General features: G+C 42.0%; 2 protein-coding genes across 5 annotated transcripts; one reads left to right on the forward strand and one right to left on the reverse strand.

Annotated features, from left to right (window-relative positions):
* Window positions 1–7,468: 7,468 nt before the first annotated feature.
* CDC40 (cell division cycle 40) lies at window positions 7,469–56,777 on the reverse strand. Of its 3 annotated transcripts, none has more exons than XM_058659173.1 (16): window positions 56,603–56,777; window positions 56,336–56,385; window positions 45,733–45,819; window positions 35,541–35,670; window positions 29,505–29,588; window positions 27,593–27,732; window positions 26,004–26,100; window positions 24,002–24,141; window positions 23,137–23,211; window positions 21,180–21,225; window positions 19,121–19,222; window positions 16,896–17,011; window positions 16,527–16,660; window positions 10,500–10,576; window positions 8,915–9,059; window positions 7,469–7,663 (listed from the first exon to the last, which is right to left on the reverse strand). In XM_058659173.1, exons 3-16 carry the CDS (start codon window positions 45,745–45,747, stop codon window positions 7,486–7,488), a joined length of 1,479 nt encoding a protein of 492 aa, XP_058515156.1. In that variant the 5' UTR covers window positions 45,748–45,819; window positions 56,336–56,385; window positions 56,603–56,777; the 3' UTR covers window positions 7,469–7,485. The 3 variants fall into 3 exon arrangements, with proteins under 3 accessions (XP_058515156.1, XP_058515086.1, XP_058515120.1); XM_058659103.1 differs by adding an exon at window positions 55,872–56,121 and having other exon boundaries at window positions 56,336–56,685; XM_058659137.1 differs by lacking the exon at window positions 56,603–56,777 and having other exon boundaries at window positions 56,336–56,485.
* A 202-nt stretch (window positions 56,778–56,979) lies between these two features.
* On the forward strand, window positions 56,980–150,351 carry WASF1 (WASP family member 1). 2 transcript variants are annotated; one of them, XM_058659243.1, is made up of 9 exons: window positions 56,980–57,109; window positions 135,114–135,274; window positions 139,710–139,844; window positions 141,323–141,476; window positions 142,684–142,801; window positions 144,372–144,544; window positions 145,961–146,140; window positions 147,884–148,512; window positions 149,490–150,351. In XM_058659243.1, exons 2-9 carry the CDS (start codon window positions 135,142–135,144, stop codon window positions 149,645–149,647), a joined length of 1,680 nt encoding a protein of 559 aa, XP_058515226.1. In that variant the 5' UTR covers window positions 56,980–57,109; window positions 135,114–135,141; the 3' UTR covers window positions 149,648–150,351. The 2 variants fall into 2 exon arrangements, with proteins under 2 accessions (XP_058515226.1, XP_058515240.1); XM_058659257.1 differs by having other exon boundaries at window positions 144,375–144,544.
* The last annotated feature ends 112,200 nt before the right edge of the window (window positions 150,352–262,551 follow it).

Raw genomic sequence — 262,551 nt, forward strand, 5'->3', positions numbered from 1 at the left:
CTTGGGACCCTGCACAAGTGTGGGAGACCTGGAAGAAGCTCCTGGCTTCAGATAGATTCAACTCTGGCTATTGCACCCATTTAGGGAGTGAATCAGCAGTGAAAGGAAGAGTTTTGTCTCTCCTCCTTACTATAAATCTAACGTGCCTTTCCAATAAAAATAAATAAAAAATTTTAAAAAGTGACAGGATCCTGACTACAATAAAAAGGTTTCTGAGAATGTCTTCAGGTTCAGGTTGTTTCACTAAAGGTTGAAACCCACACTGTCTGCCTGAGTCAGACAGCAGGCTGAAAGGCACGGAGATGACACAAATCAGATTTCATGATATGCAATGAAATGGCGTTATTAGAGGAGAGCACCAAAGGATAAAAGGAATAAGGACATCACCATCCTCCTGCTCAACAGCTGTGTTGCACACACCAAGCATCCCCTTTCTCAGCCTGTTTTGGGTTAAGGGATTATTTAATTCCTAAAATGTCTCTTTCCTTGAAAAAATCTCACCATTTTGCTTTTTGTGATTAGGCAAAGGCAGTAATAGGAGAAGTTCTTGGTTTGAGTGCTGCCATGGTCTGAAGTTTCCCATGCAAAGCCAGGAAGGCAAAGCCCTCAGGAACAGTAGGAAAGTGCTTATGAAAGGAGGTGAGGCCCAGCGTCTTGTCCTCAAACCCTGTGAGGACAAAGCAAGGTGTCACCTCTGATGCCGAAGGCGGACTCTCACCAAAAACTCCATCTGCCCGTGCCGCTAGCTTGGACTCCCGGGCCTCCAGAGTTTATAAATGACCCAGTCTAGGGGGTTTTGCTCAGTAGACCAAAGGGCAGAAAAGAGGTCTCAGGATAAATTCACAAGCTAAATGACAGACTTAAGCAGAAGAAAAAGCCCCCTACTAGGTGAATCCATTATGCTGCTTCTGCTCATGAGCGAGGTACCTTAGGATTAAGTACCTTTTGTGACCACCCTCGTACTCACATGGTTCTAATCTCACAAAGCAGCTTTCACAGATTGTATCAGTTTATACTCTCACATTTCTAGGCTATCTTAACAGCATGGCAATGCACTAGATATAATTCTCTTTAAAGAAACCCTTCCACATGTTTGTGTGTGTGTGTGTAGGTGTGGCTGAAATGCTCAAAAAATTTTTTTTCAGTCTCAGAAAGCCCAGGGGGAGCCTAGAGTTAGAGGTAGAGTAGAACCCAGACTGCAATAGCCCACATGTAGTACACATGCATTCCCTGCTTGCTGTATCTCAGGTTCTTGAGTCTGTGTGATACCAATTCAAAGCAGAGATAGACACTCAGAGCAAGAAAGGGTCTGTCTAAAGAAACTACATGTTCAGACGCGAATGCAGGCAGCTGCAGGAACAAGGCGTGTGCCATGAGGAGATTGTGCCTGCTAGGGGAAACAGAGCATGACAGGGAGCACCCCCGGTCAGTGATCACCTTTAGTGAGTGGGGGTGACACTTTGATTGAATATACTAGTGGAGTCTGGGCAACATTCAGTGTGTGTGATATCTTTTGGGAGTTTCATGGAGTCCTACATGACGCTACTGCATATATATGCTGATCCCTGCATCATCTTCAGCGCTGTGGAGGTGGCTCAGGTGCATCATGGGAAGCGGGTGTGCTCACTGGCATGCATGGGGGCTGGAGATAGAAACCGGGGATAACTTCCCAGTTGTCCTCTGACTTTTGCGGGTAACCTCTTAGCTTGTTCTCTTTCTGGTTGTCCCAGTTCACTAGGATTTCCTGTCATGATGACAAGAGGAGAAAGGATAGGTTCTTAATGGGCAGGTGGAGGGGTAAAAGGGGTCCCAGGAATAACTGAGTGACTGGAATCACTGGCTGAGGCGACACCAGCCATGGGCCCCATCCACCATGGACCTTGGTGAGTACTCTATCAACTTCGTTATGCAAAATGAATCCCTCCAGCTTTGACCTGAGTGGCAACATACTATGCAGTAAAAGGGCTCCCCGAGTTGCTAATGGGGTTATGCCTTATTAACATATATAGGAAGAGGGAAAGCTCACTACTTAAAGACATACAAAAACCCCTACACACCACCTCTTCTTTGGCCTTCCTTTCTGGGGACCCCTCCTGGCACTGCTGAGAGCTCTTTTGCTTAATAAACTTTTCCCACACTTCCTTCTCCATATGTCTAAATCCTTGTGGATGCAAGACGAAGAACCTGGCACACAGAAATTTGTAGCATTTCTGAGAATTTGACAGAAAGGAAAATCTACAATGGTTAGAGGCTTAGAGCCCCACAGATAGGGCCTGGTGTTGGGGCAGAAGGACTGAGGTCGAAACAACTCCAGCAAAGTGCGACTAGCAATTCCCCAACCACCAGTACGTAGAAATGGCTCTGTCACAGCTGACTGTAAATTCATTTCTCGAGAAATTAAAACGCTATGCCTGTTGAAGGAGTTGAATTTATTCCAATCACATGGTGAGCAACGCTGAATGGTAGAGAAACAAATCATTTATTCTGTTCTTGTACCACAATTAACGCAGGCCTCCATGACCTTGAAAGGTGTAGGGACTCCCACTGCCAGCAGCAAGCCTTGTTGCAGCTGATGCTGGTTGTGTTGTGGGCTAGGTTGGGGCTAATCGTTCCTTTTTAGGCTCTTGCCTCTTAAGAAGCATTTTAAGTATAGGCACAATTACAACTTACTAAGTGATCCACTTTATTAAGAAGGTGAGGAAATCACATACACCCGAGTCGTGTTCAGGAACATGGTGGGCCAGGAGGGGAAGGGATAGCAGAGGGTTTTTTTTTCTACCTGCCTTGTCTTAAGTCCCTGGAAAGAGAGCAGCCCTCATTAGTATGGGCTTCTGTGGTGTCCAAGGAGGAGTGGCAACAGGACTGAGCCCACCTCATGTCCCAGTTAAAAGGATCCACTTGACAGGTGAGTGGATAGGATTCCACAGGGCAGCGCAAGTGTGACCACCAACTCTAGGTTGGCTGCCCACCTATCCCTTACTAGTTGCTCTTTCTCTACCACAGTTCAGTTCTGACATTACATAAAGGAGACAGCCTTGGGCTTGCAGGTTCAACCCACACTCCAGTCCCCTCCCTCACCCCACTTCAGGTGCAAGTTACAAGCTCCAGGTCTTTATGTGTATCTCTGTCCCACCAGCTATACACTGGTTTCCATGACCCTCTCCCTGAATTGGATTCATTTGCTTAAGCAGCACGTTGAACTCAGAAAAATGTGTTTATTGATTTATGTCAAAGAAGGGCTACAGAGGCAGGCGTGCCAAGCTTTCATGCCATTTTGCATACACCACCCTCTGGACTTGCACCTGTTCAGCTGTCCTAGGCTACCTACGTCTCTGAACCTTGCCTGTCCCTTTTGGACTTCAGAGCAACACAGGCATGACAATGGTGACCATCTTAACCTCAGCCTTTCTCCTCTCTCAGCAAGTTGCAGAGTGAGACTGAAAACTGCAACCTTTAATTCTGCCCTCTAATCCTGCCACGGCAGCCACCAGTCATTTCCTTAGTATAGAAGATACATCCTTTAGAAAACTCAAGGATTTCAGGAGTTACATACCAGGAAATGGGGAGGAAGAGTAAGTATTTATTACTCATAAAAATACAAACCGAGAAATTAAGATTAAAAAAAATTAAGCTCATAAAAATTACGAGGAAGGATATGGTCTGTTCTGGGGGTAAAGTTAATATACATGGAGATTTTCAGCCCCAAGAATTTGAGGTTAACAGAAAAACAAACTTAAAGTATACTACACATTGCTTAAAACAATTAAAGGTATGATACTACAATAAAAACCATAAGAAAATGACACTAAGAGAGATAGAAAAAGTATAAATACATCTTGTAGCAAGAGTAATAACCAGAATAAGTTTAATGGATTAAACAAATGAATAGATTTAAAATTAGACATAAATGAAAATACTTAAGTGAAATGGAAAACAGGAATGAAAAAATTACCCAAAATAGAATATAGGAAAAAAGAATATTCAGTTGTTGGAGAACTAAGAATATTTGGAATGATTTAGGCATCTAAATCTACCATGCATGAGATCATATATTTTGATGAAAATTTAAGTGACTTACTTGAGACAGGTTGCAAGTTACCTGCCAGATTTCAAAGATTTAGAATGAAAACATAAAATATTAGATTTTAAGGTAATTGAATGCACAGTGAAATAAATTCTGGATATTATAGTCAATAAAAATATATTATTAAAACCAATTCCCTTTTTGTGCTTGGTGTTTGCAATTTAAAATAACATAAATGACACATATTGGATAGCAATGTCTTAGAACATAGATGTCAGAGATCTAGGCTTGCTAGAAGCTAGAGAATAGGGAGCGAAAACATGCATCTGAAGACAGCTTTGCAGCTACAGCAGACTGTGAAACCAAAGGTGGTGTCTCTTCCACTTACTGTCACTCAAAGGAAGCCACTCTAAGGGTCTTGGCTGCATGTCTTGCTGCTTCATTATTAAATTGTAAGTAAAATTGCCATGTTTAGGTTTGAAAAATTTCCTAAAGCTAATAAGTAACTACGAATATGGAATCCACAACATAAGTTAACAAGCCGTGCACACACATATGTACTTTTCACTAGCTAAATTTTTCTTTGACCTTATGTATTCCCAAGTCTAGAGCATTGCCAAATGCCCACACTAACTCTGGAAGCCTACCTCACTTGTTCTCATATAATGCAACTTTGCTGAAAGTGATGACGGTGATTTGGGAGGTCTGAGCTGGGATCAAGACTTTTGCATCTCTAAAACTTTTGTGATTTGTTGCTTTGAGTTTATTCAGTTTATTTATTCACTTGCCAAATAAGTGTCTTCATAACACGACTTCTCAGGTAGCTGCTGCGATACAGATTTCTCCTGCTGGCTGTTCTTTCTCATTGTCTATAATGCAGTTCATCAATTACTTTATGCCCCATCAAGAATGAATGAACGCTTCTCATTAAACTGTGAGACACTGATTTTATCCACTGCTCTTCTGAGAAACGTCATGAAAAATACGCATCTTTGATAAAACGTGGAGTCAATATTCTCAGGTCTCACGCTGAGATACACATTTAATACTGCTGATGGTTATTGTGACCCGCATGCCACTTCATACTGCCCTCCTCAACTAACCACCATCTTCTCCTAGTTCTGCCTCTTAGGATGACAGGTGGATGGCTGTCAGGCTATTTCACTGTCAGGGTTTCCTTCCAGGTTATCTGTAAACATGTTAAGGGTACCAGCCTGCACCACAAAAGATCTTCAAGGACGACTCAATTATGCTTTTTATTTAGAAATGCCATTCCTTTTTTCATTTTTAAAATTGGCTCCTCACTCAGAGCAAAATATCCACTTGATTCAATCTTTCACCAAAACAGTACCTTTTATTCTAACTCTTGGAAGCAAGTCTGTCCTGGGTTTGGCAAACAGAAAAGTGAGGACAATGAGCCAGATGCAAGTCCAGAAATAATATCCTCTAGAAATGTATTCTTTCTAGAAAAATACTCCCTTTAAGCACTCTAAAGTGGGGTAGAATCATGAGTAAATATGAAAAAGATGAAATTTAATTTGCATGCTCTCAGGATACTGGTCTGTAATATTTAACTGTAAGAAACCCAACAGTATACAACAGTACGCCATACACACTTCTAAGACATCATTTATCTTCACGATCCATTTAAATCTGCAAATGTTGGAATGTATTGCAACAGACCCGAGACTAAAAGAGACTGCAAGGTGAACATTTGGAAAAACTTTCTACAAAATGGCTTTATTTTAAAAAATATGATCTTTTCAAAAAAACAGGCTTTTATATTTATATACAGTTATTTAGTTTAGAAAGTCAAAAATACAATAACTTCAGATTAAGAAATTAAGGTTTGTAACATACAATACTGATGGCAAACAAGACAGTTTAAATAATTTTTTCTGTCCCATCGTGTTTCAATAATTCACATTTATTAGGCCAGTGGTTGTGGGACTAAAGGAAAGGTCTTGTCTGGCTCCTTCCCACTGGAGAACCTGGTCACTTTCCTAGTAGTGGGTGGGTAATGTGTTTGTGATTCTTTGAGTGTCTCTGTGTCAAAAACGCACTCCTCCACATTTATTTCTTCTTTCTCCTCCCTTGCAGCTTATTGATATGTAATTACAGGTACTGTTCACATACACCAGGCCTTTTCAAACTTTGATTTTTAAAATTGGAAGTATTTTTAAGGCAAGGAACATGCATGCTAGGACAGCACAGGAACATGCATGCTAGGACAGACCTTATTTCTCTCTTTAACAACACTCAACATGATTTTGATGTCCTAGCCAGCAGTCTGAACAGCTTCCAAACAATCTTACCATGGTAACATGGCACGGAAATATTTCAAAACACATTCAAACACCCAACGTAAATTTGCAATGAAACAGGAGAAAGGGCTTGTCCAAACTAAAGTGCTATTAGCTATTCTATTCATGAAGCTATTTTGATTCTTCATAATCTCAAATTCTTAAACTTTTTTTTTTTTTTTTTGCCATGGTCACTTGCTTTTCAAACTGGAGCCTTAGCATCTTGCTAGAGTTCTAACTCTGCCATATGTACTTAACAAGTAAAGTCAGAATGGTTTTAAAGATAAAACATGACTCCAAAGAAATCACAAGCTGATGTTTTGGACGTTGCCCGTAGACCCTATTCTCCCATGGGGAAGATTTCAGTAGTAATGTCGGGGAAGCAATGACACAGGATCCAATTCTGAAAGCTCCTACTGCTAGTGAATATAAATAAAATTCAAAGTCTTGGCTCCTTTGCTCCAGTTCCATCTTCTGAAATAATATAAGTGTCTGATTATATATTTATAGAACTATATCTACACTGATCAGGAAGGAACTCAAGAAAGAACTTTGTACTTTTTAATTTTACAGTTTAATAACTGGAAGAATGCTGCAGAGAAATATTAGCGATTTACAATGAAAAATATATAACATATGTCATCAAAAATAGGTGAACTCAAGCCAAATGACTTGACCCACTGAGCAATGGCAGGTGGTTCAATTCTTGTGCCTCATTTCTATTAAATTCCATTATCCTTGTTTGCTACTGCCCTTTTAGTATACAGTACCTTTCTGAGTCATTAACTATACTGTCTCCTCTATACTGTCAAATCCACTAGGAATTCTTTCTTGAGCTCACAGGGATCCCTTTAGTATATTATGAGAATAACCTTTAAACTGACCGATAATAACAACTATCCGTCAAATACAAATGGTCATTTTCTGTATAAAAAAAACCCTGCAAAACAAAACAAAGCTGTTAATGAATTTTAAGAGGCAAATTTACAGTTTCTTTTCCTTTTTTTTTTTTTTTTTGCAAGTAATGGGTCAATTCCATAAGGCATGTAAAATATTATTTGTAAATCAGGTTGTCATCCAACATATGTAATAATATGAACAGATTTAAATATGACATTGGATCAAAAATGATCCTAGATAATTGAAGGGCTGATTTTCTTAATCCCACAACTTTATCAAACCATCCCATCCGCACGTTATGACCTTAGATGTTTCATGAGGATGCCACACCGCACCTATACACACTTTATCATGAGCTTTAAACCGACTATAGAGCTTTGTGGTCTTCCAATCCCAAATGTTTAATTTTCCATTTCCATCTCCTGAAATCACATAGCTGCAATTGAAAGAAAAACACATTTCAAATCATTCACATACCAACTGGGTGAAGAACAAAATAATTTTATCTTTCACCTTAACATAAAATATTACCAATATGAACGCATAATACTCTGAGGATCACAGTAGAGAATGAAACAAGGAGCCTGACAGCTGAACTCCTATTACAACAAATCTCACCAATGAACTTCTGACCTAACTATAGAGAAAACTTTCAATTAGGAAGATTGCAAGTCTCAGGGTCCACAAGGAATGGGTTATCACATTTACTCTCCAAACAGTCAGAAATAGAATAGAGGAATCAATTTCATATATCTGGTGAATACGTTAGACCCACTCTGCCCCTGCAGAGTCTACTATATTCATAAATGTTCTGCTTTCCTGATCTTCTGAATACATCTAGAACTGAATCAGAGGTAGGAAATTAAGGGCCAATTACTGGCCTAAACAGACAAAAATACACAGATAATGGCATCACTTTAGCTTACAACTTAACTAAGCCTGGGAGAGTAAAAGTAGCGTTTTATTCTTGGCAAGACTGCAGCTAAACAGGTCCCAGCCTAGTACTCTAGTGACTAATGTCCTCGCCTGGCATGTGTCAGGATCTCACATGGGTACTGGTTGCTGTCCCGGTAGCCCCTCTTCCCATCCAACTCCCTGCTTGTGGCCTGGGAAAGCTGTCGAGGACAGCCCAAAAGCTTTGGGACCCTGTACCCACATGGGAGACCTGGAAGAGGCTCCTGGCTTCAGGTCACTCAGTTCCGGCCGTTGCAGCCACTTGGGAGTGAATCAACGGATAGGAGATCTTCCTCTCTGTATATATGACTTTCCAAAAAAAAAAAAAAAAAAAAAGACTGCAGCTATACAAGCCCAATGTGACAGGGAACTAACTATTCACAAGCTGGTTTTAAGGTCTCAGCACTGACAGGCTGCAGTCAAGTTTACTTTCACATTGTAGAGCTGATGCTTGTGGCATTCAATCACACCAACATAGTGATTACAGTACAGCTAACCTTGTTTAGAAAAACAGAGAAGAAAATAAGGCACTGGGGACAGGGACAAGGATTTATTAAGTGGTTAAAGGGCACAAACCCATAGATATACTGAAGTAAGAACTTGAAATCAAAATGTAATTTTATAAATTGTTCTTACCTTTACACCTGACATTTTGACAAATTATATAGTTCTCACATGTGGAAGTGATTTGTGAAGTACTACTTTTACAACAATTGTTTATAACCCGACTTACCTCATATCTGGAGAAAAGTCCACCTGACAAGCATAGCCTGCTACCATGTGGCCCTTAAAAATTTTTTTCTTATTTAATCTAAATCTGTTCTGTGCTCCAAAAATTAAGATTTGGTTGTCCATTGATTGGCACGCTAGCCATTTCCCTGTAATTCAGTAAAAGAGAGATTTTAGAGAAAAGATCGAAAAATTTAAAAACAAATTTTTATTGGAAACAAATTCATTGTTTGCTTGGAACTACTCTATAAAACTAGAAAGTATACTTAACACATTGCCTGTAAAATACTAAGAAATACTGTCCCGTTAAAGAGGCATTCAACCTCTGAAGTATCAGATTGACTCACATGAACCTATATCACCAAACACATTCCATACAAAAGCTTTTTAATGAAATAAGAAAATACAGCAATTCCAAGCTTGGTGTTCATAAAAATGAAACAGAAATTTACAAAATGAAACCAACTTCTAATAGTGTTAACAACAGGACTATCAGGAGAATGAGACCTCTCTGTGGCAATTATGAAATAAGGGAAGGTTAATACAGGTGAGAAAAACTAGGATTATTAAATTATTAAAACTATAAAAAGGGATGAGATTAAAAAGGGTACAGTAGCTGTGTTTTCAAGGTCACCCTACTTTTTCTCTCCCCAGGACTCAGGGAAGCCCAGAGCCTAATGCCCTATCTACTTGCATCCTACAGCCTGGCACACATCCCCTAAGGATACAACCCTCCAAAGCCCCAGAGGGCCACCAGTGGCCTTGCTGAACATGGACACAGCATTTGTAACAGATAGACACACAGTTATAAAGTTTATAATACAAAGTGATCCTAAAGTAGGATACAGTTAGGTTGCTATTCTCATACAAATCATAGGGCAGTTGACACCTATCACCAATCTGCCTGCAGAAAAAGGCCCAGAAGGACCAGCTAATTCCTGTTTCCTTTTCCTTGCAACACACTGGTGTGCAGAGTGAACTGTGGCTTCAGTGATGCTTTCTAAATATCAGATCCTCTGCTTTAACACTCCCATGAGCACCTATGATTTCTTGTCAGTACAATGTCAGTTTCTCTGTAGCACAAATTATCTCATACTTAAAAGGCAATGATTACTGTGCAGGAGACAGTATTAAAGAGATTGATCTTGTTCATTTTATTTCTGCATAGCAAAATCTTTTTTATAGTAAATTGTTAAGGTATTCTTATTATGGAGAATCAGATGAAAATTTCCTACCCTTTGAAAGGGAAGAGCTCATAATAAATAATGATATATTGAACCTAATTGTGTTGGAAGGGAAATCATAAAAAGAAAAACCTGACTTTCAGAGAGAAATCTTTAGATGCTTATTCAATGTTGGCTATAAATCATTGTTTCTTTTATTTTTATTTCAAACAAATAAACAGAGTAGGTAAGGTGACTCACAGATGAAAGCCAGCAAGTATTTCTAATACATAAAAGGTTTCCTTGTTACAAGCGTGGCACTGTGAAAATCTTTCTCTACAAGGGAATGGCCAAATTTCTCATGAATAAAGAAAAGCATCGTGTTTCAGAGGCTCAGTTAAGAACATTTTGTATGCACTAACTCACCGTTTGGAGACAAAGTCACTGCAGGCATTGAATGCATACTGGGTTCTGCTATATACTTGAAATCCACAGGGATGTCCCTAAAAAATTGAAATAGCCCTATCAGAACAAGTCATTTAAAACAGCAACATTAGAAGAACAATCTCTGAAACAGAGATAATATTCAAATGAGAGTAAATGACTAAAATCACATATTTCATAAACCTTTCAAGAAAATTCCTGGGAGAGGGTAAAAAAAAATCACAAAATCACTGCATATTGCTTATTATAAGCCTATTTCACAAACGAATTCCCGTCATACTTTTAGCAGTGTCAGTGAGTTTTGCTCTCTAATTCTATCGATTCAAACTTTGGTCTTTATGGTAAAACATATACATACACATATATATCTGATACTAAAAGTTCTTTCATAATGAACTCATCTAATAATGTACCACGGTAGGCAGACACAAGATGTCTGAGGCAAGCCCATAGGGAAGTGTCATTTGCCTGTCAGTCACTCAAGTCACTTCTCACTACTCCGCAGGCAGGTTACAGAGCGAACAAGCCTTTGGCAATGCATGTGGATGGCAGGCCTGGCTGGAGGGACCTGGGAGCTGTTCTAGCTCACCCAGACATAGTGACTCAGGCCAGGGAGATCAAGTACTTGGGACCTGGACTATTTTGTGGTTGACACGTGTAAAGCATTTCAAGTATTCTCAGTTACAGCAGACAGTACTCAAAACACCCAACCCAAAAAACAAAAAACAGAAATGTAAAATCAGTCACCCAAATAGTGAATGACTAACACTTCCAAGTACTTTTTCATTTTCAATATTCTCTGTGGCAAAAATTCTTTAGTCATTATGAAAGGATTTTTAGTCTTCATACTTCTCAGGAGACCAGGAAGGTTTTTACAGAGTAATGTGTGGAAAATGCAATTTGATGGGTAAATCAGAATATGAAGCAGCAATTCCAATTTCAAACTCTGGTTCAAGATCCAGGATCCTGGTTAACTGCACAAGAATAATACCTTTCTAGGCTCGGTGTGATGACTCAATGGCTAAGCCCTCACCTTCTAAGTGCTGGGATCCGGTATGGGTGCTGGTTCATTTCCCAACTGCTCTGCTTCTCATCCAGCTCCCTGCTTATGAGCTGGAAAAGCAATGGAGGATGGCTCAAGGCCGTGGGTCCCAGCACCCACATGGGAGACCCAGAAGAAGCTCCTGGCTCCTGGCTTTTGATCAGCTCAGTTCTGACCATTGCAGCTACTTGGGGAATGAACCAGCAGATGGAAGATCTTTCTCTGTCTCTCCTCTCTGTAAATCTTATCTGTCTTTATTAAAACAACAACAACAACAACAAACCTAACTAAACTAAAACTTTTCCTTTATGTGAAGATTTTCTCTATCCACTTATCAGTCCAATCAGAAGGATCAAATGATTGGAAAGCACTTTTCTCAGACTCTTGTGTAGGAGGAATTGTCAGATGTCTGCTTAAATAAATAAGCCACAAAGAACTGACGTTCAAAAATATCCTAATGTATTGAAAAAGTATCCCATTCTAAAAGAGATTCATGTCTCCTCCCTCCTCCTATTTACTCTTAGTGGCTAATAATCTCACATTTTAAAATAGAAGAGAATTTTCTAAATCAAATTGACCATAGTCAAAATTCATGTTAATTAAGGCTTTTCTAAAATAAAAGAAAAAAATACAAATGGTTCCCTTATTTCAAGCAATCCTGGAGCTGTACAAGAAATGAATCTGAATTACCTGCTGACTTCATTATTTCTAGTAAAAAAAAGTCTGCCTAGCTTAGTTACAGTTAATGAATTGAACACTGTATTTGAATTAGATACTACAGTTTAGTGTAAGCAGCTCATATCTGGCAAGCAAGTTTCAATTTGCAAGTAATTTCATCAAAAATCCTGAATAACTAAAGTCTAAAATTTTAACTAATTAATTTTACATGAAAGGAAAAGAGAGAAAGAGACAGATATTAATTTTGCATTCACTGCTTCAGTCCCGACAGGCAGGCTAGGCCAAGCAAAGGCCAGGAGTCCAAAACTTAATCTACGTCTTTCATGTGGGTAGCAAGGAGTCAAGTGCTTGAACCATCACCTACAAGGTGTATATTAAGAGCTGAAATCAAAGTATAGGTGGGACTCAAACGCAGGCATTCTGTTGTAGAATACAGGTGTCCCAAGTAGCACTTTGACTTGTGTTAGCCACCCCAAATAAGAAATTCTAAACAGTAGTATTAACCTCTGTAACAGCCTCTTAAAAATATTTCACCAAAATAAATGCCTTGAGGAAAAAATGTTTGTAATGTCTTATGCATTGAACCAATGAAAATGCCCAGAGGCTGATTTGCTTTCTTTGATTTTCCTTTAGAAAGCCACAGTAGTCTTTGATTGTACAGCATTGTTCAATAAAGCCAAGTTTCCTATGGGTTGTTGTTTTCTATCATGGTTAGTAGGGTGACTACCCTATGCCTACAAGCACCCAGGCTGAAGCTCTTGCGCCAGCTGGGGTCAGCCCTCAGGGAGGAGGTCACGCTCTGCCGTCCTCTCCCCATCAGCTCCAGTACCACTAATGCTTGCCTGCAGGGATGGCTGTATGCAATGAAGCACATTTCTGTGGCTCCTAACTTGTCTTGGTAGCAGCAGTCATTCTCATTTTTATTGCTTTCTCACTGATCAAGCCAAAAGTCATCTCCTCTCCCCACCGAGTCCCTTCATTCTCTAACTACCCACCCATTTGACTCAAAAATAGAAGTCTTGTAATCAAGTCTTGATTCCTCATTTGGTTTTTTAATTTAGGTCTTATTTAACCTTAGGTGAACTACTTAACCTTAGCTTCCCTACATTAAAAAATGAAAATAGGGCCTGGCGTGGTGGCCTAGCGGCTAAAGTCCTCGCCTTGAACGCCCCGGGATCCCATATGGGTGCTGGTTCTAATCCTGGCAGCCCCGCTTTCAATCCAGCTGTCTGCTTCTGGCCTGCGAAAGTAGTCGAGGACAGCCCAAAGCCTTGGGATCCTGAACCTGTGTGGGAGACCCAGAACAGCTCCTGACTCCTGGCTTTGGATTGGCACAGCGCCGGCCATTGTGGTCACTTGGGGAGTGAATCATTGGACGGAAGATATTTCTCTCTGTCTCCTCCACTCCATATATATCTGACTTTTCAATAAAAATAAATAAATCTTTAAAAAAATAAATGCAAATATCTCTTAATATTGCTTGGTACAGTGAATCAAAGAGTTGATACGGAATGCTTGCCACAGATTGGCATACTGAAATTATTCCATAAATGTGACATTCTGATCATTGCAACAACGATGACTTCTTTAGATACGCAATGCATGTGCCACGTTCACAAACTGTGGTGTTGACTGACAATGTTCTTCTGGACTAAGAACTTCTTAAAGAAAGGAACAAGCAAGCACTCCAAATTTGGAACAAGCTGTGGGAAAACAGAGGACAGTGATACGTGACAGACAAGAAGGCCCCAATCTCATGTGAGGATTGTTCAAAAAGGCTCTGATGGTGTATGCTAAAATGAAACTTAAAAAGTTATTAGCATTTGTATCAAAACAGGATCGTGACTTTCTGAAAGCATTTAAGGTCTGAAAGGGGCAAAACAGCAGCAAGATTTTTTAAAATACCTTGGACTAAATTTAACCAAGAATGTGGGGGATCTCTGCTGAAAATCACAAAACATTAAAGAAATAGAAGATACCAAAAACTGGAAAAATTTTTCATACTTGTGGATTGGTAGAATTAATGTTATCAAAAAGTCCACACTACTGAAAGTAGTTTACAAATTCAAAGTGATTCTCTTCAGAAATAAAAAAAATGAAGCTAAAAATTCATATGGGAACACAAGAGACCCCTAAATAGGTAAAGCAGTCTTACACAATAAAAGAAAGCTGGAGGCATCAAATACCAGATTTCAAGATGTGCTACAGGTAAGTTGTAATCAAAACAGCCTGGTAATGAAGATCAAATGAATAGAATAGAAATCCCAGAAATGAAGCCATACATATACAGCCAACTAATTTCTACCAAGCAAACCAAAGACAATCCCAGGAGAATTATCTCTTCAACAAATGCTGCTGGCAAAGTTACATCTATGTGTGCGGCAAGGTGGGGAAGCAAGGACATGAGGGAAGTGTGGCTGTCTTCCTGGAGCAGTACCTATGGAATGCATGGAATCTGTTCTCATTATATTAACAAAAATATAAACCTTGTGAGACAGCGATTATGGCTCAAGTTCAGAACTTTCTAGACACCCATGTGAGAGACCTGAGAACACCTATGCGTGTTCCCAGCTCCTGGGTTTTGGTGTAGCCTAGTCTGGGCCTGTGTAAGCATTTAGAGAGTGAATCAGAAATGGGTGCTCTCTTCATGTCTCTTTAAATTTAAAAAAAATAAATAAATAAAATGAGAATTTAAGCTTAAAAAGCATCATTTTGTTAAAATAAACAAAACATGTCTATGTATATTTATTTTCAGAATATTATGTAAATGGTCTAATTTGGCACATAAACACCTTGGTTCACTATTAGATTCTCTTCAAGAAACATCATTTCCGAAGTATGAGAGATCATTGTTATAGTGCAAAATCAAGCCTTGGACCTTCAAGTTGATACTCTATTATTAAGACAATATTTAAAGTATAGTTAACTTTCCATTAATTGAGGTTATCTGACAGTGATGGTGAGTGGGGAAGAAACTACATCTAAATTACATTAAATGTTTAATTACCTAAATTGTCCTAGGGAATCAGTTTAGAGGAAACCACTGGTCCTGGTTCAAGGTTTCACATTTCCTTTTTTTCTCTTTTCTTTTTAAAATATTTACTTCGCCTTCTGAAAGGCAGAGTTACATAGAAGCAAGGAAGGAGAGGGACAGAGACAGATCTTTAGTTTGCTAGTTCACTCCAAAAGACTGCAATAACTAGGGTTATGCAAGGCTGAAGTCTCAGGAGCCTGGAACTCTATCTGGGTCTCCCACAAGGACAGCAGGGACCTAAATGCTTTGGCCATCCTCTGTTCTTTCCCAGGCACATCAGCAAGGAGCTGGATCAGAACCAGAGCAGCCAGACTCAAACCTGTGTCCATATGGGAAGCCAGTGCTGAAGGCAGTCACTTAAAGCCCCTTCCCTTTTCTTCTTAAAACAGAACATCTTCTGGGAGTGGGAAGATGAACACTCCAGCCTTTGAATGGCTATAACTGTGCTTGAGCTGCGTTTCACAACTGATTATAAAAATAAGCAGGGTTTCCCCCAAACATTGTTTAACAAACATTACTATGCATTTCATTGTAACTAAATTGCACATGATTTATGATATTTAATAAAACTAGCTCTAATACTTCCTATTGAAAAAGGTTTTTTGTTTTCCTCTATAAAAGCAAAATTAACGAATTTATTCTCATTCTATTTTACAAGGAAACCATTTGTATAAGGATGATAATATTGAACAAATTTTAGTACTGAATAATCACAAAGCAGACATTTTAAGAGACACCTCAGTGGTTTCTTTGTATTGGTTCTGAGGCAAAATATTAGGCTTTATCTCTACCATAACCAACAACACCTATACATCATGGTTTGTATCTTCACTTTGCAAAGATGGGTAAAACAATGAATGGAACAAAGCATAAGGCAAGTCAAAACACATATCCTTTGGGAAGATTATTCAGACTATGAAGACTATCGAAATACTAAGAGTTTATTTCTGTATGTAGTTAAACTGCTTGTTAAAAAAGATTCATTTATTTGAGAGTCCAAGTTAGAGAGAGAGAGGAAGAGAAGCCAGGAAACAAACTGGCACCCATGTGGGATGCCTATGTTGCAAGATTAGGCTTTTACAGTCTATGTCACAATGCTAGCCCCTACTTTAATTGTTAAAACTGACTGAGTGGATTACAGTTGCAAAAATATTCAAGAGTTTAATTTGAATACTGATGACCAGTTTTGCCTTAGCTACAAACATTTAAACCACTTGTTTTATAAAAGTCAGTTTTTCTTCTGATGGAAACTCACCATTCCCAAACTCGGAGGCTCTTATCATCAGAGGTACTAACAAATCTCCTATTTTCATCAACGAAAACAATGGTGTTGACAGCTCCCAAATGCCGATCATACTCCTGCACAATTTCTCCACTTCGGATGTCCCACTGTAAATCAGACAAGCACAAAGGTAAAGGCAGCTATTAAGCAGTTCCACACATTCTGGGACAAGGAAAGCGAGAAGGTCCCATCATCATGTTTTTATGGATGCCAAGGCTTTTTACCACATACAGCACCAGCAGTCCCCCGAAGCTTCAATCATTAATGAATTAATGTTCTTTATTACATCCCCTGACACAGTGAAGTCCTGGAATTATAGTAAAACACAGTGAAGACACTTACTTGCACAATCTTTTTATCAGACATCCCAGCCACAAAGAGATTCTGCTTATCCTCATCAGGATTGAATTTGACACAATAGGGTACTTTTCGGTTTGTAAATCTTGATATACACTGTCCTAAAACCAAAGGTTCAAATTAAATAGATAAAAATAAACTTGACCATTTAACAAAGACTGTGGGATTAAGATCTAGAGGTCATTTGCTTAACTGATTTGGAGGAAGGTCAGTTTCCTCCAATAATGATTGCCTTTTCATTATTATAAACTACACTGCTTTTTTTTTTCAAATTTTTAATAATTAAAAATAATTATTCCAACTGTGGAATAGATCAGTCACATTTCCACTTACATAATGAAATACTGCAAGCAATAAAACACAAACTACTGATCTAAGTCACTTGGGTGAAAGTGAAAGACAATGCCAACAGGAGAGATTATAAGGGTGATTCCATTTACAGGAAGTTTAGGAACAGGCAAAATGAATTCATGATGACTTCATCATGACAGATGTGGTTCTGGTTACCAGGAGTGGTTACGGACAGGAAAAGCATCTAAGAAACTCCTATGAGGTACTGGAAATATTCTATATATTGGCCTTGGTGGGAAACAGTTGCATACAAATGATTACTATATATAACTTTGACTGAGTATTTATGAACTTCATATATTTTATAGTTGAGTTTGGCTACAAGATAAGCAAAATGAACCAAAGTATTTAATCATGCTATCAGGGAAATTTCTGTGCAAGGGTGAAGATACAGCACAACTTTCAGTATTAAGAAGCAGAATTTTAAGTCATATCTACATTTCGTGGGGTAATTCTAAGACCAGGTCTTAGGTTCAGTTTCTAGCATCAACAATGTAGTAAATAGTGAATGCAAGCATATACTATATATATATGTATATATACACATACACACATAAACACATGTGTATATATATACACACATATATACATTATCTATAATGTATATAGATAATGATTTCTCAAAGACCCCACAGAGTGGTGCTTTCCTCCCATTGGAAGCACAGTAGAATAATTATTGAGTGCAGGGCCTGGACCAGAGCTCTGAAGATGGGACCCAGGCAGTAGAAAGTTCAAAGCTCCTGAGATGATGATGGTATACAACCAGAGCTGAGTGCAACGGTGCAAGAGCAGAAGCACATGCGATTCGGTGGTACAGAAAACTTGGTTTGATACCAATTCTGTCACTTACTACGTGACTCTAGAAAAGTTACTTATTTACTCATAGTGCTTTCAGTGAAGTATATTAGAATTGAAGGGCACGTGCCTGGCCTTGTGGCTTACACTCTCACATTGCATTGTTGGAAGATCTGGGTTCGATATCCAGCTCCTTCTCCTAACTCCAACTTCCTACTGATGCGGTTTTGGTAGCCTCAGTGAGAGATCTAGGCAACTGGCTTTGTCCCCAGCTAGGGGCTGTTGTGGACATTTGGGAAGGAAACAAGTAATACAGGTGAATCTTCTCTCTGAACACACAACTGAATGAAACATTACATATTAACACTTAGCATCATGCAACATAAGCACTAAGTATTAATAAATGTTAGCTATTATCACTACACTTAAAAGACAGCTTTATAATTATATAGAATTTTAAAAGCCACAACATATGGTTGCAATTAATATGGATGCAAATACATAAACCAACGGGCCCAAAGGAATTTACATTGACATTTTAATCTATTTGAGCAATTAAATTTAATTTTGTTCTTGTGACATTCATTGTGTTTCTATAAATGTAACACACTGTGCTAGGTAATGTAGGGGAAAAAAAGATAAATTAGATGACTAGAGAAGATTTAAAAAAAAATTTGCATTATGAATGGTATGTGGCCAAAACAAAGCATAATTGAGTTTCTTAACATAGCCGAGTGTTACTGCTACCACTACATTTTTTTTTTTTTAAGATTTATTCCATTTTTATTACAAAGTCAGATACACTGAGAGGAGGAGAGACAGAGAGAGGAAGTGGAGCTGCCAAGATCAGAACCAGCGGCCACATGGGATCAAGGCGAGGACCTTAGCCACTAGGCCACGTTGCCAAGCCCGCTACCACTACATTTTGTGATAGGAACTGACAGCCAACGGTGGAAGCATCTGCAACTGTAGGAGATCTCGCCTTGCAGCCCACCCCATGACTTCAGGTATGGATGCCACTTTAAGATAAGCAGGCATTAGTGCTGTGTAAGAGGGGCTCTTACCAGTCTCCGTGTCCCAGAGCTTCAGATACCTGTCATAGGCTGCGCTGAGGAACTGTGTCCCTGCAGTATTGAAGCAGATGTCCCTCACAGCCTTACTGTGCCCTGCGGGGAGAGCCAACAGGAAGGGCGGTGAGTGAGGCTTTCACCTCTTCTTAGAACACAAACACCACACAGAGCAACAGCGTTCAAGAGTGGCTGCTAAATCAACTGTGAATCATGAGCAGTGGAGGCCCAGAGCCTGCGCTACTGACTTCAAACTCAGTGTGTGTGGGCCTTGGAATGTGTTTTTCCCCTTTCAGGAAGCTCCTCTGGTGATTGGGATGCATAATGCTTTAGTAAGAACCAAGACAAAAGGTCTAATTATTATTATTATTTTTTAGTTTGCCATGGCAAACTCTTAAAATGTAGCACATAACTGATGACTAACCAGCCAGGAATGTATGGGAACATAACAGACCAATTACTAATGAAAGAAATGACTACTAGAATTCTAGAGGTTCACTCTGAGACCACTCACCAGGTTGGAAGTGAAAAACAAAGTGACTTAACCTCAGGCTTTGGAAATTGTAGCTCATGTACAATAATTATATACTTCTGTGGCCACAAACCACATTCCCTAGAAACTGATTCAGAATCTTGGAAACAAAGTGTTTCTGGAAAGTGTATCAGCATCTATTTTGTTTGATAATAAATTAATTCAAAGGAAGTGATTATATTTTACTTGAAAGTCTGTCATGTAGATTTATACAAACAAAACATGGCTAAACAACAGAGGAAATTTTCCCATTTTTTAAAATCATTCCCATGATATTCACGATATGTACAGTTCTGTGAAATGTGTACTGCATAACTTCTGGAGTGACCATCACCGCCGCCATGACCACCACCACAGATGAACTCAAGTTAAGGGATATGTGCTTTGGCAATCAGGCATTCTTTTCTACTGCACGAGTCCTAATTAGCGCTTTTCTCATTTTCCTGTTTTACTGAAAAATTTCTATTACATGGCAACAGAAGAGCACCAAATCCACCGCAGCTGCTAGAAGCTTCTGCCAAACTTCCCTAGGCTGCTGTGGCACCTTGGGCAGGTTTTGTTTTATGCATTGCAGCCCCGTAATCATAACACAGCACTCAGAAAAATCTCCTACACTAATCTAAAAACACTGAAACCCACGCAGTATCTGAATGTGGTACAGCTGAAGCTTGCAGTGTGTAAGGAGCCTTCACATGGAATTGGACAGACGGCATATTTCTCACAAAGGCTACATGTGGCAAAGCAGCCCTCCCCTTGGCCACCACCTCTCTTCCAGGTGTTCTCTTAGACTTACGCTTCTTGACTTCCGCTGCCAGTAATCAGCCTCTCTTTGAGGACCAACATCTGCCTATCTAACTGCTTACTGGACATTCTCACCTGCGTATTCCAAAGGCAATTCCAATTCCTGTAACGAAAGAGCAGGTTCCCTTTCGGTGGATTGTGTCATTGTACAGCTAGTCACCTGGGTGTCACCCTAGATTTCTACCACACTCCTCTCACTCACAGTCCCTATTTATTCATCCCATTGACTTTAACCCTTAGTAGTTGCTTTCTTCTCTATCCCTGCTGTTATGGCCACTGGAATATTGGGGCTGCTTAATGAATTCATTTTCCTTCCTACAGGCTTGCCCTACCAGAGAGCCTCCCTACTACCATGTGATCTTTGCAAACACCAAGTCAAGTCAGTTTCCTGTAGGGGGGATGTTGAATGGCTTGTCAGTGCTTCTAGGATCGAGCCTCAACTCCTGATTACTGTTAGACAAGCAAGGCCCTTCATATTCTGGTCTCCACAACGGCTTTTTCCATTTTTGCCTCTGCCCATCCTAAAGCCACCCGACAGGCTTCTGCTTTTTACTTCCCACTTCTCTTTGTCTATGTGGGGAAGCTTAGTTCTCCTTTCAGACTCAACTACAATCCGTGAGGACTTTCCTTTACATGAGTGTAGCCAATTACTGACAATGGTGTTATTATACTTCTAACAAGCTTTCCCCCAAAGATTTATACGTGGAGAGAGAAAAATATTACCAATAAATGTTCGCAGACAGCGGCGGTCTCCATAAACCTCCCACAGCTGGGGAAGAAAAGAAACAAAACACACACATACACAAGGAAATGTTAAATTTAGTACAGGTTTTTCAGTCAGTAGCAACAGTCAAACACTGGCTATGTGTGTGCATCAGTCTGTGTGAGCACAGGGATTTAATCATTAAATACTACGTGGCACTATCAGTTTGTACTGTACTGTTTGGAACACACATACACACACACAGCTCGCTCTAAACTGAAAGAATTTAAAAGAGCTTCATTTCCAAATGATGCAAAGATATTCATATCCATGTATCAAAAGGACTTAACCATGAATGGAGCGAATTCAGGTGATTTTCATACTCTTATTATTTTCTATGTATATGTTTGCATGATGTAAAGTTACTGCAACACATTACATTTTGATACTGAAAGTCTGACTTTTTCTGAAGGAACACATAAAAGTTGCATTAAAATAATGATCTAGATGGAAATAAGAGGTTTGCAATTCTCATTGTACCTACAGTGAATGAACACAATAGCTTCAAAACTAGCACAATTTTTTTTTTTTTTTTTTTTTTTGGTAAATTGTCGGGAGTGGGATATCAGCACAATTCTTGCCAGCCTCCAATCCAGTCCTTAATAACAATAAAAATTTTGCTCTCTAAAAATAGAAAGCATTTCCTGGGCACTCAGCATCAACAAGATCATCTCCATTCCAGTAACAAGCTGGGCAAGGACCTCTGAGATCCGGTCCCGTCTGGGGACTGTAGTAATCATTTTCTGCCTGATTTTACACTCCAACACCCACGTAAGTGTTAGTTTCCAGCATACGTTGTGCTGATTCATTCCATTCCCTTACTTCAAATACACTTCATTTATGTCCCTTTTACTTCATTAAGGCTCCCACTGAGGTATATTCCTTCTTTGAAATCAGAATAACATCCATCTGCCCTTATAATGACCATAAACATCATAATGAACCCTAAGAGCAGGGGCAGTGCCTTAATAATATTTTTATTCTCAGCTCATATATAATGTGTATTTAATAAATCTTTACAGAAATGAACTAAACTTGAATTTGATGTGTTTTTAGCTAGTCAAAGAGAAGACCATATTTCAACAGTATAAAGTAAAAGGAAATAACTTTTTACTTCAAATTCTGATTTAAAGGATTAGAGACAGTTGCCTAAATGGTCGTGTTCAACAAAAGCTGTTTTTATATATTGTTAATATATATCAATTATTTATAAAAGATAAAACTTTAATGATTCAACTTCTCAAGCCCCAAGAGCACCACAGTATTGGTATTTACTGAACTATCATAATGATCTAGACTTAGATAGCACAAAACAGGTAAGAATCAGTCTTAGCAATTCCAGATGCTCCTCACAGCTTTTGTCATACCCAAGCTGACAGCCACTGGCCACCGACTGTGCCTACTACACACTCTGCAGCTGACCAGGACCCGAGTCAGGGGCTTCCCAGGACCAAACAAAACAGGAGAAGGTCCTGGGGCATTTCTGCTACTCGATGTCTATTGGCAAGCAGAAGAAAAAAAATGAACTACATTGCATATTCTTTAAAAATGGGCTTTCTATCACATGGCCTCGCTACCTCAGAAGGTTCTGAGGGACAAATAAACTGTTACAAATCCCAAACCTCTATTAAAAATGCAATATCAGGGATTAAATATTCATATGCCTAACCCCAAAGGGTCTGGGTTACCACCTAATCAGTAGTCTTAGCTTTAGAATGGAAAGAGCCAATTGGACCACATAGCCATATTTGAATGTATGTGTTTGGAATCCATTCATAAATTGCAATATTCATTAGGCCTACAAGAAAATAATTAGTCTCTAATTGCCTAACAAACCCAAATTTATTTCTAATTAAGCAAACAGATCTTAACCAATCTGCTAGATTTATGGCACTCTTATTGCTACAGAAAGCTCACCTTAATTTTACAGTCCATGGAGCAAGACAACAACAAATGGCCGGAGAGAGGAAACAATCTGACTGCACTGACGCCCTATTAAAAAGGTGTTACAGTTATCAGAAACATTCTAAACATCAGCGAAAATGAAACAAACAAGACAGTACAGATGAAACACTGTAAGTTGCTATTCAAAAACCATGCACGCCCCAGAATAGCACTCATTAGTATTCCCACAGTAGGCCTTCTTGACACTAAGCTTCACAAGATTTTCTTTTTTCAACCTTTCACATTGGCTTCCTTACCCAATGGAATTCTGAGTCAAACAAACTGTTAATCCCCTCTCCCCTACTTTGCCTTTGTTTGCTTAGTCCCTTTGTTCTTTGCAAAGAACTGGAAATGGTCAGTTTTGATAGTGCAGATGCAGAATATCAACATGCAAAGTTTTCCTGTATGCTGTCTCTTGCACACACCATAGTTTACACACTGGGGAGAACATCTGTGGAATGTGACTACTCCAAGAGTTAATGCAAACTGAATGAAGCTAAGTAGCAGACTTGGTGCTAGTATCGGTGCATTACCCACTGACTTGCTGCCCAACAGACAGTAGAGTAAGTAATAGTGCAGAAAGGACTGGGCTAATGTAAATTGGGCAGGAAATCACATCACGAATGCTTCCATCATGGCCAAGACAGATGGCCCTGAAGAACAGTTAGTTCCTTGTGACTATGATGCGTGCGTACTCCCACAGCTTAATGCAGATTGATTTCTCCACTCTGTCTTAACTTGCCTGCATTTTCACCAGAATTTTCCATACCAATAGCTGAAATTTAACATAAATGTCACTCTGGTGATATGACAGCAACCAAGTAACCAACCCGCCTACCTTTGTGTGTCCAGACCATACATGAATCTGCTTCTTTGGAAGATAACACTTCTCAGGTGGCACACTCGACCGCAGATTTACACCAACATCCTGAGGTATGTGAAGATAGGACCTGCCTTGATAGTCGTACATTTCCTTAACTAAAACCAGAGGGCAAAGGATAACGTGTGAACAAAGACAAGCCAGAGCCTTGATACCGAAACTCTCAAAATGGTAACAGATATTGAATGCACAGCGGTACTGTGCATATTGGGATTTAGGTAATATTACTCTGGTGATGTTAACATCAAGAGATAGCCAATCCTTCGACCTGAAACCACTACTACCATTACAAGGATGGGTAGCATTTTTGAATTCCTAAGTACCCAGCAAGTATCAGACCTTTAGATCTGAGCTATACTACTTCTACTCAGTTACACATTTTAATGATTAAAAAATTCAAAAACTTCACTGTAGTATAATTATACCATAAGAAGAAAAGATAAAGAATCAGAAGCCAAACAGGGTAAGAAGGGAGTTAAAACAAAAACAACAGCAATCGTTCTCCCTTCTTTCTCCCTCTTTCTTATTCTGGTTCCTTTTATTCCTCTTCCTATTTTCACCACAAGGTTTACAATAGTCATTTGTAGGAACTCAATGGCAGTATAGTTAAGCACTTAGCAGCATGCATGGCAGAGTAAATACTCAATAAAGGTTGGCTGTTCCTGTTGTGGTTATAAACACCACAGCACTGGAAATTCCTCAGAATAAAACTAGAGCTTGCAAAACCAAATTTAGCCTCATCAATCGTAAATATTTGACACTGTATAATATCTTAATAATCAACATTATCAGTGCTACACTAGTCTTTACAGTTTCAGATAACTACATAATTTCCAAAACATAACCAGTCATTAACAAACAAGAACAGTCTAGAATATTTAGAACTTATTTTGGTTAATATGCATTTCCTTCCACAACCCAAAATAAGCATAAATGCACTAACTGCTAATCTGTTTGCATGAAAAACCACCTTTAAAAATTTTTAATTTTATTATTATTATACTGGGAAGATGTAAAATACACTCCCTCCCCACCCCCGAACTGCTGCTTCACTTCTCCAAATGGCCACAACAGCTGGAACAGGCTAGGTGAAAACCAGGAGCCCGGAACTCTTTCTGGGTCTCCCACGCAGGTGGCAGGGACTGAATCACTGAGCCATCACCTGCTGCCTTCCAGGGTATATGTTACTAAGAAGCTGCAATCAGGCGCAAAGCCAGGATTTAATCCCAGGCATTCTGATCTGGCTTTTGGCTGTACTGAGCAGCACCTTTTTTAAAAATAAGATTTATTTTACTTTCAGCTGGGCCAGGCTAAAGCCAGGAGGAGCTTCTTCTGGGTGTCCTACATGGGTGTAAAGACTCAAGCACTCTCATCATTTTCCGCTGCTTTCCTAGGTACATTAGCAGGGAGCTGGATCAGAAGTAGAGCAGTCACGTCTCCAACTGGCTCCCCCTGTGGGATCCTGGCACTGCAGGTGGGAGCTTAACTTGTCATGCCAAAGTGCTGGCCTACCAAGCATTGTTAACCACTGTGCCAAATCCAGCTCCTAAATCTATTCTTATACTTTAGTAACAGCTAAGAACTAAGAAGACACTTGAATATTTGGCTTGTGTTAAAAACAACTTCTATGATTGGGTCACTGTTAATACACCAAAAAGAGACAATTTTATCTTAGGAAGGAGCAGACTGCATATTATTCAAATTCTTCTTTATCAACCATTTTTTAGAATACATTAATAGCTCCCACAATTATCTTTGGCTATCACTACTCAGGACATTTTCTCTCCTTTTGTATACACGGTAGACTGCTCTAATATCTATGGGATGTAAACTGTCTGACACAATTATTGTTAGTCTAATGATGTTACAGCAGCTGACAGCAAGGGCAGCTGATACATGAACAGAGAACAGGATAAACATGAAAACCTCAATGAAAACGGAGAAAGGGGAAACACATTACCGTGCAAGATTGTCTTCTCCTCCCCGGGTTTCTCATCTTCCTGCTTGCCTTTCTTCTGCCTCTTTGCTGTGATTTCATCCAACTCCTTCTGCTCTTCCTAAGGTAATTAAGGAGTGAACTGTAACATGATTGTCTGAGAACTCTATCATGCCTGAAGTTGGTTATAAATTCTTAATAATGAGTTCCACAGTTGGGTGAAGTAATACCGCAAGTGTATCTCCCGGGGCAACAAGCTCAAGCGTTCTACAAGCAGATGTTGCTGGCCTCTGCTACCATTTACAAGTGGAGTTAAACATGCAGAAAAGGATACCAGAACCTTCTGGAAATAAACAATACATTATGCTAATGATCCAAATGGAAGAACCAGGCAAGTAAAAAATCTAGTACCAGAAAGGAAACTGAATTTTAGCACTCAGTGCTGTTCTTTTCAGTAAGTGGCTTTTCCATAGCCAGTCTGAAAGTTTGTGACAGAACTAATTTTTTTTTTTTGAGAAAATGCAAACATGGGTATTATGTATTAAATCTATATAATATGTCAAACAATGACTTATAAAGCATATAAAGCATATAAAGCAGCACAGGCATATCAAGGCATACAGCTGTAAGTCACAGCTAGACTGCTAGCCTCAAGAGACTAGAATTCTCTTCCTCTCGTCCAGGCTGCATTCCTGGGACACAGAAGGAAGGACAGCTTGCTCAGAGTGTGTTGATTACATAGGTGGGAAAGGAAGGGGGAACCTCTGTAATTTGATTTTATAAACTAGGAAGTATTATTTTTCTTTTCTGTAAAGATTTACTATTTTTATTTGAAAAGCAGAGTTGGTAAACAGAAGAGATAGATAGAGAGAGAGATTTTCCATCCATTGTTAATTCTCCACATGCTCACAATGGCCAGAGCAGAGCTGGGGACATAGGGACCTATGCTGTGGTGCAGTAAATAAGGCTCTCCCTGCAATGCCAGCATTCCAAATGGCTACTAGATTGTGTCCCGGATGTTTCACTTCCACTCCAGCTTCCTGCTCAAGCACTGGGAAAGCAGTAGAGGTTGGCTCAAGTGCTTGGGCTCCTGCATCCACATGGGAGACCTGGAAGAACCTTTTGGGCTCCTGGCTGCAGACAGGTGCAGATTCTGGTCATTGTGGCCATTTGGGGAGTGAACCAATGGATGGAAAATCTCTTTTTCTCTGTAACTCTGCCTTTCAAATAAAAAATTTAAAAATATATATATGTATAGTTACAACTTGCCAAAAATTTAATTAGCAAATAAACTCACTGTCAATTTCAGTCTAAGAGAAAGACTGTTTCTTCTGTTACTACCTGAATGTCTGGAAGCTAAAGAGCATTACCAAGGTATTATATTCTATTTTAATGTTCTATAGTCCCAAAGAAAATAAATCAGAGAAGGTAAATAAGATCCCAAAGGAAAATGAAGAATGTTGCTGTGTTTTCTCAGCCTATCATATCAGGGTAGAAATTCTGATGAGTCATTTGGTTCTCCACAGAAATATCAAGTTTATTAATGTAGATAGATACCCTTCAAAGGGACACAGCATAGAGCTTATTTGACAAAGAAACATATAAAAGCTTACCTCTGAGGGTTTGGCAACATCTTTTTCATCCACATATTTCGCCCATGGTCCCAGGAAACCATCAATATTAGATGCATCGTTTTCTTTGAACTTTTTCCTTTTTTCTGTTTTCTTCTGACCAGTTTCAAATACAGTTAAACCTACATTGACAACAAAACAGCACAAGTGGGTATATTTCTAGAAAAACATCAGCATATATATTTTATATGGTTAAAAAATAAAAGTGGTCTTCAAGTGACCAAAGATTTACTTAAAACATAAAAACAAACAAAATCTACCCAATTCGGCCACAAAGTCCAGCTCAGGCTACAAAGAAAAAAAAAAAAGAAAGAAAAAAAAAGAGACTCCCCTTCTGAGAAGACAAGCTTTCCATCACTGCACAAGTCCTAATAAACTTAATGAAAAGATATGTTATTCTATAATGGTACACATACATTTTAATGAATCCAAAAACTGTATCAGTGGATTTTTGCCACTTTTTGAAAGAAATCCAGAAACTCAACATTGCTAAGCAGTGATAAAGCTACCTTTGAAAGCAAGAATAAACTGTAATTTATCATTTAAAAACTAAATTATACCTCACTAGGAAAGGAACAACATAAATTTAAAAAGCTTTCATAGGAATCTGGTATTTGTTCCAACTGATTTTAATTTAAACTTGACCTCTAACATCATCAATTGTAATAGTTAAATAGAAACCAGCAAGGTGGATGTTTCTGGCTGAGATTATGATGTGGTTAGTAGGAGAAGGTATGCTGTGAGTCATTAAAATAGGTAAAAACAAAGGTTTCTAAGAGGCACAGTTAAAAATTAACTAAAAATCAGCTACATATGAACATGATTTCCAGTGGCTTAGCTTAAAAAAAAGTATAACTATATAATTGAAATCAGTCTCCTTTAGGCTACGTGTTGTAACAAAAGCTTGTTTAAATCCTGTTCTAACAATAATCTAGATCAGACCCAGAAGGTAGGTTGAGGATGCCAGGGTCTACTAGCATGAAGTTGTAAGGGTTCTGTGATATTGCTGCATTTTTCTAAGATAGCATTTTATGGATTTTACGTGACAAGTTAGCATTTACACCATAGTGCTTTATCTTGTTATAGTAGGCCAAAATGACTAAAAACATAAGCTTCTTTTTACATCTCATATTTAAACGCAGTTTTCAAAGCAGTTCTTCAAAGAGAATCTTCAAGGAGAAGCACAATGACAATTTTCAATTAGGTTAAGATGTAGCTTGACAATGGTGTTGAGAAGTCAGCTGTGAAATTTTACCATACATTAACTATGATTATTGGATGACTTCTAAAGGGCTGGCACAATGGTGAGCACACAAAACAGTCAAAAAAGATACATATCACTATTTTCTTACTTTTTTGTGTGTTATGCGTGTTTCTTTTTAAATTCATTACTGCTATTATTATTTTCCTTGATACACTTTTGTAGGTAACACCAACATTTTCATTATTAGGTTGCATAGGTATTAAGTGTCAAAAGTAAGCTTTAGACTATGTACAAACTACATTGTTCTAAACTCTATTGTCTCAACTAAAAAAGAACAACAATAACAAGATGTGGGCATTTAGTCTACTAGTTAAGATGCTGGTTAGGATCCCTGCATTCCACACTGGAATACTTGGTTCAACACTCAGCTCTGGCGCCTGACTCAAGCCTCCTCTTAACACAGGCCCTGGGAGGTAATGCTGACGGCTGTCTGTGCTAGCCATGCGGACCACGGCTTGCCCATGTCCTGCATGGTGGGCATTTGGGGAGTGAACCTCAGCAGGGGATCATGTTCTCTCTCTCCGGCCTCTGTCAAATAATTCAAGCGCTAACTAGGTTTTCCTATTATTGCTATGAAATACTACTTACAGGATTGTAAGTGTTTCATATTAAATATTTCAAATGAGTTACCTTGATTTTTTTCAGCTTCTTCTACAGAACCGATATACTTGGCAGACACTTGATGGTTATCTAATGAAGGGTCCAATGCATAACCTGATAGGAAAAGTGTGCAAATTATGAAATTCACTTTGCCATTTACGACTCATTTTAAGAACACTCATTTCACATTTTCCTTCCCAGATGGAATTTTTAACTTGGACTAATCCTTCTTTTCTGGACTCTGTTTCTATGTAAGACAAAGAATCCAAATCTTAGGCTGGACTATGAATGACTCAGCAGAACAAGAAGTTACCTTATAGGATGAAGCTGCCATTTTGACATTACACTACCAAGAATCTATCTGACCAAGACAACAAATAAGTCATCTGAGAGCCTTAGAACACCTTACACGTTTTGAAACTATTTCCTTTTTATTTTGGGCAATGGATATTTGAGGGTTAACTTGATCAGATTATGTATGTAAACTAAATAAATAAGGTTAAAAGAATTACAAAATGCCATTCTCAGCCCAACGTGATAGCCTGGTAGCTAAATCCTTGCCTTACACACACTGGGATAACACATGTGTGGCCAGTTTGTGTCCTGGGTGCTCCATTTCCCTCCCAGCTCCTTGCTTGTGGTCTGGGAAAGCGGTGAAGAATAGCCCAAAGCCTTGGGACCCTGCAACCGTGTGGGAGACGCAGAAGAAGCTCCTGGCTTCGGATCAGCTCAGCTCTGGTCACTGTGGCCACTTGGGGAATGAACCAGTGAATGGAAGATCTTTAATGATCTCTCCTCCTCTCTGTTAGTTTGCCTTTCCAAGAAAAATAAATTAAAAAGAAAAAAAAAGAAAAAAGAAAATGCCATTCTCAACATGGAGTTTTCCTTCTCAATCTTAAATAATGTACTTCATAAGTCTATTTGTTTGTAAATGAGGTACGTAAGGCTATTTGACAGCACCTGAACTCAATCTTACAACCAGCTGCACAGTATGTAGCTCCACAGAAATAAAGTCCTTAGTGCTGCTAGTTTTGTTATTTGCTCTGATGTCCCCCAAAGACTGATGGGTTCAAGGTGTGGCCCCCATGGTGAGAGTGGAGCCACATAAAGATCTCAGGAGAAGGGTTTGGCAGGAGGTCATTGGGGCTGTGTTCCCAGAAGGTCACTGTTCCAAGCGTTGGTGTAAAGCCAGGGTTGGTCCAGCTGCATTTGGCTTTCTGTCTCACAATGCTATCCTACCTTTTGCTTGCTCCACCAATCATCTTAGATGTCAGACAGGGAGCTGCCCTACATCCAGCTGTGAACCTACACAACCATGAGCTTAGCTTAAATAAACCTCTTTTCATAGATAGCTTTTCTCAGGTACTCATTACAGTGATAAAATGCTGACTACCTCAAATGGTCTGTAGGAACTTAAAGTCAACCTCAATTAACTCAAAGCAGTTTCTCTTTAAGTGAGCATGCTAGTATAATAAATGTCTGGTATAATCAGTTTTAATATTCATGAAAGCTCCAACACTAATCAGTTTGTGGCCCACAGCTCATATGAACAATTAACTAAATAATAAAAAGTACCAGCCTATATTTTTAAAGGGTACATCCCAGTGGATGTATTCGGCCTTTTTATTTTTCAGCCAAAGATTAAAGATTCTTCCCCTGTGGATCAAAAAATGATTTGTCATGAAACATACTTTTCAAACAAGCTGAAGATATAAGTGCTCAACTCACCCCTGAGACGTACTAAACTAACCACCTATGAGCTATTAGCTCATTTGCATATCTTTTTCCCCCATAATTAAAATCTGTTCTTAGAGGCGATGGCTTGGTGACAGAAAAGCAGTTTTGAGACAGAATCTGAAATCATAGGTACAAATCTCATGAGTTTTTATCTTTCACTTCTTTGACTACAGAACAGTGTTCTGCACATGAACTTTTTGGTTGAGATTTTTAATAAAGTTCTTATAAATTCAGACCAACAAACCCTAAATTAAAAATTCCTACTTCAGGGCCTGGCATGTTGGCTCAATTATCTAACCCTCCATTTGCAACTGCTGGCATCATACATGGGCACTGGTTTATGTCCTGGCAGCTCCACTTCCCATCCAGCTCCCTGCTTGTGGCCTGGGAAAGCAGTCGAGGATGGTGTAAAGCCTTGGGACCCTGTGCATGCGTGGGAGACCTGGTAGCCTAGTGGCTAAAGCTTTGTACATGCCAGGATCCCATTCAGGCGCCAGTTTGTATCCTGGCGGCCCCTCTCCACAACAAGCTCCCTGCCTGTGGAGTGGGAAAAGCAGTCGAGGATGGCCCAAAGCCCTGGGATCCTGCACCTGCGTGAGAGACCCTGAAGAGGCTCCTGGCTCCTCCTGAAGGGAAATGATGTGTATACACAGGACCAGGTTTGACACGCACAAGAGATGGCGAAGGAGGCAGAGGAAGGGATATTCCCTGGTCCTTTCTGCCTCTGGGCTAGCATGTGGCCCAGACTCATCTGACTGCTGTCTGGTTTCTCCTTTCCTTATAGGGAAAAGTCTTGCTGCCACTAACCCACTGCTACCTTCCACCCCTAGTGACTATTTTCTTTATACAAATAACAGAAGTTAAATATTTAGCCATGAACCTTACTACACATCAGCCAAGGATGAAACCAGGCCCAACTCAAGCACTAGAGAATTTCAGCCTAATTAGTTTTTTATTATCCTATATTTCAAGTAAATTAATGTGCTTTTCAGTTCTTAAATATTTTTTACCTACATTTCCAAAGCGTATTTTTTCATTTTTATCTTTTTGATGGTGTAATGCCTGTTTTTTCCCTTTATGGTACTTTCACTTGAAATGATTGTGATAACAATTTAATTATTAAAACCTTAAGATTGCTAATTCTAATATTCCAAGAAGCAAAAGAAAGGAGACTATAAATGATCTGCAAAGTAATGCTCTCAACTATATGGACTTTCAAACTTTCCAGTAGTCAAAAAAACCATGATTGAAATAGAGCTCACTGTTTCAGAATCAATAAAAGGAAAAACAATCATAATCATCTTGAATAAAAATAAAGAGAACTTTTATACATGATGGTGGCAAAAGAAGCCAGGGAAAAATTTTAGAAAGCAATTTGGTAATATATAATAAAAATTTTAGGATACATTCTTTGACCTATTTTTGGAGATTAATTTTTAGAAAATATCTTAAAGACCTTGAAATGTTATATAGAAAAATATTTACTACGATATTTTGAAAGGTATGACAGAGAGGTCCGCAGACACACCAGGAATGAAAGCCAAGCACAACACTGCAGGATAAGTGAATGAGATGACATGGTAGGTAAGACTATCTCAACTTCTTATCTACAGGTAGACTCTATGATAAGCTAAAGGTTTTATACCATATGAATTTTCCAGAAGTAATCTGCTGAGATTATAACAATACTACATTTTAAAATGGGAAGAAAAAAAGATCAGTTTGTTCCACAACCACAAAGTTATATCTCAGAGTGATGAACTGACTTCATATGCCATGTCATTTATTTCTCACAGCTAACACTAGCACAAAAGGCTTGCTCCCTGGTACTTTGCCAATGAGAAAACATTTTCTATATGAAACAAAAAACGAGACAAGTAGACAGCAAGTTGGCATGGAAATCACAATCTGAAATGAGGTAGGAACTTTCTATGAGAAAAATATAATACTCAAAAATACAGAAGGTAGGGTCGGTGTGACGGCTCAACTAGCTAATCTTCCACCGTCAACCACCAGTATCCCATATGGCCACCAGTAGTGCCCAGGCCACTCCACCTCTGATCCAGCTCCCTGTTTGTGGCTTGGGAAAAGCAGTCCAGGTCCTTGGGCTGCTGAACTCACATGGATAACCCAGAAGAAGCTCCTGGCTTCAGATTGGCTTGGTTCTAGCTGCTACATCCATTTGGGGAGTGAATAAATAGATGGAAGATCTTTGTCTCTCCTTCTCTCAGTAAATATGATCTGCCTTTCCGATAAAAATAAATAAATTTAACAAAATAAAATAAAAAAGTTATACTTGCTAAACACTTGGTGATTGAGAAAAAGGAATGTTAAAGCTGAGGTTAATTCACTTATTTAAACAAACTGCTTTCAGTTTTTTGTTTATTTATTTATTTATTTATTTTTGGGCAAAGTCAGCTATACAGAGAGGAGGAGAGACAGACAGGAAGACCTTCTGTCCACTGATTCACTCCCCAAGTGACCGAGCCAGGAAGTTCTTCCAAGTTTCCCACATCAATGCAGGGTCCCAAGGCTTTGGGCTTTCCTCTATTGCTTTCCAAGGCCACAAGCAAGGAGCTGGATGGGATGTGGAGCAGCTGGGACCCATATGGGATACAGTGCTTGAAAGTAGAGGATCAGCCTGCTAAGCCTCTAAACCAAGCCTGAAACAACTGGATAGTTTCAGATGCGTGTCCTTGCTAAAAGGTAGTCTAAGACAAAAAAAAGTAATTATCAGTAAAAACTGTTGGGGCTTTGTTTTAAAGAAGATGTAAAACTTCATGTTGTTGCTTAAGGCCCTTATAAAGCTTTGAAGAAAGCAAGCAAAGTCTTTAAAGATCTATTTTACCAAAGGTTAGAATACAATAAATTCATGATGTTCTAGGGTTCAACAGTTCAGATTTTTGTGGGATCTCTTATATAAGCAATGGGTACAATGCATTTGTAACTATTTTATTTGACTAGAATTATTACTTAACTTCTTTCTTCTTTTTTGTTTTATTTTATTTTTATTGAAAAGTCAGATATACTGAGACGAGACACAGAGAAGTTCTTCTGTCTGCTGATTCACTCTCCAAGTAGCTGCGATGTCAGAAGCTGAGCCAATCCTAAGCCAGGAGTCCAAATCCTTGTCCGGGTTTCCCAAACAGGTGCAGAGTCTCAAGGCTTTGGGCCATCCTCCACTGCTTTCCCAGGCCACAGCAGGGAGCTGCATGGGAACCAGGGTCACCAGGATGAGAACCAGTGCCCATGTTAAATCTTGGTGCATGCAAGGTGAGGACTTTGGCTTTTTTGCAACTACGCTGGGCCCTGAACTTCTTTCTTTAAAGATTTACTTATTTTAAATGAAAGGCAGAGTTTTAGAGAGAGGGAGAAACAGAAGGAGAAAGGGAGGGAGTCAAGAGGAGAGAGAAAGACAAAAGATAGACAGATACAAGAGACAGATCTTCCATCTGCTGGTGCACATCCCAGTTGGCAGCAACGGCCTGGTCCAAGCCTAAGCCAGGAGCTAAGAGCTTCATTCAGGTCTTCCATTAAGTTAAAGAGGCTCAAGTACTTTAGGCACCTCCTGTTACTTTTTTTCTAGGGGCATAGCAGGCATCTGAATAGGAAGTGGAGCAGCCATAATGCTAACCTGCTCCCATATGAAATGGTGGCATTATATTCAGTGGCTTAACCAGCTAGGTCATTGAATTCTTTTGAGTGGTATAGAGTCTAAGCTAAGACTTGGCACACTGCAAGTCTACTATAAGCTTGCTATGGTAAAATATAAGATTAATTAAAGAGGTTATAAAAATAGAAATTTAAAGGTAATTTTACTTTGGTGCAAAAATTTTTACAACCAGTTTCTATACTCTTTAAACAATCTCACCATTCATAGAATATAAGGCTTTCACAATGAATTTGTGCTTATTCTATTTCCCGATACCACTTAGTGATGAACAGAGACTGGATCTGAGAAACAGAGCAACATTAACTAGCATACAGTAAGATTTAAAAACAAATGTAATCTCTTAACACTATTCTTTCCTTTACCAACTTTAGTAGTATATAATGGATACTTGATAGCAAGTGATCATTACGAATCACAATAACAAAGGACATTTTGTGTTTAAGATTACAGTCTTTTCAATACTCAGAAATCAGTGAATTTAAGATGACAGCTAACAATACTCATTCATCTTCTCAGTTGTGTAACTATTCCTACATGTATTCAAACTTCCTGAAGGCATCTAAATTAATAATTTCTAAAAGTTACAAGACACACACACACACACACACAATTCTTCTAGTAAGGCTAAAGTAGTTGAAACTGTTTAAATCTCTTACCATATGTGGCAAAAGTTCTTCTCTGCTGTTCAAACATAAAGTCATTGATATGAGCTGGTTCAGCATATCCAGAAAGCATGTTTCTAGGGGCAGCCATTTGCTGTGTTCTAAAGGGATTTTCTGGTCCAAACTATAAGGTTATAGGGAAAAGAAGAAAAAGTAGTTTTGAATATGTGAAAGTCAGAATTACTGAAATCATGCTCCAATATAGTTTCAACTCAAACTCACCAGGACCTGATCAATCTATGTGAAAACATGTTGATGTATGGGGTCCAGTGTGGATGGTCAATGGCTGACTGGCACTGTCTATCAGCCTCTGGGACAGAAGGCGAGGGGCCCAGACGACCCAAGTCTTTACATGGTCTTGATTTCAAGAACTCAGCAAGCTGTGGGATGTCAACACCTTAACCACTGCACCAAATACCTGCCCTACTAATTCTATTGCTTAAAGAAAAATTCTCTCAGGGTTAAAGAATCATAACTTCTATACAAACACAGATCCTATATTAAAGTTAAGTCTATTTTATACATGGTGCTACTCCCAAAACAATCTTAAAATGGAAATGTTCTATGTCTTATGAATATTTAAGCTGAGAAGCAAAATCTCTCAGTGCCATGAGAGACTGGACAGAGGAGGGTCCATCTTCTTTAGGCTTGTCTTTACTGCCTGGCTACTGGCTGCTACTGGAGCTGATCAAAGACATTAAATGTCAACAGAGGAAACCAGAGAATGTTATTCAGCAGGACTCAGATATTCCCAATTATTCAAAATATATTTCTTAGATGTTTCTGGTCCCTGTGAATACAGTTTTCAATTTTGGAATACCAAAAAGCAAAACAAAACATAACAATATACAAAACTGATTTTTAAACAATACTTTTGAAATCTTGGTAGTCAATTAAATCTGAGAGTAAATTTGCATGCAAGTAATTTTAAAAATTTGATTATATGTAAGTAAATGTATAAATATATAACATTCACATACATATAAGTGAACGTATAATATATTCAAGTTAATTACTTATGAATATTTAACAGTTTTAGTCAAAACAATATTAGAACACCATAGTTAATTACAACCATAATCTCCCCATAGAAAACACATATTTGAGAGGAAATGTTTGTAAATCACATATCTGATTATATATAATTATAACATTTATATCCGAAGTATGTAAAGAACTCAAACAACTCAACTCCGAGAAAAGACTACATAAAATGGGCCAAGGACCTGAACAGATACTTCAAAAAAGGCATACAAACAGATAATAGATATTTTTTTAAAAACTGTTCAAGCTTCAGTAATCATCCAAAAAATTAAAATTAAAACCACAGTGAGGCATCATTTTATGTCTCTTAGAATGGCTATTATCAAAAAGAGGAAAGCTAAGTTTCAGCAAGGCTTTGAAGGGAATCCTTGCATACTGTTAATGGGAATGCAAATTAGTACAGTTACTATGGAAAACGATATGAAGTTCCCAGTAAATTGAAAACAGAACCACTGTAGGATCCCACAATCCCACTATTGAGTATATATTCATAGGAAATGAAATTAGTATGCAAAACAGCTAACTGTACTATCATATTCATTGTAGTATTATTCACAAGAGTCAAGCTATGGAATCAAACTGAAGTGTCTTCAACTGGTGAATGGATAAAGAAAACGTGTGTGTGTTTGTGTGTATACATAGATATGCATAAAGTACAGTGAGTACCATTCAGTTTTAAAGCAAATCTTGTCATTTGTGACAAGGGCAAACCTACATCTGGAAGATATTATAAGTGAAGTAAGCCAGGTACAGAAAGATAAATAATGCATGACTTCCACGACATATGCAATCTAAAAACGATGAAACTGAAGCAGGGAATAGAACGGTGATTACCAGCAGCTAGGGAGTGGAGGTGATGCTGGTCAAAGGAAATGAAATTACAATTGGAAAGGAGAACCACATTCCAGATAATGCACAAAACACAGGCTACAATTAACCAAAATGTCTAGCACTGTATTCTTAAAAAAGAAAATAGGAAAAATAATTTGAAAGGCAGAGCAGAGAGCTAGACAAAGATAGAAAGATAAGCGCTGTCTAACCCACAAAGGCCCACCCTGGGCCTAGACTGAAGTCAGGAACTCAATCCAGATCTCCCATGTCGCAGAAGGAACCCCATTACTTGAGTTGTCACCGAGGCCTCCCTGGGTCTACACTGATGGGAAGTTGGCATTGGGGCACAGCCAGGAGTTGAACCCTGGTACTCTGGTAGGAGCCAGGGGCATCTTAATCTCTAGGCCAAATGACTGCTCCCAAGTACTATATTTTTCAAAATCACTGAAAGATTATAAATATTCTCTTCAAAAACTAGTGTATGATAAGACATGTTAATTAGCTCAACCATTCCAAATGTATACATCCTTCAAAATAACATGCTGTATGTGATGAACATTTACAATTTTTGTCAATTTAAGAATGTAACTTTTATTTCAGATCACAAAACTCAAAGAATATATGATGTTCCAGAGGGAAGGAGGTTAAGTATCCTCATGGCTTTCAACTGAGCGAAGCAGGGATTTAATTACAGAGCTGGGATAAAAGCATCTTTAAAAAAGAGATTTATTTTATTTTTATTTGAAAGGCAGATTTAGATACAGGAGAGAGATCCTCCATCCACTGGCTCACTCCCCAGATGGCTACAATGCCCTGGGGCAGAGCACAGCTGAGCTGATCCAGAGCCAGAAGCCTCTCTTGGTCTCCCACAAGGGCACATGGGATGCCGGCAGTGCAGGCAGAGGTTTAGCTTACAATGCCACAGCACCAGCCCCGATAAAAGCATTTTTTTTTTATTTATGAAGATGTTGCCTGGTAACGCTGAGAAACACACTTGATATTTTAAGGTAGTGGTTTTCAGGGGTATTCAGAATAGAATATGTGAAAGTCAATATCTTTTTTTTTTTTTAAAGATTTATTTTTTTTTATTTTTATTACAAAGTCAGATATACTGAGAGGAGGAGAGATAGAGAGGAAGTGGAACTGCCGGGATTAGAACCAGCAGCCATATGGGATCAAGGCGAGGACCTTAGCCACTAGGCCATGCTGTCGAGCCCCGAAAGTCAATATCTTAACAATGTATTATAACATCACAGGAATTAAGAAAATTTATAATAGAAAAAATGCATTATGTCAAATGCTAACCATAATTGTACATACGTAGAAACAATCCAAATGCTGAAGTAACAACACTGTTGGACTGCTGATTACCATTTCAGTCATCAGTGTAGAATTCAAAGATTGTTTTTCCTTTGGAGATTGATGCTATTTTATTTTAAGGTAAGAAAAATCTATTTAATTTTTTTCTACAAATTAGGAAACGATCACTAGCATTTGGTTTTTTTGACAGAATAGTCTCAAAGGACAGCACAATTTAAGCATCATGATTATAAGAAAATGCTGGTGGTGGTCCTTGGACTTTGGGTCTTGTTTCCTCATCTATAAACTAAAGGATTTGAGTGATATGATTGCCAAAGTTCATTCTAGCATTAATACTTATAGCAGTCTTTATAGCCAGATTTCACACTAACTGGTAGTTTTTGAAAACTTTTTATTTATTAAGGAGTCTTTATGCACCAAGCGTAGTGATACAGAGTCTACTAAAAATGGCAAATCACAAGTCCATATGGAAATCCAGTCAATCATAACAAATGTTCATTACTCTGAAGTTCATCTGTTAAGCTGAAGACCTATGTCCCAGCTTCCCCAGCAATGTAAGTTATCCTAAGAGACATGCAACAGATAACCTGGGCACACTTACAAAGTTGCAGATATTCACCTTTCTCTGCCTTTCTGTCCACATTCCACTACTGTTAGGCCTCACCTCTCCTGGTACTCCCGAGAGGAGAAATACAAAGCATCTTAGCAATGTTATCTTCACTATCCTGCCTAAGCACTGAACAGACAGTGAGGAATAGACACACAGGAGCCATGCTCAGGGGATACCTGTCCTCATTCTGTCCTTGGGAAGCCTAAGACAGCAAGCAAGCACTGGGAAGGTCAAGAGTCAAGACTGCAGAGTGAAGGAGGTACATGACCAAGAGAGCGAGCCCCTCCCTATCAAGAGCCTTTATAGGAGTGGTTAACAACAGTGCAATACCACCCCCTCTCAGGTTCCAGGTGATGACAGGTGAGAATCACAGGGGGGCAGGAGGGAACACCAAGGTGGTTGTGGGGAGTGGCTTCCAAGCTCCTGATCCTGAACTAGCAGCCTACCTCACTCCAAGAAGTTGTTTCTTCGAAAACACTGATAAGATTGATCAGGAATAAAGAAAGACAATAACTGTTAGGTGGGCAGAGCAGGGTGCTGGCATGAAGCAGAGTGAGAGTGAGTGCTGGAGAGATCCACTCTTTATCTTGGGAATGTCTGGAATGCCATGTAGGAACTGGACAAGGTCAGCCTAGCACGGGTGAGTAGAGGAGTAATGTGCACTACACATCACTTGCTCCAGGGCCCATACATGTGCAAACTGAGGAGCTACCACTTTCTTCCATCCCTCTGCATCTAAAGTCTGTAACTCCAGTATCACATACACCGGGCAGCCATTTGGTGTCCACATGGAAGTGGGTCCCAGGCTGTCTTCCAGGAGGAAACAGTCCATCAAACTCTCTCTCCTAATAAATTCCTTTGCCTGAACTAAAAGTCTCTCTCAGTGTCAGTCACCTCTGAAGCTAATAACTGTAGTTCCTATGAAAGAGCGGTAAAGAAAGATGACACATGCCTGGGTTGCCTGGGTCCTCTGGGTCCTCCTGCTAACGTCACAGAGTTCCCTGGCCTGGGAAACAGCCTGGCTGTAGAGACTTTGGAAAGAAAGGTCTTGGGAAATGCATCATGCAGCTGGGATAGAGCAGGGTGATCCGAGTGGGGCTATCAGTAACCTTGACTGTGTGTATGTAATTTTTCTCCCCCATTATCTGTTCAGACTTAGAGTTGCCAGAGAGAAATACTCTAGCCTCCCTTCTGAAGGCTACACACCTGACTGATGGCATTCTGGGAATAAAACGGGACAGCTGGTCTTCTAGCTTTCTCCTTTTGTCGTGCTTCAGTTTGTTGAGTGAGCCACACTGTCCTCCTTTGTCGAGCACCGCCAAAAACCACCATAAATTCAAACACCCGTGGACACAGGCTTCTTTTTCTGAACTCCATCGCATTCCATTGGTTTTCATAAACTTTTCTTTTAAAAGATGCATTTATTTATTTGAAAAGCAAATGTGATACAGAGAGAGGGAGAGGGAGACAAAGAAAAAAAGATCTTCCATCTGCTGGTTCACTCTCGAAGCAGCTGCAAGATTCAGCACAGGCTAAAGCCAGGAGCCTGGAATTCCATCTGGATATCCTATGAGTGACAGAGGCCCAAGCGCTTGGACAGTCATCTTTTGCTGCTTTCCCAGGCCACTGGCAGGGAGCTGGATTAGAAGTGGAGCGGCTGAGACTATGAGGGGTGACCGGAACATTGACCCTAAAGGCCTGCACCATTTTGGACTCCTAGTAACCGGTAGTCCTTGATTGAGTCTGTCTATCTCTCTCTCTCTTCTTCAACTTAAAAGTGCCATTACTTCAAGGTCTCTGGAATTCTTACCAAAATTTTTATGGATTTTAGGTGAGGCTAAAGAACCTAACAACTACATGTATTTCTTAGCAAATTCAATCGAGTGAAATCATGATCATTAGATTAAAACAGTATCTTCAACTTTGTTTTCTAGTTCTATCCACAATGTAAGAAAACTTAAGAAACAACTAAATAGATTACTTAGAAAAAGCCTGGTTGGAGATAGAAATGGTATTTTATAAAATAAAGTAAGAAATTTAATTTTCAGAACCAGCAAGGTCAAAGACATAAGACTATATCCTGCAAATTCTACCATGGCCTTTAGACTGGTCCTCCAGCTACAGGCAGCTGGTCCAGGGTGATCTGATCTGGGGCTGCTGTGGTGGTACAGAGACTCTAAAGTCAATGCTTGAGATGATGGCAGCCCACATCAGAGTGCCAATTCCAGCTGCCATCTGCTGTGCCCTCAACCTAGCTCCCTACCAATATGCCTGGCAGAGTAGAGCATGATGGTTCGGCTTCTGCCACCTATGGGCAACGGGGATGGCTGGGGCCTGGTCCAGCCTGGTAGATGTGGTCTTTTGGCAAGTGAACAAGCAGATTAAGATATCTGTCACTCTGCCTTTGAAATAATCAGTAAACACAAATCTGAAAAATAAAGTGAATTTGGACTGCTATCTCCAACTACATCACTTTTGGAATATGATCTGACTAGGCTGCCTCACTATAAAGTACAGGGTTAGAGTACTCACTTCACAGGCTGTAGTGAAAGCTAAAGGAGAGAGGGCATTCAAATGCCTTAGCATGTACCCGACCCACAGTAGGAAATGTTAGCTTTATTTCTTTAGTCGCTATCTCTATGTATTTCCATTACATGAATGCTTACCATCTTAATAAACCTTCCTAAAACTTCAGCTTTGGTTATGCTGTTCTTGCATTAAAGAACCTTAGAAGTCTACTGATCTATTAAAGTAAGACCTCTAACGTCACACACAACATCACATACAGCAGAGGTACTAGCCTCACCTCGGTGTTCTCTACTGAAGACGGCCAAGGTACTCCTTTTCTTTAGCTCTTTCCTGATTAGGTTCCAACTCTTCACTTTTGCTTGAAATCTTTCCTCATAAAAGCCCACTTAGCCACTTTAATGCCAAAGACATTAATGCAAATAGCAATAAGGACTACCATTGTTAAATGCCATGTTAAATGCCAACTCTGTGACAGCTGTAATCATATATCACCTCACTTATCCTTGTAACTCAATAAAATTACCTTTCATCTTACCTATGAGAAAACAAAGACCATCCAAAATCATACAAGTGCTAACTAGTTTGTCTATTTAATGCCATAATTCTTATTCGGAACCTGATTATAGCATCTACTTCTTTTTCTTAAAAAAAATTATTTTTATTGGAAAGGCAGATTTGTGGAAACAAAGAGACAGAAAGATTTTCCATCTGCTGGTTCATTCCCCAAATGGCTGCAACGGCTGAAAGAGCTGATTCAAAGCCAGGAGCCTCTTCCTGGTCTCCCACATGGGTGCATAGTCCCAAGGACTTGGGCCATCTTCCACTGCTTTCCAAGGCCACAGCAGGTAGCTGGATGGGAAGTAGAGCAGCTGGGACATGAATAGGTGCCTATACAGGATCCCAGCGCTTGAAGGTGTAAGATTAGCCAATTGAACCACAGCACCAGGCCCAGTATCATCTGTTTCAAAGAACACTTCTTTCATGGAACTAACTTCCCTCCTCCCTCCCTTCCTTTCTTCCTTTTTTTCAGATCTTTACAAGCAGATGTAACCACTCCATAAACTGGCCAATATTTCAGGGATTTTTTTCAGGAAGCAGTCTTGTCACTGTCTTCACTTAACAAACTCCTATCCCTGGTCTCTGTCTTTATTTGTAAGACAGATACACACACACACACACACACACACACACACACACACACACACACACACACAGTGTGCGTGTGAGAGAGAAAGCTACTATCTGCTGGTCCATTCCATGAAGGGCTGAAATGGCTGGGGCAGGGCCAGGCTGAGGCCAACAGGGACCTGATCACTTGGATCATCATCCATTGCCTGGGCCCAGCATGTTAGCAGAAAGGTGGATTGGAACCAGCACAGCTACGACTAGAGCTTACACCCTGATAGGCTGGTATCACAAGGTGTGGTTTAACCTGGTGTACCAAAATGCTGGCCACCTTTTTTTCTTTTTTTTAAACAGGAAGATCTTAAATCTGTTGCTTCATCCTCAAAGCAATCACAATGGCTGGAGCTGCGCTGATCTGAAGTCAGGAGCTTTGAGATGATTAACAAACACAGAGGGCCCAAAGCAGGAGCCTGATGGCTAAACTGCTTGCCTTGCACACACCAGGATTACCATATAGGTGCCAGTTCTAATCCCAGCGGACCCTGCTTCCCATCCAATTCCCTGCTTGTGGCCTGAGAAAGCAGAAAAGGACAGCCCAAAGCCTTGGGACCCTGAACCCATGAGGGAGACCTGGAAGAAGCTTCTGGCTGTGGATCGGCACAGCTCTGGCAACTGCAGCCACTAGGGGAGTGAATTAGTACACAGAAGATCTTCCTCTCTGTCTCTCCTCCTCTCTGTATATCTGACTTTCCAATAAAAATAAAACAAATCTTAAAAAAAAAAAAGCCATCTGTTTTTTCAAAACACACAGCACATCCTTTTTGGTGAACATCAGCTCGAGGTAGACCAATTCTATCTATATTTGGAAAATGTAGGAACCTGAATCTAACCTTACAAAGTTCCTTAAGCTACCCTTTTACACTCTGCAAAGTGATAGATCTCTTTGTCATAAAACATCAAGCCCATCATCCATAATGCCACATACACGGCACATGGTAATCAGGAGGAAGTAAGATTCTGCTTCCCTGGTAAGTCATTCTTGCTTGAATCGTTAATGAGAAGTCTGGTTCCTAACATCAACTAATTTACGTATTCAAAGTGAGGCTCTCTAATATAGGAAAAGAACAGAACATTGAAAGACTGAAAACCTCATAAAGAGAAAGATAGGTCCATTGCCTTATTAACAGAATAAAAACTAAACCGATCTTTTAAATGTTCCTGGAAAGTTTCCAAAACTGAAATTATACATCAATGAATGAGTTATGTGCAGAATTCAAACATGTCAGAAAAGCAGACTTTGCAGAAAAGAAGCTGGCATCAGAATATCATAGACCACACTACCTCCACATTTCTCATTTTCTGAATTCAATGACTCTATTTTCCTGAAATACATTTCATTTAAAAAGTCATAAGGCATATATATATGTAATATATAACTTGTCTTCAATGGGCTGGCTAACCCAGTGCCAAGGGATATGAAAGAGCCCACAGTTGGACAAGCTGGAAGGACTTAAGATATAACAGAATAAAATTCAAACTGGGCTGAGTCTCAGCGCATCAGCCAAGAGCTCTCTGCTCACCACACCCGGAGCAGTGGGCGCAGTTTGGGAAGGTGAGCTCTGCACCCTGGGCACGCACCCACTTCAGCAGTCATAGGTTCTGAGTGACATGGGAACCCAGGCAGGCCACATGGGAGCGCGCGAGGACCAGGATGCAGCACAAAAAGGGCAATGACTGCTGGCAAATGACAGAAAAGAAGCATTTTCCACCAAGACACAGAAGAAAACACTCTTCACTCCACTCCACTCCTTAAAGATTCTGCTACAGAAGCATTATGTGCTCTACAAATAATTGCATTCTGCACTTCTGTTTTCATCAAACATTCTTTTCCACCCTACAAAGGAAACTATCTAGAAATGTGCTGTTTTCCAAATGGACAATATCTACCATTTCTAAATAATCTGTTCCATCTTCATTTTTAAAGACTCCTGCATCACCATGTATCTTCAGGAGAAAACCCAACACTTTGTTTTACTTCACATGGGCATCAAACACAGTGCCTACTTTGTAGCAGTGTTCCTGTTCCATTTCAGAAGCAGTGACGTCAATAATACACTAATGGCAATAAAACAAACTTTTTCCCTTTATGGCTACTCAGTAACATTGTGTCAATGCTGAGAGGAAGATGTCAGCTAAGTCCACCTCCAACAGCCAGGTGTCTTCATCTTTCCTTCTCCAAAATGTTAACAGATCACTTGTATGTTGACAGGCAGCTAGTGTATTTTTTTTAAAATCAAGATTATTCTCACAAAGTATTATTCAAACTTTTATAGGATAAATGGATATATTGTCTAAAAGGAATTTGTTTGAGAGAAAACATTTAAGACATTCACCAGCTATTCACTTACCAATGTATGTAATTTGAATCAACAGGGAAACTTTTTTTTTATTAAATTTATTCATTAACTACATTGTGTTATAATTTCATAGGAACTTGGATTCTCCCCACACTTCCCCACACCCTCCCCCCATGGTGGGTTCCTCCACCTTGTTGCGTAACCATAGTTCAAGTTCAGTTGAGATTCCCTCTTAGCAAGCATATGCCAAGCATAGAGTCCAACATCTTATAGTCCAGTCAAGTCCAACTACTTATTAGGGAGACCCTCTCTGGTCTGAGGGCAGAGCCAGCAGAGTATCATCAACAGGGAAACTTTTAAACCTGCTTACCTCAGGAGCAAACATGGTCTCATACGTGGGGTTATACTGGACTTCTTTCACAGCAGGGTCAAGGTGAACTCCAGTCTCCAAATCTTCCTAAAAGGAAACCAAATGATATTAAGGATCTGCTGTGGATTATTTTATTTACAATGTCAAAGTAAAGCATCACAAGCCATTTTAACCTTGTTTGTGATTATTATATTAATATGTGATTACTAATTCCCACAATGATTAAGCTATATAAATCTAGTGTACACCTTGTTTTTCTTTCCAAAATGCTATCAATTTTTTTTATAATACTGGCTCAACTAATTAAAAATTACTATATATAATGTGAGGATTCCTAGCATGAGAAAAAATAGAACATTAAAAGACAAAGAGGGCTGGGGCGCAGTAGTATAGCAGCTAAAATCCTTGCCTTGCACGTGCCGGTATCCCATATGGGTGCTGGTTCATGTCCTGGCAGGCCCCGCTTCCCATCCAGTTTCCTGTTTGTGACCTGGGAAAGCAGTGGAGGATGGCCGAAATCCTTGAGACCCTGCACCTGTGTGGGAGACCTAGAGGAGGTTCCTGGCTCCTGGTTTTGGATCGGTTCAGTTCCGACCGTTGTGGTCAGTTGGGGAATGAATCAGCAGAGGGAAGATCCTCTTTGTCTCTCCTCCTCTGTACATCTGACTTTCCAATAAAAATTAATAAATCTTCTAAAAAAAAAGAGACAGAGATTCCAACTCTTCTCGCCTCAAAAAATTTTTTTGAAAAATATGTATTTGAGAGGCAGAGAGAAAGACAGAGCTCTCATCCATTCCCTAAACACCCTCCCACCCCCTAAAAATCAGGACTGGACCATGTCAAAGTCAAGAACTCACTCCGGGTCTACCACATGGTGGCAAGACTCCTTCCACCTGGTGCCTCTGTGATCTGTTAGTGGCAAGCTGGCATGAGGAGCTGGAGCTCAGACTGGGAGCCAAGTACTCAGATATGGGACACCTGGAGTTGTCCTTGCTGGCCTAACGTCTGCCACCAAACCTTCTAACTTTTTTTGATTAACTCAAAAGACCTGATACCCCAATTCTAAATTCAGAAGAGGTGTCCCTTTTTATTCAGCAAATCTTACTAGATACGTAAACAGAAGATCTTCAGTTGGGTACTGCAGAGACAGGAAGAAGTGGCAGGGTCTGAGTCTTCCGAATAAGAAGTTTTATATTATCTATCAACCTTCTGCAATTCATTCCCTAGTTTGACCAGCAGAAAAATTTCATCTCCATATAAAATCACTGGCTGTCTATCCAACCATTTACAAATAAGACAATTTTCAAACTGGCCTATCTTGCCTGGGCTTTCCCTGAGCCAAGAAAACGAACAGCAGGCAGAGTTTTTACTGCAAGCAACAGAAATTCTCAAGGCCTGGTCAAACACTATTGGATCCTCCAGAGTTGGTCTTAGGATTGTCAATCAGCTTTGAGAAGCAGGCAGGAAACAAAGGTGAGTGTACAGATGAATCCCCTTGTCAAGATCAATCATAACCCAGAAGCAGTTCAGGGAGGACAACCGTTTACTGATCACCACCACTAAAATGCCACAGCTACCAACGGGCACTACTGGTCAAACTCGCAGCCTGACAAACTTGACAATGCTGCTGAAAAATCCTCTTTCCTTGCTCCTTTGTGGATTAGCTCCAGATAGCAAGGCTCAGTGGGTGCGTGTGACCCCAAAGGATAATTGCAACCTCTGCTAAAAGAGCTGGGAGGAGAATCTGATGTTCAGGCCTCTGACGGTAGGTGGAGAGCAGGGATGTTCTTTACAAAGATTCTTCAAAGAAGACAGTTCTAACTCTGGGCCACCTAATAGATGATAAATATGCCTCACTGTAAAAGGTGCAAAAGAATCTTCACTGAGGTTGCATCTTGCTTAGGACTCAAAAGCAAACCCTGGACCATGAAGTTGAAAGACTACATAATATTCAAATGCTAATGCCAGAATATGCTTCAAAACAGCCACAGACTTAGTCACATTAACACTTTCCCAATGGATTTCCTACAGTACTGTTGTCAGAATCATTTTACAAAATGAGTTATCAGGTCTTTCAAATTAAGGGTATTTAAAATTTTCTAAATTTGAATCATTTTGAACAAAATATAATGCCTCATCAACTTGTAAACATAAAGTATAACTTAAAAAATTACCACTGATATCAGCAATAATGATGACTAATAAATACTACAAATAAGTTCCAGTTTCTAGTTCTTACTAAAATTGCAGAACCAACTGAATAACCCTCAAGAACATGAAGGGTTGCTAATTTTACATCTAATTAGGAAAACTTGGACAAATCCACAACCTTGCTTTAACATGGACATAGAAAGGAGTTCAGTATCAATCAAGCATGTCAGGCTTAACAAGGATTTTTATACAATTATTTTCAAAAATTAAAGTGCAGTAAGTGGCATCCTAGGGGGTCAAGGAAGTGTGCATAGTTTATATTTTCGAAATAGTTTGAGAACAAAACCAAATACTATTTACTTGTCCGGTCCCTTTAACTTTTCTTTCTGTGTACAAATTAGAAAACTGTAACACAGATTACAAATATTAATCATTATTATGTGGAAATGTTAATCAATTTATGCCTTGTTTCTTTTTCTATTTCCAGAAAGTAGAGCGGACTACCAACATTTCTAAAATCAGGGTTCAAGTGGGACAGGGTAGACATTAATTCAGACATAGTAGAGAAAAGTAACCCATCTGAGCTCACAAATAGAGGAAACTAAAAACTATGTACCAAAATTAAAGCAGAATTTTCATTTTATCAAATTGGTTATGCTAAAGCAGAGAATGCAGTGGAAAGTGCAACAATCATTAGCCTAAATGAGAAAGTTCATGTTTCCTTTTAAATTTAATGTCACTTAATCAGCAACTCTTGAAACCCAACAGTTTATCAAGTGATTTGTAAAATGTAAACTCCAAAAATGTTATATTAAAATACATTTTAACAAAAAAAATCATATAACACACTGGAGAATACAAATATATTTAATTGGAGGTCTGGAACAAGAGAAGAGAAAATGGAATTAAAATGCTATTTGAAGAGATAATAAAAACTTTCCTAAAATAATGAGATACATGCCAAAAACCAATCAATGCACAATAAAGCCCTGAAGGTCCTGTGCAGAAAACACTACAAAGAAATCCGGGGTTATTGCTTTGCATGGCAGTTAAGTGACGGCTTGGGACAACTGCACCTCACACTGAAGTGCCTGGGTAGAGCACCAGGTACTCCACTTCTGATCCAGCTTCCTGCCAACATGCCACTAGGGTGTACAGGAGGATGTCTCAAGTACTTGGGTCTCTGGCACTCATGTGTGAGATTAAGTTCCCAGCTCTTGGCTTCAGCTTGGTCCAGCCCTGGTAGTTGTGGGCATTTGGGATATGAACCAGAAAATGGAAGGTTTCTTGTCTCCCTGCCTTTCAAATGAAAAAAGGTAAAAAACAGAGATTCACATGTGCACATGCCATAAAAAAACTAAAGAATGGAACTACACCACTAACAAGAGGAAGGAGGTACATGTTAAAAGCATAAAGCTCTCTCTCTCTCTCTATTTTAAAGATTTATTTATTTATTTATTGGAAGGGCAGTTTTCCAGAGAGATGACGACACAGAGAATCTTCCATCTGCTGGTTCACTCCCCAAATGGTGGCAACAGACAGCCAGAGCTGAACTGATGAGAAACCAGGAGCCAGGAGCTCCCTTAGGGTCTCCTATGTAGGTGCAGGGTCCCAAGGGTTTGGGCATCCTCTGCTTCTTTCCCAGGTCACAAGCAGGGAGCTGGACTAGAAGGAGCAGCAGGTATATGAACTGGCATCTACATGGGATGACCCTAGGCGGAGAAATAGCCTGTTGAACCACTGTGCCAGGCCCCAAATAGTCATTTTCAAAGTAAAAACAGCTACACTGACAGCTGATTTGTTATCGGTAACACTGAACATTTCAAGATAGTAGAATATTTGAAACATGCTGAGACAAAATTATTAGCTAAACAAATTATGTCCTGTGAAAACGGCCTTCAAAAAAGTAGGCTGGAAAAAAAATTTTTTAAAACAAACTAAAACTAAAATCATTTGTCATCAATCATCACTACAGGACAGCCTTCAGGATGTCCTATGAGTGGAAAGTGATCTCTTGCTCCTGAGATGCAACAACCACCATCTCAATGACCATCACCTTGCAGAGGGAGGGTGTGTGTGTGTGTGTGTGTGTGCAGGTGAGCCCCTGCGTGCATATGTATGTACAGCAGACATCCGTAGCTGAAGTACAGGTAAGAGAAACAGGAATAGATTAGAGGTACTAAGATTCTTAACTGTTCAGCAGCAGGTAATGCAGTAATTCAAGCAGGCTGTAACTTCTAAGGGTAACTGTCTGAAGAACAGAAACTGTAATTTACAAATGAGTGCTGGGAAAGAATGGAATAAATGTATACTGCCCTCCTTCTTTTCTGTTATTGTATGTAAGACTATACTGTAAAAGGATTTATTGCTCTGGCTGCATCTCACATATTCTAATGTATATTATTGCTCATTTCAAAATATTTTATGTTAAACTTCTATTTTATGGCCATGGGTTACTTAGAAGTGCAATTTCGGGGCCAGTGCTCTGGCATAAAGTGTAAGGTTGCTGCTGCGGTGCTAGCATCCCTCCTGGGTTCTGGTTCAAGTCCTGGCTGCACCACTTCCCACCCAGTTCTCTGCTATTGTGCCTAAGAAAGCAGTGGCAGATGGCTCAAGTGCTGGGACCCCTGTACCCAGCGTGAGACCTGGAAGAAGCTCCTGGCTTCAGATGGGTTCAGCCAGGATCACTGAGACCATTTGGAGAGTGAACTAACAGATGGAAGATCTCTCTCTCTCTGTCTCTTTCCAGCTCTACCTTTAAAAAAACTGCAATTTCACAATTTTCAAATAGGGGAATTTTTTAGTTAAATTCTTCTGGCTGGTTTCTAGCTTAGATATGTTTTGGTAAAAGTCACAATACAATTTAAAAATTGTTGAGCCTTAGTTTATGGCCAAGTACAGAGGTTGGTAAACTATAGTCTCTACAATTTCTCTCTCTCTCTCTTTTTTCTTTTTGGTGTGTGCGTGTTTTGTACCACCAAGCTAAGAATGGTATTTACACTGTAAGAGAGCTGTTCCAAGAGTCAGAGAAAGAGAGAAAAAGACGGGAGGAAGAGAAAAGAAAGAAGTGACAAACATCATTTGAGTATGATCAGGTTAGCATAGTGTCATTACAGTTTGCCATCCCTGGTAAAGCATGCGGTCAGCAAACTCAATATTGCCAAGCACTGTATTGTATATTACTTGCAGACTTAGTTTCCGAACTTTGTTGTTCAAAGTTTCTGTGTCATTGATACTTTGTGTTTGTTCCATCAGTTACCGAGAAGTGCACTAACTTCCCAACAGGGCTACATTTGTCAATGTATCCTATAATTCCTACAAATTTTGTTAGGACATTTTGAACATACACTGTCTGTCACACACCACTGCAAATAATGAAATTTATTAAGTTGTAAAGTTGCTCCTTTTTGTTTCTAGTAATGCTTTCTGCTCTAGGATTATTTTAATATCTTACTACAATCAGAACCAGCTTTCTTTTGGTTAAAATTTGCCTAAGAAATCCTTTTCCCATTTTTCTGGAGAAAGTAAAAAATGAAACAAAGATTCAAACACAAACGTAAACCAGTCATTGTTTTTTTTTAAAGATTTATTTATTTTTATTGGAAAGTCAAATTTACAGAGAGGAGAGACAGAAAGATTTTCTGTCCGCTGTTTTCAATCCCTAAATGGCCGCAATGGCTGGAGCTGAGCCTATCCAAAGCCAACAACCAGGTTCTTCTGGGTCTCCCATACCAGTTCAGGGTCCCAAGGCATTCAGCCATCCTCTACTGCTTTCCCACGCCACAAGCAGAAAGCTGGAAGGGAAGTGGAACATTTGGGATACAAACCGGGGCCCCTATAAGATCCTGGTGCACACAAGGCAGAGATTTTAGCCACTAGGCTGTCACACCAGGCCGCAAAATAAACTTTTGAAGAAATCAGAAACCTAAACACTACACAATACCTAAAACAATGAATAGTGACAGGCCTTGAGGCGTAGTGGCTTGAGCCACTGCCTGCAGCACCAGTATCCAATGAGTGGGTTCACATCCCTGATACTCCACTTCAGATCCAGCTCCCTGCTAAAGCACCCTGAGAAAAGCAACACAGGATGGCCCAAATGCACGGGCCTTCCCCACCAATGTGGAAGATCTGGAGGAAGCGCTTGACTTCAGTCTGGCACAGCTCTGTTAGGACATTTTGGGGAATGAACCAGCAGATGGAATATTTCTCTCTCTGCCTCTCCATCTCTGTAACTCTGCCTTTCAAATAACAACAACAACAACAAAATGATGAATAGATATTACCCTGTTTCCATACTAACCTCTAACCCAATACAACATTCCACCTGGGTATTAGAGGTTAATCACAACTTAATTCTAAACTGTATATACAAGGCCAAGCACAGCTACTGCATTCTTGAACAATATAGAGAAGGGAGGATTTACTGCACTACCAAACATCAAGCCAAACCCTTAGCAATGATCATTCCATGACAAAAATTTGTTTCTTGTGGATTAATGATCCAGTGTATGAAAGAAAGATATAATGCTTTCAAAATACAGGGAGAATGTTGTCATGATTTTGGGTTAAGAATTTCTCAAAGAAGAATCACAATCTAAAAAGGAGTAATTTTTAAAAACTAGCCCAAATCAACAACTGCTTATAAAAGTGTCTTGAAAAGAGGACAAGTGACTATAAACTGAAAGACTTTCACAACACACATTAACAAAGGGATAGGATGTAGAATATGTATAAGATCTCCTACAAATCAAAAAGAAAAATACAAGCAAGCAGCCACCCTGAAAAAATCACCAACAATATATACAAAGAGGATACTCAATCTACATCAGTGCTTAGTGACAAATGGCTTAAAAACTTGCTATTAGTCATAATACAAATAGTCAACACGTGTAATATTTGCATAAACTCATTTGCATGCTTCACATCTCCTCATTTGATCATTTCTCAATTTTCCAGTTAATTGCAACAATTATGCTTACCATGTGTAGGCATTTTTTCTTCTTCATTAGAAGCAAAAGTTGGTTTACAAACCAGCAATAAGCAATGGCTTTTATTTTACCACAGATCCCAGAATGTTGGGAGGGCCAGCCCCAGCTCTGCTGCTAGTGCAGCGCGCACTCCAAACCCTTCCTCTGGGCTTCCTTACTTGGCTGTCACTGAAAGGAGACAGCGACAGGGGTCCCCATTCCCCCCGAAAACTCACTCTCCGTGTGTACTTTCACAAGTCTTTCCTTTTCACTCACTCTTGCATTCTATTTTCTTACCAGGTAGTCCCCAAGTTTGTGCCCAAGGCGTTGGAGACATTAACAAGTAGACATAAAAATCTCTGGGTGGCAGGGTCTCTCCATCCAGGAGAAAGCAAAAATTTAACAGGTCACAGCAATAATATGGCCACACTGCAGGTGAGCCATGAAATGGGGGCTAGGAGAGGCAGGGAAGCAAACATGTGCACCTAGACCAGGAGGGACGGGAGGCAGGGAAGGCAAGGGATTTCCAAGTAGAGAGACTGCAGTGGACAAAACTGTGCGGCCAAGACAGGGTGCTCTGTGAAGAGCTCAGCCTGGGAGGATGGCAGACTTTACATGGATGAAACCGGAATACAGGTGCACTGCGGAGGGAAGATTGGGGTATGGAACAGGGCGACAGGACCGAGGGAGGAGAGCCAGCAGCTAGACGGCTGTATCCACCTTGAGAAACGATGGGCATCTGAACTGCAGAGTAGCAAAGCGGGAAAGCTGCTGGAGTTGCAAAATACAAGGACCCAGTAAACTCAAGCAGAGGCAAACAGGAAAAGAACAGAACAATTCCTTGGAGAAATAAGGAAAATATGAAGGATAAAGCGAGTGAAAATGAGACTGGCAAGACAGAGAAAGGAACTGACTTGAGAGAAACTCAGACAGAAGCAACATCAGGTGCAGCTGCATGACTAGCTTGCTGCAGGGGCTGACGGGGAGAGAAAAGGATGACCTGCTGACTGGGACTAACGGGTGGCTGCAGAGAGAGACGGAATTTTTCAGCACAACAAAATCGGTGTCTGAGAGGCAAATGGGAAAAGCTGGCTTTTTGTTTGCTTTCAAAAACTGATTTATTTGCTTGAAAGGCAGAGTTACAGAGAAGAGTGGGAGGGATGGAGATCTTTCATTTGCTGCTTCACTACCCAAGCGGCCACAACAGAGCCAGGAGCTTCTTCTGGGTCTCCCATGTGGGTGTAGCATTTGGGCAGTGCAGCTACATACCCAGATGCGATTTGCAGAGAGCTGGACTGGAAGTAGAACAGCTGGGACTGAACTGCTTACCCTGATGGGTTGCCAAAACTACAGGCGATGGCTTCACCCACAAAGCTGTAACTAGCCCCCCACACACACACTCCCAAGGGGAGCAATTGGTTACACCCTTAAACTAGCCATGAGTTTAGACAGCTAACATTTAGTGTTTGGTGTGTGCCTGACACTGCATAAAGCTCTCTATGTGCTTTATGATAAGCCTCAGAACTGTGAGATGGGTACTAGTGTCCTTCACCAACACAGGAGCAGCACACAGCACTTGCGGAACTTCTCCACGACCACCATGGGCCTATGTGCTGGAGGCAGGATGGGCTCCCAGGAGCCTTCCCTCTTGTGCAGCTTAAACACAGACAGAGGCCAAAGATAGGAGAGGATTTAGGGCAGAGTTCTGGGGACCCCAATACTGAGAAGGCTGAGGATGGGGGTCAGCGGAAAAGAAACTTCAGTATCATCTGAGGCATCCAAGGCCCGGCGCATCACTCAGTAGGGGTGATGGTTTGACTGTGCTGGGTTGAGCAGAAAGGTGGAAGAACAGCTCCCAAAGGCTGAGCTGTGACAGGAATAAACATCAGGGAGGTCATGAACAGGCTTGAGGTGTAAAGAGTGTGCCAGAAAAGATGGGAGGATTCTAAGCCATCATTCACGGCAGACGTCAATGAACAGAAAATAAAATGTATGAAATGGGCTCCTAAAAACCTGCAAAAGACTCTCTGAACACTCGACTGAGACATCTTAGAAAGGCAACTTTACCCACTGCCCTCCTTGCCCTCTCTACAGCCAAAGGTTCCAGTGGCCCACACCTGCTGGACGCTGCCTCATCGGCTTTGCCAGCAGCGCTCAGCTGTCATGGCACCTGGCCTCCTGCTCTGCCAAGGGTTCTCCTTGACAACCGCGGGAATCACACACCTTCCTCATTCTGTCACCCAACTCCATTTTCCTCCTTTGCAGGGCTTACTCCACTCTGAGCCCACTCCATCCCTTATGCTTCACTGACAAGCTATGCGGTGCCTGCAGCCCTCTTCTGCACAATTCCTGGAAAATAACATTTCCTCCACACATACTGGGCCAAGCAACTCTAAAACCCCATGACTGCCTTTCCCACATTCCTCCCAGGGTATCATACTTGCTCTTCCTGACATCCAAGGCCGTTTTCCCATCTAACACATCATCAATAGCTAACACTGACTGAACTACAGCATAGACTACTTAACTACTGTATAAACCAAGCTGTACTTTTACTCCAGCTTCACAATAATTCTCTTAAAGAGACTGGCGCTTTGAAAACCATCTCCTGGGGGCACCCAGAGGAGGCTGGCCAACTTGCCCAGGTTCATCCAAGTGCAGGCACAGGGATTAGAACCTGGTTCTTACATCAGAACAAAGCCGGGTCACTGCGCACTCGTTACTCTGAAGTTGTTCAACTCCTGCCATAGTTTACTCCTGTCCTGAGAATACACCTGCTGCAGCCCGGCCTCGTCCCGACCCACCGCTCTGCCCACCTCCCTTCTGGTGGTAGGAGAGCAGGAGACCGTGGGGGGCGGAGTGGGGGACCCCAGCACCTCTCGGCTCCTCCGAGGAAAGGCGCACGCGGACGGAGAAGCGGCCTAAACGTCAGCACCTTCTCTCTGGGGACTGAGCAAGAGGCCCAAACGCGACCGAACTATTTCCGCACCGCATCAGTAAAGTGGCCAAAGCGCATACCTTCACTGCCACCTCCGGAGCCGAGTCCACCGCCACGGCCAGAGACGGCTTGGCCGACGGCGATTTGGTCAAATGCATGAGAGAGTCGGCGGCTGGCAGCGGACATCGACCGCCTTCACTGTCCGAGTCGGATTCGGACCCCGAACCCGAACCGTAGGAAGCGGCCAGAGCCGCAATTGCAGCCGACATGACGGCAAGTCAGCCTCTGCCGACACCAGGCCGGGGCGGAAAGGGAAGCGGCGCCCAAGTCCTGGCAGAGCGCCACAAAAACGCATTCTTTACCTTCTTAGCACAGTAATCCGTCGGCACATTTTGAAACAATAATATAATTATGACTATCAGGATGGTGTATATCGAACTGAGAATCTGGAAACATCTAGTTATGGAAACAAAGAATTTTTAACCGCTACTCACTTCCAGGACCTGCCTGGAGCTCAATGGAAAAACTATCAGTGCTGAAATACCTGGAGGCCTTGCGGCCACACGCTCCCGGCGAGCAGCGCGGCGGGAAGGGCTAGAAGGCACTATGGGAAATGTAGTTTAGGGCTAGGGGGCGGGGCTGGACCGGCGGGCCTCTCCGGGGCCCCGCCCCTGGATGGATGGTTCATTCAATTGGCTATCATCTTCCCTCATTCCCTGGCCAAGCTGGGTTCTCTCCGTCCCCCTCCCCCAAACTGAGGATCGGGTAATACCACAGAGCCTCGGGAAAAGGGGGGAAGCGCGATCTTCACCCCCACGGATGGGCGTGTGGGCGGAGGCTTGGTTTCCCACCGCCGCGACACCTGGACGCTGGGCGCCCCAGAGGAGAGGGAGACGCTCAAGTTTGAGGACCTGTCCCTGAGCAGGGATAGGTGCTGGACGGAAGGACCGGCCAGCGGGCGCCCAGGGTCCCGCGCTCACCACCCCCCTGCTCCTGGCGCCGATCCCCGCGCCCGGTTGTGGAGCGTCGCGCGCGGGGAGGGGGCGGCCGAGGCAGCGGCGGCTCGCGCGGTGTTGTTCGCTCGCGCGTCGAGCACAGCGCGGGTCCGGCGAGCGGCGGGCGCCCCGGGCGGCGTTTCTCAGCGGCCCGCCGCCTCAGCCGCTGCCCTCCCGGGCGGCTTCCACCTCGGGGACCTGCCTGCCGTTCGTGGGGCGGGTCGTGGGGCGGGGGTCCCGGTGGAGTCCCGGGAAGCTGAGTGCGACCGGCGGCCGCCGAAGCATGAAGAAGGGGTAAAGGCACGAGCCGCCACGATTTCACGGTGAGCGCGAGTTTCTCAAGGATGGTTTCCTCGCGCGCGTGTGTGTGTGTGGCCGGCGGCCGGAGCCGAGAGGCGGCGTCGTGTGTGGCTCTCGGCGGGGATGGGTGGGCGCGCCGCCCCCGCCCCCGCCCCCACGCGCGGCTCTGCCCGAGCCAGCCTGCGGCCCGGGGCTTGTGCCCAGGGGTCTGGGTGGTCGGAGGGGCCGGGGACGCTGCGGGGCTCCCCCGAGCCGCCCCTCGCTCGGGGCTCCCCGGCCCCGCCGGGCGGAGCCGTACCGCCCGCCCCTGCTGCAGCCTCGGGCGGCCGAGAAGCCCCGGGCCCGCGGTGCGTGCCGCCGGCTGGTGAGTTTGCGTGTTTGCGCCGCACGTCCGTGTCTGGAGATAGATGGGTAAAGCGGCTGCGGGTGCCCGGGTTTTCCTTGGAGGTTGAGCAGGCGAAACGATGCCCTGTGGTTCTTGCTGCCTACTGTCATGGGGCGGGGGGCTGGGGGTGCCCCGGGCGAGAGTTGGGGAGTCGCTGACTCTGCTGTGATGTCGGCAGACTCGCCCATTGTGCCACCCAGATAATTATTCAACTATGCAGCATCCATTGCACCTTTCGCGTTTTTCTTCTCCCCTGGCTACAGCGTGCCCCCTAGCTTCCGTACTCTGCCACCTTCTCTTGCCATCAGGATGACAGCACGGGCCACCCGTTCTAATCATTCATGAAGCCCCCAGCTTAGCGTCCCCACTTCAGCACGGCTCAGTCCGGTTGCTTCTCTGTGCAGGATGTACCTTGCTTTCTCTTCTGTTTTATTTTCGGTGTCAGCTAAATTGTACTGTCACTGATGTAATGGGTGTATTGCTTATTCAACTCATGTTCTGTCGCGTGTGTATCATAGGTAACTTTGATTTCTCTAGTTGAAATAGTGCTGTATCTCCACAGGCAATCTTCAGTTTAAATTCTTGAGGAACAATTTTTTTTATTCTTAAGTTTCTATTGAGAAAATATTTTATTTGGATATTTGAATAATGTACCTGACATTTCAAGTTTTGAAAAAGAAAAGTTTCGTATTTAGTCTTCAGCAGTGGAATATATGATTGCTAATCATAGCTTTAGTTGAGTGAAAAGTGTTAATAATTAAGGTGGGATTTTTACCTACTATATCGATCATACCCTAATTGAACTGAATTTTATTTTTTTATTCAGTTGTTTTCTTTATAATATTGTATATTTAATTAGAGAAATTTTGGGTTTCTAACTTCTTTCAACAAGGATAGTTAAGTTGCGGTTTTACATGATCTGCTCGAGGGATGCAGTATTTTTTTTTTCCAATTGTAAGAAGCAAATGTTGGCTACTTGATGCTTCTGTTAGAAACCACTTACATTTCATCATTTAAAAATAAATAATTCACTACCCCCAATGAAGTGTTTTTTTTTTTTTTAAAGGTTATAGCCCTCCCTCCCCGTTTCCCCTTGTTTAAGTTTCTCCTATTAACTGATTGCACAGACGCATGCATTGCCGGGGGCAGCCCGCAAAGTACCTGCAAGTGGCACACATATGTTCGTGATGTGCAGTCAGTTGCTTCCTTGAGAAATGACCTTGCACTTTACAAAATGGATACCTGTGTGTCTTGGTTTGCTATATGTACGTGCAGCTAGAGCACACTGACTCCACTAGGCTGTATGCAGAGCGTCAGCAAAGAGATTTTTACAAGTGCTTTTAAAGGAAAATTTAAGTAGCTGATAAATGATGACACTTTTTCAGTGAATTAGCTGATAAATGATGAAACTTTTGCAGTGAGAAAATGCAGTGGAAAATGTGTTATGGGTCTTCCTTGGCATGTTAGAATGGCTGATTTACGTTTATTTTGTTTCATAGAGAACTAAAGAGAGTCTTCTAAATTGAAGAATTGAATGCTTCTCATTTATCAAAATGTTTTTTGTAATAATTGCAGACATACTAGGTATTATAGTATATAGTATTACAAATGGTAGCTACATGTAATTAATACTGATGGAGAAATTATATGACTTGTTAATGAACAAGTAGAATATTGAATTTAATTTGAAAAATAAAGTGTCTAGAAAATATTAAGGTCTTTTTTCATTTAAAAAAATGTGTGGATGACACAATCCAAAATCTATAGTTGTGTTTGTGTGTAAAGTATGAGCTGGAATTACTTTGTTTATTTTTTGATATTGCAAACATTGGTATCTATATCCAGAGATAACTTATTAATGCATAAGACTGTGTTTAATTTTGTATTTTGCTGTAATTTAGAAATAATTTATCTTTTCCATGTGCTCGCTTTTTGCTATACTGCATCATATCTTCTTTCTTATGTAGCATTAATAACTCAGTTTTTTTTCCCAGCAAAAACTACTATTTAAAAGATTGCATTATTGTACTTTTTACCAAAACAGTACTTTCACAGTTGTTTTGTGGGAAAGCTTCAAGTGGATGGTAGAACTACTAAAGTGCCTTTAAAGTTACCATTTTACAGTTTATTTTTGTGGGGAATTTGATGCCATTTGTGTTGATTTCTTACATGATAGATAAAGCTCGGCTGTCCCTGTCGTGTGGACAGATGTGGTCACTGAGAAGTCTTGGAAGCTCTGAGGACAGGGACTGACCTGTTGCTTAGCACACTGTTCAGCAATAGTAGGAGCTTGGCTTCCTTTGTTAAATCAAATGAATGAAGAATTTCCTTTGAATTAAGCTAGATGGACATTTTGGGAAAAGTGCGTGTGTCAAACCTCATAAGTGATGAATCAGAAAGCTGCTACTCAGTTGAAATAAGAAAAGCATATTTGGAGGGTTTTTAGACTCCATTTTAGCTGTTCGGATATAATTCTTTTTACCCACATTTTAGAAGTAGCATTGTATACTGAATCCTGTGTATTTTGTCAGTCTTTCAGTTATGAAATGATAGTAACAATTTTCTCATCTCAAAAACAATGTTCTTGTCACTTATTTCATGAAAATGTGCATTAATTTATTTTTCCTAAACTAGATGCATAGAAAAATACGTTTAATCATTTTTGACGTAAGTTTTCCAGGGAAGTAGTAGTTTAAAAGTATGTCTATTGGGCCTGGCGGCGTGGCCTAGCGGCTAAAGTCCTCGCCTTGAACGCCCCAGGATCCCATATGGGCACTGGTTCTAATCCCGGCAGCTCCACTTCCCATCCAGCTCCCTGCTTGTGGCCTGGGAAAGCAGTTGAGGACGGCCCACAGCATTGGGACCCTGCACCCGTGTGGGAGACCCGGAAGAGGTTCCTGGTTCCCGGCTTCGGATCGGTGCACCGGCCGTTGCGGCTCGCTTGGGTAGTGAGTCATCGGACGGAAAACCTTTCTCTCTGTCTCTCCTCCTCACTGTATATCTGACTTTGTAATGAAATAAATAAATCTTTTTAAAAAAAAGTATGTCTATTAAATTCTTTGCTGAATGTCTGAGTACCTAATTATTTTTTAGAAATAAATGACCCTTAAGGGGACACTTTTTATAAAATTAAGAACTTTGTTTTCTTTTTTAATTTTATCATATTCAGCTCTATAGTGTTGAGTCTTTGTGAATTGATAGCCCTCACTTAGAATGACATTGATTATGTCCAGTGGTTAGATTCAGACATCCCACTAAAGCCTGTTTAACCCATAATATGCCTGAATTATACAATTAATGCTAGGGAATTACAGATTACAGGAATACTTAGTACAAATACAATTTAGATTTCTGTAACAATCTGTACAACAGTCTTTCATGAGAATCAGTTTTGAACCGTTTAAAATGAGGTGTTGCTCTTGCATGACAACATTGTTCCCGTTCACCAACTAGACATGAAAGGCTGGATGGTCCTTAGTTCCAAGAAGCTACAGCCTGAGAGGCCACAGTGGTGGCATTACAGGCGAATCCTCCTTTTGTCCTTTTGAGTCTGGGCTGCTCCACTTCTGATCCAGCTTTCGCCTGTGGCCTGGTAGAGCAGTGCATGGCTCAGGTCATTGGCCCTGCCCCTGCGTGGGAGACCCAGGGAAAACTCCTGGCTTCGTATCAGCTCAGCTCTGGCCATTGCAGACACTTGGGGAGTGAACCAGCAGATGGAAAATCTTTACCTCTGTCTCTCCTCTCTGCCTTTCCAATAAAAACAACCATCTTTTTATAAAAGGACATGAGAAAAGTTGGAACTGCCTTTTGGTTTTATTTTAAATTTTTTGTTTGCTTTTTTTTTTTCAAATAGACTCTCAGCAGCTACAAAACACAGAATTAAGATGATTTCCTTTGTTTCCTTATTTGGCATTTTCTTACCAACCAGCCCTTGGTTAAGTGAAGGTAGATTTTATTCATGCTTTGGAGAAATATTACACGTAAGGGATTGCTAAAGAAAGGTTTTTAAGGAACAATACTGTGCTTCAGGCTGTAGAGCGGGGTTGGAAGCATTGGAAAGTGCTTATAGATTTGTTGACGAGGACAGTTGTTTTGCTGCTTGGTTGTCATTTTGTTTTACCTGGCTTTGTTTTTGTGTTCCCAGTGTCTGGTTTTTAGTTATTTGGATTTTTGGGTGTGCAATTACCACAAGGAAGCAGGTAAGTCATGCTGTTAGAGTGCAGAGATCAAGGTGCTGTGAGAAAAGGGGTCAGGATATACAACTGTGTCTGTCATAGACCTTGGGGCGTCTTGTAGGTTTTTAATTGGTGTTATTTGAAGATTAATCATATGCAAGAATAATGCCTGACCATGGTCTCCTAAGAGGAGAGGAAGTAGTATTCCTTGTTTGCTCTATGTAAAAGTCTCTGCATAGATACTGTTACATTTATTATCCTGTTTAACTGATATATCATAGCTCTATTGGGATTTTATGGAAAGAGAAGATTAACTGAATTGAGTGAGTTATTTACTCTGCTTAGCAAAAACCTACGTCTTTCATTCCCCCTTTCCAAATAAATTAATGTTGGGACAGTCATTTTAATAACTTGATAATGCTATTGTGCCTTCTTGCTACTCTAGCCACATTTGCAGCTGGTATAGTAGTGACGACTACATGTTCTGTGCTAAACCAGCTATTGATTTCAGCATGTAATGATTGAGAGCCTACTAGTGCTAAAAGGTAGGTCTCTATCTTGGAGTTAAAGATGTAGCAAAGGAAAGATATTGAACAAAAACACTTATTTATAATTAGAAATTGTGATGAGGGAGGGGGAACCTAACTTACACTAGATGTCGGAGGGATGTTCTTGAAGGCAAAATGAGTGGCAGTTACCTAGCTGGAAAAAAGTACAGCAAACATGGGTTTAAAAAACAAACAAACAAACAAACAAAAAACCAAGAAACCAAGGGTGGAGGGAATGTGTCTTAGTGTGTGTGAGGTTGCAGGGCACACATGGAAGGCTTGGCCTGACAAGGGTTATGGATTTTATTTTTTTTATTTTTTTTTTAAAGATTTATTTTATTTTTATTACAAAGTCAGATATACAGAGGAGAAGAGATAGAGAGGAAGATCTTCCATTCGATGATACACTACCCAGGTGAGCACAACAGCCGGTGCTGTGCCGATCCGGAGCCAGGAGCCAGGAACTTCCTCCAGGTCTTCCACACGGGTGCAGGGTCCCAAAGCATTGGGCCTTCCTAGACTGCTTTCCCAGGCCACTAGCAGGGAGCTGGATGGGAAGTGGAGCAGCCGGGATTAGAACCGGCGCCCATATGGGATCCCGGTGCTTTCAAGGCGAGGACTTTAGCCGCTAGGCCACGCCGCCGGGTCCGGGTTATGGATTTTATTTTAAGTTCCTTGGGGAAGCCTATGAGAGTTTTAAATCATGTTAATGACTGGATTAAGTCAGTCTTTTACAGTGATCAGTCTAGCTTCCAGGGGGCCAGGGGACCAATCACAACTTTCTGTGGTTGCCCAGTTCTAGATTCCTCCACTAAGTCTGGCCACTGAGAACTCTTCCTAATTTGCTTTCTCTCCAGTTGCTGAATTCTGTGACAAAACCTGGAATTGTTATATAGCCTTGTTTCTTGCCATGTGAACTAGATCATCTGGAAGGAGTACAGAAAAATAGTTCCTAGGCCTGACTGAAGTCTAGTGCCTTTGTCCATGGTCCTGAGATTGCATTCCTGGAGACACCCTGATTAGTTTTACACTAAGTCTTGCTTTTTGCATAAGCCAGCTGCAGTTGTATTCCCAGTATGTGTCAACTAAATCCTCTCAGATGTGTACAAGGTCCCATGCATGGCTAATAATAGGATTTGAATATAGACCTGTTATTTCAAAGTCCCATTTTTCCCCCCTGCTACTGTATGCTGCAAAGGTGCCATAGATAAAGTTACGGCCCTAAAAGAATTCCAAGGATTTTGATTTTGGGTGTGGTGATAGCTATTACGTGATGATGATGGCAGAACTTTTTCCAGTGTATTTGGCAGTAGTCCATCTTCTTGCTTTTCTTTTATCTCAAGTAACGGTTACTCAGATCTACTTCAGGAAGTTAGTGTTTCTACACATACAGTAACTACTCATTTGAAAAGAAGAAAAACTGTGTAAGAGCAAAAGTTATTTTCTTCTACTAGAATGTGTAAGTTTTTATGTTTTTATAATAAGCTACAAAAGATAGCTTTTTGTTTTCCACTTTAAAAATGAGGATATTTGTTGTCTTACGTGTTTTGCTGGTAAATTTCTACAACATGTGAGAGTTCCTGAAAAAGTTCATGGAAAAGTGTGTTATGAAAAAAAAATCTGCATAGATTTCAAATTTTGGCACCAAAATAAATACTACGTTTGAAAAATGTGGGGGTCGAGTAGGGTGTGTGTGTGTGTGTGTGTGCCTTTATCTCTGGAACTCTTGCCATTTGGGTGACAAGAACCGCATGCCTTGAGCCATCAGTGCTGCTTCCCAGGATCTGCATGACCTGAAACCATGAGTCAGAGCAGGAACAGCAGCAAGTGTTTTAATGTGGAAATGGACATCCTAACCAGCATCTTAACTGCTAACCTAAATGTCTGTCCCAAACTTACTTCTTAATTCCTGTTGCTTTGTAGTACATGCAAACTCATGTGCGTGCCCAGAGCTTACACCCAAGGACTGTGGAAAGGGAGAGCCAAGTGGAGGTGGGGGGGAGTAGGTAAAATTATTTTCTGTTTTAGTGATGAGTGAAGACTTGCACTCTTGTTTTGAAAAACTGAAATAGAAGCATCTGATACAAGCAGAAATTTTATCAATGATGTTGATATTTGGTCTCATTGATTTTCTCTGTTTATTCTCTATTTTCAGCTTCATAATCTGTGCATAAGCTTAATATGTTTTCTTCTGGTTTTTTAGGCTTATTGGTCTTCCTTTTCTGATTTCCAAGGATAGAAGTTCAACTTACTCATTTCTGATCATTATTTTCTAGTATATGCATTCTATGGTATAAATTTTCCTACACTCACTGCTTTAGATTCATCTCAAATTTTGATAAATTTTTTTTTCTGTTTGGTTCATAATAATTAAAAATTTCTCGAGACTTTGAACCATGTGCTATTTAGAAGTGTGGTATGTCAAATCTCCAGAGCTGTGGGGGCTTTCCATTTATCTTCTGCTGTTATTTTCTAGTTTCGTTATTTTGTTGTCTGAGGCTATGCATTCTGTGAGTTATAGTTAAACATTTTCATGTATGTTTTATGACCTAGAATGTGATTGATTTCGGTGAATGTTCTGTGTGAGCTTGAGAAGATTTTTCTGTTGTTAGGTGACATAAAATTGACAGTTACAGCCAATTGATGAATGGTGTTATGTTAGTTGGTTCAGGTAACTCCCTACTGGTTTTCTGCCTCATATTGGGAGAAGGATATTGAAGTCTCCAACTGTGATAGTGAATTAATTTATTTCTTCTTGTAGTTCCATTAGTTTTTGCCTTGCATATTGATATTCCAGTTTTAAAAGCATACACACTAAGGATTGTTATGTCTTCTTGGAGAATTTATTCCTTTATCATAATGTAATACCCTTTTTTGCTGATAGTTTCCCCTCTTCACAAGTTGGCTTTGTCTGACTGCTTTAAATTGAAAGACACCGTTTTGTGAAGTTTTTTAGTCTAAAATGTATTGAAATCTGTAGTTTTACATAATGTTTGTCATGACCTTTTTAAGTATCCTCATATAGCTACTTTAGCTATCTTTTTAAAAGATGTTTAATTGTTTTGATTTTTTAAAGATAAGGGGATGGGGAGAGAAAATTCCCTTTCCTGATTCTCTCCCCAAATGCCAACAAAAGCCTGGTCTGGACATGCCAAAGCCAAGAACTTCATCCTGACCTCCCCCATGGGTGGCAGAGACTCAGGAAGTACCTACGTTACCCTCTGCTGCTTCCCAGACGTGTTGGCGGAGACTTTTCCAGAAGGTCAGTTGTAGAATGTTGGCATCCCCAGTGATGTCCTCACCAACTGCACCACACAGTCCAGCTGTCTTCGCCCCTTTGCTTTCATCTGTCTCTTTGTAAAGTGTACTTCTTATAGAATCCCCATTGATGGATCTTGATTTTTTTATCCATTCTAAGGTTTCACTTTTAATTGGTGTATTTGAGTAATTCACATGAAAGGAGTTTACTGATACATTTAGAGTATATCCTATCATATTTATAACTTTATTTATTGCACTTGTAATTTTCTTTTGAAGAAATCTTCCTGTCTTTAATTGAGCAATATATCATTTAAATTTTTTTTTAACTCATTCAATGGTGGACAGCTAGATTGATTGCTTATTTTCACTGTTGTTAATTGGGCTGCAAAAAAAAAAAAACAGAATACAGGCTTGATTTTCATATGCTGACTTCATTTCTATTGGCGATAATTTCAGAAATGGGGTGGCTGGGTTGTATGGTAGATTTATTTTTGATTTTCTGAGCTAACTGATATCTCATGTGATGTTTGTATTTCCTTAATGGTTTATGTTACCAAGCATTTTTTAATGTGTTTGCTAATTCTTTTTCTCCTCTTGAAAAGTCTGTGATTCGTATCCTTTGGCCATGCCTTAATTGAACTGTTGAATTTCCTGAGATTCTTACATATTCTGGGTATTAATCCTTTATCAGCTGCATAGCTGGTGAATATTTCATATTGGCTGTTTCTTTACTCTTTGTTTCCTTTGCTTTACAAAACTTTTTAGTTTGATATAATCCCATTTATTTTTGCTTTTTCTATTCATACTTTGGAAGGCTTATCCAAAATATTTCTGCCTATACCAGCTGCCTGTGTCTTGGAGTTTTTCACCTGTTTTCCTGTGGTAGTTTTAGGTCTTAGATCTTTGATCCATTTTGAGTTGACTTGTGTATAGGGTGTGAGGCAGGGGTTTTGCATTCCCAACACCACTTATTGATGAAACTGTCTTTTCTCTGGGGAATTTTTTGCACTTAGTTGTAGTTGCTTGGATTTATTTGGGGGCTTCTTTTCTACTCCTTTGATCTGTGTGACCAGGTTTTCTGCCAGCACCACACTGTTTCAGTTACAGTAGCCTGTGGTATGTTTTGAAATTTGATACTGTGATACCTTTGGCTTTGTTTTTATTATTCAAGATAGCTTTGGCTCTTTGAGAGGGTCTTTTATATTTCCATATTAATTTTAATTTTTTTCTTCTAGAGTTAAGAGTATCATTGGTATTTTAATTACAATTGCATTAAATTTGTAGATTGCTTTATAGCTTTGTTCCTGTTATTCGTGCTGTAAATTTTTTGAGCACCTATATGTGCTAGATATTCTGTTAGGCATGTTATATGTATGATGTAATCTTCATAATAATTCTTTGAGTAGGTATAATTCTTTCTGAAGTGAGATCTAAGTGATACACATCACCATCACAGACTTCTGTTTTACAACAGTAGATGCAGTGTAATTGCTTCCTGCTTACTCCTGACTAAAATATTTCTCTACCTAAAGCAAAAATAAATACTGTTATTTTGATTACTTGTTAGATAGCAGTATTGAAGGTGGATGTTGGTTATGTTACTGGTCTTAAAGTATGTGTAGTGTACTATACTACACTTGGTGCACCTTAAGAGGAATTACATGGTAATTACTAAATTGAATCTTTCTGATCAGAATGCAACTTTTAAAAGAGCAACTGACACACGATCAAAAGTTAACACAACTGATTGAGAATCCAGTACTGAAGTTGATCTCAAATCCTAAGTGATTTTCGGTGTTTCTAGAAATAGCTAAGTCCGAAAAGGAGTCATGGGTGATGCATTTGATATTGAGTATGTTGAATTTGGGTTGATGAGCTATCCTTGTGAAGCCATCTGGCAGAGTGATAGCACAGGACCAAATATTGACCAAGTTTGGGTTGTTTATATAAATTTCTCTAAGTAACTGGTTTGAGATCTGAGACTAGATTGATGGATAAGCAAGCATTCAGAAAGGATCCTTTGGACCCTACACCTATTTAGAAAGTGGGAAGAAAAAGTAGAATCAAAAGAGGATATAGAAAGTGTGATCACAGAGGATGCAATTTGTCTCATTCTTTTTTTAAAAATCTCATTTTATTTGAGAGGGGTGAGGAGAGAGAGAAGAAAGGGTTTTTTTCTGTATTTTTTTTTCTTTTGTTGATAATGTTTACATAGTTGAGTAGGGTGCAAAGGGTCAAGGGCTAGAGGAAAGTGGGTGAGACCATTGTTACCATGTTCCTTCTTTTTCCTTCTTGTATCTGGGGGAAGAGAAGACAGAAGGGAAAAGGCCATATTCAGCGACCCAACCATCCCAGGGTCCCCGATGTAGGACCTGCTCCGAGGACTCTGCTCAAGTGGCTTATAGCTAACAATTCTGAATTGCTGCCAGTCTTACCACTCCAGGCACGATGAAATCTCTGCAGAATCTGCTGGCTGACATAGTCCACTTTAGAGTCTCCATTTGCCCAGATTTTCACTGCTAACCCTTGCTGGGGTAGTTGATCAATATGTTCTATCCTATGTCCTCTGCAGGTTCTAATGTACCAAGATATCCTCATGTGAGCCTGGTTATGCTGTTCACTGTTTCATTTAAGTCAATGAGGAGGCCCAGCTCTGACAAACATTTGATGGTCAGACCATGGACCCTGCAATTTTCTCCATGGTTGAAGTTCTGAGTCTACTGGTTCAGTTGGGAGATCCCCAAAGAAGCCTCATCTGAGGCAATCCTAGACTTGATTCTTCTGTGTGCTTGCCAGTACAGGGACCGGCACAGTTTGTCACCCCAGTTGGCTTACATGCACACTGGTAATTGTGGTTGCTGAGTCAGTCTGTCTCTAACCCTGTCCTCTATGCAAACTATTGGGTGTTACAGCCCAGCCCTACCCATCAGAAAGGTTTTAATTCTCTCTCGCCATCACTCCCTAAATGCTTCTAACAGCTGCGGCTGGGCCAGGCCAAAGCCAGGACTCAAATTCAATGCAAGTTCCTCATGTAGGTGGCAGGGACTCAGCTACTAAAGCCAGGACCAGCTTGCCTCCCAGCATGTTCATTAGTGGAAGCTGGAATCCAGAGTGACTTTAGGACTCAAACCCAGGTCCTCTGATACAGGGTATTGACATCCCAAGCAGCATTGTACCACTAAGCCAAGCATGCACCCCAGTCTTCTACATTTTGGTAAGACTGTTTTCTAGAAACCAAGTGAAAAGGCCTTTTGTTCTGAGTAGATTTTATCTGGAATCTGAAATAGCAGTGAATAGGAAAGGGAACAAAGCCAGAGCAATGGTGTTGGTTTTGAAAACAGAATGAAAGTGTTGCAGGAACTTGGTAAGAAAAGTTGTATATAACTTGGCTTTTTAAGAAAGTTATATAATAATAGATATTCAGTACAATGCAATACTGTACATTCTTGAAGTGGAACAGTGTAAGAGTCTGCCAGAGACATTCCAAGGGGCTTAGGGCATGGCAGGGAGCGTGTCCTGTCCACACTGGTACTGCAGGTTAAGATGCCACCCGTGACACCAGATCCCATATGGGTCCCAGTTCAAGTCCAGGCTGCTCCATTTCCTGTCCAGCTCCCTGCTAATGTTCCTGGGAAAGAAGTGGAAGATAACCCAAGTACTTGGGCTCCTGCACCCATGTGGGAGACCCAAATGAACCTCCTGGCTCCTGTCCTCAGGCTGGCCCAACAGTGGCAATTTTGGCCATTTAGGTAATGAATCAGCAGATGGAAGCTTCTCTCTGCCTCTGGTTCTGCTTCCTTTCTCTGTAACTTGGATTTTCAAATAAATACATCCTTAAAAAAAAAAAAGATGAGAGAAGTGCTTCCCCCCCCCTTAATCCTTAGGAGGAAATACTGTCAGTGAATACTGTCTTCCTTTATGGAGATGGGATATGTACTTTTACAAGTCTTGCTTTAGTTTCTTCTACTTTTTTTGCCCTGGTTTCAGTATATAGTATAAGTCGCATCTTTTGGAGTGAGCATCTTGGAAGGATGAAAGAGGTCATGTATTATTAAATAAATTGCTCTGTCAAAAAGGTATTCTTTCTTGAAAAAAGTATGTTTTTCATTGTGATAGACACAGTCAACAACTTTGTGCCTAGTATATAGTAGATCAGTGTTAGTATCGTAAGATGGTCATTTTCATTGTCACGGAATTATACATAAGGAGCTTGGTTTCGTTCATTAGCATCAAAGGCAAGCATAAATCTTTGTAGTGGCATACTAAATACCTAAAGGACCTGTTGTTGGTTAAAAATTAATTTTAATGTATATTAATTTTATTACAGATGTATTTATAGTTTCCCAAATAATTTTAAATTTATTGAATGTCTAACTGTTGTGTGAGAAGTGATATTGGCATCAGAAATTGTTGACAAAAATAGGTTGCCTTATGAAATCTTTGGCATAAAAGGTAAAACTTATGAAAGGACTTTTTTATTTTCCTTCTGTTTTATTTTTAATTTTATGATTCAATTCCATAGGCTCTGGGATTTCCCTTACCCCCTAACTGGTTTCTCCCATATTATTACGATAGTATAGTCCTTCTTAAGGACTTTGACCAGGTCTACATTAACGTAAAGTGCCATTGTTCTATGTTAAGCTCATGGAATGAGGATCATAGTCAAGGCTATGATTAACAGGTTTTTAAAAAAGATTTCTTTATTCAAAAAGGAGAGTTAGAGGGATAGACAGAAAGAAGAGTCCTCCATCTGCTGGTTCACCCTTCAAGTGACCAATTCCCTGCTACTCTGCTTCCCAACCAGTTAGTGCCCTGCTAATGGGCCTGGAAAGCAGCAGAAAATGGCTCAAGTCCTTGGGCCTCTGCTGTCTGCAGGAGTTCAGATTCCTGACTGCAGCCTTGCCCATCCCCAGATGTTGTAGACATTTTTGTAATAAACCAGTAGATGGAAAGTTTCTCTCTTCTTTCTCTGTCTCTCTCTACTCTGCCTTCCAAATTAATAATAAAATCTTTAAAAAAAAACCTTATTTTTAATTTTTGAATTTCGATTTGTTTTTCACTTTCAGTCACTTTGCCAAATGGTAATAGAATTGTCAGTGATTGACTATCTGAGTTTGACAATGAAGCATTTAAGTTCCTTAAGTTAAATATGGGTATTATCTTACCTTAAGAAATCTTAATATTGGATAACTTATGGAGTGAGTATAGACAAAAATGAGAGAAAACGCGCAACATTTGAGCCCTGGAGTACTAAAAGATTTATAAGTACAGATGCTAAAGAGAGGAACCAGAAAGGAGAGGAGGCAGGGGGAGTGCACAGAAGATGAAATTTCCTGCAAGCCAATTTCAGAAAGTATTTCAAGCAGTAAATAATTGCTTCTTGTTACAGGCTGGGTGAATGAGGCCTGAGAATTAACGGTTGGCTCTAGTAGACAACTGATGATGACATAATGATGGTACAGTGTTGGGAATAAAAGCCTGAGTAGGACAGACTTAGAGGAGAATTATGGGAGAGAATCAGTTGAGTGAATTTAGCCATGTGGTAAGACAGAAAGGAGGTTAGGAGGTGAGTGGTAAAAGTGAGACAAGAGAGTGTATCTCTGCTGACGGCAACAATCCAATAGAAGGGAAAATGATGATGCAGAAGAAAGATGATAACTAATGTCTACTGCTTAAAAAGGATTTCGGAGCTGCTCTGGAACTTTGCCACTGTCTGAAGTTGTTTCCGTGGAGAAATTGTTGACTTTGACATACACAAAAAACAAATGCCTAATAACCCAAATCATCTATTTTGTAGTTGTAGCTTGTCTTCATTGATGATGTGGTTGTTAAAGGCACAGCCTTAGCAATTTTCTATTATGGTGATTTGTCCCGACCTGCAGGACACGAAGCTCAAACCCTGAGGGTGGACTGGGAATGCCGGGCTGCTGGCCCAAGAAACACACGGACACACGTACTTGGTGGAAAAGAGTGCCCAATGCTCTTTATTTTACTCCTCATATATATACCTTCTCTAGGGGAGGAGGGGAAGAGGAGGGATTTCCTGGAAGTAATTATCTTCATTGAAGCAGGGAAGGAACTAATCATCTGTATTGAAACAGAAGAGGAACTAATCATCTGAACAGGAACAAGGGTAGAGGTTCTATTCCACTTGCTTTACACAGGATGTTTACATCCTGCTTGCTGTGGCCCTGCTTGCCCAAGGCAGGCTGTGCAATGCAACAGGTCGTCAGGTATGCCAAGTCTAAGGCCCATAAGTCTGTGGCTCCTAACAGTGATTGTATCTCCCCCCACCCCGTTTTTTGTTTGCTTTGTTTAGCTTTTTAATTTTTATTTATTTTTATTTGTGAGGCAGAGACAGCCAGATAGAGTATTTTTTCATTCTCTCAAGTGCCTGCAATGGCCAGGGCGGGGCCAAGCTGAAGCGGGAAGCCAGGAACTCAATGCAGGGCTCTCATGTGTGCTGACTTGGCATAAGCTGAAAGCTGGAGCTGGAAGTGGAGCCAGGCCTGGAACCCAGGCATGTTGATATGGGATTAGGCATCCCAGGTGTTCACTTGTGTATTTATTTTTAAATTAGTAATCGGATCATGATGTTTTAACTAGGTAACAAAACTTGTTTTACCTGCACTTCTGTATTTGCCTCAGTCCATTAGGGTCTAAGATGTTTTCTGTTTTCCAAGAAAGATTTTTTAGCAGTTGCCATACCCTCTGAGGCATTTTAAAGTTTATGCTTAATATTACTAAGTTAAAAGCATTTGTTTTAATAGTTTGCAGAATATAGGCATTTTATAGCATGAGTATTATCTGTAATTGGAATAAATAATGCCATTTTAGTGAATGTTTGACAACTTTTATTGAAATGTGTTTGGCGTACGATAATCTGTACAACTGAATGAATCTTCGTCTATAGATGTACTTCGAGGACCGTTATGACCATCAAGATAATGGACCCCCACAATCTTCCTTCTTTCCCTGTGTAAGCCCTGTGCCTTTTTGCTCCCTACTGCTTCCACCAATTCCAGCCTTTTTGCCTAAACAACACCTAATCAGGTTTCTGTCTCTGAATTAGTTTGCATTTCCTAAGACTTCATATGAGTGGAACATAAAACATGTATTATTCTTACTTGGTTCCTGTTAGCATAATTTTATGGTTCAGCCATATTGTTACTTTATCATTAGTTCATCCTGTTGCTGAACACTGTAGCGTTGTACAGTACTATCCCCATGCGTAACAACTTGTTACTCGTTGGCTGATGAATATTTGGATAGAGCTGCTGTTTGAGTTCATGTGCAGCTCACTTCTGGGGCATGTGCTTTCATGAATGCTGAGTGGACACCTGCAAGTGGGATGAGTCACGTGCTCGAGATACGTGCTTGACATCTGCAGAAACTGCCACAGTGTTTTTTCAAAGTAGTCATATTATTCTCCATTTACATTTACAAAGCAAAGTATGAGCTCTCTTGCTCTGTAACTTCACTATTCTAACTTTACCCATTTCATGAATGATATCCCAAAATGACCTTTCATTTACATTTCCCCAGTGGCTGATGATTTTTGACCTTCTGTTCATATGTTATCCAAATATTTTCTTTGTTGAAACATTTGTTCAAACCATTTGTGCATTTATCTGGCTTTTCAGATTGTAGATTTTCTATTTTGTTACATGTGCTTTATCCAGACGGTGGTTTGCAAGCATTTTCTGTCAACCTCTGGCTTTTCATTCCCTTTACCTTGTACTTCAGGAGACAGAAGACTTTAATTTTAATGAAGTCCCATATTATTTTTTCTTAAATTGGTTGTAGTTTTGGTCTTGTATCTAAGAAATCTTTGCTAGACTCAGTCACACTAATTTTTTACTTTTAGTTATATTCTCTTACAGTTTATATTTAGTTTTGGAATCTATTTAAATGTTTGTATATAATCTGAGGTAAGGCTCAACACCCTGTTTTTCATATATAGCTAGCTAACTATAGCACCATTTGAAAAGATTTTACTTTCTCCGCTGAATTTCCTTGGCACCTATTTCAGAAATCAACTCTGTGTGTATGTGTATATATGTTGATTTTTGGAGTTTTTCTCCTGTTGGACATTGCCTTAATTAAGGTAGCTTTATAATAACTATTCAAACAGTCTAAGTTCTTCAACTTTTTTAAAGTGTGATACAGATTATTTCTTAAGTGTGCTTTGTTAATTCATCTTATTTATTTATTTATCTATTTATTTATTGGATATACAGAGAGGAAGAGAGACAGAGAGGAATATCTTCCTTCTGATGATTTACTCCCCAAGTGTCCACATAGCAGGAGCTGGACCAATCCAAAGCCAGGAGTTCTTCCGGATCTCCCATGCAGGTGCAGGGTTCCCAAGGCTTTGGGCCGTCCTCAACTGCTTTCCCAGGCCACAAGCAGGGAGCTGGATGGGAAGCAGAGCTGCCAGGGTCAGAACTGTCGCTCATATGGGATCCTGGCACATGCAAGGAGAGGACTTTTAGTGCTAGGCTACCACGCCAGGCTCGTAATTCATCTTTTTAAAGGAATTTATTTCTCTAAAAATGTCAAATATATGGTCAAAAAAGTTGCTCCTATCATTCTTTCAATGAAGTTTTTTTTTTATCTGCAGATCAGCAGTGAAATCACTTCTCATTTTGAATATTGGCAAGATTTTTTTTTTTTTGCTGTTGTTTGTTTTCCTGATCAGCAAGACCACTGGTTTAGCAGTTTCATTGATGTTCTCAAAGAGCTACCTCTATATTTGATCAATTTGTTTTTCCCCATTATTTTTCAGTTTTCTGTTTCATAGACTTAAGCTCTCATCTTTCTTCCCCTTTGTTTACTTTGTTAATTAACTCCACTTTTTCTGGCTTCTTAATGTGAAAATAAAGCTATTTATTTGAGGTTTTCTTTCTTACTACATTTTAGTGCTTTGGATTTTCCAGTATGTATATATGACTGTAGCTGCTTCTCTCAAATTTTCTTTTTAAAAGCTCACTCAGTGCAGTTATTTCCTTTTTTTTCCTTTTCATCTTTACCTGAAAAGTTATTTTAAAATACTAAATATTTGTGTATTCTTCAGGTCTCTGGGTTTTTTAATTGATTTACTTGTGGTGAGAAAACACTTTGAAGCCTTTAAACACTTTTTTAAAAAGATTTATCTATTTGTATTAGAAAGGCAGATTTACAGAGAGAAGTAGAGACAAAGAAAAGATCTTTCATGCTTTGGTTTGCTTTCCCAAATGGCCACAAGGGCCAGAGCTGAGCTGATTGGAAGCCAGGAGCCAGGAGCCTCTTCTGGATTTCCAATGTGGGTGGAGGGTCAGGGACTTGGGTGATCCTCTTACTGCCTTCCCAGGCCACAGGCAGGGAGCTGAATGAGACGTGGAGCAGCTGGACTAACCGGTGCTTACAGGTAGAGGCTTATTGAGCCATGACATCACTTCCTAAACTTATTTTGGCTTACAGCATAAAATACGGTATCTCTTGTTTGAAAAACTGTGTCCTCCTGTTTGGGGGTAGAATGTTGCATAAAATTCGAGGATAGGTTGATTGATCTGTTCCTCAAGACCACAGTGTGTTTGTTACTCTGTGTGTTCTATAATCATTAAAAGAGAGTTATTCAAATTTCAGACTAGATTTCTCTGATTTTTTTTATTTCAATTATTAGTTTTACTTTATTTTGAAACTGTTTAAGATGTGTCAATACTTTAGAGTGTTACGTTTCCATAATGAAGTAACCCCCTTTATTTTTATGAGCAGCATTCTATAACTGGTAATTCCTATAAAATGTGCTTTGGGGGTCTAGCACAATAGCGTAGCAGTTACAGTCCTCGCCTTGAATGTGCAGGGATCCCACATGGGGAGTGGTTCTAATCCTGGCAGCCCCGCTTCCCAGCCAGCTCCCTGCTTGTGGCCTTGGCCTCTTCGTCTCTGCCTTTCCAATAAAATAAGTAAATCTTTTAAAAAATGTGCTTTGATATTAATATAGTGAAAATGCCATTTTTCCTTACCATTAGTGTGATATACCTTTTTCTGTCCTGTTTTGTTTTAGCTTTATAGCTTTGCATGTTTAAAACATTTCATGTAGGCAGTATGTAGGTGGATCCTGCTTTTTAAAAAATTGTATCCTACCATTTCTGCCATTTAATTGCCAGGTTCCACTTATGATTAATGTGGATATTGACCTGGTTTTATTTTGCTGTTTGGTTTCATTTTTTTTTTTTTAAGATTTATTTATTTTTATTGGAAAGGCAGACAAACAGAGAAGAGACAGAAAGGAAGATCTTCCGTCCTATGCTTTACTCTCCAAGCAGCCGCAACGGCTGGAACTGAGCCAGTCCAAAGCCAGGAACCTCTTCTGGGTCTCCCGCACAGGTGCAGGGTCCCAAAGCTTTGGGCCGTCCTCAACTGCTTTCCCAGGCCACAAGCAGGGAGTTGGATGGGAAGTGGAGCCGTCAGGATTAGAACTGGCATCCACATGGGATTCTGGCACATTTAAGGCGGGATTTTTAACCTCTACGCTATCGCGCCAGGCCTTGTTTGGTTTCTTTTTCGCTTATCTATTTCTGGATGCCTCTTTCCTCTTTTTCTGTCTCCAATTAAATGGCTTTTTTATAATCGTAATTTGTTCCTTGGCTTAACAGATGTAGTTCTTTGTTAATTTATTGTTTGCTTTAGAGTTTACAGTATATATGTTTAACTTAACCAAGTTTACTTTTGAACAAAATGATGAATTCACAAATTATTTAGTTTTTTAAATTACGAACTTAATGTTATATCACTTTGAGCTCATTAATTTAGACGTTGAGTTGGTAGAGCAGGGGACTATAGTGGTGAGATATTGGATATCCTTAGGTCTCTGGTTCGAATTTAGACATTGGAGTTAAATTCTCTTGTCTTCAAATCTGTTTCATTACTCCTCGGATGCTTAAACTTTGTTTGCCCTAACTTCCTCATCCATAAAATTAGAGGTTTTTGGCCCATTGTGATGACTCAATGGCTAAATCCTCACCTTGCAAGTGCCAGGATCTCATATGGGTGCTGGTTCATGTCCCGGCTGCTCCACTTCCCATCCAGCTCCCTGCTTGTGGTCTGGGACGGCAGTAGACGATGACCCAATACCTTGGGACCCTGCACCCACGAGGGAAACAGAAGAAACTCCTGGTTCCTGGCTTTGGTTTGGCTCAGCTCGAACAATGGGACCCTGCACCCACGAGGGAAACCAGAAGAAACTCCTGGCTCCTGGCTTTGAATTGGCTCAGCTCGAACAATGGGGAGTGAGTCAGTGGATGAAAAATCTTCCTCTCTGTCTCTCCTTCTCCCTGTAAATCTGACCTGCCTTTCTAACAATCAATCAATCAATAAATGTTTCAAAGACAGTTAATCTCTAGGTCCTGATACACACTGCACTGCTAACAGCTCCTCAAACTCCTCCCCCCACTGCTGTTTCTTCAGGTGTTCTTTTCAAACAATTAAGTTAAATTTCGTAAAAACTTTTTGTTATTCTTTTAATATTGGTTTATTTATCTGAAAGGCAGAGTTAGAGAGAGAGAGACAGAGCAGAATCTTCCATCCCCTAGATGACTGCAATGGCTGGAGCTGGATTTGTCCAAAGCTAGGAGCCAGGACTACTGGATCTACCACTGATACAGAGATCCAAGTCCTTGAGTCATCTGCTGCTGCTTTCCTAGGCATGTTACCAAGGAGCTGGATCAGAAGTGGAACAGCCAGGGCTTGAACCAGTGCCCACGTGGGATGCTGGCACCACAGGCAGCAACTTTACATGCTGTAGCATAGTGCTGGCCCTGGTAGCTTCTCTTATTAAAATCATGATGAAAGTGTTCTGTGGATTCTAATTATCTTGGCATTCTGTTGTTCCTCTCATTGTTATTACTAGTCTGTTCTCTTCTGTCTTTCCCCTTTCCCCCATTCTCTTGCCAGGTTGATCTTTTCTCTTGTAGAATACCCATTTATCATGTCTTTTGTCCATCCAGAAGTGTTCCCATTTCACTGTTCCCTTTCTGCAGAAGGGGTAAGTTCATTATCTTGACAAAGCAGCATTGCTCATTTTATCTCTTCTCAACTGATCTTCTCATTCTTTTCTTTCATTACTCTTCTGGTTTTTCTGTGTGATTTGTACTATATTTCTCTTCACTAAATATGTACCATGATTTTTTGCTTTCTGATTTTGTTGTTGCTGTTTTGTCTGAAAAATTTTAAGAGCATGTATATCCGGAAATTACCTGTTCTAATAGTGTTCACCGGTCACATTGATATTCTTTGTTTTTTTCTTTCTTTCTTTCTTTTTTAAGATTTACTTATTCGGAAAGGCAGATTGACAGAGAGGAGACACAGAAAGATCTTCCTTCCACTGGTTCACTCCCTAAGTGGCCTCAGCGGCCAGAGCTGAGCTGATCCAAAGCCAGGAGCCAGGAGCTTCTTCTGGATTTTCCATGCAGATGTGGAGTCCCAAGGTTTTGGGCTGTCCTCCACTGCTTTCCCAGACCACAAGCAGGGAATGGGATGGGAAGTGGAGCAGCTAGGACACAAGCCGGCACCTATACAAGATTCTAGCACATATAGGGGAGGATTTAGCCATTGTGCTGGGCCCTACTTTTCTTTTTTAATCTAAGAAAAAAAAAAAAGACTTCTTTAGATATAAGCTGTTGGGGCCCGACATGGTGGCCTAGTGGCTAAAGTCCTCACCTTGAATACACTGGGATGCTATATGAGCCCCGGATTGTGGCATGGGAAAGCAGTCGAGGATGGCCCAAAGCCTTGGGACCCTGTACCCATGTGGGAGACCTAGAAAAAGTTCCTGGCTCCTGGCTTCAAATCGGCACAGCTCTGGCTGTTGCAATCACTTGGGGAGTGAAGCATAGGATGGAAGATCTTTCTCTCTGTCTCTCCTCCTGTCTTTATATCTGACTTTGCAATAAAAATAAAATAAATCTTTAAAAAGAGAAGAACTGACCTGTTGGATTCAATTTAAATTATCTTCGGGTTGTGGAGTTTTTTGGTTTGTTTTTGGAGACATCCAAAGCATCGTAATAAATGCCAGTGAAGCAGACACCTTCTCTCTGTCCTGGCTGATCAGGCTATTGACCTTGAGCACCGCCTGCTTGATCTGGGGCTTGTTGGCCTTGATGCCCACAATGGGGACAAATTGTCTTCATATTCGGCTTATTGGTCAGGGATCTGGATAAAGGCATAGTGGTCAAGATCGTTTCTTCTGGGGTACTCTTCTGACAGTATCTGTGCTGCTGCCTGGGGATGTAGGTGTCTTGCTGGAACATGGATGACATGCAGGTTTTTTTTTTTCTCTTTTTGTGACTGGAGACCTTTCAGCACTGCCTCCCTAACCTCTAAGGGCTTGGATTTGGCTTTGGCTTTTGGAGAGGCAGCAGGCTTTGGTTTATACACTCATTTGAAAGGCTGGGGCCCGGCGGCGTGGCCTAGCGGCTAAAGTCCTCACCTTGAACGCCCCGGGATCCCATATGGGCGCTGGTTCTAATCCCGGCAGCTCCACTTCCCAGCCAGCTCCCTGCTTGTGGCCTGGGAAAGCAGTTGAGGACGGCCCAACGCGTTGGGACCCTGCACCTGCGTGGGAGACCCAGAAGAGGTTCCTGGTCCCGGCATCGGATCGGCGCCTACCGGCCCGTTGCGGCTCACTTAGGGAGTGAAACATCGGGTGGAAGATCTTCCTGTCTGTCTCTCCTCCTCTCTGTATATCCGGCTTTCCAATAATAATAAAATCTTAAAAAAAAAAAAAAAAAAAAAGGCTGTTGGGAGCAGAAAAGTAATCCTCCAAAGATGTCCTTATCCTGATTCTTGGACTCCTGTAAGTATGTTAGCTTATATGGCAAAAAAAAAAAAAAAAAGGACTTGGTGTGTGATTAAATTAAAGATTTTGAGTTTGGCAGCTAGCCTTTGCTATGCAGGTGGGCTCTGTGTAATTGCCAGAATGATATAGAAGACACAGACAGGAGACTCGGAGGAGCAGTGAGTCCAGAAGCAGAGGTTACAGTGCTGTAGTTGCTGGCACTGAGGACGAAAGTCCCGAGCCAGGCTGCAGCAAGCTATCAGAAGATGGCAAAGTTGTTGCCTAGGCTGCCAAAGGGGACCTGGATTGGAGGACACCCTAGGTGTCAGGCTTCTCTCTTCTAAAACTGTAAGGTAATAAATTTGTGTTGTGTAACTACCAATAGGAAACTAATATAGTGAATAAAAAAAACCTGACCTGAAGCCACTTTGTGGTTTACATAAGTGCTCCTGCATTTCACTGTAAAAACAATACTGTTTGAACACAAGGTGCTGCCTTATGCCTACTTGAGTGGTTACTTAATATACAATTAATAAACTAATTTGTTTTGCTATACCTGAAAAATTCTGAATTCTGAAAGACAATCATTCCCAAGAGTTTTGAAAAAAGGGACTTGTTGACCTAATGTCACTTACATTGTTGTAAGCCACTAAGTTGAAACTTACTGTTTATCTTTCAGCATCATCACCAGGTAATAAATGTGCAAAATGTTATTGAGTTGACTTTGTTTCTGTGTATACTGTGTAGAGAATAAAGTTGTGGGAGACCTGGTAACTGCTGACTCATCTCAGTTCCTGGTGGCTCCTGGTGAGGCATTGTAATGGAAGTCACATTTTAGCTGTACCAGTGACCACCATTTGTAAAATATTTAATGTACTGAACTCTTAATGTGTTTTACTAAGTTCCTGCAGAATTGTTACAGTGAAACAGATACTCAAGAGTTGTTAAATTGTCCTCCATCCTGAAAGTGGATCGTTTGAGGTTGTGTTCATCAATACAAGTATGGATTTAAATAGCAGGCACAGAATATGACCAGACAGTTTGAATTCTTTAAGAGTGTATCTGTATAATGCAATTGATCTAAAATGTAGTTATATATTGAATAATGATAAACTGTTAGCCTGGTTGCTGGGTGTCCTGTCCAGCAGGACAGTCAACGGGGTCGCAGCCACCTAGGAGAGAATGAAGGGACAAGAGACACAAAGAATGGACAGCAAGACAGTAGGTCTGATCAAGCTGTCCATTTATTGATTTCAACTGAGGGTTTTTATATTCTTCAGTAACTAAGGCTCAGGGAAAGAGAAGCTGGGATGCAAGCCATGGTCTCAAGACCGATTGTTCTTGAGCAGCCACCATATCAACAATAGTAACCAACATATCGACAATAGCGTAGGTAATCAGTAACAAGATGTCGGTAAGTACAGCATCAATCACATTCTGAAACAGTTGCTAGGAACAATTGAAGCTAAGCGTGTGATTAGTTTCATAACTTCTTTCCCAAGCATCTAGCCAACTGGGGGTTTCCACTGTCCCATAGGTCTATATTCAAAATGGCTTCAGTGTGGCTATAGTGCACGGCTCCTGACAGCTGGGAATTGGAATGATATTTAATTTTAAATATGTGAATGTATGCTTCCCAGCTTTTCTTCAGATAGCCTATTGGTTCCATAAACAGCAGCCATAAATGCTATTGCATAAAATTGTTTCTAAGTGTAGTTAGAAAAACACCTCACTGGATACTTACTATTTTATTTTTTTTAGTTATTAAACTACCTAAATTCATTTTAATGTGCCGTATCATTATTCACTATAATAATTAACCTTAGAAATTATCTTTTCATTACCTGGAAACAATCATTATTAAGAATCCTGTTTCAACATAGTTACTGCTTTTATGCCAAAATAGAGTATAATTCTGGTTTTGGAACTACACTGTACTGTGTTTAGAAAATAATGTATGAATTCCATTTTGATGCATTTCAACCTGAAACTTAACCTGCGAAATTCTCAGAGGTGAGAAAAAGATATTGTGAAAAGTCAGCCTACCAGAAATATGATTATCCCCACATTGCCAAATAGTGAACTGTTGCTCCTAAATACTCCAGATGTACATAAATTGGGTTTTAGTTGTTGGACAGTTGATTGTCTGAAGCCATGGTAGCAGCTCCTTATTTTTAAGTAATAAATTTGGTTTTTATAGTTAGGTATAGACTGTGGGTATCTTCTGATTCCCTGTTGTGAACTTAGTTTTATGTTCTTTCACTATCCGCTATTAGAGAATAAAAAAATAACAATAATAATGCCGCTCAAAAAGTGACCATTTTTTTCTTTTTGACCATTATTTTTAAAATAGATTTGTTTATTTGTTTGTTTGTTTGAAAGGCAGAGTTACAGAGAGGAAAAGACAGAAAGAGGTCTTCTATATACTGTTTCGCTGCCCAAATGAACTCAGAGCCTAGAGCTGGTCCAGACCAAAGCCGGAGCTCCATCTGGACTTCCCCTGTTGGTGCAGAGGCCTAAGCACTTGGGCGACCCTCAGCTGCTTTCCAGGGCACTTTTGCTGGGAATTGGATCAGAAGTGGAGCAGCCAGTGCCCAGCTGGGATGCTGGTTTGTGAATGCCTGTGCATGAATACACAGTAGCGATTCAGCTGGTTGAAATAGGTATATTCTTACTCACTTTCACAGATTTTGTGAATGCCTTTCCATTTACATAATAGCTGTCAGAAAGTTGTTTAATTTATTAGAGGAGCAAAGGGAACTAGACCCACAACATAGAAAGTTTTTATTTGCCTGGAAATGGCCCAGATGCCTGCAATGGCCAGGACTGGGCTCAGCCAAGCCTCAGAAGCTGGAACCTCAGTCTCTGTCTCCCATGTTGGTTTCAGGAACCCGACTAAGTGAGGTATCATTGCTACCCCCCAAAGGCTAGAATCAGGAGTCCAAGTTGAGGATCAAATCCAGGTCAGTCCAGTGTGGGTGCAACATAGACGTCCTAACTGCTTTATCACCAGCCTGAAGGAGAACATCTTCATGTGTGAAAAGCTTTTTTGTGGGAACGTACTCTCTTGTTATACCTTCAGCTTTTAGCACAATTGCTGATATAATAGACAGTAGAGATTTGAATGAATTCTATTCTTTGAAAGAAGCGCAGGGTTCCATTGGGTGCTGGGTTCCCCTGGTGGTGGGGAGGGTCCAGCAGGGCCCAGGTCACCTGGCCTGGCTCCTTGGGCCCACCTGCAAGAACTCGTCCTCCTCGGTGGAAAAGATGGAGCAGTAGATGGCAAGCCCTGAGGCACACGGAGGATATGGCAGCCTATCGGAGCCTGCAGAGAACATCTGGTACCATAGCAGAGGAAGGAGAACAGAGCAAATTGTACAACTACCCAAATCAAGCATTGACAGCAAATGTCTGGGCAAATGGCAGCTCTTTAAGATTGACAATGTCAGCCAGTGGACATTGAAAGGGTTTCCTCATCGTTCAGTCAGCAAGGTAGCATTGGAGCTTGGAAGGGTTTCCCTTGTTGTTTGATCAGCAAGATTGACAGCATTCCTAAATTATTGAAACCACTTGGGCAGAACCCTCAGAGCAAACGCCACATGAGGATCCTGGATTGGTATCGTGTGGCTGTTCTCCATCCCCAGGTACTTGGGGCGGTTGGGAAGCTAGGTGTGGCTTTTCCCCTTGTCTGCTCTCTTTCCCCCAGATACAGGAAAAAGAAAAGGACAATTTGGAATCAGTGGCCTCAGCCACTTACCTTCAATCTTTCCCAACCTGATCGACTGTGTAAACATCATCAAAAATAAAAATAAATTTTAAAAAGAATCACAATTCTCAAAATTAGAATAAAGTAAGCATGTAAGCAGCTAATGCCAATAAGCAGCTGATTCTTTAAGTTAATGACAGGTGATTTGGTAGACTGGTAACCAAGACACATTTAAATTTACATGCCAGAGCCCTACGCACTGGCCTAGCGGCTAGGGTCTTCACCTTGCACGTGCTGGGATTCCATATGGACACCAGTTCTAATCCCAGCAGCCCTGCTTCTCATCCAGCTCCCTGCTTGTGGCATGGGAAAGTAATTGAGGATGGCCCAAAGTCTTGGAATCCTGCACCCGCGTGGGAGACCCAGAAGATTCTCCTGGCTCCTGGCTTTGGATTGGCGCAGTTCCAGCTGTTATGGCTACTTGGAGAGTAAATCAACAGATGGAAGATCTTCCTCTCTGTCTCTCCTCTTCTCTCTATATCTGACTTTCCAATGAAACAAATAAATGAATCTTTTAAAAAAAAGAAACTTTGAAAAAAGTAAATTTACATACCAAATTATAAATAAAATGCTTTACAGTGTGGTATTATTTGAGAGCCTACTTTGTGGAGGCACTAAACTTTTTTGGTAAAGTTATATCACCACCAGGGTCTAAAAAAATAAATTTTTAGAGTATATGCTGATGTAGTACAAGTAACATTGAGTTAAGACCTAGAAAATCTGATTTCCACTTTTGATGCAGTCATATGTAAGTGATGGTATATGGAGACTAATTACTAGGTTTTGCAACATGTAATCTCCTGAGGATTTTTTGTAATGATTAAATGTAATGTAATGATTAAACACATCAAGCATATATATCTACATGTAGAAAATGCTTAACATGCCCTACATCCGGGACCTGGGGTGGGTGGGAAACTGGGAGGGGCTTCTCCCTCAATATCCCCCTTTACCTCAGATACATGAAGGAAACAATATGGAAATAATAATCTTACCCACTTTCCTATAGCCCTTGAATCTTTTTACCCTAATTAACTATGTAAAGATTGTCAAAAATATAATTTAAAAAGATGGGAAAAAAAAGAAGAAAATGCTTAACAGTGTGCCTAGGATATAGTACGAGGGTTTCCCTCACTAAAAAAAAAAAAAGATTTTACCTCATTCTCCAGAATATAGGTGTGTGGAATATTATGAAAATAACCCTCAATAAGTAGCCCATTGTTATTGCTTGGCTTTCCTTATTGACCCAGCCAACAAACTTAGTGGAAATGGTGTTTTGGCATTCTGAGCCTGAACCTTCAGAAGCCTAGCATGTTTCCATGCATGTCTAAGCCATGACTGGCTAATGAGATGGTATGAAAGCATGTAGAATACATGAGGCATCCAAATCAAGCCATCTTTGACCAGCTGGCCACAAGGACATGTAATAAGCCCAGTCATAAGTAACAGAATGCTCAGCTAAACCAGTCTACATTGCTGACCCATAAAATCAGTTGTTACATCAACAAACTTTGGAGAGTTTGTTGCATAACAAAAACTAATTTGTAAAGTCAGTGTCCTTAATTAATGTCATTAAATAATAGAATTGGATTTTTTTGGAATGCTTTAGTTTGTCGGATTTTTTTTTTTTAATGTATTTATGGGGACAGCATTGTGGTACAAGCCAATCCTCAGCCCTGTGGCAGCAGCATCACACGTAGGCACTGGTTTGTATCCCAGCTGCTCCACTTCCTACCCAACTAGGAAAGCAGTGGGTGATGGTCCAAGACCCTTCAGATACCCAGAGGACAGAGAGGAAGCTCCTGTCTCCTAGCTTTGGATCAGCTCAGTTCCAGCTATTGCAACCATTTGGCCAGTAGATGGATGATCTTTGTCTCTTCTCTTTGTAAATTTGATCTGCCTTTCCAATAAAAAAAAATCTTAAGGAAAAAAACTTAATAGGGAAAAGGCAGACTTGTGTCTGTTGTAAACCACCTCAAACCACCACAGCAAGTTAAATCATCCATTTTGTTGTAGGTAGGCAGTTTGGGCTGCACAGCTCATCTGAACTCATCAAGCTGACTCACTGGACTGCAGTTGTTTGGAGTTTTACTTGAGGCTGGGTTATTCACAAGGACTTCTTGTGTTTGGGCTACTAGCTGGGCCATGTATCTCCAAGGAATAGAGTGTATTTGTGGAAGAGTTCCAAGAGTACAGTTGTAGGAACTTCCAGATTGTTTTAGGCCTAAGCTTTGGAGCTTAAAGTGTTACTTCCACCACATGATACAGCAAAAAAGAAGCCACAAGATCAACCCATGTTCAAATGATTGGGAAATAATATATGAATTGCAAAGACTTTGTGGTTGATTTACCATTGGTCCTAAAGCACTTAAGGGTTTAGAAACTGGGCAGTTTCCATGCACACATTAATACTACCACATAAATTGCTTGGGTTACTTGATAAAAGAAATAAAATGATAGACATGGGAGAATATGGGCAGTGATAAAAGCATTAACACTGAAGCATTCACTTTCCTTAAATGATGAAGAATAACCCAGAGAAATGTTATTTTCAAGGAATGAATTCTCAGATAAGAATGATTCTTCAGTTTTATCGTTTCTGGTGACAGATTGAATCCAAGTGGGCTTTCAGATTTCTGAGAACTACATCTCTTTGTATACTTTGGGGGTTTGTTTGTTTGTTGTGGAAGATCTATTTATTTATTTATTTATTAAAGATTTTATTTTTTTTATTACAAAGTCAGATATACAGAGGGGAGGAGAGACAGAGAGGAAGATCTTCTGTCCGATGATTCACTCCCCAAGTGAGCCGCAACGGGCCGGTGCGCGCCGATCCAAATGCCAGGAACCAGGAACCTCTTCCAGGTCTCCCACGTGGGTGCAGTGTCCCAATGCATTGGGCCGTCCTCGACTGCTTTCCCAGGCCACAAGCAGGGAGCTGGATGGGAAGTGGAGCTGCTGGGATTAGAACCGGCGCCCATATGGGATCCCTGGGCGTTCAAGGCGAGGACTTTAGCCGCTAGGCCACGCCGCTGGGCCCCAGATTTATTTATTTTTGTTGGAAAGGTAAGTTTACAGAGAGAAGGAGAGAGAGAGAATTCCATGCACTGGTTTATTCCCTAAGTGGCTGCAACAGCCGGAGCTGAGCTGATCACAAAGCCAGGAGGCAAGAGCCTCTTCCAGGTCTCCACATTGGGTGCAGGGTCCCAGGGTCTTGGCCTATCCTTGATTGCTTTCTCAGACCACAACTAGGGAGCTGGATGGGAATTGGAGCAGCCGGGACATGAGCTGGTTGGTGCCCGTATGGGATCACAGTGTGTGCAAGGATTTAGTCATTGAGCCCTTGCACTGGGCCCTCTTTTCTATTCTTTGATAATAAAAGAGGGAAAAGAACTAACACTGTTCTGACTCTGCAGGCTCTAAGACAATTTAATTAAATGTACTTTTCAATGTTAGGAATACAGGTAGAAGGATAAATGACCAAGATACGTCTGTGTTTTAATTGCTTCTATTCTGCTGAGTCTTAAAAACTGAAATTCAAATTTGACTATTGATTATGTTAAATATCTCAGCAAAGCATTTTTCTACAAGCAGATACATAATGGATTCTTTGGTCATGCTACCTAATAGTTCATAAAAGGAAAGGTGGCATAAATCCCAGCCTTCGGTTAAGATATTATCCTTTAAAATGGGAAAAAAAAAAAGTCATCCCTAGTAAAAGGTGATAGGAAAACCATTTATCCTTAGAAGATTCTGCTTTAAGAAATACTTTTGGGGCCAGTGCCATGACAGTAGTGTGGTGCCAACATCACATATGGGTATAAATTTGAATCCTGGCTTATCCATTTCTGATCTAGCTCTCTGCTTATGGCTGAGAAAACAGGAGGCGATGGCCCAAGTCCTTGGGCCCTGGCACTCATGTAGGAGAACCCAGAGAAGCTCCTGTCTTCAGCCAGCCCAGCTCTGGTCTTTGAAGCCATTCGGGGATGCAAGATCTTGATCTCGCATTCCCCTTCTTTATAACTCTGCCTTTCAACTGCAAATAACAATCTTTAAAAATATATAAAAAAGAAATACTTTCTCAAAAATGCATAAATTCTTACATGTCGTGTCAGCTTTATACTAATCTTATTTAATTCTTATAAATGATCAGGTGAAGCAGGTAGGATTAGCTAAGTTTGTAAATGGTGAGAGTAGGATTCAGGCCCATCCCATCTGTGGTTAGAGCCTGTACTCCATACAGATTGAGCACAACTAGTGGTTAGTTTTTTTTTCTTCAGAAGAAAGTAAATAAAAATTCCTCATCCTTTACTAGAGTTCAAAATGCCAGTATTATCTTTTTGAAGATTTATTTTTATTTGAAAGCAGATTTCATCGTGAGAGAGTCTTCTATCATCTGCTTCACTCCACAATAGCCGCAGCAGCCAAAGCTGAGCTGCTCTGTTTTTCCCAGGGCTTCCATGTGGGTGCAGGTTCCTAAGGACTTGGGCCAGCCTCTGCTGCCTTCTCAAGGTATAAGCAGAGATCCAGCTTGGACGTGGAACACTCAGGGCATGGACCAGCACCCATATGGGATGCTGATGCCATGAGGCAGAGGATCAGCTGTGCTGGCCCCACTTATACCTACTATTTTAATACTGCATGTGACAGTAAAACTGAGGAGGTTTCTTTTTCTCAGCTTTCTAGCATTTCTGGTCTTTTATTCATTTGTTTTATTTTGTCTTGTTTTGAGAGACAGAGGCTGACAGAGAACTTTTGTCCATTAGTAGGTCCTTCTGCAAATGCCTGCAGCAGCCAGTACTGGGCAGACTGTAGCTACTCAGGTTCCCTACGTAGGTGACAGGGACCCAACTACTTGAACCGTCACCTGCTGGCGCTCAGAGTACACATCAGCAGGAAGCTGAAATCGAAAGTAGGGCCCATGCTTGAACCCAGCTACTCTGGTATGGGGTGTGGGCATCTCAAGCAGGGTCAAATACCCCAGTGTACGAAATACCTAACCCCTCTGCCATTTTTTGAGCATTGTTTTTCTTCAAATGAGGATGCTAACTGTTCTCACTATTATCCAGATAATGTCTATACTTTGGTGAATAGATGTGATTTGGGAATACCATTGATACTTTTAAACTATTTGGTCTTAAAATTTGTTCAAGGCAAGCCTTGACCAAATTGTTGTTTTTAATTCTGAAACAATTTGGTCAAAATGAGGACTCAGATTTGGGAAATTCTTATAGAAGGTATTTTTCAACCCTTTCTGTAAACCTTTTTGCTAATCTTATCTTCTTAGACTCCTAATTCATCAAACTTTCTTTTTCATAAACACTGATGTGCTTTCTCATTTACTTGATTTTCTATCTAATAAAGACTAAATTATGTGCTCCCTTAGACTTAACATGTCACCGATTCCAGTGATTGTTTTGACAGCCTTTTAATTTTAATTGTGCACTATTGTAGATGTGTTCCTTTTCCTTTTATAAAAAGATATCCTGGGCCCGGTGGCGTGGTCTAGCGACTAAAGTCCTCGCCTTGAACGCCTTGGGATCCCATATGGGCGCCGGTTCTAATCCCGGCAGCTCCACTTCCCATCCAGCTCCCTGCTTGTGGCCTGGGAAAGCAGTCGAGGACAGCCCAAAGCTTTGGGACACTGCACCCGCATGGGAGACCCGGAAGAGGTTCCTGGTTCCTGGCATCAGATCGGCGCGCATCGGCCCGATGCGGCTCACTTGGGGAGTGAATCATCGGATGGAAGATCTTCCTCTCTGTCTCTCCTCCTCTCTCTATATCCGGCTTTCCAATAAAAATGAATAAATCTTTAAAAAAAAAAAAAAAGATATCCCAGGCTCTATCTGCATCTGAATTACATTGGTGATCTTGTAGGCAGATTCTGATTCAGAAGTTCAGAGCTAAGACCAAAATTCTGTAGTTCATACAGATCTGTTGCTGGTGTTAATTTAAAGTATGCATTTTGAATTATCACTGCCAGATCTCAGTCAGAAGGAAGTAGGTAGGAAACATTACTTTAAAGGAGATTCATTCTTCTGTATCATGTTAATATGAGAGAGTTGAATTCAAAGAAGTACCAGGACAGGACAGGAGACAGATGCCTGAATATAAAGCTTCTTAGCTCTTAATGCTACAACTCTTTTATGATTTTGTACAAATTTTGTATAAACTTTATAATTGTGATGGTTTTCTTTCTTTAAAAGGTTTATTTATTTGAAGAGTTACAAAGAGAGAGGGAGAGAGATATAAAAGTCTTCCATCCTCCTGTTCACCCCCCAGCTGGTCACAGTGGCCAAGGCTGGGCCATGCTGCATTCCAGGATCCAGGAGCTTCAAACAGGTCTCCCATGTGGGTGGCAGGGACCTAACCACTTGAGCCATTTTCCACTGGCTTCCCAGGTACATCACCAGGAAGCTGGCTGAGAAATGCAGCAGCCAGCCTTGAACTGGCACTCATATGGAATGTTGATGTTGCAGACAGCACTTTGAGTTGCTATGCCACAACACTGGCCCCTAAATATAACTTTCAATTCCATTTTTCAGCTGAACTAGCCACAATACTCATGCTCAATGGGTTTTGAAAAATACATGATGATGTATGCTGTTGTTGTTGTCACAGAATATTCTCATTATCGTAGAAGTCACCTGTGTTCCTCTCTCTCTGACCATGGAAAGGCACGAATCTTCACATTGTCTCATGGTTTTGCTTCTCTAGCATGTCATGTAGCGTATGTAGTATTTGTAAGTTGATGTCTTTCACTTAGTTACATGCAGTTAAGTTTCCCTCGTGTCTTTTTTTATGCAAGACAGCTCACTTTTTAGCACTGAATAATACAGTTATTCCTTTGTCTGGATGCTTATCCATTCAAGAACATCTTGGATGCTTCCAAGTTTTGACAGTAATAAATAAAGCTGCTAATGTATACATGTGCAAGTTTTTGTGTGGACGTATGCTTTCAGTTCATTTGATAAACACAGAAGAACAAGACTGCTGGATCATGATAAGAGTTTGTGTTTAGTTTTGTTAAAAAGAAAACTGCCAAACTGTCCTACAGTTACGCATTCCTATCTTCTGTTGCTCAACATTCTTTCCAGTGTTTGAGATTGTTAGTGTTTTACATTTTTACCAGCTTAACAGGTATCTCATTGTTTTAATTTACATTTCCCTACTGGCATATGCTGTTTGTTGAGCATCTTTTTACAGTTTTATTTTACATCTCAGTATCTTTTGTGGATGTGATGCCCATTGAGATCTTTTTCATAATTTTTAAACAAGTTGTCCACTTAATTATTGAATTTCAATATTTTTGTGTATTTTAAAGCATAGATTTTATTGGATAGTCTTTTACAATTCAGTTTTTCTGTTCTGTGGCTTGTTTTCTCATTCTTTGAACGGTATTTAGTGGAAACTTTGAGCTTCTATCAAACCTTTTTTTTTTTTTTTCATGAATTATATGGTTAGTTCTGTATCTAAAAAGGAATTGCTGGGCCCGGTGTGATAGTGTAGTGGTCAGAGTCCTTGCCTTGCACGCGCTGGGATCCCATATGGACACCGGTTCTAATCCCAGCAGCTCCACTTCCCATCCAGCTCCCTGCCTGTGGCCTGGGAAAGCAGTCGAGGACGACCCGGGGTTTAGAACCCTGCACCCACGCATGGGAGACCCAGAGGAGCTCCTGGCTCCTGGCTTCGGATTGGCTCAGCTCCGGCCATTGCGGCTGCTTGGGGAGAGAACTATCGGATGGAAGATCTTCCTCTCTCTCTCCTCTTCTCTGTATATCTGCCTTTCCAATAAAAATAAATAAATCTTTAAAAAAAGGCATTGCTGATCCCAAGTTCTTCTTGCTTTTCATATGTTTTGTATGAATTTTAGTTTTACATTTGTATCTAATAAATTTTGAGTCAGTTTTTTAAAGATTTCATTTATTTTTTATTGGAAAAGCAGATATACGGAGAAAACAGAAAAGTCTTCTGTCAGCTGGTTCACTTCCCAGGTGGCAGCAAAGGTCAGAGCTCAGCTGATCCGAAGCCAGGAGCTACAAGCTTCCTCCAGGTCTCCCATGCAGGTGCAGGGTCCCAAGACTTTGGGCCATCCTCTGCTGATTTTCCGAGCTACAAATAGGGAGCTGGATGAGAAGTGGAGCAATTAGGACATGAACCGGCACCTATATAGGATTCCAGTGGATGCTAGGTGAGGATTTAGCCACTAGGCTATTGTGCCGGACTCTTGAGTTAATTTTTGTAAAGGTTGTAAGATCTGTGTCTAGAGCAGATTTTTTCCATGTGGATGTTATTCTAGCACCATTTGTTGAAAAATCTCTTTTCTCTATGTATTGTTTTCCTCCTTTGTCAAGGATTAGTTCACTATATTTGCATGAGTCTTTTTCTAGGCTCTGTTCTGTTGCATTGATCAGCTTTTCTTTCTCTAACAGAATCAGCTTCATGAATCACACTGTCTTCGTGTCTTTTTATAAATTGCTAAAATTAATTACTAATATTTTATGGAGAATTTTTACATCTATGATGGATGAGAGAAATTGACCTTTAGTTTTCTGATTGTGGCTCTATCTGATTTTGATATCACAGTCATGTTACCTTATAAAAAGTTAGGATATATTTTATTTGTCTTTTGTTTTATAACATTTTTAAAAAGATTTATTTATTTTTATTGGAAAGGCAGATTTGCAGAGAGGAAAGACAGAGAAAGATCTTCTATCCAATGATTCACTCCCCAAGTGGCCGTAGCAGCTGAGCTGTGTCTCCCTCATGGGTGTATCCTCTGCTTTCCCAGGCTACAAGCAGGGAGTGGAATGGGAAGTAGAGCAGCTGAACACAAACCAGTACCCATGTGGGATGCTGACACTTGCAGGTGGAGGATTAGCCAACCTCCCAGGCCCCATTTTAGAGCATTTGAAGCAAGAAATACACTGCATCACATGATAGTTTGTATCTTATCTGTTTTGGATACAGAACAATGAAATTAATTGTGGTTATTTCAAACTGGACTGCCACAGAAGAATCTACCAAGAGGGAGAGGAAAAATCAGAATTTGGCTCTGTATATTCTATTACCTACTCCACAAACACGTTTTAAAAATAATAATAGATATTATTTAAAATACTTTTATTATTTTGTTTTGATATTTTTACATAGATGATTAGGGTGATAAGGGTCAAGGGCTATTGGAAGCTGGGTGAGATCACCATTTCCACATTCTCTGTTTTTTTTTCCTTCCTGTATCTGGGGGAAGGAGGGAGACAAGGAGAGAAGACACGCCCAAACTCCCAAATGCCTCTGTACCCTGGAATGGAGGACAACCACCCAACACCACCCCAGGGGACAGATGTGGGGCATACTCTGGGAGTCCTGTACATGAAGTTTCGCTAGTTCAGCAGTTCTTAATTACTACTGATTTCACCACTCCAAGCAAGATGAAATCACTCCAGAATCCACTGGTTGACGTAGTCCACCTTAGAGTTTCTGTTTGCCCAGATATTCTCTGCCAGCACTTGACTGGAGCAGTTGATCAATTTGTTCTGTCCTCTGTCCTCTGTTCTGGTAGCAGGTGTCCTCTGCAGACTCCAGCGTACTGCCCTATCCTCCATGTGCACCTGGTTATGCTTGTAATACTTTTTAAAACACTTTAAATGTTTTCTTAAAAGTATTCATTGGAGTTTACAGTAAATTTCATTTATGACTGTGAGACTGAAAGGATTTTAAATGTCTGGACAAATCAAGCCTGAGTTACTAAGCTGAGCTGCCATTAACTGAAGAATGCACCTCTGCTTGTCTCAGAGGACTTGGAAGCATGATGAATATATTCAGGGGCGAACACAAGGAAGGGCAGAGAGTCTAGTTCATCCATCAGTTGGCGGCCTCGCCGAAATGTTGTTTCTTTTTAATGAGATGGTTATAATAAATAAAATAAAGCTAGTTGGTGGAAAATACAACTCTTTATGTTGTTATATTAACTAATGTTTCATGACTGGCGTTGTGGCACAAGGGAGCACTGATTTGAATCTTGGATGATGGCGATTCTCGTCCAGCTTCCTGCTTTGTCCCTGGGAAGTACAGAAGGTAGGCTCTTCACCCACCTGGATACCTGGACGGAGTTCTGGTGCATCATGGTGTCTGTGAGCTGAGCTGTTGCAGCAAATTTGGGGAACAAACCAGCCAATGGAAGGTCTTTTTTTCTCTGTCTCTCACTCATTCTTTGTCACTCTGTAGATAAATCTTTTTAAAAAGGAATTTAAGTATTTATTGAATGAATGGATTTAGAATACTGTCATTTTTCTCAATATAGAAATGGAAAGACTGAAAGATTTGTTTCTTGAGCCTTGTTTTTGAAAGCAACAGTTTTTCAGTAATTCCTTAGTAATAACAGCTAAACTCTTTTCAAAGAAAAAATACTTCAAATGCTTAGTTAAGAAACAATTTCATTTGTTTTCTGTGGACCATTTCAAGTTGTAATTCATAGGATGTGGTTTGCAAGGATTTAACTATATTGACTAGTTCTCTATAAAAAGTAGTTGAATAAGCTTAACACCTGAGGCTTTCTATTTTGTTCTAATTAGTCAAAGAGAAAAAGGTACCTTTGAGTTATGAGTAAAGAGGAATAATAAATGTTGGTTAATGCTTTTGTTTTCATTTGTAGTCAATACTAGAAAAATCATTACATCTATCAGTGAGAGCTGGTGAAAAGTTACAGTAAAAGCTATGACTGATATATCTTTCATATGAAATTAAATATAATTATCTTAGTAATACCTCCTGACAGACTGCAATTTAAAACTACTTTTAGTTTATTTCAGAAGTTAACTAATAATAAAAATGGAATTACTCTTGAAAAATGTCTTATTTTTAGAGTTATATTTGTGAGAGCAATATTACAAAGTTTTAGTTGTTTTTATAATAGGTTTGAAAAAACAAAAATAAAATAACAATAATATAATAGGTTTGAAACCAACTTCTCAGTTTTTGATGTCTTTGTAGATAGCATTTGTCTGTTAGGCTCAAAACATCTTTTAATGTATTTGTAATGATTTTTCTTCTCTCAAACTGATAGCAAGCCAATACATATCCTCGCTATTTCATGGGTGGTAAAATATAGTTGTCCTTGAAAGGGTTCAGTATCCAGTTTTTCCACTAGTTTATTTTGAAATTCACATATTTCTCTTTCTGGATTAATACTTTTCATTAAACACATTTGAAATAAACTATTCTTGTTATACTGCTGTTGTATGAATATTGTCATGTAACAAATATAACATTTAATTTTTAATGTAATGCTCTTGGGTATTGGTGAAATCATATATTAGGGTTTTTTTAAGATTTATTTATTTTTATTTCAAAGTCAGTTATACAAAGAGGAAGAGAGAGAGAAAGGAAGATCTTCCGTACACTGGGTCACTCCCCAAGTAGACGCAACATCTGGAGCTGAGCCAATCTGAAGCCAGGAGCATCTTCCAGGTCTCCCACGTGGGGGCAGGGTCCCAAGGCTTTGGGCTGTCTTGGACTGCTTTCGCAGGCCACAAGCAGGGAGCTGGATGGAAAGCATGGCAGCCAGGATTAGAACTGGCACATATCGGGTGAGCCCTTTAGCCACTAAGCTGCGGCGCCAAGCCCATATTGTTTTAAAGTTAGACATTTACTATCTGATGGCATTGTTAAATTAAAAAGGTTACCATTTTAATACTAAAAAGGAATTAGGTTCAGAGCCAGGTTAAAGAAATCTTACCAAGGTAACTATGGTCTTATGAGTAATACTACTTACTGAGATTGCTGGTCATGGCCTAGCATCAGACACTAACAAGTACCATCTAGTGTCAGTTGTAGTTGTTAACCCCTAACAGGTACCAAAGTGGAGAGAATCATGTCGTGTCTATCTCAGTGATACCATTCATTTTCTTGTAATCTGAAAGCATCCAGTGGTCATCTCGTTTCTTGGTGGTCCTTAATCATTAGCCTGTAGCTTGGCCTGCAACCCAGCTCTCTTCAACTCAACAGACCTGTTTTTGTTGTTTGACCCTTCTTATTAACCTGTCCATTATTTTTACTTCATATATATGTATGTACGTGTCTGTCTGTGAATATATAAATATACATGCTTTAATATTGCTTTCTACTTCCAACTATGCCTTTTCCAACTTTTGAAGTATTTTATAATTTCCTGTTCTTAAATCAGCCAGTTCTGAATTGTCAAAATGCAAAATCCTGTTTCTTGCCATAGTACAAACAAATAAATACATGGTCAGTTCAGAATAGATAACGAGGCAGTAACTAGCTGTTTGGTTAGCAATAACAACAATGGCTTAGAAAGTGGAATTATGGATTCAGAGGAAGGAATAACTTCTGATGTGAGTTTATTAGAGAGGTTTTCATGGTTCAGGACATTTGAAGAATGAAGATGGATGGAAATTAGACATCCTTTCTAAACAGAATGCTGATTCATCTGATTTTTGCCATTATCTCCAATATGAATTATATGAATTATATTCCATTCCAGCTCCTTGCTAACGTGCCTGGGAAAGCCTGGGAAGAGGGACCAAATGCTTAGGCCATTGCACCTGTGTGGGAGACTCAGGAGAAGCTCCTGGCTTCTGACTGGCCCATCAGCCATTGTAGGCATTTGGGAAAGTAAATCAGTGGGTGGAAGTACTCCATCTCTTGGTTCACTCTGGTTTCAAATAAATAATAAATAAATCTTTTTTAAAAAGATAAAATTTAGTCTGACTTTTCATTTAGTTGAAGTGTCACTTGTAGCAATAACTTCCTTATTGGACATGCCTTACTTAGACTGATTTAATCAGTAACAACCTTAAAGGAAAGCTAAAGGTTAAAGCAATATATGGACAAAATCAGCAATTACACAGATGGGAAATCTGCAGTCTGATTGACTAGGTTGTAAGAACACCAGGTTCGTATAGTTTTTGGGTGCCGTATCAAAGTCATCACTTTGAAGGTGTTTCTTTTAGAAGTGTTTATTACATCAGCACTAGCTATCTCATTTGTAACTTCAGCATTTTATGTACCTCATCTTTTCTTTTTCATTTTTTTAATTATTTATTATTTAACTTCAGTAATTACATTGTATTATGTGACACAGTTACATAGATACTTGGGTTCTCCCCACCCCTCCCCAAACCCTCCCACCATGGTGGATTCCTCCACCTTGTTGCATAACCACAGCTCAAGTTCAGTTGAGATTTCCCCATTGCAAGCGTATACCAAACATAGAGTCCAGCATCTTATTGTCCCGTCAAGTTCAACGGCTTCTTAGGTATACCCTCTCTGGACTGATGACAGAGCCAGCAGAGTATCATCCCAGTCAATTGAAAGCTCCAACATACCATCAGCAAAAATTTACATCATTATGGAATTAATTGACATAGTAATGAGTAACCAATATGTTAAAAGTAAATGCGGGTTCCCAGCCACCTTCTGTGACCACCTCACCTATACTTCAATTTTAGTTTATACACAACATATAACATTCAAAACATAACATGTTATACATAACATCATATCATCTTAAATTAAGGCAAACATGTGGTATTTAACCTTTTGGGACTGGCTCATTTCCCTTAGCATTATGGTTTCCAGTTTGGCCCATTTGGCCACAAAGAACTGCATTTTGTTTTTTTTAATAGCTGAGTAGTATTCCATGGAGTAGATGAACCATAGCTTTCTTATCCAATCCTCTGTTGATGGGCATTTTGGTTGTTTCCATGTTTTTGCAATTACTGATTGTGCTGCTATGAACATAGGAGTGCATGTTGGTTTCTCATAAAACAAGTGTTCTGGATATATTCCTAGGAGTGCTATTGCTGGATCATACGGTATGTTGAATTTGAGTTGTTTGAATATTCTCCATACTGATTTCCATAGAGGCTGTACCAGCCTGCAGCCCCACCAGCAGTGGAGTAGGGTTCCCTTTTCCCCGCAACCTCGCCAACAAGTGTCGTTGGTGCTTTTATTCATGTGGGCCAGTCTTACTGGCGTTAGGTGGTACCTCATTGATGTTTTACTTTGGATTTCCCTTATTGCCAGGGAACTTGAGCATTTTTTCATATGTTTATTTGCCATTTGGGTTTGTTCCTTTGTGAAGTGTTTGCCCATTTCCCGTGCCCATTTCTTGAGTGGGTTGCTTGTTTTGACATTTTGGTTGTTTTGTAGCTCTTTGTATATTCTGGATATTAGCCCTCTATCACCTATGGCAGGGCAAAATCACAACCTCTCAATTTTAACTCTCAACACAAATGGCCTGAACTCACCAGTCAAAAGGCATAGATTAACAGAATGGATTATCAAACAGCACCCAACTATCTGTTGCCTACAAGAGACACATCTAACCAGAAGAGATTCGAAGAAGCTGAAAGTGAAAGGTTGGAAACAGATATTTCATGCCAATGGACGAGAAAAAAAGGCTGGGGTAGCTGTCTTAATTTCAGATGATGTGGACTTCAATCTGACACACATCAAAAAGGACAGGGAAGGACATTATATATTGGTGAAGGGACTGATCCATCAGGAAGTAATTACCATTGTGAACATATATGCACCAAATTCAAACGCACCTAGCTACGTGAAGCAATTACTCACGGACTTAAGGGGAGACATAGATATGCACACAATAATAGTGGGTGATCTTAACACCCCACTAACAACTATAGACAGATCAACAAAACAAAAACTCAACAAAGAAACAACAGAGCTCATACAAACAATAGAACAACTGGACTTGGTTGACATTTATAGAATTTTTTACCCTAAGGCCACAGATTATACATTTTTTTCAGCAGTGCATGGCACCTTCTCCAGGATCGACCACATGATAGGACACAAAGCAAGCCTAAATAACTTCAAAAAGATAGGAATCATACCATGTACCCTCTCAGACCACCATGGAATGAAGCTGGAAATCAGCAATTCAAAATGCCCCAGGAAATACAGAAACTCTTGGAGGCTGAACAATATGCTACTAAACGAACAATGGATCAGAGAAGAAATTAAAGATGAGATCAAAAAATTTATGGAAACCAATGAAAACTCTGACACAACATTCCAAAATTTGTGGGACACTGCCAAAGCAGTGCTACGGGGTAAACTCATCGCAATTGGAGCTCATGTCAAGGCCCAAGAGAGGCGCCAAATACAGGAACTAAACACACACCTCCAGGAATTGGAAAAACAACAGCAGAAGTGCCCCACACACAATAGGAAACAAGAAATCATCAAAACAAGGGAGGAAATCAACCAGATATAAATAAAAAAAACCATACACAAAATCAATGAATCAAAAAGCTGGTTTTTTGAGAAGATAAACAAGATAGACACCCCACTGGCCCGACTGACAAAGAAAAAACAAGAGAAGGCAAGAATTAACAGCATCAAAGATGAAAAAGGCAACATAACAACAGACACCGCATCCATTAAGGCCATAATTAGAAATTACTACAAAGCACTGTACTCCAACAAATCAGAAGATCACCAAGAAATGGAAAAGTTCTTAGACTTCTACCACTTGCCAAAACTTAGCCCAGAGGCAACAAACGACCTGAACAAACCCATAACTGAAGTAGAGATTGAATCAGTGATTAAAGACCTCCCAACAAGGAAAAGCCCAGGCCCAGACGGCTTCACTCCAGAATTCTACAAAACATTCCAAACAGAGCTGACCCCAATCCTCTACAAACTCTTCAAAACAATAGAAAAAGAGGCAACCCTTCCAAACTCATTCTATGAAGCCAACATTACCTTAATCCCAAAACCGGGCAGAGATCCTACAGAGAAGGAAAACTACAGACCTATCTCTTTGATGAACATTGATGCTAAGATTCTCAACAAAATCCTAGCCAACAGAATTCAAAAACACATCAGACAGATCATTCATCCAGATCAAGTAGGATTCATCCCTGGAATGCAGGGATGGTTCAACATTCGAAAATCTATGAATGTGATACACCACATCCAAAAACTGAAAAAGAAGAATCACATGATAGTATCAATAGATGCAGAAAAAGCTTTTTCATTTTTAACAGAATGTTGTGTGTATGCCTTTTACCAATGATGAAATTTTTATATTTGCGGTTTGAATTCCTTTAGTTTTGTATTTTATTTCTTACTCAGATTTTTTCTATATTTGCTTTAGTAATGCCCATTAAAATTGCTTTAAGAGCGATTCCTATATAAGAATTCCAAGTTGTTCTTCAATGAATACAAATGTTTAAATTTTATATTATTAAAATTTTTGGTTAATCTATTTCTATTTCTGTGCTCCTTTCAAGCAATTTTCCTTTTTTCTTTTCTTAAGATTTATTTCATTTGAAAGGCAAAGTTAGAGAGATGGGGAAAGAGAGATCTTCCATCTGCTGGCTCCCTCCTCAAATGGCCACAGTAGCATGGGCTGGGCCAAGCCAAAGCCAGGAGCTAAGAGTTTCATCTGGGGGCCCGGCAGCGTGGCCTAGCGGCTAAAGTCCTCGCCTTGAACGCACCAGGATTCCATATGGGCGCCGGTTCTAATCCCGGCAGCTCCACTTCCCATCCAGCTCCCTGCTGTGGCCTGGGAAAAGCAGTTGAGGATGGCTCAAGGATTTGGGACCCTGCACCCATGTGGGAGACCCGGAAGAGGTTCCTGGTTCCCGGCTTCGGATCGGCACAGCACCGGCCCGTTGCGGCTCACTTGGGGAGTGAATCATCGGATGGAAGATCTTCCTGTCTGTCTCTCCTCTACTCTGTATATCCGGCTTTCCAATAATAATAAATTAAAAAAAAAAAAAAAAAGATTTTCATCTGGGTGTCCCACATGGGTTCTGGGACCCAAGGGCTTGAGCCATCTTCCACTGCTTTTCCAGGTACATTAGCAGGGAGTGGGATCAGAAAAGTGGCAGCTAAGACATGAAGCAGTGCCAAATGGAATACCCACTTCAGGCCTGGACTTAACCTTCTGTGTCACAATGCTGCCCCCTTCTTTCCATTTTTACCCTTGATTTAAAATATCCTATTTTGGGCCCAGCGCGATAGTGTGATGGTTAAGGTCCTCGCCTTGCACGTGCCCAGATCCCATATTGGTGCTGGTTCTAATCCCAGCTGCTCCACTTCCCATCCAGCTCCCTGCTTGTGGCCTGGGAAAGCAGTCGAGCATGGCCGAGAGCAATCGGACCCTGCATCCGTGTGTGAGACCTGGAAAGAAGTTCCTGACTCCTGGTTCCTGGCTCTGGATCAGTGTAGCACCAGCCATCGTGGCCACTTGGAGGGTGAATCATCCATCAGACAAGATCTTCCTCTCTTTCTCTCCTTTTTTCTGTATGTCTGTCTTTTCAATAAAAATAAACCAAATCTGTAAAAAATATATATATAATTTTCCTCCCCACCTTTATAAATATTAAAGATTTATTTATTTTTATTGCAAAGTCAGATATACAGAGAGGAGGAGAAAGAGAGGGAGATCTTGCTTCCATTGATTCACTCCCCAAGCAGCCACAACAACTGTAGCTGAGCCAGTCCGAAGCCAGGAGCCAGGAGCCAGGAGCCTCTTCCTCTGGGTCTCCCAAACGGCTGCAGGGTCCCAAGGCCTTGGGCCATCCTCAACTGCTTTCCCATGCCACAAGCAGGGAGCTGGATGGGAAGCAGGGCCACTGGAATTAGACTTTAGACTTAGCTGCTATTTTCCTTCCCTTTAAGCATCATGAGCATCAGTGCTGTCCAATAGAATTTTTTTGCAATGATAGTAGTGTTTGTAACTGTCTTGTCCAATATGGCATCCACAAGCCATTTAAAACTACTGAAGCTTTAAAGTGGCTAGTACTTCTGAGGAATTTATTTTTTAATTTTTTAATTTTAGCTGAATATAGCTGACAGTTAATGTATTGGATAACATGGGTCTGTGTCAATATTGTATATTTTTTAGCTTTCATTAAACATTTCACTAAATATAGCTATTATACCTATAATTTATTTTATCCCACTTAATACTTTAGCCATATGTTAACATTTATTGTTTTTAAAATTTGGGGTATATATGTCTATTTCCATGTCATTTTTTAAGCTGCTGGGTGATAAAGCTATTTTACTTCTATTATAGTCCTTCACCATATTTTAATGTAATTATGTATTGAAAGAGATAAATATCTCAGAATAGGAGAACATTATTTGGAGCCTTAAAATACCATTGATAATCTGTTAGGTTATTGCAAAATTTGGAGTCTGATTTGCCAGGAATACAATGTTGATTTCAAAACTGTAACAGTTAAACAAAAGAACCAACAGTCTATATGAAATCTGGAAGTCTAAAAAAGTTTGTGAACAGAAAGATTATTTTGTGGGTTTTTCTTTTTTTTTTTTTTTTTTTTAGCGTTTTTAGATAAGTCCATCATCTACCAAAAATGAGAAATGAATAAGTTGATTTCAGTGTTCCTTCCAGGTTGGGTTTTTCTGAGTTGAAAGAGTTAACAGAATTATTGTTGGCATTGCTTTTATTTTTTTAAATGTCCAGGAAGAAAAAGAACGTGTTAAAAATGCCCAGATTTGAAATGACAAAACACTCCTCTGTGTAGTGAAATGTCAAGATGACGAATTATGTGAAGATCACTTAAGACTATGAGTAGGCAGGAAAATGGCAAATGAGCTTCTTTGTAGCAATCAATGAATACAACGAAATGGATAATAAAACCATTTTAAAATAATTATGTATTCGAAGTAATCACTTAGCAAATCCAGGAATAAGATTTAGGAAAAAGTGTGAACATGTTACAGTGAAAGAAACACTGAACTGAAAGCCAGAACTGAGGTTATTGTCCTTAAAATGCCAATAATTAGCTGTATGGTTCATGTAGAGCAAAATTTCAAGGAGTAGTTGTTACTGCCTGCCATGCCATGTACCTTCAGAGCATAACATAAACTCGAGAGACCTGGAATAATTTCATTATGCCTCAGCACTGTTTAGGTGGCCAGCTGACAAAAGGACAAGGCCTCTTTGCTTTGTATCTCCTAAACAAATTCACATTGCTTCAAGCAGCTCCTTGTTTGACCCATTTTCAAACCCTCTCCAATCCACCATTCCAGTGAGCTGCTGCCTCTGTCATGCAAATTTCCCTACATAAAATTATTTTCAACCACTTTCCAAACTTAAGCCTCTCCTATTGTCTTAACTAAGAAGCTTTCCTAAAATTTGTTTCACCTGTGCCTCCTTATGTGGGTCCTCTCTGTATCTGTACATCTCTTCCCATGTTTATGAAGGTTCGAAAAGGTCTTTGTTTCCTAATGCTGTTTCAAAATATTGTTTCCACTTTAAAATGCATCAGAGTATTACCAGTTCTTTCACAAAACACTAAATGTTCGTGGCAAGTTTTGACAGTAGTACTAGTTGTTGTGCACTAATATGCTAGGGACTTTTCAGAAAGCTCTACCTATATTAGCCGTTTTCCTTTTACGTCCAGCTCTTAAGTCGATATTTTATTCTTATTTGAAAGATGAGGAAATTAAGGCACAGAGAAGTCAACTTGTTTAGGGGCTCATAGACATATAGAGCTGCAAAAGTAGAATAACCTGTGAGTGATGGGACTGATATAATGTAAAACCTTACAGAAATAAATATTTCAAAATTCTTATTTTCTTCTTGTCCTGGAAGATAACCAGAAACTTGGATAAAAATTTATGTAATGACTTTATTCCACTGCTGTTTATTATGGTAACAATTTAGAAGTTATCAAGGTATCTAGCAATAGGTAAATGTTAAATTGTGATGTATCTTATAGACTGTAACAAGGCGTTTAAAAGGCGTTTTCCTTGTTTGTCAGGATATGGAAACAAGCTTTTGGAAAATGTCTGGAAGGTCATTTGCCAGTACTTGATGCTTAAATATCACCAGATCTTCTGCTAGAGTTGATCTAATGAATGTTTAAGTAAAGATTTGCTATGCTGAGACTATATGGAGTCAGAGGATCCCATTATTTCTATCATAGCTACTGTTTCATAGAGCTGTTAACATAAGAGATAAAGAGGCAAGTTTTTGCTGGGGGAAAATAGGACTTTTGGTGTTGATGAATTAGGGGTTTATTCATTGAGAACTTAAAACAGAAATAGCCAATATTGGGAATTATACACAGAAAGATAAAGTGGAGGCCTGGCCTAGAGAGAATCAAAAGGCTAGGGAAGATGGAAATTTCCCTATCTTGGCATACATCATGTGCAGGAGTCTGTGGGAGGCTTGTTCTCATCTTTGAAGCATATGTGTTTCTCTGTTTTGGTGGATGAAAAGAATTTCTCTACAATAAATTTCTTGCTTAATCCCTGAATAACCAGTTGCTGAAATGTTTTTGCATATAAATGAGAGCTTTGAATAAAAGACAACCAAAAATGGAAAAATCTTCCTTCCATGTTTGAGTTCTGAAATATTATCAAAATGTCCATACTACCCAAAACAGTTTATACATCCAATACAATCACAATCAAAATGCCAAAGATATTCTTCTCAAATCCAGAAAAAAAAATCCTAAAACTCATATGAAAACACAAGAGACCATGAATACATAAAACAGTCATTGAAAAAGAGGCATCACAATACCAGAATTCAAGGTGTAACAGGACACTTGTAATCAAAACAGCCTGGCAGTGACATACAGACAGACATACAGACCAGTGGAACATCGAAATCCTGGAAATTAATCCTTGCATCTACAATGAGCTAATCTTTAACAAGCTGGAATTACTCCCTGGAGAAAGGACTATCTATTTGAAAAATAGTGTTGGGAAAAATAGTGTTGGGAAAATTGGATCTCTGCGTGGAGAACATGAAACAAGACCCCATACCTTACACCTCATTCAAAAATCAACTCACAACTTAAGAAGGATCTGAATCTTATGACTTTATACCATCCAATTATTAGAGGAAAATATTCAGGAAATTCTGCAAAACACTAGCATAAGCAAAGATTTTATGGATAAGAGCCTAAAAGCACAGCCTGTAAAGGCAAAACTGGATGATGGGATTATATCAAGCTAACAAGCTTCTGCAAAGCAAAGGACACACTCAACAAAGTGAACAGGCAACCAACAGAATGGGAGAAAATATTTGCAAACCATGCAACTGATAAAGGGTTAGTATCCCGAATATTTAAGTCACTTAGAAAATTCAGCAGTAACAAATAATCAGCTAAGAAATCAATGAATGTGAATAGGCATTTTTTCAGTAGATAAAATACAAATGGCCAACATACACACGAAAAAATTCTCAGGATCACTAATCATCAGGGAAATACAAAATCCACAGTGAGGTTTATTTGTATAATGAGTATCATTCAAAAATCAAAAAATAAATGCTGGGGCAGATTTGGAAAAAGGTACCCTTCTGTTGGTGGGAATGTACACTAGTGTAACCATTTTGATAGTATGGCTATTCCTCAGAATTCTGAATAGATCTAGCACTTGACCCAGACATCCCACTCCTGGAAATTTACCCAAAGAATGACTTTGACACTTCAGATACAGCCACTCCTGAAGTACTGGTATCCCAGTGGGCACCTGTTGAAGTCCCAGCTGCTCCTCTTCTGATCCAGCTCTCTGTTGATGCACTTTGGAAAGCATCAGAAGATGGCCAGAGTCCTTGGATCCCTGCACTCACCTTGGTCTGTATCCCTGGCCACTGTGGCCATTTGGGTAATGAACCAGCAGATGAAAGATCTCTCCCTCTCCCGCCCCTCTCTAATCCTGACTCAAAAAGTGACATGACATCTTATACCCACACACCCCCCACAAAAAAGAAACTTAACTGTGAAATACATGAAATCTTGTAATAAAAATTCAAAAGTTTTTTGTAAAGTTCATATATTGAATAAATTCAGCTTATTATGAAAGAAAGTGATGAAAAAAAAAAACCTTCTGTTGTTGCTAGTGCTAGTGCTGCCTCATGAACAACTCATCCCACTTCTTTGAATCATGTTTATACCTTGACCTGGAGCATTTCTCAGCTGAGTAATGTGGTTTTTTAAATTCTAATTTTTGGTTTTTATTTTATAAGGAATACATATATTTGAAAGGCAGAGTTAGGGAGATAGTTCTTGGGCCATTGTCAGCTTCTTTCCCAGATACATAGACAGTAATCTAGGTCAAGAATGGAGCAGCCAGGAATCAAACCACAGTTCATTTGGGATACCAGAGTTGCATTTGGTGGTTTAACCTGCTGTACCACAGTACCAGCTCACTGTAAGAGAATTTAAATGAAAACATTCTGAATCTTTTAGAAGTTTTTCATGTAATTTTAGTGACATGCTTATGTTTATTTACCTTTATGATTATATTTAGTATAGTTTAGTGCCAAACAGTACATTTTGGATTGTTTCAGTGCAGTACAGACACAAATTTGCTATATAAGGTTTATAGTTGGTAAAGCCGAAGTGGCATTAACTGGATCATGTATGAATAAAATTTCACCAAAGGTCAAATAGAAAGACTGTTATTACACATAACAGGGGAGGTATGAACAATGAAAAACAGTTTTGGAGCAGTTAGTTGAAAATTCATACAGCAGGCAATGATTGAGTTAAAGCTAAGAATTTATGTGTTACTTTAATGATTTTTTAATTTTTTTTATTGTTGACAATCTTTATATAGTTAATTATGGTAAAAAGGTTCAAGGGCTATAGGGGACTGGGTAAGACTATTATGTCCGTATTGTTTCCTTCTTGTATCTGAGGTAAAGGGGGATATTGAGGGAAAAGCCCCACCCAGTTTCCCACCCACCCCAAGTCCCGGATGTAGGGCATGCTCCGAAGTTCTTGCTCAAGTGGTTTTTATAGTTCACCAGTTATGAATCGCTGCCAGTTTTGCCACTCCCAGCTCCATGAGGTCGTTGAAGAAACCAGTGATTGACATAGTCCATCATAGAGTCTTCATTTGCCAGTATTCCGCTGCCAACATATAGCTGAGGTGGTTGACTGATTTGCTCTTACTTCTGTCTTTTTTTGGCTAAGGTTCTGAGTCCAGCAGTTCAATTGGGGAGATCCCCAAAGAAACTTTGAGGATCAGACCAGATTCTTGTATGTTCTAGCAAGTACAGGGTCCACCACGGTCCATTGCCCCATCAGCTGGTGGTTGCAATTGCTGGGTTGTTTCTGTTTTCAGTCCCGACTTCCACTGGAACCAATGGGTGTTGCAGTCCAGCCCAATCCTGCCCATTACATACTCGGTCCTCACATCAACCAGTGGGAGCTGCAGCCTAGTTGGAGCGACCCACAATAACCCCCACCAGGCCCGCCCCCTACCCTGGTTTGTCAGTATGTATAGCAGACTAGTCCAGTCTATCCCCCATCCCATTTGGCTCTCGTACATGTTGATGGGTATTAATGCTTAGTTCCATCTAACCACCTCAACTATCCAGCCCTCACGGATGTTGTTGAGTGCCTTTCTGTCTACCCACCCCAGCCCCTGTCCTAGTTTTCATGCCCTCCCGTGGCAGTGGTAACCCAAGAGGGAGGAACCCACTATTTCTCTCCTGGGTTTCTCTCAATCCCACTCTTCGGGTGGTTCTGTGATTTGACTTGACAGAATTAGCCCCCAGTGCCAGCTTCTTCCAGCTGATGCTGTGGCTAAGACCAAACAACCCTCACCCACTCTAATTTATGCTTGCACCAGTAGGAATAATCCACCCAGCCTGGCTTTTCCCTGATCTAGTCCACATGTGGTGCACAGGTGTTGTTGCCCTGCTTAGTCTGGTCTGTCCCCATCCCAGCCCATGCTCTCCAGTGGGAGGAGCTGTCCGGTGAGGAGACCACCCCCTTAATCCCCCTGCCGGCTCTGTCCCCTCCCTTCCTGGTTCTCACGCATGCTGGTTGGGTGCTGTGGTCACATGTGGCACAAGCAACCTCATCTTGGCATTCCATATTGTGCCCTGGTTTTTGGCGCGACCCAATCTGGCCCGACCCACACTCTGTTCTGGTGCTTGGATTTACTAGTGGATGATGAGAACTGATTCACCCTGGTCTGGTCCTGACCCATGCCAAATGTATGCCACTGGGAAACTTTCCATGGCCTATTCTGGGCTGTTTCCTATCATGTTTCTTGTGCTTACCTGCAGGGACTGTGTCCTGCCAGAGGAGTTGCCCAGGCTCCTCCATCAGAACCCCTCCCAGTGCCAGGTTTCATGCATACCAGTGGGTCCATGAGCCAGCCCTACTCAGTTCATCTCCTGTCCTAGCAGGAATAGTGACTTCTTGGCTGGCCTTCAACCCAAATTGGTTCTTGCTGTTGGATGTTTCAGCCCGGCCATGGCTCGTCCATACCCACATACAGTTCACACATGGCTCAGTAAGGGGTTGAGACCTAGCCTAGTCCGTCCCACATCTACCCTGGTTCTCCAGGACACCAGAAGGTGTTGGGGTCTGGCCTAGCCTGGTACATCCAATCCCAGTCCACACTTGTACCAAGGGAGACTATAACCGTTTCCTGATCAGAACGCAGACCCCATTCCAGGCCACGCGCCCCTTGGTGGGAACCTCCACCCAGCTAGGGTTGTCCCCTTAGCTCCCCAGCTGGCCGTAGATCACAAGCATGCCAGTGGTTGCTCTGATTCAGCTTGGCTCGGTCTCTCACTTGTCCCGACCTCTGCCTTAGACACCGTGGCTTAGCGTCCTTGACTCACGTAGACCAGTAGGTGCAAGAGCCTAGTTCCGCATGACCTGTGCTCCATCCTGGTTTCTACTTTTGCTTGTAGGCTAAGGTTTGCTCAGTCCTGCCCAGTACATCCCGTTCCATTACCAATTTACACATTAGCCAACTGTTGGAGCTACTTTGCCCAGCTTGTCCGACCCCCAGGTCTGGACCACATGTTCACCAGCAGGAGCTATGACTCACCAGGGGAGTTTCCCAAGTTCCTCCACTTGATCCACTCCCAGACCCAGTTCTCATACATGCCATTGGGTTTTAGGCCAGATTTTGGCAAAGTCTGGCCTTCCATTTGGCTTTGTATGAGCTGGTGAATGTTGCAGCCCACCCCACACCCCACACCCTATTCAGGATGCACATTCGGGTGCTGCTGCCTTGACAAGTCCAGATTGTTGCGGGTTCCTTTACCTGTGATTGATGGCAGGCTGTTTGGTCACACCTAGCTTAGTCCATTACCACCCAAACTCTTGGGCTTACCAGTGGAGCTAGAATTTCCACAGGGTGTTGCCCATACATCCCGCACAGAACCTACCCCCAGATATGGTTCTCGAGTGCTAGTTAATGTAATGACCCTGCCTAATGTAACCCAATCTCCTGATCTGTCATCATGTCAGGTAAAAGGATCTTCTGCTGGACAAGCCCCAAGCCTTAGCTTTTGCATGTACTGGTGTTCACTGCTCAGCATTAAGTGATTACAAGTTCTTCAAAGGAAGAGTTACTGCCATTGGGAATCCTTAGGATTGACTCAGATGCCAGAAGCACAGTGGGATCAACCTGGAACTACCTAGGCAGCGATTCCGACAACCAAAACCCCAGAGCTCCTGACTGGGCGGCCAGCAGGCAGAGCCTGGTGCCATATGGCGCACTGGCCTCCCGGGGACAGCTCACCACGTGCACATGGTGGCTGGAGTTGGGATCTGAGCAGGATGCCCCATCCAGGAGCCCACCAGCAGCCTCCTGGCTGCTAGAAGTTTAAATCCCCAGGCCCAAGGTCGTGCCTCTCCCCAATCCCATTCACCACCAATGAGGGCTGTGGGTGGGCCCCAGGCCTACCCAGTCAAGGAGACATCCCCCCTCGGTGTACTCACGCCGAAAGAAACAGCCCCCAAACCCAGGCAGACCCGGGGACAGCTCACCATGTGCACATGGTGGCTGGAGTTGGGATCCGAGCAGGACACCCCATCCTGGAGCCCCATGATTTTTTTTTAATATTTATTTATTTTATCGGAAAGGCAGATGTATAGAGAGGAGGAGAGACAGAGAGGAAGATCTTCCATCAATTGATTCACTCCCCAAGTGGCTGCAATGGCTGGTGCTATGCCGATCCAGAGCCAGGAGCCAGGAATTTCTTCTAGGTCTCCCACATGGGTGCAAGGTCCCAATACTCTGGGCCATCCTCTACTGCTTTCCCAGGCCACAAGCAGGGAGCTGGATGGGAAGTGGAGCAGCCAGGATTAGAACCGGTGCCCATATGGGATCTGGGTGCATGCAAGGCGAGGACCTTAACCATCACACTATCACACTGGGCCCCTGCTTTAATGATTCTTTTGGTTTTGTAGTTTAGTACTTAATTTTAAATGTGTTTAGCTTTATGGTTGAATAAAAGATTTTTATATCTGAGTTTATATTTGTGTACTTTTTTATTTTTGTAATCTACATAGTTGATTAGGGCATAAAGGGTCAAAGACTACAGGAAAGTGGTTAAGACCATTGTTTCCACATTAATTTTTTTTTTTCTGTATCTGGGGTAAGGGAAGATATAAAGGGAGAAGCTCCACCCAGCCTCCCACCCATCCCAGGTCCCCGACTTGGGGCATGCTCCGAGGGTCCTGGTCATGCAGTTTTGATAGATCAACAGTTCTGAATTGCTGCCAGTCTTACCAGTCCAAGAACAATGAAATCTATTCAGAATCCACTGGTTGACAGTCTCTTCATGATTAGGGTTCTGAGATCAGCAATTCAGTTGGAGGGATCCCCAGAGAAATTTGAGGTGATCCCAGACCTGATTCTTGTGTGTGCTTGCCAATACAGGGTCCGGCACAGTCTCTTGCCCCAAGCAGCTTATGCGTATGCTGCTGGTTGCAATTGCTGGATCAGTTCTGTTTCCAGCCCTGTCTTCCACGCGAACCAATGGGTGTTGCAGTCCAGCCCAATCCTTCCCACTTCATACTCGGCCCTCACGCAAACCAGTGGGAGCTGCAGCCTAGTTGGGGCAACTCCCCATAATGTCCCCACGAGGCCTGCCCATTGCCGTGATTTCCTTGCTTGCCACTATGTACCGCAGACTTGTTCAGTTTGTCCCACATCCCATTTAGCTCTCATACATGTAATGGGCATTGAAGGCTAGTGCAACCCAACCTGCCCTATTATCCAGCCCTCACACATACTGGCGGGTGCCTTTCTGTCTAGCCACCCCTGCCCCAATCCTGGTTTTCATGCTCTCCAGTGGGAGTGGTAACCCAAGAGGGAGGTGCCCACTATTTCCCTCCTAGGCCACTCCCATTCCCGGATTATGCACTCTCCAGGTGGTTCTGCAGTTTCACTTGACAGATTTTGCCCCCCAATGGTAGTATCTGTTAGCTGATGCTGCGTCAAAGCCCAACCAACCCTCACGTACTCTAATTTTATGTTTGCACCAGTCGGAACAATCAGCCCAACCTGGCTTTTCCCTGATCTATCTCACATGAGGCCCACAGGTGTTGTAGCCCTGGCTGGTCTGGTCTGTCACCATTCCAGCTCACGCTGTCCAATGGAAGTGGCTGTCCAGCAGGGGATCCCTCCACGTTCCCCCTGCCAGCTTTGCCCCCTCCCTCCACAGTTCTAACGTGCCGGTTGAGCGTTGCCGCCCAGTCTGGCATGGCCCACGTCACCTTGGCATTTGCCAGTGGGTGTTGCCCGGTCCAGCCCACCCCCAATTCCAGCTGATGCTGGTGAGGGTTATAGTTTGGCCCAGCCCACCAAGCATCCAATCCCAGCTGTAATGTGCATTGGTATGTGTTGCAACCGTACCTAGCCAGACCCACACTGTTCTGGTGCTCAGATTCGCCAGCAGGTGATTTGAACTGGCTCAGCCTGGTCTGCCCCCAATCTGTGCCAAATGTATGCCAGTAAGTACCTTTCCCTGGTCTGGTCTGGGCTGCTCCCTATTCTTACACTCACCTGCAGGGTCTGTGTCCTGCCAAAGGAGTTGCCCAGGCTCCTCCATCAGAACCTCTCCCATTGCCAGATCTCGCACATACTGGTGGTTCAATGAGCCAGCCCTACTTGGTCTCCCTCCTGTCCTGGCAGGAAGAGCGGCCTTTCCTGACTGACCTTCCGCCCATTCCAGTTCTTACTGTTGGATGTTGCAGCCCAGCCAAGGCTTTTCCGTACCCAGACACAGCTCACACATGGCTCAGTAGGGGCAGAGATCTAACCTAGTCCATCCTACATCTACCCTGGTCCTTCAGAGCACCAGATGGTGCTGGAGTCTAGCCTGGCCTGGCGTGTCCATTCCCAGTCCACACTTGTGCCAATGGAGACTGCAGCCATGTCCAGACCAGAATGCAGTCCCCACTCCAGCCCCTGCACTTACCAGTGGGAACCCCAACCCAGTTAGGGTGTCGTCTTAACTCTCCCATTGGGCCTATTCCCAGCCTTAGATTATGCACATGCCAGTGGTTGCTCTGACCCAGCTTGGCGTAGCCCCTCACCTGTCTTGGCCTTTACCTTCGTTGCTGTGGCCTAGCGTCCCTGGCTCATGCAGACCAGTCAATGTAAGAGCCTAGTTCAGCTGACCTGTGCTCCATCCTGATTTCTGTTCTTCCTTGTGAGTTAAGTTTTGCTCACCCCTGCCTGGTCCACCCCCTTCCAGTTGCAGCTTGGCCCACCCCATATCCTGTTTTAGGATGCACATTCGGGTGCTGCTGCCTTGACCTGCCCAGACTGTTGTTGGTTCCTTTACCTGTAAGTGATGGCAGGTTCCATGGTCACACCTAGCTCAACCCGTTACCACCCCAACTCATGAGCTAACCAGCGGGACTTGTATTTCACAGGGTTGGGCCCATACTTCTCTCAGAGAATCTACCCCTGGATCTAGATCTCACATGTTGGTTAGTGTCCTGACCCTGCCAAGTGTGACCCATCCCCTGTTCCACCACTCGGTCAGGTACTGGTACATAGCCCTGCCAGACAGGCCCCCAACCCTAACTTTTATGTGGACTGATGTGTGGCAGTCAGTGATGCTCTGCGCCAACATCCCATCTCAGGATTCCCATGTGGGTTGGTGAATCAATCTGGCCCAAATAGAACTTATGGAATCTCCCCTCCAAACCCTCAGATCTCAGTCCCCAGGCTTGCAACCAAGTTCCATGACCCCATCACTAGGAATCACACCGAATTCATCCCTCACCTACACTCACACTAGCCTTATCCCTAGATGTTCCTAGGTAGCAATTACATACCCGAAAGACCCTAGAGCTCGCCTCCAGGTGGCCAGCAGGCAGAGCCTGATGCCCAAAGCCTAGGACTTGGTCACCGTGTGGCAATGGTGCCTATGGGTTGAATCCCCAGCATTGGATCCGAATTGGCTTGGGTACTTGGCAATTGGATTGCCCCCGCTGTGGAGCGCTGCTGTCCCCCGAGCTGCCAAGGTTGAACTCCCACACTCTGGTTTCCTGATACCACAGGGTGGTGATTGCAGGATGGGGCTAGAGGCCTTAATCCTGTCCCAGGATTTCCTCATGGAGTACTCACCATGGGGGTAGAAATCTCTCTCTGGCCTCCCAGCAGCCAGGACTTGGTCACCATGTGGTGAAGGTGCCTATGGGTCAAGTCCTGGACATTGGTTCTGACCTGGCTTGGGTACTCTCCACAAGCAGGTCACCACCACTCGGAGGGCTGCTGTCCCCCAAGCCGCCATGGTCAAACTGTATTTGTGTACTTGTAATACTTCAATTAAAAATGCATAAACATTAATACTGTTAAAAATAGTATAAATATTAAGATTTTCCTTGTAGTGTGTGTCACTACACTCAGTGTTATTCAGGGAAGCCCTTTAAACTCTTTAGCTTGAATAGTAAATTTCAACAAAAGAAAAAGCTAGGAAATTTGTTCACCATGGACATTTACTGTTTTGCAACAGTATGGCTGCTGCCTTTGTCATAGTCATAGTCATTGTCCATTCTGTTTCCTTGTACATGTGAAGAAAAGTTACAGTTAAACATTGAGGATATTACTGAACTGTTAGTAATATAGATATTCACTTTCTACCATAATATCTCCTACAGAAAGACAGTGATTGGATAGTTCACTTGTGTGTTCAGGTGGCCCTGGAAAGTGATGTGCTGGGGGCAGTGTGTTCATTATAATACTTCCCTGGCTAGCCAGAAATCCAAAAGGACTCGGGTTACAAAGTACAGAAAATAGGAATTATGTACAGAGATAAAGCAAATATGTGAATCTCTAAGAATTCCCCTTTGCAGGCCCGGGTTGTGGTGTGGCAAGTAAAGCTGCTAACTTCAACAGTGGCATCCCACATGAGTACGTTTGTGTCGCATCTGCTCCACTTCCAATCCTGCTACCTGCTAATAACCTGAAAAGCAGTGAAAAAGGGTCCACTGTCTGGCCCCTACCCCTCACAAGGGAGCATGACATAAAGCTCCTGGCTGCTGGCCTCAGCCTGGCCGAGCCCTAGGGCTGAGACTGTCTGGGCAGTAAACCAGCAGATGGAAGATCTCTCTCTGTGTGTGTGTTTCTGACTCTGACTCTGCAACACTGGGCTCTCAAATAAGTTTTTAATATATAAGATTTATTTTATTTTTACTTGAAAGAGAAAGTTACAGAGAGATGGAGATAGAGCTCTTCCATCCACTGGTTCACTTCCCAGATGGCCACAAGGGCTGTTGCTTGGCCGATCTGAAGCCAGGAGCTTCTTCTGGGTCTCCCACTCTCCTTCCCAACTGAGATAAGGAAAGTGAATGTATAACAAAAATTAAAGGCTAAAAAAAGATAATATCTAAAATAAAGGCTGTAAAGCTACCACATTTATTGATTTTGACTATATAATTTATCATTCTTCCACTATCCCACACCCAGAGTATCATTAAACCACCACCTCCATGACTCCAGTTATTTGTTTATAAATATTACTGCACTGCACACATGCTGGTCTGGCTTTCCTATCTATTGGTACCTTAAACTTTTCTAAGTAGAAATACATATACTCCCTCAAACCCTTCTAAGTAAAAACACACTCTTTTAGCCACTCTTCAACTGTCCCAAACTAGCCAGCCAACTCCTGATGATCCTTTTGCTTCTGTTTACATGTTATTTCCTTAAGGACATGGGTGTTTCTTAACATGTCCAGTGCTTTTACTCTATCACACTTGGAATGTTTGTTTTCGCCCCTTTTCCTTCAGCTGTCAGCACAGTAAGCACTGGTGTTCAGTCAGTGGATGCTAAGATGCATAGATGGATAACTGTATGCAGTGACAATTTTCATATAAAGCACAGCATTCTCTGGTTCACTCCCCAGAGACTCACAGCTGCAGGCACTGGGCCAGACTGCAGGGCATAAGCCCAGAACTTCATAGCAGTCTTCTGCATTGGGGACAGGGATCCAGGGATCTGGGCCAACTGAGGTACAGTAGCAGAAGGCTGGATCACAGAGTAGCCAGCCAGGACTTCAATTCACAATCACAAATGGGATGTGGCTTTCCAAATGGAGGCCTGACCTGCACCATATGCCTTCCCTGCTTCTGCATTTAAAATCTGTATCAGAATTTATTTTATGTTAATTAAAAAGACTTTTGAGATGTTAGCTAAGTTAACCTTTCCTTAAAAATTATTTAAAACTAAATCTTTAGGGGTGGTATGCTCTACATATTCTCTAACAATCTTGATCTTTAATAGTTGATAGATTACTTACTATGAACACAGGAAAATATTTATTTATTTATATCACTGGCAAACTCAGTTAACTTTTAGAACCACATGGGTCATACAGTAATTTGAAATTTTTGCTTGCTAATGGTGGTATCTTTAATTGTGACCTAAGGGAACAAATTAGCATTTCAAAAATTAGCTGTTTTAGCACAATATGATTTAGCTGTTTTATTAGAAGAATTTGCCCTCTGTAAGCATGTTAAGTGTGGCAGATGGCAAGATGTTAATTATATGATTTTGGTTCATTCTGTACCATTTTTAATTGTTCTGAAATAGAAAATGTAATTTATAATATTCAAAATACTGAAGAGTAGATTGATTTTAAACTTATTTGCAATTAAGTTACGTCTTTTACTTTTTATTTTATTTTGTTTTATTTATTTATTTACTTTTTCTCTTTCCTAATCTGGCAAAAGGATAGTAGGTGGGAGATGGTGTTGGAATCTGTTTAAAACAGGAACCAATTATCTCAGTACTGAGGAGAGAAGTTGTTGAGATTTTGTATTTCTTTTTGCCAGTAAGATTTTGATAGTTGAGTGAGATAAATGGTCAATAAAATTGCTTGTCATAAAAAATCTAACTGTGAAATAAATGATTATGCGTTTGTAACAATTTAAGGATAAATAAGAGAAGGATTCAGGGAGGAAGAGGAAGAATCCCTTTTCTTTTAAGAGTGAGCTAATGCTTTGAAACTGGTTGGTATGCTATATAACACATTTGGGGTTTGAATCTGTGTGATTGTTACACTTTCAGTTTTGAGATAAACCCTAAACATGTAAAAATGAAGACAGTAGGGCCCAGCGGCGTGGCCTAGCGGCTAAAGTCCTCGCCTTAAAAGCCTGGGATCCCATATGGGCACCGGTTCTAATCCCGGCAGCTCCACTTCCCATCCAGCTTTCTGCTTGTGGCCTGGGAAAGCAGTTGAGGACGGCCCAAAGCCTTGGGACCCTGCACCCGCGTGGGAGACCCGGAAGAGGTTCCAGGTTCCTGGCATCGGATCGGCGCTGACCGGCCCGTTGTGGCTCACTTGGGGAGTGAATCATCAGACGGAAGATCTTCCTCTCTGTCTCTCCTCCTCTCTGTATATCTGGCTGTAATAAAATGAATAAATCTTAAAAAAAAAAAAAATGAAGACGGTATGGGCCATGCTTTTCCTTGGAATAATCAAGCAAATTTGCGATTCTACCATATGTCTATAAGATACTAGTTGTCTCAAGTACATCTCTTCTCTATGTACATTTTAAAAGGTACAATTCTTAGAATCACAAATAGATGCTTATGAAAATGGATGTCTTATGTCTGTCCCCATACATAGTAACCTAAAGTATGTTTTTTTAATGTTTTGCCTCAGTTTTGTTTTTTTCACGTTTGTGCATTGATTATCCATTAGACATCTCCTTTTTTCTGAATCTTGGAAATAGGAACTGGATAAGGCAAGATTTTTACCTCTAGTTGCCCTCATCCAAGCATGGATGTGAAGACAAATTAAGTACTGTTCAGTAGAATTTGATTGGTAGTATGGGAAATGTGGTTGTGATTCAAATTGAGAACACCAAATGAATAAATGGTTGTCTACCTGGGGGATTCTGTTGGACTTCAGAAAAAGGGTGATACCTTGTCCTGACCAACTCAGCATTTTCTATGAAAGAATACGAAAAGCAGTTGAGGTAAACAGCAGATTGAGAAGCGGCAGAATTATGAAACAGTAAAATGTATTTGGAGTGTTTAGATTGTAAGGAATGCAGTGGTTAATTGAGGCTGTGAGAAGTAGGAAAGAGGCAGCTAAATCCTCAAGAGCCTATATATCATTTTCTGAGTGTATCCTAACAAGAAACCATAAAGGGATCTATTTTTATAGAGGTACATTACTAGCTTCAAAACTTGGCAATATTTCTAAAACTGTGATGAGGGACAGATTGGTAGGAATGGTAATACAGATGGAATACAAATAAGAAACTCTTAAGACGGGCGGCAAAATGTCTAGGTTAACCAGGGCGAGAGATGACATGGGTTTGAATTAAAGCAATAATATGTAGAATAGCAAGAGATCAGAATGTGAGATATGTTAAGGAAATGGACTTAGTAAGACTTGATTTCCTCTCAGATATGTATAGGGACTGTGGTGCTATGCAAAAAATAGAAAGTGATGCCTTTTGTTGAAGAAAATACAGTGAATTTAGTTTTTGATATATTGGATTTGAGATAGGTAATGAAACTTCCAACTGTGGATGTCCAAAAGACAGTTTCATTTGCACATCTGCAGCTTGGGGGAGAGCTTTGGAGTAAAGAATTTTTGACTCACATTCCTTATTTGTCAAGTATGTTTGAAGTACCAGAGATGCTCAGTGAAGTGTAAGAAACAAAATCTGATGAAATGTGCTTCATGACTACTAAGAGAGACAGAAGTCAATCGATATATAAAATACAAACTAAGACACGTGTGATAAGGAAAAAGTATAAGATTGCCATAGAGAATTTTTACAGAAAAAACAGATTTAGTGAGGGCCTAGTATTTAATGCTCTCATTTGAGCTTCATTTTGAAGAACAAATAGGAGTCAGGAATTAAGGGAATGTGGAAAAGGAGTTCTATATAGAAGGAACATTAGCATTGAGCCAGCAGAGCATTTGAAGGTTATTAAACTGGAATAAGGAAAAACAAGTGAAAAAGAAACACCTGTCCCAGAGGAGACACTTGTAAACTATAAGACTGATACAGAGATGGAAAGAAAAGGGGAAAAAAAATTGCAATGCAAGTATAAACCGAAGGAAAGCTGGTGTAACTGTATTACCATGAAACAAAATTAGCAGAAAAAGTTGCATTATTAGAGATAACAAATCAGAATAACAAATCATGTAGAAAATTTAACAAATCTGCAATCATAGTGAGAAACTTAACGCCTCTCTGATAGAACCAGCAATCAGTAAGGCTAAAGACACATTAGCAAATCTAGTGGATATATACAGAACACCTAGGTTGCTTGGAGAATTTGACTCCATGTTGGTGATAAACTGTAAATTTATTTTTTTATTATTATTATTTTTTATTTTTTTTGTTATTTAACTTCACTAATTACATTGTATTATGTGACACAGTTACATAGATACTTGGGTTCTCCCACCCCTCCCCAAACCCTCCCACCATGGTGGATTCCTCCACCTTGTTGCATAACCACAGCTCAAGTTCAGTTGAGATTCCCCCATTGCAAGCATATACCAAACATAGAGTCCAGCATCTTATTGTCCAGTCAAGTTCAACGGCTTCTTAGGTATACCCTCTCTGGTCTGAAGACAGAGCCAGCAGAGTATTATCCCAGTCAATTGAAAGCTCCAACATACCATCAGAAAAATTTACATCATTATGGAATTAATTGACATAGTAATGAGTGACCAATATGGTAAAAGTAAATGCGAGTTCCCAGCCACCTTCTGTGACCACCTCACCTATACTTCAATTTAGTTTATACACAACATATAACATTCAAAACATAACATGTTATACATAACATCATATCATCTTAAATTAAGGCAAACATGTGGTATTTAACCTTTTGGGATTGGCTCATTTCCCTTAGCATTATGGTTTCCAGTTTGGCCCATTTGGCCACAAAGAACTGCATTTTGTTTTTTTTAATAGCTGAGTAGTATTCCATGGAGTAGATGAACCATAGCTTTCTTATCCAATCCTCTGTTGATGGGCATTTTGGTTGCTTCCATGTTTTTGCAATTACTGATTGTGCTGCTATGAGCATAGGAGTGCATGTTGGTTTCTCATAAAACAAGTGTTCTGGATATATTCCTAGGAGTGCTATTGCTGGATCATACGGTATGTTGAATTTGAGTTGTTTGAATATTCTCCATACTGATTTCCATAGAGGCTGTACCAGCCTGCAGCCCCACCAGCAGTGGAGTAGGGATCCCTTTTCCCCGCAACCTCGCCAACAAGTGTTGTTGGTGCTTTTATTCATGTGGGCCAGTCTTACTGGCGTTAGGTGGTACCTCATTGATGTTTTACTTTGGATTTCCCTTATTGCCAGGGAACTTGAGCATTTTTTCATATGTTTTATTTGCCATTTGGGTTTGTTCCTTTGTGAAGTGTTTGCCCATTTCCCGTGCCCATTTCTTGAGTGCCTTGTTTGTTTTGACATTTTGGTTGTTTTGTAGCTCTTTGTATATTCTGGAGATCAGCCCTCTATCACCTATGTCGTGTGCGAAGATCTTCTCCCATTCTGTGGGTTGCCTTTTTACTTTGTTGATTGTTTCTCTAGCTGTACAGAAGCTTCTTAGTTTGATGAGGTCCCAATTGTTTATTTTGGTCTCGATTTCTACTGCATTTAGAGTCTTTTTTAGGAAGTGAGGGCCTACCCCTAAGTGTTCCAGTGTGTTTCCAACATTTTCTTCCAAAAGTTTGAAGGTTTCTGAATGTAGGTTTAGATCTGTTATCCATTTAGATCTGATCTTAGTGTATGGTGAGAGATGTGGATCTATTTTTTTGTTTCTGCAGGCTATTAACCAGTTGTCCCAACAGCATTTATTGAACAGACCTTCCCATTTGCCTGGATTGTCGTTTGTCTTTTTGTCAAAGATTATTTGGCTGTATCTGTGTGGGTTTCCTTCTGGTGTTTCTATTCTGCTCCATTGATCTTCCTCTCTATCTTTGTGCCAGTACCATGCTGTTTTGATAACCACTGCCCTATAGTATGTCCAGAGGTCCGGAACTGTGATTCCCCCTGCTAACTTCCTGTTCTTCAGGATGGTTCTAGCTATCCGTGGTTTTTTGTGCTTCCAGATGAACCTTTGGATCATTGTTTCCAGTTCCATGAAGAATGTTTTGGGCAATTTGATTGGGATTGCGTTGAATGTATATATTGCTTTTGGCAGTATAGACATTTTAATGATATTGATTTTACCTATCCAGGAGCATGGGATGTTACTCCATCTTTTGAGGTCTTGTTCAATTTCTTTTTTAAGTAGTTTGTAGTTTTCTTCAAATAAGTCTCCTACATTTTTGGTTAGATTTATTCCCAGATATTTCATACTTTTCTCTGTTATTTTGAATGGTATCTTGCTGGTTAAGTCTTTTTCCATCTTGGGGCTGTTCGCATACACTATGGCTGTTGATTTTTTGTTCATTAATTTTGTACCCTGCCACTCTACCAAACTCTCGTACAAGTTCTAGCAGTCTCTGTATTGAGTCTCTTGGCTCTTCTACATAAAGAATCATATCATCTGCATATAGTGAGAGTTTGACTTCTTCGTTTCCCATTTGGATTCCTCTGATTTCTTTTTCTTGTCTTATGGCCTCAGCGAGTACCTCTAGGACTATGTTGAATAGTAGTGGAGAAAGTGGACATCCCTGTTTTGTTCCAGATCTCAGTGGGAAGGGTTCCAGCTTTTCTCCATTCAGTATGATGCTGGCGTTGGGTTTTTCATATATGGCTTTAATTATGTTGTGGATTTTTCCATCTATGCCTACCTTGGTTAGGGTTTTTAGTAGGAAGTGGTGTTGGATTTTGTCGAAAGCTTTTTCTGCATCTATTGATACTATCATGTGATTCTTGTTTTTCAGTTTTTGGATGTAGTGTATCACATTTATGGATTTGCGAATGTTGAACCATCCCTGCATTCCAGGGATGAATCCTACTTGATCTGGATGAATGATCTGTCTGATGTGTTTTTGAATTCTGTTGGCTAGGATTTTGTTGAGAATCTTAGCATCAATGTTCATCAAAGAGATAGGTCTGTAGTTTTCCTTCTCTGTTAGTTCTCTGTCTGGTTTTGGGATTAAGGTAATGTTGGCTTCATAGAATGAGTTTGGAAGGGTTGCCTCTTTTTCTATTGTTTTGAAGAGTTTGTAGAGGATTGGGGTCAGTTCTGTTCGAAATGTTTTGTAGAATTCTGTAGTGAAGCCGTCTGGGCCTGGGCTTTTCTTTGTTGGGAGGTCTTTAATCACTGATTCAATCTCTACTTCAGTTATGGGTTTGTTCAGGTCGTTTGTTGCCTCTGGGCTAAGTTTTGGCAGGTGGTAGAAGTCTAAGAACTTTTCCATTTCTTGGTGATCTTCTGATTTGTTGGAGTACAGTGCTTTGTAGTAATTTCTAATTATGTCCTTAATGGATGCAGTGTCTGTTGTTATGTTGCCTTTTTCATCTTTGATGCTGTTAATTCTTGCCTTCTCTTGTTTTTTCTTTGTCAGTCGGGCCAGTGGGGTGTCTATCTTGCTTATCTTCTCAAAAAACCAGCTTTTTGATTCATTGATTTTGTGTATGGTTTTTTTTATTTATATCTGGTTGATTTCCTCCCTTGTTTTGATGATTTCTTGTTTCCTATTGTGTGTGGGGCACTTCTGCTGTTGTTTTTCCAATTCCTGGAGGTGTGTGTTTAGTTCTTGTATTTGGCGCCTCTCTTGGGCCTTGACATGAGCTCCAATTGCGATGAGTTTACCCCGTAGCACTGCTTTGGCAGTGTCCCACAAATTTTGGAATGTTGTGTCAGAGTTTTCATTGGTTTCCATAAATTTTTTGATCTCATCTTTAATTTCTTCTCTGATCCATTGTTCATTTAATAGCATATTGTTCAGCCTCCAAGAGTTTCTGTATTTCCTGGGGCATTTTGAATTGCTGATTTCCAGCTTCATTCCATGGTGGTCTGAGAGGGTACATGGTATGATTCCTATCTTTTTGAAGTTATTTAGGTTTGCTTTGTGTCCTATCATGTGGTCGATCCTGGAGAAGGTGCCATGCACTGCTGAAAAAAATGTATAATCTGTGGCCTTAGGGTAAAAAATTCTATAAATGTTAACCAAGTCCAGTTGTTCTATTGTTTGTATGAGCTCTGTTGTTTCTTTGTTGAGTTTTTGTTTTGTTGATCTGTCTATAGTTGTTAGTGGGGTGTTAAGATCACCCACTATTATTGTGTGCATATCTATGTCTCCCCTTAAGTCCGTGAGTAATTGCTTTACGTAGCTAGGTGCGTTTGAATTTGGTGCATATATGTTCACAATGGTAATTCCTGATGGATCAGTCCCTTCACCAATATATAATGTCCTTCCCTGTCCTTTTTGATGTGTGTCAGATTGAAGTCCACATCATCTGAAATTAAGACAGCTACCCCGGCCTTTTTTTCTCGTCCATTGGCATGAAATATCTGTTTCCAACCTTTCACTTTCAGCTTCTTCGAATCTCTTCTGGTTAGATGTGTCTCTTGTAGGCAACAGATAGTTGGGTGCTGTTTGATAATCCATTCTGTTAATCTATGTCTTTTGATTGGTGAGTTCAGGCCATTTGTGTTAAGAGTTAAAATTGAGAGGTTGTGATTTTGCCCTGCCATACTTGTTTTTGTGGGTGTTGATATCTGTGTAATTGCCCTTCCTTGTGTGGACTTTAGTGGGGAGATCTTCCTGTTTGCCATCTTTGCTTATGATTCACCTCCTTTTTTTCTGGATTTAGTGCATTTCTAAGGAGATTTTGTAGAGCTGGTTTTGTGCTGGCATATTCTTCTAATTTCTCTTTGCTGTGGAAGTATTTGATTTCGTTCTCAAATACGAATGAGATCTTTGCTGGGTACAATATTCTTGGTTGACAGTTGTTCTGGTTCAGGATTTGGAAGATCTTTGTCCATTCTCTTCTTGCTTGTAAAGTCTCTTCAGAGAAGTCAGCAGTGATCCTGATTGGTTTTCCCCGGTATGTGATCTTTTCTCTGCTTCGTACTTGTCTCAGGGTTCTTTCTTTGTCTTCATTGGAGTGGAACTTGAGCCCTATAGTCCCGTGCTCCGAGCCTTGTGATCCTGCGCACAGGGGGCACACACAGAGAGTGCCTTCACTCCCCCACGCCCTGTGGTAGCATACCTGTAGGGGACGAGCTGAGAGTGCGCTTTGAATCCGCTGGGCCCTGGAAGTGGCACCCTGAGGTCCAGTGTTCTGGAGACGCACCAAAAGTGCCTTGAAAATTCCCACACCCTGCTACTCCACGCCTGCAGACTCCGATCTCTACAGGATAGTGCTTGGAGACCTCTCAGCACACTGGTGCCTAGGTCTCTCAAAAGAGAAACACTAACACAATGGGAAGAAATACCAGAAAAGGTAATGATCCAGATGAGAGTGCCAACACCCTACCAATAAAGAATCAAAAGCCAATGTCTATTTCGGAGATGTGAGATGAAGACATAGAAGATCTACCAGACAAGGAATTCAAAAAAATAATGTTAAAATATGTCAGAGACAATGAGAAGAACTGGGAGGACTTCAAGGAATTCAAGAACCACATAACCTCAGAAATACAACAAATGAAAAGTAAAATCCTTGACTTAGAGCACAAAATTGAGAGCCTAACCAACAGAACAAATACAGCAGAAGAGAGGATCTCTGAAACGGAAGACACACAAAACGAACATACCCAGTTCATTAAACAGCTGGAGACAAGTCTGAACAAAGCCAATAAGACCATACAAGAAATGAAAGACAACCTCAGAAAATCGAATATTAGGATTATTGGCCTTCCTGAAGGAGCGGAAAAAGAGTCAGGAATGCAAATGGTGCTCGACGAAATTATACAGGAAAACTTCCAAAACACTTGGAACATGAACCCAGCCCAAATCCAGGATGGTCAGAGGACTCCCAGCAGATATGACCCAAAGCGATCTTCACCCAGACATATGGTGCTCAAGTTCCACTCCAATGTAAATTTATTTTTAAGAGTTACATTATTTAACTACAGTGTCATTAAATTAGAAGCTATTAACAAAATAATTAGAAAGTCTCCATATATTTGTAAATCAAAATAAAAAAAATTTAAATAACATGAAGCAAAATCACAATGCAAAATAGAAAATATTTTGCATTGCACAATAGTAAAATTCTTACCTATAGAACTTTGAGGAGCAGACATTTGGTGTTGTGGTTAGGATACCTTTAGGGATGCCCACTTTCAGTATCAGCGAACCTAGGTTCGAGTTCTGCCTCTGCTCCCTTTTCCCATGGAAAGTACTAATGTGCATTTTGGGAGGCAGCAGATAATGGCTTAAGGCAGTGGGTCCTGGTCTGCCACCCCATGTGGTAGACTTCTTGTTGAGTTCCTGCTCTTGACTTTGGCCTGGCCTGGCGTTAGCCTTTGCCATTTGCAGTATGAACCAATGAATGTGAGTTCTTCTCGCTCCCGCCTCCCCTTCCTTCTGCCAGCTTCCTTCCCCTTTTCTGTCTCTCTTGCTGTTTTTAAACTAATTTTTAATAGATTTTTTTGGAGAAAATATGTGATAAGAGGAACATTTTTATAGGCTTAAAATCACTTCTTTGAAATGAAGCTGAATATCCATGAGCTAAGTATCTGTATCAAGGGGCTGAGGCCAATTCAAGTGTCAGCTGTTCTGTTTCCTTCCAGTTCCCCGTTTGTACCCTTGGAAGGCAATAGAGAATGGCCCAAAGCCTTGGGACCCTGTACCTGTGTTATAGACCCGGAGGAGACTCCTGGCTCCTGGCTTTGGATAAGCTCAGCTATGGCCATTGTGGCCACCAAGAGAGTGAACCAACGGATGGAAGATCTTTCCCTCTGCAAACCTGCCTTTCCAATAAAAATAAATATTTAAAAACAATCTATGTCTAGGAATTTTAAGGTATTCAAGATATGCTGACACAAAATAAAAGAAGAGAGATCATCAATAATGAAAAAATAGGCAAATATAGTGAAATTCATCAATGGCAAAAACTTATTTTTAAAACGACTAGTAAAGTTAATAAACTCCTCAGTGATAAAGAAAAATAGGGGATGCAGAATTAATTAACCACTATAATAAATGAAAAAGAACATTACTTATGATCTTGAAGTCACAGGAAAAATCTAAAAACCTGAATACCAATAAATTTGAAAATTTAGATGAAGTAAATACGTTTCTAGAAATACAATTTCCCCAGATTGGCAGATGATAATATAGAGAATCTTAAAGATTGTATGACAATTACAAAAAGAGAATCAATCATTTTAAACTTCTCCACAAAGAAAATTTTCATAGGTATGTTGTACCAAACATTTAAAGGAGAAAGTGCATGTCATACAAATTCTGTCAAATAGTAAAAAGAGAATGCGTACCCCATTCATGTTACTTTAAAATGTCCATATGACTTCAGCTTTAAAAAACAAACTTTACATTTTACAAAAAAACAGGTAAAGAACTATGTCCATTATTTTATATATGGATATAAATATAAAAATACTAAGCATAGTTATGAACCATAACCTGATCTAACAATATGTTTTTTGAGGTGTTTTGTTTTTAAGAATTGTTTTTATTGGAAAGGCAGATATACAGAGAAGGAAAGACAGAGAGGAAGATTTTCTGTCCACCGATTCACTCCCCAAGCGGCCGCAATGGCCAGAGCTAAGCCGATCCAAAGCCAGGATTCAGGAACTTCCTCTGGGTTTCCCCACGCAGACACAGGACCCCACAGCTTTGGGCCGTCCTCGACTGCTGTCGCAGGCCACAAGCAGGGAACTGGAAGGGAAGCAGAGCAGCCAGGACATGAACCAGCACTCATAAGGGATCCCGGTAGTCGCAAGGCAGGACTTTACCCACTAGACTATCATGCCAGATCCTAACATTATCTTTTAAGAGATACCCCCATTTTCTGTTTAACTGCATAGCAGTTTTTAACTCCACCAACTACCCTAAGTTTTCATTGTAAATATAATGAAACATATGAACTCTAAGTTATAGGATATGGGTAACTTTTAGAGGAGGCAATGGAGTAGAGCAAGGCCTAGGTTATTCTATTCACTACATACTTAATTTTTTAAGATTTATTTTTATTGCAAAGGCAGATATACAGAGAGAAGGCGATAGCAGAGAGGAAGATCTTCCATCCATTGGTTCATTCCCCAAAAGGCCACAATGCTGGAGCTGAGCTGATCAGAAGCCAGGAGCTTCCTCTGAGTCTCCCACATGCGTGCAGAGTCCTAAGGCTTTTGGCCGTCCTCGACTGCTTTCCCAGGCTACAAGCAGGGAGCTGGATGGGAAGTGGAGCGGCTGGGATTAGAACCAGCACCCATATGGGATCCTGGCGTATTCAAGGCGAAGATTTTAGCCACTAGGCCACCACTCCAGACTCTTACTACATACTTCTAAAGCAAACTGGGTATGTTCAAAGGATACGAAGTTATTTACTAACAACAAAGAAGTCATCAATAAGGTTCTGTAGATTGGCAGAATTAGTTATATAAGTCATAATATATATATTAGAAAAACATTTGATAAAATAGTATCTTGGGTTTTAAAACTCATGAACTAGAAAGGTACTTTAATATCCTAAATATATGTCTAGAAAACGGCAATAGTAATAAAAACCTCCAGTTTGTAAAATGTTAAAATTTGTCTCTTGCAGTTCAGAAAAACGACAGTATGCTCGCTAGCATCACCTCCATTTCACATTATATTAAATGAAATAAAAATGTAAAATAGGAATAAACAGTGACTATTCACAAATGATTATGTATACTTGCAAAAATCTAAGATAATTATGAATAGATTAGTAGAGATTAGGAAGGTCTGTGAATAAAGGACCAATATTTTAGAAAATATTTTCTGGGGACCAGGATGGTAGCTCAACAGGTTAATTCTCCACCTGCAAACACCAGCATCCCATATGGGACCAGTTCATGTCCCGACTGCTCTGCTTTCATCCAGCTCCCTGCTTGTGGCCTAGAAAGGCAGTGGAAGACAGCCCAAAGTCTAAGGACCCTGCACCCATGTGGGAAAACTAGAGGAAGGGGAAGTTCCTGGCTCCTGGTTTCAGATTGGCTCAACTCCAGCCCTGCAGCCATTTGAGGAGTGAGCCAATGGATGCAAGATCTTTCTCTCTTCTGTGTAAATCTGCCTTTCCAATAAAAATGAGCAAATATCTAAAAAGAAAATTTCTCTGCATGTAAAATAAAACAATAAGAATAGAAATATGCTATTTCCCATGTTAGCAAAAATCACACATATATAAATCTTAAGGCTGTACATGGTACTTGGAACTTAAAGATAAAATTATAACTTTTGTTTCTCAACTCATGGTCCTTCAAGAGCTTGAGGGTCCTGGCAATTGAAGCCAGTAAGGCATTCTTTTTACATTTTAAATGAAGAAAACCGAGGGTCTCTAAAGAATTTTTTAAGATAGGAGCTGCAGTAATGTCAGGGTAGCCTGATCACAACTGCAAAGCACATGCTTCATGAGTTCCCAAGGAACTCTTGCTCATCAGCAGTCTGCTTCTGCTTTGAGTGGACCACTTCCACCTCCTGGTAGCCTTGACCTTGATTGTTCTTTGTCTTCAGGATCATACTGTTGAAGCTGTGCTGTATTTCTTGGGAGAAGTGCTTCAAGGATCTTGATCCCACTTGTGTGAAATTTGCATTGAAAGCACTGTTCTTGTCCGTAACTGTGGCAGTTTGGGCACCAGGAAGCAGGAAGTTTGTTTTTACTTTCTTCAATTAGAATTTTCCTAACTGGAAAGATTTTTCAGTTAGAATTGTGTAATCTGAGCAAATTGAGATGCATATGGTGTTGGCTGTTATTTCTACTATCAATCAGCAGTCCTTTTCAATTACAACATGATCAAAATTAATTTTTTCCTTGCAGATTGATGTCGATGGTCTCCCACTGCAGGCTGCATCTTTGTGCCTCAGACTAGATCCTCTTCAGAAATGTCACAAACAGTTAACATACAGATTTTTTTTTGTGCAAATAATTTTTAATCCATTTTTCAGAATACATTTTTTCCATGAGTTTCTAGGGGATCCTTCATATAACACATCTTACTCAGAAAATTATGCAACATTGTTCAGAAACATTTTAAAATCCTGAAATAGTTGGAAGGATGTTATATTCATGAGTATAAAGAAACATCTAAATATTAAGTATTTGAAGATTATGTATAATCCCAGTATGGCTTACTCATATTCCCAATATAGTGTGTGTATATGTGTGTGAAATAAAAAGAGAGACTGACTTGATAATTAGGTTATAAATTTATAGGGAAAAATAAGGGGTTGAGAATAAACAAAGCCTCTTTGAAGAACACTTAAGAGAGTTTGCCGTTTTGGAACTACTTATTGTAAAGCCCCACTAATTAAGGTAGAATATTATTAGTTCTGAATTAGAAAAATGAAATAATATAAAGCCCCAACTTGTATTTTAGAATATAGAGAGGGTCCTACATTGTGGTGTCGTGTGGTGCACAGCTGACTGTGATCCTGGCATCCCATGTGGGCACTGGTTGAGTCTGGCTGTTGTACTTCTGACCCAGTGCCACACTAACGCACCTGGGAAAAGGATACAATGTGGCCCAAGTACTTGGTCCCTGCACATATGTGGGAGACTCAGGTAAAGCCTTTAGCTCCCGACTTCTGTCTGGCTTAGCTCTGGTCTTTGTAGTCCCTTGGGGAGATTTCTTTCTCTCCCAAATTCTGCCTTTCAAATAAGTAAACTTCATATATATATATACATATATATATATGGAAATTTGAATTATGACAAATAGAATATCCTCTCAGTAAATTATGCGTCAGTATAAAAGAAACTTGACTGCCATGCCACATCATTCACAAACATTAATTCCATATCAAGTATGCCATAAAATATCAGATAAAAAGCTAAGAAATGATAGGTCGTATTTGCCATCTTGGTATAGGATGTCAAATCTGCTTTTACGTTAAATCTAAAAGGAAAATACTGATAAATTGTACCATACTGAGTGTAGGAACTCCATTCGTTTGAAAACATCATGAAGAGAATGGACTGGAGAAGGTATTTGCATTGTGTATAATCTTCAAATGCCTGAACTGCGCTGTTCCTGCAGTTTGATCATACCGCAACAAGCAGCATTTGGGAAAATAGGCAAGAGCATTGAAGCAGCACATCTCAAGAGGAAAGTATAAGAGATCAAGAAACATAAAGAAAGACACTTTAACTTACTAATAATTGAAGAAACACAAAACTACAGCCAGTTTCTACCACATATCTTTAAGAGCTAGAATTTAACAGCTGACAGTTGTGATGAGTGTGGAAGATTTGGCACCATGTCCTCAAGCTGTGCGTGTCCTTACCCTGACTGCTGTACAGTGTACTCACAGCCGGAATGTGTGCAGTAAGACACATTTGCATGAATGTTCCTTATAGTGTTATTCAGATAGCCTCACAGTGAAAACAACACATAGCAGCATTAGAATGGGTAAATGGATTTTAATATAATCGTAAGTGGACTATTTTTTTATGCAGCACATAACCAGAATCTTACACACAATGCAGTATGGTGGGACACTAGAAACTATTGAATGAAAAGCGCAAAGCACAAATAATACATGTTATGTTATTCTACTTAAATAAATTGCAAAAAGCAATCAAAATAAAATTGTAGCATTTAGTTGCCTGCCCAAATGGTGACCATATTAGAGGGAAAAAAATGCTTACTATCAAATTGAGAAGTAAGCAGTTAGCCCAGAGATTAGTAACACCAATTCAAACATCAACATCCCACATCAGAGTTGGTGGATCTGAGTTCCAGCTCCTCTCTCTGAGTCCAGTTTCCTGCTTACATGTGCCCTGGGAGGCACATGTTTGAAGTAGCTGCGTCCCTGCCACCCATGGAAACCTTGTTTGAGTTCCTAGCTCCTGGCTTCAGACTAGCCCCTTGAAGGCTGTTGCCGGCATTTGAGTGAGCCAGCAGATGGTATCTCCGCCCAGCTCCTGTGCTGGAATGTGGGTTCGCAGGAACTGTGCCACTGCGCCGCCTCACACAGACTTCGCAGCCGCCAGCCGAGTATATAACGATGTTTGGATTTGAACTGTACATTGAAGTCTATCGGCACTTGAAATATCAGCGGTTGGAGGGCCTGTTGGTTACACTGCCAGATGGAGGCTGGGGGTGAGTCGTGGTAGTTGGAGCTTTCATTTCCATAGGCTTCTCTTACGCATTTGCCAAATATATTACTGTCTTCTTCAAAGAGATCGAAGGGATATTCTATGCCAGCGCCAGTGAAGTGTCTTGGATATTTTCCATCATGGTGGCGGTCATGTATGGGGGTGGTCCTATCAGCAACATCCTAGCGAATAAATACCGCAGCCTCCCCGTCATGATCCTTGGTGGTTGCCTCTTGGCACTGGCTTGATCACAGCCTCCTTTTGCAACACGGTCCAGCAACTTTACTTCTGTATTGGTGTCGTTGGAGGACTAGGGCTTGCCTTCAACCTGAATCCTGCATTGACCATGATCTGCAAGTATTTCTGCAAAAGGCGACCGTTGGCCAATGGACTGGCCATGGCAGGCAGTCCTGTGTTTCCCTCTACCCTGGCCCCCCTCAATCAGGCTTTCTTTGATATCTTTGGCTGGAGAGGAAGCTTGCTCATTCTAGGGGGCTGCTTCCTAAACTGCTGTGTAGCTGAATCCCTGATGCGACCCATAGGCCCAAGCCAACCAAGCCTGGGAAAGTGAAGTCGAAAGATTCCCCGGCCTGTGGGGTCTTCAACAGAGACCTGGGGAGAGAACCGACAGTTGAGAGGGGACAGGAGACACGAAGAATGGGAGCAAGACAGGAGGTCTGATCAATCTCTGAAAACTTTATTTTCTCAGGCAGTACTTAAGCAGCAGGTAAGAGTGGGGGGTTTCTACAGCAGGATGTGGGCCAGGCAGGGGGGATATATCACCGTGACAACCTTATCTTGACAACTTTGTTCTGAGATTCTAGGTGAAAGGTTACCAGGAATCTAGGTGAAGGATAACTGGATCTTGCATTCCAAGGCCATTACAAAATGAGGAAATAACAAAATGGAGTCACTCGTGTTGTTCGGCAGTTCTCTGGTCCCCGGCAGAAAGACTGTATTGGCCGGCAGTCTCCAGTGGTGTTCAGAGCAGATGGTGGGCTTTGGTGTGGAAATTATGCCAAGTGTTTGATGGGATTCTTGTTCTCGCTCCTTACCACTAGCCCGAGTGGAAAATTGTCATATACTTTGGGAGGGAGTAGTGGACAAAGGATGAGGGAAGGAAATAGGTTTTGTTTTGTGTTAATCTTACTTTGCTTTCAACATTCTCATGAAGATTATGATTTGTGCCTTAAATTTTAGTCTTTAAAACTCTTTAGAAAGCCCTAATTTTTTAACTTTCTAAATTCATCTACTTTATGTGTCACATGGACAGGAAAAAGAGCAACTGCCTTGTCTGAGACCAATCTAGAATTGGAAATTGATCTTGCTTCACACTTGTTTGTAACGTATCCTCAGACAATGGCATGGGTATGGGAACACAGGAAAATACTAACTCAGAGTCGGAAATTTTATATAAAATGCTGACTTAAATATTTTTCTAGCATCAGTAGCTGCCTGGCACATGTGCCTGCTAGCTGCCTTTAGGAAACTCTGAGTAGATCCTTGTCTAGGCCTCCTGGGTGCTGTTCTCAGGGTGCATGTTAGAAGCTGCAGTACTGAGCATTGATGTCACTAAATCCCCATGCCTCTTGCTCCCTGTTCAGAGACACATTTTTAGTGGTTTTTGATCCTTGCCCCTTCTGAAATCACTTGATATCATTTTTGTAATCCCTGTAAAAGTGTTAAATGTACAAAACTCTATAAGTTGTGCCTCCATAGTAAATATAACATACTTAATTCAACGTAGGCAGGTATCTCCAACATACGCTGAATTTATTTTTTGTTTTTCCAAACCCTCAGTTAATCTGTGAGACTATTAGCATTTTTCCTTTTTCCTGAAATATTTCATTTATGCCTGCTTCTAGTATAGAGAGCTGTGTGTCTGGTGGGTTTTGGGATTCCCCCTGGCCCCCACCCCTGCCCTAATTGAAGAGGGCCTGGAAAAATCTTCCCCAGGCTAGCTAGTAACAGTAAGATCGGGAGGGCAGTTGCTGACAGTGCTTTAGTTTAGAGCAGCAGTTCCTTTTCTTTTTATCTGAGAAGGCCTTATAGAAAATTATGTTACTTAGAATTATTGAACATATTTGTATTCTCCACTCAAATCACCCTTTTCACAAAACTGAGTACAGACTTGGGTTCAGTATGAGGATAGCAGGGAGGGTAGGCCAGTATCTTTTAAGTTGAGACAGAAAGATATATTCAATACATTATATTCAGTGCATTAAAAATACCACTGTAATTTGGAATGAAAGTCTATACAGAACCTTGTGTAAGAGGCTGACTTTTCCAAATAAACTTTTTTTTTTTTTAGAAAATATTTCTTCCTTCAAATGTATTGTTTCTTGTTTTGAGTGTCAAGTTTCAGTTTGGCCCTTGCTCATCTTAAATCCTCCACTTTATGTGCCTTAAGGTTTGTGTATATTTGGCTTCTTTTGTTTTGATTTCCACCTCTCCTGAAGGAGAAACCTCAAGCAGTCAGGGACACAATGAAAACTCCCCTTTGGGTGGCTGAGTGTAGGGGAGAGCCAGCTAAAAAGAATTACCAGCAAAGTACCTGCTTTGCCTTTTAAATAATGGGATTTTCTATTGATGAGGGAGTTGAAGGAAAAGTTTAAAAAATATATTTAAAGGATTAAATTGTTAAATTTTTTTACATATAGAAGACCCTTTGATCTGTATTCAGCAATAGGTCCTTGGGGCCTCTGTTGTAATACAGTAGGTTAGCTGTCACGTGGAACATCCATATTCTGTATCAGGGAGCCTGCTTGGAGTCTCAGCGGCTCCTCTTTGATCCAGCCTCTGCTAATGCACATCCAGGGAAGCAGCAGGGGATGGCTCAAGGGCTCAGGTCCTGTTCGCCTCCTGGGAGACCTGAGTGAAATTCATAACTCCTGGTTTGGCCTACTGTTGTCCTGGCTATTGTGGGTATTTGGGGAATGAGCCAACAAATGGGGGATCTGTGTGTGGGTATGGGTGTGTATTTTCAAATAAAGAAATTCTTTCATTAAAAAAAAGAAGAAAACTGAAGATTACCTTTAAGAAGTAAAAAAGCATGGATATTGGGAAAGGGACTGAAGTAATGTAGTTTGGGAGTCCAGAGAGTGTTTAATTTCTTTCTGAGTGTTTTGTATGCTTTTTGGATGTTTCATGTTGTACAACTTTTAAAGGATTAAAAACGTAGACAATGCTGAGGAAATGTGTTAGAGGAAAAATTCCATAGCACTTTTGTCAAAAATGTGTTAAGTAACACTTTCGTTATATTTACTTCAAAGTCCTTATTTGGTAGTCACTCAAGCTCAGCAAATTGTGAATTATTTCCTCAGGTAACCGTTGTTTATCAGGAGGTAAGTGAACATTTAGCCCTCTCTTTGCACTGTACTGCAGGTTTGTAAAAATGGTCAAGCAAATTGAAACAATACAAAGCAATCTTCATAGGAAAATCACAGTTGTCAAATGCTTCGAAAAGTTGTTTTTGTTTTCCAAACAAAGCAGGGTTAAGACGCTGCTTGGGATGCCCCATAGGAATGCTTAGGTTTGAGTAATGCTTCCATTCTCAGCTTTCTGCTGATGTGTACCTTGTGAAGCAGCGAATGCTAGCTCAAGGTGTTGGGTCCCCCTCACCCACAAGAGACCATAGATGGAGCTTAATGCTCCTTTTTTTTACCTGTACTGCAGGGATTTGGGGAGAGAACTAATGGATGGGAGATATCTTTCTGTCTCCCTGCCTTTCAAATTGATAAATACATGATTTTAAAATGGGGATATGTTTAAAAATTTTTGTCATTACATTTAAAACTCCTGATTTTGGTTAAAATTAACAGAGGAAATTTTTAAAATGGTGTCTCAAGGGTGGGTGTTGTGGTGTGCTGACATTACCTGCGTCTTAGAGCATGGCTCCTGGGATTGAAGCCTGCCTTTGCGGGTGTTGTGGTATGCTGACATTACCTGCGTCTTAGAGCGTGGCTCCTGGGATTGAAGCCTGCCTTTGCTTCCGATCCAGTTTACTGCTAAAGTTTACTACTTTACCAGTTTACTACTGCTTGCTACTGTTTACTACTTTACCAGTTTACTACTGCATGGGAGACAGCAGATGATGGCTCCCAGTACCTGGGCCCCTGAAACCCTTGTGGGAGACCTGGAGACAAGTCCTGATTCCCCGCTGTGACCTGGCCCAGCCTGGCTGTTGTGAGCATTAGAGGAGCAAAGCAGTGGATGGAAGACCGATCAAGCTCTGTTTCTCTCTCACACTCTCTCTCTGTTGCTCTGCCTTGCCAATGAATAAAATTGTAAAAATAAACTCTAAAACATTTATTTAGTAGAATAGTTAGGATCTTTCAAACAGTGACAGTGACAGCATTTTCATTTTCACTGTTAATTCTGTTATTCCACTTAATGTTGATTTTTTTTAAAAGATTTATTTCTTATTGTTATAAAGATAGAAAAAAAAAGATCTCCAATCCACTGTCTCACTTCCCAAATGGCTACGATGGCCAGAGCTGAGCTAATCCAAAGCCAGGAGCCTTTGCTAAGTCTCCTAAATGGATGCATGGTCCTAAGGATTTAGACTACCCTCTGCTGCTTTCCTTGGCCGGACAAGGAGCTGGACTGGAAGTTTGGCAGCCAGGACATGAAACAGCACCCATTTCGGATGTCGATGCTTGGAGATAGAGGATTAGCTTGCTGAGCCACTCAGCGCTAGCCTCTGGATTTTTTTTTTTTCAATGTTTATTTCATTTTTATCTGAAAGACAATCACATAGAGAGAAGGAGAGACAGAGGGAGATCTTCCATCCACTGGTTCACTTCCCAAATGGCTGTAGCTGAGCTGGTCCAAAGCCACGAGCCAGGAACTTCCTCCAGCTCTCCCATGTGGATGCAGGGGTCCAAGGACTCGAAGCATCCTCTGCTGCTTTCCAAGGCACATTAGCGGGGAGCTAGATGGGAAGTGGAGCAGCTGGGACATGAACTGACTGCAACCTACTTGCTCCCTAATGTTGGGTTTTAATTTTATTTCCGGTTAGCATTTTTGATTCTTTGTTACACATTTCTTTTTCTTTGTTAATTACCTCTTTAAACTACCCATTTTATAAGTTCATATGAGTCAGGCACTAGGAGGCAGGACGACAGCACTCCTATACCAGTTATAATTAATAAACTGTGGTTAAGTGGAATTTGAGCCATGTTACTGAAGAATTAATGTTATTTAATTAAATTCTGAAAGCTAAAATCTGTGTGTATCAGAACATTCAAATGAGGACAGTCTAATTTATAAAAGGTTGAACATTTTGATCAGTTAAAGATTTATTGGGTTTTTGGAGAGATTTTAGATTCAGGGCTATGTAGAATATTTAACCTCTGACCTATAGACGTTTAAGAATATTTTATGTGGAAATGCAAATATGATATACACCCAACAGCTTCTGTAAGCTCCATAGTGGCTTCCATAGGACCACTGAAACCCTCTATAGTACAGCCCACTCTAAAACAATGCTTTGGGAATAATAAAGGTGGTAATTGTAAATTCACCACATAGCGACTGACTTCAAAGGTAGGTTTGTATACATGTTGGTTGAAAATGAACAATATTAATGTATCTTTTATTTCCTATAGGTAAACTAATACAGAGGCTGATCTCAAGATGCCACTGGTGAAAAGAAACATTGATCCTAGGCACTTGTGCCACACAGCACTGCCTAGAGGCATTAAGAATGAACTGGAATGTGTAACCAATATTTCCTTGGCAAATATAATTAGACAACTAAGTAGTTTAAGTAAGTATTTTTATAAAATTAAAATTTGTTTTGCAAATCCAGAGTGCTGTGCTTTCATGTGTTTAAGAAGATGCACTTTTGGAGTGGTATTTGGTGAGGTGAATCAAGATTATTCCTAAACTTACAGCCATTTTAATTAAAATTAATGCATTTTAAAAGAATTTCTACAGATTCCTTCTAGGTAGGGGAAAAAAGGACAGAATTCTAAAAAACAGAGTCATATGATAGATGAGAATTAATGAGATTATTCTGACAATCTTGGAAAGGTTGTACCAGACTTGTTGAAAATTTATGAAAGGTTTTGTTAGAGAGTCATTCTTTTGGTTGTTATTTCCATTCACTGTTGCTAGAGGCCTCAGCTACTTGTGTTTGTGGACATTGGCTTATTAGCTTAGGGAAATAATGTTACAGTATCAAAAAATCTAAAGTGAAAAGTGTGGGTTCATCATAGTTAAAGGATCAGGCTGTTGAGATGAGCTGCCTGAGGGATGTTAGGGTGTGAATTGGCATCTGATTGACAATATGATTGGAAAATAACTGAACTTGATCTCTGTCAAAATGCAAACAAAGAATAAAGGCAAATGGAAAGGGCAAGTAGCATGTTCCCATTATGAAATTAGAGAACAGAACTGCTTGGTAAAGGAATCAAACTATTTTGATTCCTACTATTGTTCTAAATCAGTTAACTAGGAATTTTTTAAAAAATTCAGACATATCTCTTGAATTGAAGGAATAGCTTTCTAATAAGACAGCTCAGTTTCATTTTAACTATAAACCAAGGTGTTCTTGGCCTAGCTATAATTCTCTACCTGATCTTTATCTGTACAGCATACCGCCAACACACACACACACATACACACATGGGTTCTCCTGATAGGAAAGCTTGCCTCTTTTATTTTCTTTTTACTTTTTCCCTTTTTTTTTTTTAAATTGGAAAGCCATATTTACGGAGAGAAGGAGAGACAGAGAGAACAGATCTGTTCACTGATTCACTTCCCAAGTGTCCACAATGGCTGGAGCTGAGCTGATCCAAAACCAGAAGCCAGGAGTGCAGGGTCCTAAGGGCCGTCTTCAACTACTTTCCCAGGCCACAAGCAGGGAGCTGGATGGGAAGTAGAGCAGCCAAAATATGAACCAACGTCCATGTAGGATTGCTGCGCATGCAAGGTGAGGACTTTAGCCACTAGGTTACTGTGCCGGGCCCCCTGAAATTCTCTCTTGGCAGCTTTTGCACTTGATACAGCTGAGAACCTTGAATGAAATTTAGAATATCTGTAGGTTGACAGAATAAATAAAGCCATGTGTTAAAGAGTATGCCCCCCCCCAAAATCCAATTGTTTCTTTTTTCAGAGCCTGTTTACTTTTACCATAATATTTCAAACAGATTTGATGGTAAGGTTCCCAAACATCATACCTGAGAGCATTAGAAGAGGAGCTATAGAGAAGCATCACTAAAGCCAATTAAAAGGAGTAGTTTAAAGCAGAGTCAAGGAGAAGAAAAACCTGGAAGGATGGGACCAGCAGGTAAAGCTGCTTCCTTGTGATGCCAGCATTCTGGATGGGTGCTGGGTAGAGTGTCTGGCTGCTCCACTTCTGATCCAGCTCCCTGCTAATGTGCCTGGGAAGAGCAGCAAAAGATGGCCCAAGTGCTTAGGCCTGTGGACAACCCAGAAGAAGCTCTTCTGACTCCTGGCTTTGGACCAGCCAAGTTATTGCTATTTGGGCAGTGAACCAGCACATGAAAGATACCCCTTTCTCTTTGTCTTTGCATCTGTGTCTTTCAAACGAATGAATAAATCTTCACATCTAAAAAAAAAAAAATTAAGAAACTGGAAAGGAGCCATTTAATGTAAAAAGCAAATAATCATACATGTTCAGTGCTATTATCTGGTCCAGGATAATAATTGATCTTAATCTGTTCCTGTGAGGTTGAACTGTTTAATTTTGTATTCCATTTTTAGATAAAATGGGAGGAGAAAGGGTGTATATTTAGTCTAGGGCTTAAGATGCCTAGTGTTGTGGTCTAGCAGGTAAAACTACTGCTTGACACGCCAGCATCCCATATGGACTCTGGTTCAAGTCGCAGCTGTACCACTTTCAGTCAGCTTCTTGGTAATGGCCTGGGAAAGCAGCCACCCAAATGGAGATGTAAATCAAGCTCCTGGCTTTGGCTTGACCCAGCCTTGCCTCTTGCAGCCATCTGGGAAATGAACCAGTGGATGGAAGATACCTTTCTCTTTCTCTCGTGTCTTTTCCTCTCCAGCTCTGATGTCCATATCCTCTAGTGGAGTGATGCCCATATCCTCCACCAGAGTGCCCGGTTGCATACCCTGCTCCAGCTCCCAGCACCAGCTTTCTCTAACACAGATCCTGGGAGGCAGCAGCAATGACTCAAGTGATTAGATTCCTGCCACCTACATGGAAGACCTGGCTCAAGAACATAGCAGTGAAAATAAACTGCAGAACCCTATATAGCTTAGGGTTGGACATCCCCCGCCTCTCCCTCACAAAAAATGTGCATTTTAGTTTATGAAAGTTTACTAGTAGAACATAATTCTGTCATAATAGATAATTACTGTGCATCTAGAATTCACGTTATCCGGATTTCTCCTTTCTGATTTTTATTGTCCAAACAGCATTGGTTCTCTGATTGCCCCTGGAGTTCCATCTTACAGGGCTTTTCTATTGTTAAATATGGGCAGTTTGTGCTGCCAAGATGAGCTAACGTCACCTTCTTGTATTCAGATAGGAGGGAGGGAGGGAAGAGTAGACTGGATTAGTAATACAAGTTTGACAATACATAGATAACATTGAATACTTTCGTTATGTGATAAAGCCACATGGTTTTTGTCTCAAAAGAGACTGTGCTTTTCAAATTCATTAATAAGATAATGGGTTCTAAATTTCATGAACAGATAAATATAAATCATAAGGTGAAATCACCAAAGGAGACCTACTGAATGAAATGTGAGTTGAGTTAGGCCTTAAAGGAACAGAAGAATTTGAAAAGATGCAGAAGAAGGAAGGCATTTCTTACTTATTTGAAAATAGAGAGAAAAATTTTCCCATCCACTGGTTCATTCCCCAAGTGTCTGCAGTGGACCAGGGCTGAGCCAGGTTGAAGCCAGGAGCTTTATTCATGTCTCTCACATAGGTGCAGGGGCCCGAGGACTTGGACCCTTCTCCAATGCTTTCCCTGGCAACTCCAGCAGGCACATATATATTATGATAATGTTGCAGGCAGTGGCTGAACTTTTTATGCAATCCCCAGGAAGGCATTTAAACATGCATAAAAATCTAGGTAGATGACTAGAAGCAAAAAATAAATATTTATATGCAAGGATGATTAAAGGGACATGATATTGGACAAATGTGGAAATAGTGTAAATGGACATGTAATGTCAAGCGGTGTACAGGCTGAGTTAAGGTTCCCTGTATTAAACTAAGCTCTTTTAGAGGTGAAATTGTTTCTTCCCTCTCTGATTGTCTGACTCCTGTATCCCTAGTATAGACTGAGTAAATGAAAACTAATGTACTTGGCTATTCCTGCCAGAGCAATACTCTGGTGTCTTCAGCATCATCTCAGACTCCAGCCATGCTCCCTTCTCTGTCTGGGTCCAGCCACCTGTTGAGCATCTGCTACTTTATCTCCAACCGACACCATCAGGCCTAGGCTCACTTGATTTCCTTTGCTTTTATCTTTTTGAGAGAGTTCTCTTCCAATTTTTGAGATGAGGAAATTGATAACAAGGCCTCAACATGAATGGAGCAAAGATTTGTATTTATTAAATTGCTTATCATACTTGTTTAAATGTCAGTTTTTCCTTTTGTTCAGAATTTATCAGTGACAAAGAACAGGCTTGCTGTTTCTTTGAATGCTCTTTTCCGTAAGAGGAATTAACATTACTAGAGAAATACAGTGGTTTTAGATTTATTGTAATGTTTTAGAAATTGTAGCAAAGGAATGTAAATGTCTCATGAATTTTCTGAATGTGTATCTTGGACATGTCTGGGACAGGTCATTTGCTAGCTCTATGAACAGTCTTGATTTTACCTTGTGTTCTAAAGTATACTTCTAGTATAAAGTCCATATAGAAACGATTTTACGTTTAAAAACGTATTATTTGTATGTGCTTTTCTTTACATTGTACTGTTCGCTGACTGATCAGGATGCATATGGATAAATCAAAGTAGTTCCATGTTAAACACAGTCATCAAGCAGGAAGTGGCAGCAACACTTACAGCCTGGTCCATGGGATTTGTGTGTGTTTTCCTCCATCTGTTATGGCTGGGTGACTTTGAGCTAAGGTTTAAAGATTAGAGTAGTTGCTAACAATGCCAAATTCAACAGAACGGCACTTTTAAATATTGTTCAGTATTTGTCTCTGACCGTGATCACATTAAACTTAATGGTGTATGTTGTATTTTTGCTTAGGTAAGTATGCTGAAGATATATTTGGAGAACTGTTCAATGAAGCACATAGTTTTTCCTTCAGAGTTAACTCATTGCAAGAACGTGTGGACCGTTTATCTGTTAGTGTTACACAGCTTGATCCTAAAGAAGAAGAATGTAAGTTCATTATTTTCTTCCAATAAATTTAAGAACAGTATTACACATTAATTTGTTACAAATCTTCTTGCTCATTACTTTAGGCGTTTTTGTTGTAAAAAATCAGTTATCTGTAAATGCCATCAGCGTGATAAGCTGGCCTTTCATTTCTACCTCTTGTCTCCCATTTCATCTGCTAAATAGCTCTTAAACCTTTGACATAAAGAAGGCATTTTAATCATGGTTTTTTCTAGAGTCTCTTTTCTCTCCCATAATTTGTTTGCTTGCTTTTGTCTCAGAAATCAAATATGTTTGAGCACCATCTAAAAATCTTAGGTTTAATTCTGTAAGAATATAACTCTTCTTAACCTTGGCTTTATTATATTTTAAAAATGTAACAGTAATTCTGTATCACTGAATTACAAAGATTAAATACAATGAAAATGAGAGCACCTAGCACACGACTACGAATTGATCTGTTGAAATGCAGCAGTGAAATCGCTAGAAATGTATATACGCTGGTTCTACTGCAGAGCATGTCTTATTTTCCACATGTGTTAGATATCAGCCATTCGTGGATAGTGAATTTTATTTTGAGCATGATAGGAATGCTGTTTTATGCAGAAGAATAAGAGTTGTTAATAATTGTTCAGTACTAACCTTGCTGCAATGTAAAGCATTTCAGGCCACATTAAATAGTCATGAAATAACGTACTTTTTGATATCAGGAAATCATCTTCAAGATTTAAGAATGCAGCATTTTGATACATACCTTGCATTAACATACTGTACATTGCAAAAGTAAATAAAGTTATTTTTAATTCATCATGTGCATGCTGGGGCTGTGCTAGTTACTGGAGGGGCAAATGTGCACGAGTCAGCCTTTATGAGCTTGGAGTTAGGTAGAAACTCTTACAGTATGGATATAAGGTAAAAGAAAGGCAAAAATAAGTATCAGCTAGTACTTCAAAAGGTTCTTAGAGTTTATTTTACCTTTATATATATATATATATATATAGAGAGAGAGAGAGAGAGAGAGAGAGAGAGAGAGAAAACAAATATATGCACAGAGAATTCAACAGTGTGTTTTCACCCAAAATGCCACTAATAACCAGCCATTTCTTCAGTTATTGCTGCAAGCTCACAAGAAGGAATCAAGGCAAGATGGGGAAACAAGTTATAAAGGAAAAGAATAGAGGGTGAGTTGGGGCTGAGGATGGCAGGTAGAGAAAAAAGATACACTCGGGAAGTGTGATATGATTCAGGTAAGGCCTTCTGAGCCTTAGAAATCAAAGATTGCATTTAAACCCATGTAATCGTGAAGATCAGACTCAGAATAATGAAGGTAAATGTCAAAACAGAGCATTGAAAATACAGCTTCTGACTTGTCAACTACTAAGGTCACACACAACCTTTTTGTGCTGACTTCTAAGCAAATACAGGAAATGAACTTGTCCTTCTATTAAGTAAATAAAATGGATTTTCTGTTTCTGTTTTAGTGTCTTTACAAGATATAACAATGAGAAAAGCTTTCCGAAGTTCTACAATTCAAGACCAACAGCTCTTCGACCGGAAAACCCTGCCTATTCCATTACAGGAGACATATGATGTTTGTGAACAGCCTCCACCTCTCAATATTCTCACTCCTTATAGGTCAGTAGTTTAATAAATACCAACATTTTTTTTTTGTCTCAGACTTCAGATTTAAATGCTAAACTGCCAAATATTGTTTATTTCACTGAGTCTCTGGCCACCACAGAGTTCTCCCTCCCACTAACTTAGAAAACCTCTTTACTCACTAGATAGGCTCTAAGGTTCTAGTGTATTAAATCAAGACCTATTCAGGTGACTTCTTTTGCCAATTATTGTTAGGAAAAGCCACTAACAAACTTCTTAATATAAAGGGACAAAGATTTGGGTTTTTTTTTTAATTTATAATCAAAGGGAAATTGAGTTTAAAATCTCACCTTTTTACTCTGTCTGCCTTTGATTTATTTGCATTAATCTTTTTTTTAAACATTTACTTATTTCTTTTTTTTATGTTTTTTAGATTTATTTTATTTTTAATGCAAAGTCAGATATACAGAGAGGAGGAGAGACAGAGAGGAAGTGGAGCTGCCGGGATTAGAACCGGCGACCATATGGGATCCTGGCACATTCAAGGCGAGGACCTTAGCCACTAGGCCACGCCGCCAGGCCCTATTTGCATTAATCTTTTACATAATAAATACAAAGCTTATGTTTTAAAATACCATATAAACTAAAATTGAATTATTCAGCCTTTCTTTGGAATCCTTTCAAATGGTTTGTTAATTCTATCATTTTAGATGTATAACATGTTGTGGATAAAATGATTTTCAAATAGCTATTTAAACTGCAGATCAGCATGCAGGTCACTGACTATAAATGTTACTATAAGAATGACTATTCAATGCTATTATTTGGCTTTAGAAAACTAAGAAATTAATGAAAGTGTTGGTAAAATAGTAATATTTCAGTTTTATAAGTGATGTTACCATCTTTTCAGATTCTTATCTTTGGCAAAGCTATTTATAATTATTGAAATTTCCCAAAGGAGTTCTAGAAAATTCAATATTCAGTAGGAGTCAAAGGTGAAATTTTCCCAGTTGTATTTGAAATTATTAGTACTAACTCTGAAAAGTATCTGGTTTTCCATTTTCAGTCATTTTCTTTCAATTTCTGAGAAGTTTTCTAGTCATGCAGTAGTCTAATTTATTTTGACAGTATTTTAGTATGTTCTAAATTTTATTAATGGGAGAGGAAAAATATTTTAGTGAAATTGTTTCTATTCCAGTTGTTTCTGTATGTCTTGCATATTTTAATTGACACTCTGTTTCAGAGATGATGGTAAAGAAGGCTTGAAGTTTTATACCAATCCTTCATATTTCTTTGATTTATGGAAAGAAAAAATGCTGCAAGATACAGAGGATAAGCGAAAGGAAAAGAGAAAGCAGAAGGTATTACAAGAGATTAAAAAAATTGAATCATTTTGGTATACTTGTGTTTTGTTACATGTATGGACCTTTGTTAGTCATGCACTTTTTAACAATTTTGTTTTATTGGATCCACATAATGAAAAATTTTTTGTAAGATTGTAGTCTAATGGGGGAGCAAATGAGCACTTTGGATAAATATCATCACAGATACGCATGGAGAACGTGGACAGCACCAAATAGCGTCTGCTTCAGCTGGCAGGTGGTGTTGGTAAGCACTTCCAACAGAACTTACAGTGAATCTTGAATAAGCAGGACCAGGGAACCATAGGGTATGTGGTAAGAAGAAACGAAGGAATATTGTGCAAATACTGGTAGGGCATATTAAGCTGAAATTTTCTTGCCACAGAGCCTATTGGAAATGTTTCCTAGATATTTTGGAGAAATTGTTAATATTCTTATTGAATTGTTGCTGTTGGTCTGCTCTGTTGTCATTTTCTGCTTTGCAGTAGAAGTTGGAGCTGTTTTATTTCAATTTAAAGGTAACTAAAAATACAGAAGACGAGAGCATAGTCAGATTTAGGCAGAATTATGAAGAAGGTGGAGTCACTCTTAGTCCTGTTTCTCCCAGAATTCTGTCTGCTCTCCCTAGTTTCTTAATACCTTGCTTTTACCTTTTGTGCTGGGTGGTATCCCCAGGTGCAGCCAGCACTTGCAGGCCAGTGACTGACATGCCAAATGCGCTTCCAGGCAGTGTTTTGTTTGACAAACACAGAGGTTTTAGAATTGTTCGACTAGAATGCATTTGATAGACATGTCTAGTTCACTGCCTGCTCCATCTTATAGCTGACTGGCTTCATTCATACATGCTCTCTGCTTAGCCCTTAGAGGTATTTGAATTTGTTATTTCTTCTCTAGATATTTCTGCTTTCTACTCCAACTGGAATCATTTTTTGTTCTGGTGTTTAAGGACTCTTTTCTGCTGACTGATTCCATTATTACGGATTTACTAGATAATTGGACTTTTTTTTCTTTCCTAATGTGTTAGCTACCTAATTGATCACTTCCAAGAAAATTGTAGCCTTAGATGATTTGACTAATCCTGTTGTAACTATGGAGATGGTTTCAAAGCCCTATCAGTTGTGAGTCTACTGAAATATGATCTTGGGTCAGTCTTTTTCATATCTAGACCGTAGTTTTGTAGGAAGAGTTTGTTGAAGTTGATGCTCTTCAGGGATTGATACAAATAGTGCCACTTGTGGTCAAAATTTCGAAGGAATAGATGTGGGAACAAGGACTGATAAATTCGTTTTCATCTCAAGGCATTTTTTTACCTCAAATCTCACTACTTAGGCATATTATTTTGTATCTGTTGCATCTGTTTGAATTAGGGACTAAAAAACTATGAGAAACTGGTATTTCAGCAAACTACCTATTACTTACTTGAATATACAAATCAACTGTTACTATTACTCTATTGTGATAACATTGTCTTTTTCAGTATTGCTGTTAGAATTATATGTTGATTGTTGTAACTGCTGTTTTAAAAATTAGCACTTCAGCATTTGGCTTTGTTTCAATACATCTGTTATAGCAGAAAAATCTAGATCGTCCTCATGAACCAGAAAAAGTGCCAAGAGCACCTCATGACAGGCGGAGAGAATGGCAGAAGCTGGCCCAGGGTCCAGAGCTGGCTGAAGATGATGCTAATCTCTTACATAAGCATATTGAAGTTGCTAATGGCCCAGCCTCTCATTTTGAAACAAGGTTCCTTTTCTTTTGTTTGTTTTTTACCAATCAATGATGAAACGTTGGCTTTGTTTGTAGTATCTGTACTTGTAAATGTTGGGTCCTCTATAGAGATGATTTTAAAACCCCAACCACTGTGACCCTTTTAAATCTGACTTTGGGCGGGTCATTTTTATTTGTGGACCTTAGTTTTTTCAGTTGTAGGAAGAAGTGGTTGGAGAAGATGATTTTCAAGGTTTAGCTTTCATGTGAAATCTCAGCTCTTCAATATTTCAGGCAGAGTAGCATAAAATTTAATAATAAAGGAATGAGGCATAGAAATTTATTTTTATATGGAATAGGAGTTAGTTGAGAAGTTATTCTATTTTGTCCTTTTTTCTGTCCCCTAACTTCCTTTCTGTGCCACATCCTTTACTTCAGATATATCAGCTTTTAAACACGATTACTCATCATTCTTTGCAAAAGTACAGTAGGTCCTTTTTCTTGCTCAGTGACCAGGGACCGATCTCAGTAATATATTACCATAAGCAGATACATTATACTGATATCTGGCTGCAAAGAAATTTATTTATGTATTATCATAGTGATTTTTTAACGGAAAAGGATTCAGATTTGGTTTTGAATAATACATGTAAAATATCTTGGTTTATTTTAGGAGAAATATACATCTGAGAGATAATAAAGAATTTGTATTTTAAAAATGTGACTGTGGACAAATATTTCTGCTATAGTTAATTAAGATATTTAATTGACACAGTGGTATGAATGCTTCAATTTCTGACTTGCTCTATGCACATTTGCTAAATCAACTATCCCCAGAATGAATATGTATTAGCCTTCATATGCTCCAAGTATTTGAAGTTTCCCTAAATCTGGTTTGTTAATCTTTTTCTATAATTCGGCTCTTTTCTAAGTAACCTGGCACCTGTGAAAACACTAGAAAGACAAAACCAATGTAGCTGGGCGTCTCTGGGGAGGCCTTTCTGGTGCAAGAGTTATAGAAGTCATTTAGGTTTAAAAGAACAACAAGATGTCCAAAGAAGCCACTGTTTTCATATTTACCTTGGTAAGGCATCCTCCTAAGAGAAAAATGAGATAGAGACAAACAGCTTGGCCATGATTTCCTGGATGCCTCTCTGCTTTATGATCATGTGTGTTAATGCTTTGTCTTCCTTATGCGTTTAGTGTGCTGTTATAAAATAACAAAATAACTGATAGCCATCAGAATAAACCTAAGTTAGGAGGTAGATACTGTTATGCTGTTTTATGAGCAACAGTCTTTATTTTAAAGCTGGATTAATGTAATAAAAAGAAATTTCTTTAAAATAGTTAAAATACTCGTATTCAAAGCTTAAAATTTAATTATCTTATGTAAAAAACTTTGCCCAGTGATTCAAGAAGTGTACACTGAAATTTATTGTATATTTCTTTTAGACCTCAAACATATGTGGATCATATGGATGGATCTTACTCGCTTTCTGCCTTGCCATTTAGTCAGATGAGTGAGCTTCTGACTAGAGCTGAAGAAAGGGTCTTAGTCAGACCACACGAACCACCTCCCCCTCCACCAATGCATGGAGCAGGAGATACAAAACCCATACCCACCTGTATCAGGTATGTGGCTACCAGTACAGGACGATTTATCTCAGGACTTGTTTACCTTTTCCTTTATAGTACAAGATAAAAAATATTTTAGGCTTTCTTGGCATATATTTTCCATCACAAATGCTGAAGTCTGATAGTGCAAGCAGCCATAGTTTATATATAAACAATTCAGTGTGCCTGTTTCGGTAAAGGTTTCTTTACAAAAACAGGGAACAGGTCAAATCTAAACTATTGGGAATAATTTGCCATCCTGTGATTAGAACCAAGACATTTATCTTAGAAAATTTAGCTCATAAACATTTAAAGTGTCTTTCATTTTTATTGTACTTTTGTTATTAAGTATAGCATTTGTAGTATATTAAAAATTTTTTTAAAAGATTTATTTATTTTTATTGGAAAATCAGATATAGAGAGGAGGAGAGACAGTGAGAAAGATCTTCCATCCAATGATTCACTCCCCAAGTGAGCCGCAACGGCCGGTGCTGTGCCGATCCAAAGCCAGGAGCCAGGAACTTCTTCCAGCTCTCCCACATGGGTGCAGGGTCCCAAGGCTTTGGGCTGTCCTCGACTGCCTTCCCAGGCCACAAGCAGGGAGCTGGATGGGAAGTGGAGCTGCCGGGATTAGAACCGGCGTCCATATGGGATCCCGGTGCATTCAAGGCGAGGACTTTAGTCGCTAGGCCACACCGCCAGGCCTTTAAAAATTTTTTAATTCAGTATTGTTTGGAATATTGTGTCTAAGAAATGGAAACCAGAGATGTGGTTATGAATGTTACGGAAAAGATTTTAAGAACTTAAGGGAGAATAGGCAGCTCCCCCAAGTAATCTTTCAGAAAAGCTGTTTTGAGGTTTAATCTGATCAGTTACCCAAATAAAAAGAGTATAAGTGAGGAATAGAGATTAGCTTTAAAATTTGCAGTTACAGAACCAAACTGTGTTGCTGACTTCTGTAATGTTTTATGCTCAGGAAGAAAACGAGCTATCATTAGCTATCATTGATTTAGTTGTAATGGCATACAATGGGTGTTAGTAGCTTCATTATAAGTATGTATTGTCCACAAGTGCTGCTGTGAACATTACAGAATGATAAATGTTGAGTCTTGTCAGAAACTCATGTCAGAATGTAAGATTGAGCACTTTATTTACCAAAGAAGACATAAAATTCTTGTGTGGATGTGAAAGTTGACTGAGAGGATGCGCTAATTTAGAGTATTACAAACCAAAGATCCACCCATTACTTTTCCAGTTGATGCACCGCATTTATTTGTTTATTTTTTTTTTAAATAAAATTTTTATTGAAAATCTGATATACTGAGAGAAGGAGAGACAGAGAAGAAGGTCTCCCTCCAATGCTTCCTCTCTCCAAGCAGCCACAGCGGCTGGAGCTGAGCCAATCCAAAGCCAGGAGCCTCTTTCGGGACTCCAACAGGAGTGCAGGGTCCCAATGCTTTGGGCCATCCTTGACTGCTTTCCCAGGTCACAGGCAGGGAGCTGGATGGGAAGTGGAGCTGCCAGGATTAGAACTGGCACCCGAATGGGATCGCAGCACGATCAAGGCGAGGACTTTAATCGCTATGCTATCATGCAGGGCCCCACCGCATTTATTTTAAAATATTGCTGAAGAAAAATTTCTATAGAAACATGCTAGTGTATCTATTTCAGCGTACTTTTGGTACATGTGTTTGGTGTGATTAGGTTTTCTCTTTATCCCTTGTGTTTGAATAGCTTGCTAAGATCTCATTATCATTTCAGTTCTGCTACAGGTTTGATAGAAAATCGTCCTCAGTCGCCAGCAACAGGCAGAACACCTGTGTTCGTGAGCCCCACCCCCCCACCTCCTCCACCTCCTCTTCCCTCAGCCTTATCAACTTCTTCATTGAGAGCATCAATGACTTCGACTCCTCCCCCTCCAGTCCCTCCCCCTCCCCCACCTCCAACCACTGCTTTGCAAGCTCCAGCAGTGCCACCACCTCCAGCTCCTCTCCAGATTGCCCCTGGAGTTCTTCACCCGGCTCCTCCTCCAATTGCACCTCCTCTAGTACAGCCCTCTCCTCCAGTAGCTAGAGCTGCCCCAGTGTGTGAGACTGTACCAGTTCATCCACTCCCACAAGGTGAAGTCCAGGGGCTGCCTCCACCCCCACCCCCACCTCCTCTGCCTCCACCTGGCATTCGACCATCATCACCTGTCACAGTTGCAGCTCTGGCTCATCCTCCCTCTGGGCTACATCCAACTCCATCTGCTGCCCCAGGTCCCCATGCTCCATTAATGCCTCCATCTCCTCCATCACAAGTTGTTCCTGCTTCTGAGCCAAAGCGTCATCCATCAAGCCTGCCTGTAATCAGTGATGCCAGGAGTGTGCTACTGGAAGCAATACGGAAAGGTAATTGTCTCGGGACCACGAAAAGCATCACTGTGGGAGCACTATAAGGCAGTCAGGGTGCCTCCTGTGGACACTTTTAGGTGATACATTTTTGTGCTTTTAGAAACCTGAGCTGCGTATAACTTTTTAAAAACTTGAGCTTTGTTTTAAACCATTTTAAAGAAAAATCACAGTAAATCATTTTTGTACTTGCTGGGAATTTTTTTCAATTGCTCAGTGAGAAAGAAACACACTATCAAAACTTAAATATCAAAAAATATAAAACCCTGTATGTTGTTTAATCTGTGTATTAACTCCTTTAGAACAGTAATTTCCTCAATCTGATAGCTGTTCACGTGGGATATTAATGATACTTATTCTACCAGAAAGCTTTAAAGGATTAAAATAGTAATATTCTTCCCTGAGTTACAAATGAAAGTCTTCTCATGTTCACTCATTCAGTCAACATTGCCTAAGCAACTACTATATGCCTGGTACTGATAACATACAATATGAATAGCAGTGCCTTCTCTTTAAGTACCAGGGATAATAAAGACATAAAATGGGAGGGGTCTTCAGAAAGCTTATACAGAAATATACATTAAGAAAAAATTATGCATAGATACCAAAAGTTTTTACTCCAACAAAGGTATTGAAATACCCTCAGTTTCAATAATGTTCATTTTACAATAGAAGTGATAGTAGAGCTGTATCACCTGATTAACATTTTGGGGAATGAAGAGCAGAGATACAGAGTTGACAATGATAAATAAACAAACAGTAGATATGTTATGTTGCACCAACCAAAACCACAGATAAGTAACTCAGTGAAAGCTTTAATGTTTCTTTCAATGCAATTCCTTCAGATTCTGTATTAATCTGGGCATTTTATTTCCCTGTATTTCTTACGTGTAGTTTATTTCACTTTGGAAAGATAAGTAATATCTAATATTTAGTATTGTGACTTACAGTGACTGATGTGCATTTATTGTATTCAGGTATTCAGCTGCGCAAAGTAGAAGAACAGCGTGAGCAGGAAGCTAAGCATGAACGCATTGAGAATGACGTTGCCACCATCCTCTCCCGCCGTATCGCTGTGGAATACAGTGATTCAGAGGATGACTCAGAATTTGATGAAGTAGATTGGTTGGAGTAAGAAAAATATATTGATAAATATACAAAACCGAATGCAGATGTCCTTTGTGGTGCTTGTTCTTTGAAAATGTTTGGTCATTCTAGTGTTTTGCTTTCTTTTCCTTATAATAAATAATGCTTTTCCCCCGTTATTTTTTATTTTTAAGAAAAATATTAGCATACATTTCTAACTAAATGTTTTACAGTGGCTTATTTTATTTTTGTTTTCCTGAGAAAACATAATTTGGTCAAATAAACCACTAAGTATTAAGCATGTACAGCTGTTGTTAGAGTAGCAGATTCAGTTTTTTGATATATCTTAATTGTGCACTTTGTGAATTTTAATTTAAAGAAAGCAATTGAGATTGGAACCTTGAGGGCAGCTGTGTCTATAAATGAGCCTTACTCCATTGCCTGATGTTTTAGAAGAAGAAACACTTCCTTGGTTATAGGGATATACTCAGAAAGTACGTTTAGCTTGTAGTGTTGAATTCTTAAAGGAATGCTTGAATTGTTTTTAATTATCGTTTCTTTGTTTTTAAATACTTGCCTTATTTGAATGTTTAGCAGTACCCTTTCCCACTTACATATGCTGTGGTATGATTTTGCTTGCATATAGGAGTTAAATTTTTTTTTCATGTGAAATACTATGACTTAAACATGTGTAACTTACATAACTGTTAAGAATAACAGACTGATTTAATAAATGGTTCATTTTAAAGGTTCTCGGGTGTTGCTTTTTTTGTATTTTTGTTTTGGGTTTTGTTGTTATTTGGGGGAGAGGTGTTGCTCTTTGAATAAGATTTTTTTCTTGTAGTTTATCAATCATAAAAAACAGATTCTAAATACACGACCAGAAAATAAAAGTTTATACAGCATCTTCAGTCAGATAATTTTCTTGTATTTACACTGACTTATATTGACCAGTATGTAAAATAGCTCTTGTGTAATTTTTTTTTCTAGGTCACAAAATCTTGTGTTTACGAACTCCTTGTGATCTTACAAATTAAGATGTCAGTTTGCAAATCTAATTTTAGCACACCTTGACTTGAGTTTAACAACATGCTTGAAGTTATGTTTTTTAATAGTAAAAGTTGTTCTTCATGTTTACACTGTCCAGATTCAAGGATGGAGGGGGTCAACTGTAGTATCAGAGGCTTAAAGGGCTAAGTAAGTTGACTTTGACAGTGACTGCAGCCTTCAACCTTGATATATCTACCCCTTATGTAGTGCAGCTTCTAGTTCTTCTCATCAAGAGGTAGACTTTTTCTCAGCCGCTTGAATATGAGTATCCTTGAAACCGGCTTTGGCCAGTAACCTGTGGCCATAGGGACATCATGCCAGCTCTTAGGCTAAGTCTCGAGAAGCCTTCAAGCTTCAACTCTTGCTCTATCAGAATCCTGCCTCTGCCATGGAAATCAGACAGACTAGCCTGCTGACTATCCTAGCCGAGTCCATCCTAGACCAGTTAAGCCCATTCTTACTTGGTGGCTGATTATAGACAGATGAACAACCTGGCATTGATTAACAACATAGCTCAGCCCACTGACGTGTAAACTCATGTGCAAAGATAAGTGCTTATTGTTTCGCACCCGTTTTAGGGTGAGTTATTTCTCACAGTACTTTTCATATGAAGAGAACAGATTTTATGCATTCCATAAATAAATTCCAAGACAACTACTCTTCCCTTGCACCTCTGCTGCCCCGCTTCCCACTCTTCAGCATTTTTTGCAGACATAATTTTAATCTATATCCTCAAGTTTAATTTCCCTCTAACTGTAACATTCAACAAGTAAGGAGAACACAAGACGGCATTTCCTCTGGAGTATAAACGTGGGCTGGATGAAGCTGTCATTCTCAGAGTGAGCATTTCATCCCTGCACTTTTATGTATACCCTGTATTAACTTTAGGCCATATTATTATGATAATCCATAGTTGATTCATGAGCTCACATGATTATTTCATAGTTGGGCCACTTATTAGGCACATAATTAGTGGTCTGTAATTTTTTTTAAAGATTTGTTTTTATTTTTATTGCAAAGTTAGCTATACAAAGAGGAGCAGAGACAAAGAGAAAGATCTTCCATCCATTGAGTCACTCCCCAAGCAGCTGGAGCTGAGCCAATCCAAAGCCAGGAGTCTGGAGCCTCTTCCAGGTCTCCCACATGGGTGCAGGGTCCCAAGGCTTTGGGCCGTCCTCGACTGCTTTCCCAGGCCACAAGCAAGGAGCTGGATGGGAAGTAGAGTCACCAGGATTAGAACCTGCACTCATATGGGATCTGGGCGCGTTCAAGGCGAGGACTTTAGCCGTTAGGCCACTGCGCCAGGCCCAGAAAGGAATCTTAAATTGCTATCTAATAACAATCCTTTGTTGGAAGCTAAGCTACCAAAAAGATTAATTTTTTTTGTTAATTAAAGCCAATAGCAATTTTTTTAATGTCCAAAGTGAATTGCTACAATTGAACTTGGTTAATTATTCCCAGCTGCTAAAAATTATAGACCATGTGACCAGTGCGGTAGCCTAGTAGTTAAAGTCCTCGCCTTGCATGCACTGAGATCCCATATGAGTGCAGGTTCTAAACCTGGCTGCCCCGCTTCCCATCCAGCTCCCTGTTTGTGGCCTGGGAAAGCAGTCGAGGACAGCCCAAAGCCTTGGGACCCTGCACCCATGTGGGAGAGCTGGAAGAAGTTCCTGGCTCCTGGCTTTGGATCGGCACAGCACCGGCCGTTGCGGCTCACTTGGGGAGTGAATCATTGGATGGAAGATCTTCCTGTTTGTCTCTCCTCCTCTGTGTGCATCTGACTTTGCAATAAAAATAAATCTTAAAAAACAATTCCTTTCTAACCTTCAAAAACGAGTAGTTAACTTAAGAAAATATGGCATGATTTTGTCTGTTTTCCTGAGGCTGTTAATGGTGAAAAGGCCGCAAATGGGCATTTTAAGAGCCCAACCAGAGAGCCTAATACATAATGGTACCAGAGATGGAGTATTTAATCAGGATACAAGAAGAAATTGGTTAAAAACAAATTGTCAGCATTAGAAGCAGATATGTTAATCAGCAAACCCAGGAATGTCTGTCCTAAATAGTCTGTAGTAGATGTTTTATGTTCGTTTTCTAGAACAATCCTAGAAGGAAGTGCCTACATCCCAAAGAGGCCAGATAAGTGGAGTTCATTTTAAAATCAAATATCTCTGTAGTCTCAGTACTCAGCTTGAGTTTGAGAGAGATTTAAAATCAATCAGTGGTCAATTTTAATACCCTAGGAAGAATGAAACTTACTGGGTAATGCATGTCTTTGTCTTATTTCACTGTTTTACTATTCAATAATATAATCAGGAAAAAAAAATGAATCCTATACCATGGGGAAATAATTGGCTTCACTTATTTTGGTTGAGATCACCCATTTACCTACATTTTACCAACAACAGTGGATGCTGTTTAGCTCTTCATTTGTTATCCCCTGGAAGGTTTTAATCCCTTTGGCCTGTGGGACACTTTTCCTGTTTTTCTACCTGTAAGGTAAGGCACTAGAATGTGAGGGAAATATCCAACAGCATTATCTTTGTGGTGAAAAACAGTCATTATAGAGGGAAGAGGAGTTTGTTTTTTTAAGTAAGGGGTATTTGTAAGGTTAAGAGATTTTAAGCTGTCACCAATGCTTCTTGTAACTTGAAATCAGTTTGGCAGATGAGATGACTTCCAAAACATTTTCATGTTGCAATAAGAATATTCATTTGGGTTATCTTGTATAACTTAGGCAATGTTTCCTTCTGCTTCTGCTTTTTTCTACCCTTTCTTTATTAAGCATTCCACCTCGCCATTTTCATGAAGTTTCTGGTCAGCACAACTAATGTTTGAATTCCTTTTTAATTTCTCCTAACTCCTCAAAGATAAGGTTGCCTCAGATGGTACAATGTTACATCACAGTTATTATCTGTTTGAGTTTCCCAGGTTGATTACTCACAAAACAGCAAAGTGGTTGTCTTAATCAGACAACTCAACATTTTTTTATAAATAGGTTCTACTAGGGATTTTAAATTTATTTCTTCCTTCGCACTGCTCCATTTTAAAGTATCTGATTTCATTAATCTCAATAACACAGTTGATGTACACCTAGTTCTTACTTTGTCAAAACTGCATATGTGCAGTTTTTAATAAGTGAAAAGTATGAATGTAGGAATAATTGTTCTGGCCAAAAGACAAGCATTATTAATACTTCTGAAGTCATTTTTCATTGCAGATAGAAAAAAATTGTTCAAGTGTTTAATTTCATGTGAATTTTTATAAATTGCTTTAAGAAGGCTGGTTTAACTTTGCCCTCAGTAAATACATCAGTGCTGTTCAATTTTTCATTTTTATTCTACTAGATTTATCTTGACCTTGACTTTGTAAAACTACCTTCCTGATCTGAAGAAGGTGTAAAATGAATTATTTCAAGTTCCTAACTAGCTCAAGAAATTCCTTTTAAAATTTCTTTTAGAAACTATCTCTATAATATCCACTTAATGGAAGACAAATGCAGATAAGCTAATCTAAGACATTAGTCACCTAATATGAGGATTTAAGGATGGCTTCACCATGTTGAATTAATGAAGCAGAATATCAAATGCAGATATTTCTGAGTTGAGACATATACTTGTAATTCATCCTGCTGACATTAGTGGAATCAAAAAAGTAGACTACAAAGATCCTTGTGTTACAAAGAGTATGTTCACACCTCCCCCCTTTATTCATTGCTGTTCTAAGAGCAAATTGTGTGTTCTTCATGGCTTGGCTTAAGAACACATCAGTAGTTTGTTGCCTTTCAGGCCAAACAGCCAGGCTTAGAACAGAGAATGAGTACCAGCCTCGAGGGCACATTTCACTCTAAATCCTGGTTATGAGTACTTTGTTCACATTATTGTAAGGCCAACTGCCCTAAGCTGAGAGCATGTTTTAAAAATCATTTTGGCAGAATATTTGTAGTGTCTTTTCTGTATATTTAATGGTTTTTAATATTATATCTATAAATTTGTGTTACATCCAAGCTTTTTGATAAATTTCTTACATATCCACCTTGCCTTTAGGCTACCTTTTTTAGTACTATTCTTTTGTTATAGGGCATGGATTCCAGTAGTAATGATTCCCTGTTTGCCATCTGACCTGAAAACTATAAAAAACACCAAAACCATAAAATCACAGTATGTCTTCCCTTGTAATACTGTCCAGTATGATGTAAAGTGTCTGTTTCATTCTTACCTGTAAAAGCCATGAGATGTTACACTTGTAACTTTAATGCAAAATCTGTAAGTGACTGTTTATGTTGAGCATTGACAATTGCTGGTTTGTTTGTATTATTTCTTTTCATTTGGTGAACAACAGTTTTTTCATGCCTGCGGAGTTTTGAGACTGTGGATATTGAGGCCACAACAGTGACTAGACAGCCCTACTTTGTGAATGAACAGATGAATTGAAGAACAATAGATTCTTATTAGCAAAGCTTACAGCACAGAGAGCAAACCTATTCTAGGAAGTCAGGAAAAGTGGAACCAAAGAGACATATGTTGAAGTCAAGTAGTTTCCTGGGTAATGGGACACATGTGTGAATGTCTGAAATGCTTACTACAAAAGCCTGCATGGAATACAATGTTTAGAAATTAATTCCAATTGTCAGGAGCAAATCATAAGAAGGCTGTGGACCCTATTCAGAAGTTTGCATTGTATTTCCTGGGCTGGAAGACTGGGTAAATGATATTTACAACAGCATTTTGGAACCTGTGGAAAGATAAATGATAACAGAAGTCAGAGCCAGTGTTGTAATGTAGCAAATTAAGCAGCCACCCATGAAACCAGCATCCCGTTTCGGTGTCGGTTCTCTGTCCCCGCATCTCCAGCTCCTGTCCAGCTCCCTGCTGAAGTTCCTGCGGAGGCACCTGAAGGTGGTCCAAGTGCTTGGAACCCTGCACCCACTTGGGAGACTCATGAAAAACTCCTGGCTCCTAGCTTCAGTGTGGCCTTAGCCCTAGCCATTGTGGCATTTGAGGAATAAGCCAATAGATAAAGATTTTCTCCCTCCCTCTTTGTAACTCTCCCTTTGTAGATCGAGAGACCCGTAAGACTATCAGAATATGTGTTAGATAATGGTGATAGTTAAAGTGGTGGCAGCAGAGATCAACAAGAAGGTAGATCCAAGAGGATATACTAGATTAGAGCATTGGAGAGGAAGGCATCACGGATAATTTCCTGGATTTCCTAAGAGAGTGAGAGGACAGACGCATTTGGGAGGATGGATGATGCAGTTTGGTACCTAAGGAGAGGATCACTGGCATGGATGGAGGGTGTACTTCAGCTGTTGCTGTAGAAGGAAACCTAAAGATCTGGTGCCAAAACTGTTATGATGGTGGTAGCTTATATTTTTCTCCCTTGTTTTTATTATTAAATTATGTTACTTGAAAGGCAGTTACAAGGAGTGGAAAGATCCTCTGTCTGCTGGTGGCTAGGACTAAGCCATGCTGAAGGTGGGAGCCTGTAACTCCAGTCTCCATGCCATGTGTGTAGCAGGGACCCAGGCATCTGGGCAGCTTAGCAGGGATGCTGGATCAAAAGTGGAGCAGCAGGCACTCCAACCAGCGCCCATATGTAATGCCAGCATCACAGGTGGCAGCTCAACGCACTCTGCCACAATACGGAGCCCTCCTTTCTGTTTCGGCATCTTTGAAGTGGGTAACAGTACTGCTCAGGGTGATTGGGGAAATGATGACAGTAATTTCAAAAAAAGAAGAGATGGTTTTTAAATAATCATAAAACTGATGGAGCTTTCCAGGAAAATAGGAAATGCAGAAAATACGTTTCAAAGCTGTTGTTGAAGTTGGCATCTGGGAATTTATACTCACTCCGTTATGCAAGTTGTGATTATTGTTTAGTCGTCTGCGAAATAATTGCCAGAAAGAAACAATTAGATTTGTCTAGAGTTTGGTTTTGAGTGGGACAGAAAGACTGGCTCTGGGGAAAATTGGCCAATCTCTTTGATGCAATAAATCCCTGATTAAACTCCCGTGTTGACTTTTCGCATACAATGTGCTGCAGTGCCGGTTTGAGCTTTTCTCATTCAGTGCATTCCTAGGCTCTCCTGGACTGTCAGAACTACAGACCAATCTTGCATTCCACCTCCCTAGACATGCAACAATTACAAATTTTTTCTACTTAAATTTGCTATGTAGTTGCTTCTTGCCTGAAACACCTGCAGAATTTCTTCCTTGTTCCTATTTTAACATGTTACCATTCTATTATCCTTCACATCTAGAAATCTTGTAATAATTCTGCCATGAAAGTTGTATAATTCACAGCAAGGGCAACTAAGGGCTGTTTTGAGATTTGACTTTTTGTGTGTCCCATTCATGAATGAATCTGCCTTTGTCAGCAGGAATTCTTTTTTTTAAGATTTATTATTATTATTATTATTATTATTATTGGAAAGAATCACAGAGAGAGGAGACAGATCTTCTGTGTACTGATTCACTTTCCAAGTGGCCGCAATGGCCAGAACTGAGCCAATCCGAAGCCATGAGCTTACTCTGGCTCTCCCACACGGATGCAGGTTCCCAAGGTCTTGAGCCATCTTCAGCTACTTTCCCAGGCCACCATCAGGAAGCTGTAAGGAGAGTGGAGCAGCTGTGATACGAGCCAGTAACCATATGGGAAAGTGAGAAGGAATTACAGCATTTATTTTACTGTAAAAATTTAAATCTATGCATCATTTTTAATATGCATTTTACATGAACTTTCCAAAGACCCCACATATAGGATATAAAAAGTTCTTGTTCCAGGATAAAAACTCATCTTTTAATATGTTTTCAATGAACTTTTAAAATTAGTTATTTATGCTAATCTGTGACTTTCATGATGGTGTAGATAGAAATACCTGAATCTGCTTAGACTTTGTTCTGTTCCGTTAATTGTTCTTCTACCAGTGTCGTAGTTGTTTAATTGTTGCAGCTTTATAATAAGTGTTGACATGCTGAAAGCAAGCCTTTATGTGCTGTTTTTCATCAAGATTATTTTTGGTATTCTTGCCCCTTCTCTGTATAAATTTTAGAATCACATGGGCTGCTAAGAGATTGGACTTTGAAAAGCAGCAATAGCTAGACTGGCTTTGATAAGTAGGAGCCTATTTCATACCCTTCATTTCTGCCACATTAGCCACTGTTCATGTATCCTCATGCAAGTTTTTCTAGCTTCAGCATAGCAGTACTGCCTCTGTGTCTCTGATGAACAGAACTTCAGTTAGCTGCACAGCTGTATCTACTTTTATACAGCAAAAAATAAAGGCCTCCTTGTAAGCTATGAAACTAAGCTTTTACACTGTAACTGCCTGCTAACAGCCTTCACTTTCTCATTTTCCCTCTGTAGAGAATTGTGACAGCTTAGCATTAAGCAGCGAACACTACTGTCCTTGTAGGCCTTATTCTCCCCATTTCATTAATAAACCTGAATCACTTCATACATAAAAACATTCTGTTTCTCACGTTATTTTTCCAGGTCACAGTTGGTGAAATCTTTGGCAATTTGGTCACTTGCTTGCCACAGAAATTATCCAGGCCCCACACACCACTCTGGGTGACATCCTCTTTGCTCACCAGGTAATGAGTAGGCCAACTCTGCCATCATCTGTATTAGTTCCGGTCCATGGAGAGGTGTATGCCAAGACAACAGTAGATGTGTACAAGATTTATTGATAGGAATGTCTAAGAAAAGCGAGAAAGGTCAGAGATGTGGAAAGGAACAGGCGAAGGAAGGGAGGGTTGATTGGAAAGGTGTCATAGACTGCCTCAATATTTGAAGAAAATTTTGACGAGACCTATAGGGAACCTGCAAAGCAGAGCTATTTTTCTTGGGATGAGCAGCGTTACTGAGCCTGCTGTGCTCCATCATTGTCTGGGAGTAGCATGACATAAGCTTGACCTCAACAGAAACGTAGACCCAGAAGCTAGCAACTGGGACCATCAGTCAGCAGTGTTTCCCTCCGCAGGAGGTGTGCAAGCTCCGTTTTCATGGCCGCTACAGATAGTTTGAGCACATTTGTCCAAAAAATTCAAATGACTGTGAGTTTTGAGTATATTTCTGGGCATTGTAGTGTGCCATTGCTTTCTCATTCTAGCAATTCCACCGTTTTGATCACTAGTGCATTCTGTAAGTCTTTGAACTCAGGTACTGTTAACCCTCCAGTGTGTTCTTATTCATATTTGGATGTTCTATGTTCTTTGCATTCCCATCTGCATTTTAGAATAAACAGCTTGTCAATTTGTCTGGAAAAAAAAAACATGTTCTCTGGGATTTTGACTGGAATGGCATTGAAAATGTAGCTCATCTTGGGAGAGAATTGAGAGCGTAACAGTATTGAGTCTTATGATCAGCAAACATGTTTTATCTTTGATTAAGTCTTCTTGAATTCTTCTCGGCTATGTTATGTAATTTCCAGTGTAGAAATATTACTTGTCTTATAAGTTTTTTTTCTGAAGTATTTTATTTCTTGACAGTGCTTATTTTAAAAGAATTTTTATCTTTTACATTTTCTTTTTTTAAGATTTATTTACTTGAAAGGCAAAGTTGCATAGGAGGAAGGGTAATTGCTGAAGGGGAGGTCTTCAATTTGCTAATTTACTCCCCAAATGGCCTCACTGGCCAGGACTAGACCAGACCAAAGCCAGGAGCTTCTTCCAGATCTTCCATGTGGATTCATGGGCTCAAAGACCTGAGCCATCTTCTGCTGCTCTCCCAGACACATTAGCAGGAAACTGGATAGGAAGGAAGTAGAGCAACCAGGACTCAAACTGCCACCCCTATGGGATGCTGATATTGCTTGTGGTGGCAGCTTATCCCATCACGTCAAAACACAAGCCCCAGTATTTATATTTTTGAAATTTCATTTTGTAGTTGCTTTCATTTAGTTTACAGAAGCACAGTTGGCTTTTGCATATTGATGTCCTTCAAATTTGCTGAAACTCACTAGCTTCCTTAGAAAGTTTAGTGTAAATAGTCACGCTGTTTCTGTATTTTAAAATGTACTTCCTTTCGGTCTGTATCCCTTTTATTTCTTGTTTTATAACTCTGGATAGGACTAGCCGTACAATCTTCAATGGGAATAAGAAGATCCTGTCTTAGTGGGGAAGTATTTTGTATTTTGTATTTCACTATTAAATATTATATTAGCAGATTGAACAAGTTCTCTTCCAGTCCAAATTTGCTAAAATGTTTAATTGATTTGGGGTTAGTTTGTCAGATACTCTTTCTATATCTACTAAACTAATGATATGAGTTTTCTTCTTTATTATTATGATGGATTACAGGAATTGTCAATATTTTTATTAATTTTGCATTTCCAAAATAAACCCTTACTTGGTCATGGTCCTTTTACATATTGGTAGATTTGATTTGCTAATTGTTTTGCAGACATATTTATTGATTTGAAAGGCAAAGTTAGAAAGAGGGTGAGGAAAAGACACAGAGATCTCCTATCTGCTGGTTCATTCCCCAGAATGCCACAACAGCCAGGGTGGGGCCAGGACCAAACCAGGAGTTTCGTCCAGGTCTCCCACATGAGTGCCAGGGATTCAAGCACTTGAGCCATCCTCTGTGTTTCTTCCCAACACAGTTAGAAGGAGCTGGACTGGAAGTGGAGCAGATGGGACTTGACCCAGTGTCCATAAGGGATGCTGGCACTGCAGCTGACATCTTAACTCACTATATCACAGTGCCAATCACCATTTGCTAATGATTTGTTAAAAGTTTTTATATTGTTATCCAGGAGAGATAATAGGTTTTTTATCTGTCAGATTTTTCTATTGGTGTTATTCTGGCTTCATCAAAGTGTTCCTCTTCTGTTTATGAGAGTTGGTATAAATTGGCATTGCTTCTTTTTTTAATTTATGATAAAACTCAACCATTTGAGCTTATAGAGTTTGGGGTAGTTTTTTTGGTTGTTTGTTTTTAGAAAAGCTTTCACATCCTTAATATATATTAGGGACCTGAGATTTTCAGTTTTGTCCATTGCTTCTAAATTAATAAACTTACTATCATAGTTGGTTATAACATGCCTCATTGTCCTTTGCCTGTCTATAAGGTTTGTTTTTATTTACTGTCCTTGGAATGTAAAGGACTTCTCTCTACGGTTTGGTAATTCACATCAGTTTTAAAACATCATTGTCTCTTAAAGATTGTCTGTCCTACTTAATTTGTTTTTCCTCCTAGAATTTCAGTTACCCATGTATTAGGATGACTGTCTCCATCTGTTCATCTTTGTTTCCCATCTTTTTGTCTGTTTCCTTTGGATTTTTTTCTCACTTTTTCTATAATTCACTTAATCTGCATAAAATCTGCTGTTGTAGCCATTGAACTCCTACTTTCTGTTATGTGCTTATCATTTCTAGAACTTCTAATTTTTTTTTAAAGTTTGTGGTTCTTTATCATCAAAAGCGTCTTGGATCTCCTTGAGAGTAGCATGGATAGTTATTTTGTAGTCTGTATCTGACCACTCTAATATCTAGGATCCTGTTCTGGAAGGATGAATTGCAGCTCTTACAAAGGCTGTCCTTTGTTTGCAGGATACAGCCCCTTAGGATTTCTGTCTCAAGGAAGCAGTTGACCTGGCTTTCTGTAGCGGCCAGTTCTACGCTCCAGTACCCACACCCCTAACACCAGGAGGTGTGAGAGAGGTGTTGCATGTTTTCTCAGTAGGTCCCTCACAAGTCGTTACCCTCATTTCTCACCAGAAAAAAGTGACTTTCAACATGGAGCCATCCAACACCCACAAAGCTTAGCCTGATAGTTCTTGACTGTCTTATTATCTCCAAAGGGGTTTAATATCTGTATCTGTTTTGTCTCATGTCTCCCAAGGTCCCCAACAAGGGGGTAGAGAAAAATGACCTACTCCACCCTATGGAAAAAAAAATCAGCTTGCCCGCTTATCAACAGAAAGAAAATTAATGTAAGGCCTATTTTTGGTATTCAGTAAAAGAAAATATTAGCCAGCCATTTTTCCATCTAGAACTTGAGTTACATAAAATGCAGAAGTTCCAAGTTTTCACTAAATTACTAAAGCTCACAGTTAAACTGTTTTTTGCATGCAGCTGCATTTAAAGGCGCGTCAAAACAAAAAGAATCTGTGAACAATCCAAGTTATTTTTAACTAACAAAGAAAAGTGTTCAAAAGCATGAAAACAAAGGCTTATGTAAGAGGAAACAGTGCATCCCTGGAGTGTTTTGAGGAATTAACCAAAAAAAAAAAGAGAGAGAGAAGTGACAGACTTGTCAAATGGCTCCTAATTTACTGCTCAGGGACTTACTAGATGATATTTGAAGTTGTGCAACTTGTAAAATCTTATCATAAATCACAATTCCCCAATGATTCTCCACTTTAAACATTCTTACCTAAGGGAGAGCAAGTGTGTTAGAAATGGTTATTTAAATATCAGCTTTATTTTTAGTGACAGAATCTTTATTGATTACAAATATCATAACAGGAAACTGATAAAGGCCAGAACGTAGAGACTTTGTCTCATCTTTCTACTCCTTGTTGTTGGAACAATGCCTGTCAAAGTAAAATACTAACTATGTAGAATCTCTGAGAAATAACTCATTCTGGAAGGATCTCCTTTTCAATGCCAGAGTTGTGCCATAGCAGGTAAAACCACTGCCTGCAACACCACCGACAACCCATAGGGGCACTGATTCCTGTCTTGACTACTCCACTTCCTTCCCAACTCCCTGTTAATGGCCTGGGAAGAGCAGCAGAAGATGGTGGAAGACTTCAGCCTAACCCAGCCCTGGCTATTACATTCTTCTTGGAGGTGGACCAATGAATGGAAGATACCTCTCCATCTCTCTCTGCAACTCTGCCTTTCAAATAAATACATTTTAAAAGTATAGGGGGAAAAATAGCTTTTCATATAACTTAGGGCTAAAATTCTACATACTGTGAAGAACATATTCCCACCAAGACCCCACCAACTGCCTGTTGTTTGTGCCAGGCACTGTCTCAAATGCTTTGCATTCTTTTTCTTCTTTAATCCTCTTAGCTGTAAGGTTAGAGAGGAAGTAGTTTTATCTGCATTTTGCGGGGGAAAAACCAGAGGGAGGTTCAGAGTTGTGACTTGGTCCCTAGTTTTTCTAGGATAAGACATGGATAAGAACTAAACGGAACCCAGGTCTGTCTGATTCCACAGCCCATGTTGTTACCAAAAGCTACATGACTTTCTCTGCCTTTCGAAAAAGAATATTCTAGACATCACTTTCTTTTTTTTAAAATTTAAAATTTATTTTTAATTTTAGATGATGTTAACATAGGGTTAGGGGAAAGTGGGTGTGATCATAGTTTCCATATTCTGTTTCTCCTTGCTTGGGGTTGAGGGAGTATATAGAAAAACTTAAGTCATGTCATGTAAATAGTTCTCTACTTTGAACAATTTTACTAGTCTAGTAGCAGTTACAATGCAAAAGAACACAGAAGCTGGTATTTATGTTTTCTTTTGGTGACACGGCTTTATTTCTTGGAAATTTGTCTGACTTGAAAAGTAAGGCGCAGTCTTGAACCTTCATCCTGTCTGCTGTAGCCAAGTCCATGGTGGGAGGGGCTCGGCTAGGAGCAGGATGTGGTGGCAGGCTTCGTCCTGAGCTCGGTGCCTTTGGGCAGGTCCATTCTGTCCTGGCACTACCTCGGTTTACGCATTTCCCAGTGGGTCTGTAAGCAGCGTGCTGTCATCTGGATATTAGTTTGGGTGCACCCAAAGGCTTTGGTCTCTGAAGTCTTAATGACAGCAACAGCTCAAAAATCTAAGCTAAAATTGTACTTTCAAGGAACGTGTCTTTTCTGTTAGAAGTCAATGAGTGCATTTTATTATTATCATCATTAATATTAACAAACAGAAGTCTATTGCAGGGACTCCTGGAAAGGGCTGTATGTTGGGGTCCTGGGCGGAGGTTAGGAGGGCAGGCCTTCCGTGTCCCCCTGCTGCTTCTGGGCAATCAGCTGCTGCTGCCATGCGGCCTGACGCGCATGCATCAGGACCAGGCTCTCCTAGTTCCTCTCCTTTATTAGAGTAGACTGAGAATTTTGAGAACTGTGTTTTTTTCTATTTTTGTATCCCCAGTCCCCAGTTTTAGCCACAGTTTAAAGCACACTTTCAATAATTACCTGTTGCAAATAATAGAAGAATTGAATTTATTAGTGTCATTATTATCAGAATTAGTTACTATGAGATTCTAAAAACATATTACCTAAAAATAGATTAATGTGGTGAATGTAGCCAAAAGGGTAGTGTTTTCATTATCATACTTGAGCATTGCTTTAATTGAAAAAAAATCTTAATATTTGTTTTTTGCTTTTTCCGCTCATTTCATTCATTCACTTGAAGGGCATAAACTTAATGTTTGCCTGCAAAAATGAACACAGATCTGAAGTAGCTTGCAGCCACTTTTTCCTAAAGATACTAGTATAGCTGTGCCTGTTTTAGGAAGGGTGAGATTTGTTTTTTATGAAATTTGCTAGAAATTTGAGACTGAGACACTTACTATGGAAAATTATCTGACTTTAAACAATTCTCTACTGTACTGTTCTGTTTATGTTGACTGGGCAACATGATTGACACCTTGTTCAGAACAAGAGTAGCAGGTAACTCTGGTTGGCTTCTGTCCACTTGTAGGTTCACTTATCTTTATTAGTCATGGAGGGAGAAAGAAAAGCCTGCCATTTGCCCAGTGGTTATCCAACCTGGCTCATCCTAGAGTCACCCATGGAAGTTTTACAAACTTGTCAGCTATTATCTCATTACATATTTCTCCTTTCCTGGTTTTTATTTCTTCTTCCAGGATCCATTTACCTGCATACCAGACAACTCACTCTTGTCTCGCAGCTCTTGGATACCACTTCCAATGATGATTCAGTTTGGAGTTACTGCTGTCTTAGAAGTTCACTGATCATTTCTTTGGCTGTGTCAAGTCAACTAATGTCAAGAACATTCAACATCTATGCTACCAAATTTATTTCTAGCATTCCCATTTTACTCATTCTTAACTATAAGAATGATTCCTATAGTTTAATATACAGTTTCTTATGTAGGCTCTTATATATAGTTGTTACATATACATGCATTTCATATATATATATGTGTATATATATATATATATGAATAAATCATTTCTCTACTGAAGTTCTTCTTTTGGTGTCTTTTCTATAGAGTGTTTAACATAGCGATCATTGTTGCCTTAAAATATCCTGTCTGATAGTTCTAAGAATAGTCGTACTCTAATTATCTTTGCAATTCTGATAAGTGTTAAACAGTATCCTTTTGTTTATCATTTTATCCGCATGCTTTTGGGGGCGTTTATTTCTCTGACTCTTGTCTGTCTCTATTTTTAAGAGAATATCTGTAGTTTTCTTATTGATTTATACTTCACAATATGAACTATAAATATCTTCAACCAATTCATAGCTTCTCTTTTGAGTCTGAGTTTCAGCACACGATTATAAATTTTAATATGCAGTAAAAATCACTGCCATTTTTATGGTTTGCATTTTTCATATCTGATTAAAAACATCTTTTACCCAGAAGTCATAAAGATTTTAATGCAATTTCGTCTAAAAACTTGAAAAGCTTTTCACATTAAATCTTTAACCATCTGTAATTTGCTTTTGTTTAGAATATGAGATAGGAAATTTATTATTATTTTTCTTTACAAATTACAAACTGTTGTGCAGTCCTTCCTGGCCCCACTGAATAGTTAATGACACTTCTCATATTATCAGATTCCCATGAATATGTGAGTTGGTAGTTGATTAATCTACCTCTACAATAACGCTTCACCTCCTAATTATCATAGATGTCTAAGTTTTGATTTCTGCTAGGCCAAATTTCCAAAATTTAAGGGTAATTTATCAAGTACTATCAATACTATTTTTGATATTTTACTTTATCTATGCACAGTTAGAGCGTGATTCAAGTTTTTTTTTTTTTTTTCTGTGTGATTGATTGATCATTTAAAATGCAGAATGACAGCAGAAAGAGCTCCTTCATCTGCTGGCTTACTCCCCAGATGCCTTCAGCAGTCAATGCTGGCCAGGCTGAAGCCAGACTTAGCAGCTCCGTCCAGCTCTTCACGTGGGTCCTAGGGATCCTGCTGCCTCCCGTGATGCATGTTGGCAGACAGCTGGGTGACAAGTGGGTGTCCCAAGCAGGGGTTTAATGTTAGGGAGCATCCTAACTCCCACTCCCATAGTTCCAGTGGTTGAAGAATACAATGTAAACCCCTTTTTCACAGTTGAATTGACAGTGTCAGTCTTTTTTTTTTTTTTTAGATTTATTCATTTTATTACAAAATCAGATATACAGAGAGGAGGAGAGACAGAGAGGAAGATCTTCCATCCGATGATTCACTCCCCAAGTGAGCCGCAATGGGCCCAATGCGTGCCAATCCAAAGCCGGGAACCAGGACCCTCTTCCGGGTCTCCCATGTGGGTACAGTGTCCCAATGCATTGGGCCGTCCCCGACTGCTTTCCCAGGCCACAAGCAGGGAGCTGGATGGGAAGTGGAGCTGCCGGGATTAGAACCGGCGCCCAAATGTGATCCCGGGGCGTAGGCCACGCCGCTGGTCCCAACAATGTCAGTCTTAACCTACAACTTTTGCAAGTCAGCCAGAAATCACATAGAGAACCCATTGTTCAGCATCTCTGATCCCCTAGAACCCTCCACTCTCCTTGTCGCTCACCAGCCAACCATGGCTTCTCACACTTGTCAGGCCATTATTGATTGCTCCCTCTTTGTGCTTATTAAGGTTTTACTTAATATGTTGGGAAACAGTGTGGTAGATCAGGATAATCCCGCATTTCCTAGAAGGAGGAGTTTAGTACCAGTGAATATGTGGCTGGTTCTTACCTGTGTGCAACATGGTGTTGCTGGTGCCCCTTGAACTTCCTCTTGGTCTTTAATGGTTCTGTGATAGGGGCCAGCTTGGCGGCATAGCAGCTCATCCTCTGCCTTCAGTGCCAGCATCCCATAAGGGTGCTGGTTTTAGTCCTGGCTGCTACACTCTGATCCAACTTCCTGCCTACAACTTGGGAAAGCAGTCCCAAGGCTTTAGGAACATATCTTTAGATTACATTTTCAAAATGAAATGTTGGTATCTAATCTTTTTCAAAATATTGATGAATCTCTGACAACTTAGTTGAACTTGCCTAGTAAATTCTAATAGTTTATTGGTTTTTAAAAAATTTTCTAGGTAGAGGTTGTAAAGGACTTAGGAATAGATATGGTGTATTATTAAACATCAGTAGCATTAACAAAGTAACAGGACACAGAAGTTGGTTAATATTTTGGGGAATGTATAAGCCATTTGTGACTAATAAGTAAAAATTCTCAATTTAAAATATTGAGCAACATAATATCTACCTTTGCTGTCTTGAGCTCTCGGGGGGGGAGGGGGAAACCGGTTTTCCAGTGTATGAGAAATTGACGTGAGAATACAAAGGAGGAGCAAGATGCAAAGAGCTGTAGTTGATACCTGGATCAGGAAAATAGGCAAGCCAGAGAAGAAAGCAGTCGAATCCCACCCAGCAACCACAGTATCACCTACAGAGAACCAAGGATGCAAGACAGGCTGGAGGGAAGAGAGAGTGGCTGCTAGGGGAAAAACAGTCCAGAGAAGCCGGAGACGTCCCATTCCTTGGGAGGGTCTAGTTTCCTTGCTTGGTAGGGGTGTACCCTTTCAAATCCGTGTAGATAAGACCTTGAATGAGCCAAATATGTTAACTTTTTACTTAATTTCCTTTATTATTTACATGCGTGTTTATGCGTGTATGTGCCTGTGCAGTTCTATTTAAATAACAAAACATACATAAATTGCATACATTCAGGCGCAATTCACATTTGTCCATAAGCTTGAGGTGAATCTTTCCCAAATTCTATTCTGTTTTGGATAATATTAGCCTGAGGTTCTATATTGGGATACCTCTGAAAACTTAAGGCATTTGAAAGTTGAGAGTTTGGACATTTAGTATTGCTCCAGTAAAATGGCTGTTTTCACCTCACAGGGATATTATATTTCATAGCATGTTTCCCTATGAATATAGGTCTCATGCTTTTCAAAATATAGTTTTTAGAGGTTTCATTAAAATTATTTTTTGGAGCCTGGCACAATAGCCTAGCGGCTGAAGTCCTTGCCTTGTACGCACCAGTATCTCATATAGATACCAGTTCTAATCCCAGCAGCCCCACTACCCATCCAGCTCTCTGCTTGTGGCCTGGGAAAGCAGTCGAGGATGGCCCAAAGCCTTGGGACCCTGTGCCTGTGTGGGAGACCCAGAAGAGCCTCCTGGCTCTTGGTTTTGGATCAGTTCAGCTCCAATCAATGCAGCTCCAGATGGAAGCTCTTCCTCTCTGTCTCTCTTCCTCTCTGTATATCTGCCTTTCCAATAAAATAAATAAATCTTTTAAAAAGCTGTTTTTTTGGGTAATCTGTCCTTATTGTAGGGTATAACTTAATGCAGTGGTTCCTGGTGTTACTTGGGATGTATGATTGAAAGACATGTTATTTTTACCAAGATTTCATATTTGTTGGAGAAATGGTATGTTTTAGAAAGATGCTACAAAGGATTTTTATTGCACTACAAATACTTAACTGGGTTGAATATTGTGACACCACAGGTTAAACCACTACTTGGGATGCCAGCATCCCATACTGGAGTGCCAGTTAAAGTCTTACTACTCTGCTTCTGATGCAGCTTCCTGCTGACACATCTGGGAAAACAGTGGAGATAGCTCAAGTACTTGGGATCCTACTTTCCAGGCAGTCCCGAATGGAGTTCAGAGCTTCTGGCCTCAGCCTTTTTCAGAGGAGTGAGCCGCTGGGTGGAAGGTACTGCTTGTGCAACATTCTCTGTCTCTGTCCCTGCCTCTCCCTCTGTCATAAATACATCTATAAAATACTAGTGCTGACATTTCACAAATACTACGCATTCTGCTTATAACTGCACATGCTACCAGTATTAGATGTGGAAAAACAAAAGCACCATAAAGATACAAATAAGGCAATTGACAGCAGAAGGGTATCAATTATCTGGTGTTCTGTGCACACGGTCTTAGTACTACTATGGTGCCAGGCAAACAAGGCAGAAGATATTATCTGAATATCTTAATGGAAAAATTATGAATTCAGGAATGGTATCAGTGGTAGTTTGTACTTTGTTCCAATATGATTTTATTATTGACCAATGGTGATTTATAACACTTGAAACCTGAACAGAGGCAAGCAGATGTGATAAGCAGTTCATTTATACCAGTTTATAATTTTGCATGAGAGCCACATTAACTCCACATTTAGTGTTAGGAAGAAAGAAGCTATTTTTAATTAGAATGGAGGTTTCCTACTGTGACTGTTCTTAAACAAGCAAAAGAAACTGTCAAGTTAACTTAACATGACACATTATTCTGAAGAAAATAAAACCAGCAGCCTCATACCATGTTTTTACATTGTGAGAAAGCAAATAAGAAGTGAGTCTGTGAAAAAACTTAACCAAGAATATATACACTAATTTGCTACATTAAGAACTAGAAAGCATTTTCTTTCTTGTTAAACAACACATAAAATGTATAGGCTACATAAAGAATAACAAGATATTCTCTAATCTTAGGAAGTAAACACAAACCAATACAGAGAAAGCTAATTGTTGTGTTCTTGATAGTTGTGAACTGTTGCCATTGGTTTTGTGAGTTTATCATTTCCACTCATTTGTTCATGTTCTTTTCTTAAAATATTTATTTATTTGAAAGGCAGAGTTATAGAGAGAGACAGCGATATTCCATTTGCTGGTTCACTCCCAAAATGGCTACAACAGCTGGGGCTGGGCCAGGCCGTAGCTAGGAGCCTGGATTCCATTCAGGTCTCCCACCCTGGGGGCAAGGGTCCAAACTGCTCCCCAAGCATGTTAGTGGGGAGCTGGATCAGAAACAGTAGCTGAGACCCAAACTGGAGTCCAAATGAATGTCATCATTACAGTTATATACAAATCAGGCAAATGTGTATGTCCTTAAGAAATACATAGATGTTTTGTACTTAAATAGCTTTTAAATTTTGTATTCATGCTATTTTAAGCCATATGTGTTTTTCTGAAGCTTGCTTCTTTCTTCAATGATATGCTTGTGAATTTCATCCATGGTGGCATGGATGGTCACAGTTAATTCTTAGCTAGAATTGTGTCAGGTAGCAGTCTTCCAGTATGGTAGAAGACTATAACTTGGGCCCGGCGGCGTGGCCTAGCGGCTAAAGTCCTCGCCTTGAAAGCCCCGGGATCCCATATGGGCGTCGGTTCTAATCCCGGCAGCTCCACTTCCCATCCAGCTCCCTGCTTGTGGCCTGGGAAGGCACTTGAGGACGGCCCAATGCATTGGGACCCTGCACCCGCGTGGGAGACCTGGAGGAGGTTCCAGGTTCCCGGCATTGGATCCGTTGCGGCTCACTTGGGGAGTGAATCATCGGATGGAAGATCTTCCTCTCTGTCTCTCCTCCTCTGTGTATATCTGGCTGTAATAAAATGAATAAATCTTTAAAAAAAAAAAAAAGAAGACTATAACTTATTTATCTATTGTGAAATTTCTCTTCTCCCAAGAGAAGATTCATTTTGCACACTCTTATGTGTGCCTAAACAGTGTGACTGTCATGAGGGATGCTCCTGCCCATCTGACTTGGATATTTCAAGGAGAGGCACAGGACGTAGAACTGTCAAAGGGAGCTTTTCAAAGAGGGGATGGACCTGGAACGGACACCTGAGAACCAGAGGGAGAGCCTACTGATAGAGTGAGGCAGCTAGGACAGGGAGCAGGAAATGGAAAGGCTGCCCTCCACTAATGAAAGATGGTAGGCTCTGATTGATACCTTGGGTCAGGATCCAGGTGCCTAGGACAGAAAACAGCTTTGATCTCAAAGGGACAGACTTGGGCCCCAACAGAAACAAATCCTTGTTTTCCAAAGGCTACATCAGCCTGTCTGAAGTGAAAGGGAGAACTCAACCTAGCATGGGATTGGAGACCCTCTAGGGCAGGTAAATAGCCTCTATAGCCCTCTCACACACCCACCCCCAAAGGCCTAAGAACTAGGAAAAGGGCTCACAGAACATTGTGAACAAGAGTCAGTCATTTGAGATTGACCTCTTCTACAGCAAGGAGTACAATCAGAGCAGTTGGGCTATGTCACAGAGGAGGGTAAAGGGAAGAGGAAAGAGATTAAAAAATCTTGAGCCTAAAGGAGCTGTTTGTTCAAGAAACCCACCTTGCTGCCTCTCTACTGGGGGAGGAAAAACTTCAGAGTAGCCGCTGAGGGGAAAGGCATTGGTTATATCTGAACCAGAGTTTGGGGGGAGAAGGGCATATGAAATGGGAAGCAGTCCTTAGCAATGAAGAACAGTCAATATTTTTTGTTAGATTTGAGGAAACATAGACTTAGTTAATTTACAATCTTATAATTCTGCAAATATAAATACATAGAACACTTCAGTACTGCAAAACATCTGTAGATTTTAGAATTACCATATTTTTTCAAGAAGACAATCTACTTTATTTTTTAACATAAAAACATTTATCTCAAAAAATATATTTTAAAGCTATGTTTTAGAGTTTAAAAGGTCACATTGATGTTAGATTAAAATCACCAGCTAGGGTCATCTGGGGTAGGAGAGAAGAAAAGAAGTGTCTCACACACTTACATATATGCATGGAGCATGTGTAGGTGATTGAAGAAAGAAAGTAATTTTGATACCTTTTATCCTCTCTCTCCAGAATAAATTTTCGCATCTCCCATGATCCTTCTCCAGCTCTTCCCACTACATCCACCCCCTTCTGCACTGCCTCAACCCTTCTTCTGTCTGCTGTACTGGTAATTCTGCAGCCCCTAACTTCACTATACCCTCGCCCATGCCTATCTCCTCTGAATTATGACAAATACTTCAGCCCATCTTATTGCTAAAGCACAAACCAGACTCACTCTCAGAGAGAAGAGGGTCAACAAATTGAAAATGGTTTGAAGATGAAAATGAGACCAGAAAGGCTTAAACCAAAACCCAGTGATCATTAAGATAGATGTGATTTTTTTTTTTTTTTTTTTTTTGGTGTTTCGCAAAGGGCTTTGGATCAGGGTTTCCTGGATGCCTCTTTACTCACACCCTAGAACTGAATGCATGGATTGATTTATGGTTTGAGGTGTTGTATCTATCCTGTGACATTGATATTGAGAAATAGGCTGCAAATGCTATGTTGGTAAATACAGCTTCAAAGGGAGGAGCCTCATGTTGACTCCAGCTGTGGACAGCTGGGCTCTTCCAGCCCCGTGTGATCCTGAAGAACCCCTCATTTCTCTTCAATGAAACATGCCGTTCTAGCTGTCTTTGAGATCTTAGGATGAATTGTGCCAGGTAGTCCATTATCCAAGATGAGATCTAGTCCTTCTAGAAATAGAATAAAAGAATGAAATATCAGATAATGTAGAATAGGAAATGAAACAGAACTGTCCTTGGGCTGGTTTAAAGTTTAAAAATACTTCATTAAGCTTTTTGGAAAAAGTTGGAAAAGTTGATTGGAAAAAACATATATTAAGCATGTAAATTTATGTCATATGTTTTCCTTGCATGAGCTACCTTTTAGACATATTTTCTGTGCTTCTGCAATTTATCAAGCAGATTTATTAGGCCTCAAGCCAGGGGACTTGATGTAACTATGTATTTCCAGCAGGAAATGATTTGTCTTCTCAAAGAAAAAGTGCAGTCTCTGGAGTTCTTTCAAAAAATGCTCTATTTTCATTCCTAAAAATAATGCTATCAAAGTGATTTTCTTCTCAAAGGAAGAGCAACTGTCTTAAGGTTATATGTGACTTTAGTTTGCTGATGCTGAGCTTAAAGTATTAAACTCAGTATTTTTTTCTGGAATCCTGCTGACCTGCTCAAGAATAGAATTGGTAAAAAAAAAAAAAAAAAAAAAAAAAAAAAAAGATGGAATAGAAATTTTTCTTGCTGTGATATTCTTTTTTTTTTTTTTATCTTCTGTCCATCGGCTCACTCCCCAAGTGGCTGCAATGGCCAAAGCTGAACCGATTTGAAGCCAGAAGCCACCAGCCAGGAGCTTCTTTTTATTATTATTATTATTATTATTATTATTATTATTATTATTATTGGAAAGCCGGATATATACAGAGAGGGGGAGAGACAGAGAGGAAGATCTTCCATCCGATGTTTCACTCCCCAAGTGAGCCGCAACGGGCCGGTACGCGCCAATCTGATGCCGGGACCAGGAACCTCCTCTGGGTCTCCCACGCGGGTGCAGGGTCCCAATGCATTGGGCCGTCCTTGACTGCTTTCCCAGGCCACAAGAAGGGAGCTGGATGGGAAGTGGAGCTGCCGGGATTAGAACCGACGCCCATATGGGATCCCGGGGCTTTCAAGGCGAGGACTTTAGCCGCTAGGCCACGCCGCCGGGCCCCTTGCTGTGATATTCTTAAAAAGAGGTACTGTCGTTGGAGACCAACGCACAGAAGATAGGCATCTAAGTGATACTTTCAAATAAAATATTTTCAGCCTTCAATTTAAGTGATGAAGATCAAAGTTACTCTTAATAAGCCAACAAACATTAATTAACATTTATGTGACAGGCGTTTCTTATAAGGAGAAAACACGTAACATAAATATTCAACAGATACTTGTATGGCTCCCTAGTACAATATAGGAAAGCAGCTTAGTGAAAAAGCAAAGAAAAACCAGCCCTTTCTTGGTGCCCATTCAGTCCTCAGTCCTCAGTGCTATTGGTTTTCTCAAACCCTGGGATGCCACAGATTGCCTTTCTTTGAGATGCTATTTCAGAGGACTTTATCTTCTTCAGCCCAAGGTACTAATGCTAAAATGCCACCTCTTCCAAACCTACTTCAGTATACGTGTCATGGTACATGTGCGGAATATATTTCCTGTTTGGTATCTTTGGGTTGCCTATCTCCACTGTCCAGAGTGCTTGCATGAAACAGAAGGGAGAAGTTTGCCTGCCAGTAGCAAGTGTAATGGAGAAGGGATGTAAGGAGAGGTTCAGGTTGTTCCTGGTGGGTAGTGGGGATTTCAAGACAACCCTGAGCTCTGGTCTTCTCTGCCTCTTCCATTTTACTTACTCTTCGCCATATGTGGGTACCCTTGCTAGACCCCCAGGACATCAAAGGAAGCTTTAAAATAGAAGAGGAAATGGTTATGGGGTGGGGATGGGTGTTAGGTGAGGTGCTGCATAGGAGGGAAGTGGGTTACATTTTAACAAACTAAAATTAATCTAATATTTTAGATTTTGCCTGCACTAACAGCTAACACTCCATAGATTAACTTTTGCAATTCTGACAGCTGCAATCTAGGGAAGATATTAATGAATTCCTCATTTGATAGAATCCAAGACATGACAGGTTAAATAAATGTTTTGAGGCCACCTTAGTAGTAAATTGTTCAATAATGGGTGCCCAGATGGCCTTGCCAGCCCTGTGCTTTTTGCCAGGGGACCTTACCGCTTCTTTTGTGCTCTATTTTTAATGTCAGATACCTGGAGATGGGTAAGTAGTAAGTGCTCTTGCTGGCAATCTGGCATCAGACAGCTGGGTTGGAATTGGTGACTGTCATGTATGTGTGCATTGTAGAGTCCTTGGCTCCAGCCTGAATATACACACCAGGATAACAGATCAGCACTTTCAATTGTACCCAACCAACTGAGGTCGTTGAGGGGACTGTCTCTTAATAGGTAGCTGCACCTTCAAGTTTTAGATGCATTGATACAGCTTTCTGTCTTCCTCAACAAGACAATGACATTATGTAGTTCCAATAAGGGAAGATTGGTTATGGGCCAAAGGAGAACTCCCACTAAAACTGACTGTGGAGAAATATTAAAGAAAATAACTCCATCATCTGTTGTTTGCTTTTAAAATAATCGGATGACTGGATAGTGACTCCATTTGACATAATCACAGGTCTGAAACTTCCTTCATAGGCAGTAGTCTGTTTGAACAAAAAAAGCTTTGAAATTAAGTGATTCCCAAGAGAACAGAATTACTTGGTGATTAATTGACCATGGGATAATTTAAGGGCTACCAGCTAGTCTCAAAAATTTAACCCTACGAACTATGAGAACTATGAATTCTACCCTTTAGGTAGATTGTTTTTTTTTTTTCCTCCTTCTACGACTTTATTCCTTCATGTCCCCTCAAATGAGGCTGGGAGAGAGTGTAGCTTTTTCCTTTATCAGCCCACACCTGATACTGCTCCTCACGTTAGCAGGAGTTAGATGACAAGCAGCCCAGGGGGAGAATGGCTCACAGAATCCAGCAGAAGGGCGAGATAGAAAAGGTGCAGAGAAGAGTTGGAGACCAGCTCTGTAAACGCATGGACTTTCCCAGGCTTGGTAGCCTCGGAAATTTGATGAGTACCGTATTCAACCTAGAAGAAAAAATAAGGCTTTGAAAGCTCTTTACAAAGAATGCCTTGTTTGACAGTGATCTCATTATCTGTTCTGGTGGCTTAAACTCAGAATCTTGATTCTGTCTGCACTCCCTGAACCCAAAGGGTTATCAAGTTGCATTGCATTTGGCTTTTCATTGTTCTCTTAACCCCTTTCTTTGAATTCCAACTCTTAACATCGTAGCCCAGGCCCTCTTCACTTGCCTAATTTACTGTGTGAAAGGTTGCTCAATCAGTGTGGTCAGGGAGCATAAATTCCTCGAAGAAGTTTAATTTCCATGTGAGATTGAGGAAGTCTCCCAAGAGCCTGGGATTCCTAAGCCTTGGCCATCTCCTAGTGATAGACACTTTCAGGAATAAAGGGAAAAAAAAAAAAAAAAAAAAAAAGAAATGTTAAATGGGGTCAGGGACTCCAGAGACCAGGGAGGAATGATATAACTTGAAGGGCTCCATGCTCAGGAATAGAAGAGAAAGGAAGAAAGCAGTCAGTCCTGGGTACTACTGCACAGATGCCTCAGGACTAGAACTGCGAAAAAAAAGTTTGAATTTTTATTTGTTTGAAAGGGAAGTAAAGATCTCCTACCCATTAGCTCACACCCAAATACCTGCAGCAGCCAGGGCTGGGCCAGGCCAAAACCAGAAGCCAGGACCTCAATCCGGGTTTCCTATATGTATGGCAGAGACCTAGATACTTGGGCCATCACTGTTTCCTCTCAACATGTTCATTAGTAGGAAGCTGGGACTGGGAGCAGAGCCAGGACTCAAACCCACGCACCATGATACAAGATACAGGCAGTGTCTTACCAACCCCAAAATGGATCCTGAGTCCTCCTTCTGGACCCTCATCATCACCTCAAAAAGATGTAAAAGAAGGGCCTGAGTGTGGTTGTGGGCAACAAAGTAAACAGGGAAGACAGCCAGTTGCTGAGCAGAGTGTTACAGTCACCATTTGGGGAGCTGGCATTGTGGCATAGCAAATTGAGCTAACGCCTACATCTCATATACATGAAGCTCACGACTTCAGCCTAGCAATCGTGGCCATCTGGGGAGTGAAATCATGAGATCGAAATATCTCTTTCAGTCTCTCCCTGTATCTCTCTGTAACTGTCCTTCCAAATAAATAAACCTTAAAAAATTATATTGAGCTCACCCACATCCATAGTATTTGGTTGTATTTGCATGAATCAGCTCTGCAAGAACACTCAAGAATTGGAAACCAGGGAGGAAAACTGACAGAGAAAGGGATAGGGAAAGTCATTTTTTCTCTATGTTGTTGTGTGCCCTTTGAATATAGTGACATGAATAAAATGTCTTTTCAAAACTAATAAGACAGGGAGAGACTAGTGCAGAGACACATACTCCTCCACAAACGATTCTGTGTGAGGGGAGAGCCTGAGGGCAGGGGTCAGGAAATGTTGTGGGCAACTGCCAGGAAAAGAGCAAAGTTTCTGGGGACAAGGTGCACTTGGAAACACTGATTCAACATTCTGGAGCTCACGCTACTGCACATCTCTCTCTTTTTCTCTCTCTCTCTATATTTAAACCTGTCCAATGAATGCTATCTTTTCTGAAAACAGACTTGAAGTGTGTCTGGAAGAAGCATGCAGTTTCCCAAATCTATTTTTAGTATGTTCTTGAGCAAAAAAAAGACCCAAATGTTAAGTAAACCAGGCCAGAGTCTAATCAAAAGCTTGTCAGTGGAGAAGTTTTCTGTTCCTGCGAGTAGCCCTGATGCAGCTACCACAGGCGCAACCTGATCCTACAGGTTGCTTGTAGTCCCTCGGCCTTCATGTCTTCATATCCACTATGAGCAAGGGTGCAGCGCCAGGATCTGTGTTCTCATCATTCTGTGAGAGAGCACCCCTCACCCACCCACACATACTCCACTCCGTAGTTGTCAGCAGGGCAGGACGTAGGGCCACTGCCACCTTTCGAAACCCAGCTGCGGGTGTGTCTGTGGCCTTGGACAAGCTTTTTAACTTTTCCAAGCTTCAGTTTCTTTGTAAAATTTGGATCATGATAGCATTGTATTCCTAGTGATGCTGTGAGTGAGAATTTAATAAGAAATGTACTTGAGGGCTTGGCCCAGTGGTCTAGCGGCTAAAGTCCTTGCCTTGTACGCACCCAGATCCCATATGGGCACCCGTTCTAATCCCAGCAGCCCTAGTTCCAACTCCCTGCTTGTGGCCTGGGAAGGCAGTCGAGGACGGCCCAAAGTCTTGGGACACTGCACCCGCATGGGAGACCTGGAAGAGGTTCCTGTATCCTGGCTTCGGATTGGCTCAGCACTGGCCGTTGCGGTCACTGGAGGAGTGAACCATTGCACAGAAGAACTTCTCTGTCTCTCCTCCTCTCTCTATATCTGACTTTGCAATAAAAATAAATAAATCTTTAAAAAAATAAATAAAAGAAATGCACATGAAGCACAGTATGGTGCCTGGTAATTGTTAAATAAATGCTACTGTGACTACAGTCATCATTCCACTTGTACTAGCAATCACCTATGCACCCCCCCTTGATATAAAAATTAGAAAGAATACTTTTCCAGAGAGGCAGAATGGTTTGCTTAGGATCACATACATCACAGTGCATTCAGCATCAGAACACTAGGTGTGTCCTGACAATGTAATTTAGCTACCCAGACTCCATCTGGGCAGTGCGCAGCAAAGTGTGCACCAGGTTTAAAATAGTGTAATTGCTCAAGAGCAACAGAACAAAATTATATGTACTTTTTGAGTGGACACCACACAACAGCTTGTCATGCAAGAACTAAAAAAGAACATATTCCAAATAGAAGAGCCATATACTATGCCACTCAGACTAAACGGGAATAGAGTTGTAAATGTTTACCTTCGTTCATCCTAACCCCTTGAACAGGATGCCTGAGGCAGTTTCCTCCAGGGGTCTTAACATTCAAGCAGTTAGAACCGATTCTATCATACATGTCTTTGCTGCCCACTCACCAGGGACAGAGACGTCTCATTGGAAGCTTTTAAGTAATTGGGAAAGATGAAGGAACATGGATGTGGTCCCAGAGTCCAACAGTAATCCTTTGCCCATGATGCGGCCTCCGTCATCTTACATAGTATCTTCATACTGTCTTAGCATTCTTATTGCTAAACAAAGGAATTTGAATCCAATGATTTCTAAGGCCTCTTGTCCGACTATGGAGAGGTTATGAAGGACATTCAGAATGTGGAGAGTTCTGTTCTGATATGCAGGCGATTTATTTGTTTGTTTTTACCTCCTAGAAGAATTCCTCTGGCAGAGGTACCTGTATTAGTGGAATGCCTTGCTAGGTGAGTCTGGGGCAAGTAGGGCCACAGGAAAGTTGGTGGGGACAGTTTATATAAGCAGAAATTTGTTCTAGTTCTGAGATCCTACTTAGAAATCCTGTTGAATAGTTTGAATCTATTTAGAATCACCTGAAATCTCTTACATCACAAGCATTGCCATGTCTTGACCTCCATTTTCTATGTTCTTGGCACAGTGACTTATTTGAACACTTATTGGATTAAGGAGGCCAGATCATTTTGGAGCAAAATCAAAAGAAGTTTAAGAATTGCTGAACTGAAATAGAGTCAGAGGGTCACAGAGCGTTTGGTTGCTGATCACTTTCCAAGTGCCGGGCACTGTGGCATTCTGTATCCTGGTGGAGAGAGGAACAGTGAAGAATAACAACAAAGTCTCTGTTTTTTCAGAACCTCACATTTTACCCTCAGAGGCAAATTACCCATGATACAACACAGTGATTCGTGCGGCAAGGCAAATGAAAGCAGGATGAAGCAATGGAGTGGAAAGCAGAGGCGGAGTTGCTAAATGAAAGAACCAGGCAGGGTCTGTCTCCTGGAGAGAACAGGAAGTTGGATAGAAGGCATGTGTTATTCAGGTGTTCACAGCAGAGAGAACAGGCGGTGGGAGCCGTGAGGTCATGCCTGAAGGAGCAGAGAGAACCAGCCTCCTGGGAGCAGAGCAAGCCAGCAGGAGGGTTGGCAGGGGAGGCAGATGCTGCTGATGTTGCGTGGCTTGGAGGCCAGAACTCTGGCTTTCCTTTGGAATGTGACAGGAAAAGAGTTTGGGCAAGGCAGTGATGCGATCTGGTTAGGATTTTGTTTTTTTTTTTTATATTATAGTTTCCTTTGTTATAGAAATTACATGAAGTAACAAAGTTAAATGGTTAAAATGTTACCCACTTTTCTACTGACTTTTTGCATAGGTGTAAAACTCACACAGTAAGTAAACAAAAGCAAATTTCCCACAAAATGGTATCATCAAATAAGTATTACATAGGGACATTAATCTGTTATCCACAATCCACCAAAACAGGTCTAAAAAAAGTCCATAAAATTTAAACTCCATTAAAATAATAAAAAAACCTTCTCAATCTTTAATCCTACATTCATATACAATTTTACTCTAGAACATGAGTCACTTTTACTTATTAGAAAGTTGGTATTTACTTTTTTTAAAAGCTAATATGATTTTGAGTTCCCCATGTTGCAATTCCTTCCACTGTACATTGTTTTTCATCTACTTAGTTCTTCAACCTTTTGAACAAAACTGATGCTTAATCCATGGCTAATCCTTTGCTGTCTCATCAACTCTTATTTCTGTGTTAATCTTCACTTGAATTATATCTATGTCAAAACACCACCCAGAATCTTAGGTAAACAATTTCAAGTAATTTATTCTCAGGTCTTTAGAGCCCGTGGGTTCCCTGATTCTGAAAGTCCTCACATAATGAATGAGTTATTTCTTCCTAAACCATCACTCAAACACCTTTGGAACATTCCAATACTATATAACATATGATGTACTTTTTAAACCTTCAACTCCAGAAATGTTCAAGATAAAATGGTTAGGATTTTGAATAGTTCTGGAGAATAGACTGTAGGAAAGAGCAGAGGCAAAGGAAGTTAGGAGGCCACTGAAGCAACGCAAGCAAGCTGAAAGGGGTTGGGACTAGGGGCCAGGAGGGCTTATATTGGGAATGTACGTAAGAGTAGGACTACCTGTCTACTAAGAGAATACAGTTTGGGGAGCACTATGTTTGGAGGCGTGTGGGATATCCACATTTTGAGGGAGCTGGTATTGTGTGTAAAGTCACTGCCTTTGACTACAGAATCCAACCAGGGCACCTGTTAGTGTCCCGGCTGCTCCAGTTCCAATCCAGCTTCCTCAATGGCCTGGGAAAAGCAGCAGAAAGTATGCGTGAGCCACTGCCATCCACGTAGGAGACCCAAGGAAAGCTCCTGGTTCTGGCTTCTACCTGGCTTACCCTTAGCTGTTGTGGCCATCTGAGGAGAAAAGCAGCAGATGTAAGATCTCTCTCTCTCTCTCTCTCTCTCTCTCTCTCCTCTGACTTTCAAATATATATGAAAAAAGATATAGCAGTCTTAAGTCCATGAACTACAAATATAACCATGGGCATCCTCAACATGTTGATGTAGTTAGATCCCATCATATTAAATGGGATCACATAGGAAATAGGGGTAGAAAGCAAAGGGAAGACTTTCAAGGCTTAGATTATCTAGAGGTGGGGAAAGAGAAGAAACATCTTGTATTGAGTTGGGGCAGCAATGAGGTCAGAAGACAAGGAAGGAGAGAGGGTTCTGAAGTTCAGCAGGTAGAGTGTTCAGAGTGCTTAGAGCTTACGCATTGCAGTGAGACCCATGAGCTGAGCTGGAGGCCCTGGAATATGCAGTGGGCCAGACCTCATTTGGTGCAGGGATGCTTATCTTCCGTCTACTCCTGAGCCCAGATTGCTAAAGGTCCTGGGGTTCACCTGGTATAGGAAGCATGGCCTAGCCATATATAAGAAGCTTTTTATGCTCCAGGTTTTTCAATAGCAATGTCAAAGATTGAGGAGAACTGTGCTCACCCCATGGAATCTGCTATGGGTAGTTAAGCCACAGACAGAGGCTAAAAATGAAACACGGTCACAAAGAAGTCGGGGTTCATGGGTTAATGCCAGTCTCTACTCCCTGGAGAGTCAGTAAACCTGTATCCAGGAGCCCAAAGGGTCAGTTGCCCTGGTTCTTTTTTTTTTTTTAAAGATTCATCTTATTTTTATTGGAAGTCAGATATACAGAGAGGAGGAGAGACGGAGAGGAAGATCTTCCATCCGATGATTCACTCCCCAGGTGACTGCAACGGGCCACTGCTGCTGCAATTCGAAGCCAGGAGCCAGAAACCTCCTCTAGGTCTCCCACGCGGGTGCAGGGTCCCAAGGCTTTGGGCCGTCCTCGACTGCTTTCCCAGGCCACAAGCAGGGAGCTGAATGGGAAGTAGAACTGCCGGGATTAGAACGGGTGCCCATATGGGATCTGGGCGCGTTCAGGGTGAGGACTTTCGCTGTTAGGCCACTGGGCCACCAGGCCCAGCCCTGGTTCTTGAGGGTGTGCTGACACAAATCAATCTCACACAGGTGTACATGATTAGAATGGCTATCATTGTGCTGATGGAATCTTTACAAGACGTTTTCTCATCCTGGTTGCAAATGTTCCAAGTGTACTCTCTCTGTTCAGGCTGTTGCAGCTGCCTGCATTCTTGTCCCCAATTTGTGCCTTTGTAGACCAAGAAATGTCATGCTGAACGTAGAGGAGGTTAGGTTCCTTTGTGGGCCTCTGCCTGGCTGGCCTGCTGCCTCTCCTGAATGGCTCCCCCTCCACCCCTGTTGTCATGTGTCAGTAGGGGGCTTCCTAGCCCTACCTGTTTTTTTTTGGGGGGGGGACAGGAAAAGGACAACTTTTTAAGGCAAGTTACTATAGTTACCAAGTCTTCCCTACGGCACAGCAGCCACTGACTCTATGCTACTTTTTGTGTGTCACTCCCACAGACATTCTCCTTGACTACAGCAGTGTGTGGTTGTTATTTAATCATTTCATGCCCACTCCTGCATGGGTTACAGAGAGTGTGGAGCACAGGGCCTCTATTGTGGGGAGCATGCACAGACACCCACACACCCATACATGCATAGCTCAAGTGTGACATGCCTGAAATCACAGATGTTTCCAACTAGGATTTCTTGCACTGACTCCATTTTAGGTTTTCTACCACGACACAGCAGATTGCAGTGTGGACTCATTTTGCTCCAGTCCAGAAATGTTTGTTTCTATTTTTCTGGACCCAAATTATGTGCATGAAAAGTCTCTCCTGTCTTTTGCATCCTTTTACTTCTCTAAGAGTGGAAAATAAAATAGGAGCTGATTGTCAATGAAATGATTCATGCATGAGCATTTAAGAAAGTTAATGTTTCAAATCAAACACAATTGTTGAGCTCTTTAGATTGTTAGGGTGTGACTTTAATTACCAGAAATCGTGACTTTTGGAGTCTAATTGAGCCCCTCCGTTATCTGACAGGCACAAATGTTCTAAATAGCAATTTAGAAAACTAATGAAGTGAGTAATGAGCGGTATATGAACATTCTGTAGCCTTTGTCCTCTCAAGGAAATACACACAGATCACAAATCAGAATTGTGGTTACCTCAGCGCTGGGATGCAGGCTAAGTGACAGCCTAGAGTGATTCGGGATCTCCCCACCCCACCTTCTGGTGTCCTTCTCCAGCCCCAGGTGATGCAGGCAGGAGAATGTGCTCCTGGCCCACCCAGTGAGCTGATTCGGTGGATGGACCTCTGTCTTGCTCCCATCCAGGCCCACCCTGCTGTGATGGGGAAGTTGGTGATAACTCTGACTCCAAACTTTCAACACTCCTGTCCACAGGCTCGTGGTCTTGTGATTCATTTCCTCTCTATGAAGGTTGTATGGTTTTTCTACTCATCACCACCTCTGAGCCAGGCCAGGATGGGGCCTGCTTGGGGGGCTGCAAAAACCAAAACGTGCTAGAATGACAGCCAGGGCTCTATCCTCCACAGTGGTAGGCTACTGCACCTGTGGGGTGGGCTTCCCTCGCTCTTCCTTACGCCAAGTCCACAAACACAGGTGTGTGTTGAACTCCAGCTAAGTGCTTCCAGAATCCAGCCCAAATCAACCACACCTGCAGAGGGAGAAGAAGCGCCTGCCTTGAGGTCAGCATGAATGGCACTCAGCACCCAGTTCCTCACCTGTGTAGGAAGCTAATTTCAACCACTGCTTCCCACTCCCTGCGCTAGGCAGAATGGGCCTCTGTCACTTCCCACTAGGCTGTCCACTAGGCTGTCCACTAGGCTATTTTTTAGTCAGCTCTGATGTTCACCCAAGACTTCTCTGCATAGATTCCAAGGCACTTCTATGGAAGAAGAGTAGGGGGAAAGTAGAACTTGGTCTCATCCAATTCTCGCTTCTGTCTGCTCCACCCAGGGGCAATCGCCAGCTCTGGCCGGGTTCTCCAGGGGTTTCCCAAGCCTTCTCTCTGCCTGAGCAGTTCAGACCAGGAGGGTAAGCCTGGTCCCTGCTACTCCTTGCTGGCTACAAACACAGCCCTCTCCTGCGTGAAACCCTCTTTTTGCCTTGAGCTCCTGGACCAGGCTCACGTCTACTCTGTCGCTGACACTGTCAAAGTACCTTTTGGGCCCTGCTGGCTCATTCTTCTCCAGCCAGCCTTCCCCACGAGAGTCCCCCACACCATCTTCCCTCCTCCCAGTTTTGGTGCCCACCTCTGTCAAACAGGCGGTCCATGGCCCTGGGGCCCCTGTCACAGGTGATAGCTTTACCTACCCGCCACAAGGCCAGGGCCTTCTGCGAATATTTTCACAAAATGTTCAGGAAAAACACCCCCCCACCCCCCAGCTTTAGGTAATTGTGTAGGTTACCTTGTACCAAAGTAAGTGTTACACTGCTGGGAGAAATGTAGCCAATATCTAGTAGGCATACTGGGCCTGGTTAATGCCAAATTTGTGTTAACTAGATCAGTATGCCAGCATAGTTGCTTATTATTCTCTATCTCCTTTCCTTCTTTCCTTTCTTCCTTCCTTCCTTCCTTCCTTCCTTCCTTCCTTCCTTTCTCCCTCCCTCCCTCTTTTTCTTCCCCCTTTCTCTCTCTTTCTTTACTTTTTTTTTTTTTTTAAGATAGTGAGGAAGGCAGGGAACTCCAGGCTAGGACATGCCATCCTGGCCCCAGGTGTAGTGGTGCTGCTGCAGCAGATTGTCCAGCGAAGGGACTCTGGGGACACACTGGAGTGAGAGCAGCTCAGGGCATGTTTGACAGGGAAGGAATAATTTTTGGGCTCTTCCATGGATTGGGCCACTGCACTCACAAGTAGGCAAGGGACTGAGACTGAGCGGTCTAAAGGGGAGAAACCAGAGGGGATGTCTGGGTCTGACCAAGGCACCCACCTACGTGGGATACCTGGGCTGGGCTAAATAGCATTTCATCACCTGCTACCTACTGGTGCTCACAAACGCTGGGGCAGGGACAGGGGCAGGGCCAGGCTGCGGCACTCATCCGCGCGCGAGAGAGATGTGATGTGCTCTGGGCCATACTAGGCCACAGCAGAGACTGGCACATGCAGAAAACCAGGGCTGGGGCGAGCCTGGTGGAGTTTATTGGGGGTCACTCTGACTAGGCTGGGGTGCTTGCTGGTATGTGTGAGGACTGGATCTGTGGCGCGCTGGGTTGCTCAGCCACAACACCTATCGGTTTGTGTGAAAGATGGGCTGAGGCAGTGTGTGTGTTAACCAAGCTATACTCACCAGTGTGTGTGTTAACTGGTGCAGGTGAGAAGCCACACCTGACCCTGCACTGGCTGGTGCACATAAGAATCAAGTCGGAGTCACCCAGGCAAGGTTTCTTGTGGGACTCTCTGACTGGACCACTGGACTCAGACCCTGGCCACAGGGAAAATCACAGGATGTGTGCTTGACTTTGGAGTGCATATATGGGGTTTGGGCCTCGTTAGTTACTGATGCCTGTGCAACGGACAGCATGCCTAGATGCACACAGGGGACATGACAGCCAGCTCATCTAGACCACCCAGGGGGCATCAACTGCCTCATCAGAGGATGGACAGCAGATCAGGTTGGACAATTCTGGCCAATCTTTACAGCATGTTCCTGGGCCTGTGGGTGCACTAAGGTGGAATTTGTCAATTAATAGACTGGCTAGGTTTTCTCAACCCTGGAGTAACAAAACCAACAACTTCTTAGAACTATTAAATCCACTCAATTAATACCCTCAGAACATTCCTCTCTGTATCAGGGTCTCTAGGATGTTCATCAAAGGACCCTCTTCCCTTGCAGACAAAGAAAAAAAAAAAACTAGAGCATATGTCCCTCCCACCTTCCCCCATGCCTGACCCTCCCAACCCTAATAAGAGGCCTTCATGGGCATGCATCCCTTTCAACTATGTAAACAACATAAAAAGAAAAGAAACATAAAACCAAGACTTCTGAATGAAGTTAGCATCTCAGTGACCAACTGAGGAAGCTGCAACTCCAAGCTGTGGTGCTTGGCTGGCCGTGGGGGGTAGGCCCGGCTTGCATGACCTGAGTGCACCCTGAGCCTGTCCAGTGGCCCTGACAGTCCTTAGCACTGCTGGCTGCAGATTCCTCCACAGCCCAACAGCACAGTGTCTCTAGCTGCCATGGCACTTCACAGTCTGAGTCTCAACCAGCCACATGCTCTCCTGGGATCTCTGCAGGAAGCGCACAGGGCAATTTGGTCACCTGAGGACTCAGTGTTTCTAGAAATCCAGTAGGGATTCTTGGCATTTTCTTCTCTGTGCCTCTGTGAGCCACAGCCCCCAGGGCTCTGCTAGTGTGTGTGTGTGTGTGTGTGTTGGGGGGACGGGGAGGTGTGGGAAGGAACAGTGATCCTGTTGTACCCTTCAGGTTTAATCTCAGAGCAAGGCCCCTTTCTAAATCAGGCCAACTCAGAGTGGTTCTGCTCCATCACCAACAGGACCCTGTCTCTTTACAAGGTGCTGGGCAGAGATCAAATGCCCTTTTGCTTGGGAGAAGTCTCAGCATTCAGCCTGTGGCAGGTAAGTGAGAGTGGAGGCCCCAAGAGGAGGTATTAGCTGTGCTCTGAAGGTAGCCAGCAATTGTTTTCAGACAATGTGCCAACCCCAGAGGAGTCTGGCCTGGCATACTGAAAAAGTCTCCTGGGCTCTGATCTTTTCAGGGAGATGAGGTTGGTGGGGGTGGGGACAGCCATGAGAGGCCCTTGGAGGGAACTGTTAATTCTGGAGGCTCACTGGGGGAAGCCTTTCTACCCAGATTGTTACAGGGGTGTCTGTGTGTGTGTGTGTGTGTGTGTTCATCCCCAGTCCCAGGAGCACGCAAATCCAGAGCCCAGATCCCAGGGAGCCTGGATTCAGTTACTAAAGTTGCAAAGGCATGCAGCAGTGGCCTGGTCTTTCCCACTCGACTTTGGGACTTTTCCACAAAAAAAGAAGTGATAATTCTGATGCATGCAAGTTGTTTGTGTTTGTGTGTGTATGTCTAATTGTAGGGCTAGGATGTGGAGTGACAGGTAGCTGCTGGGAGGAACTGAAAGTGAGCAGTTGAGTGGATGTAGCATCTACCTTCCAGCCCAAGTAAGAAGCAAGAGTGGTCCAATTGTGCTGCCAGTATCTTAACTAAACATTCGGAACAAACAAAAGCAAGGACAACTGTAGTGAGCACCTCCATAACCAGTAGAGAGACTGCAAAAAAAAAAAAAAAAGGTATCTAAAAGTTTGGGAGTCATATTTTTCTCATCAAATGCCAGATTTCCCATTGGATCCTATTACCTAAAAGGCTGGAGCCACAGTGTCCACACCCATCAAGTGGGACTATTGACTTCCCTCCCCTGGGAGCTTGCCTTAGGCCCAGTTCCCAGAGAACAGGGACTCTGAGGTGGAGTTGGGAATGGGTCAACACCTGCAGGGGAGGGAAGGTGGCAGACTGGGCTGGGAAGCAGCCACACAGCCTCAGCCATCTGCACAGGGAGTGCTCATGCGAAGGCTTGAACATCTTACCAGGCCCTGGGCCCTAGCTGCTCTGTGAAGGGATGTGGCTCTTAACCAGTTAAACTTCTTTTCCTTCCCCCCAACCCAGGAGGCTGCATAGCTACTGCTGCAACAGGCTACTACAGGAACCACAGGGAACTGACACAGCACAGACATCACAATACACATGATAGATTTAAAACAACAGGACTCGCTCATCTGGCCCAGTCCCATCCATGGAGAAAGTGGGATGATGGTTTCTTATTTTGGAGCTGTTCCTAATTCCCCAGCAAGGGAGAGAATATGCTTTTTCAAGTTCTCCCTGTATGTTTTTAAAGGTGTGTTTATTTTAATTTGAAAAGCAGAGCTACAACAGAGAGAAGGAAAGACAGAGAGATCTTGCATCTGCTGGTTCACTTACCAAGTAGCCAAAACAGCCAGAGCTCAAGTTGGTCCAAAGCCAGGAGCTTACTGTGGGTCTCCCATGCAGGTTCAGGGCCCAAAGCTTTGGGCCATCCTCCAGTGTTTTCCTAGGCGATTAGCAGGAAGCTGGATCAGAAGTGGAGATGCTGGGACTAGAACTAGTGCTCCTAATGATGCTGATGTGGCAAGTGGAAGGGGCTGAATAGTTCCAGCATAGAAGGGGGTAGGAAGCAATAAGGTTTGGAGCTCAGGGGGAGGAAATGGCACTGATTATAAAGCATAGGGTAGGAGACGATCAGGTGAGAGAAGATCAGATGGATCACATGGACTTTGGACCTGGTGAGCATTGATCCTGTCTCACTAGTGTGTCATCCCTAGAAAGTGCTGTGAACATCTGGGGGCAGAACATGCATCGTGGCTGTTTTGGGAATCATGGAGCAAAAGCCCTGGGCTGTGCCTGGAAGAGGCAGAGGAGCCCCATCTGGGGTTCCTCAAGGGCCCAGCAAGGACTGGCGAGGACTGGGCTATAAACAACTCATTCCCCTGAGACTTGTGTGTAGCATCCAGGAGGGAAAAACTGACTCCATCACTGAGCCTGGTCATGAGGGTTCAGGGTGGTTTAATCTAGTTTTTTTTTTTTTTTTTAAGATTTACTTTTTTTTTAAGATTTATTTTATTTTTATTACAAAGTCAGATATACTGAGAGGAGGAGAGACAGAGAGGAAGTGGAGCTGCCGGGATTAGAACCAGCGGCCATATGGGATCAAGGTGAGGACCTTAGCCACTAGGCCACGCTGCCGTGCCCGGTTTAATCTAGTTTTTAGAGAAAGTGAAACATGCTTTCTGGAATAACTTGCAAGCCGACCTCATGTATTTAGCACTTTGGCAAATGCCTAGCATTTAATAGGTATACCCCCAAACATCCATTTCTTTCTCTTTCCTACCCTCTGCTGTCAGGGATGTACTTAAACTTTGCAATAAAATCTTTTTCCCCATAGACAGGAAAACCAGAAACAAACCTGGAGAGAATGTGCTTGCTTGCTAGCATTTGCCAATCAGCTGGAACCATTGATTAAATACTTAGTGTTGGGTTCCTATCAGGGTACTTGCTAATCAATACTGCAGAAACAGAAGCAAGGGGGAAAAGTACATTTGAAAAAAAAAATAATAGTAAGAGAAATAAACAAAACTCCCCAACAACTCCTGGAAAAACTGTTTTGAATTGTTGCCTATGGACGGGTTGGCTGTGTGCTAGGGTGAGGGACTCATGGGCACAGGAAGGAGACTGACAAGAGCAGAACCTTTTGAGGTTCGTCCTTGCATTCCCAGGAGCGGCCCGATGACTTTTATTGCCTGTTCCTCACTCCAAGTTCAATGGTAACATATGCAGGTGGCTGCAGAACAAATTCAAGGCACAGGAGAATTGTGCTGAGGGCAGAAATGCTGAACACAGTGATGACCTTTGTTGCAATCTTAACTTATCCTAAATGCTTCAGGATGGATTTTTTTTCAAAGATTTGGTTATTTTTATTGGAAAGTGAGATATACAGAGAGAAGAAGAGACAGAGATAAAGATCTTCTGTTCACTGATTGAATCCCAAGTGGCTGCAATGGCTGGAGCTGAGCTGATCTAAAGCCAGGAGCCCGGAGTCTTTTCTGGGGTCGCACATGGGTGCAGGGTCCCAAGGCTTTGGGCCATCCTCGACTACTTTCCCAGGCCACAAGCAGGGAGCTGGGTGGGAAGTGGAGCAGCTGGGACATAAACCAGTGCCCATATGGGATCCTGGGCAATGCAAGGGGAGGACTTTAGCCACTAGGCTACTGTGCCAGACTCCAGGATGGATTCTGGACCACAGCTACTGTCTGAGAACAGACGAACCAGTGGAGACACCATTGTGCCTTGGGGCTCTCCACTGGGAGCCCAAACCACCATAGGAATATGCCCATTGCACGTTAATAAGGAGAGTAAGTGGAAGAGAGAAACAGGCTCACAGACAATGCAACTATCAAACAAGTAAACAAACTAGACAGCAAATGCCATCTTGGCAAAGATGTTCCAACAAAGGGACCAAAACTTAAAATGAGCACCACAACTATGTACAGATAAAGAAGCAAGAAAATAGATTGGTAAGTCACAAAAAGAACCAAGTAGAAAATGATAATCAAATAAAGAACACCCTGGATGAGATAACTAGTAGGATGGATAGGGTTAAAGAGCAATTCATGATTTGACTGATCAGATTGAAGGATTTTACCAGAATGCAATGGAAAATGGTAAGATGAGAAAGGAAATAGGTAGTTTTTTTTAAATGCTAAGAGAACTGGAGGTGGGGGGATGGTTATATCTGCTTAGAGACCTAGAAAGTGAGAAAAATAAATTGCAAAAATTTTTTGAAGAAATAATAAAGAAATTTTCTAGAATTAAAGAATTATTTCCAAGCAACCTGTTAATCAAATATAAGAATATAAGAAAAATGTTTCCCGAGCACGAAAGGCTTTAGAAATTTTACAATACCCATGTCGAAAGCGCTTTGGGAAGAAGGAATTATAAAGAACGAGAAAAATGAATCCAGAAGGTAAGACAAGAGTCATGGGAAGGACAATCCATAAAGCTTGGTCAAGTTTATTATCATCTGAAAAATCAGAATGAAGGAAAACATATCCACACAATAGCCCAGAACTAACCCAGCCAGACAAGGGGATCAAGATGACAGGAATTCCAAGGGGCTTGGGAGTCACAGAAGAAGACCAAGGGAGCTGATACAGACAGGAATGAAGGCAAGGAAACAGTGAATACAAATATGAGATTGGAAGGTCAGCCACCACAGGGAAAAAAACAACATGGAATTTTTAATCTTATAGGAAAAAAAAAGAAAATTGGGAACAGAGAGATTAAACCAACCAACCAACCAACCAAGGCCCAGCATGGTAGCCTAGTGGCTTAAAGTTCCCACCTTGCGCATCCGGGATCTCATATGGGCGCTGGTTCCAATCCTAGTGGCCTTGCTTCCCATCCAGCTCCCTGCTCGTGGCCTGGGAAAGCAGTTGAGGACAGCCCAAAGCCTTGGGACCCTGCACCCCATGGGAGATCCGTAAGAAGCTCCTGGCTCCTGGTTTCAGATTGGCACAGCTCTGGCACTGTGGCCACTTGGGGAGTGAATTATTGGATGAAAGATCTTCCTCTTTGTTTCTCTTCACTTTGTATCTCTGATTTTCCAATAAAAATTGTAAAAAAACAAAACAATACAAAACAAAACAAAAAAAATAGTAACACAAATGGAAAATAAGATAGTGGACCTAAATCCTGATACAGGTTAAAATTCACAAAACAAAGACTCTTAGATTGGATTAAAAAACAAAATATGAGAGAATAATAAGTGTGTTACCTTAAATCAAAAATTGAGAAATAAAGTTGATGGAAAAATGTATACCAGTTAATTACTAAATAAAAGAAAATCAGGGTACAGAAATGATTTACAAACTAAGGATTAAACACCAAAAAAAAAATTGGCAAGGGATTGGTGATAGATGTCAAGTATGCAAAAATGAATAGCAGAAAGAAACATAACCATGTAACAAGAAACCCTCAACATGTTTCACCACTGGGGAGCTGTATGAGAAGTGGATAACCCCACTGTTATATTGGAAACAGCTTGATCAAGTAGCAGCCCCCACCATACTGACACACACAAATAAGCCAAGATAATGCTATCAAAGACTAAACACATAACATTAAACAAGCAAAGGTTTCTTTTTTTTTTTTTTTTATTATTATTAATTTCATTGCATTATGTGACACACATTTGCAAAGGTTTCTTTTTAAGCACTCATGAGTCATTTACAAAAATTGTCTGTCAACAAGATAACAATTAATACATCCAGAAATTAATAAAAAACAGTCAAAACAATGCCTCATGTTTGGAAACAAAACAACATCTAACTTTATAACCTCTGAGTTAAAAATTGTAATCAAAGGCCCGGCACAACAGCTCACTTGGCTAATCCTCCCCTTACAAATGTTGAGATCCCATATGGGTGCTGATTTGTGTACTGCCTGTTCGACTTCCCATCCAGCTCCCTGCTTGTGGCCTGGGAGAGCAGCAGAGGATGGCCTAAAGTCTTGGGACCCTGTACCTGCATGGGAAACCCAGAAGAAACTTGCGGCTTCCAACTTTAGATCAGCTTAGCACCAATCACTGTGGCCGCTTGGGGAGTGAACCGGCGGATGGAAGATCTTTCTCTCTGTATCTCTTCCTCTCTATAAATCTACCTTCTCAATAAAAATAACTATATCTTAAAAAATCATAGTCAAATTTAAGATAATGTTAGAACTACAACAAATACTAAGCATCAAACATATGGGATCCAGCTGAAATTGCAAGGAAAATGTATGGCTTTAAATGCATTTACTGGGAAACATAAAACATTGATAATCATTAATGGAAGAGTTTGGAAAGACACAACAGAGCACATGAGAAAGAAAAAAAATTATCATGAGGGCAGAAATCGACTCAATGGTGGAGAAGAAAAAACTAATTGAGAACTGACAAAATTTTTCTGAAATATTAATTTTAATAATATAAATATTTCTGGAAAGGTTGATCAACAGAGAAGAAGACAAACACATTAAAGTACAGAATGGAAGGAGGAAGATAGCCACAACATGAAGTCTGAAAGAGCACATGGATCCCTGTCAGCCACCACACTGCGAACTCCCGGGAGATGAATCCACCCACAGAACCACGTCGAAGGCACAGGAAAAAAAACTGATGAACTTTCAGTATATCCAAGGGTATTAAACAAATTGAAAAAGAAGTCAAAGACCTACAGAATTCAGTCAGTTTGCAGAAGCATAGGCAATTTGCACAAATTATATCAGAAAGTAGAAAAAAACTGGAAGTGTCTTAGCTCATTTTGTCAATTGTCCTGATTCTGAATCTGGACTCAGAGACAGAAGGTGCAACTCCAGGCTGCAGGAGACCGTAGGTGCACCAGCAGAACACAACTGTTCCCTGAGAAGTCACACATCAAAATCAAGTGAGGCTCACCCTAGAAATAAAAGGATAACTCAAAATTGGTAAAGTCCATCAACATAAGCCCCCAGACTACAGAATTGCTTCTTCCTATCAACCTTTGCAGAAAAAAAGACTTTCTGTAGCAAAAGATCAATATCTGCTTATGAAAGGTAATATTAATTAAAAAACTTATCCAAATAGGAATGAAGGGGTCAACATCTGTATTATCGAGTGGTTGCAACATAATCTTAAATATCTATTAATTATTATCTTAATCAATCTTTAAGTGAAATACAACTTCATTCAAAATTTCGGTTTTTTAAAAGGAACTTTGTTACATTACTGTAAAATTTGTACAAAGAAATAAACATGAATGTGAAATCACCTTATAAAAGAAGTGTAAACTGGCAGGTGTTTGGTCTAGTACTGAAGACAGCAGTTGAAGAAGGCTGTCTTCCAGATTAGAGCACCTCCATTGGATTTGCAGCCCTGGCTCTTAGCAGCAATGGCTCAAGGAGCTGGACACCTGCCATGTGGGAGACCCAGATAGAGTTCTAGGCTCCCAGGTTCAGCCTGACCCAGTACTAGCATTTGAGGAGTGAACCAGTGGATGGGAGCTTGGTCTGTCTTTTTTCCTCTCAAATAAATTAACAAAACTGCCAAAGTACCAATCAAGTGGCAAACAAAAATAAACAAATGAACTGAATCAGAAGTAACCATTTTTGTTCAGGGAAAAGTATCAAGAATAAAGTTAAGATAGAGTACAGGCTGGGAGAAAACATTTGCAATATCTAAACTAGACATGCTCTTGAGATGAGACCATACAAGAACCCCCTGCAAGTAACAAATGAAAAGACAGATGCCCTAACAGAAAAGTGGGCAAAGTGTAAGGAAAGGTAATTTACAGTCATCTTGGAAGCTAAACACATAAAACTGGGAAACGCACATGAAGAATGCTTAAAATCATTAGTAATCAAACAATGCAAATCAAAATATGAAATATTAATTTATATCAATTTGTCTGCAAGCAATGCAGAACTGTTGAACTATCAAAACCACTTGAGCAGGATCCTCGGAGCATGCCCCACATCGGGGACCTGGGATGGGTGGGAGGCTGGGTGGGGCTTCTCCCTTTATCTTCCCCCTTATCCCAGATACAGAAAAAACAACAATAATAATGTGGAAACAATGGTCTTACTCACTTTCCTGTAGCCCTTGACCCACTGTGCCCTAATCAACTATGTAAAGATTGTCAAAATAAAATAATTAAAAAAAAAAAAAAGACAATTTGTCTGTAAGAGATACGAAGTTGGGTAGTGCCAGATGTAAGTAAGGGTGTGGAAATTCCTGTGCACTGCTAGGGCAAAAGCAAGTCTGGCTCAGTCCTTTCCTTCTTTTAAAAGCTGTATCTATTTTTATTAAAAAGGCAGATTTACAGAGAGAAGGAGAGAGATAAATCTTCCATCTGTTGGTTCACTCCTCAAATAGCCACAATGGTTGGAGCTGAGTTAATCTTAAGCTGGAAGCCACGAGTTTCTTCTGGGTCTCCCACACAGGTGCAGGGTCCCAAGGCTTTGGACAATCCTCTGCTGCTTCCCCAGGCCACAAGCAGGGAGCTGGATGGGAAGTGGAGCAGCTGGGACACAAACCAGCGTCCATATGGGATGCTGACCCTTGAAGGTAGAGGATTAACCAGTGGAGCCAACATACTGGCTCTGAGACTGATTTGGTCTTTCTGTTTAGCGGAAAAACATCAAGGACAAAATTAAGGTAGATTACAGCTTTTGGAGGGAACAGCACTGTCTCATCTAGAAAAATACTGTACATGCAACCCTTACTACCTATCAGCTCGCTCCTGTGCCTATATCCCAAGGAACTGTCACCACATTCCTATTGAGATTGCTCATTTCAGTAATGTTCATGCTGGACAGGGGTTGAAATTGAGGCGATCTCCACATGGAAACTGGAAAGGTAAGCGGTATCGGGTGTGTTTTGTGTTGGCTCACCAAGTTGCTGGGTGGTAGGAGCTTGGCTGCGTGTTGAAAACCTGATGCTCGATGACAAAGGCAGGAAAGAGAGAGCTACAGGATATCGTACCACTCCCATACAGACAGCATACGCATACAAAACAACACAAGTGCGATAGAATCATGGATAAGCAGAAAGACTTACCAGAAAAACCTTGGACCACCTGTCTGTAGGAAAGGAATGGGAGAATACACAAGTGAGATAGGCGGTTAAGGCAATCCATCTTTTTTTAAGTGAATGAACAAACAAGTAAACAGCACATGTGTGGGCCTCATCAACAGCATTTTATCAGACATGTTTCCAAAGAAATTTCTGCTTAGCCCTGTCAGTTTTGATCAATCTGCTTTGTGCAAAGATTAAAAATAAAAAAAACACTGTCATTTCCCAGCTGCTCCCAGGATGTTGCAGGATGTCTCACTATGTAACAAAATTTACATGACAATTCTAAAAGCAAAAGTATGTGTTAATCAGTTTAACATTTAAAATAAAAAATTTCAGAAGGGAATGGAAGGGAAATTAAGTCAGGCAAACAATGTTAGGACAGCTCATTGCAGAGTGATCATTTAAAATATTTGTGCTCATCAATCATTTTTACTCCATGCCCATTATCTACTTTTGCTGAAATGTAAACTCATTTCTTCTGATCTACCCTGCTCTGTGAGCACACCAACTTGTCTGACCTCCCCTTGCAGGCAGCTCAGCCCTGTCATCTCGGGACCACTGTCTGAGACCACACAGCCTGGCCTCCCATCCCCAAATGCCTGCACTGACTGCTGATTTCTAGAAGCCTCTTCAGCCTCTATGAACCCATTAATAAAATACAAATTGCTCTTAAAGGCAGAATGGTGGATGCTCTTGCTGGTGCAGCTTCATTGGAAGGTAGCCAACAGCTGGGGGAGCAAGGGCAGGAGAGGCAGGAAGCTGAGCAGGGCAAAGCAGACGCTGTTGTTGCTTGACTTTCTCAGGTTAGTTCTTTCTCGACTGCAGAGTGAAAGTCATGAGCCGAGTGCACCATCTGCTGTACTGCTTGGTCGCATCTGAATGATGTTAATTCTAATCCTTCCATGGATTCCTTGGGACTCTTCTGGAGCATCTCTGTCTCTTATTTTCCTGGTCTGATGGGTGCTGAGGGTGGCTCTCCTGGGCTGTGGAGGGAATTCAGCAGCTTACAGCATTCAGCAGCCTGGGTAACTTGTTCCGGTTTGAAACACATTACCACTTCAAGCTCCTTTCCAGCCCATCAAGCATTCTCTTTTAGCATGTGTCTTCCCAGAATTCTGTCCTACCTTCCTGCTTCTTAGGTTAAAATAGGGACCTGGTACCTTCTCACTTGTAGTCAGCAGTGGTAGAGACCTCCCCCACCCAAGCTGCCAAGTGTTTTCCACTGTGTGTACACAAAACACAACTAAGCAGATATGAAAATAGTTAAGTTTTTTTTTTTTAGATTTTTATTTTATTTTATTACAAAGTCAGATATACAGAGAGGAGGAGAGACAGAGAGGAAGATCTTCCATCCAATGATTCACTCCCCAAGTGAGCTGCAACGGCCGGTGCGCGCCGATCCAAAGCCAGGAACCTGGAACCTCTTCCGGGTCTCCCACGCGGGTCCCAATGCATTGGGCTGTCCTTGACTGCTTTCCCAGGCCACAAGCAGGGAGCTGGATGGGAAGTGGAGCTGCCGGGATTAGAACCGGCGCCCATACGGGATCCCCGGGTGTTCAAGGTGAGGACTTTAGCCGCTAGGCCACGCCGCCGGGCCCAGTAGTTAGGTTCTGAAGTATGAATTATACTACGTTATAATTAAAAAGTGCATAATTGAATCAGTCTTGAATGAAAGCTGATTTTGCAGTGAGAAAAAGGAGTGGGTGGGGGATAATGGGACAAGGGAAGCTCTTGCCCTGGTCCATTGCGAGACCATAGTGCAATGGCCTGAAACTGGCCATGGAAAGAGGATTTACACCATGGGCACTGATAGAATCTACATAACAGGGCTTCTCAATCTACGCATACTCCTGCCTCCAGTCAGTGGTTCAACATCTATAGCACCCACAGCCTCAAGGGCCCCAAGGGAAGGCTGAGGCAGACTGGGAAAGACTTTCAGGAAAGCAGGAGCAAACCCAGGGACCTGATACGAGGACAGATTCCCACTTGGGTAGTCAGCGGAACTCAGGGGCAGAGAAGAGGCAAGCTCGTCTGAGGACCAGTGAGATGCAACAGGTAGCAATTGATGTGTTGTTCAAGGCGAGCAGTAATGCTTGGAAAGCCTGACAATGTGTAGTTCTCTTTTTATGGCTGTAACTTATACTGGGAGAGTTTGAGAGATCTTCCATTGCTGTTCAATCCCCCTAGTGGCTGCAGTGGTTGGAGTTGGGTCAGTCTGAAGCCAGGAGCCAGGGGCTTCTTCTCCCATGTGGATACAGGGGCCCAAGTCTTTTGGGACATCTTCTCTTGCTTTACCTGGCACATTAGCAGGGTGCTGGATTGGAAGTGGAGTAGCCAGGACACAATCCAGCATTCATACGAGACGTTAGCGTTGCAGGTTAGTCATTATACCATACAGTGCCCGTCCTAGGTTCCCCATTTATCATCATGATTTACAATTGACTTCTTGTTTTCACAATGAATAACAATTGTATTTCAACACAGGACATAGCAACAGTGAGGTCCCTCCCAACCCCTGAATTCGTGATTTCCGAGATTGAGTCACAAGCCCTGGTTTCACCAGGCATGAGAAGGTGTCCTGCCTGGTGCCACAGTTCTGCCAGCCTCCTCTGCCTGTGGTCATGACACAAGGGGTCAGGATCAAAGGGGGCTCCTTCCATCACTTTTCAAAGGTTTGTTTGTTTAATTTATTACAGAGAGAGGAGGGGAGACAAAGCTTTTATCTGCTGGTTCACTCTCCAAATGGCTGCACCTGCCTGAAGCTAGGAGTTGGGAGCTTCTTCTGGGTCTCCCACATGGGTGCAGGGCACACATACACTTAGGCCACATTCTGCTGCCTCCCTAGACAAATCAGCAGGGAACTGGACCAGAAGTGGAGCTGCTGGCACTCAAGCTGGGATGCTGCTATTGTAGATGGAGGCTTAGCCTAATACACTGCACTGTTGGCCCTATCACTTTTGTTTAAGTAAGACTTTCGAAGTATGCTTTTTTTTTTTTTTTTTGGTTATATTTAGTTCAGAAAACTCACTTGTGATGTCTTGCCAGTGTATGTGGTTAGGAACAGAGAATGGTTCTGGAACTCCTCTCCTCCCAGCTATTGGTCCCATAGCCTTCAAGGCAAGAAATTGCCCCATTCTCATAGCTTATCAGTGGTTGGGCAAGCACAAAGCCCAGAATGTAAAACTTGAAGCTCAAGACCCTTAGACTCCTAACAATGTTTAACTTATTTGAGAAAAACAGAGAGCTCCTATTGACTGGTTTGCTTTTCCAATTCCTGCAACAACGGAGACTGAGTCAAGCTGAAGCTGAAGCTGAGAGCTGAGAATTTGGTCCCAGTTTCACAAGTGGATGGCAGGGATTCAGTCCCTCGGACCACCACAGCTACCTGCCAGGCCTGCATTAGCAGGTGGCTGCCCTCATGCACAGAGTGGGGACTTCCAGCCAGCTACTTCAATGTGAGCTGTGCATGTCCCACAGGAAGTAACAGCTTACTCACTAGGCCAATGACAGCCTCTCCTTTGGTCTGCAGGCCCTGTATAACTCTCATATCCATACACACAGATGGTTTGAACCCTAGTCCAAAAATCCAAAACCTGAAGTACCCCGTAACCTAAAACCTCTTGAGTACCAATATGATGTCACAAGAGGAAAATTCTACATCATGAGATTGTTTCAGGCCAAAAATCATCTTATAAGAAAAAAAAAGGTGGGTCCGGCGGCGTGGCCTAGCAGCTAAAGTCCTCACCTTGAACACCCGGGGATCCCGTATGGGCGCCGGTTCTAATCCCAGCAGCTCCACTTCCCATCCAGCTCCCTGCTTGTGGCCTGGGAAAGCAGTCGAGGATGGCCCAAAGCTTTGGGACCCTGCACCCGCGTGGGAGACCCGGAAGAGGTTCCAGGTTCCTGGCTTTGGATCGGCGCGCACCGGCCGTTGCAGCTCACTTGGGGAGTGAATCATTGGATGGAAGATCTTCCTCTCTGTCTCTCCTCCTCTCTGTATAACTGACTTTGTAATAAAAAATAAATAAATCTTTAAAAAAAAAAGGTAAGCTTGAAGGTAATGTGTAGAAAGTTACCTTCAAGGTAGGTGTGTAAGGTGTACATGGAACATAAATGAGCTTCGCTTTTAGGATTCAGTCTCATCTGCAGGATAGCTCCTTGTGTACATGAAAAAACACCCAAACCTGCCCCGCCCTTCCCTGCCAAAGACAAACTCAGAAATGCTTGTGATCCCAAGCAGTGTAGATCAGAGATAGTCAACCTGCAAATAAAATATGCAGTTGCTTACTTAAGGTGACTTTGAGAATAGGAAACTGCTATAAAAAGACATTGTGCAAAATGGGCATATGCTGTAAAAACATAGGATCCTGGGTTTTCTAGATATTTCGTGGTTCTGTTTTAAATGCAGGTGTCTGGAAATGTGTTTGGGATGAGACAGGTATTCTGCATGATCAACAGGTGGCAGTGTTTCCCCACTTTACACAACCCCACTGCTGTGCACGGGGAGTGGCCTTGCTTCTGAGCCTCTGGGTGACACACTGGCCCCGGCTCCACCTGCTGGGCTGAGCAGTAAGCTAGTGCCTGGCAACCCCTCCATGTGACCCCTGCACCTGCCAGCTAGCACCCTGTTGGCAGGGTCACCTGGTAGTGTGTCCTCCTCCAGAACTGCCTCCCTTCGTCTCTCAGAAGGGGCAGAGGTGAGGATAAAACAGAAGAGCAAGGCCAGGCAGGATGAGCCTAGCTAGGCTACTTCTGCACATTCCATGTAGAGCATCTTTTAACGGCTGTCTTTAGAAGCTAGTGGGAACAGTGGAGGTAGGGGGTGAGATTTGAGAGGCATTCCCAGGGCAACCTGCACAGTGAGGGTAACTGGGTGGTGATGAGGATGGGGTCAATAGGTCGTGGGATTGAGGGGACTGGCCTGGGCCAGGCATGAATATGAGAAGGAAGGGAAACAACACCAAGACCCACTGCCTCCTGCTTGTGTGCCTCAGCGTAGAAAACAAAGCTCGACACAACATATGGACGGGGTGGCTTGCTGGCTTCCAGATGTGGCTCCGGGCTTTTCATATGGACGATCCAGTTCTTATTTTTCAGTGCCACCTGCAAGGCAGATGCTACTACTGGAGACATGCTAGTTTCAGAGATATATACTGGCCCATTTATTTAGCGATGCAGCCTGAATTTGAACTTTAAGCTGGGGGAGCCTGGCTCCATGCTCCAGCCACTAGCTGACTGCATGGCTCTCCTAAGCAGAGGTGCTATGGAGGCTCACTGAGTTGGTCTGGGAAGCCCCAAGACCCTGTTTGTTTTAGACAGAGCCCACCTTCTGAGGCTGGGGAGGAAGCTGGTGTGAACTTAGCCTCCGCTGCAGTGCTGGTCCCAGCCTGGGAGGACTTCTCACCAACATCTGGATTGAGGTGGTTTGCTTGGAATGTCCTCACTGGTTAGGAATTTGTCACTTTGAAAGGATGACAGTCTTTGGGTCTATGATGTTACCAAGCAGAAGGGGCAAATACACAGAGGGAATGTGCCATGGACGGGTCTCCAGGGCTGTGCGGGATGTCCAGCCTCCAATGACTTGGACTTGCTCGCTTTCAAGCTCAAGGGCTGCCAATCAGATCTGCTGGTTGGGGAGCAGCCTTTCCTTAGGGACCCTCGCATACAGTGAGCTCCCAGTGATCAATCTGGGGTCAGGTGTACCTTGGCTCATCCTACGGTTTGTAATTTTTCTCACTCTGTAGCATGTGGTTGAAGCCGTCAGGTGTCTGATGCCTTTGAAAGCTCTGGCCTTGGCATGTGAATAATTCTACCACTAGCGGCTACTAAATTCTGTTTATATTCCAAGTCCTAGTCAGGAGTTTTTAAGTCTTAGGAATCTAGGCTGTTATGAAGTGGCTCTAGTCTTTCTCATTTTCACAAAACCTTGTGAGAGAAGCACGATTAGGATCTTCATTTGTGCTTGGACAAAGGCACAGAGAGGTTGTCACCTTCCCAAGGTCATATAGTTGGAACTTAAGGATCAGGGATTTGAGCATGCAAGTCTGGGTCCTTGAGCTCGCCCTTGCTGTGAACTGCAGGTATGTGGTGTAAAACGAGCAGGTATCTGCTTAGGAAGCTCTGGCAAGGGGCCATAAAAGGTAAATGCCAGCATTGTGGCACAGCAGTTAATGTCACATGTTGCCTACAACAAACGCCAGCATCCCATCTCAGAGCAGAGGTTCGAGTTATGGATGCTCCAACTCTGATCTAGCTCTCTGTTGATGTGCCTGGGAAAGCGACAGAAGAGGCCCAAGCTTGGGCCTCCGAGTCCACATGGAAGATACTGAGAAGCTCCTGGCTCCTAGCTTTGTCCCAGCCCAGCTCTGTCTGCTGCTGTCATGAGGGGATTGAACCATGGAATACTTGTGTCCCCTGAGTCCCCTTCCCTGACACCACCATAGCTACTACAAAACAACCCAAAAATCAAAATCTTACAAAAATAAAATTAATAAATACCATAACTACCATTGGAGCATATGAGACAGATTCCTGGGCGGTACTGGGATATGAACTCTGAGCTGGTCACTTCCAGAGGCCTGCTCCAAACCAGCTGTGCTGTACTGTCTGTATAGAAACAGAACCAGTAATACATAATTGTGTGTGTTCAAGAGTGCACACATGTGCACATATGTGTGTCCATAACTAAAATGCAGAACCAAGTCGAGTAAAATGGGAACCAGATTCCTGTGCCAAGCTGGCTGGTGATGGTGGCTGGGGGTGGCAACGGCTTGTGGGAGCCTGAGGGTATGGGCAAATGGGGACCTGGGAGCTCCAGTCTAGGCAGCTGGAGTGAACCCGGGGATTTTTGCATGTGCTTGGTGTGGGGAGTGGGGTGCTGAAGCCACTCTGGGATTGATAGGGGCCGTTGTAAGATGGCAGCTGGCCTAGGACCAGGAGGCGGAGTTGGTCTCGCCAGCAGGTAAACAGGAAGTCACAGGGATAGGCTGATGCTCTCGCTGTGATTACTGGCCTATCACGTAGTGCCAAGTGGACCCACGGGGAGAAGTGATTGGTGGAGAACGATATAAAAGTAGCCGGTAAAAGCTAGGCAGATGGACGATGGATAACGACAGACGGACGGACAGACAACGAATGACAGATGACGGACAGACGGGCAGATGACAGATGGACAGACGGACGGAGGAAGACAAGATGAGGCAGAAGAAGGACGGGCAGGAGGAAGGGTGCCAGAGAGAAAGAGTTGGAAGGGTGGTGGAAAGAGGGCTGGAAAAGTGGCAGAGGAAAGCTTAGACCAATGGGGACAGGAGCAGCAGAGATAAGGATTTAAACGCAGCGGTTCCGGCTTTTCCCAGACCCTCAAGAGCACGTCTCATCGTTTAGTGTCACCGCTGCTGGGCGGTGGCAACAGCTTGGTACTGTGCAAAGTGAGGAGAGGGGAGGGGAAAGCCCAGGTCAGCACACTGCCCTGGTGTGCTGGTGAACCAGGCCTGGAGAACTTTAATGGACCTGTATCTTGGGTGTGTGGAGGGGTAAGGCACCAGGCCAGCACATGTGCCGGAGCTTGGGACTCTGGTGGATTAGCACACCACCCATGGAGCTTCCAAAGGCTGAACTGGAGACCCCATGCACTTCTAAGCACAAGGATCGTGGATGGGAAAGGGGCAAAGGAATATGGGGGAGGGAGGATTGTGTGGGAGTGTGTTACAGGTGAGGAATGACTCCTGAGGGACTTCCACCAACAAGGCACTGTACTTGCAGGCAAGCAAGGGGACTGAGAACTGGCAGTTTGAAGGGGAGAGGTTGGAGGTCCTTTTTGGGTCAGATCAATGCACCAGCCTACATGGGAGACCTTGTTAGCATGGAACACTACTGACTACCACATGGCAGCCCACGTGAAAGCTAGGGCTGGGGTTTGTCTGGCAGGGCTATATCCCAATACATGACAGTGAGTGTTGAAACAGTGGATGGGTCACATTATGCTGTGCAATGACACCAACCAACATGAGAGAGAACCAGGTCCAGAGGTAGATTCTGTAGGGGATATGTGGGCCTAACCTTGTGGAATTACAAGTCCTGCTGATTAGCATAAGAGTTAGGGTAGTGATGGATTGAGCTAGGCATGACCATGGAACCCACTGACATGGGTACTGGGGTTGGGAACAACCTGGGCAGGTCCAGGCTGCAGCACCCACATGGGCACCCTAAAACAGGGTGTGGGGCGGGTCAGGCCACAGCATCCAGCAGCCCATACAAAGGCCAGGATGGAGGGAGCAGGCTCTGCTGTGTGAGATCTGGGTCTGGGAGTGGTCCTGGTGGGGGAACTTGGGAAACTCCCCTAGTGGGCCACAGCTCCTGCTGGTAAGCATGTGGTTCAGGCCTGGGTGTTGGACAGGCTGGACAAAGTAGCTCCACCCATTGACAAGTGTGTGGGGTGGTTTTGGAAGGGGTGGACCAGGCAGGGCTGAGCAAACCTTAGCTCACTGGCAAGTGCAGAATCCAGGATGGAGTGTGGGTTATGCTGGGCTAGGCTACCACACCTACAGATTTGCATGAGCTGGGGATGGGAGCAGACTTAGGAGGGCCAGGTTGCAGCACTTGCCAGCGAGAGTTGGGACTGGGGGCTAGCTGAGTCAGGCCAGGTAGCATCATCTAAAGGCAAAGACCAAGACAGGTGAAGGGCTATGCGAAGCAGAGTCAGAGCAACCACTGGCACACGCGAGATCTGTGGCTGGGAACCGGCCTAGTCGGGGAGCTAAGGGGACACTACGGCTGGGTGGTGGTTCCCAATGGTAAGGGCAAGGGCTGGAATGAGGGCTGTGATCTGGTCTGGACATGGCTGCGGTGTCCCTTGGCACAAGTGTAGACTGGGTCTGAGATGTGTAAAACTGGGCTAGACTCCAGCACCCACTGCTGCTCGTGACAACCAGGGTGAGTGTAGGATGGCTTGGGTTAGGTCTATGCTCCCCGCAGAGCCATGTGTGAGCTGTGTTTGGGTGTGGATCATATTTGCCTGGGCTGTAACAGGACTAGAGGCAGGCATGGCTAGACAGAGGGGCACCCACCAGCATAAGTGTGGGCAGGATGGTTGGGTCGAACTAGACTTCATACCCATTGACATGTCCGAGAGCTGAATGGGATGTGGGACAGACTGAACCAGTCTGCTGTACATACTGGCAATTACAGCAACAAGGGCAGGAAGTAGGCCTGGTGGGGGTTATTGAGGGTCACTTCAGTTAGGCTGCAACTTTGGCTGGTTTACATGAAAGCTGAGTATGTGGTGGGCAGGATCAGGCTGGGCTGCAACACCCATTGTATGTATAAAAGACAGAAGTGGAGACAGAACTGACCCAGCAATTGCAACTACCAGGCTGATTTGGGTGACAGACTGTGTTAGACATTGTATTAGCAAACATACACAAAGATCAGGTCTATCCTGAAAATGTCCTCACAGACACAGCCTGAAAGAAAGTGTTTCATGTGGACATCACGTGGCCGCACCACATTGATACGCACAAGGAACCACCACGCGGGCCTGTGGAGAAAGTCCATCCTGATGCTGGTGTTTGGGGCAGGATTGAAGCAGCAGACACAATGAGAGAGAATCCTGTTTTTGTTTTCCACCAGTGCAGCAGCCCAGGGCTGGTACTAGAGACCTACACTCTTTTAGTTGTCCTCAACACTTGGTTTCCTGCATCCATGACTGTGGTGATCATGGCCGCATTCATGCCAAGGGAGAATGGGCAGGGGGAAGCAGCCTCATGTCAATGCTACTGCTTTTACTGGGCAGCAGCAGAACTGTGCCATGTGACTGTGCCTCATTGCAGGGGGTCAACAGCCCGACACTCCATTCCATTACAAGCTGGAGAGAATGGATACCAGGACATATCTAGCAGTCTCTTCTCACCTTGGTATGGCAGGGAGTACCTGGCTGCTGCCCATATTGACTTTTCTGGTCACCAAGCAGGCAGATCCCACAGAGCACACTCCTACTGCATGCCAAGCTTCTTAGGGCAAACCACATGTGCATGGAGCTGGCTCACTGCCACAGCCCCACAGCCTCTCTGGAAGAAGTCAGGAGAAGAATGACAGCAGTGAAAGCTATTGCATGTTTTGTGATATACTAAGCACCATTCTGAGCATTTTGTGAATCTCATTTATTTAGGCCTCATAGCATTCTTCCCTTCCTCATAAGGGAAGAAGCAATACCAATGCCATGATTGTGTCAAGTGAAGCCCCAGGCCACCCCCACCACATCACGTGGAGGTTTCTCAAAATGCAGATTTACAGGATCCAGTCTGATTAAAACCAGAGCCTCTTGGTGGAGTCCTGAAGATAAACATTTTTTTAAAAAGAGATTTATTTATTTATTTGAAGGAGTTACAGAGAGACGGATCTTCCACCTGCTGGTTCACTCCCCAAATGGCTGCCATGGCCAAGGTTGAAACTAGCAGCCAGGAGCTTCTTCTGGGTCTCCCACATGAGTGGTAGGGGTCCAGGCATTTAATCCATCTTCCACTGTTTTCCAAGGCGCGTTAGGAGAGAGTTGATTAGAAGTGGAGTAGCTGGGACTTGAACTGGCACCATTATGGTATGTGAGCATTGCAGTTGGCACTTTTACTCACTATGCCACAACACTGACCCCAGGAAGCTACATTTCTAAAGGTGTCCAGGTGCCTGGCTTACCCCCAAATACCAAGGTCTAATCCTGTCCCAGCTTCCTCTTGCCATTCCAACTGGCCAAACCCCACAATCATCTCCTAACTCCCCAAGGGATCGTGTACTCCTTAACCACATACGTGACATCTGCTCATAGAGGAAAGCTGAATGGCTGGTCCAGGTCACAGGGCAGTCCCAGCTTCAGGAGCCAGGTGGAGAGTCTTTCCAACACATCAGAATGTTGTGGTAGAGGTAAGTACCTCGCTGAGCCATTGATTCTGATTCTTCCATCTTGAAGTCCTATAGCCCAGAGTGTGCTTGGGGAAGGGCCCTTCAAAGCTGGGCTCCAAGGGGCTTGGATGGCTCAATCCTTGCAGTGAGTGTTGATTTTCTTTCTCAGCAGCCGGTGGTCTGGTCTGTGCAGCCACCGAGCAGACCCCTATGTCCCTACTGCACAAGCCTGACATTGAGCCCCTGGATACAGAGCCACTCCAAGGACATGTCTGCTCTGCAGAAATTGGAGGAGGCTCCTGAGACAGGAGGTGGAGGTGGAGGGAAGAGTCTGTTGGGATACCCCAAGGCTAAGGGACCTGAGCCCTGGCTTCCCGCTTCAGCCCAGCCTGGCTAGGATGGGCATTGGGGGAGTGAACCAGCAGGGGCTTGTGTGTGTGTGTGAAAGAGTATGCACGTGCGCATGTATTCGTATTTGCAAATGGATTTCAAAGCTGCGGTTTCAGGGTTCCATGCCAGAAACTTTGATTTGGAAGTCATAGGGAGCCTAAAAATCTGCATTTTTTTTAAGCCACTCACGACTGGAGAAGGTGGCATGGTGGCTCCAGGTGAAGAACAGTGAGTGTCCCAGCTCCAGCCACATGGTCCTTTTGCCATGGCCTAGGACCAGGAGTGAGCAGCCAGCTACAGAAGAGGCAGGGCTTTTATCTGTCTGTCTATCTATCTATCTATCTATCTAGCCATCTATTACTTTATTATTATTATTTTATGATACATTTCCATAGGCCCTGGGATTTTCCTTATCCCCTCTCCAAGTTCCCTACCCCCTCCCATTGAGTTCTCTTTTATTATTAGTATAATATAATTCTTCATGAACAATCATATGCCCATCATTGCGGGCATGGACAATGACAAAGAGTACAGCCGTTGCCAAGATACAGTAAACAGTTTCATTGAGAGTCCATCTTTGTTCTGGAAGTAAAGATGCATACTGCATTGTATTCTCACATCTGGATACGAAAGTGTCCATTACACAGTTACTATACATCCCCTTAAATGAAAAGCCACAATATAAAAGCAACAACAGGAAGAAAAGTAGAAATTTGCAACACCATGAAGTTAAATAACATACTACTGAATTATTAATGTGTTGCTGGAGAAATGAAAAAGAAATTCAAGAACCTTTTTGAAGAAAATGATGGTATTGTATGATCTATGAGTCAGTGAGGAATTTAATGAGAAAGTGTTTTAAAGAGATGAAACTAAATTTAAAAAATCAAAATTCATAGGATATAGCTTCTGCTCATCTTTTTTTGGTAAGATGTGTCTCTGCAAGCAACAAATAGATGGGTTTTGTTTAAATCCAGTCTACTAATCTATGACATTTGATTGATAAGTTTAAGCCATTTACATTCATGGTTAATATGAATGAGTGGTAATTTGGTCCTGTCATTTTAGCAATGGGTTGTTCATTGATTTAGTCTTCTGCTGTCATTTTACTGAGATGTTCTTCACATTTGCCTTTGGTTTTGTTTGGTGCTATTCCTCTTCTCTGTCAGGAGAACATCTTTAACTATTCTTTGTAGGGCAGGTTTGAAAGAGGCAAATTCTTTTAACTTTTCTTTACTGTGGAAGAATTTTATTTCATTTCAAAGACAAAGATAAGCTTTGCTGGGTATATTATACAGGACCGACAATTTTGTTTGCTTTTAGAATCTGGAATACGTCACTCCCTTCTCTTCTTGCCTTTAGGGTTTCCTGTGAGAGATTTCCTGTGAATTGAATTGGCATTCCTTTATATGTCAATTGATGTTTTTCATGTGCACATTTAAGGATCTTTTCCTTGTGTTCGATTGAGCAGAGCTTGATTATCCTGTGTTGTGTTGATGATTGCTTTTGGTCAACCCTGTTGGGAGTTCTGTGCCCCTCCTGAATTCCCAATTCTTTCTCTAGATTAGGAAACATTTCTTTTATTATTTCATTAAATAAATTTGCAAACCCAGCTTATCTTTCTGCACCTTCTGGGACTCCCATAACTCTTCTATTTGACCTTTTAAAATTGTTTTTCAATTCTTGAATACTTTTTTTTTTAGCTTGACCCAGCTCTGCTTCCATCATTTTGTTTGTTTCCCCTGGTGACAGGAATATCTTGTAATTTTGAGATTCTTTATTCTGCTTCATTGATTCTATTTTGGAGACTCTCCACTGTACTTTTAAGTTGATCCGCTGTATTCTTAATTTCTGATATATCAGCTTTCATGTGATTCATTTCCTGTGTGACATGTTCCTTGAATTCCTTGAATTCCTGCTTTATGTGCTTCTTGTTATTGATAAGAAGTTTTATAACAAGTGCTTTGAATTCTATATTCCCCATTTTCTCGATGTATTCCTCAGTTAACTCTGAGGCTGGCAAAGGGTTTTGCTTCTTTGCAGAGAAGTCTTTAGTGATATTCATTGTGCCTTTGTCTCCTCTTTTGCTCTTGGTCATTGTACTTCTAGTCGTCAGATTCTTCTCCTTGGGGCAGGTTTCTAAGTTGTGTCTCTCCCAAGTCTACAATTTGATTTTACTTACTGCAGTTGGTACACGGCTCTTTGTTTGCATTCACTTGTGCCACTCCCTCCAGCGAGTTCCAGGTTTGGGTTCTTTTTTTTTCTTTTAAGATTTATCTATTTATATTGGAAAGGCAGATATTCAGAGAGAGGAGGAGAGACAGAGGAAGATCTTTTGTTTGATGGTTTACTTCCCTAGCGGCTGCAGTGGCTGAAGCTGAGTCAATCCGAAGTCAGGAGCTAGGAGCTTCTTCTGGGTCTCCCACGCGGGTGCAGGGTCCAAAAGCTTTGGAACGTCCTCAACTGCTTTCCCAGGCCACAAACAGGGAGCTGGATAGGAAGCTGGGCCGCTGGGATTAGAACTGGAGCCTATATGGGATCCTGCATGTTCAAGGCGAGGACTTTAACCACTATGCTATCACACTAGGCCCTCAGGTTTGGATTCTTATGTTAGATTTCCACCATGGTCTCCATTGCCCCAGCTCCTGGCTCACCATACTCCACCTCCAGTGATATCATACTGAGGCTGCACCGTTGTCTGTATAACCTTTCTTGTACTTTCTGTTAGAGCAGTTCCCATGATTAGGGAGACACCAGGTGTCCTATATAACTAGATTATTGGTGATGCTAATCTTGCCAGAACCTGTTGGCTGTTAGGTCTGAGGGCCACATTGACCTATTTTGACATGTACGAAGCTGAGGTTGGCATTATTTTCCCTTTGGGACCAGTGCAATACACTGAGCTCAGTGAGTTCGCTCCCATCTCAGCACATGTACAGCTCACTGTTGTCCCAGCAGTCTTAAAGTCTTTCCACATGTACAAAATGGTGCTTGATGTGCCACTACTACAGTTCTTGATCTGCTGGCCGTCAGATCTGACAGCTACCCAGACCCATCTTGGGTGGAACCTGTAGGATGCCATGTTGCTGCAGCTCATTGAGCCAGAAATAAGTTCATTCCCAACTCAGTGCATGCTCAGTCCTGTTCCATTGTGTTTGTCTCTCTAGACAAAATGGTGCCCGATTTGGTTCTTAGGGGGTGGACTGGGTTGTGAAATCCACCCTGTTCCCACACCACCTGTCTTGGACCTGCCTCTCTGTCTTTGCTCCTGGTCAAATCAAATAGACAAGCAGGATGGGCAGTTCTTTGGGTTCACCTCCTGAGCTCCTGGTGAACACCCCTTCCCACCTGGTTGCTGGTGGAGTTCGGCTGCTGGTGGAGTTCAGATTGCTGCTCGTTGAATGCCGCTGGGATATCAGTCACTGTAACACCATACCATTGTGTTCACTGCTTTCCTGTGTCTGTCAGTCTCCAGGTACTTCTCTGCTGTCATTCTGTTCTCTCCTATTTCCTGGAATGTGCCCTCTGTGCTTCACACTGGCTAATGTTTCCCATCTGTTTAGGCAGGAGTTTTTAAAAGCATACTAATTTTTTTCTGTCACAATTTTTTAATTTTTATTTGAAAGGTAGAGACACAGAGAGAGAGAAGGAGAGAAAGAAAGAGGTCTTTCATTTGCTGGTTCACTCCCCCAAATGGCTGCAACAGTTGGAACTGAGCAAATCTGAAACCAAGAGCCTGGAATGTGTTCTGGGTCTCCCATATGAGTGCAGGAGCCCAAGGACCTGAACCATCTTTTGGTCTTTTCCCAGGCCATAGCAGACAGCTGGATTGGGAGTGGAACAGTCAGGACACAAACTAGCACCAATATGGGATGCCAACACCACAGGTGGAGGCTTAGCATACTATACCACCAGCACCACTCCTGCCCTTCGGCCCCTCTCTTATAGTGATTTCTTATACATGAGTTACTAGGATGCAGCATTGTGGAATAGTGGGTTAAACCACAATCTTCAACACCAGTAGTTAATATGAATGTCATTTCTAGTTTTGCCAGCTCCCCTTCTGATCCAGCTCACTGCCAGTGATATGGGATAACAGCAGATATGGGATAACAGGTCCAAGTTCTTGGATAGCTTCCCAATGTGGAAGGCCTGAATGAAGCTCCTGGCCCCTGGCTTCCACCTTGCGTGGCCCTGACGAATGAAGCCCTCTGGGGAGGGCACCCACAGATGGATCTCTCTTTCTGTGTTTGTGTGTGTTCCTCCCTCTCTTTCTGTCACTCTATATATTTTTTAAAAATATAATAAAATGAATTAATAAAGACATTATTGGGGCCCAGTGCTTTAGCTCAACTGGCTAATCTTCCACCTTCAAGCACCGGGATCCCATATGGGCACTGGTTCTAATCCCGGCAGCTTCACTTCCCAGCCAGCTCCCTGCTTGTGGCCTGGGAAAGCAGTTGAGGTCGGCCCAAAGCCTTGGGACCCTGCACCTGCATGGAAGACCCAGAGGAAGCTCCTGGCTCCTGGCTTTGGATTGGCTCAGTTTCAGCTGTTGTGGTCATTTTGCAGAGACAACCAGCTGATGGAAGATCTTTCTGTCTTTCCTTCTCTCTGTGAACCTGCCTTTGCAATAAAAATAAATAATTAAATAAATAAATCACGAATTAAAAAAAAGAAATTACTGAACATTTTGAAAAACTTGGTTGGGTTGGCATGGCATTTGCCTTGGTCAGAACTCAGGATCTCTGAGAAACCCGAATCCCTTCCAATCCCAGCGCACGCTCCCTCCCACCACCCAATCCACACACAGCTGTGTGGATGTGAATTTTTTTTTTTTTTTTTTTAGGTTTTGCCTAATTTTCCCAAATACATAGCACCTTGATAAAGCAAGGAAGAAAATGAAAGCTAATTAAAAATGGCTTTCAAAGAAGCCTCTGGCGGGGGGGATGCAGCGGTGGGTGGCATGATGGCTCAGTACTAAATCCTTGTTTTGCACATACCGGGATCCCATTTAGGTGCTGTTTCTTGTCCTGGCTGCCCCACTTCCCTTTCAGCTCCCTGTTTGTGGCCTGGGAAAACAGTAGAGAATAACCCAAACCCTCGAGACCTTGCACCCATGTGGGAGACCCAGAAGAAGCTCCAGGCTCCTGGCTTCAGATCAGCTCAGCTTTGCCTATTGTGGCCCTTAGGGAGTGAACAAGTGAATGGAAGACACTTCCCTCTGTATCTCTTCGTCTCTGTAAATCTGTCTTTTCAATAAAAAGAAGTGTCTTTTTAAAAGTTTGATGGAGAGAGAGAGACAGAGAGAGGTCTTCCATCTGCTGGTTTACTCCCAAATGGCCACAACTGCCAAAACTGGACAGATCCGAAACTCGGGGCCAGGAGCTTCCTCTGGGTCTCCCACATGGGTTCAAAGACCTAAGGACTTAGGCCATCGTCTGCTGCTTTCCTAGGCCATTAACAGCGAGCTGTATTGGAAGTGGAGCCACCAGGGCTAGAACCTGTGTCACATGTAGCTGGTCCCTGGACCCAGTTTCTCTGGCCTGGAGCTTATATAACTTCTGAAGACACTGTCAAGACAAAAACACAAATAGTTTTTAAAATCTCATATGTAAATATTACAATGAGAAAAGAAGTCACATCACATCAATCATTTTGTATCTGTTTTCTTTGATTACCTCTTCATAGGACAAACAACTTGGCAATTTTTAAAATTAGAATTTAAATTTTTTTATGGCAAGATGAGAAAGACCATTCATTTCTCTTCAAATCTGAACAATGTTTTTCATTGTATATTAACAAAGTTCCATTCGGCTTCCCTGCTCTTGCTGGCAGAGTCTTGTAGGGAGTTAGACTTGTGGTCACACGTTTGAAAGCCATAGTTCCGTTTCTTTCCCCGGGAGAGCTGGGAGGACTGGATGGAATCTCCATGAACCCTTCTGGTTTCGTCCATTCCGGGTCTCTGTCCATCCTTCCTGCCCCACACTTCCAGGACAAGCTCCCAACACTGCTCAGCTCCTGGGCAAGTGTGAATGCCCAGGAGGCAGAGGGAGGCTTCAGTGTCTGGACACTGAGACCTGACTAGTGGGCCCCATGACACCCAGTAAAGTTCACGCTAGTCAATAACCCCGGCCTCACAACCTGGAAGGCAGCCCATCAGTCCACAGGAGATGTGTGATGTAGTGCCGTTGTCTGGAGGGGAAAGGGTCTTCATGGATGGAGGTGAAGTTGATCCAAGACATAGGAACACACCACTGGGGTCCCGGTCCTGGAAATGAACCATCGTGGTCCTGCAGTGTCATTAGCTGTCTGCTGTGGCGTCAGCGTAACTACAGGCTTGACTTCTCATTGTGGTTCTCGGGGGAGGTGCCGTGCTGTGGGGAAGAGGTCAACCACACCTGTGCATGACGCCACATGCGGTCAGCGCTGCATGGGCAGCACCTGCCTTGAGACTGCTGAAGCCAGGCCTCAAAGGCAGCATTTGGATGATGTCTTGGGAGGGCTCTGAGTGTCAGGAAATTACTTTTTATCACATTTACTGGGGATAAGAGGATGTGCCTGGCAACATTGGCAGGTGCCAAGATTTTTTTGCTGGTGTCTGCCAGCTGAAAATGTTGGTTGGCATGAATACCCTGGCTAATTGGGAAAGTGGGGTTCAAGAGGCCACCAGAAGACTAGTGAGAGGGTGGGTCTTCAGTTTTTATGTTTTCGGGAGACTGCACACTGATCTCGGGAGTTGGAGGGTCACAAACAGTCTGGCCAGGGCTTGCTGTCATTTATTACTTTGGCGTAAGGCATGGGCCAGTGGGGCAGGGTAACAGGTGTATATTCACACCAGGATAAGTCGCTCACCAGCCAATCCCACCACTAGGTGGCTTGGCTAGCTGGAAGGACAGCAGTCTTGAGAAGGTGGAGAGGGAAATGGGGGAGAAGGATCTGTACCCTCTCCTGTCCCTAAGCTGCCTGGATGCCAACAGGAGCCTCCTGAAGTCTGCAAAGAAGGAGACCCAGATTGGGCAGCTGACACAGAGGCAGGAGCCTTGGAGAGAAACTCGAGCTGTTTTAGGGTCTACTCTAGGGCCTCTTAGATAACCAAGTCCCCTTGTCCCCTTGTCATGGAGGGAGAAAGGAAGTGATGTGATGCATGCTCTCCATTGCTTTATCGCAGCAGTGCTGGCATCGCAGCCCCGAGTGCCACCTACACTTGCCACTTTTCCTCCTCCCTCTTCCAATAAACCCGCCTTTCTGCCTCCCTTTCCATCTTTCCTTCCTTTCTCAAACATCCATTGAGAGCCATTCACTCTCCTAGGTACTGGGAGCCAAGTCTTCCTCCAGAGCTCACTTTCCAGGGGCTCTAGACTGACAAACCCATCACTGCCTCATGTGCCAGACATTGCTGTGCCAGGGGTTTGTAGGCTCAAAGAAGTTCAGATCCTTTCCTCTCCCACTCTGCCAAGAAATCTTGGGGACCTTTCTCAGTTTCCATGTCCCTTGTCTGCCCTGTAGGGCCAGGGGGGAGGTCGTGACATCCAAGAGCAGGGCAAGCCAGACACGAGGACCCAGAGGACTGGCTGTTGGAGAGCATGGCTGTTCTGAGGCCCCAGGTTTCTGTAACCAGAGCACAGAGTTTCAACTCCCCTAGGGCTGGAGACAGATTTGGGTCAAGAAGTTGAAACTAAGCCTGAAAATGAGCCCGAGGAGCTCCACTCACGTGAAGCTGGACTTGATTGGACTTGTTGTGGGTGGTGTGAGAGAGGAAATTATTGAATGCTGTTTGGCTCTCAAGCAGCCTGCCAGGTTAAGACCTCCCCCAAGAGCCAGCTGGGAATGTCTCATAGAGTAGCTGCCTAATTGAAGCAGTGGCTCACTCCAAAACCAAAGATCAAAGCCATTTTTTTTCCATTTGATTGTATTTGAAAGGCTTGCTCTTAATAGAATTTTTTTCAGCATAGGAGTTTACCTATTTAGTTGAAATAAATAATGAGAGAATGAGAGAGACACAGAGAGACAGAGCTCTTCCATCTGCTAGCTCGCTCCCCAAATGACCACAACAGTTAGGTCTGGATCAGACTGGAACCAGGAGCTAACCACTTGATCCTGGTCTACCACATCAGCGTCAGGGGCCTAAGTAGTTGGGCCATTTTTTTCTGCCTTTCCAAGTGCATTAGCAGAAAGCTTGATTGGAACTGGAGTAGCTGGAACTTGAACCAGCACTCCCATATGGGATACTAGCCCCCCAAGTAGCAGCATAACCCACTATGCCAGCCCCAGAATAATGATTATTATTATTATCATTTTTAAAACAAAAGTATTTCTGAGTTTCCCCTTGAGAAATAATTCAAGAATAACCACGACCCAGAGGATGTTGATTCTGAACTGTTTCCTTTCAGACCATTTCTGATGCAAGCATAGCTGTAGAACTTTACCAGGCTGTGAGTTTCTCAACAGCATAGTCCATGGGTTCTTCAATGGAGCAGATCTAAGTGCCAGGTGCATTGTAGGTGCTCAGTTAGCAGATCCTGAATGCACTGGGTATAGGAGTAAGTAAGATAAATGACCTTATTATCCTCCAGCAGTGAGCATAGGGCGGTGGCTGAGAGCCCTGAGTACATGCTCAGACCAGAGAATTCATGTTGATGTTAATTTTCTTATAAACTAAAGACCTCACCCTTAACATGTGCCTGTGCTTCACAGTTTACAAAATACTCATCCAAGAACCTTGCCACTGTTTCCAGATCACATAATCCTTTATTACCAACTTTTGGGTCTGAAAGGCAGCCAGTCCAAGTACCTTCCAGCTTTGAATCAGGGAGCTCTTGGAAGTAAGAGTGATAGCCAATTCTTCCACAGAAGAACCTGTGAGGCTCTTACCCTTGGGGTAGTGGCCTTCTGGTGACAATGAAGGTGGTAGCAGGATCCTGACGGCCGACAGCCCTTAGCAGCTCCCCGTGGCTTCACGACACACGTCTATCACCTACAGTCTGCGTGGACCCACTCATTTCTGAGCTAGCCTCCAGTGTGTGGGGCATCTGTGGGAATGTACTTGACCCTCTGGACAGTCTTAGGTGTTTCCTGACTCGGTTCCAGCTGAGACTCAGTTTAAGGATGCTGCCTTGCATCTGTTCACCTGCATCCGTTTCCAATGAGGCTCGTTGTTAGGGACAGAGTGCCATCCCTTCTTTTCCATAGTCTGGATTTGCTGCTCCAGTGAGGTAGAAAGATCACCCTTGGATTCTACAGAGAGAAGGGTTCATAGTAAAGTTGAGATTGCTTCAAGATAGTTGGCAGGGCAGGTGGCTGAGGTGTCTTGAGTTTTAAATCCATTTTGAAAACACTGCTTGGTGAGTGCAGGCTGCCCCAGCTACTCTCCTGTGTCTGCACCAGACTGAGCCAAGGAAATTGCTTCCCACTGTGGTCTCCATAAGGAAGCCTTCAGGACTTGAGGTCAGTTGTTTGAGCAATCTGCTTCTTGTCCCACGGAAATGAAAAATTATAATGAAGATGATGAAAGGGGGTGAGCAAAGCAGGTGCAAGTGGAATTGCATTGAGAAATAGACTTCTGCTTACCCGGAGGGGCCCCTAAGGGAAGGGTCCATCATAGACTTAGATAAAGTATGCATAGCAATTAATCAATTCTCCTACATAGTTTCAGTACATCAGGGGGTCTGCTTTTTTTTTTTTCTGTATCCGTTGTATAGTGTTCATGGTTCCTGGCAGTGAACAAGGTTAGCATGTCAAGTACTTGGGAGGTGTGATGGATGAGAAGTCTTGTTGGCCTGACCCATGAAGGCAGGTTGCTCTCTGCTGATGCGTTGCTGAGCACTTGAGACCTGTTGCTTTATGGTGTGTTCTGGTATGATGCTGCAGTCTCCATTCTTGCAGGGTTACCTATGGCTGTGGGGCTTACGCTCCCTAACAATCTTCCCACTGTCTTTTGTCTAATCAGTGACTTGCAGGTTTCATACAAGCACCTGGTTGCTTATTCCCACACGGGCCCTTCTTAACTGCCAGTGAACTCTTCTGACTCCTCACAGAGAGAGGAGGAATGGCCAAGTGTGTGCGGCTGCAGGGCCCTTGCTGTCTACACTCGCCTGGCCACCTGCTGGTTGGCTTCCCCAAAAGACAAACAGAAATTCCACAGTCCCATGCTACCTTCAGCAATCAGGCCATAGGATGTGACTGAGTTCTCAGACATCTTGTGGAATCACTTAGCCAGCATTTGCTGAATTCAATGGGATGCGGAGAAGACAATGCCAGGTGCCAGGAGTCAGGAGCCAAGTCCCAGAGCAAGTGCTGCCGCTTCCATGCAGCCCTCCTGGTTTCTCCCTTTTATGTTATTCACCCTTTCTCCTCTGTGCTTCGGAAATGCTTCACTATCTCTCCATGGGAGGACATCTCCTGTGCCATCCTGAGTGTCCTGTGCATTTTTGGACTCCTCTTTAAGGTGACAGCTGTGTCATCCAGGACTGTGTGGCTCTGAGCTGTGTCTGCACCATGGTTGACAGCTCAGGCTTGCTAGTTTGAAATGATTTTAAATTTTCCAGTTCTTAAGAATTTCAAACTCTCTTAGCAGCCCGCTCCAAGGGGTGCTATTTCCTGGCTCCCAAGTGTCCCAAGGGGATTAAGGGGTAGGGTGGGCGTGGAGGAGAGCTCCTAAGGCTTGGGGCTGGAGAGTAGCTTGGGCAGGGCTGGAGTGAAGGCTGGGCTTGGCTGATCTGGCTGCAGCTCAGACCATCAGCCCAAGGAGGAAGTCCAGTGGCTGGTCCCTCTCTCTCACTCTCTCTTACAGGGATCTGGTCCTGTTCAGGGGCTGCAAGCCCGACTGTTTTCTCTCCTTCCTTATGCTTTGTGTGAGCCTGACTGCCTCCGTGCCCTTTCCAGCTCTGCCACGTGCTGCACGAGGCTACAGAAAGCACGGGTCTGCTTTTAGATGTGGCCTCACGTGTGCTTGGCAAACTTAATGAGCTCTCTATAGGGGTAGTTTTCTTGAAAGCCCGTTGCTAAGGGCCGGCCGCACGTTTCACACCGTGTTGTGATGGAAACGTGATTACATGCTGATCTGAGCTCGCTGGAACCCGCAGGAGTAGCTGCTTGGAGTGGCCTTTTCCCCAGGAGTCTGGAGCAGGAGGCAGATTTTGCAGGCCCCAGACCCAGCCTTGTGATCACAGCAAGCGCCAGAAGGTGGCTGTTTGGGAGGATTGGGCTCCATGTGGCTATGTACACATGTGTGCTTAGATCAGACACCTCCTGTGCTGGCAACCAGAGGTGGGGGCGTTCAGAGAATCAGTTGTTTATTTGACAGAGATGGTTCCCCAGTCAGCCACAGAAGGCTGGGGGTCCGACAGGAGGGAACAGACTGAACTGGGCCCTGGTGGAGGCTTGGAAGCACAGGGAAGGGTCCAGGCGGAGGCGAGCAGCTTTCAGTGTAGGGCAAGGTGTCTTATACCTGGAGGCAGGAGGGCACTGTAGTGGTGGTCAGGCACTGACCACCTTCTCTGGCTCAGAACCACCCTCAAGAGTTGACACTATTATGCTGAAAGCCCAGAGAAGTCTCCTGTGCTGTCCATGGGCACACAGCTGGTAAGTTGCAGTGCGAAGTTCACCCCAGGTCATTCTTCATCTGAAGCGTATGTTGGGATGGAGGAGAGAGGAGGGTGAGCTACCTATCAGAAGGAGAGATCTGGGTTGGGGTAGAGCAGGTGGTTCAGTTCTAGAGGAGGATGCTCCAAACTGGATTGCCAGGACAGCCACCTGAGTGGCCCAGGCTAGATCCTGTGTCTAAGGGGTCTTTAGTGGTGGGGGACTGTGCCTTTCATGTGAACTGCATAGAAATCCCTGGAAAAGAAAATGTTACCCTGGGTTGGGTGTTGTGGCACAGTAGGTTAAGCCATTGCTTGCAATACCCACACATGCCACATGGGTATTGGTTGAAGTCCCAGCTGCTCCCCTTCTGATCCAACTCCCTGCCTAATGCCCTGGGAAGGTAGCAGAAGATGGCTCAAGTCCTTGGATCCCTGCATCCATGTGGAACACCTGGAAGAAGGTCTTGGCTTCAGGCAGTGACCCAGTGGATGGAAGATGTCTTTCTCTTGTCTCTATCATGGCCATCCAAATAAAAATAATAGGTCTTAAAAAAAAAGCATCTGTAACTTGAATACAGATGCTCCTCTACTTATGATGGGGCCGTGTCCTGATGGACCCATTGTAAGTTGAAAATACATTTCCTAGCCTAACCTGTGGTGCATCATAGCTTAGCTTCCTCTCGCCTGTGTTAAATGCACTCGCAACATTTACTTTGGCTTACCTTGTGCAAAGTCATCCACAATAAAGCCAATTTCATAATAAAATGTTGGAGAGCTCATATGAGCTATTGAATCCCTGCATCCACGAAGTGCTAGCGACCCAGTGCAGCCCCGTCAGCTGTGGTGCTCATGGCCACTGTCCCTGCTTAGCCTCACCAGAGAGCACCATGCAGCATGTGATGAGCCTTGGGAAAGTGCCGAAAGTCAAACTTGAAAAGGTCCGTTTCTACGGAATGGATCATGCTCTTGTACCATCCTGAAGTAAAAAAAAAAAAAAAATTCAAGGAGGCTGCATCCTAAACCAGGGGCTGTCTGGATGGCTCCCTTCCCCAGTTAGACCTCTTGGAGGCTTTTTACCTGCTGTGTGAGTTCTCAGGCATGCTGCAGGAGACTTATTTCTAAGTGTGTTTTGTTGCTATTGAGCCGAGCTCTTTCCAGGATGGCAACAGTTCAGAATTCTTCCGGAAATGGGCAACCTCTAGCAAGTTAACATTGATTTTACCATCCACTGACTGCAGGGCCCATGCAAGGGTCGGAGCCTTCCCCTTTGACCCAGTCTTCAGATGCAGCCTGGTAAGTTCTCCTTTTGTCCCGAAATGGGATATTCACACAAACCATGTCCTTGCCCATTGCCTCATCTTCCACACAGAGCAAGGTTCCAGGCCAGCGTTAGTTGAGTACAGGGGAGGTACACTCAGAGAGGGAAGGAAGGGAAAGGCCAAGGACAACTGCTCCAGAAAGTTCTGCTGTTAGCTGTATTTGTGACTGGGTTAATTCCTCTGGGCCACTATCCATGCATTCTGGGAATAAGCACGTGTGTGTGGCTGCTTCCAAAAGTTCACAGAGCAACTGGTGCTTGGTCTATGGGTTGAGCTGGCTGTGGGACACCTGTGTCCCAGGTTAGACTGCCTGGGTTTGAGTTCTTGCAGCACTTCCAATTCCAGCTTCCTGCTAATGAGCATCCTGGGAGGCTAACAGTGATGGTTCAGGTTAATTAGGTCCCTGATATCCACATGGGATACCCAGGCTGAATGCCTGGGTATTTGTGGATTGGCAGTTGGGAGCTCTGTCTCCATCTCTGTCTCAAAAGATAAAAGCTCACAGCAAACTGCGATTGAAAGATAAGTATACTGGGGGTGTGGGTATTTTTTGTGCAGTAGTGTAAGCCACGTTTTGGGGTACCAGTATCCCAGATCAGAGAGCACTGACTTGAGTCCCTAATCCAGCTCCCTGCTAATGTGCCTGGGAAAGCAGTGGATGGTGACCCAAGTACTTCGTCTCCTGTCATTTATGGGAGAGATCAGGATGAGGTTCCTGCCTCTTGGATTTGGCCCGGCTTAGCACGGACTTTTGCGAGCAATCTGAGAAGGGGACAGCATATGAAAGACCAACTGCAATGTTTTTTTTCCTCTCTGTCTTTCAAATAAATCACTCTGCCTTTACTAAATCAATCAATCAATCAATCAATCAATATCTTTACAGAAAGGAATAAAGATAAGCTTATTTGGGGGCAACTCGTTTTGAAATCCATGCATAGTTTTTCATGATATGCATTTCCTGTGAAGTCATTGAAGATACCTCATATGCATGAATTTAAAAGTTGGTTTGCACCAAGATAAAATCACCTTTTCATTCTATTTGCCATGAACTCCTTCAGTACCCCTGTACTTGTTTCTGACTGCAAATGAGTCTTTGGTGTTTTGGTCAGCAGCAGCTTTTATTGGGCAATCTCCTCCTCCCCACATATTTTCTGGGGCCACAACATAAGTGTAAATTTGGCTTCTCCCTTCTGTGAAGGCCTCCCGGAGGCAGCAGGCAGCAGGCCTCCAGGGGGAGAGATGGCGTCCCAGTGAGTCTGCAGCAGCAGCTCTTATCCACTTCCCAGGAAGATTCTTCAGTTCACTCAGGAATCTCTTCTACACCAGACACACCAGAGGTCATCGGTGCCTCTGTCACCTGGGCCAGCAGCTCCCACAGCTACAGTGACACCTGCACGTGTGTGCAGACCCAGTGCACCCCCATCCCCACCCCCATGCCTCAGCACAAGCCTTACCCCTTGGCCATGTGGAGGCTTCCACTCTGGGCTCTGTCATTGACTCACACAGCAAACACAGGCAAGCGGATGGGCTTGAGTGAGTCTCTGCTTGTTCAACTGCAAGGCTGTGAGATTTACTAATGCAGCATGCGGTAATCTGCCGCTCTAGGTTAGCGAGGGTGCCTGATTCTGAGGTTTGGATCACTTGAAGATACACCAACACATCCCATCAACATTGTCCAATTGAGCAGCATCCAGATATTTACACTAATTAAAAATGAAAACATTTGAAGTTTCAGTTTTTCAGTCCTACCAGTCACGGTTCAGGCACTTGACAGCTGCTGTGGATGCCATATCGGATAGTTTAGAGCCAGACTAATTCTTCCATCATGGAAAGTTCTAAAAGATAGACTTGCTTCTGAATAAGAATTGGCTAACTTTCTTTCTCTCAATGGGCCAAAGTGTATTTTCTACTTTGTGGGTCACCTCACATACTTAGAGTGTGAATGTACCAATAGGGCTTCACTTGTGTTAAATACTATCATTAACTAAAAATAGACAGTTTTGAAACAATGAAACTTTGTAACTTGTTGTACAATAAAACTTTATTCCTACAAACTGGCGGCATGCCAGTCCTGGCTTTCAAGGCTTGGTGGAGTTTTATGTCTCTTTGCAGCCTCCGGTTGAGCCTGCTTGGAGACTGGTTCCTAGGATCCCATTTATGGTCTCCCTGGGCTAAAACAGCAGCCACACCTCAAAAGGAAAGCCAGCTTGGTGAAAATTCAGTCAAACCAGGCACGGCCAGCCCGTGGAACATGATGCAAGCTGGACGTCCCTCTCATTCCTAATCAATCTGATGTAGCAGCATCAAAACTCTTTTCATTTTTCAATAAGTGGTTCCCTACGAGACACCTGGCAGACATTGATTGTGCCTGCTAAGTATCTGGTCTTCCTCTTTTTCTTACTGATTGTACCAGCTTTGCTCAGGGCAATGATGTTCCCTCAAGGGGTTGGCTGGGAGGTAGTGGGGGGACACACGTCATTTCCTGGACTTGCATGCAGCCAGATGGGATTGTGTGACATCGTTCTGGCCACTGTGGCACAAGTCATCGATTCAGTGGGATTTCTGGGACAGTCTCTACCAGGGGGCCGACTTGGACAGCAATCTGTTTGCTTTTCGGCCAGTCTTGCTTCTCCAGCTAGCACCTGTCTCAGGGCTGGAGGCAGGTGGCCTCCCAGTGCCCATGATATGATCTACAGAGCTGAGTGGAAGGACAGAAGGAGACTGGTCTCGATGGTGCTGAGCAGTCACCATGTCAGCCCTGGACTTCCAAAGAGTAAAGCATCCAAAGTAGGGTTTTCTGGTCTATGTACCCAAGTGCATTTCTAACTGGGCCAGAATCCCTCACCGGAAAAGGTGCACTGCCCTCTAGAGGCAGCTGGACACAGTGTGGAAACCACGCAGGTCTGAGTTCAAACCCCAACATAAAGTCCAGACAAGTTACTGGATCCTTGAGCTTCTGTTTTTTCATCTAAAAAGTATTGACATAAAGAGCAATAGAAGAAAAACATCAGTTAAGTGCCTGATTCAGTAATTTTGAATGTCTTTGTCCACTTCAAGATGCACTGACATACTATCTGTGTAAGGTTCAAGAGAATTTATTATAAGTTTTAGCTACTTAAAATATGCTCAATGACAGTATTCTTATGGAAAAAGTGCAAAAATTCTTGATATAAGTATCATCGAATTTTTAAACTTTAGATTTATTTTTGTTTGAAAGGCAGAGCTACAAAGAGTGAGAAGGAGAGACAGGTCATTCATCTGCTTGTTCACTCCCCAAACAACTGCAAAGGCTGGAGGTAGGCCAGACTGAAGCCAGGTGCCAGGATCTTCTTCCAGGTATCCTACATGGGTGCAGGGGCCCAAGGACTTGGGCCCTCCTTCACTGCCTTTCCAGGCCATTAGCAGGGAGCTAGATTAGAGGTGGAGCCCATATGGACTTGAACTGGTGCCCATAGGTAATATGGTGCTGCAGGTGGAGGCTTACCCTGCCATACCATGGTGCCAGTCTCAAGTATTCATATTACTAAATTTAATCCAGCAGTATAAATAGAAGATTGTCATGACCAAGTGGAGTTTATCACAGGAATATAAATTTTGCTTAACATATAAAAATCTGTTGCTCTAATCCATCCCCTTAAACAGGGTAAGAATGAAAAACAGCATGGTTATCTCAATGAATGAATAAAAAGAATGAGAGGATACCACACACTGATTCATAAGAACAAAACACAATTCAGCAACCAGCAGTGAAGGAGATTCTCACCTAAGAAAAGACCATTGACCATAAAATCTCCTGTTAACCTAGCAGACACTCAAAATTAGGAACAAAGCAAGGATGTCTATGCTCACCTCTTCTAATCCATGTTAGAAAGGACATGAAGGGCATCAAGATGAAGAAGGGAGAAATAACACTGTATTTTCAGACAACACAATTGTCTACATTAAGAAATCTGCCAAAAACTATGAAAATTAATACACGAAATTAGTGGTGCAGCAAGATATAAGGCCACCATAAGAAGCTTTCATATTTTTTACATACAACTAATGAGTGATTGGGAATGAAAAGGTAATAATTCAATTTATACAGGCAAAAATATATTCAACACTTGGGGATAAGTTTAGCAAAACACGTTCAAGACCCATACAAAGAAGAATGTAAAATACTTGCTTACAGAAATTACTGAGGAGCCAAATGAATGGAGATGTATGTTGTGTTAGTAGATGGAGAAACTCAATGTTATTAAATGCTGATCTCCCCAATTCATCTATAAACTCAATACATACCCAGAAGGAGCTTTTGCAGAAATTGGCAAACTGAATCTCAGATTGATAGGAAAATGAAAATGGTCTAGGATAGCCCAAACACTTTTGATTAAATAATTGATTTTGATTAAAAAAGAACAAATCTAGGAAATTTACACTACTTGATTTTATGACTTCACATAAAGTTATAATAATTAGGAGATGGCAAACATGGCTGTGTGGTCTTGGCTATTAGCTCACTGAGGCACTGGAGGGAGGAAGATTGTGGGGAGGGCTGACCCGGAGATGTCCCAGAGATGGGAATGAGAAGGACCTAGAAACTAGAGAAGACACATCCCAGACTGCAGAGGGTCTGAGGCATCGGATGGAATTAGACTCACACTGGGGGTACACTCTGCCTTCCCACTTGATCGGTTCAGATGACGATCCTATCTAGAACCACCTCCACAGACACACCCTGAATTTTGTTTAACCAGATGTGTGGGCATCCCATGGTCCAGTGGCATCATCATCCAAGGTCTTGGCTCCACCATGGAAATCCTGGTTCTCTGGGTCTTCAGAGAGATGAAGGAAGGACTACATTCCCTCGGTGATTCTGACATGTGGTTGTCTTCTAGTCTGATATGATGGTTTGCATACCTGAGGGCAGTTGAGCTCACACTGAGTAGGCTGTGCTCTTGTTCAGGGAAGGAGAGGGAATGAGAAGGACAGGGAGGGCATCACACGTGGGGACACTGTTGGTGCTTTCAGTGCTTTGATGTTTGGGGGCTGTGCCAGTTCTGGAAAGATGTACCCTTTCCAGGACTCATTGGCTCCTGGAGATGGCAGGCTGCCCAGCCTGTGAGCATTCTGCTCAATGCAAAAATGGACAGACCTGAAGCCTGCACTCCCAGCCCTGAAATCCCACCCACCAAGCCAGTAGTTTGTCACCTTAAATCACTCCAGGACCACCTACCAGACAACTGGAGACCACCTCTATAATCTGGAACCTGGGGACATCATTCAAGTCAGCCATCCCTCAGCTGCTTTCCTTGCTTTACATGTCCCTTGCTGTAAATGTCAGAGAACAGGCTCTTGTCTGTGCTGTCATACCTGACCTACCCTGGCGCTTCCCACGTGGCCCCCTGCTGGCTGGGTCTCCAGTCCATAGGGCTCTGTGAGTTATACTGCTTCCTTCCTAAGAGTCATCCCCACCCCGGTGTGTCTTACCACATCTGGCAGGAACACATCCTAGGTGCACCTTCAAACAAGATGCCTGGGGTACACAGAAGCTGCAGTTTCATTGCCAACACTTTGCGTTTTGGTCTGCATGTGGCCAGGTAAGAGGGAATGTGGCCAGACTGAGGAGGCTGGCCCCAGCATAGTTCTTTGTCTCTGTGGGCCTCACATAAAATGCGGGCTTCTGCGGGAGCCTGCTGGGCACACACCCAGCCAGATCCTTTGTCATCTTTGTTGATGTAACAATGCAAGTGCCAAATTTTAGAAAGAATCAGAGAAGCTGCACACAGTTCTATAAGTAGCAGTAGGGGAAAGTGCCTTTTCTGAATGGCGGGAGGCAGGAGCTGTCCCTTCACAAGAGCTAAAGATAGCATGAGTGCACACGTTTGATGTTTTACCTGGAGCCAATCTCATTAGGTGAGCAATTGAGGAGAAATACAATGTGATCTGGGGCTTTTGTGACAGTGAGTGCATTAGGCTGGGTGCTGCTGCTTCAGAAATAACCTTTTGCTAAAGCTTCAGAGGAGGAGTGGATGTGGGAGACAGGCAGCTTGCAGGGAGAGAATTTCTCTGCTCTTCCAGAGAGTAGATGGGGGTACCGGCATTGTGGCAAGGGGATTAAGCTTTCTCCTGCAACTCAGCCTCCCATGTGCATGTTGGAGCAAGTTCTGGATGTTCCCACTTCTGATTCAGCTCCCTGCTGTCATGCCTGGGAAAGCAGTGCAAGATGCTCAAGTGCTTGGGGCCTCGCCATCCACATGGGAGACCTGGGTAGAGTTTCTGTTTCCTGGCTTTAACCTGGCCCAGACCCAGCTATTACTGGCCATTTTTGAAATGAACCAGCAGATGGAAGATGTCTCTCTGTCTCTTTCTCTATCTCTGCCTTTCAAATAAATTAATAAATCTTTAAAAAGAAAAAAGAAAAGTCCAGAGAGTGGATTATTTCACATGTCTATGATTGTTCTTTCTTTTCTCCCTTCTTCCTGTGCTCCATGTTTCAAATCCTTTTGCGCTGAGGTTGAATGACTATGGTTTTAGTCTCTATTTTTGTTTTGGCAGTCTAGTTATTTTCAAAGCTTATTGTGTTTGTCCTAGAGTGCTTGTTTTTCCCTTACAGCATATCTCTGCTAGAATAAAAACCATTTCCTTGGATCTGAAGAATGCTCAAGGCCACTGTGCTTGGAAGCGAGGCCTGTGTGGACTGGAAAAAGGTTTGCGGAGTTTGGGTGACAGCTGTAGATGGTGCATTGAAAGTCATCCAGCTTGAACTGCCATTTTGAGGACCTAAAGAACGATCTTTTTTTTTTTTTAAGATTTATTTATTTATTTGAAAGGCAGAGTTACACACACACACACACACACACACACACACACAGATCCTCCATTCTCTGACTCATACCCCAAATCACTGCAATGACCAGAACCAGAGCTGGCCTGCAGTAGAAACTAGGAGCCAGGAGCTTCTTTCATGTCTCCTGCATGGTTACAGGGGTCCAATGCCCTTAGATCATCCTCCATGCTTGCACCATCCTTTGCTGCTTTCCCAGGCACATCACCAGGGAGCTAGTTCAGAAGTGGAATAGCCTGGACTCAATTGGGTGCCCATAGGGATGGGACATATGTGTGTGTATATATATATATACACACACACATATACACACACACATATATACATACACACATATATTCATTTATTATTATACATTATATATTCATTTATATTCATTTAATAATACTATACTATAATATAATGCTATTATTAATATAATATAATATATAAAATATTATTATTATTTTATGATACAGTTTCATAGGTTCTGGGATTTCCCTTACCCCTTCCACAAATTTCACTCCCCCACACTGAGTTGCCCTATGTAATTGCAATAATGTAAGTCCTTCATAAACAGTCATAAGTCCATCATTGCAGGCATGGACAATGGCAGAGAGCCCAGCATCCTATTGCTGTTTCACTCGGAGACCATCTTTGATCTGGAAGTAGAGATGCATACTGCATTGTATCCTCACATCTGGTTATGATAGCCGCCATTACACAGTCACTATACATCCTCTTAAATGAAAAGCCACAATCCAATGTCAACAATAGGAAGAAAAACAGAAATTTACAATACCAATAATGTTAAATAACCTGCTACTGAATGACTAATCTGTTGCTGAAGAAATGAAAAAGAAAGTCAAGAATCTTCTTGAAGGAAATGATGCCACTGTATGAACTATGAGTCAGTGAAGAATTTAATATTCACGTCTTCATGTCTTGAAGAAATGAAAATAAAAACAAAAGCATCAAAATCCATGAGATACAGTTTCTGTTGGTCTTTGTTGGTGAGATGTGTCTTTCGTAGGCAGCAAATAGATGAGTTTTATTTTTGATCCATGACATTTTAATCTACAACATTTGATTGATCAGTTTAAGCCATTAACATTCAGGGTTAATATGAATAGGTGGTAATTTGGTCCTGTCATTTTAGCAATGGGTTGTTTATTGTTTGAGTTAGTCTTCTGTTATGGTCCTGGGATGCTCTTCATGTTTGCCCAGCTATTCCTTTTCTCTGTTAAAAGAATATCTTTAAGTATCTTTTGTAAGGCAGGTCTGGAAGCTTTTCTTTGCTGTGGAAGAATTTTATTTCATTTTCAAACACAAAGGAAAGCGCTGCTGGGTATGTTATTCTGGGCCGACAATTTTTCCCTTTGAGAATTGTGAATATGTTGCTTTATTCTCTCCTAGTCTATAGAGTGTCCTGTGAGAAGTCAGCTGTGAGTGTGACTGCCATTCCTCTAAATGTTAATTGATATTTTTATGTGCACATTTTAGGATCTTTTCCTTACATTCGATTGAAGAGAGCTTGATTATGATGTGTCATGGTAAAGACTACTTTTGGTCAACCCTGTTGGAAGTTCTGTGCCTTTCCTGGATGTTGTTCACCAATTCTTTCTCTAGATTAGGGAAGTTTTCCTTTATTATTTCATTAAATATACTTTTAAACTCAGCTCCTCTTTCTGTGCCTTCTGGTAATCCCATAACTCTTATGTTTTTGCCTTTTAATAGTGTCCCTTGAATACTTTTTTAGCTTGCCCCAACTTTTTTCAGCTTTTTGATTATTTACCCATAAAATTCTAAGGTTCTTTCTTCTACCTCCTTCATTCCACTATTGAGACTTTCCATGGAATTTTTAATTTACTCTATTGCATCCTTCATTTCCAATAATTCTGCTTGATTTTGTTTTAGTCTTGCTATTTCCTGCATGACATGTTCCTTAAATTCCTGCATGTGCTTCTCATTGTTGAAAACAAGCTTTATAACAATTTTTTAAAAGTTCTGTATCCCTCATTTCCTCAGTGTATTCCTCAGCTAACTCTGAGGTTGGCAAAGGGTTTTGCTCTTTTGCAGGGGAGTTTTCAGTGATATTCATTGTGCTTCTTTCTGCTCTTTTGCTCTTGGTTATACTTCTGATTAGCAGGTACTTCTCCTTAGGGCAGGTTTCTAAACTGTGTCACCCACAGATTTACAATTCAATTTTACTGATTATGTTTGGTACCCAGTCCTTTGTTTGCAGCCACATGTGCCACTTCCTCCAGTGAATTGCAGGTCTGGATTCTTGTATTGGACTTCCACCACAGTCTCCAAAGACCCACTCTCTACTTCCTGTGATCCATGCTGTGGCTGCACTGTTGTCTGTACAAGCTTTCTCCCATTTCTTGTTCGCACAGTTCCCAGGATTAGGGAGACACCAGGTATCCTAAATAACTAGGTTGTTGGTGGAGCTGATCTTGCTAGAGCCTGTTGGCCATTAGGTCTGAGGGTCACCCAGACCTATTTTGACCTGTAGGATCCCAAAGTCAGCATTATTTTCCCTTTGGGAAAAATTCAATACAGTGAGCTGGAAGTGAGTTTGATCCCAGCTCAGCACATGTGCTGCTCACTATTGTCCTTCCTTGCCACACTGTACAAAATGGCACCTGAAGTGCCACTGGTGGAGTTCTGGATCAGCTGTCTGTTAGGTCTGGGGGCTACTCGGACTTATTTTGGGTGGAATCTGTAGGATACATGTTGGCACAATGCACTGAGCCAGAAATGAGTTTGCTCCCAGCTTAGTGCATGCACACTCCTGTCCCAAAGCCTTTGCCTTCCTACACAAAATGGCACCCGATGTGGCTTTGGTGGGGGCCTGGGCTGTGAAATCCAACCTGTTGCTGCACCACCTATTTGGGATCTGCTGCTCTGTCTCTGCTCCTGGTTGGATCAAACAAATCATCAGGACAGATCAGTTCTTTTCCTGGGTTCTACTGCTGAACTCCCAGTGAACTCCCCTGCCCACCTTGCTGCTGGTGGAGTTCAGATCACTGCTCACTGACTCCACTGGAGTATCAGGTCACTGCAGCACCACACTATTGTCTCTGTTGCTTTCCAGTGTCTATCAGTCTCCAGTACCCCTTTGCCATCAGCCTGTCCTTTCCTATTTCCTGGAATGTGACCTCTCTGCTTCACCCTGACTAATGAATCTCTGTCTGTTTAAACATATCCTTACCATATTCCACCATCTTGATTCTAATATGTATATATTTTAACCAATTTATTTACTTGGACGGAGGAGTTATAGAAAGAAGGAGAGCTAGCCAGAGAGAGAGAAAGATATCTTTCACCCACCAGTTCAACTCCCACATGACTATAATGGCTGGGTCTGGGGGCCAGGCCAAGGCCAGTATTCTAAAGCTCCATTCAGGGCTTCCATGAGGATGGCATGGGCCCAAGTACTTGGGCCATCTTACAGTGCTTTCCCAGGCCGTTATCCAGGAACTGGATTGGAAGTGGGTAACAAGACTGGAAGCAGTGCTCAGACAGGATGCTGGCATCACAGACAATAGCTTGAGCTACTGTGCCACAGGCCAGTCTCTATCCACCGTGTTTATTGTAATTATCATTCTTAAGTGATTTCCCTCCTGCCATCCTTCCTGTGTTTCCCAAATGCTTTATACGTAAGAACATTCTATCAAATGCTACTCTTTGAAGAGTTTTGTATGCTTCACTAATTTTCCCTCCTTATTTCTGCTAATGATTTGCAAATATCTGCTTTGGCATCTGTCTTCCCTGTTTTTACCGCAGCACTTATCAAAATTGATGGGGCCAACGTTAGTCCTTTCTAAGTTGCCTTCAACTTAGCGGGGCCCATGAGAAGAGAATGAGGAGCATTCACAGTAAGATGTCAACTGCACTCCTGGGTTCCCTGCAGGGTTTGGTCCTGGTGCCTCAGCCGTCTCACATCTGGCTCTTGATTCTGACCTTCAGGAACCCCTTCCCATCTTATGGTCCTCTGTTCTGAGTCCAGTTTTCCAGTTTTCCAGCTTTAGCCCTGACCTCCTTCCCAAGTTCAGGCCTGCATTGGAGAGACTTCTTCCTTTTTAATGTCTACCAAATGGGAAGCTGCTTGCAGGAAACACCTGACTTGTCCTTCACCCAGTAAACTGGATCATGTGAGACTGATGTGCTACCTAGAATCATTCACTAAAGTTCAGGGTCATGGTCTTTTCTGTCCTAAGATATTTTAAAGATTAAAAATACATATTTATTTGAGAGAGAGAAAGGTTTTCCTTCTGTTGACTCACTCCACCAACTGGCTATAACAGTCAGGACTAGACCAGGCATAAGCCAGGAGCCAGGAGCCAGGAGCCAAGAGCTAGAAGCCAGGAGCTAAGAACTCCATCTGAGTTTCTCATGTGAGTGGCAGGGGCTGTAGTACTTTGGTCATTGTCTGCTGCCTTCCCAGGTGCATTAACAGTGAGGTGGATTGAAAGCAGAGCAGGTGAACTCGAATGCATGCTCTGAGATGGAGTGCCAGTGTCACAAGTGTTGGCTTAACCCACTACATATCAACACTAGCTACTGTCCTAGGATTAAGGAACTTAGAGACAGATGTCCTTCAGATGAGAACCTAGTGGGCATTTAAAGCAGCCCATGGACTTTAAAGTCTAAGTGGGAGTTGACTTCTAAGAACAGCTAACTCCAGGGACAGGGTCAGTCCAGGCTTGGAGTCAGTCCAGGCTTCTGAGGGCTGAGTCCGGGTCAGTCCAGGCTTCTGAGGGCTGCAGATGGGGCTCTGATGCAGAAAAAGCCTGTGGATGATGAGGGTCCCAGCCACCTGAGAGCATGCCATGGAACTTTTACAACCTGGGAATGGCAGATGGGCCTCCCATGAGATCAAGCGCATCTGGGGAAAGTTGAGCAAATGAAGTCCATTGTGTGTCTTGGCTGCAGAAAATCTCACCAGTCTCTCTCTCTCTCTCTCTCTCTCTCTCTCTCTCTCTCTCTCTCTCTCTCTCTCTCTCCCCTCTCTCTCCCCCTCCCCTCCCCCTGTCTCTATCCATATTAAGGAGCTGTGGAGTTGTGGAATCCTGGAAAGCCATGAAACAATTTCTGCAATAATGAGTTGTTGAAGAAACAGCACCTGACCCTGCTGTTCCCCGATAACATTGCAGAGGATTTATCAATGTCCTGAACACTGGACTGCCTGGCACGAGAACGTGGCAAAATGGGAGTATTCATACAGGCCAGTCCAAACAGCCCCAGCCTCAGAAAGAGCGGTCTTCGTGCCATCAGATTGGAAACCAGTGTGCATGCTGGGGAGTGCTCCCCGCTCATGTACGCACACACACTACATCCCCAGCTGCCCTGGGTGACAGACCAGTGGGAGTCTGTCATGACCCGGGCTGGTAAAGGGTTATGGAGGGGACAGAAGGCCTCAAGAGGAAGATCAATGGAATCTAGGGCATCGGTGTTCATTTGGCAGGACACCTGCAAGTGGCTGCAGGTTTTGAATAAGTAATGTAACATTTTTTTTTAAAGATCTATCCATTTTTTTTATTGGAAAGGCAGATGTACAGAGAGGAGGAGAGACAGAGATCTTCTGCCCAATAATTCACTCCCAAGCAGCTGCAATGGTCGGTGCTGCGCTGATCCAAGGGTAATGTAACATTTGAACAGTTCTTTTCCAGGAAGGCAGGAGGTTTGGGGCAAGCTCTCCACCCACAGCAGGGACCCTTTGCTTCCAGCACCAAGAACCTAAGTAACCTTTGCTTCCCAGACCTGCATTTGCTCATTACTGAGAAAGGGCCCCGGCAAGGTTGCTGGGGGCAGTAAGTGAAGCTAGCCCAACTGAGAGGGGACTTTGCAGCCTCTAACACTGTCTTAGTGTCAGGAACTCTTGAGGAATCGTTCATTACACTGTTTGAAATATGAGAACACTCCAAAAGGTTCATAGAAAATGGATTTGAGAAGGGGGATGCTGGCACAATGGTTCAGTGGCTAAATCCGCACTTTGCAAGTGTTGGGATCCCATATGGTTGCCAGTTCTAGTCCTGGCTGCTCCACTTCTTATCCAGCTCCTTGCTGGTGGCCTGGGAAAGCAGTAGAGGATTGTCCAAAGCCTTGGGACCCTGCACCTACGTGGGAGACCTGGAAGAAGCTCCTGGATTCAGATCAGCTCAGCTCCAGTTGTTGTGGCCACTTGGGGAGTAAATCAGTGGATGGAAGATCTTTCTTTCTTTCTCTACACTTTAGATCTGTTTTCCAATAAGAATAAACATCTTAAAAAGAAAAAAGAAAATATATTTAGGGGCTGGCATTGTGGTGTAGCAAGCTGCTGCATGTGATGCTGGCACCTCATGAGTGTAGTTCAAGTCTCAGCTTCTTTGCTTGGGGTCCAGCTCCCCACCCCTGACCCCTGCCTTTTTATTGCAAAGTCAGAGAGAAGGAGAGACAGAAAAAGATTTTCTGTTCCCTGGTTCACTTCACAAGTGGCCACAATGGCCAGAGTGAGCCTATCTGAAGTCAAGAGCCAGGAGCTTCTTTAGGGTCTCCATTTACTGCACCAAGAGGAGCAGAAGACGAACCAAGTGCTTGGGCTCCTATACCTACATGAGACACCTAGATGGAAGTCCTGGCTCCTGGATTTCAGCCTGGCCCAGCCACCATTTGGTAGATCTCCATTGTTCTTTCTGTAACTCTTTCAAAAAATTTAAAATATAAAGTTGGTTTTGAAAGGTTAGTTTATTTTTGTGCCAGAAAAAGAAAATCAATGTATAATTGCTTCAGACTGGGCATTTTTCCATTCAATGTCAAGGATCCCTTGTATGTGGAGGGCAGAATAGGTGGATGAACTGCTGAGTGAGAATGGAATGCTTGAATGAGATCCTGGCTTGTCCTCTGGATCCTGCTCATAGCAGGGGCCACTGGAGAGTCTTGCATGGCTATAGGCTCTGGCGAAGCCCAGGGAGAATCTGTCCCTGGTGTGTGCACCTTTGTATTTCTCTTTGCAGACCCAGCTTCTGCTGATCCTCCAGTGCAGGTTTTCTCAGCGAGGTTGCAGAAGTTAGCTCTCAGGAGCACAGGATTAGGGTCATTGCAGAAGGCAGAGACTTAGCTGAAGAGTTTTCCACTTCAGGGCATGCTGTTTGAACATGGATCATTGGATTCCACCCCAGCCTCTCTGACTCAGCATAAACGCACATTTCTGACATGTTCCCATGAGACCCTGGTTTTGTGGGTCCCAGAGACTGCCTTGGGCCCACTAGACTGGGGACTCTTGGAGACCCTCACCGTAAGATTCACAGATTCCGGTCTGGTGCTCTCTCAGAACCCATCTTTGGAAATCTCAGGGATGATTGCTTCTTCTGCTAAGGGGTCAGCAGGTCTCCATACCCCTTACATAAAGTCCAATGGAGCTTTGGAGCTCCATCACTAACATTCCAATGGGCTTTATGTAAGAGGTAGGGGGAACCTGGTGTTGCTACATTGTCACAAGCCCCCAGCTTCTACCTGGTAAGAATTACAGCCTTACAACTTGTTGGTACATTAGTGAACACTTTAGGATGTTAGCTGAGGTCAGAGCCAGGGCTCTGCCTTTGGATTTGGTCCTTTGCCATGCTGGGGTCCGTGCAGTGGGTGTGGATGACACAAAGGTATGAAGAGAACAGCTCAGGGAACCTTCCAGCTGTTTGGCAGGGCCCGGCGGATTTCTCTCTGACCACCTTGATGCAGTCTCACCACCTTTTTGCATGGACACTCAACCACCCCACTAAGAATTCTGTGATCTATTGAGGTATTGTTTGCCCCTGTGAGATGACTTTTGCCACCAACGTGAGCTTGAGAGTTAATGTTATTGATAATGTCTTGGTGAGTGGGCCTGTAACTGCACATAGGAGTACAATTAAACCCATGCCTTTTCTGGACACCTTATTGTGTGCCTACCCATTGCCCTGAAATCGGGCCCAGACATATAGCATGCCTTCTGGGAAATGGCTTAATAAGAATTTTACAAAGTAATGGAAGTGGTGGGAGAGAGAGCTGAAACTGCTATGGCAGTAAATATAGTTATTGTTATCTCAAAGGCTAGCCAGTCTTTGTAATTTTTCAGAATATAGAAAATGCAATTGTTTTAACCACTTTTATAATTTTTAGCTAGAGGAATTAAGGATGCTTTTATTAAAGAAAAATGCTTTTGATTATTATTTCATTGTTTATGGAGTTGTAGAGTCTATAGTTGTAGGGGGATTTAATATTTGAAACTTTTGTTTTAGATTCTACATTTTTTCCCTTGTAACCTATTTTCCCATTAAATAATGGGTAAATTGTAGAAATAGAAATGTGGTAGGAATGTACTACTGATTAGCAGGTAATTGCATGTGCCTTGGCCTTGGAGTCCTGGCTGTTGCTCCATGGCTACTGCTGAAGAATAAATAATGGCTTGCTTTGAAAAATATGAATACAGTATTTTGCAGAATTATCTTTAGGGGCACCTGCTTAGCCTTAAAGTGCAGACGGAGTGACCAAATGTCTGTACATGCCCCCTTAGTCTTGAAGTAAAAATAAAATAAGTAGTTTTTTGTGTAGAAGCTTGTGAGGTGTCTGAGTAAATAAAAAGGACAGATTTTTCTTGGGCTGTTGTGAGAACGCACCAAGTGTCAGTGTCTGTGTCTTTCTTTATCGCCGACTCCATGCACCCGTCCCGAGCTCCGAGCTCGGCTGGAGCTGGACTCCGGCATTGACAGGTCTCATTTTTGGGCTGGGAGCACTTAGCTGAATGCCAGCTGCAGGTGTGTCTCCTTTCAGCTGGCAGCTGAGTACATGCACTGGCAACAGCTGGGATCTCAATAATTGCTCCAGACACTGCTTCATGCGTCCCCTCACCCTCAAGTCGGCCCCAAGCCTCCCTTCACAGGTGCTGCTAAGTTACCTGCTGGTACTTTCTGTCTGTCCCCTCCATTGTGTCCTCATGGTGGTGTGTTTCTGCCTCAGGGCTCTCTTCCTACTGCCCCACACCAGATCACTGAGCACCTACTGTATGGCTGTATTCACTCAGCCATCATTTCCCATCACTAACATTTCTGAACTTGGAGTCAGCTCTGTGATAGATTCCCATCTTTTTCTCATTGGCTCTCTCAACCTTTCTATCAGTATTCTGTTGGTACCACTCCCTTTGCATGCCCACAGGCCTAGAGTTCAATGTTCCTCCGTGCTTTCAGGATGCTGTTGAGCCCTGTGAAACTTGCTTTGTATGAAATAGTCATCCTTATCCATCCCAGACAGGCATTCTCCATGGACTTGGATCTTGTCAGAAACTTGGCAACTTTTCAAACTTGGCTTTTACAAACCGTTCTTGTATTAGCCCTGTTGAGTTAGACTTTGCATCCCATACAACTGACCCAAGGAAAGCCCACGATTCAATGGTGTTTGGTCACAGATCTGAACAGCTGTCATCACACTCAATGTTAAGACATTTGCAAGACTTCAGTAAGAAATCCTGTACCCTTAGTTGCTTCCTTGCAACTGGCGTCTTTTGCTCAGCATCATGTTTTCAATGTTCATCTGTGTAGTAGTTCATCCATGTTCCAAGGTTCATCTGTGTGACTGCTTGTGGCAGTACTCCCACCCTTTCCAACATCTGAACAGCAGTCTAACGTGTGAGTAATGTGCATTTTCCTTATCAACTCATCCATGGGTGGGCATGTGTGCTGTCCAAAAATAACCTACTGACTATTAAATTTTCATATATGTTCAGGAAGCTAGAACTGAGGTGACTGAGAATTCCAAAGCTATTTTTCTGATGAGGAACTGAGGACTCTGGGAAGACTCTGGCCCAACTTCACTCAATTAGTCCTCAACAGAGCTGCAACAGACCTCCTGCCACCTGATGTTCAGGCTGTGGGCATTAACCTCCATTAGAAACAAGTCAGAGAAGTCGGAAGACTCACCCTGGGTTTCATGGAGTTGCATAAATGTTGCACAAGTTGTTGGTTGCACATAAGTTTTTTTCCTGCAGTCATCAGAAATGGTTGAGGGAAGTTGGATTTTTAAAAAAGATTCTTTCTAGACACTGGAATTTGCCATAGTGAAATCACAGACATCTATCCAATAACTGATAGCTCTGTGATGAAAGGGAAGAGGGAGCATCAATGATCAGGAGATGCTGCTCCATGTATTCAATTGTGCTGAAAAGGACTCCAAAACACTTTGATGAAAATGAAGTACATGTTGAACAGAATCACATGGGTCCACTTTGGTTGTGCCTTCCAGTTCTGCTACCCCCAGGTATGTCTGGCATGGTGCCCTTTCCCTGATCTGCTCATGATGTCAGTGCCAACCCTTTCATGCCCATGCCAGCGCTCTCCCCCACCCCTTCACCCATCCATCTCCCCACTATTTCCCCAGGAGATCATTTAGGGATAGCGAGAATAGCTCCTTTTTGTCTCACTGATTCTCAGGGATTCTTGGTTTAACTCATATCAGAGTTTCCGGAAGAAACGGAACAATTAATTAAAGATGAGAAGCAAGCTGCTGTTTGAGGGGGAAATTGGATTGGGTAATTGTCCTTTTTCTCCTACCAGTCCTGGGTAAACCAAATGAGCAAGGCACTGAGGTTACCCACTTCATGCTGAACCACCTCAGAATATTCAGAAGGCAGGACTGCACTATTTATTTATTTATTTAAAGTGAAACCATACATTTCTGAATGGAGAGGACAGGATTTGTTCATGTTAATATCCCCCAGCCCCCTGAAGACTGGAGAGAAACCCAGAGGTGTGAGTAGCTATTGTTGCTGGGAGAAAGTGAAAATGGAATCAAACTTGCAGCATCCCTGGGGACACTGAGCTCTGATTCTGTGGAGCTGGAGAGGGCTGGAGAGCACTGCAGAGCAGCCCAAGGCAAGGCTGGCCTGGCAGTCAGAAACCAGGCTTGGAAAACCACTGGTGTGGGGAACTTTCTATCCCTTGGTCCCTTCCCCCTTTTTTCATTCCTGACATCCCTCCCCTCTTTTCTTCTGTAGCATCAGTGAAACAAAAAGCATGCATATTCCTTTGAATTAGCTACATAAAGTCATCCCCCCATCGTTATTATTGAAAAGGACCTTCATGCCCACAAAAGCAATTTCAAAAAAAACTTAGCAAAACTGTATTCAGTAGAATCGGAACAGATGCAGTAATGTGGTAGCCTTGACTGGAATCTGTACCTGTGTATGAGAATTGAAAAGATGTTTGGATAATAGTAGCAAAAAATAAACAGAACATCACAGTCCCATTACTTTACCCAGGGCTGCATTTTAATTTCTATGTTCATCTCTCTGGGACTTCTTCGTTTGGACTCAAGGCAGCTGGGAATCGAACCTATGAGTGGCTGTGTGGTATGGAGAATTGGGGAGGGAGGTATTCCTTTGTATATCTCATTGACTGGATATTTCCATTTCCCCACTCAAATATTTGGAAACAAATATTTTGGCAGCCAGCCTTGGCAGAACTTTTGCTTCCGTTAACACTCAGAAACCAGAGCTTTTTATCATTTATTTATTCATTCAAATAGGTTAGGAAATTGGGGCAACCGAGAGGACAATTTCCCCTTTGCCTTAAGGTGGTTGCTGTTGAACACTGAAGGAAGGAAACTCACAAGGGAAAAAGAGAAACAAGTCAGGAATAAGAAATAGGACAACTGTAGCATGCCCTCACATACAGGCGGCACCTAGAAAAGTTGGCCAAGGGACAGAATACAAGACCTTAGCAAAGCACCATGTGTGTACCCTACTAGATTGCATGGCAGGAATGCCACAACCTCCACATGAATGCATTTTCGTAGGGAAGGGAAAGTGTGATGAATTCCACTTACTTTCTCACTTCTGCACCCATTGGGGACTCTCGCCATGCCTGGCACAGATGGTCGTGGGATGGGCCTGGGCAGTTATGCTGTGCCTGATCTGAGATGCTCCTGTGTTCACATTTCTGCAAGTGGACTGTCAGTACCCTAGTATCTTCCAAGCCTGAGGAGTTCACCTCTGCAGGGCCCCGCAGGCGGGGGAGGCCATGTTGGTGATACAGCTGTCACATTCTATTAGTGCATGGGTGGGGCTCATGAGGTGCAGGAGGGATGTCATTTATAGACAGAAATTACTTAATTAAGCTTGATAGAATTTTGAAGTTTTCTTGGCACACAATTTGTTCATCAAGTGCAAAGCTTGTAGGAAGCAGGTCGTGTAGAGTTCGGAACTCTGAAGTTCAAGACTAGGTACTTTTTTTTTTTTTTTTGCAAGTGGAATAAGAACTCCAGAGCTGACTGGATGTAGGAACATCCAAAAGTGCACCAAAAAGATTCACTTGTGCTTTAGTTTGCTACCCAGGCTTGAACAGGAAAAAGGATGAGGATGACACCAGGTTTTTTCCCCCCAAGTCAGTTGAGAATACGAACCACAAACTTTGACTGTATGTATTTACTTTCAAAGAAAATATTTATTTTACTGTGATAAAAATAATCTCACAGTGGAGAAGTATACCACATGCGATAGCCCAGGTAGTGATGGCAAAGTGAATAGCAACAAATCAGCCACTGCTCAAGCCTTCAGAACTTTGCGACACAAATGAACCGCAATGGTATGTTTGGCTTCTTTCACACAACATCAGGAGTGTGAGACTCATCACTGGTCCTGTACATGGGATTAATATTTCATTTTCAATGCTGTGTCAAATTTTATTGCAGGACTCAATTTATTTCAGGTTCTCTGTTCTGCTGGGGATAAACATAGCTGTTACAACTTTTTCACTATTACAAATAGTATGAAATCAATGCCTGGTGTGTGTAATACCTCTGGGAGGCCATGTCCCACAGGTTTTCATTGAACAGACCCTGGGGCCGGATGCTGGCGTCAGCAATTCCCAGCTCAGGTGGCCTCGGTAAATGACTCTGCTGGCTGCCTGTTTCATGAGTAATGCCTACTTTAGGGGGTTGCTGTGGGCGATAGGTGCTAATGCTAGTTGCCTTGCACAGAAATGGTTATTCTGTAATTGTGAGCTGTTGCTGCTCAAGGGGAGAGCAAGGAAGGAAGCTGAAGGCTCTAGTGGGGAGGCTTTCCAGGACTGTTCTCCTGGGCTACTCAGAGTCAAGTTCACACTGAGAAAGATGGGGTTCAGAGGGCTTCAGGCACTGAACTTTTCCTGGCATCTTACTGAGACATTCTCAAATGTTGAACAGCTCCTTGGGTAATCAGCTCTGTGGCTTTCTGCCAAGAGACTGCTAGAGAAGTGGCTACATCCATTCCTCCAGGTCTAGGGAGACTGTTAAACATTTTTAATAAAGACTTATTTATGTACTTTAGGGAGAGGGAGAGAGAGAGAGATATCTTTTATCTGCAGGTTTACTGCCCAAGTGACTATAGTGGCCAGGGCAGAACATTTGAAACCAGGAGCCCATAACTTCACCAGGGTTTCTCATGTGGATGGCCAAAGCACTGAGGCCCTCTTGTACTGCCTTTCCAGGCCATTTTCAGGGAGCTGGGTTGAAAGTAGAGAAGCTTGAATGTGCATTGGCATCCGTATAGGATGCCAGTGTAGTGTTGGCTTTACCTGCTGTTGACCTTTGGCTGTTGATCTTTGGCTACTCTGAACAGAGAACCAGCACATCTTGCCTCAGCAGCAGAGCTAGTCATCTCCTCCTCATCTCAGCTATGATCTCTTTAATTTCCAGAATTGACCTTCCTTTCCCTTTTCTATGCTGCATGACTTAGTACACATTCATTTATTTCAGAGAATATGTTGGGCCTTAACCTCATTGGAAGCACTGAGAATCACAAAAAAGAGTCAAACAAAACCCCAGTGAAAAGCTAAATAAGGAAAACCATCTAAATGTTGAAGACTTTCTGGTACAGCAGGGTGCAGGAAGGCATGGAGAGGGAGATTGATAGGGGGGAATAGGCAAGGTGCTAACTTAATCTCAGTGGTCAGGAATGAGCCTCTGGAGAGAGAGGTTGGTACTAACACACCACCATCCCCTCTGATACCCATCAAGAGAGGAGTGACCATGCACAGAGGGTAAGGGGGCCTCCTAGGAACAATATGGAAGAGCAAAGGTGCCAATGAAGTGGGAGATTAGGCAATGGGGGAACGGCTGGAGATGAGACCAGAACACAGGCACAGCAGGTGTGTGGGTGTGACCATCCTGAGAGGCAAATGGACTCAGTATAATTAGGTTGCTTTGTTGGCTATCTGCAGAGAGAAGACTTGAGTCTCCAGGTTACTCCATCTTCCACTCCCAGTGAGCTCCATCACCTGTCACAATACCTAGCACACATCTGATACAAAAGTACTAAAAAGAGAGTGTGGGAAAATGGAGTGAACAAGGCAGTTTGGGTGAAAAAAATGTTTTAAAATAATTCCTACATTATTGTTCTCATAATAAACATTTTCTTTTTTTAAATTTAATTTATTTTTATTGTAAAGTCAGATATACAGAGAAGAGGAGAGACAGAGAGGAAGATCTTTTGCCGGTTGATTCTCTCCCCAAGTGGCCTCAATGGCTAGAGCTGAGCCGATCTGAAGCCAAGAGCCAGGAGCTCTTCCCGGTCTCCCACACAGGTGCAGGATCCCAATGCTTTGGGCCATCCTCGACTACTTTCCCAGGCTATAACAAGGGAGCTGCTTGGGAAGCGGGCTGCTGGGATTAGAACCTGCACCCAAATGGGATCCTGGCACATGCAAGGAGAGGTTTTTAATTACCAGGCTACCTTGCTGGGCCCAATAATAATATACATTTTCATAAATTTTTTGAAACTGTCACATATGTATGATTTTAAAAGGCTTTATTTATTTATTTGAAAGGCAGAGAAACAGAGGGAAAGTGAGAGACATAAAGAGAAATAGCTTCTACGTGCTGGTTTACTCCACAAATGGCTGCAACAATCCCATCTGGGGAAGGTGAAAGCCTGGAGCCAGGAGTTTGTCCTGGTGTCTCACATGGGTAACAGGGGCCCAAGAACTCAGACAGTTTTCTGTTGCTCTACCTGGCGCATTAGTTGGACTAGAAGCAGAGAACCTGAAAATCAAACTGACACTTCAACATGGAACGCTATTGTTATAAGCTGCAACCTAACTACTATGCTGCAACGCTAGCCTCCTAAAAAACTTTTTCTTTTTTTTTTTTGCCATAAAATAAACTTACTTTAAAATCATATTTTCCATAAACTCTTTGAAATGTTCTCTTACGATAAGGAATTGCTGAGTACGATGTAACCTCTGACTGTCTGGGTCTACAGCTGAGGGCGAATTTGTGAGGCTTGGAGCAGGAGAGGTGGAGAGCTGCCAGGCACTCAGTTTGCATTTTATTTCTGTTTTGGAATTCATCTTTCATAAAGATAAATCCTGGATCTTGCAGAATGTTGGAGATGATTTTCCGAGAAAGTATTATATAGATTAAATTTTATTTCACATGCACAGGGTGGGCTGGCAGCTTGGAAAAATCCAGCGTTGAACCATCTGAAACACTGATTAATTAGGAAGGGTGGGTAATGAGCCTTCTATCATTCAAATACAAGTTCATGCTTTTGTAAATGGCCAATGTAGGATCCTTAGCAGTGAAGAGAGAATTCTTACTTATTACCATGTAAGAAAGACAGATTTTTTTTTTTAAAGACTTATTATTATTGGAAAGCCGGATATACAGAGTAGAGGAGAGACAGAGAGGAAGATCTTCCATCCGATGTTTCACTCCCCAACTGAGCCGCAACGGGCCGGTGCACGCCGCAACGGATCCGATGCCGGGAACCTCTTCAGGGTCTCCCACGCGGGTGCAGGGTCCCAAAGCATTGGGCCGTCCTCGACTGCCTTCCCAGGCCACAAGCAGGGAGCTGGATGGAAAGTGGAGCTGCCGGGATTAGAACTGGCGCCCATATGGGATCCCGGCGTGTTCAAGGCGAGGACTTTAGCCGCTAGGCCACGCCGCCGGGCCCAACAGACAGATTTTTTTTTTTTTTTAAGATTTTATTATTATTGGAAAGCCGGATATACAGAGAGGAGGAGAGACAGAGAGGAAGATCTTCCATCCAATGATTCACTCCCCAACTGAGCCGCAACGGGCCGGTACGCGCCAATCCGATGCCGGGACCAGGAACCTCTTCCGGGTCTCCCACGCGGGTGCAGGGTCCCAAAGCTTTGGGCCGTCCTCGACTGCTTTCCCAGGCCACAAGCAGGGAGCTGGATGGGAAGTGGAGCTGCCGGGATTAGAACCGGTGCCCATATGGGATCCCGGGGCGTTGAAGGTGAGGACTTTAGCCGCTAGGCCATGCCGCCGGGCCCAGATTTTTTTTTTTTTTTTAAAGACAGTGTTCATTGGGCGCTTGTAAGCATTGGATTGAATATATCATATACAGACAGTCCCTGACTTGGAAAGGTTTGACATACTTTCCCATGGTGCCAAAGGCATATGCATTCAGCAGAACCATACTTCAGATTTGGACCGTTGATCTTTTCCTGGGCAAGCAATATGCCACAGGTTGCTCTGTCACACTGGGCAGAGCTGACTCCATTGCCACGAGGGGAAGTGACAAACAGCCTGCAGTGTGTTGTGTGGCTGAGCTAGGGCATATGGGAGGTTAGACTCAGTTGATGTGATGCTTTCACCTTGTGGTGGATTTACTGAGGCTTCACCCCTGAACCATTTAATGGATAAGGAGGATGGTGCTCAGGGAGAGGAAGATGTTGTTGAAGATCAGAGTGACCACCAGAATTTGAACCTGACTTTTTTCCAGTGCACTGCCTGCTGGGGAGTTCTTGCTGCTGCACTTCTACCACCACATCAGATGTGGCTTCACTTCCAATATTTTCGCACAAACGTAGACACACAATTCTTCCATTTGCTGATTTACTCTCCAAATGACTACAATGACTGTAGCTGAGGCTGGCCTAGACCAGAGCCTCGGGCTGCTTCCAAATCTGCTGTGTGAGTGAAAGAGGACCATCATCTGCTGCTTTCCTAGGTGAGTTGGCAGGGAGCAGGCTTGGAAGTGGAGCACCAGCCCTTGAACCAGCACTCGCACGGCATCACAGGTGCAGCTGAACCCGCTGCAACCACAACACTGGCCCTGGAATTGATGCCTTTGAAAAACTCTGTCCAAGGACTAGGGCACATGGCTTGGGACAATTTTCCTCTACAACCAGATCATCCTCAAAGATCTCCAAGTGTCCTGACCTCTACCTCAAGAGAAAGAGCTGCTATTCCTAGCAACTTTTAGCTTGCCGATATAGGCAATTCCTTCCTCTTCAAGACCCCAGCCTGATAAAAGCCATTGTAGTACAAGACAATCAACCCGGGCCCGGCGGCGTGGCCTAGCGGCTAAAGTCCTCGCCTTGAAAGCCCCGGGATCCCATATGGGCGCCGGTTCTAATCCCGGCAGCTCCACTTCCCATCCAGCTCCCTGCTTGTGGCCTGGGAAAGCAGTCGAGTACGGCCCAATGCATTGGGACCCTGCACCCGCGTGGGAGACCCGGAAGAGGTTCCTGGTTCCCGGCATCGGATCCGTTGCGGCGTGCACCGGCCCGTTGCGGCTCACTTGGGGAGTGAATCATCGGACGGAAGATCTTCCTCTCTGTCTCTCCTCCTCTGTGTATATCTGGCTGTAATAAAATGAATAAAATCTTAAAAAAAAAAAAAAAACAAAAAAAACACAAGACAATCAACCCATTCAGACAACAGACAGAATTCATGGCATGGGACTAAGACATCTGCCTGTCATCCTAACCCAAATCTAGAAACCCCCAACTTTGCCCTCTTGAAAACCTGCTTTCCCAGACTTCACCCACCAGCCTCAGAGGCCAATCAATTGGTTGATGATGTGTCATGGAATGTCGGTCCATTAGGAGCCACATTTTAATAACCTCTTCACTTAGGTAGTCATTAGTCAAACCTTATTTTTAGAATCAGAAAAAACTTCCTGTACACTTCATGATCTGTTGCAACCTATAGGTATTGGGCCTGGCATTATGGCTTAGTGGCTAAAGCTTCACCTTGCACACACCAGGATTTCAAATAGGCGCTGGTTCATGTCCTGGCTGCTCCAATTCCTATCCAGCTCCCATGTTACGGCCTGGGGAAGAAGTAGAGGACAGCCCAAAGCCTTGGGGCCCTGCACCTGCATGGGAGACCTGGAAGAAGCTCCTGGCTCCTGGCTTCAGATCGGCTTAGCTCTGGCCACTGTGACCACTTGGGGAGTGAACCATTTGATAGAAGATCTTTCTCTCTGTCTCTGTTTCTCTCCATAAATCTAATTTGCCTTTCCAATAAAAATCAAAAAATGTTAAAAAAAGAGAGAGAGAAGGGATGGAAAGCACCCACCTGTGGGATTATTTTGGAGAGTAAATGTGACCAACCATATATCTAAAGCACTAACTTTTATCCTGGGTGCATATTGGAATCATAACAGGTTGTTGTGGGTTTTTTTCTTTCTTTCTTTCTTTCTTTTTTTTTACGTAGCTGTTGTTTTGTTTTCTTTATTCTCATTTTTTTTTTTGAGTCCTGCCCCTGGTGTTTCTGATTGAATTGTCCTGGGCACCAGTAGCTTTAAAAGTGTTGGTCCTTTTGTGCAGCTAAACTCTCTTCAGGATAAGTTTGCCACAATAAACCAAAACACCAGACACAGAGACAGCTAGCAGGTCCTTTATTCCAGCAGGGTAGGTACAGGAGTGGAGGCAGAGAGAGAGCCGCAAGGGAGGGGGTGCATGTGGAAGCTCCTTTATGCCCTCAGGGTGCATCTTGCGGGGGGAGGGGGCACTCAGGGATTGGTTGCTAGGGGTTGTGGTTGGGCCCCAAGGGATTGATTGGTGGCTAAAATTATCAGAGCCTCAGGAGATTGGTAGGTGGGCAGAGATTAGGGAAGAGGTGACAGGGGATTGGTGGTTGGGCTGTCAGGTATGGCATCATGAGGTTACACTGTATTGGTGATGGTGGTGGGGCGTGTTTAGGAGGTTAGAGCAAATTGGTGGGCAACCGGAACAGCGGGAAGTTTGCAAGCCGTGGGAAGGGGAAGCAGGTATCCAACTTGGTACCAGGCCAAAGTGGTGGGGTCTTATGAATCTCTGGAGTGATATTCGAGCCACTCCCCACAAAGAGGGTCCCATGTGATCCTACAACGCAGTCCAAATGAGAACCACTGGTTGGAAGCAATGGCTGGTGCCTGACCTGTTGAGCAAGGTGGTAGGGAGACTTTGGGAGCAGGACCGAGATTGTCTCACAAGGAATTTGGAGAATTGTCTCTGGTCTGCGTGTTTAAAACTAATTTTCTAGACCATTCCAAATGTCTCGTGGGGGAGGGGATCTTTGATCAATAGGGACCAGATTTACTAATTTTTCAATCCTCCCCTTGTTTGAGCTATTAATCGTTTCCAAGCTCATGCCATGAGAATTGGCTTAGTGGCAAGTTATGGGTTCTTGAAGCTTAGGGAGTGTGGGACCAAGGACTTAGGCATTCATACTTCCGACCTGGCACTGCAAGCTGTTCAGCTGCACTGAGTGAAAACAGAAGTGCAATTGTATCCACTTGGGGGACCTGGAAGAAACTCTTGGCCCCTGGCTTCAGATCAAGATCTTTCTCTCTGCATCTCCTTCTCTCTGTAAATCTACCTTTCTAACAAAAACAAATAAATCTTTTAAAAAAAGAATTGGAATTGTAATGGCTTATCCCTGATTCATTTGGTTTGAAATTAATTCCCATTGCCCCCACTTCCCTATCTGTTGCCCAGTCCTAAGTCCCACAGGCTGGAGCAGTGCTGGCTACAGTGTATGGAACTTGCCTGCTACCAGGGGCATTTCAGCCAGGTAGAGGGTGGAGGTGAGGGATCTATCTGCACGCTGATTACAAGTGGGTCTCATGGAGCTAACATCCTTGTCTGTGGTGGTAAGACAGAACGCTTTTCCCCCTCCAGCTTTGCAGCCTTTGAACGGACAAGGCCGTCTTTGGTGGACTGGCCCCTTTCACACTAGGGCAGAAAGGAAGCAGCTTCCTGTTTTCCTTTCTGAAACTTCTGTGGATGAGGAAGGGACCTATCACCAGCAGTATGAGTCTTCCCCTGGGAGATAGACCAGAGCATCTGTGTCTATAGGTGCAAACGTGCAAAGTACGGGTCTCCACTTCCACTGCCAAAAGCAAGCCTAGGTGTCCTGAGATGAGAATGCCTGTCACTGAAGAGAAGCAAACATTCTTAACTGGGCAATTTTTCTGTTCCTCCCCACGTTCCCGTCAAAAGCAAATTTAATGCTCCATATATAAATAGGAAAGTGTCATCATGAGCTTGAGTGATGGGAGCCAACTGAACAAAAGGGTCTCGTGACAAGGTGTTTGCCTGCTTTATGCAAATACAAAATAAATATTCATAGAGCTTTATTTTAGGGAGAGAAACTTTAAATGGCAAACTAATTTGTCTTACTTCACATGTGCACAAATGCCTTATACCCTTTGGGGAACAAGGTAGGGGTATAATTACACATGCTCGAATGTGCGGGTGTAGCTGTGCGTGCACTTGTAGACACCCCTTGCACGGAGAGACAGAGATTGAATCACGGTCATTTCTCCTTCAGTGCAGGGCCTGGTAACTTGGAAAATTCCGGAATTATTATTTTATTAAAATGCAGTTTATCGCAGTGTCTTCAAGTAAGATTGTGGGAGAGAAGTTAGGGATAACTTGGAAGCTTTTGTGAAGCTTACTTAAATTTTGCTGGGTTGTGGAATTTATTAGACTGCCTTTTTCAATTTAAAGTGATGCTTGATCTTTCCACTTTCATAAAGGCAGCCTTTTAAATTTAATTTACATCCTGAGCTGCTGTCATGCACAGCAATCGTGCTCTTCCAAAGTCTTTTTTTTTTGTCGTTTTGTTTTGTTTTTGAACTATAAAGTCATTGCCAATTTAATTAAAAAATGGTTCATGGGGAAAGAGAGTCTTTACTTGGAAGAACTGGGTTGGTCACTATTTGTTCCAACAAACACTTTTACCAGAAACTACTTTTAGGGATAGAAGTGGAAACAGATACCAAGATGTTTTCAGCTGAAGTGTGGTAAACACAAAGATAAGTATTATCTGCTTGCATGGAAGCGTTTCCAAGGATTTTATTTAGATGTTTTTGATCAATGGATTACATACCATCCCTCTGATGTCTTATTCATTCTATGAGTGTGTTTGGCTAAATCTTTGCAGATTATTCACAGGCAAAAGCTGAGTCACCCCAACTAAGATAGAGTAGTCAAGACTTCTAGACTTCTGAATGGGCTGAATGCAAATGATGGTGATTAAAAAGGTCCCGTCTGCCCAGACACCCCAGAGTGCAGCCTCTGCAGATGCCCGATGCCCACTCTTTTTTTTCTTTTGTGGATGGTTGTAGTTTTTCCTTTACAAGTAAATGCAAAAGTCTTAATTTTTATGAAACTCCTTCTAAAATAACCAAATACTTCCATGCTTTCTTTTTTTTAAGATGTTATTTTATTTTTCTTGCAAAGTCAGATATACAGTGAGGAGAGACAGAAAGGAAGATCTTCCGTCCGATGAAGAACTCTCCACATGACCATAACGGCCAGAGCTGAAGCCAAGAGCCAGGAGCTGTTCCCGGTCTCCCACATGAGTGCAGGGTCTCAAGGCTTTGGGCTGTCCTCTACTGCTTTCCCAGGTTATAACAAGAGAGCTGGATGGGAGGCAGAGTTGTTGGGATTAGAACCGGCACCCATATGGGATCCCGGCACATGCAAGGCAAGGATTTGAGCCGCTAGGCTACCTTGCCAGGCCCACTTCCATGTTTTCTTAAAGAGAGGTGACCAAACATCATAGATCTTTATGTTTTGTTTAGGTGAATCAAAGAAAAACATTCTGGAGAATTATTTTAGTTTTTCAGAAGCCTCTGAGGGCATAAGAGGCATTTTTTTTTAATCTACAGGGATCAAATCTCAGAAGTGTGTGGTTGTGTATGGGGTTATTCCTTAATCACCACACTCACTGTTGCTGTGGTGATTGTATTCACCCACCCTGCAAGCCCCAACCTCTAACTTGTTAACCCCATCATCTTCTGTCTCTTTGGGAACTAACACAACCGCAGTTACTAGTGAGATATATCAAGTAAGAGAAGCGTGGCTCCGTCTGACACACCTGATAGGCAGTCTTGGGGGTGGAAGGCAAGATGCCGGCCCCTCAGGAACTCAGGAGTTGTCCCTGCTCACATCCTACTTCCTGTCTGGGTCCAGGGAGGCAACACTCTGAGGCCCCAGTGTTCTGAGCCAGAGCAACATTCTTGTACTTGGCACCCTGTAGTTCCTCTACCCATTGACTAAAAAGAAACTGATGGAAACATTTCTCTCTCTCACAAGCCAATGGCATGGATGGAGTGTGAAAGTGATGATTAGAAATTCTGAATCCCTGGAATAAAATGGATTTATTGCCAATAGAGCCAAGAAGACTCAATTCGATCAAAAATTATTTTATAAAATCATTTTTTATTTGTTTGGTTATTTTATTATATTTTAAAAATCTCTTAAAAAAAGAATCACCAAATTAGTTATTGGCCCACAGCTACAGAACGAACGCTGATTTTTCTTTTAAAAATTCATTAGCTGTAAGTCCACTCTAATTTGGGCATTTCCCCCCTGCAAGTTTACAGTATAATTATTTTATTTTTATTAGCTAAAAAGTTTATTCTCTTTATTTCCTAAAGTATTTGTTCATGGCAACACTGTGCATATTGTGGTAGGGTAAAGAAGGTTTGACCCATACGCTAATCCCCATGGCACTTTGCAGATGTGGCTAAAGGACTTGAAGGGGGGACAAGATTCTGGACTATCCAGACCCACCATAATCCCAAGGATTATCTGCTGATGATAGAGAGAAGGAGAGCAAGAGGGGAGAGATGATGGATGGGATGTGGGGCCCAGGGGCTCTTGGAGGAGATGTATGGAGCAGGTTGGATCTGCTTCCAGAGGAAGGCAGCCCAGCTGAGTTTAGCCCAGCAGAGTTGCACAAGGCAGTCTGAGGGGCAGGACTGGGAGAGAGTAACTGCTGGGTCTGCAAGCCACTGAGTGTGCAGTGGCAACTTGCTATGGCAGCCATGGGGATGCCCCAGGAGTTAAGGAAATGCAAGAGCACCTGCTAGAGGGTTGGCAATCCTGAAGCTCAATGTGAAGGTCACGTTGTCAGCTTAAGTTTTCCCTTGCTAACACTGCTTGCTCTCAACCACAGCACCCAGCAATGAATTTTCTGGCCATTTTCCACTTCCAAATGAATTCTTGGCTTTGAATTCATTAACCTAAAAGAAGGAAGTCTTCTTCTTAAGCCCTTGTAAACCCTCTGGGAATGAAAGCTGGCCTTTCCGTGCAGAGCAAAAGTGCTTGCGAGGCTTCCACTGTTGACTAGGCTGGTGTTTTGTAAAACCCCACCAGCCCATTGTATTTTGCAGTGACTCATCCTCAGTGATGAAATATGCTGCAAGGATGGCTGTTCTCCCCGAGAGATGATTGCTGAGAGCCCACGCTGGCCCAACTCCTCGCTTCGATGATTAAGAATTGATGAAACACTGACCCTGCTACGGTGTATTGAGAATCCTGGTAGGAAATTGAACTAGAAATTTGGAACAAGAGGCCAAGTACTACAGTTGTAACTTTCATAAGTAGGTCATGATACTATATTGTCTCTAATACTAGACATTATGTTCTTCATGTTTTCCAACCTGTGAAATCCCTTCCTCTAGCTTTTTTTTCTTTTGGAGAAAGATATAGAATGCTATCAATAGCTATAGTTGCCCTACTATGGAACAAGTCCCCAGAGATTCTTACTAACCATATAAAAACCTTTCCCATCTTTCCTCTTTTTTTTTACTGCAAAGTTGTAGTAAAGAATTTAGTAAAGTAATATTTCATTATTATAGCAATATGGTAAATCATAAATCATAAGAAATTCAGAGAAACCAAGCATCCTCTTAATATAATCAAACCTGAACTCATGATAAGTTTGAACTTAAAAGTATTGTCAGATAAGGATCTGACTTTGTATCCTGATTCTGTATTTGCAAGCAATAGAAACAAAACCTGGCCACCTTAAACGTAGAGAAATAACATGAAAGGGACATTAATGGACAGAAAGAGGGACAAGAACAGGAACCAAGGCAGAGCTGGGCACTAGGGCAGCAGAAAGCATCCCAACTTCTTTCCTGGGCACTGGCACTGGGATGGCTCCAATCTTTTTTCATTTCTTAGGCACATCACTCAGGATTTAGATCTTAGGGCTGACACGGTGGCTCAACTGGCTAATCTTCCACTGCCAAACACCAGCATCCAGTTTGTGCTCCAGTTGCTCCACTTCCCATCCAGTTCTCTGCTTGTGGCCTGAAAAAGCAGTAGAGGATGGCCCAAAGCCTTGGGACCCTGCACCCATGTGGGAGACCCGGAAGAAGCTCCTGGCTCCTGCAATCAGATTGGCTCTCGTCTGGCTGTTGTGACCATTTGGGATGTGGACCAGCAGGTGGCAGAATTTTCTCTTTGTTTCTTCTCTGTATATCTGTCTTTTCAATAAACAAACAAACAAACAAAGACTCAGATCTTGGGTCCAACCAATCAGATTTGATTGGTCCAATGTGGGTCTTATGGACAACTTCTGGTAAGGGAAGGCAGGACAGTATGGAAGATAAGAGGCTAGGACAAGAGAGAATTAACTAAGCAACTCACAGAATAATGGCAGGTCAGAGGATGTCCAGGGGACATTCGTCCCCAGTGTACCATCCCATTGCTTCTCTAGGTCTATTCAGTTGATCAAGGAGGATAGATGGAATAGGGCTACTTTCTCAGACATAAGAACTGTTCTTTGGTCAAAGGAATATTCAAATTCTTTGCTTAAATTTAATTTTTTAAAAATTATTCATTTTAGGTAGAATTCAGTGTTACAGGGAGAGAGAGAGATCTTCCATCCTAGTCTGGTCTCCAAGTAGCTGCAACAACCAGGGCTGGGCTAAGCTAAAGTTTCATTCAGTTTTCCTATACACATGACAAGAACACAAGCACTAAAGCCATTTTCTACTGCTTTCCCTGGCACACTATCAGGGAGCTGGATCAAAAGTAGACCAGCTGGCACACTATCCAACGCCCATTTTGTATGCTGGTATCTCAGGCAGTAGCTTTACACACTATGCTACAATACTGGCCCCAGGTATATTTTCAATACAGTTATTTTGATATGGATACTTGCCTTTTGTTTCAACAAAAGCAGATTGAATCCCAAATTGTATTTCTAACCACGGTGACAAGAAGAAAATTTTTTTCAGCCACAGTAGTTACCTCTGAAAATGTCAGGAGACTGATTGCAGTGTGTGTTATATGTTAATCACATTTTAAAAGCATTTTCTCAAGTCTCTAGTGCTCATCTGTGTGAATTAGTACAAACCATAGAACATGGCCTGGAGCAGTATAGCCTAGTGGCTAAAGTCCTCGCCTTGCATGTTCTAGGATCCCATATGGGCACTGGTTCGTACCCTGGCTGCTCCACTTCCCTTCTAGCTCCCTGCTTGTGACCTGGGAAAGCAGTAGAGGACGGCCCAAAGCCCAGGGACCCTGGCTTCTGACTTCAGGAAGAAGTTCCTGGCTTCCGACTTCAGATTGGCTCAGCTCTTGCCATTGCAGCCAGTTGGGAAGTGAACCTGTGGATGGCAGATCTTTCTGTCTCTCCTTCTCTCTGCAAATCTTTCTAATAATAATAAATAAATCTTAAAAAAAAAACAGAGCAAGCATGTTTCTGAGACTTCCTAGCTGGTCCATTGGCTGATGCTTGCCTCTGGGATCCAGAATTTTCTCAGGGGCATGTGACTTATCCATGATGAACAGTGTGCAGTGGCTGGGGATGTGGGTGGGAAGTGGTATCCTCCTTTCCTGGGGTTCAGACAGTTGAGAATTAACTTCAGTTCATGAGCCAGGAGACCCCAGTGAGAGGGATTTAATGGATTCTTGGTTAGAAGGTGAAAGTATCTCTTCATTTTTTTTCAATGTTGTTGCTACACTATTCTCTTTGTGTGTATCTGTGAGAGTTTCCATAATAAATATGGTTTTAAAAATTAATTTTGTTTTGACAGTGTTGTACTGTAAAACACTTTTAAAGTTCTTTCTTTGGGGAGCACTTTCAGGCAGAAAAATGAAAATTTCTGATGGTCCATTAACAATTATATTAAGTTTAATCTTTTAAAAGTTACTTGGAAACTGACAAGGAAACACTTTTCAAAAGACTGCAGAAATCATCAAGTCTTATCGTACCAGTGAAAGACCATTAACTATTGGGATTTGTAGTCAAAAGCAGAAAACTTTCATCAATTTAACATCAACTCCAGCTAAGGTAATGGGCTCTAGAGTTTGCCAAATCTAAATGTGAATCTTAGCTCTGCAATTTTCTCTCTACTGCTTGAACGTTTTTGACAAATTGAATAATTTCAGTGAGCCATCAAGTGGGGCTAATAAAATGTTTCCATCAGTAAGCATTTTGCATAGGCCTGGCACGTGATAAGTGCTCAGAAAAGAATTCAAATAATCCTGTGACCCACGTCCAGTGTCAACTACACATTTAACATCTCTGAGTTGGAATGTGTATCATAACTGATGGCATATCATTATTTAATTTTTTTCTTAGTGACGTTTAAGTAACTGTATACGACAAATTGATGCAGGCTAAGATACAATGTAAAGTGGCATCAAATTTAAACAAAAAAGCTGTATTTCCTGGCACTTGCAAAGGGCGGATTTACCAATTGAGCCATTGTGGCGGGCCTGTATTTGTTTTTATTTTCTTTTTATTTATCTTTCTTTAAATTTTATTTGAAAGGCAAAGCTACAGACAAAGAAGGAGAGACAGGATATTGGTACCACAGGTGGAGCCTTAGCCTACTGCAACAGGGTGCTGGCCTCTATGCTTGTTCTTTTAATCTAAAAAGTTCAGTGTAGTCCGCTGACTTCTGTTTCAGTTACAGTGTGGTGCCTGGGAACAAGAGGGTCGGCTTGAACGAGCTTCATGCAGTTTTCTGCTGTCCATTCTCTCTGATCAGATTTGTGGATGTGAAGAGTTCCACCACCCGGGCTCTGCTAGCTTGTGCTTGCACACAGCCTGGGGTGCTATGTTTTCCTTTGAGCTCCCTGGAAGCATTACCGGCCAGTCTCAAAACAGCAGTGAGGGGTTCCAGGATTGCAGCACAGGGCACAAAGGCAGCACCACCCACCCCTCCAATGCTTGTGGGGTGAGTCTTCAAGCGTGTTAGTGCAGCACATAGGAGACTGTCACCCAGTTCTCTAAGCAAGCACTGCCTTGGCCTTGGCCTTCCCATTGTCCTTCCCAGCTTCGTCTGTAGCCTTGGCTCAGCTGATGCTATCTTTGTCCAGTTGCACTCTCTGTATTGCCAACCCCTCTTCACTTTTAATTGTGTACTTCTTAGGGTACAGAGTAATAATTCAATACATGTATATATCATAGACTACTAGTCAGTTACAAAAAGAATGACATCCTCTTGCTTTTCATGTTTTCATGAGTTCTTTGCTTAGCTGAGCTACCTCTCTGAGCTGTGATGTGCTGCCACATGTAACAGCATTATCGTTCCAATAGCCAGAATGATCTGGAACCACAACTGCAGCCCTGCAAACTCCATTGGACAACTCCCCATCGTGTGGAATCTTCAGCTGATTAAGTCACTCCACTAGAACATCTTTGAATCTTTTTGTATCTATTGTGATGTGGTGCCAAATAAAGATAACATTGCTCATCCGGAAAAGAAATAAAATTCACTCCCTAAAGCTCATTTAACATGTGTGTTTTTCATATGTTTTATATATCAAGTTTGTTATAGGACTTTACGTATATGGGTGACAAGGAGAAAGATGACGTCCCTTGGAACTAGCAGCCTAGCAAGGAGACAGAGAATTTAGACAAATAATTATCCAAAAGAATGAAGAGTATCAGGCTGGATGCATGGAGATCTCATCCAGTCTAAAGCAGAGAAACATGTAGCCTCAGACCTGAGTGTGAAGGAAGCGTGTAGAAACTAAGATTTGCATATGAGAGAAAAGTGTAGGGGAAGGGAGGCAAGAATGGTTAAGACTTGAGGTAACAGTGCACACCTATCCTTGGAGACAGATAAAAGTTAGCATATTCAAAAAGTGAACTATGTTTGACATGCTAGGGAGAAGAGATTGGTGGGGGAAGCTGTCAGAGATTAGATTTTGAGGGTTTTCTTTTGATCAGAAGAGGAAACTAAGTTATGATTGAACAAACTGGTGAGAATCTCAGATAAGAAGATTTTGAATGTCTGGACTGCTCTCCAGCAGGACATAGGACAACCAATGCTGGCCCTACAGGCACAACTTTCAAAGAACACAAAGGGATAAGCTGCCAGGAAAAGAGAGAAGGAAGGACCCTCAAAGGGTAGAGGCTGGAAGAATTGAAAACGTGTTGTAGAGCCATAGGAGCTGTCCGTGGTGCCGAAATCCTACTCAAATCCACTGCGTGCCAATGGAGAGAGCAGAACACAGTGCTGCTCATCTTCCCTGCCCCGCGATTGCCTCCCAGGGAGGAGGTAGAGCCAGAGCATGGATGGCTAAGTCGCTTCAGAGAGATCAGTTACCTTGTGAAGTTCTGCAGGTCTTGGACTTAATGCTGTGCTGGTGTCTTTTTGTTTAAGCTGCTAGGATTTGGGGGTTATTTATCACTGCAGCATAACAGCCTACTCTGCATAAATCACATCATATTAGAATTTTGTATTTTGCTTTCATAAAATTACACACAATTTTACTATGTTGTATTCTGTGACTTTAACCTCTTTGAGGTATAATTGATACACAAAAAAGAGTACATATTTTAAAAAATTATTTACTTATTTACTTGAAAGATAGAGACAGATGGAGCTGTTTCCTCTGCAGGCTCACTCCACAAATGTTTGCAGCAATTTTTGGATCTACAAGCAGAGTCTAAGATGTTTGCAGGAAATAGAATTAAAAGATGAGTGCACTTTCAAATCTATGTCTTATTCAATAATACTTAAAATAATCTGTAGCTTATTTAATAATATACATTAAAATGAATTTTTAAAGACCCTTCATGTGCATGGATTTCAAACTTTTGCACCAGAATCAGCTTATTATGGATAATTTCATTTTCCACAAACTTTTGGAAATGCTCTTGTGTGTATATCTCAATAAGCACAAATAAACAATTAAATTGTGAATATATCCATCATTCCAAAAATTCTCCTGGTCTCCTTTTCAATCTTTTTTCCTTTCTCCTGTTCTTGCTCTCCAAACTCAACCAATGATCTGATTTCTGCCTCTATACATGTTTAAAAATTTCATCTGAAGAAAACACTACACTGTTTTCTTTTGTCTGGGTTTTTTTTTCCCCATTCAGAATAATTCATTGGAGATAATCTGTGTTGCATGTGTTAATAGTTCATTCATTCTCTTTTCTTAGTACCATTCTGGTACGTAGGGGCAGAATGTAGTTTACAGTAGGAGTCTTTGCGTACTAGTGGGGTCCACAGAGGAGCTTGTCAGATGCCTGGTCTACCCTGTACCAGTGTGGATATGGGGGAATAGGAGCAGAGGCCTGTTTATGCACTTGTTGATGGATATCTGCATTGTTTTTGGACTGTTTGGGACTATTACAAAGCTTTTATGAATGTTCACATTCAAATCTTCATTTTAGGATATTTATTTGTTGCTATTTATTTAAAAGGCAGAGCAAGTGACAGGAGAGAATGTGACTACGCTGAATGTTTAGTCTGGGATAGAGTAACACATGGGTGCACAAGGAAGAAAAGACAAAGAGAAATGGAAACCTACAGGGATATCTAGCAGAGACTTTGAAAAGCCAAGAGGAAGAAAGTTTGAGAAAAAGTGATTGTATGAAGGTTGCCAAAAGGTCAAGTAGGACAGAGGACAGGAAATGTTAAATCTGGGAATGTGGTGGTCAGTGGTGACCTATAGGATAGTGGCTTCCAGCAAGTAACAGCCCAACTTGCTGCTCTACAAGATCTACCCAAGTACACATTTTTATATGGATGTAGTTTTTCATGTCTCTTGGATGAGCACTTGGTAGTAGAAGAATTAGGTTATTCGGGAGAAGTGTGCCCAACTTGAAAAAAAGTCATCAGAATGTTTTTCTATTTGTAGGAAAATTCTAACTTCTTTCCATCCTTGCTGTGTTTTGTGTAGTTGGAACTTTAGCTCTGATGAAATGAGTACAATGCCACTAGAGAACACAGCTTTGTTCCCAAAGTCATCAACTCAGTCTCTTGATACTTGTATAATAATCTCTTAACTGGCATTCCTCCTTCAGATGAATCAAGGTTGTCAGATGGGAACTCTGTGAACTTCCTCCCACTGCCTATAAACTTAGATCCTCAATAGCAATTATTCCCTCCCTACCTGTGTCACAGCAGGGGAACTGTGACCCACCTCCCCCTGATGATGCCCTTGAACCCCATCCTCCTCCTGTCAAGCCTTAGTCTAGCATCTTTTCTTCTCTTTGAGTTTCAGCTTTTCCAATTATATGATCACGTCCCCTCAGCCTCATATATTTAATTCTTGTCCAAACAAAATAAACACTATCTTATACATTTGTATCTCTCTTTAGCTACCACTCTTTATTTCCTTCCATTTCAAAGCTAACTACTTAAAAAATGGAGTTCAACATTGCAATTTTCTCCTCAGTCCACATTATGAATCTCTCACCCCACTCCCAGTTGACACCAATCTCACTTGGGTCACCCATGACCACCTGTACTGTTCTCAAAGTTGTTACTTATGTGGTGAGGGACTTTTCAGATGAGATTGAATTAGGATATTAAGAAAGGTATAGCAGATGATCTGAACTGTTTCTAAATGTAATCACAAGGGTCCTTACAAAACAGAGACACAGCAAGATATAGCTATAGCAGAAAAACATGGAGCTGGCGTTATGGCACAGTGGCTAAAATCATCCTCTGTTATCCTAACATCCAATATGGCATCAGCTCATGTGATTTCTGCTCCACTTCTGATCCACTCATTGCTAGTGCACCTGGGACAGCATCTCAGGATAGATAGTCCAAGTGTTTGGATTCTTGCCACCCACATGGAAGCCCAGATGGAGCACCTGGCTCCTGGCTTCGGTTTGGCCCAGGTTTGGCTATTGTGGCCATTTGGAATGTGAACCAGTGGATGGAAGATCTCTCTTAATTTACCACTCTCTGTAACTTGTAAATAAATAAATCTTTTTTTAAAAAGAAGAAGAGATGCTTTGAAGATAGAGGAAGAGTCTGGGAGCCAAGGAAAAGGCAAGGATACAGGTTTTCCCTGGAGAACCTTTGCAGGCTGTGCAGCCCTCCTGGGACCTTGATTTAGGGAAATGGATTTTGGACTTCCAAGCTCCATAGCCGTAGGAAAGTAAATGTGTGGGGTTTTTTTCTGAGCTTACTTATATTTTTATTGTGATTTGTTAGAGCAATAATAATAAACTCATGCAGTGCCCAAGTCTGGAGTGAGCCTCACACACTGGAGATCACTTCCCTAGGCCTCCTCTAGCTGTGCACCTTCTGCTGGTGGTAAACTATCTATTCCTTCTTGTCTTCAGCAACACCGGGGACCAGGATCCCAGACTTTCTTAAGAAATTTTTATTCATGGTCAATTTCCAGGGTCTGTGTATCACTTCAGGAGACAGACTGGGATCCTGGAGGGTTCCGGAAGAGTCAAAGTGAGATGATTGACTGCAAGGAGTGAGTCCATGAAATGTGCTGTGTAGATGAAAAGACTAAACTGCACGAGAATCCAAACCAGGAGAGCAGACAGGAATCTACCACACTGATCCAGGAGGGTTAATGTTAGTGGCTCAGACAGCAACTGGCACAGGATTCAGGCTGTAGTTTGAAGGTGAGGGTGGTAGGTTTTGTTAAAGCATTTAGTGTGTGAAAAAAATGGAAGAGTAAGTGCAATTCCAGGGGTGTGTGGCTTGATCAACTAGAAAGGGGATGTTGCCATGAGCTCAGAGAATAATTAAGAAATATAGAGCACATTCAGCAGTAAAGGTTTCTGGCCTGATTTTACATGTGTTAATTTAAGATGTCATCGTGGGGAGGCAGTTGGATAAAGCTTTCTTTTCTCAAACAAGTTTATATTTCTTGCAAATAGTCTAGGATCTGATCGTGCGAAATTATGGATATTCAAGAGGTTGGGCCCTGTGCGGCAGTCTAGTGACTCAAGTCCTCACTTGCAGACATTGGGATCCCATGTGGGTGTTGGTTTTAATCCCAGCAGCCCCTCTTCCCATCCATCTCCCTGCTTGTGGCCTGGGAAAGCAGTCGAGGATAGCGCAAAGCTTTGGGATCCTCCACCTGCACCCATATGGGAGACACAGAAGAGCCTCCTGTATCCTGGCTGCAGGTTGGTTCAGCTCTGACTGTTGCAGCCACTTGGGGAGTTAGTTAACAGATGAAATATTTCCTCTCTGTCTTTCCTCCTCTCTGTATATCTGCCTTTCCAATAAAATAAATAAATATTTAAAGATTATCAATATTTGATAGGTTAAATGACTGTGTGACATTAAGCTATGGAAGTATTTTAAGGTCTGCCCACAGTTTTATATTCTTATACAACCAGGTTAGTTAATATTAAACACTTATATGTATTACCTAGGTAGGTCAACGTGTAAGTGAGGATTATCAACAGCCTGATTGAGTCGCCTCTTATTCTAGGCTCTCCCAAGTATTTTGATAAGGACTGGGACTGACATTAAATATTAATATCAAGTTTATTGAAGTGAGATCCATGGCCTCTGCCTCTGTCTCATTATCCTAACTTTCTTGTTATTCTGATGGGAAGAAACTATTTTCAGTAATTATGAAAATATACAAGATTAAATTCTTTGCTCCATCTCTGGAATGCTATGTCTGTCTCTCTACATATGTGAAACTGACAGCCAGAGTTCTTGTGTTTCAGGCCAGCGTGCATTCCAGTTGTGCGCGGGACCTGAACCAGGATCTGAGGAGGCTGCAGAGGCTATGAAGGATAGTTCATCAGAAATGTTCAGTCTGATGAACTGGCAATAATACTGATCTTCATGAATCTAAACTGACAGACACTGTTGAGCTGTATATCTAAGAAGCCAGAGCTGTCTTGCAGTTTTTGCAAAGATGTGGTTCTGCAATGATCCACTCGAGAGCAATTCTTCTGTGAATTTGTTCTGGCATCTTCTTCAATCATGCTTCTTCCCTCTCATTCTTACCTTAAGCTTCTCTTGCCATGCTCAGCAGTGACATTCATTGTACCAAATCTCTAGGTACTTTTGCAACATTTACAAATATTTATTTATCTATTTTTAAAGATTTATTTATTTTAATTGGAAAGTCATATTTACAGAGGGGAGAAACAGAGAGAAAGATCTTTCATCTGCTGGCTCACTTCCCAAATGGCCACAATGGCTGGAATTGAGCTGATCCAAAGTCAGAAGCCAGAAGCTTCTTATGGGTCTCCCACGTGGGTACAGGGTCCCAACACCTCAGGCAATCCTCCACTGCCCTTCCAGGCCACAAGCAGGTAGCTGGGAGGGACGTAAAGAAGCCAGGACATGAACCAGTGCCCGGAGGGGATCACAGTGCATGCAAGGCAAGGACCTCAGCCACTAGGCTACTATACCATGTCCTAAAAATGTTTATTTGAGAAGGACACATACAGAGGAAGGGAGAAAGAGAGACACTCTTATCCACTGGGATCATTTTCCAAATGCCCCACAATGGCTTGAACTGAGCCGGGATCTGGGAAGTCAACTCTGGTCTTTTACATGGAGGGCAGGAACCCCGCTTCTTGAACTTCTTTTTTCCAGGGTACACAATAGCAGGAAGTGGAGTCAGGAGTAGAACTGGAACTCACACCCAGACATTATACTTTGAGACATGGACATCCCAAGTGGGTTTCCTAATCTCAAGGCCAACTATTCACCCATGTCCCACAAGTGTCTTTCTTCCTTACTTTGGAAGTCTACTCCCACTGTGCTGAGCACTCTTTCTCTACTTGACTGTTATTGTTTGCTTGATTTCTAAATACTTCCTTGTCTTGAGGCTCATTTCTTATTCCTCTTCCCTTCTCTCTACAAGAATTCCCAACATGATCCCATCCAGACCCATAATTATGCCACAAATACTCAGGTGTTGATAGTTCCCTAATTCATTTGTCCAGATTAGATCCATCTCCCAAACTGCAGAATTGGATAGCTCACCTCTCTGTGCCTGTTTCCTCATCTGTGAAGTGGAGCTTTTGATACCACTTAACTCATAGCATTGGGACTGGACATTCTCTGGTTTGGACTGGCACGTTCACCTTTCACAGTTCCCAGGAAAGCTAACCTCTTGTGGACTTCATCAAAGAGTTGTCTTGCACTCTGGCATCTGACGTACCTAATGAGCTGCACAATTAGGATACGGGATGGAGTGGGTAGGAGGTGTTCAGGTATTTATTCCACCAGTTCCCCTTGCTAGACAAGAAGTGGGCAGTGGCTGCTGCCCCATTTCGCTGCTGAAGACCACAATTGCTGTGGGGCTTTTAAGTGTAAGTTGGCTTACCCCATTTGCACAGCCAACAGCACAGCCCTCATCTCATTTCAGTGATTGTTCTTCCTCTTGCCTCTCCTGGCAGCCCTGCCAATGCTAGCTCTTGCTAAGTCATTATGTTAACTCTGTTCACACTTTTGTAAGTAGGCCCTTCACTGAACTCTTCTCATTCTCTGATTTGAATGAGCCACTGATGTCCTTCTGGGATCCCTTCTTTTGAGGGTTGTTATGATAATGAAATGAGATAGTATATGTGAAATGTGTGCAGCTGTATGTGGCATATGTTAAGCTATCCTCTGCTATTTTCCTAGGTGCATTAGCAGGGAGCTAGATTGGAAGTGGAGCAGTGGGACATGTACCAGAACCCATGTGGGATTCTGGCACTGCAGCCTGAGGTTTACCTGCTACATAATTGTGTCAGCTCCTAATCCTGACTTTTTAAGGTCCCTATTTTTCCTGTGTCAATCAAGGTTTTCCAGAGAAACAAGACCAACTGAGCATGCATGCATGTACATGTGCACATCCTACCAATGGGCTGTGCATGTGTGCAGGTTTGTGGGTGAAGATATTTATACCCAAGAATTATGGAGGTTGGCAAGATCAAACTGCAGTATGAGCTGCCCGCAGAGAGATGCAGAGATAATACCAGTTTCCATTCTAGACCATCAGCTGCAGAAGCAGGAAGAACTGGTGCTGTTCATGAAGTCTGGAGCCAGTCTGCTGGGGAATTCTCTCTTGCCAGACCTTTTGTTCTCTTCTGGCTTTCAACTGATTAGACAAGGTCCATCCACTCTATGGTGGGCAAGTGGCTTTGTTGAAAAACCTTCCGATTTAAACCTTAGTTAAAAACATCCTCACAGAAACACCCAGAAGGTTTGGCCAAATATCTGGCTTAGCCCTTTTCACCAGCCCCGCCACTGCCACCGTCATTTCCCATGAGGACAGTGGTTATGGATCTGATTTCTTGCTTCTGCTGTGTCCATCTTGGAGATACTTTTAAATAGGACAATAAAGATGCATCTTTAATGTGCAAATCCCATCATGTCACTTCCACATCCCTCAGAGTAAAAGTCTAGTTCCTACAGTGGCCATAAAGTTTAAAACTATCTGTCCCAATTTCCTCTTCTGGCAAATTCTAGACCTCATCTTTCTTTTGCTCACTCTCCTCAGCTGCACTGACCTTCTCGCTTCTCCTTAAACTTGCCAGACTTGCTCCCACCTGGAAGGATTTGCTCTTGCTGCTCTCTTCACCTGGGAAGCTGTTTCCCTCACATTCTCCCCTGTTTTACACTCCTGTTCACTGGGATATTCTTTGATATGTTGTCTCTTCATGACACTTGTCTTAACTACCCTACTACCCTTCACCCCACTTTCTTTTCCTTATCAGCATTTGCCCCAGTATGACACCATATGTTTATTTGCATGTAGATCATCTCCCCTATTAGAATGCAATAACATGGGCCCGGCGGCTTGGCCTAGCAGCTAAAGTCCTCACCTTGAACGCACCGGGATCCCATATGGGCGCCGGTTCTAATCCCGGCAGCTCCACTTCCCATCCAGCTCCCTGCTTGTGGCCTGGGAAAGCAGTGGAGGACGGCCCAATGCATTGGGGCCCTGTATCCGCGTGGGAGACCCGGAAGAGGTTTCTGGTTCCCGGCATTGGATCGGTGCGCACTGGCCCGTTGCGGCTCAGTTGGGGAGTGAAACATCGGATGGAAGATCTTCCTCTCTGTCTCTCCTCCTCTTTGTATATCCGGCTTTCCAATAATAATAAAATCTTAAAAAAAAAGAGAATGCAATAACATGAGCATGGTACAGTCAGCCTTGGCACTGTGTCTAGAATGTGTAGGGTACTCAATAAATATTTGTGGGGGCCAGAATCATAGCATAGTGGGCTAAGCCTGTGCCTGGGACGCAGGGCTCCAACATGGGTGCCAATTTGTGCCCCAGTGCTCTACTTCTGATCCAGCTAGCTCCCTGCTTATGATCTGGGAAAGCAGTGGAAGATGGCCCAAGTCCTTGTGCACCTGCATCCACATGGGGGACCCAGAAGAGGCTCCTGGCTTGGGATCGGCTCAGCTCTGACTGTTGTGGCCATTTGGGGAACGAACCAGAGGATGAAATATCTCTATTGTCCCTTTTCTCTGTAACTCTGCCTTTCAAATAAAATAAAATCTGTTTTAAAATGAAAAAAGTATTTGTGAAATATGTGAGAGAATTTACTTGCGTCTATTTCCCTAAAACCTAAGATCAGTGATTACTCAGGTTTATGTGCTGATTTCTGCAAAGGGGCTTGGTGCCTGCCTACATGAGCTGTGTTATCTATCTTCACATTCCTCTGTCAGATGGGGAGGAAGGGGAACCTGATGCACACTCGTTGGCTGAATGGGAACATCC

This window comes from Ochotona princeps, chromosome 1 (genome assembly GCF_030435755.1).
Source record: "Ochotona princeps isolate mOchPri1 chromosome 1, mOchPri1.hap1, whole genome shotgun sequence".
In the NCBI taxonomy this organism is placed as follows: domain Eukaryota; kingdom Metazoa; phylum Chordata; class Mammalia; order Lagomorpha; family Ochotonidae; genus Ochotona; species Ochotona princeps.

Bases quoted from the DNA above. Each gene is read 5' to 3' on its own strand.
- CDC40 (XM_058659103.1), bottom strand. From the start codon at position 56,060: ATGTCGGCTGCAATTGCGGCTCTGGCCGCTTCCTACGGTTCGGGTTCG. The intron at 29,589-35,540 runs GTAAGAGATTTA...TTTTCCTATCAG, and splicing joins AAGAACTTTTGCCACATATG to GTTATGCATTGGACCCTTCA. The intron at 21,226-23,136 runs GTGAGCTTTCTG...TTTCTTCCCCAG, and splicing joins CCATGGACTGTAAAATTAAG to CTGTGGGAGGTTTATGGAGA.
- WASF1 (XM_058659243.1), top strand. From the start codon at position 135,142: ATGCCACTGGTGAAAAGAAACATTGATCCTAGGCACTTGTGCCACACA. The intron at 141,477-142,683 runs GTCAGTAGTTTA...ACTCTGTTTCAG, and splicing joins AATATTCTCACTCCTTATAG to AGATGATGGTAAAGAAGGCT. The intron at 146,141-147,883 runs GTATGTGGCTAC...TTATCATTTCAG, and splicing joins CCCATACCCACCTGTATCAG to TTCTGCTACAGGTTTGATAG.